Consider the following 285,683-nt stretch of genomic DNA (forward strand, 5'->3'; position numbering starts at 1 on the left):
TTCTCAATAAATTCAAAACATTCTTCTTCATGAACACTTATAAACAAATAGCAGAAATATAAAGAACCACGTCACTAATGTTAAACCTCAGGAATAACTGTTTTCAAAATTAAAGCAAGACTTATTTGTGCCACATTTACAAAAATTGTAGTCGCTTGAACTCAAAATCCCTAAATGCACACATGTTGAGTCAACATTTAAAAACATGTTAATAGAGACAATTCTAATGTGAGTCACAGCTTTATTAAATAACCAGAAACCATGGCTAGTGAGAACAACAATCTGGCAAAAGCCGGAGGGGAGTGAAATAAGGGTCCTAGTTGTATATAATTTTTATTGAAACAATATGGTCACCATTAGCCTTTAAATCAAGGTAAAAAGAAAAGCTTTTGTCTGATGAAATTGTTATGTATTCTGAAGAACATAAAAGCAGTGCAACGGAGATTCAGGAACTTGTGACTTTCAAGTGTTGTTTATGCGCATTTCCGCAACCTTTTTCTGAGTCAATGCTCCTCAGTCACATAAGAACACACATAGAAAAGCATGAGACAGTGGTATGCCTATACAAAGGTTGTAACTATAACACAAATGTATACTCTTCATTTAGAATAGAATGCACCAAGTGAGTCTTTCATCAGACTTTTGTCGTGACATTGTCCGGGAGTCCAGGAAAAATTTCCCCACAGGGACAATTAAAGTATATCTTATCTTATCTTACCTTGTCTATGGCCATGCTCAGAATCCCCAAGCGTCCAGCTCCAACGTCACTATTGATTTGGAGTGTCCAGTTCAGAGTGCAGAAATGGAGGATGATGAGCAGTGTGATTCTGCAAAACTAAAAAATCAGCTCAAACTTAATGCAGTGTCTCTATCTCTAAAGATGCAGACTGTCCTCATGTGTCAAACTCAGCTACACAAGAAATAGTTGATGACTTGAATCAGATTTTCTTTATCTCAGCCATTGATAAAGGATGCAAATAATGATGTATTGAACAGACATCTGCCATCAGGCTTTTCATGAGTTTCGCAGCCACTGTTGGCTCAACAACACTCTTGTTCAGGGAGGGGTGAGGCAAGGGGTAATCAGTTGGTTCACCTCACCACTAGATGCCACTAAATCCTGCACACTGGACCTTTACATACAGTAACTGAGAAAATGCACTTACTTTGCACCACTGCATATAGATAAAGTTAAATGCTGTTTCAGAGGTAGGGTTTTACTCTGGATTAAACATGTAATTCTCATGTGACACATATCCAATAATAAAACCTATCATTTGCAACTAATTAAGTAGAAACAATGATTTTTCAGTTCAGTATTATTCTATTCTGAGAGAGTTAAACTGAGGCTAATTCTTGCTTTGCTCTTTATACAGCTTCAGGAGCTCAACATTCATACTGTAACAACCCTTTTAAGAAATGCCCATGTCTTGTTTATTTAACCAGTTTTATTTTACATTAAATCAGGCTATAGAGTTAACTGCATCACACTCATCATTGAACAGATCATCAGTGTTGTCAGACATAATACTACTCGAGTCAAGTTAATCATAATGATAATAATCATCAGTGTATAAGTGCAACATACAGAGGAATAATCTACCAAAGGCTGACGGAGGAAGAAGCCATCAGCGAAGGTGAGCGCCCTTCATAGTTTCTTTAAAGACGCTTTAACATCAGAGTGCAAATTAAACAACTCCCGCTTCCTCTTAATATCACGCACCCACAAACACTTGAGAAAAAGAATTACCCGAGCACACTTACAGACACCAGAATTTTTTCAAGCAGTGAGACCGACATGCTTTGGTAATTCCCTATCACGATTTACTGTGTGCCATATGCAAAATGGCATCAGCCAGCACACTCAAAATCAGGAAGCTATGAAGCAAAATATATCCTTGGTGCGTGCTGGAGGAGCCGGGGGTTAATTTGGCGCTCTGGGGCCCTCTTCAGCTCCCATTCAAAACTCATGGAACACAGTCATCGGGCCCTTTTTCCAACATCAATACACATTCAGGCAAAGTAACAGATGACCTCTTTCAAAACCTCCACATTTAAGTCCTGACAAAAAATGTATGTGCCTGGTTATACAGCTCCTACTGTAGTTTGTTCGTACCCGTCTATTCTCTTACAGCTGAGACTGGTCATCTAGAGAGGTATTGAGTAACTATAAGCCTCTGAGGAAATACAGAAAAAACAAGCCCTTCAGTGCTTCCAAACATGCAGGAATGTTGTGACAGTTAACAGCTTCACTGTTACTTGATCAGAGACATCGGAAAATGGAAAGTTCATTCCATGCCAACCCAATTTAATAATATTAAGCTTAAAAATACTAGGCCTCTGGATAATTTACTGATTATGATTAGTAACAACATAAATAAGACATAAATATAGCTGGCTCCAGGCCAGATTCAGTAACTGGATTTACACAGATTGAACATCGACAACCTTCTGTTTGAAGGCCTCTTTTTGTTTTGTTTTTAGCCTCTGATCCCAATATTGATAATAGCTGATTTAAGTTCATAAAACTGTCCCTTAAATTTGAAGACTTTGGTGAAATTAACCACCAACATCTTTAAAAAGAATGTTTCAAAGTGCTCTGCACCGCTTCTCAACTGCATAGCGTACTGTACTGTACAGTTTCCAGCCACAGGGTCTGCTTTAGCAAAACTCAGATGCCCCTAGAAGTTAAAGAAACTAAGTCTAGAGTATTTACAAGGCATTTAACACCCACAGCTCCATCCAGTCTTACAACATATGTCTGAGAACTGTGGTCCATCCCTCTGTGGGGGGTCAGATGGGAGAGTTTTACCACAACTGTCACAGGAAGAGTACACAAAACTGACTGACTGCTTTGATTTTGCACGCCTCCGAACACTTGTGTTGTCGTACACACCAGGCACGACAAAAAACGTTCTATGCAGGTTAAGAGAAATGCTAGGAATAATTTGCAACTACTCTCCGACGCCCAACTGGTCTGGAGTGTCAGTAGTAAGCAGCTAACATCTCTACGACAGACACAATTGGAGGACCGCGTGCAGCAGTGTATGCTGGTGTGCCACATGGTGGAGGACCGCCCGCCGTCCACTCAGGGACAGATGAAAGATGAAGACTTCCCTACATGTGTGCGTGAACGTTGTGTGTCAGATCTACACACACCCGAACGGCAGGAAATATAGAATGGTAACTCAACCCAACCGCCTGCGTTTGGAATGACTGGAGGATGATATGTTAGGAAGCTTAGAGTGTTTGATCACCGTCACCTTTAAGTCTCTACCTTGCTCTGTCTTTCTCCTGCTCTGCATGGACATGGCAGATGTAAATGTTCTGGCTGCAAAGTGAATGATCTAAGCGCACTCCACTCTCCTCAGGAGTCTCTTAGGTCTCTGGGTTGGGTGTGGCCAGCAGTGGCACATTGTCCCTCCTCCTCCTGCCCAGCGGGGGGCGTCTGTACTGCTCCCCGTCGGCCAGCGTCTGGGGCAGCGGCTTCCTCTTGCTCTCGGGCAGCAGCAGGATGGACAGCACGGCCAGCAGGGCCAGAGAGGAGTAGACCACGTGGTGCAGGAAGTAACCGTAGTGGTTCCTCAGGTCCATGAGCGGGGAGCTGAGGCGGCCCACGCAGCCCAGGGCGAGCACTGCGCCCACACCGCTGCCCCTGTAGACACAACACGACTTCAGGTTTGACATTTACCACACATATGCTAGGATTTTCAGATTCAGTCCCCCCTCCCTCAAAGGCAAAACTCCAAACTTCTGATTACAAATGAAATAACATCTGTGCAGTTTCTTATTTTAATGGTTTAATAAGATTTTTATAAAATGTGCACACATTTTTGAGCTGCTATGTTTGCCTATATATGTATGTATTTCTTTAAAGGAGCAGATCAACATGCTGAGAACTGTGTTTATTTACTTTTTACTGTGAGTTAAATGAAAGAACTTTCATGTTGGTCTGTTAGATATGATGCCACGGCCAGGAGGCTGTTAGCTTAGCTTAGTACTTAGCTGAACACAGGAGGAAACAGCTAGCCTGGCTCTGTCCAAAGGTATCAAAATCTGCATAAGATCACTAATTAACATGTTATAGCTTGTTTGTTTCATCTGTACAAAACCAAAGTGTGAAAACAGCAGATTTTATTTTATCTTGTACCAGAGCCAGACTAGCTGTTTCCTGGCTTAATGCTAAGCTTAGATAATGCCTCCTTGCTGTAACTTCATACTTAGCACACAGATTGGTTGAGAATGATATTGATCTTCTCATCAAACTCTTGGCACATATTTCCAAAAATGTATTCAGTCTGAACAGGCATGAATTTGAGAAATAGCAGTTCATATGCAGCACTATAAACGGGGTGAAATTCCCTCATCTCAGGACATTTTGTTCCTTGATTTCCAGCTGTCATGTAATTTTAAGAGTGATCCCAGTTAATGTTTCTTCAGATGTCAGAAAACTTCTCTTCATTACTAAAAGATATCGACAGAAATTTCCCCTCTCCTCCCTCACGATTTGCTGCATTTTTCATGTCCTGACTCATTTACTGAGCAGGCTCTTTCTGACTGAAAAAAATATTAACACATTGTACGCTAGTACATTTTCACAAAGCTAAATGAGGGGGAGAGACTGCTTTAACTTTTGAGATCAGTTTTGCGACTGCAGAATGCTGCTGAGTTGGTGTTACCTGATGATGGTGGGCATGATCTCTGCAGTGAAGAGGATGCAGAGGGAGGCGGTGGCCTGGGAGGAGAAGAGACCCAGCACTGAGAAGACTGTGATGGCCGTCTCACTGAGGTCTAAAGGGCAGGAGGAGGGACAAACATCAGTATTAATGGATTACTTTGATGAAGTGCAGCTTTTCTGTTTCTCATTCTCTGCTGCTATATGATGAGGCCTTGTTGATTTGAACTGATTTCTGATGAAGAACACTGAATCAGTTTACCTTAAGTTTTCCCTAAAACTGCCAGACTTCTCTCACTGACAGTAGACACAGAGAGCAGTGGGGAGCCTCTCGGAGGAGGTCAGTGCTACTGCCCCCTCAGCTTTTGATGCCTGATTAAAGCACAGCACCTGACACAGCTTTGACTTTGCTGCCACTGCAGTGTCCTACTTAAACTGAGTGTCGTACTCATTTTGAGCCACAAGGGGGAGACTGAGACTGAGGCAACAGTGAGAGTGTTTCCACACCACGCTGTGGAGAGACAAAGACGCTGAGGACGTACTTTTCCATGCACAAAGCTGACCGGTTTGCTTTTCATAGTGCATGAACTCCACATGAAGTCGGTGGTGTACAGATGATCTAATGTGACCACAAATCTGAGCTTAACATCAAATAAAATAACTTTCACCTTCATTCCAGATTGGATTTGAGAAAGCAAGGCCTTTAATCCTAATACAAGCCGCACATGAGAGAAATGTTCACCAACAACAGGGGGTTGGCAAAGACTATTAATAGCTTTCTTTATCTGACTCGAGATTTATTTGAGAAAACAAATATCCTGCTGTCAACTAAAGCTTGCTTACACTCCATGAGTCCCAGGAGGATCAAAGAGGCCAGCCCCGTCATTGTCATGGAGAGGAGCAGGATGCCACGGCGGCCGCACCTGTCGACTGTCACCCAGAGCAACAGCCAGGCGCCACCCCCTGCACACACAGACAGCAGATACGTCCAATAGAAGCTGGGGGCCGTGCCTCTGACGTCACCTCGGAAAGAGCTGTAACAGTGACTAATGCCGTGAGAGATGAATCTGAGGGAGGAAGGACAGAAAAACAAAGAGTAAGCAGTCATGTGTTTCCAAACAGGATTTAAATAGAAAAGTGGTCCAGAGAGGAAGAACATTATATACCGCAGCGGCTACCAGCTCCGTAAATAAAGTGCTACGCAAACGGAAAGGAGCGTCTCCGAGCTGCAGCGTTGCTGAATTAATGGCAAGGGCGTGGGATGACTTACGAGGTGAAGCCGAGCACACACATGTTCTTCCAGATGTTCCTGCTGTGGAAGAGCTCAGGGAAGGACAGGTGGGGGCGTGAGGAGGGGGCCGGCTCTGAATCCAGCTCTGCAGCAAGCAAACAAAGGAAAAACAAAGGCGTTCTGTTTTTAAGTCACAGTTCAACAATGCACGACCTGACCTGGTTTCTCTTCTAATCAATAGCTAACTGTCTGTTTTTTTTTTTAATCTGGAGAGAGACGGAGGACACAAGCTCAATCAGCGTGTTACAATTCTTGCTGGACGAATAGAGGTTGTTTAATAACCACTTAGAATTTAGCTGAATCAGACTTAAATAATTTAGTAACATATAAAGAATAAATGATTTATAACACACTATAACACTATGACGTACAACCCTGTTTCCAAAAAAGTTAGGCTGCTGTGTAAAATGTAAATAGAAACAGAGTGTGATGATTCGTAACACTGAAACAAATCAACAACATGGGCAACAAAAGACTGGAGGATCATCTCACAATGAATCAGGTGAAGCGGCAACAGTTGAGTAACATGATCAGGTATAAAAAGAGCATCCAGAGAGGCAGGGCCTCTCTGAAGTACAAATGGGGTTCATCACTCTGTGACAGACTGTGCTGGCAAATAGTGCAACAATTTAAGAATCATGTTTCTCAACGTAAAATTGCAAACATTTCCTTGTCTACAGTACATAATGTGAATGAAAGATTCAGAGAATCTGAAGAAATCTCTGTACACGAGGGACAAGGCTGAAAACCAGTATTGAATGGTCGTGATCTTCAGGCCCTTCAGACAGGAATCTGTAGTCGACGTCACTGCATGGGCTCAGGATCACTTCCAAAAATTATCATCTGTGTTGGTTCATCGCTGCAGCCACAAATGGATGTTGAAACTCTACCATGCAAAGAGGAAACCATATATAAACCAGATGCAGAAACAGATCCGCCTCCTCTGGTCCCAAGTTCATTTAAGATGGACTGAGGCAAAGTGGAAAACTGTCCTGTGGTCTGACGAATCAAAACGTGAAATTCTTTTTGGAAATCATGGCACCGCATCCTTCTGGCTAAAGAGGGACCATCCAGCTTGTTATCAGTGCACAGTTCAAAAGCCAGCATCCACTATGGTATGGGGGTGCATTAGTGCACAAAGCACATCATTGACCTGCACATTTGTGAAGGCTCCATTAATGCTGAACCACATATATGCAGGTTCTGGAGCAACATATGCTGCCAAGTCGTTCTTGCTTATTCTAGCAAGACGATGTCAAACCACATTCTGCACGTATTCTAACAGCAAGGCTAAGTAGTAAAAGAGTCCGGCTGCTAAACTGACCTGCCTGCAGTCCAGACTTGTCACTCACTGAAAATGTTTGTTGCATTATGTAACGTAGAATACGACAAATGAGACCCCGAACTGTTGAGCAGCTGAAACCAAGAGAAAACGTTCCAGTTTCAAAATCTCTGCAACTGGTCTCCTCACTTCCCAAACGCTGTGTTGCTCAAAGAAAAGGCGATGCAGCAGAGCGGCAAACATGAGCCTATCCCAACTTTTTTTTTTCAAACGTGTTGCTGACATCAAATGCTAAATGAGGATATCATTTTCAAAAAAACTATGAAATTTCTCAGTTTCAACATTTACGTTCTCGCTTCAATACTTTTTTACATAATGGGTTTTGTCAGACAAAAGAAATGGTTGATTTTCCAATTATTATTTTTAGAAATGCAGCAGTGAGATCCATGGGGCCCAAAAAAGTGAGTAAAGCTGATGTTGATGCCACTAAACAAGAACAACATCCTACTTCCTGGGCAACATATTTACATATAAACTCTGCAGAGTCCAGCTAGCATCCAGCTCAGATTTAGGCACGTTTTGAAATGCACTGCAATAAAACACCCATTAATAAAACGGGTTCATTAAATGAATGTCCATTCAACCTGGCAGGGACGAAACCCTGCGTCTGCAGACACACCTGTGAAGCTCTCGTCGTCCCTCACGTCTCTGTTGGAGTTTCGTCTCTCGCTGAAGGAGTTCATGTCAGCACATCTCTCTGACAGAAGGAGCCAGCGAGGAGACTCTGGAAATACCCCAGGAATGCTGCAGGAGAGCAAAGAGAAATTATAAATCCATTCTTTGATCTTTGCTGACCTTTACCAAGCCCCCAAACACCTCAGATGCATTGACATTATGTTGCTATAATCCAGATTTGCTCCTTCAGCATGGAAAATAACCAATGTAGGTCACAGAGTAGCAGAATTCTTTATTTCTTAATCCAGCCTTTTCTCCATTCTTATTAAAAACCTGCAATTCATTGCCAGTAATCATCAGTTAATCTCTGTTAATTTGCTTTTGAAACTGCAATGAAGGCTTATCTTGTAACAGAGGTCTTACAGGGACCAGCGACCTTAAACAAAGTAGCCCTAATGCATTCTGACAGGAGCTAAAAGGCTCAGTGTGACAAGGGGATTGAGATCAATATGATTCAACAAAGCTTTCAGCAAGTCAGTTGGCATCAAGACACTTTATCAAAAGACATCAGATTCCTTCATTCTCTTGTAGTTTCTCAGAAAAATAAAACACGCGCAAACTGACACAGTCAAGAAATCTCATACATCTAATCTTCAGAATGAAAAGAAAACGCTGATGATCATGCCCTAAAAATGGGAATCAAAACACTAATACTGAAATAAAAAACAGACACAGCAGAATCAAATGATCACACACGCCGATAGCAAGCAAACACGCTCATACCCGTAACTGAGGAAGAGTGTTAGCGGGGCGGCGCCGGCTCCCAGCAGGCCCCTCCAGGACTGGCAGCCCAGGGCGACGGCCAGCAGCAGCAACTCTCCAGCTACAGTCATCAGCCCGGCCAGCATGGTCCCCAGCAGCCTCAGAGACGGCTCGCACAGCTCCAGACCTGGCAGACAAACACAACAGCAGCAGATCCATTGTAACCATCAGGGGTGATTGCACAAAGAAGCAAACCACAAACTACTACTACACAAACGACTTCATTTATTCTACAACTGCAGCTGCCTTAATTTTGTGTTCCTTTAAAGGGAAACGTGCATTGGCATAATATTTTGTAAAGACATTCATGGTCCCCAGAAGATGAAGCCTACTGACTTTGGTCATCGTCTGACTTTTCCTGTAGCGCCGCCAAAAGGTTCACATTTATAGTTGTCAAAAATTCTTTGGTGGATTGACATGAAGTTAAACACACACATTCATATTCCCCTGAGGATGAAAACAGACATTCTTATTAGCCTCAGCTCTGTTTAATGTTAATTAGCAAATGCTAACATGCTAAAACGCTAACGTAAGATGTTGGTAAACGTAAACCTTTTAATATGTCAGCATTTTAATTGTGGGCATTCTGAAATTAGCATTTAGCCCAAAGTGCTTCTGTACAGTCTCACAAAGCTGCAAGTCTGTAGACTCTTAGTCTTGTTTTTTCCTGTCTACTAAACAAGCTTCAAACATCAGTCCTTCAAATGCTGAAGTACTCACGAGTGATGTACAGAGTGAGGTAGACTCCCGCACTAGCTGCCGCCAAACAGAAACGCATGACGATGAAGATGGAGGGGTACGGAGAGACACACACCAGCACCCCAAACACCACCGACAGGGTCAGGGAGGTCAGCAGAGTCTTGGACCTGCCCAGCCTGCAGGGAACCGACAGACACATCAATACACCTGTATTATTATATATGATATAGTTGAGCTGCCATTCCCGCTACCATTAAAAAAGTCTCTTTAGCCAGAACACAGAAACATTACGCTGGAGGAATTTTTTATCATTAAAAAAATAATATGTAGAAATTTAAATCCAAGTCAAGATAAATGCATTAAAGCATCGACAGTTTCAACATTAGAAGATTAATTCTAAGAAACTGTAGACATCCTGTTCAAATATGGCATTTCCTAAAGGTATTGTCAAATCTTTCAAAAAGAAATGCAACCACAAAGTTCAAACTATAGTGTTTCTCCTTTCTAACTGGGACACAAAGTATATGTGTGGTACAGAAGTATTTGTGAAAGGAGAGAGGATTTGCTTTGTTTTTCACCTCAGCTACAGAGGCTTTGTACATTATATACAAAAGAGCAAATACAGTGCCTTTGGGTTATTGCACAGTAAAGTAAAAAAAAAAACACATATAGAGCACAGGAGAAGTTGCACCGATGTAATGGATATTAGCATATGATGACATAAATAATGGAGTAGTGCAGTGCAGTGAAAATGATTTGGTTATAGTTCTTGATAATAAAATAGATCTGGCAACAAGAGCTTGCTCTAAAATACAGAGGCTTTGGTCGTCGAGGCAGCTCAAGTGTGAAGCACTAACTGATCACTACATGTGATGATTAGCCAGTTTTCAGCTGCGTGCGTGTGCAGCAGTTTTGTTTCCGACTTGCAGATCAGCACCGTTCCCTTTTCTTCTCTGCACATTCCCAGGAGGCGGCATCGATTCACTGGTCTTAACAAACAGATGCTATGCTCAATTGGTCAACAAATGAATGAAGGCTGTTAGCTGATTAAATTTGAATCATCTCCCTCGCAATCCCCCCAAAACTACAGCTTCCCCTGTGTGATTTTCAACACAACAGACAGGCTGGATCCATTACGTCAATTATCTGCGGTGCTTGGGGTTCGCCTAATGCAGAGCGCTGAGCATGTGGTCCTCAGATCTGGCTAAATAAAGTTTGTAAATGTTAAACAGCTACAGTCTCTAACATTAACTTGTATACCATGCTGTGCTTATGTGTAGTACTTGCTTTGTGCTATATTCTTTTTATCTGTGGCAAAGTATTTCAGCAAGTCCAACTGGATTTCTTGCACGAACTCATGATAGAAAACACTGTGAAAAGGCATTTTAGCTGCTTGGTATTAACTCTCTCACTTTCGGCTGGAGGCCACTACTGTCTCAGAGAAGTAAATCGTGTTGTGTGTGTGTGTGTGCGTGAGCATTCATGTCTGCTTGTTGTATGAAGGGTTGTGCAGTAGTGAAACTGCAAAGTAAGGACTAAAGACTAAAAAATGAAGAACAACAGCACAGACGCCTGTGGACAGATGGACTGAGTTGTAGTGGAATGTGTGTGTGTGTGTGGTCATGTATTACTCATAAATCTGTTTACACGGTCATGTTTTGGGGACTCGCTTCCTATTGAGGACAAAAAAAACACAAGTCCCCATGGCAAAAATCATTATATTTAAGGGTGAAGGCTTGTGTTAGGGTCAGTGAATGTGTGTGTGTTTGTGTGTTTGGGTATGTATTACCTGTCAGCAGCATAGCCCAGGCCGAGACAGCCAGTCAGGACGCCCAGGATGAAACACACCTCCTCCACTGGGACCAGCCAGTACTGACCACACACCAGATCCCACTGGACACACACACACACACACACAGAGGGAGGGGGAGAGACTTGTCAGTTATTATCTGTTCAGGTCAGGGGAACAACACACATGTTAGCGAACAGGCAGCCGCAGGGTAGACATCAACACACATCAGGAGTTGTTTGTAATGTTTTATTAATGTTCTAACCAACCAAAACTTTAACGGTAACTTCTCCACCACACTGCATACCCCAAATATCTTTCTCAACAAACACCTGTTTTTAATGCCAATTATTCTGACCATTAGTTTTTAATTCATCGATGACAGAAATGCTAAAAGACTATCCATTCCAATGGGAAAAGCCGATATGTCGCCTTCTCCAAAACCACCAGACTCCTTTGACAGAAACAGTAATTTCACCTTACAGAACATGAGCATCACTGTTCTGCTGCTGCCTCAATCAGTTAGTTAGTTTGTGTTACTGTGTGACTTTTGTTTTGCTGCTTCCCTCGTCGACAGCAGTACATTGCTTTGCTGCCTACAGTGGCGCTCCTGCTGCTTTTCCAAACAGGGAGCGTGCTGACTGCCTACTGTGGGTAATACACTGACCACAGCCCCACTTAAAAAAAAAATCACAACTATCCCTTCAAAAAAAATTCAATTACAACAATAGAAAAAAGCTAATGAGTGTGTTTGGGAAAGTATTATCATCAATGATTCATTTCCTGTCAATCAGTCCTACCTATGTTTAATAATTAGCGATCACTACACTGCAATTCAAATTACAATTCAGAGAGCTTTGAAAATCACCTCAAAACCACCGATAACAAGTCACACATACTCTGATAAAGATGCTTTCATGTGATGTCTATACTCGTTTCAATGTATTGTTTGATGTGTGACTTGTTCTGTATGTAAGATTCATATTATTTAACCCTCAAATGATGAGTGAGTGGCAGACGATGGTAAACTGGTTAATTAACAGCAAACTCATTAAGGAAAGTGGCGTGCAGAGAGGACAGTGGAAAGATCACACCTAATTTACACCTGTCCGACCCGTGTAGTTCTGAAGACAACATAGTGTTTGCTAACAAAGAGAGTTTGAAGTGCGTTGCCTTCCTCCCTGCATGTTTTAAAGCCCTAAGCTTTAATGTATAACTCACTGAGCATTCACATTGATTGTTAGCTTGACTTACTCATGAAGAAATATGCTTTGGGAAAATGAAATTACTTTCTTAATTAAATGCTTACTTTGATTCAAAAGGCAGCCCAGCTTTATTTACAATGCACGATTAAAACAGACTGTGGATTTAAACTACAGACTGCGAATACAAAATAAAGTTTACACAAGAAGTACTGAAATTTTATCTATTTTATTCATAGTACACTCCTATATTTCTGAAGGATGATTACAAATATCAGTTTCTGGTCCTTCTTAGCTAAAATAACACTCATGCTTTGACTGTTTGGTGGCCTGTCAGAGTGGATGATTTCTGATCATTGATAAATAATGAGGTGTCCCTGGTGTAACCGGACCTGGATTACAACAGGAGATCACAGGCTGAGAGAATGAGACAGTATGAACCCTTCATGATCCATCAGAGTCATAACACAAACACCTGATAATATAATATTACATAGTGACTTCATAATATTAAAGTGTATGTGGTTGTGACATTCAGAAGACAGTGGGTGTATTAGTAGTAGTACTGGCAGCTATAGCAGTAACAGCAGGACTGCCTGGTCAAATGCATGCAGTCCAAAACAAATGGCATCCACATAGAATGTCAGCACATCTGTCAAGAAAAAAAAAAAACATGACAAAAATAACAAGAGATATCTGCTCTCAGGTCTGAGTTTTAATCACATTAAGCCGACCCACTGATTTGCATTAACAGCTGAGCTCTGCGAATGTCGCTGTCTGCTGTGCCGCTGAAAGCAAAATGATTTTAATGATCTACAGAGGGAGAGCGAGAGCAGAGGGCCGGCGATAAAAAGGCCTTGCATAATTGGAGCCCGTGCACGGAAACATAAAAGCCTGTCACATAATATCAGCTGTCCTGTTGCTGAGGCACGGGGCCGTGACGGCGCACACTAGTCGGGTAAAGGGCAGCGTAGCAACCCGTAGCGCTCATGCGGGTGGAATGCTTTGGACAACAGGAGGAGGGAAAATGAACACAAACCAGTTTGTAAACTCCTCAGACTGGTTTTTTAGAATGAGGCGCAGGCACCAGTCTGGCACAGTGTGTGACTCTGGGAAAAAATGAAACCTGCATCCATTTCCCCCTTTTACATTTCTGACTCCAGTTAATTTCATTATGGTATATAACTTTACAGAGCGATGTCAATATATGTAGTGATGAAGAAAATTTATTGAAAAAAGCATTTGAGAAACTTTATTGATAAACAACATATGGGAATGTTTATTTCTAATCTAGCACATTAATTATCTCACAAATCGATTTACTGTATTATATTGTTTTAAAAACCATGTAAAAGTAGAATACCTCCATAAAGCAGTCCTGCTTATTGATGTGCAATATTGCCCTCGAGGGCCTCATACGCCCAGATATATCTGGTCAAGCTACTCCTCTATAAAAGCTTAATACAACATTTTTGAGAGGTGATATGTTATTGTCGTATTAACCAACCCAAATGACATCAGGAAGAAACAAACCAGTCTGTGCACTTTCCCGCAGACCGCAGCAGAGATATGTTGAGAGGAGTTTGCCTCTAATGAAGTGACACAGTATTTATTGATCAGTGGCAGAGGAGAAGCTGATCAGAGGCCGTCCTGCTTCCTGCTCACCAGACTGCCAGCTCAGCAAAGCAAAGCGGCACTGGAGTGACATCATCATGACAGAGAAAAATACATTCTGAGCTACATCCGACTCGAGAGCCCACAAATGTCCGTCTCTTTGTCCGTCCGTGTCACTCTCAGTGCCTGAAATGAAGGACGGAGGACACTGAAGGCATATACAGCTACTTGCTGTGGAAGAATGCATTTGCAAGCATGTGCCTGCTAAATGCCTCCCTTGGCAGCGTTTATGTATCCTCAGCTCGCTGCAGTGGTGTGGGTGGATTACCGGGGAACTGCCCTAATACCACGGACCAGAGGGCTGGGAGTGGTTCCCACAGACACACAGACCATAGAGCCTGAGTGGAAAACTGAGCAGCTGGCTCGGCTCTGTTAAAGCCATTAACAAGAGCAATTCAGTGCTTTTACTATGAAATTCAGCTGTGAAAGGAAAGGTTTTTTCCTCCATGATCTTCAACACTGGTCATGCAAGTCAAAATACCAAGCAGTGTGCAAAGTGACACATTAATGCACCAACACAGCACTTATCACTCTAATATGTGTATGACAGAGCCACGAGCGGCCTTTCCCTTCTGCTAGAAACGTGACAATCAGACCTAAATCTGCAGCTTCACTGAGAACCACGAGCAACCGGATGAGCTTTCTCTCATCTGGAGTCATCCTCTAAGAACACTGATACTGCAGTTAAAAGAAACTTCTTCAAAATTGATGAAACAGAGTTATTTTCCAAACCTGACAATATTCCTTTTCACAAAATATTCCCTCTTCCACTCCAGCGAATCCTTCACCTGCCTGTCTGCCGATTGAACACAGACATCAAGGCAGGAAGTACATTATGGTTAAAAGGTTGGAGATGCTAAGCTGTGGCCAGGAGGAAAGCAGGAAATAGTTAATGAGGTTCCCATGACCACAGAATTCAAAGGGAAAGATATTTTGTACCTTGGTGTCCATTCATTTAAGTACAATATCTCCCTTTGTATGTCAATGGTAATCTGGTTGTGAGCAGGGATTGTTCTTCCTTGGTGACGTATTTAAGGAAAGTTTGACCTTTGAAACAAGTCTGAGATATCTCTGAAATCGCTCGCTCTCGTGGCCCTTTCAGTCTGACACGGTGACGCAGGTTAAACACACATTTCAGAATGAGTCACCGGGCGTTATCCGACCTGGCTTCACAACCCTCTTTTCATAGTTGAAAGGAGTTTGTATTTTTGAAAATATTAAAAGTGACACAGCAGACAGGGACATACCATGGTCTTCCTTGTCAAAACCCTGCATCTACATTACCCATAATGCAGCTTGACCGCCTGCTAGTAGCAGCTAGCGTAGCCTCCAGCCTCAAGCAGAGATGTGGAGCCGGCTACCGAGGTCCGACGAGCTTTTCTAAAAGCCAGATTTTTTTCATTTTTCACATGTTTAGTCTTCAGCCACAACCAGGCTTGAGGCAGTTCATCAGATTTCGTGCAGCTCCCTGTGGAGCCACAAAAGGCCTGTACAACTCTTTCACATATGCAGTAGTACTCCCTGAGACCTGTCAACAGGCTCTGATGTGTGAAAAAAACAGAATCGCAGTTCCATTTCTAAATGGGTGCATATGCATCACCCTACCTACATCACAACCCTCCTCCCTAACAATGCTCGAACATCTGAGGAAATGCCTTTCCACTTCTACAGAAATAAAGCTGATGTTCAAACTACAACCGGCTGGCTTACTAGTTAAAGAAACAGAGGGTGAGTGTGTGCAAGACACTGTTCCTAAACTTAACTTTTCTTACTAGTTCTGTGGTTTAGCAGTGGTGTGTATGGAACAACAGCATCAGACTGTGCTGGGATTTACCTCTCATATAAGTCTCATATGAATACCTCAGACATTTTTTTTGAAAACACCAACAAGGAAGAGTTTTCACGACAACAACCCCTGTCCCCACACAACCATAACTAAGCTTAACTTAAAAGCAAAGTTGATTAACTGCCCAGCAAGATCCAGGGCGCTACAAGCCACCAGGAGATGACTTCTTGCGTGCCTCATAATTACAAATATGTGCAGCTGAATTAAGGTTTAGCAGCACTGCAAAAACGAAGGCTGCATGCTCAGCAAGACCTTCCCATGGATGAGCACGGGATAAAAAAAGAAACAAACTTTTCAGCATTTTAAACCCTAAATCCATACATAAACAAAAAAAAAGGCTTCCCACAGAAAGCCAAGACAATGAACCAGGCCGGGACCATAATTAGAGAGCTGAGGAGGATCCCAGGCCGGAGCTTTACCTCTGTAACGATGTTGTTCCTCAGCCCTTCTGTCACGTTGTAGTCCCAGCCGGCCTCGCAGTCCACCGCTGCTGACTGGCTGCTGTTGACGTACTGCTTACACTGGGACAGTCCCCCGCCGTCCCCGGGCCTCTCCCCCTTCTCCCAGGGCAGGGAGGCGTTCAGCACCTCGGGCGACGGCAAGGGTCCCGGCAGGTGGCAGTGGTGGGGCGGGGAGAGGGTGATGAGCGGGTCGGAGGAGAGCAGGAAGGCCAGGAAGAGGTTGGGCAGGATGGAGAGAGCGATCAGCACCCTCTGCTTCTTCCTGCCCAGAGCCAGCACCATCACCTCCCCGGTGGGAGGCAGCGAGGGTGGGGCGGGGAGGGAGGAGGAGGAAGGGGCCGGGGACGAGGGCACAGGTGAGGAGGGGAGGGATGGAGGGGGAGCAGGGCACGGGGAGGGGGAGACCAGCGGGGGAGAGTCTGGGGATGTCATCATTTAAAGGGGTTAAAGGCGTAGGTGGAGGGAGGTTGTAGTGATGGTTGGTCCCCAGGCGGAGATGTGGGAGAGCTCTGTGGGAGAGGAGAATTACAGAGCATCATCTTATAGCTTAAACACCCCACACAGGCCTGACATAAACAGTGATCTTGACATGGTGTGAATGATAAAACAAATGATGGCTGAATTCCAATTAGTTTATTTGTCCAGCGGTGACATCTGAATGTAGCTTCTCGCTACATTAAGGTGGAGCTAGACGGCTCATGGGTGTTCACCACACACACCAATCATGTGGTTATTGCCTGCTGGACCACGTCACATGTCTTCTGCAGGATGGCACTGATGTGAAAGTTCCCACTAGCACAGTCAGTGGGTCACTTCACACTGAGACGGCACCATTTTAAACACAATCTGCTCAGGACTCAGGTTCCTGCAGGACTACAGCACACTGAACCGCGAACGATTACAGATTATTTACACAATCTAATACTGTCCGTCCACGCCAGACTGGAACAGAAGAGTTCTGTGGAAGCGCTGCAACTCTGAGAGTTAATTTAGTACAGGGGTTATAAGATCATGCCTACACTTCAGCATGGATGGAAAATGCATCACCCGCAACTATTTTGGATCATTTTTCAAGCAAAAATACCAAACATTCCCTGGATTCGGCCTCTCAGATGTGAGAATTTGCTGCCTTTCTTTGCCTTACATGAGCACGAGCTGAACATCTTTGAGCCTTGTGCTGTTGCTTGGATGACATCGCCTCAGGCTTTAGGAAACCCTGACTGGCCTTTTTACTATTTTCTGCCATTGATACAGACTACTGTTAGTTGTAGGCACATTTCTGGCCGTTTATGACATAACAGCTATTCGTTACAGGCCTAAAACAACACTTAACGGGCTTTTCGAAGCTACCACACAAGAGACTGTGAGGGTTTTTGTGCAGCCTTTTCAAGTACATGGGGAGGCAGAAAAAATATACAAATAACTGCAAAAGTTAAAAAAAAATCTTACTATGCATGCAGCCACTTTTAACCCACATAAGCCTATAACAGATTAGTCCATAAACCTGACATGACACAGTGAAGTGATGGGGGCCCTGCCTTCCCTCTCTCTGCAGGCTGGGGGCTGGAATGTGGACAGCCTGTGCTCTCCTCTGTCGGTGCACATGGTGCTCCTCTAGCAGCCAGTGCTGCTGTGTTTTCCTTCTGAAAGGGCCAGGAAGTCTCACAAAAAAACAAAAAAGGGTTACATAAGAGCTTGTACACGAGGAGGGGGGAAAGGACGTGGAGGGAATGTAACACACGGGGGCTGGCTGGCCACTGTGGAGGTGCTAACACTGACATAAAGAGAGCAGCAGGAAGGGAATAAAATGACCGTGTAGAGGATGGGGGGGTGCAGCTGCTGGGCCGGGCTGACAAGACTCACCTGCCCCGGCTGACTGGTCCAACACACAGCTGCTGCAACACCGCCAGCCCGGCTTCAAAACCACATGCACAAGCTGCTGTTACTCACCCCTTCAAAATGCTGCTAAATGTGCGCCAAATTCCTACTGTCCGTGGTCAAACATCCACAACATCGCGGGGTGAGAGGGGACCAGAGAGTAGTTTCACCGCATTCACCGTATCTCCTCCGCTCCTCGATGCCAGTTCGCTGTGTCCGTCGTGTGGAGAGACATGTCTGTCCCGGAGAAGTGCTGGAGCCCTGTGATAAACACCGGCGCTGCGCGTGACACGGGCAAGGACACCGGACCCGCGCTAGCCCCGAGCCCAGCTAACCCTCCGCCGCTTCCAGATGAGGTGATGCCCGCCGGGGATGCTGGACTCCCCTTCTACCGTCGCCGGCCTTTAACGTTATCGTTCGGTCCAAGTTTCTGCCTGCCGACAATACACAGAATGATAAAATAAGGCGTGTGCGTGTCCGACAGCATCTTAAAGGGAAACGCGTCGTCAGTCGGCCGGCCGAGGACAAAGAGCGCCTGGAAGGCTGCACTGAGAGGAGCCTGTTTATAAGGGCGAGCTGCTCCACCGGCGGCGGCACGCTTCGGGAAAAGTCGGCTAAGATCGTCAGAGCGACGTCCCCTCGTCTCACTGCTGTCGAAGATCGTGTATGATGAGTGGGTACGTCACTCAACAATAAACATGGTAACAGAAAATCATTTAAATTAATTTATTTGTTGAGCTTTTCCATTAGGCCTGCATTGATCAATTAAATTTATCTTACTGTTAGAAATGGTCGTTTATTTGAAGCAAGGCATTGGATAAAAACACTAAAAGCTAAAATGACCTTATAGTCAAGCCATGTCAAAGTTTATTGTAGTCCAACATCACAAAGCATGTCTCAGAGGGCTGTACACATGATTAAAAAGAGCAATGACTAATATCAGCAAAACATATAACAACTGGATTATTCCACACATACAAGGCAAAATATACAATACAACAGTATGATATTCAAATCAAACCTGGATGAGACAAATGCATAGACAAATGCAAGAATGGGATGAATCTTGGCGATGTTTCGTGAGTGGAAATTTGCAGTCTTTGTGCTACTGCTTATATGTTCTTCAAAGGAGATATAAGGACCAACTAGAATACTGAGATTTCTATCTCAAGGGCTTTGTGAAATTGTGGAACCATTGTGGAATTTATTTCTAAACTGCTTCAGACCAAGAATCAGTATTTCAGCTTTCTCTGTATTTAAAAAAAAAAAAAGAAGCTAGATGACATCACTGAATTGATTCCTGATATACATCCTGCCAGAGTCGCACATGATGACAGGCATCAGGATTAATTAAGATGTAAAACTGATACATAGGACTTCTTTTGTCAAAGCAGCTTCTGTGCTGGGACATTTTCTGAAGCTGTTGTCAGTGAAGTCAGTGTTTAGACAGCAGGGCTGATCCATGGTGGCTACAGCAGATAAGAATTGTAACATAGGCCCTGGTTGTTTGCATAAAAAGATAAAAACTTAAAGTGCATAAGAAGTACTTCAAAAGATTTAAAAACAGTGGTGTTGCTTGCAGTTAGCATTACTGGTCTGGAGTTGTATATGTGTATAACTCCACCTCTTCTTCTTGTTTACACTTGTAAACTAGTGTCATTTGTAAATGATGCCTATTTTAGACTTACAGTCATTTGGCTTTAGCCACATTTCACATAAACCCATTAAGCAAGATCATGGTCATTGATCATGCCATGAATGAGCAATGAGTTAGGAGAAACTCATCTATATGAATAACGCCAATATTTAATTTGGGTAATGTTATTATGGTTTCTAAGATTGTGTCTGTTATTATTATCATCCTGGCTTCACTAATTATGACAGCTGTAAAGTAAATGGTTATCCATACTGTGGGGATGTTCTGGGACTTGGCAGTTATCATCTGGGGTTTTATCATCTGAAGCAGACCATGAGTCAGCAGGACCCTCTCTGTCTCTCTGTGTACAGAGTCAAGGTGAGGTTGTTGGCGTCATACTGGGATGAGGGTCAGAGGGAGTTAGGAGCTATGAAGGTGATACGATTTGCCACCAGTTTCTTGGTCCCTTTCCAGTTTGGGCGTAATCCATCAGTTCTGTACAGGTCACACTCCGTCCAGACTGAGTAGATATGCAACCACTGTTAGAGCTGCATTAGCATTGCTGGAGGAGGTGGCTTCACAGTCAGACAGCAGTGTGGAAAACTAGACATATAAAGTGTTTTGAAAAGTGTCTCTCTCTTACTGTGGAGCAAAAGCCATTCTAATTATTTCATTGTCGTTTTGTTCAAAAGCATGGATGGCAAGGACGATCTTTAGAGAGAAGAATTTTTATTTGATATGGGAGTGTCTGGTCACTGTGGCTATTGTATTATATAGTTTTGGTTATTGTATTGTATATTATATGATGAAGATTAGATGTTTTTCTAACAATTTAAAGTTCTTGTTAAAGTTTGTTTTAGTTTAAAAGACAGTAAAGTAAAATGTTAGGAATTAGGAAGTATTTGCAGTGACAGTTTTGTTCGCATACATTTTCTACTGTTTAGCACTTACCCACAACTACACAGCAAACACAGTGATGGACTTGGACACAAGAAGAAGTACACATAATGAGTGGTGGAGTGAGACGTCCCTTCTTTGTCTACTGTCTTTACAGAAGGCCTACTTGTAGCTCTCTGCCGCATGGTGGAGCCATTAATCACAGGCCGCCACCACAGTCTGGTCTAACACTCTGTACCTCTACATTCCAGGCTGATGTGGGCTTGTTTTCTCTCACGAATATGTAATTTCTCATCTATGATAATAGCATGTGTGTTACATATTCTCTGCTTGGAAAACATCACTGTTCCCTCGTTTATCTCCAGTCAAATTTATTGCTCGCCTGCAGGCTGCAGCTAAATCGAGCAGTGTTGTAGATGTCCTGACATTGTCTGTTTCTACTAATCCGCTCGTCATGATCAACAGACTGACTGACACTCATACAGCTTGCCACGTCCAGCATTCTGCGCTATTTCCCTCCTTGTATTTAGGTGGAATATATTGAAAGATTTGACAGATCAAGGATGCAGAGTAAAAACATCCTAGATCAGGGCTGAAAACAGACCTGCAGGAGCTATATGCTCCATCTTTTTGTGTTTGAGTCATTAAATTACTGGTAACCTGGAGAGAAACCAGAGAAGAGAATTTACACACTGCTGTAAATGTTATTCCTACTTTATCTGTTGTCGAGTTCTAAATGCCCAATCGTGTCACGGACAAAGAAGATTGAGTTTCAGCTGAACATTTGGTAATGCATGCTAAGCTACACTTGAGGGCACTAACACAGTTTGTTCCACTGGTGCTGCAGCAGGCAGGAGTGGAGGAGTTTGTCTCTGCTGGACAACGAGGACATAAATTTGACTGCTGTTCTGTACATGTTCACCCAGGACGACTGTAGGATGACAGTCGTGACACTGGCATCCATTATAAAACATTTCACATTTTGCATATCATGTTATTGTCTTTTGTCATGAGTGTGTGTTTGTGTCACCCACGCAGTATGACCATGATGGCTGCCACTTCCCCTCTAAACACCAAGATATCATCTGTACATCTATACGTTACAGATCATGAACATCTGTGGTCAGAAAGTTGAATCCTTATTATTCCAACCTGCAAAAAAAAAAAAAAAAAAAAAAGTAAAAAGACCCTCTATCACTGCAGGACTCTTCCTTATTGATTATTTTGATACCATCAAAGTTTTTGGAAGGTGTGGTGGGAACCTGATGTGAAGAAAGCCAAGCGTTTCGCCACAGAGTTGAACTGCTAACTGCTGTAAATGGAGGAGGAGCTGAAATAGAGGTAAAAAGTTTATGTTTGGACAAAATCCTGTTCTGCTTGTGTGTTGAAATATTCAATCATTATGTTCTGGAGGCAAAAAACATCTAACTAGTTGCTCAATTACCGTCACAGGAGCTGTGAGATTGGAGCTGCCTCAGTGAAGTTGTGGTGGGGTTCATTTGGTCTGCTGCTGTTGAGTAACTTATAGGGATTAGGTGAAATACGCTCTTTCTTCACTCTGCAGAGATGTTGCAGTCCTGGGACCACAGATTGCCCCACACAACGCTGCGGGACATTTCAACAGACACAAGAAGTCATTATGTGCTGCTCAATACATGACAGGCTGCAAGTGGCCTTCTCACACTTTCACTCTGCTTTTATAAATGAGGAGTTTGTTGCCAAAATGACACAGAGCTTCTATAAATATGGAGGATAAGGTCAGCGCTTGTAGATTATATCTGATAATCATGAAAACAGGAACTTGTTCATATTCAGCCACCCCACCAGTCTTGAAATGATGGGCCCCCTTTCCAACGACTCACCATCATTTGTCTTCCCATTTTAAAACTGGTGTGAATCCAGTTTGGTGCAGCAAATCTGAGGCCGTCCACATGTGGAATTTAAATTCAACCTTTTAGCCTTTTTGTAGGGGCTGAGTGTCAAGTTTTCTATGTTTGTAGCTTGTGGTTTTACAGATACGGATCATTTCTCTGATAAAAAAACTCAGTGACTGGTTTAGTGTGTGTGCTTATTAAAGCAGGACTGTGATAATCATCAGTTCAGTTTAGTGATTTGTGAAATTGCATACTAGCATGATTTTACAACCCGGATCACCCTAAAATCATGATAATATTATTTTTGCTAGTATTTATGCTTTTATGTGTCTAATAAATCCAGCAAGTATTGAGTTTTGGTCAATAATGAAATGGCAATAATGATGGTAAGTGCTTTCACAGTGTAAAACAGTCTAACGTTTGTATAAAAGAGAACTGAAAATCTGCATCCATGTGGCCTTTTTATTCGCTTTTTAAATGTAATATCTTTAACAGCATAATAAACATAGAAACTAGACATGGAAAGGGAACTGACTGTGTGCTTTCTTTATTCTGAATGTCATACTGAGAGTGATAAGTCATATGATCCTTGATCTTGGGAACCAGATGCATTGAATCCCACACTGCTGCTGATCTAGTAGCGCTGAAAATATTTTACCATTGTTACCACAGTAATTAGCAAGTGTTGTAACGATTGCTTTGGGCTGAGATAAAAAAAAGTCTGGCTTCTAGCCCCCACCCCTCCTGTCTGTCTCCTATCTCTATGTCCCCTCACTACCATCACAGCCACAGGAAGGCCCTGGCAGCCCAAAACACTGATACTATCTCTGCGCTCCTCATCTCTGTCCTCCGTTGTGTCGAAATCTTGCCCACAACCGTCCATGGCATGACGTCCGTTTCTGTGGGTAGACAGCTTATGTTAAATAATGTGGCAGGTGCATGCCGCGATGAAGGATGCAAGAATGAATAAAAATGTGATGCTTAAATGCACACACTGGGGTTTTATCACACCACTTCCTGTGAGAAACGGGTTGTTTAGAGGTGCAGTGAACAGGAATCCGAGCTTGGTGTTTTGCATCTGTAAAGGCTATTTGAGGAAGCCGCTTTAGTTTAGATTTCTTTGGTAGACTTTTTTTTTTTTTTAATGTCAAATTAGAACCAGTTGTCTGAAATCTTATATTGGCAGATATAAAAGACGACTATTTCATCCAAGCACAAGCAATTATTTGTTTATTTAAGAAAATCTTTGACAAAATTTTGCTTTAACAATGTATTGCTACAAAATAATAAAACACATTCAACAACGTTAAAGACTAGATCTTATATCAGCATTATTTCAAGTAGTCCCACACTCATTTAGTGATAAAAGATAAAGTATTATACAGAGAGAGACATCTAGGTTTCCCCTACAATCCTCTACAAACCACAGGTCATGGTGTAACCTTGTTGAGCAACAACACTTACAATCATCTCTGACAATGACCAGAAGTGTCAGGTAGATGATTAGGCAACGTTAGTCAAATCAAATCATATAGCAAATCTGTCTAATGCAAAGAGGGGTCTTCTTTCTGGAGGGTCTGTGAGGATTGTGCATGTAAGTAAAGATGGTGTCATCATGGACTTTTAGGAAAGTTCATTTTGAATTTTTAAGTTTAAGTATATGCAGGTTTAGACCCTCTGTTTTTTTTTCTGAACCCATTTGTGCAGTATTTTGGATTTTTAGATCTACAGTACTGTACTTCAACCTTCCTCCATCTCATGCAGCTGTTTTACAAAATCTCAACATGCGCTTGAAGTTTCTGTGCACGCTCCAGTCTCTTCATGCAATGACTGAGGAGCATCTACATTCAAACCCAGCACACGTCCTCTGGCTTTGTATTGAGACTTCAAGGTCCCTTTTTCAAAATGCTCAGGTGTTTAATTCACCTATTCACAGCTCCAGTGTGCAGGAGCGCCGAGGTTGTCCCCCCTCCCCTAGAAAAATCCGACCAGATACTAAAAGTTAAGTCTCAGATTTACAATTATTTGGATTTTTTTAAAAACATTTTTTTATTCAGTTAATTGTAAATGTATGTTGTCTGTACGTTTTATTTCCCACCATGAAACGCCTCATCCACACTGCCAGGAATTTCACTGACCATTGCAATGACCATGCTAACCCCCCGCTGCAGACGGCTGTCCGACAGCTTTTGTTAACCCATTGTTTCAAAAAAACGACTGCACTTTTTGAGTGTTAAATCTGCCATTGTGAGCACAGAGAGCTAATCAGGCACCGACAGCTTACAGCGCTTCACCAACATCAATTGTAGAAAGAACTACTCCCTGGTTGCTAAAACCCCCAAAATGTCCAGAAAAAAGACGGGGGACATGAACTCAGTGTCCTCAATGGTAGCTACAGCCCTGCCACTGCGTTCTGCCTTCTCTCCTCACAATTTTACAAACTATAACTGAGCCCTTTTCACACCTTTACGTCCCAACAAAATGCTTAATTTTCAAATGTACTTCTTCTATATGTGACTTTTTCACAAATGGTCGCGTTTTGGTGAAACTTCAACAAGGAGGCATTTGAATTTGAGTGTTGGGGGCCTCCCTCAACACTAATAGGATCTGCAGTTAGACATTAATACCAGGAGCAAACGTTGGTCTAGATATTAGACTCTGATGCGCCTCCATCCTCGGCTCCGTGCAGGTGCCTCTGTGACAGGATGTGTTTGAGAGTGTCCAGCTCCTGTGTCAGCTGTCCTATCCTCATCTGCAGCTTCTGGTTTTCGTCCTGCAGCTGCTGGGCCCTCTGCTGGGTCAGCATGATCCTCCTGCGGGCCTTGTCCCGGCTCTTTCTCACGGCGATGTTGTTCCTCTCGCGTCGCAGGCGGTACTCTGCACTGTCCTTGCTGATGCTCCTCTTGTTTACCGGGGCCCGCAGAGTTGGCAGGAGGAAGGAAGAGAAGTCCTGGAGGTCACAAACACAAATTTGTCCAAGTTGTGGGGAAGCAGGACGAGAGCGGTGTTTGATGATTTTCACAAATGAAAATGAATAGGGGCTACTTTTTAAAATCTATTAAACAACAAAACAATCACAAACACACACCTGCTGAGTGTTGGCGTGGCTCTGGTGGTGGTTTGTGCTCCCTGCACTCGAGGCGCTGCTGAGACAGGAAGAGGTGTACGGCAGGTAAGACAGTCCCATCATCTGCTCAGCCACTCTGTCATCACTGCTCCCTCTCACCAGACCCTGAGGCTGGCTGTACGGTAGCATGTCCATCTGAGCCAGCTGATTGGTGCATCCAGCGTGGCTGGAAGTGGTAGGGTTCAGGGTCTGGGTGTGGGTGTGGGCCTGACTCTGGTATGCCCACTCCTGGATGACAGAGGACACCCTGGAATCAGACATCTGGAGGGGTTCAAAAGCAGAAAGAGATTAGATTTTTCTTTCTTTTTTTTTTTTTTTTACTACACAAAGGTGATAAAAGATGAAAGTATTTTTTTAATATAGTAGTTAATTCACACATTAAGATTTTGTATATAAAACATGAGCCATTGTACCAGATAGCAACATAAAATGTAGTTTAATTAGCTCCTATTCAACCAGCCACCACAGTGAAAGGCTGCTCATATGTTGCTGGCCTAGTAATAATAATAATAATAATCCTAATTCAACTTCCCAAAAGGCCTCATTCTGCTGTATGTTGTGTACTTTTACTTTTGGTACTTTAAGTACATCCCTGTATTTTTACTCAGGTAAGAATGCAGGACTTTCTCTCATAATGGAGTACTTTTACAGTGTCTTCTTTTACTTACGCAAAGGATCTTAATACTTCTTCCATCACTGCCTACAAATATGTGTATCTTATCTTTAAAGATGAGGCAGTTGAATCAGATGTCTGTGAGAGGATGGATGATTGGTTTACAATGAATATGATGTAGTTTAATTAATAAAAAGTAAATGAATACACAGTATGCATATGAGATGTTTTGGCTTTGCGACGGCAAATAATGTTAACTTCAAAATATTACTTTTTCTAAGTGGTAGATTTGTATTTTTTATATAATTAGAAATGCAAAATTGAATGATACAAATGACAGATGCAACAATGTGAAAATAAAGAAAGTACAGAAAGTAAAGAGTACAGTAACAACATGTAGCTGAAACAATTACTGAATGTTTTGCTTGACTGACAGAAAATTTATCAGCAACAATTCTGATAATTAAGAATTTAGATTCAAGATTCAAGATTTCTTTATTGTCATTGAGCATGACATGTCAATGAAATTTTCATTGCAACCCCCATGTTAGAAACAAGATAATATGAAAGATTAGAAAGAATAAGATTAAGATAACTACAAAATACTACTAAAATAATCCAACATGCAATAAAAATATTCGTAAATGCAATTAAAAATATACCAGAATGAAAATATACTAAGACAATAAAATATACTAAACAATAAACAATAAGATATGCCAGTCATTTTATTAGCAAATTCACTGGTTCCAGCTTCAAAAATGTGAGTCTTGCTGATGTTCTTAGTCATCTATGATTGTACACTTTGTGTCCTAAGGTTCTGAAGGTGGTCGGACAAAAGAATAAATTTTAAAAAAGAAACTTTGATCGTGATGAGCTTTTTTGTCTTTCTTTGCTGACATTTAGACCAAATGATTAACCAGTTGACTAAGAAAATAACCAAAAGATTCAGCGACTCTAAATTGATTGTTCGCTGTGGTCCAGCACTAACAAAAAACATATAAAGTACAGCAAACTAAAAACTAAACTGCAGACTATGAATGATTATTCCCACTTCATTCTTCACCTCTTCTTTTTAAATCTATCTGCACAGCTTTAACAACCTGGAGACTGGTTCCATTATAAAGATAAGAACAATTTAAGATAAGAAAAACCACCTGTGCTTTTAATTCCTCCCATCTTTTTCTTCTTCAAAGGTCAGTGGTAGAATTATATTTGTATAATGTCTTAATGAATTTCTCCCCAAAGTAATTAAGATATGATCTGACTTACCATCGCCACAGACTCTGAATATTCTTCAGGTTCCTTGGACAATTTGGCTGAAAATGGTCTGAGAGACAGGAGACAGACAGACAGACAGGTACCCCAGTCATTCTCACCATCACTTCCTCTCTCTCTCTCTCTCTCTCTCTCTCTCTCTCTCTCTCTCTCTTTCTCTCTCTCTCAATACTTTTTTGGGACAAAGAAATTAAGCAGGTTTTAGCAGCAGGTCACATTAAATAATCCACGATTTTATTATATAATACTTTATTTCATTATCTACATTTTATTAATAACTCTTCGTTATTATTCTCACTTTGTTGCCATTTACTTGTATGAACTCTAAATTTGAACACTGCAACACCGTAACCAGAAAACCGGCTGTGTATGTCTGATGTTCCTCTGCGGCCCCCGTAGATTACATTGAAATCAAAATGGCTGCCCTTATAGACAACGTGAGTAGAGCTTAGCTAGCTGGCAGTTAATAAAGCGTGTATTTTTTTTTTATTTGTACCATGTGTGTTAACATTATTTACCATTCTGACGATTCAGTATGTATTCTCAATATGGTTTTGATACGGGAGATTGATAAAAGCGAATGATAATAGTTTTGTTTTCAATGACTTCAGCTAGCCGCTAGCTAACTTTTTAGTAGCCGTTCCGCTACATAACACACATTTTACTGTAGCTAGCAGTGATGACAGTGTTTGCAGTGCATTTTATGACATGTAATTTTACTTTCTAACAGGATTTAATTGAAAGTGATTTGCCCAAAGCTGTACAGCTGCTAAATAGTCTCACAGAACAGGTAAGAAATTGGTGTTCATTAAATTGTAATGATAATGTTTATTAATATAATGGTGAGTCCTGTTGAAGTAACTGGAGCTATGCCAACACATTCATAAGCATACTTATGACACACCATCTCATGGTGAGGTATTACAGAAGAATATTCGTCTTATGATCTTACTGTATGGTGCACGTGTGTTGACTGATCACAAAGTGATGGTGTGTCCCTGTCACCATGGGTATTTTGAAACACTATGTTTGTCATTAGGTGGCCTCAGTTACGAGTCATGTCCGTGAGCTGCTAACACAAGCCAAAGCTGGAGCATTGAAGACATCAAAGGTGAGCAGGGACTTGATCAGGACTGTTATTTAAAAACCTGGACAGCGAGGCTGGATTAACAGCTGGGCCAAAAGGCCCTGGTTCGCTGTTTTTTGTTGTGAGATTAATTACAAATTTTACTACCACTATTATTATTACTATTATTATTACTACTTTTGACCACTTGACTAAGACTGTTTTGTGTCAATATTTCAAGTTAAGATGAATGTCCAAAGTGTTAACATCTAGTAAACTATACTTTGACACGCACTGTATAGATACAGTCCAATGTGTCTGCTTTGCTCTTGCCTTTATATAATGTAAGATGTGGCCATGCTGTCCATATTCCCAATTTCTAAATATTGTTCATGTTTTTTTGTGTAAGGTTACAGGAAGATGGGCTACTTGAAACAAAATTTTATAAAGGCATGCATATCTGACATGCATGTAAAAGAATAAATTAGTTTTCTAGTACTGTCTGACCCGGGGCTGGTCTAAAGAGACAGCCTTCCCTGACTCTGCCCGTCTTCTTTCATTGCAGGGTTTGTCTTTTCTGGACCTTCGGTATCATCTGCTGCTCTTCTACCTCCAAGACCTCACTCACCTGATCAGCATCAAGACCGAAGGAGGCAAAATAAAAGACAGCGAAGCCTTGAACAGAGTGGTCACAATCAGAACGGTGAGATGACTGTAGAAACAGACCACTAATAATAAAATAGTCTCGTCTATGCAGCTGACACAGCAGCTTATTGCTTTACCTCCTGGTTTTAAGGTTCTGGAGAAGATGCGACCACTAGACCACAAACTCAAGTACCAGATTGATAAACTGGTACGCACAGCCGTCACTGGTAGTTTAGGTAAGACTGATTTCGTGTTGGTTGCGATGAATCCATCCACCAACAAGCTGATTTTTAAGCTTGCTTTAGCATGAAAGATGTGATCTACAGGACAAATATCAGACTTGGGGAGCTGCAAGATTGCCCACCGTTCGGGCTCACAGGCTTCAGTATAACAGTGTCTCATGCTTTTGTTGATTTCAGCTGAAAATGACCCACTGCAGCTGCGTCCTAATCCAGAGAATCTCATCAGCAAAGTAAGGGCTGAATATCGTACTCACTTCTAATCCCTCTTTTTATTTAGGTGGTACAGTTTATTGTACATTAAATAATATTGATTGAATGTATGTACTGAAAACCAAATTATATTACTTCTCTCGTGTATATGATTGCCTGAAAGCATTTAACCAGTCAGTCCACGGTTTAAAAAAAAAAAACAAAACATGGTAAATATTGACTATACAGGACTGTAACTGTCTGACTGACCTTATTTGCTTCATCAACCAGTTGAGTGAATCTGAGGAGTCTGAAGATGAAGCTGAGCAGAAGACAGAGAAGAAAGCAGCCAACTCCAGTGGCAGGAAATATGTTCCGCCAAGGATTGCAGCAGTGCATTATGGTAAAATGATTTGTCTTTTTAAACAGGGTTTTATTTCTTTGTGTTTAATTGTTTAAGTGACAATTCTGCCTTTAGTCTTTTAATTAAAGAGGTTAGATGCTTCTTCTTTGGATGAGTATTTCTGTGGAAATTAATTACGACTGCTGTGTTTCCATCAACATATGCACATTTTGAAGTACTAGTATGTGCTTAATGGGGGAAGAAACAGCAGTTCTGACTTAGTTTGACATTTAACTCACATGACTAATCAGTCTGCTCGGAGAGGAAGGTGTTTCCGAAGATTGAAATGTCTCCTCACAGATCTGATGTCACCTTCCTCACATCAACATGTGAAACAAACAGAAATGTAATATTTCCATCGTGTTTTCTACGTTTTTGGTTGTTGTTGTTGTTGTTTTTTTTTCGCAGTTTGAGGTTTGACTGGCACTCTTAAGATTACGTCACTTTGTTGCACCCTCTTCTTCTGCAATGGTATAATGGTTTTCTGACTAGAGAATTGCCGCCACCTACTGAATTACGATGAACCGTCTCCTAGTAATCGCATAACGGCAGTGGATGGAAACCACCAAGTGTTCACTCACCTTTTCTTTGCTGATTTTCTTGAAACTCAATGAAACGTTGCGATACATTTGGATGGAGACCCATCGATTGTTTGGAATGAAGCAAACGGCCCAACACTTCTTCTGGTCATTTAAAAAGGACTTAGCCGTGATATTTCCCCTATTGTTATTATGCGTCAAAATAAAGACCCCAACAAATTCTAACCTCAGCCTGTTTCATCCAGATGGTGACATGACTGAAGCGGATAGGAAGCAGGCTCAGGCAGAACGCCAGCGGCGGGCTGCCCTCAGAAGCTCTGTGATCCAGGAGCTGAGACAGCAGTACAGCGACGCTCCAGAAGAGATCAGGGACAGGCGAGACTTTCAGAGCGAGCGGGAGAGCCACGAGGAGCTGCACAGGTGTTTACTTGTTTACTGTATTTGAGCAGGTATACATATGAAGGCTGATGGAAGTGTAATAAAGTGGTTAAGGATGCAGGTATTGGGTCTAGTGCAAGACATTGGGGTTATAGCCACGACTTGAAAATAACATAACACGCTATTTTAGGATGAGTTTCCTTCTACAAACACTTTTTTTTTCTTCATAGGAAAAATTATGAGGAGTCAATGATGGTGCGTCTCAACATGCCCAAACATCAGAAGGCCAGCAGAAAGAGAGGCATGATGTCCATGTCGGGCCAGCTGAGCGGTATCACACACTTCGGTGACATCACAGCACTGACAGGCGGCGAAGGCGGGCAGGTGAGCTTATAGTGACATCACCAACCTGTCAGTAAGGAGTCATATTTCAGTCACTGATCTAGGTTGAAACCAAGTTGGTGGAAATTTGATTTTTTGGTCCAGATGTATGAGAAAATGTGTGTGTGTGTGTGGAGGAACTTATTGGGAGTTTGGCTCAGGTAGGGCAGGAGCTAATCAAGCAGTAGACAGGCTGACCTGACCTGAGTCTGGACTGACTGGATAGGCCAGATTATTTATATTGGCTATTATGCAACTTGGGCTGCCACCAGCACATAATTAATGTTGGACAGAACACGTCTGTTGTGTGTTTTGAAGTCATATATTTGTGTATCTTGGTGACTCAGTTGTCTGGTGCTGTGCTGGCAGAACTGTTGGCAACATCTACACTTTGTGCCTACACAGGGTTGGCATGCAATCCTTCTCTGTACCGTTTTCTGTCTCAATTTACCGTCTGATGTCATAAAAAGTACTAATGAGCTACATTAATGACTGGCCAACCTCATACTGATTGTCTGTTCCACTGCCTGGAAAACTCATTCAGCTAAATGTATTCAAGAGGACTTGGAAAATCCATGTGCCATGTTTAGATTTTATGCCGAACATGAGAAGCCACAAAAGGATACTGTTAACAGGCTCATCTCTGACCAGTATGAATGGGAGCATTGTGGCCTGTTTTTGTTTAGATGCCATTCTTAATGCAGTTGCTGGTTCTAACACTGCGTTTATTGGTGCAGGACGGGGATAACCCTCGGCAAAAGAAAAAGAAGAAACCCATGAAGAAGAAAACCAAAAGAAAAGGTGAGGACATTAATAGGACAATACGGACGAATGTCCAAAGATTTACAACTATATTTTAATTTACACTTCACAACTATACAGTGTGAAGAATTGAAAATAAGCAATCAAGGGTTGGTGCTTTTTACTTTAAATCTTTTTAATCTCTTTTGTCTTTCTCTGCAGCTTTTAAGAAGCACAGATAGACCTGTGATAGGAAGACCAACATGAAGATTTCTTACCAGCAGCCATCATCGTTTTACTTTACTTTTACGCTAAACTTCAGAGTGTAAAAGATTTTATTACCAATAAGTTGGTTGTACTAAAGCTGTAAAATCCCCACCACCTCTGTATTGAGAATGACTTCTTCATTCAGTTTATGGAATAAATATTTACTGTTAACTGTGTTGTTTTATTTACCTCCATTAGAGGGCAGTCGCATTGCCTCCCCATCAGAGGTAACAAACAGACCATCAATTACAACAAAAAGAGTGGAACATTGAGTGAATTTCAAGATTGCTCTCCCTTTTTCTTTAACATTGGACATTTTAGGACATGTTCATCTGGCACTGACAAGTATTGGTGGACATCCGAAGAAACTCGTCCAGTTCAGTCTGATCTCCACTGTTGCTTGAGAGGCAGCCAGATGCTGATACAAAGCCTAATCACAACCTGGTGCAGCAGGCGCACCGGCCAACTGACCACAAGACAAACGTTTTAGTACACGTGTCACTGGGTTAGATAGTCAGATGCAAATACGTTAACCCTGCCTGCTTGTGTCATTTGTTCATGCACTCCTGTGACCTTGTTCCTAGAAGACAGTAGCAAAAACAGAAGTAAAATATGTGGCTGAATTTTATTTTGTGGTTTGGGTTTCAGGGTCCTGATATTGTGCATGGCTGTCATGTCTTACGGTGGCACTTTAATAAAACAGAGCCAGTAGTATCAGTAATGTTATTAGCTACACTCGTGCTTTTCCTATGATGAAGTCAAAATGTCTGCGGTGGAAAAAGCTTATTCGGGAGCTTAAAAGCACACCACCGCCCACAGAGTTAAATTCCCTTCATAAGAAAGCATCATCTCATATTTACGAAATAAACAGTAACCATGTGTGTGGTTTGGTCAGTTTGTAATTCATCATATGCCACCAAGTAGTGTCAAACCTTCAAAGTTTACTTCTCATTCTCAGGATATCTTCTAAATATTTAAGATTCAGCCTGCCTTCCAGATCAAACAATTTGCTTCACAACTGTAATTCTATTATGATAATATGCTTTTCAGTGACTTACAACTTTCCTGATACAGTCACTTAGTACATGAAATGACAAACCCCAACCACTTGATGTTACGTGTTAGAGGACCAATGAAACTGTATGCAGATACTCAATTCACCAGGGCAGAAACATTAGAACAAACTCACACAGACGCAGTCTCATTTTTACACAATGTCTTTATTTTTTTTTTTCCCTAATTACAGACTCATGGGTTAAAAATAAAAATAAAAAAAGCAAAAACATTTGTTCAAACCCACTCCCCCTTTTCAAAAAATGAAAAAGAAAAAAGAATAAGTCTCCACACAAACCCCACCCCTGACTTTCCCCCGCTCTAAAATAACAGCTCTGGCCCACTCCATTTATTAAATTAATAATCAATGCCGTTAGCTCGTCAGCCTTCCTCAGACAAGCCGTGACTGCACTGCACATAGTCAGAGAAAGGGGGCGCCTTAAGGTCCGCTCTGTACACCCCAAAAAACACCCTCGTCTCTGGTCCTGCCTTCCTCACTCTCACGCAAACTTGCCTGCCTGCCACTCAGCTATGTTGGCTTCCACTCTCTGTATATAAATCATGTGTTGGGTTGGCTGCCTGTTAAGTGCTGCCTGTACTGCAGTGTGCTGTGGTGTATGTTGAACAGGTGTGTGTGTGTGTGTGTGTGTGTGTGTGTGTGTGTGTGTGTGTGTGTGAAGTGTGAAAGGGACTAAAAGCATCATCAGCGTTTGCTGTTGTAGTAAATGCCCCCCGCAGCGGGCCTGTGGTCACCCTGCCCCCCTCCCCCGCCCCCCCACACGGACAGGATGGGGTGAGTGTGCATAGCGGGAGCAGAGAGAGAGAGAGACGCTGCGGAGACAGTGGGGGGGGCCGGCGCCACCTGGGGAGGGGTCGTCAGCCTCCACTGGTCCTGAAACCTGAAACGACAAGAAGTGGTCTAATATACAGAGAGAGGAGGGGGTAGGGGAGGGGGGGAGAGATGGGACAGGGAGCACAGAGGGGGAGAGGGGAAAAAGGGGTGGGGTGGGGGGGGTGCAGGGGTTGCACGAAATAAAAACACTGATGCCTGTTAAAAGAACAGAAGGAGCTTTGGCCATGCCTGAGTTGGAGCTGACAGGTATGGACGAGCGGTAGGGGGTTGGCAGCACGACGAGGAGCCCCGCCCACGAGGGGGAAAAAAAAAAAATCTAAGCATGTATAATCCCACTGAACACTGAAGGTCCGTAACTGCCCAGAGAGCAGTGGACAGAGAAAAACACAATGGTGTGATGAGCCACAGACGAGGAGGGGGAAAAATAAGCATGAGTTATAAAATGCAGGGAGGGTATGGGTGAGAGGGGCAGAGAACGGCAGACACAAAGAGGGTTGAGGAGGGGTGGGGAGGTAATGATATACTCCAAACCACAAACTTAAAACACAAATACTCTGGCTACATATGTACGGTACATTAAAAACAAAACAAAAAATGAATACAGTATCTTTTCTTGTTGCTGTTTCCCCCCACGTTTTTTTTTCTTTTCTTTTTTTCTTGTTTTGGTGGTGGTGGAGGGTGAGTGGGTGGCCTGTGTTGGTGATGGTGTGAAAGCAGGAGGGTCACAGCCAGACCAAAGGAGACACATCTGCAGCCTGAGATACCATCATCTTCTCTCTTCCCCCGCCCCGCCTTCCCGCCCCTCAAAAAGCAACAGAAATACAAAGAAAGAAATCTGCCACCGTATTCCTTCCCCAATGGCCAACTTATACCTTACCAGGGGTGACCGCATCAACCTCCGCACACGCACGCTCACACACAATCGCACACTGCGGCCAGTCAGTCTCTCTGTCCAGAAGAAGTGTTTTTTTTCCTTTTTTGTCTTTTTTTCTCTCTTCTGGGATTCTCTTCTTTTATTGTAGGGGAAGGGGAGGACTTTTTTCATTGTGTGTGGGTTTTTTTGTTGTTTTTTTTTTTTTTTTTAAATGGGAACAGAGAGGGGGGGAGGGTTGATAGTAAGGGAGTGTTGGGGAGGGAGGGGGTGTTTAGTAAGGGGAATACCACGATGTTGTTCGCCCTCGGCCCCTGGAAAAGAGAGAGAAAAAGAGGGTGAGTTTTTTTCTGGTTGGCTTAAGAAGACGGACACCAATTTCCTGGTGTGATATAATAGATATGTGTATGTGTGTGATTGCGGGCACAGAAAGGGTCTGCTGAAATTTCAGTCCAAGAAGTAAACTGAAGGGGAAAGAATATATTTATTGATATCAAAATGAATGACAGAATGTTTAGGACAGTGTTCACAAATCACTTAATAGACATACCATCTTAACGGTATTGTGCCTTTGATCTTAAGAGGTGTTTGTGTTACAACAAATCAATCTGGAAGAATAGACTACAGGTGCTGAAGAAGCTGAAAGCAGCTTTGTTAAGAGAGGAAAAGTGTGTAATTTCCAGATAGTAGAATAATGATTAGTGTGTGGGTGTGAGGGGACAGCAAAGGCACTCTCTCTCCCTCTTTCTCTCTCTCTGTGTCGCTCTCTGCGAGAGCCGCCTCTGGGGTCACTGTGGGGAAAGACCTGGAGGACAAACAGCACCACACATATACCCCCAGCAAGAGACAGTGCACATACATATATACACACACGCACACGCCCACACAAACTTGACAATTCAGGGACAGGACTCACAACTACATCGTTATTATACACTGAAAACACTGTCCGGCACGTACACAAAATCCAGGCAGCAGCAAACTTTCCACACATCCTCTCCTCCGTCTCTCTCACACTCACACACACTATTCAGTGGCAACAAAACACAAAAAGGTCACACTGGGACTGAGACCAGTGGTTGTTAGACTTGATGCTGAGGTCAGGCTGCAGTAATGAACCCTCGTTTCTGGGAGTGAACGCTGTCAAGGTGAATCTGAGTTGGAGTGTGTGTGGGGGGTTCCTGTACATGCAAGAACATACACTCTACATAAGTACAGACAACCAACGAGGTTCCTCCACATCAGGAGTACAGTATGTGTGTCTTCCTGCTCACATCAAAATCTTTGCTTTTCACCATGCAAACTTGGGAAGATGAGAACAATGTAGTAATGGATGAAATATCAGAAAATACTTGTCGCAACCAGAGGCCACTTTCTGAAATGGTTGTAAACATGAATGATTTCCTTTGTTCACTGGCTTTCAGTCAGGGTGCAAGCATTTGAGGTGTTAGACAAATGCCAATATTTGGCCGTGTTATCCTTTAATACCATTAAATTCTGGCAGATGAGGCTCTACTTTAGCCTGGACAGATGGCACTTGCTGTGGCCTTGTTACATTTTAACTTCTTATGAACAAAGCCAATCAACACTTGAGATACCTTTATGAAACGTAGCTCTGCGGCTGTGATTGCAGGACCATGGCCAGGCACTGTGAAATCTCCCCAAGCACACAATGGGTCAATGTAAAGATTTTGAACTCACCATGTGTTTTTCTCCACCATGGATGTGTTCCCACAACAAGACAAGGCACCAGTGAAAAAAAGTGTTATGTGGTTCAGAACTGAGCCTGAATCTGTTCAACTACAGCACAGAGGACTAGTGATGAATTCCTGATGTAGCAACCAAACAGCCCTTCTGCTCTCTCTGCAAGAAGTGATCAAGGCCAGTTCAAGTGGAACAACTCTGCTTCTCTGCATGCTATTCTCTGTGACTGACTATTACATATTAACCAATGCCGTTAGATAATGGGAAGATACACAATGCACATATCAGAAATAACCTTGAGGGTCTGTCAAATTTCTATTGGCAAAACCAAAAATCACTTCATGACCTTGGAACTGCCGAGTTCAATCTGACTGACTGGAAACAACATTCAAAACTTTAACTGTTTTAGTTTGTGGCACGTTTCAGGCCAGCCTTTGAGGCCAATACTTGACTTTCTGTCATTCTGCTTGGTGGGGTGTCAAATCTTACTTCTATTATCTTCACATAACTGTAAATCAGTCAGATAGAACTCGACGAAGTTCGCTGGCCACAATATGGCTTACATACACATACTAACCAACAAGTTAGCTTAAAGCCCTTTATATCAAATGCAATTGATGCTTAAAGTCCGGCTAATTAACTACCCAATAACAGCAATACTTTCAGCTTCTTGAGACTTTATATTAAAAACCCCCTTAGCTTCTCCCCAAGTCTGTGTGTGCCTTTTCCTGCAGCTCAGGCCAAATCCCAGTGAGTAAACTGGCAGGGTTAGGGGTTCTTGGTATGTGTGGGAGTGGCTAGGGTAAGTACACAGAGTGATTAGAGAGATTCTGACCTTGAGTTTCAGACACTTTCTCACACAAAGGAATGAATAGAGATGTAACCCTTTCTTGCGGTTATTTAAAGGCAGCCTCTTGAAATGGGAATTCACTGCATAAGTACGTGAATCAAGGGCAAATATGAAACAAGAAAAAATACCAGATAAAATGGACTAAACAGGGGCTTCTCTGGAGAACTTGGCAAACCATTAAATCACTGAAATAAAGGCCTTTTCCAAAATAACTGCTGCAGTATCTTTCTTCTGGAAAATGTTCTTTGTTGAACATTAAGTAATAAACAACAGCCAAGGCCTGAAGGCTCCAGATGCTTTTCAGGGATGATCAAATCAGAATCTCTCAGTCTCAGAGCTCAGTGCATGTGTGGGGAAGTTGGCATGCAGAGCAACGCGTTTGGCACCACACCTCCATTCTCAGTCTCAACAGAAAAAAAAAACAAGATGGCTCCACAGATAGAGCTCCATGGGGCTTATATAGTTTCCAGTGAGATTCTCTGTAGCCTTGAGTTCTCACTGCCTACAGGGGCTAGTTTACATAAAGAGGCAGTAGGTTGTGTTGTTCAGTTATGCTCAAAACAACCTCTCAGATTATTTAGCATCATCTCATTTATAGAAACTGCAGCTCAACTTAACTGCAGTGTTTTGATCACATGTTAGAAACACTTAAAGTTTGCAGTGACAAACCCCACGTAGCCGTGCATTAGAAACTAGACTACAAAGACTCACAGGACCCCACTGAACAGCTGATTTGAAGCCTACCCAAACACTGTCAGTAGAAAGCCACCAGAATCCCAGTGCACAACAGTCAGTTCAATGCCAGGCTTCTTCTGTTGTTCAATATAGACCACAGTAATGACCTTTTAATGGGTCTATAAAAAAACAAAGAAACACAGCACAAGCACCACGACTTCCAGCTGCGACAGGTTTTGAATACAATACTAAGGAGATGGAGCATCAAACACAGCTGCCACGAGTGAAGCAGTGCTACAGGTCACTCTACTGATAGTCACATAGCTTAACTGAGAGGTTTTGGCTAAGTGGTTTGCACTCTCCTGCCAAAAATAGCACAATTACCATTGACACCAATCTTTCCAACAGAATTTTAAAAACTAAGCGCACCAGTAACTTTCTGTTATCATTAGTTGCAGGAGATTGCACTGGCACTAACCCAAACATATTGTATGAACAGCCTGGGAAGAACAAACTGATGTGCACCAAGTCTGTTTGCAACAGTTGAAATGGTTAGATGTGATGTGGCATGCAATGAGCCTCTCGGTCTCACAACTGATGAGATGTGACTTCCAACCTGACTACACTGGAGGTTTGTGCTCCTGTGTTTCTATCACACTGTCTAATACGATGTGTTGTTCCATTAAGTCAATACCATGATTAAATTCTAACAAATCTTGAGACACATTTTGTTTGGCTGTAATATTTATGCACTACACACAAAATCAATAATGCTCAGATTGCCTCCCTAGTCCCGCTGTACTTACCTTGTCTATTCTACCCAATCGTGAAGGAGTTATGTTTTTCCATATCTCCATTGTAAACTTATTTTCTTAGTTCTTAGCTCAGTCTATCTAGCTCTTTACAATGTAATCACATAAAAAAAACTTTCTTAAACCATACTATTCACCCAATTATTTCTAGGGTTGAAAAGCAAAATCTGAACAACACTGTGCACCAACAAAAGTGACCAATATGGTCCACTGGACTCTTTCACACTTGTCCTCAGTCACTTCACTTTCCAAATATTCAAAAAGTGTCACACACAGGCTTGTCATTGCCAGCAGCATGTGGCACACATGCACATATTTCCTCCAAATTGGGGGGCCTACAGTTTTATGAAAGGGTATAATGTAACTATGCTAGTCCTAGAGATATATTTAAACACACCTGCCGCGTTACATAAATGAAGACTTGTCCAGTGAGACATCAGCTTCCTTGTGCTGTTCTTGTGCGAGGAGAGGACAGTGTTAACCCTGACTACAGTTGAGGGCCAAAACAATCAATATACAGTTTATTAACAGTCCAAATCCTTGTTTTCTCCTTTGCCAAATCCCTTTTCCATTCAACAAATACCAATGCAATTGATCATAATTGCAAGTCCATGGAAACCTTTAACACCAACTGCTACTTCTGGCTGGTCATGATGGTCTGTCTTGTTTGTCCTTTCCTTTCCTTTCAGTGTAAACAGTGAGTGAGGTGCAGTGTGTGCAGGTGCAGTGTTCTCCCACGGTGTGAGAAGTGAGGCATCACAGCGTCAGCTCACCTGAAGGCCCGTCCTCTGCCTCTGGGTGGTGTGTAGCCGCTGTAGTAGCGTGCGCGCGACGAGAAGCTTCCTCCCCGTGACCGGAACCGAGCACGTGGAAAGCCGCGGTCTGTGGTGCTGATGCCTGGTCTGTTTGTTCTCTTAGCGCCCACCTGAGGAGACAGAATTGAGCAAGGGATCATTAAACTAACTTCCAGCCTTGTGGCACTGGCCTTTGTGATTTCAGATAGAATCCTTTTTTCTTTTTTTTTTACTGAGATGAAATCTTCCGAAAATGATGAATGAATGATGAAATTTTCCTCTCAATTTGAAAATGTAAAATCTATGTAAGTTTATATGGATGATTCTATATCAGTGGTCCAGTAATCATGTGTCACAGTGACAAAAGCACACTAACACTTTTAATTCAAACCCAAGGAAAATGTTAGCCAGAGAACAAATAATCATTAAATTAGCTATCATAGAGCCTGGTTGGTTTGCAAACCTACTCTACTCTTAGTATAAAGCAACAAGGTCGAAGTAAGACCTTGTAGCCGTGTGTGTATAATAGAGCTATCAAAACCAGCCAAAAATTGTTTGAATATTCAATCTAAAAACACACACATAGGTTCGAACAATTCAGAGATCTTTTTTTGTGTATAGTGTCCATAAGAGGGAAACCAATAGGAGAAGCATACTACTTGTCTGTTATTTCAACATAAATCTAATCCCCAAAATACCTACAGATTACAAATAAACAAATAAAATAATGTCCCATACCGCGTTGCTGAATTATGCGCTTACTTTAGATTTTCAATGAATAAAACAGACATTGTATGTGCAGTTGCACAGGTCCACACCTCCTGGAAGACTTCCATTCCCCGTACAAACTGGAGGAATTTCTGTCATATATAATCTGATTATGGGCCCTATTTTCCATTGGGGGTTTTTTTGTGTCCAAGTGACTACTGGATGGAGGCATTTTCTGACAACAAAGTATAACCTTGTTTATACTTCTAAGAAAACCAAACACAGTCATGTCACCCTTTTCTTATTTCCTCTTAACTGTCACTTTCCTTGTCATTCTAACTAATGACTGCTAAAATCGCCTGTGAGAATCTCCCAGTGTGAAGATGGGAAAGCTAAAAATCTGAAATGTGAAAAGCCCATACCTTTATCTGCCTTCCTCTGAAAAGAGATTCATCCAAAGCCATGGCTGTCCGAACAGACTCTTTGTCTGCAAACTCAATATAGGCAAACCTGTAGAATGAGAAAAAAACAAGACATCACTCAGACATAGAAGTCCCCAAATGCAACATGACAGCACCTAAAAGGTTTAAAAGTGGTCTAGCTCTGGTCCCAAGTAACTTTTACGCTGTGGCTTTTTTTTTTTTTTAAAGCACAATTAACCATCCAGCTCCAGTCAAACTTCAGCATTTGTATTGACACTTCATAAAAACCCGTCCTCCCAGTGTGACTGTCTTATTTGTCTGCCAGCAGCGTGACTTTGGTATATCTGCCACACGCACAAGCAAGCAAGCAAGCACGCACGCACGCACGCACACACACACACACGCACACACGCACACACGCACACAGCAGTAACCACCCATGCGCTGATTCATCCACTGCATAGTGAAACAGTACAGTATAGTGATGGTGTATTACCCCTTGGGATGCCCTGTGTATTTGTCACATAGGATGGTGACTCTGTTTACTGAACCACAGCCATGAAAATGAGCCTCCAGCTCTTCTGCCGTGGCACCGTAGTCAACCTGAAGAAAGACAGCATAAAGGTTAGACATGAAAAGATTTTTCATTAGCTTCCGCTTCAACATTTTGATTTTGATGTATGTCTATGAGGCACATCCAACATCCTGGACCAAGAATCAAAGTCATTTGTTTATGCCAGTTATATTGTACTGAATTAGACAGGCTGAACTGAAAACAGGCAAATATCATCTAAAATTGAAATAAAGAGACTGAGGTATAACAACAGATAAACAAATAAGAAGACATGAGTAAATTATGGAGATAGACAATAGAAACATCTGTAGAGTATGATGACTTTTAAAACTATTTCCCCTTTGGAATATTTCTGAAAATGTAAGATTTGAAATAATAAAATGAATAACAATGAAAAAACATTTTTTTAAACCTAAATATTAAACACAACCATTGTTTTATAAGACTCAATCCCATTTATTATTACAGATGTGGGCAGTGTTTTTATGGGTCAGAGAGTAAATAGAGTGAGATCACCTTTGTGCACTGAATGTGGGAAAAGCAATTTGAGGTGTCTTATACCTGCATCTGTATAGTAAAACTACTGGTTAGTCAATTTTCTTTAAAAAAGGGCTGAATTCTGAAAACATGGACATTTAACAACAAGACTGGGTGCAAGGTTAATCCTAAAAAAATATGGGGAGTATACGGCACATCTTACTCTGTTTATAGCAGGCTGACCTAAAAAAAAATGAGGGCTGTTCTCCAGGTGCTTTAGAAGCTGTAGCTTCATTGCAGATCAACAATGGGAAAGTCATCATTTGTTTGAGGATACATGAGACTAAATGTTGAAGGCTTTTCAATGTTCTTATAAAATGAAACTTAAGCTTTGGTCATCGGATTAAACGTTATGTTTTACATAACCAAAATGTTGCACTTGGGACTCACTCTCCAGGAAGACGCATAGCCAAAGTGATTCAGAGGAAAACTTGGTATAATTAGGTTTTATTTTCCATTTTTCCTTTGATATTAAACACATAGAACATCAAACTCTGATTAAGTATCTGTAAACTGAACATTGGTTTGATGCTTGAGTATGTTTTCGCTAATCTTAATTTGCTCATGTTTCACATTCACTGTATAGGTAAATTGTTAGTTCATTTCCCAAATGTATTGTTGACACTTGGTGTCAAAAGGGGGAAAACACCTTTGAGACACTCTCAAATATACAACTATTTCAACATTTTGCAAAGAGGAAAATGGGGGGAAACTTTAGTGCCCACATGCACAAAGCTGAAAATACTAAATAATGGCAAAAATACTATAATGCTGCAACTGTTGAAACCAATAAAACCTTGCAATAGTCCAATGTTTTATAGGCACTTTTTCTTACGGGATTTCATTTTGACGCCATCTCAAAAGTTACAATAGGAAAACAGAAAATGTGGCCAGAAAAGCATCTTTGAATGAGACAATAAAGAGACAGGTACTCACATTTCCAACATAAATCGATCTGCCATCTGCTTCCATCTTTTCCTCGATGGACATGATGACAGGGCCGACTGCACAGGGAAGAGAAGACAAAGATTTCCACAAAATATTTCAATTAAAACCAAATACTCAAAACAGCTGTTTGTCAAACTACATGTGAAATTTAGTGTATCGTCAACTGGCGAATCCATTAAAGGATGTAGAAATGAAGAGTCCTTTATCAAGTGCAGGTCTAAAGGCAACATTGAAATTAGAATTGAGTAAGAGTCTGAGAAGTTTGCTGGCTTTTGTATTGATGAAACTGGTGCAACTGTAAAATATCCAATAACACATAACTGGATTTGCAGATTAAGCACTTAAAAACAGACCTTTTATTAATGCCTTAGTCTGAAACAATTCCAATCGCATACCGTGGTCTCTTGCAGGTATGCTATTACTCTACTGTCGTATTGTTAAATTAAGTGTGCAACAACGACACAAATTCATTATTAAACTAACTTATGCACCAACTATAGATTTCCATGACTTTTTCTAACTTCAGCTTTTAAAGTAACTCTCTATTCTTGGCACACCAGCAAATGGACATGTTGATGGTTTATGCTTATAACAAATTACTAACCTGAATTCATATTTTAATCTAGGTTTTTAAAGTTAAACTGTTAGTTCAGGATCACTAGTTGGCAATGCTTGATGGAATAAATTTGAGATGTGAAACTATTTTTTTGTCAGAATGAAAAGAGAGAGAGAGAGAGAGATAAATACGAGGTCTCTGCCTCGCAAAAAAACAAACACACCTGGTGGGGGGCTGAGATTCATCTGTTTCTCCACCTCGTTCTGTAACTCCTTCAGCTTCTCTGCCTCTTCCTCCATCTCTCTCACCCGTGCTTTGATTGCCTCCAGCTCCTGCAACAAAGAGACAAATTCCATTAGAGCCGTCAGTCCATCATAAGCACAATACAACTCACTGAAGGATTATTAACAGTGTGGATGACTGCTATGCACCGCCAACAAATGCTGACCAACTACCATATCTTGCAGTGAAAATGACATCATTAACAAATGTTGCCATGATACCCTTTTGACAGCCCCACTGACAACTGCACCCTAAGGCAAGATGGTACAGTAGCAAGGAGATGCTGAACCTGTGTAAGTGATGGTGCTGACAAAACAAGACCTCAGCTCATGAGGAAGCAAGTCTTTGTGTTGTTTCTACCAAAATCAAAAATACACACATTGAGACTACTTCCATCTAAAACGTACTGTCAGACTGGTCCTTCACCTTCACTAGTTTCACTGACTGTCACCCCCACATACAGCGTTTTACAGCCTACATTTGGCAGTAGCTGCCTTGTACAACTTGAAAGTTAACCTTAAAAGGTATTAAACAAAATGTTTCACTTTCACATTTCCTTTCACTTCCAAATGAGTATTAACCATGTTTTGACCCAGAATTTAAAATATACACAGAATCAAAATGCCGAGTAAATTCAGTACTATACATAAGTAATCATACAAATTTCAACCCAACATTTATTGTTCAACTTGTTTAGCATGTAAAAATACACACATCTATAGTGAGAATATGTTCTTATTTTTCTGTTTAAAAGAACTGAAATTCAATTAAGAGCCGCTTTAGAGACACAACTTGAAATGTATTTTGGGGCAGTGATAAAGATCAGGCCTGAGGTCGGAAGAAAAATGTGAATCCCACAAAATGAACACTGCCAAAAAGAATATAGATATAAAAATCAATAATCTTATGGTGAGCACAGAGATGGCTGTGTCCTCACGTGGGAGCGGACCCTCCTGTCTGACAATGGTGCACTGCAGCACAGTGGGAGTCATTCCAGCTCCATCCAAGGCTGCTGCCTGTGCTGACAAGATTTGTAATGTAAAGGCTCTTTGTACAACTGGGTGCACAGACTCAGACATATTAAATTCAGGTCTTCTCACCAGGGGAGAGTAAAACTGCACCGTGACACACCACACGCGACGCTAATGGCACCATCATTTCTCTCAGCCCCACTGTATCCATGCGTCTGATAATCTGACACATCAAAATGACAACAACCTTCAGCTGCATGCATCATAGCGCACGTCGATGTGTGAGAAAGTAATCCACATTCACGGCAAGACTGTTACAATAAGACATCCGACACTGACACGTTGTAGCGCCTATTTTTTTTGTCGCATATTCTGTGCAAGCTCTTTCACTCCCCTCCCTTCTCTCATTCTCCTTGCCCTGGCAAAACATTGAAGGATGCAAACCCAGCCCCTCAAATACCGCAACCCCCTGCTTCTGCGTTGCATGCTGCGCTCTCACTGCCCGACAGACAGTACTACAACCTCAAAAGCCACCTGGACATGCTGCATAGATGTTACCAGGGAAATGCACTTGTGTGTGCAGGAGTTGTTGGCAAATGAAATAAGGCCGACTGACGCGGATTGCACATCTTGACCCATAACACAGAGCGCGCGATTGCAAGCATCGTCCAAAATAAACGACAAAGATGAGCAGGTGCATGTCTGCTATCTCCACCCTAGCTTTGTTAAAATGAGCTAGCTTGTTAGCCAGCCAGAATCCTGTTCTCGCATTGTTGTAAATCTAGCTAGCGAGCTAGTAGTAGTTAGTCCTGGCAGCTTAAGATACAAAGTCCGCATTTCATCTCGTGACAAGCCATCACGGTTGACAGGTCCTATGGTCATCTTAGCTGCATCACTTAATGCTGGCGCTGGCGACAAGCTAACGTTAATGTTAGCCTGCTGACGCTCGGTCATTTGCATGTGCACACACCGGTGCAGCTGCAACCAGCATAGCGGTGAAGGTAAATGGAATTTAAAAAAAATTGTCATTACCGTAATCAGGTCGCCTTCTAAAGCGGGTAGACTCGCACAGCGGCGGCTAATGGCGGCGGCCTGTCCTACCCTCGCCCCTAACTGTCTCCTGCATCTCCGTCTCGCATTTTTTTGCGACGAGGATTCACCCCCAACGACTCGAGCTGCTCCCTGGCGCAGAGAAACTGGCGCCGCTGTTGCGCCAAGATGGCTGCCGACACCACGCATGTCACCACCCATTTCTACTGCACTGCGTGAACCACAATGGCGGTTAATATCGACCTGGCGATAGCAGTAACACACACGGCATGTGACCCAAGATTCGCGAAAAACAATCTCATTAAATTGGTTGCCTGCTTTCACTAACTACTCCCATTTGCCTATAGTGTGTCCTGGTATTCGTGTGGGCTCTCGCAGCTGAAACAATGCCCTTCACTTACCGGGTCTTCAATTGCGGCCTCTCCCTCTTCTAACCCCGGTTCTTCGTCACCGACACCCGGGTCTTCCAGCTCGGGATGTCCGGGGTCTGAATCTAGTAGAGATTCCTCCGCCAGTCCGTTACCGAACTCCGCCATCGCCTTGTTCCAACTGTTCCAACGCGCCTCGTGGCCAAACCAACGTTGCAGGCCCCTACTCACACACAAGGGGGTAGAGTGAGCGGGGCGGCGAAAAGAAAAAAACGGCGGAAAACGCCGCTTAGTAAAGTTAAAACGGGGAATAAAATGCTAGCTACAGTCCCAGTCACTACTCAAACAGCATACCACGATTAACAAGGACTGCTGTTTCACTCGCTGCCTTTACAAAATGGTGCTAATTTACGTCAGAGAATCTGGTTTATTTACTTAAATGTGTATATAAAAAGGCGAGGACTCTACGCGAGAGCGGCGGCGTCCCTTCAGTTCAGAAATGGAAGCCGGGGGCGGAGTCATGTATCACTGCAGGCGTAAAACTCTCCATCCTATTCGTCAACGGATGAGTCTACACAAACCTCTTTGGTGTCTGCGACGTTCCTATTGGATCAAGGTGCAGGGCTTTCCGGTTCCCAAATCGCATGCGTGCCTTTAATTGGATTACGTTTCTGTCGATCATATCTCTGTCGGTCGTAAGTAGTGGCAAAGCCAATTGTTCAGCAAATTAATTTCAGGCGCATTTGAATGTGCCTTATAAATTGTCTCCCCCAGTGTGACCTTTGTTTGCATATGCTACTCATAAAACCTCAGATTATAAAATGTTTATAATAATTATTTAAACCTGTGTCACACACAAGAAAGAGCAAAATTCCCCATATGCCACTACAATTGCACAGATATGCTTTGTTGTTCAACTGATTTTATTTCTTTTTTTTCTGTATATCAAAGAAAGCATAATGGAGACCAAACACAAAAAGGCAGGTACAAGTGAGGAGGAAAAAAATAAGCTTAATCAAAAATCTAACAATTCTTAACAACACTGCCACTATTATTGTTCAATATTCATAGGAATACCATACTGTTTTTGAGCAGAGAGGTGGCATTTAAAACCATTATGGATCAATAATAATCAAAAACAGTGATGAGTAGTAATGATAAATCGTATAAGTAGTAGTACAGTTATAACAATAGTGATAATCAAAGTGACAATGAAACAAAGGGGAATAAAAAGCAGATCTCCATAAAAACCTATCTAGTTTGGACAGTGCAACACCGTGTCTGTGTGTGTGCGTGTGTGTAATCCCAGTCTCGAAGTTAAAGCACTCAAGTCCTTGCTTTACACACAAGATACAGCTTCCAACAGGAGTACAAATTATTACTCATGAAAAGGACATTGTAACCCTCCTTGTTTCAAAAACCTCACCAAGTGACTCCTAATGTTGTGTTAATGGCTGTGTTCATTTGAAATGTCTGTAGCTTGTGCAAAAATTGTGGACTAGTGCAAGTGTCAAGCCATGGGATGTCCTTTACAGTTTGCATTTACGAACACCTCTCCTGCTCTCTGTCGACCTCAAGATTGCTTTTTGGTTTTTGAATGACAGAAAGCAAAGGGAGGATTACTTTGGAATATCAGTTATTTTTAATATATTTCTTTACAAAAGTTCACGTTTTAGTTTTGCATTTTGTTAAAACTATCAATAGTAACATTAATATACAACTTAAATTGAAGGAAAACATCTTTAGTATGTTATGTGTCCTTCAACACAGCACCATCTTACTAGCTCTCAGTCAACACATTTAATGTTTCCCAATTTGCTTCCTTGATTTGAGTATCCGTTAGTCCCTTAAGGATACTAGTAATACCCAACTTTCTCCCTTGTCATGGTTTCCAGATAATAGATCTCATTTCACAGCTCATACATTTTCAGAATTAGTAACTCTCTGTATCAAAACTGAATAAAACAAGGGGGGAAAAAAAGTCTGGGAAACAGCCCATTTCAAGCCCTGTTCTCTTAATATTTCTAGAGGTTTGGCTTTTGACCTAAATAAAAATCTGTTACACCAGTTTTTAATTGCTTCTATTGTCATTTGTATAAATACTGAAGTAAATAAAATGAGTACTTAACTTTCCTGTCTTATGCACAGTATTCATGGCAAAGAAAACCATAAATGTACAAAAACGGTCTGACCCTCTATGCCTGGTAAGGATGAAATAAATTCCGAAACATTACACGAGGATCACCTGGGCTTGAATTTATATACCTGGTGGTGCTTCTTCTTAAGGCTGTCATATTTTTTACACACCTACAGTCGGTGAAGACATTTATCCCACCCCTCCCCCAACAAGTTTGAAGAGCTGCATTTCAAAATGAGATACACACTGTTTGGAGGGAAGGTGAAATCCACAGGATCAAAGAAATGCGTTGTAAAAACAAGATAGTTGGTAATTACAGTCCTTGGCCAAGAGAATGCTGACAACATTACAGGCGGGATTTGCTATGTTCTAGATACAGAGTATGACATTCAGAGATTTCCCCCAAAGATGGATATAAAAGCATTTTGGAACATAGCTCTTCATTTATTTACCCAGGTCTGATCTTGCACAATATTATGCTCACACCTAAAGCATGTTCCATTAGACTAGCAAAAATCAATTTATTTCATGTGATTTATATTAAGGCATCCAACATGCATTAACGTATCTTTCTATAAAAAGACACTTGCATTAGAATGCTTAAAAACATTTCAAACAATGTAAAATGTGTCAAAGTGCGGTATGCCAAGATTCTACTTTCCCCAGCCTCACTTTTTGCCCTGTCTATTTGGATTGTCATGAAAACTATAAACATGTAAATGGGGACAATTCAACAGCCCTATTCTCTCTAAAGTACCTCTTTTTATATCCCAAATGAGTGGACACAACACTCTTCAGATCACACTCCTGTAGCAAATAAAAAGGTGACAGTCAATACCAGTTTATCCTCTCCCAATGATTCAGTCCAGTCATATCATATCCAAGCCATCTTCTCTCTAAAAGTGAAAGTAGGCATGAGAAAAACAATTCCACAGGAGCAAACTGGGAGTTACTTATGTGAATATTTCATGTTATAATCCCAAAAAGTGTTTCCAGGCCAACTGTCAAATAGCCACTTCCAAAGAGGGAACACTTTTGCATCAGTCTTTAGGGTAGGACAGTTCAAGCATGGCAAGTTGAGTGCCTTTACAAATTATAGGAAGGTCACTGCAGTAAGGTCATATATAACCACAGGCTTAGGACCAAAAGTGTTTGGATAAAGTGTGTGAGGATTGAGGGAAACTTGAGATGTGTTCATCACTTATCAAACAGCAACTGATTAAGTGTGAAGCAGCATGGAAATAGTCTGCTGTTGCATTGGAATCCAGGTGAGCTCCATAGATTAATGGATTTCGAGTCAGCAAAGGTTGAGCAAGGGATAGTGGGTGCAGGGGGAGCAAACTTCAAAAACTAAAGAATATTAGCTTTTGAGGATTAGTGCTCAAATTTGTTTATTAAAATCTGAGGAGCCCAAATGGGTCCAAGAATAGTCAGTGTGCAGACCAATCCTGATCTGAGTTTTTAACTGTTGCTGGTGGCCATCGGTGGTGGTGACTCAATGACCATTTCCCCTCCAGAACCAGCACCAGAAGTGGTTACTGGAGTGGAAGGAGGGACCTGTGAGCCCGGCACAACACTGCCAGGTCCGCCGTTACCGGTGCCATTCTTGTTGACAAGCGTCGTCGGCTGGCCAAAGTTAGTGGTTCTCAGGGTTGCCAAATGACGTGGGGAGAAGACGTGGGCCCTCGCTGCAGCCCGGGATTCAAAGGAAACGTTGCAGGCATCACAGCGGCCGGTCAGGGTCTCCTTTGGCATTGGCTGGCCAGCCATTGGGGGGGTTGGAGGTTCAGTAACTGTCAGTTGAACAGGTTTGGGCAGGATGGGACGATTGGCTTTGAGAGCGTTGTACTGCAGGTAGCTTCCTGAACTCATGTCCACCTTTCCACCTGACAGAGAAGACTGGGAATGGGAAGGTGGGGGGGAGACAGGAAAGAGGGAACTCGTTTAATGTCATTCACTCACATTCACACACTCGTTTCAATGTCATTTAAGGTCTAAATTTTACTACAGGTTTGAGTAAACCATCTGAATATTCAAGCTCTCTATATAATTGCTATAAAAACAATTTAGCAATTCTTCAATTTTGATGGCAATATTTTGTTTTGACGTACATATTTTTATAAATCGCAAAATGTGTTCTTGAGAGACAGCTAGAGTACCAAAAACAAAGTAATACTAGTACTCCAAATAATCAATATTTACTTATTGTTATAGTAAAACCACAAACTATAGTAAAATAGCAGAATGTGAACTGCAGTGTATTCCTGGGTCAGACACATTTAACTTTCAGAAGAAAAGAACAAGCTGAATACAGCAGCGCTGAGCACTAGAGTTCAAAGTAATTTCACAATATTAACAAGAATGTTTTGACAGATTTTTATCACAACAGGGTAAATGTATGTAAAATCCCATCTATAGATGAAATATGCACCACTGATGTGCATTACGTCATGAAAAAGTCATTTATTACAATTTGATTGAAGTCGATAATTTAATTTCATTACATTTTGTAAAATAAGTTGCAAAATGATTCCAGTGAAAGTCAGCATATAAGAACAAAATATTGCCCAGTCCTACAATAGAGGCACAAAGCAGGAATGTGATACCAACACAAAAAAAAAGAAATTTCCTCTTCTCTGTGACCTACCTTGCCATGAATGATAGAATTATACAATAGTGTGATTTTGTACCCAAGACTTACACTTGTCATATACTAATTGCCAGCTTACCATTTTCTCTTGCTGCAGTCTCCAGCGCTTCTCCTTGGCTCTGGTGTTTTGGAACCAGATCTGCACCACCTTGAGCGGCAGGTTGAGCTCGGTGCCGATTGCCTCACACTCCATGGCATTGGGGTGGGCACAGGTCTCATAACAGGACTGCAGAATGGACAGCTGTAAGCAGGACAAGTGTGTGCGTGGCCTACGGCTGGATGAGTGGGGCAGGAAGCTGCTTTCTGTTGGGCTAGATTTAGCTACGACCGGGGTGGAGGGGCTGGCCACTTTGGCAGAGCTGGGGGTATTTGGGCTGACTGGCGCAATGCTGGGGGTGGGAGGAGGGGGGATGGTGCGGGGAGGCGTGTGTGTGGGAAGAGACAGTTGTTCTCTTGATAGAGTGTTGATCTTAATGGGGACTTTGGGAGTCCAGTAGTTGAGCCCATTCTGTTTTTGTGGCACCACTGTTGCGGCAGGAGGCCTGTTGTTGATGGGAGTTGTGGGCACCTTGGGCACCATACGGTTAATGGACCCTGGTCCAGGACCCATCTCATTTTCATTGTCTTTCTCCTCATCAGTCTTTTCTTCCTCACTCTCCTCTTCTAGCTTTCGTTTCTGGGCTGGTCTTGGGGCAATGGGGACTGGATCCTTGGGTGGTGCTAAAAGAAGTGGGGTGTTGACTTTGGGTGCAACTTTGACCATAGTGACGTTGCTGGTGGTTTCGAGCTTGGTCTTTGGCACTGCAGAAGCACTGCTGCTCACAGAAGAGACTGTGGTAGAGGAAGCAATCTCCTTAGGCTTGATAGGAACTGGGGTTATTTTTTTCACCACTGCAGGTTTGCCTAGCTCCTTTACAGGCTCTCTCTCTGTCTTAATGAGGGTGCGCACAATTGGAGTAGTTGTGATGCACCCAGTATTATTTGGAGGGGGCTTGTTGGAGAATATAGGTTTGGAAAGAGGCCAGGTAAACTTGATGAGAGGTTTGCCCACCGCTGCCAGGGTCCCATCACTAATGAATCGGACCTCACCCTTCCGCTCCCTCGCCCTCATGTTCTGGAACCAAATCTGAACGACCTTCTTTGGAAGGTGGACCCACTCTGAAATCTGTTCAAACTCATGTTTCCCAGGATTTGGGTCTTTGAAATAGCAGCCATACAGAATATCAAGTTGTTCAGCTTGAATGATGGTCCTTGAGCGCCGCATATCCCGATACCTTTTTCCTTTGGACTTCCTCTGCTGCTGCTCCTGCTCCTTTTCCTTCTCTCTCTCCTTTTCTCGTTCCCTTTCCAATAGTGTGGCATTCATTTTCTCTGCTGCCCTCATGTAAATACTAGATTTTGTCATGTTATTGCAGTTGACCAGACTCATACTGCTGTTGGTAGAGGGCATCGCTGTGACAGATTCAGGCTTCACCTGGACCACTACCAGACCTTTGGATGTGGGCCTGAGACCAAGCCCATCCAGCAACTGTCCCTTCTGTGCAGCAATTTTATCAGCCAGAGATGACGAGGAAGAAGCAGATTTTGAGTTGTTTTTTCCCATGCTGAGATCTAGAGCAGCCTCACAGTCACCACCATTGGACAGGTAGTGAGAAGTTTGGTTGTGGGAGGAGAGAGACTGCGAAAGCAGTGAGTTGGAGAAGCGTGTGATCGTTGGTGGGTTAGGAAAGACTGGTAACTTGCTCCCATCTCCAACCACCGAAGGAGTAAGGGAGAGGACATATGGGCTGAGGAACTGAGTAGAAAAGGGAGCAAGGGACAGGGGAAGTGAGTGGAGGGCACCACTGGAAATCTCAGGGTGGTCCATAGCATGGGACAGTGAACTTGGAGGATCCCCTTGGGCCTCCAACTCTAGATCCACATCTGGGTCCTGTCTCTCCTTCTTCACCTCCACCTCATCGCGCTCAAACTCCCCCTTTTGTTTTTTCCTCTTGGTCCTCTGACCCCCTCCGCCCTCCTCATCTTCATACTCATCCTCTGCATCAGAGAGAAACACAGTGGTGGAGCGCAAGACCTTTCCTCCAACAGACCCCTTATCACCATGTCCCTCCCACTGTGCTTCATCTTTAGCAGGGCTCTCAGGACCCTCCCTCAAAGACCCATTCTGACTCTCCTCATCAGACACAATGACAGAGGTGTACACCTCATTTTCTGAGTCAGAAGTGAGACAGGAATCTCCTTGACCCTCCCTTCCAAAATCTCTCTGTCTGTTTTTCCCTCTTGTACTAGACAAATCTATTGCCTGACTACCTGACGCTTCAGCATCATCCTCACCTTCTGCTATGATCAGTGAGCTTTCCTCATCATCATAGTCATTGTCGGAACTTTGGGTATGCCGTGTAAATCCTACCAGGCCCTGCAGGTGTTCTAACCCTGTCGCCCTCTGCCTCTGTTTTGCATGTCGGGCTTGGCTCAACCACCTACGTACCTCCTCCTCAGAAAGCCCCACCTCTCTGCCCAGAGCCTCACAGTCCTCACGGGGAGGACTTGCAGCATCAGCCTCACTACGTGACTCAAAGAATGCCCAGAGAACCTCTGACTGGAACTCTGACAGCACTGGAAGGTCTGGGTAAACAGATCCCATTGCAGCACAATGGGGTCGAGTTTGGTTGTTATTTAAGGCATTTGTACTCGGGCTGGATTTTGGGGTACCAAGAGAGCCACATGGGCTCGTGCCCGATTGTGATTTTTGAGGAGTGGAATCAGGGCTAAGTGTAAGGTTTAAATTTACAGGACTGAGGCTGGAGTTGCTGGGAACAGATGCAGAAGGCGAGAGGTTCTTATTGCGGAGGCTCTTCTCTGTGCCCGCTGGGGAGAGATTGAGGCTAGCTGCTTTATCACCTTCCAGGTCCAACTGATTAGTCGAGCTGTCTCCATCTGTTGTGCTATCTCTAAGTGCCTTCCCATTGTCTTCATTATTCTCAACCTTCACTTTACTTTCTATATTAGGACTAAGTGCAAATTCTTTACTGTCCTCTTCCTTAAGCTTCTCTGTTTTAATGTTCTCTGTAGTCCAGTTATTCCTGTCCTTGATCTGATCTAAGACCTTCTCTTTAACTGTCTCTTCACCGTCCTGCCTTTCTTGTTCTCTCTCACACTCTATAGCCTGTTTTTGCTCCTCCGGGCAGGGCTGCACACTTGTTGGAACTCCTGCAGAGGGCCACTGGCTCTGTAAGCTGTTTAGTCTTTGGGTTAGGAGGGCTTGCTGGGCTGTGCTGAGACCTACGAATGGCACACACTGGGTAAGGAGCTGGCCTTGCTGGTTCTCTTGGTGCTGCTGAGTTTGGGCTTGAAGCCCATTCAAGATCAAGGGCATGACCATTTGAGGCTGAGGCACGAGCTGAGGCACGGCAGCACCAGGAGCAGCACCTGCCGCGAATAGGGAGGGGAGGAGGGAGTGTGAGAGGGTGCTGGGACTAGATGTGAGGAGGGTGAGAAAGGCTGAGACCGCCTGAGCTGAGGCCACAGGGGAGGTGAGGAGGGAGGGAGCCACTGGTGAAGCTTGAATCTGCTCTCCATCTTTTGTAGTAGTCACCATCAATGTCCCAGGAGCAGCACAGTTGGTGGTGGTAACTAACTGATTGGTCCCACTTCCAGATGTGGTCACTACAGTGTTTGGAGCAGTGGTGGTGCCACCTTCCAAAGTAGCAGTGGCCACTGCGCTGTTTGCAGCATTTCTGCTGCGGGACTGGTGCAAGACAGATTTCATATGGCTCTCAAGGGTAATGGCGTGATTGTAAGAGACTCGACATATAGCACACTGGTAGGGTTTGTTGGATATATATGGCCGAGACAGGACAGGAACTGAGGGAGTTTGGGGATCATTTTCCCCACCTTGTTTTCCAGAGCCTGTTGTCATCCTCTGAATGTGGGATGCAGAGTTGTAATGAACGCTCAAGGCAGTTCTGCTGGGAAAAGTTTCCAGGCAGGCATTGCATTTGAACGACCGGGTGTTATTTTCAGCTGGCACACCATTTCTACCAACTGACTTTTCACTGGTGTCTGGGATTTCTGTGTTTTCAGTTGCATTTTGCTGTTTGGCTCCTGTGAGTTGATTTCCCTCCTCTTCTGGCTCTGGCTCAGCTTCACCTCCCTCCTGTTCCATTATTCTCTCTTCCTCCATCTCTTTGTCTCCAAGCGTCTGGGTAGCGTCTGAACTCTCACTAGATTGGCAGGGGTCTGAACTGACGTCTTCAGCGTGCTTCAGTTGTGAAGATTCAGCATCTAAAAAAAATGAATACACATGTTAAAGTTTCATGTTCTGATAAATGGAGAGCTAACTGATAACAGAAGTACACATTTGCATACTGAATTTAACAGTGTAATTGACCCATATCAACCTTCTCATCCACCCAACCTAAATACGGGGCAGCTTTCCACCATAAATGCATGTCTTTCATTCCCTGTCAAAACCTAGCAAGTTTTTCCTTTATATAGATTTTTAAAATGCATGCAATAGTCTGTTTATGGAGTAAATCAGGATTGGCAGAGCTTAAAAAAAACAATTACAAGTAATTATATACCTAATCAGTGTTATCATAAGAAAAAAGGAGCATGTGTGTTATTAGAGTGTTTGATTTCCTGTTCATGATTTAGTTAATTAAAAAAATATATTTTTCATACTCACCTGCAGACTTTTGAGCACCTTTGTCCTCTTCTCCACCACTGGCAGCCTGTTTGAGAACAGCCTGGTAAAAGAAAATGAAAGATGAGAGTCAGCAGAATTCCCTTAGCAAACTTAACTCTGCAAAGGCTGGTTTCAGATGAGCTCAGTATTATGTCGCTTTTGAGCAGCACAACATTTGGGCGTGACACATGTGTGGTTATATTACACATAGCAACCCTGGCTAGCCTTTAATTTGCAAATTACCCTGAAGGCATAAATTAAGCTGTCTTTGATCAATTCATCCACCAATAAAATTCCCTCTTTTTAACACTTTACATACTAAATTGTCATGGACACATAACAAATAGTATGTTTAATGAGGTCCTCACTTTTCCTTTTTCAAACTTGAAGCCTATTAAGCAAATACTTTCAACTTTTTACATACTTGGTTAACTGGTTAATTCAAACAAAGAATTACAGAAACTCATCAAAATAATGAACCCTAACAGCATAGTGCTGACTGCCAAAAACGGATTTCCACAAACAAGTCATGAAAACAGAAAACTACACCCTTAACAGGGTACAAGTACTAATTATTAATGTATTTTTTTGTGAATAACAGCTGAATAAAACACTAAGATAAGAATTTTGATGGATCTTCTTATTACATAATAACATTATCGCCATGTGTTACTACCAATTCTTTACATATTGGAACAATAAAGGATTAACATTTTTCCAACTTCCAAATGCATATATGTAACATGTCTTAATAAAGTTAATTTCTCATATATTTATTTGGTAAAGAGTGGTCAAAGCAACAGAAACAAATCAGAATACATTGGCCCAGCAGTTAACACTGATTTGGTGAGGCACCTATATGTGTATAAGAGCTATTTTAAACAAACATGAAAGTCTACTTGTGACCATTGTTCCTCTTTGATAATGCACTTGTGAACTTGCCACATGGCATATTTGTGCTACCATGGTCCCAGAAGTTCAGGCATAAACTCTCAGACCTATTTTGCATTGACTGCCTAAAAAATAACTATCAAGTTGAACCAAAAAAAATGATGTTTGACCTTTAGTCCAACCTCTGTATATCAGCCAGCAACAAGTGGGCTCATTCAACATCATTCACAGTACTACCCAGAGCAGTCAAATTATAGCCTTTGGGGAATATAATATGTGTGAGGTAAAACCCATGTGAACTCAAACACAGATTTTGACACTGAAAATCTTATCATATACTTTGGCCATACTGAACAGCAATACTTACAATGTCCAGCAGTTTGTCGACACAAGATGGAAGTACGCTGTGCTGCTCAGTGAGATGTAGAGACAGGGAGGATCTGTCGGCCTGTCCTTTTTGGCACAGGGGGCACAGCCACTCTGCCACCCCATTGCTTTCACTGCTTACAGTCTCTCCTGACTCCTCCTAACAAAATAAATTGGATGTCAGAGAATCGTTCCCTTTCTGGAGATGAATGCATCACAAATGCTGTAGAAAGTATGTCATTGAGAAGAGAAAGAAAGGAAAATGTGACATAACGAAGTATGTTCATATGACCAGTTGCACCCACTTATATAAAAGCATACTATTACTGGCTGGTTACACACCTTGCCTAGGTGGCCAGCACTTATCGTGCATTGCTGTGTTTAACAATTTGAACCCAGTCATCATAGACCATGTCCCGTTTAACAGCAAAACTAGTCCCACATCAGTATCTCATTCTTGCGGGTCTTTAAGTATAATTTTGAAGTGTAGTAACTTCATTTCGACATAAACTAAAGTTTTGTCGGGTTGTTCCTGACATTTTGTCCTCAGTGGCCATATCAAATTACACAATAAAGCAGTTGTTTAAATGATACCTTGTAATGTAAAGGACTTTCTATCTTCTGCTTTCATTAGATTTTATATTGCACTCTCCAAGTGGGTTCTACATAAAAGATTCATTGTTTCATACCGTTTTGCATCTAATAACTTTCATCAAACTAATCTGTCATCACATGTGCACATGGAATGTATTTAAAGCAGAATATATACACCACAAATTATGACATGCACTACTTAACAGTTTACAGTGGGTATTTTGTCTCTTCAGCCACTAATTCCCCCATGTTGAGGCCATTAGAAGGAGCTTGTGGCCAACACATTCAATACGTTAGATCTTACGTTACTGCATTTGCCTGACACGCACGATCAAATAAATGTCACTCCCGTGTTTGTGGGAAGTCAAAACAGACCGCCAGCCCGGACTTTATTTACCCCGCAGCAGCAAGCATTCATAATCCAAGATGCAACCAAGACAGGAATTCATGCCTATGAGGAGAAATACCAAAACAGCTACAGTCCTCACTTCCTCGTCATGCCAATTAGCAAGCTAGCAGGGTTATGTCCAGATAAGATTTCGACAAGTCTGTATCTGCAGAGTATATCATGTTAAAAAGCCCATCACGAGTTTCATAATTAAAAGCCAAGATATAACTCGATTGACGTCTCTCTACTCATAGTTGGCTAATTAATGAGCAGTCTAATTAGCTATGCCGACCATAGATGAATCAATTAGCTAGCAAGCTAGGTTGAGAAGCCCCCCTGTAACGTCGCATTACAGTCGTGTTTCTGGAATTGCTGGTTAGCTGTTAGTTGAAAATAATCCCGCAGTGATAGCTACTCACTTCTCTCAAACTGCAAAAGACAGGGCAGGCGTCAGCATTATCTCGCTGCTGGCTCTCCGTTACGGCTGGACGGTCGTTAAATTAATAAACAAAAAGGGGCTGAGCTAATAACAGTCGTGTCACTTTGCTAGCTAGCCTGTTAGCAGGCAGAGATAATTAACCGCTCCTCAAACTGTCTCCAACTGGCTAGTCTCCACTCCCTGCAAACTCTGCCTGGTCCAGGTGGGGAGCGCAGCCTCAATACACCGACTGAGTTCACCCAGGATAGAAAACACACTCACTAGGCTTTCGATCAAAAACCTCGGCCTCGAGTTATTTCCTTACCCCTCTGATTGTGGGCTGCCAATCGGGCATCTAGTGTTGCACCGCCCGCCGCCTGCTGCTCAACAGCGCAAATTGAGGCCTAGCCGGACTAAAGCCATTTAATTAATGAACGTGGGCTCCGTTTACAGATGTGTTAGAAAACACTCGCACCCCCTCCTCCCTCGCCGCCCAGCAGAACCCCTTTTGACGCGTCCTAGCGCTCAAATCCATACCTAAATACTTACGGTGCAACACATGGCCATTTAAACTATCATTTTAACAGCTCCACGCCGTAATTGGCGAAAGAATTAAACGCTAAAAAAGCTACTTGAAGCGGAGTACGTGCGCCGCGGTCGCCTCGACGATGGGGGTGGTGTAGGGAGAGCAGGCGAGAGAGACGAGAGGCAGAAAAAAGTTTGGGATTTAATGTTGGATTTCTATAAGGGATCCGATTAGTATGTGGCACAATCCGTCGTTTGCTCGATCCTCTATCAGTCACAGGCCACTCTCGCCGCTCAAATCAGCGCAATTAACCGATCGCGAATAGCGTTTAATTAAGTTCAGAGCAATTAGCTAATGCGTTTTTACCTGCATGGTCGCCGCTCCAGCACGCACACACACACACGCTTCCTCCGTGGCTCCTCAGAAGTGAAAAGTTTTCTTGCCTGCCCTCCCTCCCTCTCTCTCTCTCTCCTCTCTCTCTCTCTGTCTCTCTCTCTCCCTTTCTCCCCCTCCCTTCATTCGCCCTATCCCTCTCTCCTTCCCCTCTTCCCTCTAGTAAACAGACCACAGCTCCCCCCAAGGCTGATTGCTGACATTCAGAAGGGACAGACACGGCTATCAAATCCCTTATGTAACCCCGCAGATATTAGAGATTATTAATGTATGTTGAAACACCGATTACTGATTGAGCAATAGAAATATGAGGAGGAAAAAATCTGCATGATAAATCACATTCTAAAAAAAAAAGTATGTCGATGCCTAGATTACACGGAATCCCCTTTAATATGTAACCCATCCTCGTTTTCACATTAAGAGGTGAATAAAAATGAGTCCCCATTCTGCCAACTTGGATTGTCACAAAGAGTGTGACGAGTTAATTAAGGTGAAATAAGAGAGAAATGACGGCGAAGGCTGCACTCAGCACCGTCCGCCCGAATTATGACATGTTTTCAATCAAATGATAGGTGTGGCGCATATCAACAGTCGTGTATGTGGAATAAATATTTATGAAGCAGAGAGGATTAAAACTGCACCATCTGCATGCCCCTGCGTTACTGGGACAGGAAGTGATGTTCCTGAATACACTCGTAGGTGTCTTTAAATGCGCCTGTGCAAAATAAAGTTGGCTGACGTATTGTGGCTGCTCGGATTTCATCTGTCGCTCAATTTATCATGCCGAATTATTTGGATTGAAGGACTTGACGTGTGAAGGTGTGTGAGAGTGCAGTTCGCCCCGTAAATGAGAATTTTTTAAACTCTGTGGTTCATTTTGGTGATTTTCACGCGTAGTTCGTGCATGACTCTGCAGCAGCAGCTTAGGCTGAATGAGTATAATAACGCAGGAACGGCCACAGGAGCTATGTTGTATTACTTTATAATATTATAGTACAACAATAAGTCCAGTTACTAATAATACCGAAGAGAATATGATTAAATTTGCCCTGAGAAATAAAGGTAATGAGAGGGCGGTGGTGGGAAAAGTAAACTGATCTCCTGCTTAGAGTAATACTACTCTGTGAAATTACAAGTTAACGTTATGCATTCAAAATGTCGCTTGAGTAAAAGTTCAGAAGGAGGTAATATTGCAACCCCGATTCCAAAGACGTTGGGATGCTGTGTGAGACATAAATAAAGCAGAATGTGATCATATGCTAATCCATTTTGACATATACTCAATTGAAAGACAATACATTTAATGTTTTACTTCATCAACCTCAGTAGATATCTGCTTGTTCTAAATTTGATGCAGCAACATGTTTCAAACAACAGAAGACTGGGAAAGTTGTGGAACGCTCCAAAAACACTTGTTTGGCTCATTCCACAGGTAAACAGGTTGATTGGTAACAGGTGATAGTATCATGATTGGGTATGAAAGGAGCATCCTGGAAAGGCTCAGTCGTTCACAAGCCCGGATGGAGCGAGGTTCACCACTTTGTGAACACATGATTGTATAAAGGTGATTACAACACGGGCTCAGGACTACTTTGTAAAACTATAGTCAGTAAACACAGTTTGTTTGCAAATGATTGCTTCTGTTTTTATTTTCGTTTACACAACGTCCCAACTTTTTGGCAATTAGGGTTGTATTATTGTAATATTAATAAATTGTTATGATGATGATTATTATTGGTGTATTATTAGATTATTACTAGTGTAAGACGCATTTTAATGCAGTAGGGTGAAGTGAGGGTAATTCTAAATAATTTATAAATCCTTGGTTGTTTTATCTATAGTAATGCATTAGAATTTAAATATTTTAACTTAGCGGGTTATGTAATATCTTTATCTGTATTTATCATTAAATGGTAACTAAAGCTGTTAAATAAATCAAGTGGCGCAAGTAGTATTGTATTTCCCCCTGAAATGCAATTGTTTAAAACTAAAAAACAACATTTTCTAAAATAGATATACTCAAGTAAATTAAAGGTACCTCAAAATTGTACTGCACAGTACTTGTGTAAATGACTTGATGTTGACATTTTGACTAGATGTTTGAATAAGTGACCCCTGTTCTTGATTACTGTTTGAAAAAAAGTGTCAAACAAAAAAGTAAACCAAATTTGTTTTCATGATATGACCGCTGCCTTTTGACCCAATGGGAAAAACATAACCTCATATGAAATTATGTTACATTCTATGAATATTAATATCAGGCTTAAAACAGGTTAAGGTGAGTTTAGCTGGAATTGTTGCCATGCAGTACTGTTGGTGTTGATCTCTGTATGTCATTTCAGATGAGTGTGGAAGTGGAAAGAAAGTTTTTATGCAGTGCCGACACTCTGAAAACACTGGAAGAGATCGGTGGTACGTGTTTAATCTGTCTACCACACATTCACACATTTATAATTTACATTTATAATTGAGATATTTAACTGATGCTGTGATCCAAAGCAACTTACAAATGGTCACTGGAGGACAACATTTAATGACATTAATTGCTGTGGTTAGCGCTGTAACTGTCATGACACTGACCATCTGTCTCTTGCTAATACTGAAGTTTAATTATCTGTATCAGCCTCGTTAGAATTTTTATATTTATTTGCCCATTTGTTAAATCATCTGTCTCTCTTCCTCCGCTTCCTTTACTCAGTGTGTGTTGGTCAGCGCCAGTTTCATGACCAGTACTTTGACACCCCCAAGTTTGACCTGACTTTGAGAGACGTGTGGCTGCGTAAACGTAAAGGATGCTGGGAGCTCAAGTGCCCAACAACAGTCGACGGGGCAGAAGAGACGAGCGGAGAACAACGTAAAGCGGCAGCACTGTGCACTCGCTACAAGGAGATAACCAGTCTGCCTGAAATTCAACTGAGAGTGAAAGAGGTCATAAAAGACGTTTGTGAGGACAGAGAGACGAGCCCCTCACAGGAGGATGAGGAGTCTTGGCTGAGTAAAATGAACCTGGTGTGCTTTGCAGAGTTTGCAACGGTGCGGCGGACATTCACTTTAGCGGAGGAGGGGGTGCAGATAGACCTCGACCAAGCTGACTTTGGCTACCATGTGGGAGAGATCGAGGTCCTCGTTCCACAGGGAGGAGATGTGCAGTCTGCCTTGGAGAAGATTGAAAGAACAGCTCGAAAGCTGGGTGAGCTCAAAGCTGTCAAGCTGCCCGTCTCGCTATGCAAATACAACACACTCACTATCATATTCTCCTCATTGCGTAGGATGTCAGTTTGTGACTTGTTTTCTTTGACAACCATAAGCATTCATTCTTCTCCTCCTTCACAGGACTGACTGGAGATCAGCGAGTTGAGGGAAAAATGAATATTTACCTTAAAAGGAATCACCCAGAGCACTATGCAAAGCTACTGAGTGAACATGTTATATAAAACATATTCATCATCTGTAACAGTTACAGCTTAATAGTTTAAGATGTACATTTTATATGTCTAAAGCCGAGTTATAATGAATTAGAAAATCAGTCTAAAAAATGAAACCGTATTCACTGGTTATAAAGACCTGAACCTCTCAAGACATTTCCTGAATTTGAAACTTTAGAAAACAGCAATAGGCCTTTGCACTTGCAGGGTGCTCAATGGCTGCTATCACCTCCACTTGACCTTTTTGTGTCGTATGCACCACATGCAACAGTTAGGTTTGTATCTGAGAGTGTGAGTGGAACTGTGAACACTGGAAATAAATGGGGTGCCATGCTGTCGATTCTTTATGAATGATAATGTTTTGTGGAGTGCTGTATTAAAAAGTCAGTTGATAAGATATATTAAAAAGACGCTTGCATATGAAGGGCTGGTGACCTTGTTTAACCCCCAAGCACAGTGTGAAGGTCTTACAGTTTTATCTGTATTCCTGTCAGAAACTACTGCTTCTTATACTATGTCAGCAGCTGGATTTTGATTTAGCTGTGTGAATATGTCTGTGCCACAGTCATCATCAAGCCCCCTGAGCTTCTTTGGAGCTCTAACTCAGTGCTAATTTCTATTTGTGCTATAAAATGGGTTTAGTTGGGCTACTTTATCAGCTTTATATTACACTGTTGAAAACATGGACTTCTCCATTGAATTATACAGTATTGTTAGGTTTGAAATCCAGTAAAGGTCAGCCGAGAGTTTAACGCACAAATATGTGAAGGATAAAACACCATGTTTTACACTGAATTAAAAAGTCTTTTGCGGCATAAAATAATTAATTAACTAGATACTGAAGATGTTGCATTAGTTTGTGACTTCCAGGTCCATTTAAAAGGTATGAACTTCAATATTCAAGTAAACTATTAAATCAATGCCTTCGCCATTTTTTGTTAATGCCTCAGGCCAAAAATGGGGGTTGTAAAGTAGGGTATATAGGTCAGAGTGAATACCTCATCCCTCCATCTGACTGAAGCAGAAGAAAACATGACAGAATGAGCTATCCCAACAAAATTAATACAACATCTTAGGTTACTAAAGTTAACCAAAGTGGCTCCATAGCAGTGGTCTCTCTCCTATGAAGCCACTAAGTTGACTCCAAAACAAATTTTTTTGTTTATAAAACGGGACGGACGTGTTGTCATGACAAAGCTTATTAAGAATGAGAAAATAATCTTGTTAAATTGACTAAACTGTGTATTGTCAAGATAATGAGGTGAGGCAAAAGCAGTGTTGCCAGAAATGGATGAGCAGAAGCACTAAATGAACTGATCAAGTCTTCTGTTTTGCGCTTGTTAGTCAAGATACATTAAATTGTAATTAGTATGCAGACACTTAGTCTACTCTGCAATTTACAGCACTAATTCTCTGGCCAATATTCCTGCAGTACTGTGGTGACAACAATACCTGGTTCCTCCATGAGAGAGACTTGTAACAAAAGATGAGTTACCACAGTCACGTATCGGTCATCATCTTCGATTTCAGGCTGTGACCAATCAGTCGGAGGTGATGGAGGAGGTTTCTGAGAGGATGAAATTAGCCCTTCTTTGAATTGTTCTACTTGTCTCGTCTCTGCTGTACCAACACCTGGTATGGGCAGCTTTGCCTGGACACCTGTGGTCCACACACACACACACACACATACAATAACAGGTTGTATACAACATAGAAGAATGTCACACATGGGTAGGCATTTTCAGACTGAAGCAATCATCAGTTATTTGAGAGACACACCCACGCTCCTCCTGTATATCAGTGTTCGTTGTGACAGCTGGGTCCCCACAGCCCTGGTCTTGATTGCAGGGAGACACCGGAGACCGACTTCATGAACGACCACTGAGGTACACTGACAAGCCGCATCTGCTCTTTTCAAACATAACGCAGCTGCCTCCTTAATAAAAGACAAAACAATATTATTTGGTTTGTTGAACTTTTAAAAAGACAGTAATTGCACATAACCAACAGAAAGCACGAATGAATACATATGTTACTAGAGCTGCAATAATTGGTTGATTAATCGTTAGTCAATTTAAAGAGAAATAAAGAGAGTTAGTTGATGATTGTTTAATCATTTCAGTCATTTTTCTAGCAAAAATGTCAAATATGGTGGTTGATTTGTTGTGTTTTTTTTGTCATTTATGATAGCAAACAAGGGGTATCTGGGTTTTGGACTGTTGGTTATACAATTTTTTTTTTGAAGACGTCACTTTGGGCTCTGGACAATATTGCTGAGCATTTTTCACCATTTCATGACATTTTATTGACTAAACAACATATCAATTAATAACTGATTAATTGGCAATGAAAATAATTGGTAGTTGTCGCACTTGATATTCAAAAACATATTTTAACAAATTGACCCTTTTAAAACCAGATCTATGTTTACCTATTTAATCTGCATTTAATTGAGCTTTGCTCATGGTATAACAGACACAGTATGTCTGATTTTAAGAGCAACAGGCTACAATGCAACCTTCATATAAAACTTTTACTAGATACACTGTTAACTAATTAAGGTAGAAGTTTCACAGCATTTAAAAAATGGAAATAGAGTTTATTCTAAATGTGTATTTAGTGTGTACACAGCCAGACCTTAAGGAATTATTAGCCTGATAAGAATTGATGAGAAGATTAAATGAGGGCAAAAAAGGAATATAGGAAAAGAGGTATAGAAAATAAAAAGTTATGGAATATTCAAAGAGGAAGATAGATACTCTCTAATATGTATTGCAGCAGGAGGCTCAGGCTCGAGTACACATGCTATAAGCGCTGGGACGCATGAACAGTGATGTATCCTGGCTGAGGTCATCGGGTGTTGCGGGTCTTTCTACATTGATAGACCCTCGCACAGCCGACACAGCCGAATCTTATGAATGCGTGTGACGTCGCAGCCAACGTGCTAGCGTCAGAGCACGTCGGACGCTCCTGCTGCATGGCTACGGTCCCGAGGCGTGTGTCCACAGTGTCGTAAGCACACAGCTCACTTCAAAACAATAACAAACGCAAATTGTTGCAACTAAAAAACTGTCATTTAAATCACCAGCGACAGACGTTGGGATGCTTTCTGTCTCTGAGCTGTTTGTGAGTGGTAAACACACAATGGAGGACTTCACCAGCCAGCTAGCTGCTGTTAGCTAACACTGAAAAGCGGTCTGCCTCCAGGCTGAGTTGCATGGAGAAAAGCGTTTCTTTAGAAACTTCGGCCAGTAAAATAAACACTTACGTGCTTTAGCCCTGTTGAGTTCCCAGGATAAATGCATGGCACCGCGTCAGGCTTAAGAATCAGCTTCGTGGCAAAACCCATGGATCTTTGAAAAAAATTCACGAAACAGTCGTTAGTAAAATGTGCACCGCATATACGGATTCCTACTGTATTTGAAGGTCTGCTCAAGCGATGTCTGTAAATGAAGTCTATCCATTTCTGCTTCAGCACTGGATCCCTGGGCAAATTGTGGATGGAAGCTCCAGGCACTGGTTTGCATCCCAAAACAGCACAGTCTGACATATTTACAGCATTCTCCAATGTGGGACCACTCCACCAAAGCTCCACTGGAGCTGCTTTAACCCTAAATACCTTTTCTGTGTGCTGAAAGTTTCAAATTTCCACATTGACACTTGTGTAATATGCACGTAGAGTGTTTGTATATTGAACCAGGATTGGCTTTACGTTTGTGATGTCACAAATATCTGCATGCAGACATCCCAACTTATTTCTATGCACAGAGAAACTCCTCCCCCATCAGTAATAGTGGACTAATAGTTTATTAATCATAATACATTCATGTTATCAGTCTGACATTTAATAGCTACACGAAGAAGAGGTCAGGATATAATCTGAGTGGAGAGTGTCTAAAAAGATGTGAGCAATGCTCGTTGTTTCATCAGCATTATTCAATAACCACAGCCAACTGATTTGCAGTATTTAGAGTGACCTGTACATGGTTGATTTTTATCAGACAGAAACGTTTCAGTGTACAAAGACGGGACTGCATCAGCTGTAAGGAAGAGAGGACAACAGGTCAAAGTTTTAAGGACATAGCATTTATGACAGATGAAGCCACTCTGGGGGTCTGGGGCTTTTGGGCACAGACCCCCTGTTCCTCCCATTCCTCCTCCTCCCTGTTTTCTGTACTGTATATCCATTGGGTTTTGGTTAGCTATAATATATTAATAGCATATAATTTTATATAATAGCATAAAACCTGATTTTGATTCATGGCCCCTCTGCAAGCCTATCATGATGGCAGAACGTGTCATGAAGCCCTCTACATTTCACTTATGCTGTGGGAGCATATTCCAAAATTTGGAGACATAAATTTACAGTTATTTAAATTACTGCAAACAAAATTACAACAACACAGTAAATCTGGGGCTCAGGTCCTGGAGGTAATCCAGCCTGGCATGTCAGAGGAACTGTGACTGTAGGAGCTAAATAATATGTATTGGTATGTGTCAGACATGTATGGATTATGAGATTATGGACTCCTGGGCACAGATGACTCAAACGCCCTCATCCTAACATGCACATCCCCATTCACACAATTCACGAAGGTATCCTGATTGTCTTGTGACATCTTCAGAGTAAATATGTTTTTCAGAAGGACTTTTGCCTGAAAATTTTGATTCTTAGTCTTATCTCACAGGGCCTATTGGGGAACTATGCTTGTGCCCTTGTTGTCAGCAGTACATGTCAAATGAACACCAGGAGCTCAATGATCTCTTAGCACTGTCAGGTAAAGCAATAAGCAGGGCAGATGTTGTTTGTTGAACAAAGATAATCATGAAAAAAAGACATCAAAATGCATTCATCTGTAGGACACTCAGTGACATTTTAATCGCTTAACCTGTAACCTGTAGACTGCATCCTAGATTTGTATAATAAGTTGTGTCTTTCACTCTGTCTGTGTGTTTCTATGGATTGTTTTGTGAAATGCACTTTCAAAATGGGTTTGAGTTTAGTTTTTGTCTGGCACCACGTACATGTTGATATGTAAATGTGTATAGTTGTTACTACATAGAGCTGCAGAAGAGACAGCGGTGCGGATCACGTGACGGCGAAAGGCCAGGGGCACGCGCAGGGTTTTTTCACACTTTTGTAAACAACATGGCGATTCACGGACTGGCCCTACTAGCCGACTGAACAAACACTGAGCTGTCAAACCTTCAGCTTTTTCGTGTTGCAAATGTTATACGGTGGATATTGCGGAAGTTAACGTTACACGTCGGGCACACCGATAAGTTCGCAGCGAAACGACAAAGAGCTGGACTGACGGGAGCTGTCAAGACGACCGTTTGACTGTCAAGCGGTAACGTTAACGTTGTGTAGTTAGCATTTTTAGCTAGTTAGCTCAACAAAATCACCCTCAGCATCTTATTTATGGTTAGCTAGCGTACAGTGCAAACATCGTGGTCGGCTTCTTTGAAGAACACGTAGTTTGTTAATTTGAAGAAGTGGAACTAGAATGGCTTGAGCAAATAACTTGATTTGATATCAGTTTAGCTACTGTTGTTCTGTGTTGTGCAGCCAATGTTGACTTACCTAACTTCTGATTTACCTTTTCCTCTCTGTTTATCAAGTAAGTGCATTTGTGTTCACCTGGTGAACCCCATGTAAATGTAAACCGTCATTTAATCTCAAGTGATTCTCCTTGCCAGGCCCTCTTCAGTCTATGGGCTCACAGTCCAGTTCTGGGATGTCTGGTGGAAGGGGCTCTTCCAGTGGCAACCCAGCTGAGCAGTCTGACACAGCAGAAGCAAACCAGAGCAGCAGCAGCAGCAGCAGCAGCCGAGGCCGCAGGACGGCTGACAGGCAGCAAGGAGAGAGACAGCCGGCATCAGAGGAGGACGTTGACTTAGCTGAAGTGCTGGCTTACCTACTGAGGAGGTGAATTGCGAGTTTAAAATACTGAAACTGATGTTATCGTAACAAAAACGTGTACTTTGTACTTCACCAGTTGGGTGTGTTGTTATTCTTCATGTGAAGAAGCGATGCAGTTGCAACATAGCTGTAACTGATAGCAGAAAAACATCGAACTGTCTCACTCATGAAAGATAAACACTCTTTGTTGTGTGTCAGTGCCAGTCCTTTTAGGGACAGCTGAGTTAATCACAAGTCATATTGGTAGAAATAGGTAATCACTAGCAGAAGTAGAAGTTCACAGAGAGATCAGAAAAATAGAAATACTTGTGTGATGCAGTGCAGTGCAAAACAATAACTGAGCAATATGCTGTGTATTGCCTTACACAAATGTGCTGGAAGCTCTCTTTCTTGTCATTTAGCTTATATGAGTAGTTTGAGAGTCAGTACACAAAACTTTTACTTAAAATCAGTTTATCACTTTAAATCTAATAAAATGTACAGATAATCATAAAGTAATTTATCTAACAGAGATGGTGGTAGATATTTCAAATCGGAGAAAGTCAGAAAGCAATCATTCTTGCCACATTTATAATTGCTGCTATGTGACAGTTTATTAGACACTCTTCAAATGGTAGAAAGTGGAGGGAAAGTGTACAGTCCTTGAAAATCTTTTTAGGAACACCCTTTGCTGTAGGTAATTATATCCATTTGGTTATGTGTCATTGTACCACTTGGTTTGATTGATTATTGAACTGATGTGGTGTTTGTGTGTACAGGGGCCAGGTCAGACTGGTCCATGGCAGTGGAGCTACAGGGCTGCAGCTGGTCCAGTCATACTCGGACTCCGATGAGGACAGTGATGGAGCCTGGGAGGGTCGGTTGGGTGACCGCTACAATCCACCAGGTAACCTCCTATTGACACTATCTGTGTCTGGCATGAAGGTAGAAAATTGCATACCTGCCTGTAATGCCCCTAATGACCAGTTTGGCATTCCCTGTCTTGAACTTGCAGTTGTACCCTTTAAAGAAAGTTGCGTATGGCCTCATCCAAAACTAAATGTGACACAGCAAATAAAGACATTTAGTAATATTTATTTTACAGTGATGCTGATAGGTATGTGTTGAAAGGTTGCAGTAAACTCACTATTGACGCATTTAGGGGATGCACCCTATTTTTCCCCTGATGATACATGGTGAATTAATAGTGTTATGAGTCAGTGTTTAATTTGGCGTGCATGTAATACACCAACTGGCCCGTATTTTAGTGAGAAATCTTTATTTGTGAAACAGTTCGCCTCTCATTCCAACAGTTGTCCCCTACTATGAAAGCACAGCTACCCAACAAAGGCTAGTAAGTAGATGAGGCAACAAAATCCCTTTGTCAAGGGAGTTTGATGTAATATTTTCCTTGGAGAGCACAGGGAGCTTCTGTTTCATCCAAATACTGTATGTATAGTTTTAATGTTTTGTCACCACAGAAACACAAGGTAACTGCTGTATGTGTGATAAGGTTGTTTGATATTCACTATTGGTTTGTTAACGATTTACAGTCTAATAATGTGTGTTTGTACTGATAACTGCGGGTGGCTGATCAGGCTAATTATCAGCTAATTGTACTGGCACTATGCAGTAAATGGTTGCCCTTTGTGTGTGTGTGTTTTTAAACTACTTTCCTAAACATGATGTGCTTGATGGTGTCAATAATGACTCCAGCTGAAACATGAAAGCTCTGCATTCTTATTTTTTTAACTTCCCTTTTATAAGTAATATTTACATTTATTCACCCAGAAACAGCTAATATGTCTCTGTATAATGTGACCTCCTCTGTCTGTCAGCTGCTCTGTGTCTGCAGTGTGTCTAGTGACAAGAGGAGACAAGAAGTTTCTTATCAGTGTGTTTAATGTTTAACATGTAAAAAAAAAAAAAAAAGGTTTTAAGTCATTTTTGTGACTGCTCTTATATCTCAGACTCAAATGCTCATCCTTGCATGGGTCTTGTAACTTGTTCAGATTAATCTTGGTCACCCTTAGCCCATTTATAGACTTTATTTCATCAGTAAAGTATAACAATGACCATTCATATAATAAGTTGTTCACTTTTTAAAATATCAGTCAGACAGCATTTTGTGGAAAAGACAAATACACACCACATTTTAATAACCTCAGAACTGTTTTCCAACACACTGACTCCTCATTGTTGATTGGATGCTGTTTTATCTTCATATTATGTAATCATTACTTAATGCTTTTGCATCATTGGTTTTGGCTGTGACACAGTGAGTCCTGTGTTTATCCTACTCAGGGGTAAAGAAAACATCAGAAAAAACATGTTACTTTAAAGTATGTGAAATGGTCACCGGAATATTACAGTGTGTCAGTTGTAGAAAAGTCCAGCAGTTTATTCTGATAAATATGCAGGACTGTTGAATCAGACTGTATTGTATGTAATAAGTTCTCAAGGTTTAATGTCAGATAGTAATTAATACCAGTGTTTTATTTTTCCAGTGGACACCCAACCCGACACACATGAGGTGGATCGGAGTGAGATCAGAACTCAGATCCTTCTGGCCACCGCCTCCTCTACCCTGAAAGGCCGACAAAGTTTCACCCACATGCTAACAGAGGTCAGACCCAAGAGATACAAACTAAAATCCATACAAGTGGTATCAAAGATCATGTAATTGGCAAATTTCCAAGATTATGATGATGATTATTTTTTATTTTTTTATTTTCATTCACAGTTTTACAAGAAATGTGTGGAATAATTAAGATTATTTTTAACCCAGATGATTTTAGCCAGTTGTTTGTGTCAGCCAGTTAAACCGTTGATGTTACAGTCAAATGTTACAGTTGCTGTTTTCTTTTCCGATGAACTCTTTGGTTTTTTTAGAGAGAACAAGGCAGATGTAGAGGCTCCAGTTTTTCCCATGGAGAGTGCAGTCGTATCCGCACGCAGTAAGTGTTGTTTAAGTTCTACACATTTCCAATATTTCTCAACAAATCACAAGAAGGTGACACAGAGAAAGAACAAGAATCAATTCTTTCAGAAATTTGCAATCTGCATCATGACATAATGTTTTCATGAGGACTTGCACTGTTGTCTGTCAAATGATGTTGACCTTTGTTCCTTTGCAGTTTTCTGCCAAACTATGTATCCCACAAGGATACATACCAGCAGAAAGCCTTCTGTGGAGTGTACAGCGAGGATGGCAACATGTTCCTCTCTGCCTGCCAAGGTAAATAATGGAAATCCAACATGAGAACATAGAGGAACTGAACCAGATCTGATAAACACTTGTAGCGCTTGTTTAAAACTGCTCAGACCACCAAGTCATCTGGGCCATTCATGTAGTATCATATACAGAATGTGGGCAGTCACAGACAAGTATTTTCAATTATCAAAGCAAGCACTTCTTAGAAAATAGATAATCTAGTAGCACATGTCATATTCATTAACTGTCATTACTCTTTTACTAATAAATTATGTTGCTCCTTTTTTAATTAAGTTTCTGTTTTCTAAGCAAACAAGACAGGTGAGGGACAAAAGGTCTCGCCCAGACACCACCACCTCCCCCATCCTTTGATCACAGCTACCCATGATTTTTTTTTCTGTTGCTCGCTGCAGATCAGAACATCCGCTTGTACGACACGACTAGGGGGCGCTTTCACCTACGGCGAACAGTGAAGGCTCGCGACGTGGGCTGGAGTGTGCTGGATGTCTGCTTCACTCCTGACGCACATCATGTGCTCTACTCCAGCTGGTCTGACTACAGTAAGGCTTGGAGACCTGTCATGTACAATACGCTGCAGTTGGTCAATGATGCTAATTAGTGAGGTATTATGTTTACAAGGCTCATGCTTGGACAGCCAGTGATCACCCAGGAACCAACTACGTTGCCTATATATGAATTTTACGATGTTGCAGTGCCAGAAATCTGACTCTTGTCTCTGTAACTTAACCATTGCATATTGCAGTTAGTTGATCTACAGTGCCAAGACAAAGAGAGGGAACCCTTCAGAATTAGTCTGAAATCACTCCCTGTTTACTATATAGTGCTTTTTATTTACTTTGCACTATTTTTTGTGTGTGTTAAAAGTCTGAGTGGTAAATGCGTGCGTATATGGTGTCCCGAAAAATTCCCACATTGGATCAATGAAAGTCATGTCTGTGGCTTGTACACTGCTTTCTGCAAACAATCCTGCAGTGAAATGTGTCACATTTTGTAGATGCAAAAAACAGTGTCGTGGGACCCTACACCGGTCAGCAATGACCCAAATGATGATGATTCATAAGTGTCTGAAATCTCAATTCACACCTCAGTATAGAGTTAACAGTTGGCTGTCTGTGATATAGGAAGTAGTGAATTAGTGAACAAGGAAGTGATTTCATACATAGTCTACTCTTTTTTTTTGGTAGGCATTATTGCAAAGGTAGCAATAGTTATGTTTCTCTTGTAACCTAGCAGAACAGCTTTTTGAACAAACTCTGGAGATCACATCTTTGCATGATGTTTTGCAGCATGGCTGTTTATAGATGCTTGTATTCTGCCACCAATTTAAAGACTAAGACTAATATTTATATGTTCTCTGTATGTGTCTTCCCCACAGTTCATTTGTGCAGTATAGATGGAGACAGTGAAAACCACACCGCCCTGGACCTCAAGTTAGTGTTTCCCTCATAGTAACTTATAACATTGCGGAGCAGGTAATCTATCATTCCCTACCAGCCAGCCCCCCCCCGCCCCCCCCGCCCCCCTTCATTACCACCTGGATGAATGATATGTCAGAACTCGTCACCTCAACATCCATCCTCTCGCTGTGTGTGTGTGTTCCTTTCTTAATTGGAGAGCTCATTATTTCAATAAAGCGCTGCCATTGAACTCACAGCACTCCTAACAGTAGCATTGTTTAGGAGGCGATGCGTGCTTTCATCAAGCTTTTTGGTGTGGAATGACATACAGTACACAGTGTAGTTGTGATTCAGTAATGATGCCAATGCTGTAGTGTCAACCTGCTTGTGTGTGTGTGCTGTTGTGCTTTGTAGTCCAGATGAGAGGAGGTTCTGTGTGTTCTCACTGGCTGCGTCCACAGATGGCAATGAGATCCTGGGAGGGTGAGTACAATTTGCTCTTATGTTTCAAGGCAGTGGCTGACAGAGTTGAAGCCAGGACTGACGTCTCTCTCAGAAATGTAGATTCAGGCATCTCTTCTTCTTCTGACATCTGTTTGTTCGAGGTTGAATAGATTTTGTTATTGAAGAAAATAAAAAAAAACCTTGAATGACAATGTGTTCATCCTCTCTCTGTCGTCTCTCCTTTCAGAGCAAACGATGGCTGCCTTTACGTTTTTGATCTTGAGCAGAATAAACGAACGTTGAAGGTTAGTGTGTGTGTGTGTGTGAGTGCCTTTGCTGATTGCCTTTTGCTTGTGGGCCTGCTTGTACCTGTTTCTGAGTTGTGTCCACCTCTTGAGTCTCATCCTGCGATCAAGGTGAGCCAGACATTAGCAGACCTGAAAGTGTGCCGGCTCACACAAGGTTTTACACCACCCTGTTGTCTGTAATGTAGCAGCAGAGAGTCCTGCTCCACCCTGCAGCGGGACAGGGGGGGTTAAACCCTCCTCCTTCCTCCTCCCACGACCCCCCTCTGTGTAGAAGTCAGTAGCTGGCCTCTACCATCTGCTTCATCACTGTCTTATGCTCTTTTTTCATTCTGTCCGTCCCATTACCCCTCTATCGGTGTCTGTGCTTTATCTCTAACCTTTATCTGTCTGTGCTTTATCTCTAACCTTGTTCCTTTTCCCCATTCCATACCAAGGAAAAGTCTGGTGGCAGTCTATATTTTCCTTCTAGTTAACAAACCGCACGAAAAGACCAAAACAACAGTAAACTGATACTACTAACATGTAATGCCTGTGGCCAGAGCCTCATATGTTGTATTTTTCTGCTCTGCTATTGTCCAAAAACTGCTAAAAACTCACCACTGAGCCTCTCTGGTAGACTGAACGGCATTTTTCTTTATTTCAGAGACATTGGAACTAATTTATTTTGAATTGATCCCGTATACACTGTTGTCCTAATGTAAATCCTCTCTAGAGCCCCAATTTGGTGGGTTAAAGAAGCCCCCAACAAATACTCTATTTACTTTTGTTTGAGCCTTTTTAAAAATTTAAAAGGTTATATTTATGTGCTTTATTTATGTTTTCAGTAGAGACAAATGGTTTTGGGGCTAAAAGCCATAGACTAGCTGAGGACGTCTCAGTATAGTAGAGTGTTGGATTTGGTGTTTTCATAGGATTTCTTGCCAATAACAGATCAAGACCAAGAGAGTCTACAGCCTTGCTAGCGGCTCTGTGTGGCTGTGCTGAGGCCCCAGCAGTGCTTTGAATTAAATGCTAATATTCATGCAAACATGCTCACAATGACAATGAAAACATTTGATTCGATTTCTAGCAAGTATAATCACTTCACTATATTCACCATCTTAGTTTTAACATTAGTGATAATGTGTCCAGCTGAGACTGGTTGACTCTCATTAGTTTTGCAGATCATAAATAGTAATAGTAATAAAAAGTGTTAGACAAAAGAAAAATTTGACCAATAGATAAAAAGTTAAGAGAACATTGTGATCACAATTCATCCTGAGGGGGCACCAGATATTTCATTCCTGACCGACCAACATTGCCTGGGACAATCCCTGGAGCCACACTGCTAGCATGGCTAATAAAAATAGAGTGCTGCCATCCTTACACTTTAAGAATATTAAATAGGTGACTACATTTCTGCAAACTACAGTTAAGTTACAATTATTGGATTAGTCGAACCTCCATGTGATGTTACACAGAATTTCCCTCCATTTTTCAGACTCTCTCAGTCTTTGTCTCCCTTTATGTCTTTGTATTCTTAGCTGTTGTTTTTATGGTTGTAATGGCAGAGTATGTGTCGTCATGTAGTTGGACTGACGTGTGTCACAAAAACTGTGACAGAGCTATACAGTAGCTCAGTTAAAACGTGTGTCCTATGTGAGCACATTCCAAAGCTAGTTTGTAGCACTGCCCTGCTCATCTTCATCATCAATCTTTAAATAAAGAAGGAAACATACTGGATCAGTTCCAGAAACGTTTGGTTAGCTTATTTATTGCTTTGTTTTTCTGTCACGACTTAAAGGTACACACGGACATGCACAAGCACACAGACAGACACTTTCACACGTGCACACGCTCACACAGAAACTCTGAGTCTCTTCCTTTTGCATCTCTGCTCGTCAGATTGATGCCCATGAAGACGACGTGAATGCGGTGGCGTTCGCCGACAGCTCGTCCCAGCTGCTCTTCTCTGGCAGCGATGACGCTCTGTGCAAGGTGTGGGACAGACGGACGCTGCGGGAAGACAGACCGCAGCCTGTCGGACAGCTGGCCGGCCATCGAGACGGCATCACCTTCATCCACAGCAAGGTGGGGGGGAGAAGAGGGGAACGCTGCTGGTATTTTGTCATATCTGTCAATGAAAAGTTTGCCAAATCCTTGCGGGTAGTTGGATTTGACTGATGATTGGTTGGAAGTTGATTAATTAACTGCCATTATGAGCCCAGTATACTGTATCTTTGGTGCAGTATTATGATCTAGCCCTGAGGTTTGTTTTGTCATCCTTTCAAAATCTGGTCACCTGTGCCGTGGCGGTGCCAGGGTGATGCACGCTATCTGATCAGCAACTCTAAGGACCAGTCCATCAAGCTCTGGGACGTCAGGAAGTTCTCTCCCAAAGAGGGGTTGGCAGCTTCCCGACTGGCTGTCACCCAACAAAACTGGGATTACCGCTGGCAGCAGGTTCCCCAGAGAGGTGAGGTGGAGGGGGAGGAAACTGGGTGGAGAGAGGGACCTACTGGTAGTGAATGAGTCAGAAGGGAGGAGAGGAGTTAGAGGACAAGAGGAGGAGAGGTCACGTGGTGGAAGAAAAGAGGAGGGGATGAAGATGGAATGATGTTATAAAAAGAGAGAGAGCCAATGACAGAAAGGTGAAACGTGGGTGTGTATGTGTGGGGAGGGGTGAGGGGATACGGCCGTATTAAAACCATGCATAAAGAAATGAGTGATTACCATTGCAAGTCAAAAAGAAGGGAAGGAGTAAAGGAGAGGTGAAGGATAGGAGCATGTATAATGAGATGGAGCAGGGAGTGAGGGGGAGGGGAAAACCTAAAAATAGAAAATCAAAAAATCTTGTCCACCAATTTTTTAAACAGATTATAGATATTTAGGATGTAAATCAATTCTCTTTGTTTTAATATACTGCTGTCAGGTAAAATAAGATGTTTTTAAAGGTCTCAATTTCTAAAAAATATTGTGTGTATTTACCCCCCCCCCCGGCCTTGTTGTGCCTTTCAGCGCTGAAGAGGCACAAGCTGACGGGCGACACCTCTGTGATGACCTATCGTGGTCACGGTGTTCTGCACACACTCATCCGCTGCCGCTTCTCTCCAGAGTTCAGCACTGGACAGAGGTTCATCTACTCTGGCTGTTCCACTGGCAAAATCATCAGTGAGTGTCACCGTGTGCCCGCGGGTGTCACGTTATTAACTCTCTGTGTCGTCATGACGTGATGTGCTTGGAGCTAAAGATGTTGAATTCTCTGTGTGTCCGTCCAGTTTATGACGTGCTGACGGGCGCCGTAGTCTCCAGACTGTCGGGCCACGACGCGTGTGTGAGGGATGTCAGTTGGCACCCGTATGAGGACAACATCGTCAGCAGCTCTGTGAGTGCTGTTAATGCAAACTGTTCAACTGGTCATAAATATTGCATTAAATTGAAAGAAAGCACTTTTCCAAAAATTGTAAAAGGTCTTGTGCTGAGAAGTAAACCGGACAGTGTTTCCTCCAGTAATGGAATGACGTGGAATTAAGAGAAGTCAGAGATTTTGATGCCAATAACAGAGAGCCAGCAGCTGGACATTTTAGCTCCGATCCCTCTCCTCATCCTCCTTTGTGTGTCCACAGTGGGACGGAGCGGTGCGGATGTGGGAGCACAGACAGACCCATCCTCTAGAGGAGGAGAGAGAGCGGGAGAGAGACTGACAGCAGGTGAAAGACTTTGAGACCGCGAGAGAAGAAGAGAGACAAAGAAAAAAGATGTCAGCGGAAGAGACATCACCACAGAAGGGGCCAGGCTGGCCCTAACAGAGAAGACGATAAGCTCAGAAGGACCGGAGGGACTTAGATACCTTTTAAATTCAATGCTGGATAATAATAATTACAGCTACAGCATGGTTGTGATGTGTTCATTTGGAAGGCATTATAGCCTTATGTTGTTAAGTGCAGATTAGGACACAGTGGGACGGCCTGCTTCTGTTTTTCTTTTGTTTTTGCCTCACTCTTTTGCGCAAAGTCAACAGGCCAAACCCTTTGAATTTGCCCCGAAGCACTTCAACTCACTTAATCGGCTATTGGTATTTAATGTGAAGTTAGTTACATAAAAATCAATGTTTGATATTGCAGGGAAAAACTGAGGATGATAGTTCTGTATAAATGTATAGTATTTTAATGGTATGTGTGTGATCAGGGAGTGTATTTGGATAGCTGTCAGTTCGACTTGGACTCAGTTTTGACGTTGCTGTCATGAATAACAGCTGTGTCCTGTTTAAAGGTTCTGTTATGTTCAGAGTCCACGTTTAAACACCCAAAATATTATAAAAATCCAGTACATGAATTGCCAGTTTCCCAGAGTCGCAACTCCTAAACCTGGCTGTCACATGACTTTTCCTGAGCTTACCATTGGTCCACCACTTGGTCAGCTGGTCAGGGGCAACTTCCTGGTGGTCACCTTCCTATGTGGGAAATTTCCAGCATACCAAGTTGACCCAGACACTCAAGCGCACTGTCAGTTTAACTGCCGAACTCAAAATCATTTTATGCTAACTCCTTTTTAGACCGCCTCAAGTCTAAAGCCAACCCTTGTATTTAGACACAGTGATAGTCTGAGGACTTGTTATTGATCCTGGATCAGCACTCAACTATGTAAACACAAGTCCTGAATCGATAAAAAAAAAAAAGAATGAAAAAAAAGAAGAGTAATTTTGTTGGCCAATGTAATCCTGTGATCTGTTTAAAAGAGTTGAATGTGAGTGATAATACGTTGAGGTCACAGCTTGGTGAAAGGACCGGCGATGTGTGCGTGGCACAAAACTTACACACTGATCTGTATATGCAATTTTCAGGTGTTTATATCAAAGCCCATATTTCACTTTCAGACTGTTGTTTTACAGGAACAATAAAACCTCTCTTTAAATGTATTGCCATGAGCTGAAGCTTTTTATTGAGTATTTGCTGCTGTTGATGTCAAGTCCTGTTGTTGAGAGGGAATAATTTGTTAGTGGATTTTAAATTTAATCAGGCTTTAAACATGTGGAAATGGCCAAACACAACATGTGCATTTATCAGCAGCACATGACTGACAATTAGCTGCTACATCAACCATAGCAAAGCAGCTTGAAGGTCATTGTAATGACAGCAATGCAGGAAGCAGTCTAAAATTAGGCATAGATTCTTTGGCATGGCTGGTTTCATTTATACTTAGTGTTTCCTACTTAATACAAATTAGATTCTTTACAAAAAGCCTCTAACACAGTGGTGGTAGTAATTTATCATCACAGTTCTGGCAAACTTACCTGGATCCAGAAAGTAAAGTCATGAAAAATGCTTGTCCTGCTGCTGTGTCCAGTAGTTTTTAAGTAAAAAGATTTTGCATTTGAATAAGAAGGCAAATGGTAGACAGCAGATATTGTTAAAGCGTCTCTCCTTACATGTTACTATGTAACAACTGTGTCACTTAAACACAGAAATATACCAACCTTTCACATATGGACCCCAGCAGTATGTCTGTCAGCGTGGATTTGGAGTCTATATTAGTAGCGGGACTGGATGTCCTCGCTTGTGAAAACACTTTTAGTGTGTTTTATTGAGCATAAATCCCATGGAAAGACTAAATTTACTCAATTTGGCTCTGGGAGTTGAAGAGGTTTAAGAGGCTCTGGCCTGAGGAATGGGCCTGGAAATAAAAAAGACTGAAAGTGCTGTGAGAAACGCAGCTGTTCAGGGCGCCAAATGCAGGCTGGCAACAGTTTATAACTTAAATTAGTTTTGGCTCCAACAGCTGATTCTAAGAATGGAGAGACTAAAGGAGAACCAAAGGAGGAGCCAAGTGATGTATTTTATGTTAGATTGATTCATTTTGCAGGAATAGACATATTTGGTGGTAGTAGCAAATGTAATTGAACATCACACCAATAAGTCTGATTGCAAAACCATGTTTTAAGCCATCGTGCACAATTTAAGGTTTATTTTCAAGTTTTATCACAAGCTGCCATCTAATGGGATCAAATTCACAATGTGCTGGATCATTGTGTGGAGTGTAATGGGGTCAGTTACAGCAGCAGCCATGTCCACACTCTGAGTCTGTGTTGTGGAGGGGGAGGGCTTTTGAGGGGAAAGGGGACAGAGGGGTTGTATTTTTATAAACCATGTGCTCTCCTTCACGGCTGACAGTGATAAAGTAGAAAGGCTCTCAGAGCAGAACTGGTGTGCCTCTCAAAGACAAAAGAAAGTGAGGCGGACTCCGCCACAGCTAGAGAACAGAAGAGGAAAACTTTAAATCTAAAACTACAAAAGGTATCGTCAAGGAGCTAAACGGAGAAGATGAACATGGATCTGAAGACTGAAAACTCCTCAAATGGCTTCACAGCAGAGATCAGCTTGGAGAAGTTACACAAGATGGCTGCAGAGCTGATACTGCCGGGAAAATTCATCCTCAGGCTCCTGAATGCTGCTCTGGTGTTGGTGACCAACTTACTGGCCAGAGTTTTAGGAAGCAGCCTGGTCAGAGGACACTTCCACCTGATGCTGTCTGGCTTGGTTCTGTTTGGTCCTGTGCTGACTCTCTGGGTGTCGAAGTACAGCATCTTCGCCAACAGCAACCACTACCTGTACAGGTGAGAGCTCCGGAAAAAAGTTCATCATCTGATCTTATGTTTATAACTGCTGTTCTTGCTGGAGAGTGAAGTGGCTGCATGATTTTTTTAAGGCCTGTCCTGGCTGTCATTATGAGCCCAAAGGTCATTAAACTCACATTAAAGACCAGTTACATTTAAAAGTAGGTATAATTAATAATTAATTCATGCTTTATACTGTAAGATGAGATGGAAGTGAAGGCTCATAACATGCACTCTCCCTAAAGTCAGTGCACTCAGGGGGGTTTTTGCAGCCGCAGCCTTATTTGGTCAGATGTGACCAGTAGCTCATGATGGCTTGTGCTAGCTAATGTTGACTGAGTCCTCACTGCTTGTGCCACTCACACACCATGATCTGATCCACTGCAACATTATACATGAACCCCCCCACCCCCCAAAAAGCTTTTTAATTTATGCATCATAGCACCTAATTACTTTTCTGGAACGCATATATGCTTTCCTGACTGTCATAAATCCATCTAAAGTTATATATTAATATTGTATGTATATTGGTACCTATCCAGCTACACATTTTAAAGAAGTTATTCCAGGTTTATGTATGAATTGAATACCCATGAGGCTTTGCTCAGTGCACACATTTTTTGTGGTTATTTAATTGGATGTTAAATAAATCATAATGTGAAGCCATTAGCTGGGCAATCATTCATTCTTTTGTGATGCAATAAATTTGAGTGGATTCACACAACTCAGCAGACTGAACTCAGAAGTTCAGCCTCATACGTGTACAGGTAGGGTTAGTCGTATGGCCACAGTCACACTCATGGTTCCAGTCGATTTGACTAATTTCTACTTCAACACTCTCTCACAGGAAATTCCTTAAGTCCACTTGGGGTTGGACCTGCACCTTCACAGGTTCCTTCATCCTCCTTCTCTCCATCTCAGCCCGTCACTCCCCCTCCCTCTCCCTCCGCCACCTCTCTCGGATAGGGGTCGTGGGGTTGCTGTGGTGGGGCTGCCAGCGTCTCCTGACCCTTTTGGAGGACGCAGCAGGAACCTGTTATGAACCTATGACCCCTGCCCAGGATATCCAAGGGGCTGCCTCCTCGGCGCAGCCCCTGCTGCTCCTGCATGAAGACCAGACCAAAGCCTCCTGCCTCAGAGCCAACATGCTGTGGAGAGGTTATGAAGCGTCCCAGGACGTCCTCATCCTCTGCTTGTGTTGTCTGCTGCTGGTCGAGGAATTGTCTGTCTTTGGCCCTTACCTGGCTCAAACAAAGCCTCAGCAGAGGTCGCCTGGTGGCCCTTTAAGGTTCCTCTTCCTCCTGTGTGTACTCCTACTCGCTGTTTGGATGTTCCTGCTGCTGTGTTTGCTCGCACACTTCCCTAAATTCCCCTCCCAGCAACTGGGGGGAGCTCTGGGCTACCTGGGATGGAGAGGACTATATCAGGGATGGTACAGACTCAAACCGAGCTGGAGCTGTCCCTGTCTGCCAGGAGAGGGACTTTTTACCACCACAGACATCGACAAACAGACTCAGTAGTATGAAACCCTCGGCGGATCATGTTTTGGGGATGTGATTGTAACCTTAAATCACAGTTTTTCATTAGGATTAAGTAAAGCACACACCTGTGACAACACTACATAACTCGTTAATCTACGACCTCATTTTAATTTTCCCTTTGAACAAAAGAAGCACAGACAGAATCATGTTGCTTTATTTTGTAATCTGAACGAAAATGAATGCACAGTAAGAAAAAGGAGGCATTTCTGTCAGGGCAGGTGTATTGTTACTTGATAAGAGTGTCACACTACACTGGTTGTATCTTGTTGGAAAGCCTGCGAGTGTGCTGGAGTGAGTCTCAGTAGATGAGAGCTTTGCCGTCTCCTCTGGGTTTCTTAATCTTGTCATAGTTCTTGTTAATGATGTCAAACAGCACCGCCTGAAGAGAGAAATCCAGACAGAGACATCAGTGGAAATGTAGTGCGAGAAAGACAGGAGAAAGACAGACAGCATGTGAAAGAGACAGAAAGGTGCTAATAAAAGAGAGAGACGCCCTAATCCAGAGTTGTATTTGTGTCAAACAGCTCCTTTCATCATCACCTGTACCGCCTTGTTCATTAACAGCATCAAACACAGGAGGACAATAGCCAGAGGAAGGAGACAAACAGTCATTAATGGATGAGAGATGGAGCGCCAATCAATTTAACACAAGCACAGCAATTAGTTTAATTACCCTCCTATTAAGAAGGAATGGATTCCATTTAGCCACCGTCCCCGCTGCCAGGACACAGCTTGAATATTTTATAGATGTGTGGGCAATTTTATTCAAAATACAATGCATGATTACAACATGGTACATGAATATGATAATGCAATATTCATATGACATGTATGCAGTCTTTAATGCAGTCAAATGGTCATTATCAGTTATGTGTACAATTTGATTTTGAGCTATGGTCAGATTTTTCTATACAAATAAATTTGTGAAATACAACTCAACAATAAACAACAGGGTGTAGGTGTCTTACGTATGTGTTGCGGATGTCCAGAACCACAAGGCGGAGCTCGCAGTACTGATACTGGTCCAGCTCATGTACCAGCTGTCTGTAGTCTCCCTGCAGCGGAAAGCACACATCAGAGTTCATATGCAAAAACATGCAGGAGATGGTACATGCAGCACGTGCCTGATTTATGCAGAGCAGAACTTTGTCATAATAGCTTTGATTTTACACACAAATAGAACATACAGTCAGCTGGTGGCACACAGTGAACATCCATAGCTTTCATTAAACCACAACGAACCCCGCTGACCAACATACACAACATGAGATACTGACCACATGGGATTGTTTGGAGGCTTTGGCCACAGCATCACCTCTCTCGCTGTAATATCTAACAAACCAAAGAAGGAGAAATTAAGTGTCAACATGAGATATTACTAGTTGAACATCTTAAACTAAGACTAACTTAGACTGAGGTGTAAATATTGATCAAAACTTAAAACTGGTAAGTCTGAAAGGCCACGTCCATAATAAAGGTGTATTCAGTTATGATGGATACTTCTGCCTGATGACTGAAAACTAGCCAAACTAACCAACGACACCCGTGTGGTTGTACGAGGTGGGACACGAACAGCTACAGCAGCTTTGATGAAAGAGATGATGCCTCTTGTTAGTGTGACTGCGAAAGGTACCACAAACTACCTGCAGTGGTGTGGGCTCTTACTTTGAAATCTGGGTTTGAAATCCCTCGATCTTGGTGCGGGTGTTGGTCAGCAGCTCGAACACTTTCTCCTGTTGCACAAGAACAGAGATTTTAAACTTTCACACGAGACATTAACGCTACATGAGGCAGGTGTCCAAACACTTTCACTCTCACACTGAACGAGACAATCGTTGTACTGCCTCACCAAATTATCAGCAGTTACCAACCTGTACAGCCACTCCAAAGTTGTTGCCATCTTCAATTTTAGGGATTTGGAGTTGCACCCACATTGACACCTGCCAGGAAAATTTTAATTTTTATTCATCTCTCATGTAATATACAAGTTTGTCACAGTTATTGCTGTTATTAAAGTACGAACAGAGCCCCATTTAAAACAAGCCTGAACACACTCAAAAAGGAGGATATCATTTGTCAGAGCTATTTATGTAACCACTGTTGAAACATGGCAAGTGAGCTCCTGTCTTTGTTCCTTAAAAGCAGACAAAGACATATTCCTTACTTCTGTTGTGCCCTAGATAAGAAAAGTTAAAAATTAGGGGTGGGCGATATACCAGTTTTATCACCTTCACCGGTGTCACTTTCTGCCACAACATGGATTTTACAATATCATCAGCATGATTGAAGTTTTATCTTATTAAAAGCAACCTGCTTTACTGTGGCTGGAATAACACACAGGTAGAAGCTATGCATGTACTCATAGAACTGGAGTTGCACTCACTACTATTTTCCTCACTATAAAGTGGACTGGTAACACGAAGATGTGAGGGTGACATTACGAGTAAAGCACAGCAGTTTTTCTGTTGGTGGCGGCAAGAACCAACCCAAAAGCTTTCATCTACTCTCACCATCTGAGGAAGGGTAAACACAGTGGATTGACTTGATGGAAATGTCCCCACAACAACTGTGAAAGTCAATTATAATGTCATGTGTGCACTAATCATTTTACTCTGGACTGCTTTTGAAGGCCGATACAAAGCAGACACTGTACTTACATAATACACTTTGTGTTGTTGCCAAATAAATGCTGTTGCGCGGCCTAATCCTACCCCTCATCTAACTCTGAGAATGAATCACATTATATTTACTAATGAACCCTCATTATGGGGCAGGTTACTCCTTCCAAAACACATGCTGGTATAGGCCTATTGGCAGTCACAGTTCGAGTATGCCTTCTATTTTTGTAAAACCATAATGTAATACTGGAAAACAAATGCTGCGATATAGATTTAAGATCATGTCGCCCACCCCTCATAACCACATAGACTTAATTTCTTGCTAGAAAATGAAGCTAAGACTAATTAAAAGAGTGAGTGACTGACCGTGTTGAGCTTCTCCTTCAGTGTCTGGATCTGAGGCTTGACCTCCTGCAGGAGGCTCTCCACTCGCTCGTTGCTGCAGATCGGACCACAGGGAGGCCCTGGTGGACAAAACATATCCAAACATTGCTTCACTGAAGTCACGTTATCAGAACATTCTGGTTCAGTTGGGCTTCAACAGGGCTGCTTTCCATGAGGATTTCCTTTTTAATTTACAAGATGCACACTGAAATGCCTTTGCTTTCTCAATAGTTTTAGTTGGACTAATTTTAACATCACTGGTGAGGGAATAGGTGGAAAAGCAATGCCTGGCAGGGATTGGTTTGTCCTTGAAATGGTTTTAATAAATATTCCATGTTTTTAGAATAACTACAGCTGCCAAATTTTGAAGTGCACTGTAATCATAATTCACCAATTCTAAGTGGGTTTGAGAAAATAATCTTCATCCTGCCATATGAACATTTTTTAGACACCAGTCTCCATTCAAATTTTCTTTCAAACAAAATGTCTCCAGAAAAACAGGGATGTCTGTGTTTAATAAAGGGGCTGCGCTGTACAGTATGTGACAGCCACAGCATGGGATCATCATATTTCTTCCACATTCAGTCACCGTGTTGCTTTATCACTTGTCAACATCAGCTCTGTCTCCTGCTTTACCTGAATCTTCCTCCTCTTTATCGCTGTCCTTGTCTTTCTTCCCCTCCTTCGCCTCCTTCTGCAACACGAGAACAGAAGGCAGCAGGTCAACGAGTTTTCACTGCCTATTAATCTCTTAGACAGCACACCCACGTGATTCTTTTTTTTTTTAACCAATGGATGGCTAAATGAAGACGTCAAATGTTGTTTTTTTTTTTGCTTTGTAGAAGAAATGTAACCTACTTCCAGCTGTCCCTGCTCCTTGCACACAGCTTCTGAATGCACTCCAACAGCCTCAAGATTGTTCCCAAGAGTTGCTGTATGAGTCCAAATATTCTCGCAACCCATTTTTCCTCACATAAAACTAGTGACACTGGCAGTGCTGCACTCTTTCCTCATCTAAATAAATGTGAGCAATATGGCAGCAACTGCTGAAATAGAGGGGACATCTGTATAAATAAGAGGTGGAATAAAGGGTGAAAAAAGAATATTTTCCTTGAGTGACTTTTTGGCTTTCATTTTAAAGTCAGTGATGAATTTGTGATGCATAAAACCTGCAGGATAGTTCCATCCCTTAACGTTCCTCGGAAAATTACGTAATTAGAAAGAAATTCATGCCTTAAAACTGCTCACCTCCTACTCTGCATGTTTTCTGTTTTGCTTGCTACTGTACGCTACACAATGGCACATGGTAATATAGGAGTAATTCATCCATACATGTTTGAACCAGAAACCGATTCTGAAGAAGAGAGAACTGTACAGGGCTGCTTACAAGTCAGTGTGTCAGAATGGTAATGTACTTAATGTATTGCTCTCTGCAACATTAGAAGCGTAACTGTAATACATAACACAGGCCTTTGGCTTTATAACGTTATCATGATGTAGTAAACCCCACCCGACAAATTTCCGTTTTTTAAAGGATCACCCAAAATAAAAGGCCCACTCACTGGCAATTTGTGAAACAGTCCTTGGAAATTACGCAGCCTCTCTTCTTCACTTCTGACTGGCTGGTGGGGAGGCCCAGGTACTAAACCTCTGTGGGGCTGTTCAAGGTCATTGATGCCACTTTGGTTGTTAGTCCTTCTGGCTGTGTAACAGTAGTCGTTAGAGTCACTTGAGGCCAAGTGTGTATGGCTTTTAAATCTCCTGGGAAGGCATGAAAGCACAGCATTGTAGGTGGGGGATAAGTTGTGTCGTAGACCTCCTCCTCTGTTGAGGGATGGCTTCTTTATTTTTACGTAAATTGCCTCTTTCACTCCTCTTTTAAACCATCTGTCCTCCCTACCCAAACTACGCAGTCCTTTCCTCCCTTCCCAGGAGATTTAACAACTATTCAGGCCTCATGTGACAACTTCAAGGACTGCTGTTTATACCTGGCCCCAGGTGACTCTAACGACTGCTATTACACAGCCAGGAGTACTAACGACCCAGGAGGTATCAATGACTGTGACAACGACCACACAAAGGTTAAATACCTGGGTCAGTTAGAACTGAAGAAGGATGGGAGGTGAAACAGTTTCAAGAGTCTATAACCAAGTCTAGTTGCCCTTGATTCAACCCTCCTTGGATAACCACGACCTGAATCACTGAGAACCATCAAACACACAGCGTTTGGTAGCCATGGTAACAAGGATTCTTGAGTATTTGCTCTCTTCATGAGAGCTGATTCAAATTTTCAGACAATATGACCTCAAACCTCCTGAGTGTGAGACATACCTCCTCTTTCCTCTTGCGTTTGGCCTCCTCTTTAGCCGGGTCTGGTATCGGGATGTCCAGAGGAGCCTTCAAGGATGCCAGGTCATCGCAGCTGAAAGACGTCTGACAGAAAATACAAGTTAGTCCTGTCAATGTCCCAGACAAATGGTAGAAATTCTGGTTAATTATTACCTGTATTCTGTATTTATGGACCCTATTTCCACATGTGTTTGTGTCTAAGTGACTACTGGGGACATTATTTTTGAAATAGGTCCAGCACTGAACGAGGCCGCTGCAGCTGGCAATGTAATCTCTCTGGCTGTTTGTTCAATGTCAATTTATGTTAACTAAAAGTGTTTGTTTTTGCTGCTGACAGACTCAGATTGTTATTCTAAGTGTCAAGCAACATTATGGAAATGATCCCTTTTGTTAAATAGTAAGATTATTTATATTTAACCAGAAACAGCCGTTACATTACACTACTTTGCCAAATCCACAGGACTCCATTCACAAAAACAGTAATTTTATCACTGCAAAACCCACTTCATTAAAACTCAATGAAACAAAATAAAACTCACTTAAACTTTCTCAGGATTTGATTTCACTGGACAATATGGCCGGAGAGATGTCAAAATATTGGAGAGATTTTCCCAGTTCCCTAAATGAGCAAATAAGGGAAAGCCGGTGGTGCATTGTGAACACATTATCCTGTAATTAAAATGTGACAAGCTACACTGACACTTATTTTTGGTGCCAACTAGTGAGGCCACCAATGATTGATCATCTAGTTGACTACCGTGTTCATCCTTAGTTTTGAGAGTGTGTGAGCGAGTGTGTATCTGTCCGCAGCTGTTTTCGGATACTACTGGACCCATCAGTCAAGTATTTTTTGTGCACATTTCTGGCTGCAGGCTCAAGAACCACTTGTGGTTGAGGTGATTTAGTTTCTAAACAACTTCCTGACTCTTCTGAACCGGATGGTAGGAGCAGCAAGTGATCAGCAACTGCTTCACCCACATGCACCCCAGCATTTCCAATACCTTCAACAGCATCTGCAGCTCTTCAATCTTCTGAGGGAAGAATTTTGTGACCAGTTCTTCTGCCTGAGATTAAGACAAATGATAACAATCATGTCACACTGTTCAAGTTAATGTGACAAACTTTAATCCATGCGACAGGTGGAAAAGATTTGAAACCGTTTCATAAATTACCTCCTTGGTGAGCTTTTGGCAGAAGTCATCCACCTGCAAAGAAGAGATAATGATTTTATTTAATATTATATTACATGGTATTATCTGCAGTGACGTTTTGTCTGTAGCTGCATGGAGCACACCGAGTTACAACAGGTCCTATTCACGCTACTTTTGAAGCTAGCTGCCTGATAGCTACCTGCTCACCTCGAATGACCCCTGCTGTCCGTCTACTTGTCAAAGCAAACATTTCCTGAACACCTGCTGCTCACCTGGAAGCGTCACCGACACGCCAGCCAAGCGTTTGGAAAGCGGGTTTAAAATGTTGGTACGTATCGTTAGCACGTCTAAATCATGCTAGCACACGCTCGCGCTCACCTGTTTCTTCGACTCGACGCGAATATCCAGAGAAGCCATGTCGTCCCTGCGGATGAAAAGTGACTTGATGGAGTTTATAGAAGCGTAAAAACTTAAGCAAAGCGGTCAGAAAGAATAATTAGCTCGTAAACTGTGTAATTCAATACCGCGACTCAACGCAGAGATACAGTTACTCAGCACAAAAAGTGAAAACGAAAGTAAATCTTATGTTCAGACGGTTCCGTACTTTCCCAGTTTAATAGCGACTAATGCTGTTGCATTCTGGGAGTTGTGGTTTTTAGGGAAGCCTTTGGCGTTTCATTTCCCATAACAAACGGCAGAATATCACATAGCTGGGTCTATCTAGCTAACCTGAAAGCACAAAAAAATCACAAAGAAATGGATCCTTGTATGAAATGACATGTTATTTATGTTGTTATCTATTTCATGTAGAGAACTTGTGTTATTCCTCAGGTTACAGTGATAAATCAGTTCTCTCTTTTTTAAAAATGATGAATTCTACATGATAATTATATATCTATAGTAATTAATATACAGTATATTATTTAGTATTAATACTATTAGTTATTTTTACTCAATTAACTATGCTGAGAAATTCTTAGGTCTCAAAACTCCATAAATAAATAAATAAGCTGTCCCTTAGGTACAGTCTTACATAAATTAAGTTATTCATGTATGGAACACAGCTGGGGGCACTGTGTAATGAACATGTTAGTATTAAGAATCAAATTTATTCTTAGTACTCAGATTAATCTTAAAACGATTCTCTGGATTTAATTAAGAATTACAATTTTAAAGTACTATTCTGTTCTTTAATCATATTGATGTAAGAATGCAACTAATGGCTTTTCCAGTGTAGGGTTGCTTTACAAAATAAAAAACTTTTAAATCTGTGACATGAGTAAATAATGTCCAAAGACAGGAAAAAAATCACATCAACTGCAATAAAATATGTTACAAACGACTTATCATGTGAAGCTAGTCACTTTCCACACATAATCACATATACTGAAACATTCAATTAACATTTTGTAAATGAAAAGTCATGTTAGACATCTTCACATCTATTCCAACTGTCAAACCTCTCTTGTAAGTTCTGACTGTGTCCACTAGATGGTGCTATTGTTGCGGAGTGGGTAAAGTCTGTGACAAACTATATAAAATAGATAAACAGCACCAGAGTAAACCTGCGAAGGGTTTTAGCCTCAACGAGACAAAGATTCTTCTATAAAATATCATTGAAACTATTATCCAACTGTAAAAATGGAATGTAGCTTTTCTCTGTTTATATATTTAAAGTACAATCTGGATATAATAGACACATGGCATACAGAACAGGCTACAGAAAGTCAAAATAAGACAAATCTCCACTTGTCTTTTCAATCAATCCATCCCAGCAGCAGGAGAGCACCACTTTTGCTTAGTATTGATCACTTATATACCTGAGGCCAAAGTGTGTCTGCTAATGAGAGCAGCATTACAGGGATCTGCTGTCGTGCATCTGCTGTCACATGGGCTCTTTCACCAGGAGCTGTGTGGACAAAGCTGGGGTCGTCCCAGTCAGGTTAAAGCCTAAAACAAATACAGGATCCTGAGTGGACAGAAAGGACGTCAGAACCTCCCATTGTAAACACAGTCCTGGTCATCTGCACTGTTACGTGCTATCATTATGCCAACATGCTCTGTGTTACAACAGATGAGACCAGGAAAATCCATCAAGTCTAATCACATCAGGAGACGAATGGACCCCACGCAGATTTAATCACAGTAACTTGCTGTTGAAGCCTAAATCAGAAAACACTTAGCTCTGATATAATAATACTATAATTAGAGTTGTTTCTTTTTAAAGTCTGCTGCATATATCTGTTCAATATCTTGCTGAACATTTATAATGTAGAGAAAAACACTATAATACATCACTCCTCAGGCATGAGGTATTACTCAAAGTTTGATTCAAAGGGCAAAGGGTGCACTTGTTTGTAGTGCGAGCACCAGTAGTTATTGATTCTTTGATTTGATTCAGTCAGTCATTAAAAGTCAGTGTGTTGTTTACGTGAAGGTGGATGTTGAGAAATCCTGTGGACAAAGGTCATGAGTCCCTACAGGAAGAGAAGGGAACTTTAGGATTTGTGGCCATGTCAGTAAAACATCTCTTTACAGTGCAACATACAGGATTTCATCATCTGCCTCCTCATTTAGACACTGACCACATTAACTCAATACACCGTGACAGAACTGACAGAATTAAAAGTCAATTAAAATGAATAATAGGAAGAGCAGCAAATCTGTTTGTGAAGCTGGAACCATCACATGTATTTGCATGAAAAATGAGCAATGATCACCAAAAAAGTCAGTCATTTAACTAAGTGATGAACATATTATTTGAGGTTAGTTTAATTTACAACTGTTGATCATGTTTTATAAGCTCTTCATAAGTTTGTGTGCAAAAATCTCATTTTGCAATGTTTTAAGTAAAGCTGTCAGATAATTGTAGTGAAGTAGTGTAGTTTTTCTTCTCTGACATATAAAAGACCAGATTTGAACTTTGAGATAATTGATGGAGGGAACCTAAAGTTGATGAACATGTTTTAAAAATACAACAATTTATTTTTAATTTATAATTTTGACCCATTGTAAAATGTTTTTTTGTTTGTTTCTGTGTGACTTAGATTGTTTTAGACTGTTTAACTGTGGCTGTGTAGAAAACCAGAATGAAACATCTAAATAGGCTACAACTTAACTTCCAAGAGTGACAGATGAGTGATCGGCAGATCAAAGGGCTCATTAAGACACAGTCGAATGATGAAAGATGTCACAGCTTTTAATGGATTCATTTGTATTTCTGAACGTTTTCTTTTATTACCGCGGGCTGCAGTTGCGGGGGTATAGCATGTATGCATCTGTTCATCGTGAGTGTGTGTGTGCTGTACATGTACACTCTTTGGTCAGCTGCTGACTCTGCAGGCCCTATCAGCGAACACGAGGCAGGCGGGCTGAAGTTTAACCAGGCATGTTGGACTGTCGTGTCTCTCTTTATCTACTGTACGCAGTATATTCCGCAGTCCAAGACCCCTCCCCTTTACTTGCCCTCTCTCTCACAGCTTGTGTGTGTGTGTGAAGGAGAGAGAGAGACCCCTCCCCCGGTTCCCAGAGAGAGAAACGTTAACAGGAAGCTGACTATTTAAAAGCAGATGCAGACACGCTTGATTGCCCTGCACTGCACTGTTAGTATAAAGTGGAAGTCTCCTGCTGAATCATGTCTGAGAGTAAGACTAATTCACTCATAAAACAGGCTTATCAATGCCATACAAGTGATAAGTGTGATAATATTGTCCTAGATGATTTACTACAAACCCTCAGTGGGCAGCTCCACAGCCTCTGACAGCAGCAACAGAGAACAATTTGACAACTGAGCCTCAGCATTCAAAAGTTGTTGTTTTTAAGAGTTTTGGGTCACTTTTTGCATTTATTGGATAGTGAAAGACGAAGAGGCAGACAGGAAGCAGGGAGAGATGACATAAAGCAAAGATCTGAATTGAACCGGCCAGGCCTGGCTCTAGACTACAGGGGGCCCTCCTTACTGCCCCTGAAGACTGAAATTAAACTATAAACTATGAATAAATCAGAGGTCTTAGCAACATCAAGACAGAGAGCCTCTCTGAACTATCAATGAAAAATGTGGGTGAAACACTCTGGGGGCAGAAAAACAATACAACCCATGACAGAATACTGTAAGTATCCAAATGGGAAACAGGTGGCCAAATGTGACTATATATTTCAGTGTTATGAAAATGACCCAGTCCTGACTTTGTTTTCTTCATTTTGCTTTTGGCAGTGCCTCATGTCATCATCATGGCGTGCTTTAGCAGCACAACCATAGACAGCCCTAAATGCAGTTAAATAGGAAATTTTAAGTTAACTTCCTCTGCTTTCAATCGATCTCATGGATTATATTTAAGGCATGAGGTCAACTGATAAAACCAGCTACAGTACAGCCTTAGGGGAACATTCGCGTGTGAACGAAGAAATTTGCAAGCAATATGAAAAAAAGACCTTCCTGAAACAAAAAACACTTACAGCTCACCTGGATGTGAATATTTGCACATACCATCCTCTTCGTCCCAAACGCTGTACAGCTCTTTACAAACACATCATACATCTTTTTTTATATAGATTTTTCAGACTTTTTATTAGCTTTTTTCTGTTTTATACTCATGATTCCTCACGTTTCTGTCACTTTTTTTTTCTCTTAGTAATTTTGTTGATACTCACTTGTTGCATAATGTAGCTGAAAGAAAAATCATGAATCTGGAAACTTTTGCAACTAATTGTAGACATTACCGTTGTTGCGTAAGCTGCACCCCCCTCCCCGCCTCATTGAGCAGAGGGAGGGAGTTTGATGTGAACAGCCATCTCCGGCCCCGGTGGAGATCTGTTTCCGTGGCTCTTATTTCCGGGTTGTGGCTCCGCGCTGATTCGCGGAGTTTGAGCTCGTGCGCTCGGCGGAGCAGCAACTGTTGAGGCTTGCATCAGCCGGGAGCAACAACCAGCCGGTCGGTGTGTGGAGGAGAGGCCACAACAGTATGGACACAATCTGCAACCTGCTCTTTACACTTTGAAGCACCTCCTCCTCAATGCCAAGCCGGCCGCCGGTGTTGAAACGTCACTTTTGCAAGCAGTGAACGGCGCGAGGAGCGTGTCGACCGAAGTTATCTGAGGCTGTGGTCGACATCCAGTTTGCCGGTGACATCAGGGTGTATGTGCGTAAATGTACACGTTGAGCAAAGGGCAAGGTCCCCTCACAGCGCAGATATGAGCTGCGAGCAGCTCTAGCCGCGCGCTCCTCACTTCATCTCCTCAGCTAACTTCAATGTGCCTTTTTACACTTTCATCAATTTTAAGATAGCTTTATTTTTCACACCTGAAGATGTCGTGCCTGCTGCGGGGAGTCGTCCGGAGGTGAGTAATCGTGACCTTTCGTCTTTTATCAGCGGTTTAAATCGCGTTTTCGCGTCGTGAACGATGCGTTTCGTTGTATTTAAGCTAATTTAACATGAACCTCTTTGGGATAATGTTCACCACTTTCTGTCACTCACAATGGCCTCACACCACAACATTGACACTCAGACAGTTATATGTTTGCCTTTCTTAAGTTTTTTTTTTTAACGAACAGCTGATATTTTAGCCTGTTTTTGCTTCAGACACACAGAACATGTATGGTGGACAGCTTCGTGTCCTCATGCTCGCCACTGTTTCAGGCACAGTGGCCTTATGTTGGATAAGTTGTATGCCTGCTGGACTAAATGGCAATTAATTTATCCTGTTTTTATTTCACACATACAGAAATATATTGTCCTGTCCTGCCTATTTAATATAATAAACCTCTTTGGGTTTAAGTTCACTACTTTTTCTGAACACAAAATTGCGGCCTTTTTGACCATGTGCTAACACAGAAGTAAATACTTACTTTATGGATAATTTTCAAATGATAATTAGTGTAGCACTACTACAGCATCCATCAATGAATTTAAAAGTCTAATCCTGTGACTAAGGCTCCATTGTGTCCCAACTGCTGTGTACCCTGCTGCCACAAACTTGTCTGAGATGATATCAGAGATAGGCCTCAGGTTAGATGACATTTTTCAGTACGTGTTTGTGTCTTTATACATGAAACAACACCTCACTGCCATCTGTGATTTTTACTTTATTTTTAAGCATCCTCTTCCTGCATTCCCTCTCTCTGCCGCTTTTTCCTTGCAGGCTTTGTGATGGCACCACATCACACAGGGACTCTGGAGTCAGTGTGAGCCCTCCATGCACTGTGTGTTTGCTTGTATTTTGTTATTAGGGATGCATGTGAGTGACACCATGTGAGTTAGAGACAGGATGGCCCGTGCTCCTGTGCATTTTTGTTTGCATTTCTGCTTGAGAGATTGTTAATGGCTGGCGTCATCACTCCTCTATTTGCCTTAAAGTCCTGGAGCATGGTCCATGTGTTTCCTCCTGTGTGCTTGCTGTACCAAGTGTGAGGATTATGTATGCAGCACGTGTGCATGCTTTTAGTGATACTTTGGCTTGTCTCTGCTTCATGTGTAGACTCTGCCCTAGAGAGGCAACCAGAATCCATGTGAAGAGGGAGTGTAGGCGTGTCTGGCTGTGGTGTGAGAGGATTGGCTTGCTGATTTGGAGGTGTGTTTGGAGGAGATATTGCTCAGATGGAGGCAAGAGACAGCCAGGGGAGGGGATACCTTATCAGGATTATCTGTTCCTTGACATTCCCTTAAAAATGGGAATGGCGTTTCCTGTTTCAATTCTGCATAATAGTCTCTTTTAAATGGTTTTCCTGAAAGCTGATGTCAGGATAAGTCTGTGCTAAATTTGTCAAAAGGAAACATGCTGCTCCTTCTCCTCAGGCATGGGGGATGGGGCGGGACGAGGAATGAGGAGGCAGAGACAAAGGCACGAGAGGGTGAATGACTGCAGGGGAAACTAGGAGCAAAGGTCATCCGAGTCTCTTTAGGATTTCTAATATTGCAGCTTTTTTGATGCAAAGGAGGAGGAACAAAGAAGCTAATCCAGTCCTGCTGCTTTTATCTTCTGTATCAGGTCAGCCAGCACCTGTGCTCCAGCAAGCAACTGGATAATCAACAAGTGCTTTGTTTCTGTCCACTAATTTCAAAGTCAGTCATCTCCTTTCCTAATCCTAATCACACTGGGGATAATATTCAGCACCGTCCCAATGGTTACAGTAATTAGTTGCATGACTGGGTGGATGATTGGAAGCATAGGTAATTGATTTACCTATGGTAGCCTCAAGGTTGTGGTGGGGGAAAGACTGTAGAGCTGATTTAATGAGGCCAGTTAGTCTAATATCATAGATAAGTGGCTTTATTTTTTAATCCTCTGTGACTAAAGGTCAATCGAGAGTTGTGATACAGTGAAACTGTTGTTCTTTTGGTTCCCCTTCCTCTTATCATTCTTATCATTTATCTGTCAAGAGTTTAGGCAAAACCTCTAAAGATCCACTGAACACTGACAGTGTTTGTTCTACAAAAAAGAGAAATTAGCCAGTGAAGTGTGTTTGGTGGATGCAGGTCATGCAAAGCGATGATAATCCCCTGACTACCACCACCATGAGGTATACATTTATGGTTTTGAGTGAAAGGTCTTGGCAGCTATTGAGTGGTTTGAAATTTACGACAAATTTGCCCCTAAGGATGAGTTGTTGTAACTTTGATGAGTTTTCCTATACTGCCATCATCAGGTCAACATTTCAATTTGTCCAATACTATTACTACTACTACTACAATATTTAGCTCAAAACACTGTACTTATTACAGCTACTGACAGGAAATTAGTCATGTCTTGACTGTAATTCTGCTTTTGTGTTTTCGGTTACAAATATCTCATTAATGGAAGCAGTAGTAGTAGTACACACACACACACACACGCGCACACACACACACACACAAGCACACAAAATGCAGTGCAGTGTGGGTACTTCTTGTCAGGCCTGAGCAGTATCTGCAGGAACTCCTTTCAGGCTGCATGTACCTCAACAACCCCCATAACAAGGTTGAGGAGCCTGAGAGGTGAAACCCAGGGCAAAAAAGTCACAACTGTGGCTCCAGTCATTCCTGCTTATTCAGCTCATTTCTTTAAGTGCATGTTGAGATAAGATATACTTTTATTTTATAATAACTAAACTGAGGGAGACTCAGATAAGCCTATCAACATGTTTATCCATTCAAAACATCTGTAATCTGGACTAAGGTGGCTAAACAGTAAGATGCAAAAACTGGAGTCTGTTCATGTTTAATTGCTCCCACATCAATGGTTAAACAACTCGCAGGTACAGGTCATCTGTTCAGAGGGAGTTTGGACCCTGAGCCTGACATTTGATGTTCTCAGCTCTTTGTCCCCTCACTGTCAAGTTAATGTTATCTTCTCTCTCACTGTGAGCCTCCAGGCATGGCTGCCGCTGTGCCCTTTGTATGCTCCGACCAGATTTACGCTTGTCTGCACACACAGAAGTGTGTGTGCCTGTGAAGCATGTATGATGACACACTCAGTGCAGTAAATTGGGAGCCACGTGCCTTCACTTAACGGGACAACTGTGTCGCTGTCTTTGAAACAGCAAAGTAGGGGAGTGGGATTTGTATTCCCAGTCAAATTAGCCACTGATTTTTGACTGGAGGGAGAATGTGGGTCAATTTATGGTGAATGAAATGAAACTAGCTTTTGTTTTTTAAGATTTCTTAAAAAAAAATTCTGGGCTTCTCGTTTGAGGATACAAGATTATGAATTTCACATTTTCTAAAGAGGTCAGCTGGGGTCATCCACACGTAGAGACAGGCAGAAAGCAAAGCACTAACACACATTGTCTATGCAATTGTCGGATAGCTGCTGGGAACAGACAGGAGACGCATACACACACAGCCTTGTGTTTTAACAGCTTGCATAGCAGCAGCACTCTCAGTGGCTTGTGTTTGTGAATATCATGCTGTTAACAAACAATAGGCCGCCCCCCCCCGCACGCCTCCCTTTATGTGGAGGAGTTTGTTTGAGGCTCTCAGGTTGCACTAATTACTGCCTCATGGCAACAAATGCATTACCACTGTCACATGAAAAGCATACAACTCCAATTTGGTGCCTTATTTAAACTTGTCTGTGCTCCCTTGTGCTCTTCCATGAGTTTTGTAACTCCCATCTGGAATCTGGCAATCTGTAGCTTTTTGCTAATTTTCTCACATATTTGTAGCACTGTGACGTTTTAGTCTTAACTTACTAAACTGACTGCCTCTACTTAAGCCAACGGGGGCACTCTTTGTTTGGTCATCCAGCTCATCTGCACTCATGTAACTCCTGACTAACACCAGCATACCGTACATCACTGAATATGATCTGATAAGTTAATACAGAGGCCTATGCATTCTCCAGTTTGGATGTTTCTGTTTCGTTGACTCATGATAGATTGTTTAAGTCTGTCTGTAAATTCAACAATGTGTGGTTGAGATGTGAATTGCCGTGTCTGCTGGTGTAAAATAAAAAATGTTGTACAAGGCATTGTATAGATTATAGGTCACATGTCACATGACTGTCTTGACAGTTTTTATGGATCTGTATTTGTGAGAAACCTTGGCTGTCAGGTCTCGTAGGAATATACATTTGTACAGGAATGCACAGGATGGAGAGAAGACTTCATTAGTTAAGGGTTGTCTGCATTATAGATGTCAGTCTGTTCTATTTGTGTAGAGTTACACCCAACTTAGCTGCAGGGCATCGTAAAGGTAGTGAAATGATTAATGCTCACAAGCAAAGGGTTTAAAAAGCAAATAATCACATGACTGCCTGTTCTCTTTCAGACATGGTTGTGTTGGGGCGAGTGTCGGGGTTCGGTCCCTGGCCTCCATCCCCTCGTTACCCCCAGCGGTGGCTGATTTTGTGAAGGGAGCGGTGGATGAGTGCAAGCCCACCAATGTGCACGTGGTGACGGGGATGCCGGAGGAAACAGGTAACATCCTGGCAGGTCTGGAGAAGGAAGGGATGGTCAAGAGGCTTCCCAAATATGAGAACTGGTAAAGGCTTCAAATGTTTTGCAGAAATACATATATTTGATGGTGTATTGCCTTTAGGCCCCTGAGTGCTAATCAGTTCATGCCCTGATTCCTGCTCTGTTTCTCAGCTGGCTGGCCCGAACAGACCCAAAAGACGTGGCCCGGGTGGAAAGCAAGACTGTGATTGTGACCAAGAACCAGAGGGACACCATCCCCATCCCTGCTGGAGGGGTGAAGAGCCAGCTGGGCAGCTGGATGAGCGAGTCCGACTGGCAGAGAGCCAGAGAGGAGCGTTTCCCCGGCTGCATGGCAGGTATATAGTTGGAGGGAAAGTAAATGTTTGTCCCTAGTTGACAGGCGATGTGTGTTTTCAACTTCCCTTTGAAACATTTGATGTTGACTTTTGAATATGATCGTTAACTCACTATTTGAAAATTAAACAAGACTGAAATAACATGCTCTGTCTTTAAATAGTAGCTTAACTTCAGACTGAAACGCAGCGTTCACTGCCATCTCCGGTTGAAAGTTTCAAGCATGTTTGTATAGTCAGAAGTGTGCTTTGTTGCACGTGTAACCAAAACTGGTTACAGGTTCCACTGGAGGTCAGCAAAGACAACATTTTCAGGTCTTAAGTTACCCTTTAACATATGAATAAACATAAGCATGGATGTTTTGCATGTCAGAAGTGCCAACTGTACAATGAGTTAATGGGGAAAATTAATAGATTTGCATCAAAAACATGGACAGCGTGATTAACTGCAAATATCACAAAACTATATAAAAGGTGCCCCTGTGGAGGTTCCTCTAAACAAATGTTTACATTCAGTGTGTCCCACAAAATGCCATTGTGTGAATCCTTTAAGTCTAATAAATTCTGCATTGTTGACATGTATGTTGTCTTGCTCCCAGTGTTCTTCTTCACAAGAACATATGTCGTGTCGCCCATGTCTTCATGCATGTTACAAACAAAACAGGGATCTGCTTGTAAAAACGTTACTCTATAGCACTACTGGTGGTCAGACACTTTCTTAAAGGAAACCTTTAAGAAAAGGCCATGATATCTTCAGCCTAATATAACCCAATTCCAACATTTGTAGTGACTAGAAAAATAAATAGCATTAATGTATAATAGTATGTTGTTTGTTTCTGTGTCCTCCTCTGTAGGTCGGACCATGTATGTGATTCCCTTCAGTATGGGCCCTGTGGGCTCGACTCTGTCTAAATATGGTGTCCAGGTACTTGGCTGTGCTCCTCAACACTGGATACATGCAATAAAGCAATGAACCTGCAGAGCTGAACTATCCTTTGTTGCTGTAAATTCCTGTGGTGAATTATAAATATAAATATTTTGCTCTCCTTCAAGGTGACAGACTCGCCATATGTTGTAGCCAGTATGGGGATCATGACCCGCATGGGCACTCCTGTCCTGAAGAAACTGGCTGAAGGAGTGGACTTTGTCCGCTGTCAGCACTCTGTGGGACGTCCTTTACCACTCACAGGTACAAACTCCAAAAGCCTGAATCAAGTTGTCTTAACGCTTTCTTACCTGAAACTGAAAATCTCCTCACGTGTCTGCTCTCCAGCCCCTCTGGTCAACTCGTGGCCCTGTAACCCAGACAAGGTGCTGATATCTCACCTGCCAGACAACAGGCAGATCATGTCCTTCGGCAGCGGCTATGGAGGAAACTCCCTGTTGGGGAAGAAGTGCTTCGCCCTGCGCATCGCCTCCCGTATCGCCAAAGATGAAGGCTGGCTGGCCGAACACATGCTGGTGAGTGAACTCCACAGAAGAGAGCTTAGGAAGATGCTCGTTTGTTGCTCTCAAAACTTGAGGTGAATGTTTTATAAACTAATGATAAATAAAATCATATAGCAGGGATTTCCTGTTTAGACAACATTGGTTGTTCTTTCCAAAGTGCTTCACCATGACTAGTGCTTTTGAGTGATGATGACGATTATAGAATGATTTGTTCTTTTAGCATTTTTAATTACCACCCTCTCTTCTCCTCAGATCCTTGGCATCACCAACCCTCAGGGAGTAAAACGTTACGTAGCCGCGGCCTTTCCCAGTGCCTGTGGTAAAACCAACCTGGCCATGATGAAACCAGCTCTGCCTGGCTGGAAGGTTGAGTGTGTGGGCGACGACATTGCATGGATGAAGTTCGACAGCCAAGGTGAGAGGGAGGGAAATGGCTCACGCGCACCCATGGGATTGCTTTGCTACTCCATCGGTAGTGGAGTAAATCCTCATGTAATTCCTTATCCCGCCCGTCGCTGCAGGTAAACTCAGAGCCATCAACCCAGAGAACGGTTTCTTCGGTGTGGCTCCTGGCACTTCAGACAAGACCAATCCCTACGCCATGGCCACTATTGCCAAAAACACTGTGTTCACCAACGTTGCCGAGACCAGCGATGGAGGAGTGTGGTGGGAGGGCCTTGACCCCCCTGCAGCCGGGGTCACACTCACAGACTGGCACGGCAAAGCCTGGAAGCAAGGTAACATCCGCCCGGACTCCCAGGATTTATAAAGAGTGTTTTCACCAAAAAAGTGCAGAATAACACAGGGCATATGTTTATATAAAACTTGATAATATGTCAATGTGTCAATGAGGCGTAAACTGAACAGCCACAGTGTATACAGTGCCATCTAGTGGTATACCAAAGCAAGTGCAATTTTGAGAAGTGGAGTAACTGCAGACACAGTGATATTCAATTGTTTCTAAAGCAGTGAAGGTTGAATAAACTGTTGTTCCCTCTGTGTGAAAAGGAAGCTCGACTCCGTGTGCCCACCCCAATTCCCGCTTCTGTGCCCCGGCGGCTCAGTGTCCCATCATTGACCCCCAGTGGGAGAGTGAGGAAGGCGTTCCCATCGACGCCATTATCTTTGGTGGAAGGAGGCCGGAAGGTTGGCACTGCTTTCATTTAATACACATCATGAGTTTTTCTCTAGATAGTCAAATATTATTTAATGACCATAGCATTTTTCATAAATGTGCTAATTTTTGAAGCATTTAATTGTTAGTCCTCTAATGTTAATGACACAGTAAGTCATTGGAAACGGTGTGCACAAAACAGATCAAGTCACTGTAATAAAATAATACAGCAGAGGGTTTAACACATGAGGTATACTTTGCATGGCTTGCCTCACACAACTCAGCTTTGTGTTGTCTTTTTCTTTAACATCCTGCATGTGTTTGGGTCATTACAGCTACAATGTGTAGTATGTTTGTTCTGTATCAACATGCAAAACTGAGAAACATTTACAACACAGTAGTTGCTGAGCGTTAAACATGATAACGTGTTGTTGTCAGGAGTCCCCCTGGTCTACGAGTCTTTCAGCTGGCAACATGGAGTCTTTGTTGGAGCCGCCATGAGGTCTGAAGCCACGGCAGCTGCTGAGCATAAAGGTAAAGTCAAACACCGGATTTTCCTCTGGTCGACGTGTTTCTAAATACATTCATGCTAATCTGCATATGTGATTGTTTAAGGACTGATTGACTTGTTTTTAGATGCTGTGTCATCACTTGTAATACAGAGTTGTCCTATTGATGAGGTGTTTTAGGATAATGGGATGATGAGGAGTTTACTGTTAACACTAAAGCGTTTAATGTTTTCCTTCAGGCAAGGTGATTATGCACGACCCCTTTGCCATGCGGCCCTTCTTCGGTTACAACTTTGGTGACTACCTCGCTCACTGGCTGAGCATGGAGAGCCGAAAGGCCCCCACTCATCTGCCCAAGATCTTCCACGTCAACTGGTTCAGAAAGGACCCCTCGAGCGGTGCCTTCCTGTGGCCCGGCTTTGGTGAAAACGCTCGCGTCCTGGAGTGGATCTTCAAGCGCTGCAGCAGGGAGAGGGAGGATGAGGCGGCCAAGAAGAGCATTATCGGCTGGCTGCCAGAAGATGGCGCCATCGACACTAAAGGTCTGAGCAGCAAGGTGGATATGGGTGCCCTGTTCGACGTACCCACGCCTTTCTGGCAGAGGGAGACAAAGGAGCTGAGAGCCTACTTCACTCAGCAAGTTGGGGCTGATCTGCCGGCTCAGGTGGAGGCTGAGCTGAAGGCACTGGAGGACAGAGTGCACAACTAAAGCCCTACTGACAGGAAGTTCCTTCAGAAACAGGGAGGTTGTCACTGATGACACAGGATTCACATCATCAGGGTGCAATCAGACTCACTGGCTGGGTTAACATACACAGAGATTTTAGTTCTGAACCAGGTTATCTAAAAAACACAGTTTTGTTTTTTTAATATGAACAAAAGAAAACTGAGGTTGGATAACCGGGTTGAGATGTGTTGGTTTCACACCATATGACATGTGCCGAAATGCCAAAAAACGTGGCAGTAGCTGGTACGAGAGATTACTACTACTTTCTGCTCAGTATAGCAGCCACATTTTGTTGATAGACCATGTTACATGTTGAGAATTCAGGAAAGGTAGACATGTGTTAATTGGCCAGGCCAGTAGCTGACATTCTCTGTCTATGAAAACACAGTCAGTGACTCGCGTCTTTCTCTTTTATGAAGAGAAGTCTGTTAGGAATGAAATGTTAGATACGGAATCAGAGGAGAAGCTAATAATCTGCAATGCAATACCTACTTTTCGGACACTACTTCACACTCATTCTGCAACACTGAGGGGCTGGTGCTGCGTTAGGAGGGAGGTTTGACTCAGCATGAAGGTTAGATTTCTGTGAAGCTGTCAAACTTGCCATTGGCATGGTAAAAAAAAGCACAAATAAAAATGGCCCGGTCGTGCCTGTGAGACATTTAGAAGAACAGTGTCTAGGCTGCTCATGTTTACACGCTAAAGCCCAAAGAGTTCATAAGTTTTTAACTTTTTTATTCATGAAAAGGTTTGAAGAGAATTTTAGCATCGGCTCTTTTAATACACTAGTGACTTATGATAAAGCCCTTTTATTTTAAATTGACCTTATATTGGACAAAATGATTATCAGCAGTCCCTTCACGACTTAAAACGTAGCAAATGTCCAGTGGGCTGGAGGATTACTATGCATAATTCATCTTGCCACTTTGTAATGTTTGTGATTAAACTGTATGATTTCAGGGGATGTTTACACACAATTTTTGAAATGTTGGACCAATGAATGCGACTGAGATTATTAGGTATTTTTAGAAGTTGTATGCAAAGGTTTTTATTACAGTGCAATGAATAAATACCTTCAAATACAGGAACTATGTCTCATGTTCATTTTTAAAGAAATTCAAATACAGATGTGGGATACAAAATATGTATGAAAATCATATGTACAACCTAGTAAAAGAGATTAAAAATGCCTTGTAATGATTGGTAAAATCATAAATTACACAAAGCTCAAAATGAGATGTAATCTTGCTCTACACTGATAATGTGCGTCTGTTTAGAGCTTTGGGGCTTTTACTTCTAATCACACAGTAACAGCCTTATGAGGTCAGTACACAAATATAAACTATGATAGTGTGCAAACCGACAAAACTATGAAAGCTGCAGGGTGTGGTGCTTTTTAGTTTCCCCTTTTTTTTTTAATTAAACTGCACAGTGACAATGACATTTTTCTGTTGGCTTCGGTGCCTTTTTCTAGATTAGCTGACATTAAACATCTTGCATAAGTAACAAAAAAAAAAAAAAAGGTATAATATGAGTCCATCTCAAATGTGATCGCAAAACAGTGCTCATTTCTTGACTTGAGCATAGATTTCCTCTGGGCCATCGGCAGTCTGTGGTGAGCTGGATGCTGGCTTGGCCACTTTGACTTGTGCATACAGCATATCCTGCTGCTGTCCACTGTCTTGCACTAAGGAAGAGGACAGTTCAGGTCTCTGCTTGGAGAAATCAATCTCTCCATAATGGATGTCTTCTTCTGTTTTGCTGGATGGCAGTTGAAGAGCCAGCTCATCACCTCTTTGACTCTGGAGAATTAATCAAACAGGAAATATGAGCTGGATCCTTCCACGATAGATAATTAAAGATGCGTCTAAAGTTCATTATTTGGCCTTTCGAACAAATTGAAATCTGTTTTCTGACCACATCACAGCAGTGGTTAAGGTGATAAATTGCATTAATGAATACTGAATACTGATTCAGGTTTTGATGCTACTTCTTAACAGTGCAACGTTTAACATTGTTGAATGTAAAGTGGGTTGGGTTCTGTGGAGCAATCCTCACTAGGTTTATGTATATCATGTTATTTCCTTGGGGATCGTTAATCTGGGTGGAGGAGTCCACCAGGGTTAGATTCCTGTGCCTCTATTATTCAACTGCAGCACATGACACCCACACTCAAATAACTGTGGTCCCATAGACTCACTGTGTTAGTGTGTAGAGCAAGTGAATATATTGATGCAACTTATTTCCTTCAGGTAAATCAAAACCACACAGAAGAAGCTGAATTTCACAACAAGGATGAAAGACTCATTCAGTCATTGCTGAGACTGATTCAAGAACTACAGTACAAAGACTAAAGGCAAGAGCAAAGACTGGGTTGCATCAGCTGTTTGTAGATCTGCACTTTACGTTTGTGTAAGTCATTTTAAGTGGTGCTGACCGTTTTAATGGAGTGATGCTGAAATCTGCACTTAATAAACACTTTTCTGTGGTAGAACAAAATATGTCTTTGATATACATGAAGAATACTCAGGTCCCTTTGACTTTTAGAAAACAACGAGGGCCTCCAGTCAGAACCAAATTTGGTGAAGCTGCTTTAAACTACTGTGCTGTGACCAGATTGATAATATCACATGTTTCAACCTTAGCCACTGTCAGATCTAAGCTGAATGAGTTAAAAAAAAAATTGTCTACTCTGTGGGTTGTACAGTTGAGTTCCCACCTGAGTCTGTTGGGGAGTTTGATGTTTCAGCTTGAACTGCCTGGAAGACATTAGAAAGAGAATAAGGTTGAAGGAGTGAGGACTGATGGGAAGCAGACATTATTGGATGTGCATCAGTCAGAGTGAAGTCACAGACCAGGTGATCTGAACAACAGCTTGAGTTTTAGAGTCAGCCACTTTAATCGTGAGAGAAGTGAACTAAACAGGCAGCTCACATCCTCATCCGTGCCCTCACCATGAACATAGGTTTGTGATACTCACCAAATGCAGAGTGCAAGGCAGATGGGCAGGATGACAACGGTCCCTCCAAGAGCTATAGGCCATTGCAAAAATATATCAAGCTTCCCTGTTTGTTGAAAAACAAAACCCAGTTTATCAATGAGGATTGAATATGGACATGTAACTACAGTGATGGAGCCTTTTCTTCGTATGGAATCATTACAAATGTAGTAAAAAAAAAAATCTCTGATGACAAACAAAAGAAAAACAAAGATATGATTTACATTGGCACTGACCAGTCAGGTGAGTCTCTGGTGATTTTTGTTGACCAACATCATTTGTGGCCTCGCAGTAATAAACTCCTCCATGTGTCACGTTCAAGCTGTAAAACTGTCCTTGAGATACATTCACGGCTCCGTCTTTGCTGATCTTGAACCAGGTGAAGCTGCTGACTGGAGGCTTGGCTCTGCTGGAGCAGGTCAGGTTCACCCAGCTGCCTGACGCACTGACGGTCACTGAGGTGTTTTTAGGAGCATCTGAGGAAAACGTGACAGATGTGAGATATGAGAGTAACACCAGAGCCTGAATAATAGCCTTTATTTCTCTCCTTTGCCGACAGGATCCAGGAACAAACTGTGGTTGTCTTACATGAAACACTGAGAGTCTTTCTCTCCTCAGCTGTCTTGACGTCTTTGCCTTCATTCACAGGATACGCAGCAGAACAGGTGATGTTGAATCCATCATGTTGGTCTAACAGAGTGATGCTCTCCTGGATTTTAGTTGTAAAGGTTCCGTCCTTGTTCTCCTCTATTTTGCTGAGAGCGTGTTGTTGGAGAGTCCAGGTGAGTTTAGGAGGGTAGTGAGGACAGGGAGTGAAAGCCGAGCAGGTTATAGTGACCGACTGCTTCTCCTTCAGATCACCTGAGATCTCAATTCTGGGGCTCGCAGGAAAATCTGTGGTTTCAGATCAAACGCACTGTTTACAATTAAATATAAATGAGAAATGACTAAACCCTTAAGCTTTTTCAAAGCCAAAGCTGACACAGAAGCCGACACTTCTGTACTGAAACTGCATGAAGTATAAATAACTGTTTGTCCTGCTTTTCGGTGTTCTAAAATTTGACAGTGTTCTAAAATTTGACCTTTTTAATGTCAAACTGCAACAACAGACTGAGATCAGTCGAAATTTAAATTCATGGAAAAGTGAAGCAATAAAAAAGTGTGCTGTTTAGGCCAAAACTGCAGCTGACTTCACTTTTCATTCTGGGCAACAACATTATAAACTGACTGAAAGTAAGAAAACTCTCTTACCTTGAACTGTTATTTGAAGAGGATTACAAACAGCTGTTGCCCGGTGTCCGCTCTCAACCCTGAAGAAGTATCTGTCTGTGTAACTTGTCTTTAAGCTGGAAAACAGAGTGGTGCAGTTTTTCTCACTCAGGTTTCCAGTAATCTTCATTGGATACCTTTTAACTGTCCCGCTACTGTTGTAAATCACATTGTTTGGATATGGGTGAAATCTGGAGTCATTTTTAATCCAAACTCCAAAGGTGTCTCTTGTCCTGTTAAACTCTCGTCCTGGTCTTATAGTACAGGGGATGTGCAAACAGGATCCACTTAGTGCTTCCATCTTCTGTGGTGCAGTGATGAAGAGGTTTGAATCACCAGGACAAGGAGCCAAAACACCTGTAAAATCAATCTATTGATTAACAAAATGAGGGGAAAGTCTCTGATACACAAACAACATTTCAGCAGCAACACGTTGGGTCATTTCTCCTTTGAACAATCTCTAAATAAAACATTTTAGTCTGCAGTGAGGACATGAACAGCTGGAGAGAGTGACTCTATCTGCACTGCTCTCTCTGCTTTGTTTCTAAATGAGGCCCAAACTGTTGATGATTGATGTCTCCAGATAGACGTGAGTGAAGAAACAGCTCACCCGAAACGAAGAAGACACTCAGTAACATGTTGGCTGTCATCATATTCACAGCCTGGACTGCAGCGAGGCGCATCACCTGGATTTGAATCATGAAAACATCTTTAAAAGAAATCCTCTTAAAGTTCTCTTAAAGCAACCTCAGACTCACACAGTCAGACCAGGAGCTCGTCGTGCACAACCAGATGTTGCTGTGTGATAAGTAGTGATGAGTAGCATCGGCACAGCTGCACTGAAACCAGTTTGAATGTAAAAATGCTCCAACGTGAATTTCTATCATAGCTCAAATATAATGCTGCAGAAGCAGCCTCTCTTTTCTTTCAGGCTCATTTCAACTAAACCAAAACCCTCTGGGTTAAAAAGTTAAAAAGCAGCGACATCTGACCTCACCAAACGAGCCTTTTAGTCTTAATTAGTTTTAAAATCCGTCAGTTTGTGGACTTCAGCAGAACTGCAACAGATCCAGTAATCGACTGAGCTGCTTTGATATAAAAGCAAACAGGCTTGTTGGTTCAACCTACATAAATACTGCAGAGGTTGTCTTTGTCCTTCCTCCTCACACCCTGTGAGCGAGGAAGTCAGCTTGTGTTGCATCTTAAGCTCATCAGGGTGCAAATGACTTGTTTATTCTCAAAAACCATTTCATCACAGGCCTCACTGCAAGCCCGTATCTCTTATCTTCATTCATAGTACAGATTACATTAATGACAATAGTATTTACATACATACATATTAACTTCATGTATGAACAGCAGGTATACAGTGAGGGCATGTGAAATATAGTCAGTGTTTTATAAAAACAAATATACAAGAAACTTCCCCCCAGTAAGACCATATAACCAATGACTTATTTATCATTCAACAAACAGCTGTTTTCTTCTGCAGGAGATCCGTCACAATACAAGTTAATACAACTGTTGCTATCCTGTGTTGTGGTCGTAAGCCCGGCTGCTGTGACTGAAACATATTTATGATGTAGATCACCGTGATCTGTCCATCATCACAAGGGATGAGAGGTTTTAAATCGACTGACATTTCAGACAGTCATATTTGAAAAAAAACATGAGTTATGTGGTGGGATTACTTTTCACTGCTCATGCACGTTAGCAAAGAAACAGTCATTACATGGACAATAAACACAATTCTGGACCATTTGCAGCAGAGAGCTGTGTGGCTTCAGTCCCTGGTGATCCTGCAGAAAGGTCGTGTTGACAGAACCGGCAAATGACTTTCTCTGTTTACCCATAGTTCTCAGCTTCTTCTTTCTTCACATAGCATTTAACATCCCAGCACTTCTCTTCGACACTGTCACTTTGGTTATCAGCCACATGCAGATACAGTCATCACATTAATAGCATTCAAACAACGTCACACACTGTCACAAAAAGCACTCTTCAAACCATAGAAGGATAAGTTTCACTGTTTCAGTGGTAATTAAAGACTGAACTGTGAGCTTGTAGAACTGAAGATGGCATCTAATAATAACTAATGCCTCAGCCTATTCTTAACTGTTAACAATTAAAGAGCAGACTAAGACTATTTCAAACATGTTGGTACCACAGAGTCTTTATCACCATGCTGCAGACGCATGTACACATAACCAATACAAGAAGTCTTCATCCTTCCTGCTCACACCCTGCGCGTGAGGAAGTCTGGGGTTCTGTTGCAACTTCAGCCCAACAGTGTGCAAGTGACTTATTCATTATTTTAAAGTCAGATATAAGATTTGAAAAAAGGGGCAACTTTTGCAGCATACGGCTGTAAAAAGTGTGTGTCAAGTCGCAATAGTGAGCACAAACATCATATGTCTCAGTATGAAATTTGATATTTTAGGATACAAAGAAGTGATGCTTTAATTCATGCCCTTATAGATATTAAAATGACCACCTTCCTCTGTATACTTATTCTCAGCATTTTCTCTGCGCTTTGTACACAACAGCATCAGTTTACCCTCCACCACTTCTCTCTGACCCACTCTAATTCATGAACCACACTCTGATAATAAGATTCAAGATTCAAGATTCTTTATTGTCAATGAAATTTGCATTGCAATAAAATAATAAATAATAAAATGCTCTGAATGCTTTTAATTCAGCAGTCATCCACACGTATACAAACAGAAATACTTCATCTGAGACATCTAGCTTTAACTCTTTTGCCACCTTTACAAATATATTTTTGCAAACATAGAAACAGTGCAACAGGGATTAACACAGATTACTCAAGATGTATTTGTTTTTGCATTATTCTGCATAAAAAGAATCTACGGCTCTCTGTTGTGTTCAGTCTTTACAGTGTTTTATTAAAGGCGCTGCATGTAGAAACATGCGGTAGAGGATGGTTGGATCGACAGTACTCAGGGTAAAGGATGAGTCACACTGACTTCGATCCCTTGACTTTTCATCTAGCACCACCATGAGGTTAGCATGTAGTGTTCACAGTGAAATATCTCACTGCTGCAGATATACAATTGTAATTGTAATTGTAATTGTAGCTAAAGGGTCAGCTATTGTCCTGGAGTGTGAATACTTGAGTTGATGAAGAAAAGGTCCAAACAGCGTGAATGTTTGTACTTTGTTGTTTGTAATTTTAAATCCAAACTCCAAAGGTTTCTCTTCGGCTGTTAAACTCTTGTTCTGGTTCAGGTCTAAAGGTACATGGGATTTGCAAACAGGATCCACTCAGTGCTTCCATCACCTGTGGTGCGGTAATGAGGTCTGGATCATGTGGAGAAGCAGCCAAAACACCTGATTAACATAATATGGAGTAAATCTCTAGTAATAGAAAGAGAAAAATGTACTTCAGCAGGAAGATGCACGCCAGTGTGTCTTTATTCCTGTGCTGCTAACAATCGTATCAATCATCAGGATGTAAGCAGTTGTAAAAGTAACTCAGCACTGCTCTTTCTGCTTGCACTGAACAAACAGCTCACCTGAAATGACGAGGACACCTAATAAAATTGGTGACTGGCTGTTCAGCTCCCTTTTGAATACGGCAGTGGGAATAGAACAGTGACTGTACATGTACTCATAGAACTGGAGTCACATCCAGTAACTACTATTTCTATTTCATACATGCTACACTCTCCAGTGGGCTTTGCTGTTTCTAACCACTGGAGGTTTTGGCTGTTTAGGGTGTGGCCAGAATCTAAAGCAACCGAACTCAACCCAAATGCTGACTGGGTGAAAAGAAGTGGCCAGGCCACTACCTAACTACATGCCATCCAGCTTGAAGCCAAAAGTAAATAAGTAAGTGTGTAAGACAGGAGAACCAAACCATTGCCTCATCGCCGATGTAAATTGCAGCACACAACCAATAATTAGCCAGTGAGCCCTTAGAGGGGCACCCTCAGCCTACAGTCCAAGGCAGACAAAGAATTTACCAAAAAATCCTGCCTGGACCTTCTCTAATAGCAAAGAAGTAGGAAGAAGTTGAAGCTGCCATCTGCTATCCAGCTGCTATCACTGCCGCCCCCTAGGCCACACCCCTTAGGCAGGACTCTTACTGAGCAGAGATGCAACACATTGTGCAGGACACAGGTGGATAACACTGTCTAATCGCTGACCCATGAGCACACACCCAAAGTGTCCCATACACCGTGGTGGAGGTGCATGCCCTTCCATGGAATCATAACAGCTGTGAGACCGACATTACCCAGCTTCTTCATCTCAGCCATCAAAATATAAGGATTCTAAACAGAGAGGAAGATTTATTCTTCCCACTACCCATCTTGCATTTCCCGATTCCATATATCTCAGTGCGGTGACAGTCTGACATAAGTTATTTTTCGTTTCAGCACGCCCAGTCTGTCTTCGTCTGTAGAACACAGCAGGAGAGATGGCGTGACAAGTGTAAGACAGCTGAGAATGACAAACTCAACACAGATTGGTATGTTCCACCCTGGTAGCAAAACAATGCCCTCAAGGTTAGAGCGGCACTCTAAACATGAGGTGTGGTGCTGTGAAACTGACTAATGGAGAGTACTGGGCAAGATGGCGTATAGGTCATCATACTTTCTCCAGTCATATACAACCACATTATCACCTTGTAAAGAGACTGCACACTTTCCCTGAAGCACATTATAGATGACAGCTCTCTTGACCTTTACTTGTTTAAGTAATAAATTCAGGATCTGCAGGCTTGTTATTTACATCAGGGCTGGTTGTCATAGTTCAGAAGCCAGCTAAAATTTACTGTCTGATTTGACTGTACACACACCTTCTACAGTACATGAGCAAGTAGAATAAAAAATGTATATATTTTTTGCTGTTCTAATGTGGCTAGCGTCAGTCTGTTCACCACTTTGATCCAGACTGAAATATCTCTTGGATGGATTGACGTGAAATTTGCAGACAAAGAGTTTCACTGACTTTTCTGATCCTTTGGCTTTTAACATTTATTGATTGACATGTGGCCCAGACTCATTCAAAGGTTTCAGGATCTCCACTGACCCTAGTCAGTTTTCTGACCCAAAGTAACAGGTCTGACATCTAAATCTCACCAGCGCACAGGCACAAGGTTCTGGACTCAAATGCACGACTCTTTACACCAAGGTAGGGAAAAAGGCTCAAGGCCTGATTTAATAACAAAAAATACAATGATGAACAAAAGGCACCCTGTTAATCAAAAGTACTAAGAAAAGACGCTAAGGATAAATTCTTGCTTCTCTAAAAACTCAAAAACAAAAGGCTGTCTAGGATAATTAAGGTATTCAAAGTTTAAAGGCTGGACTGACGAGCATCACAGAATTCACAAGACAATCTGGCACAGGACAAAGGGAGACGCGGACTATATATACATGAGGTAACAAGGAACAGGTGGAAACAATCAGGGTGGGGCAGACAATCAGACAGGCGGGAAAAACACCAGGAAGTCAAGGGTCTGAAACGAGAGGAGAGTTAGGTTTCACAATAAAAAACGAAGTGCAGAACAAGACATGACGGCAGTGAACAAAACACATTAACAGACACAACGAGACACTTAACAGCCATTCAAACGAGAGCTTTTATCCTGCAGGATCCACCGTCTTTGACCTGCCTTTTTCTATTTCATTATCATCATATTTCTCACACAATGTTACTGTTTGTAAATTGAGCTACTTGCCAACCCTCTCCATAATTTACTACCATGCAGGACAACAGTGTCTGAAATCAACTATTTTCTTGGGAAAGTCCTCAGATACCCTGGTTAGGTTCGGTCTCCTGATTTAGGCTATGATGTTCTGATGTTGGCAAGTATGCTGACCAACCATACTTATTCAACATGTACCAAGATTATTGATTTGATTCTTCATCTGTAAATGCTTTAAAGTTTTGAATTTGGCTGCTGAACTTTTAAGGAGTGATGACCCTGACACCTGCGGTAGGTAATTTTTACATAATAATGACCAGCAATTGAGCAATGGGGCTGGGAGGTGAACCCTGAAGTGCTTTAAAGGTGATCATTTAAATCTTAAAATCAGTTCTAAGACTGATTGTTTTATTCAATGAAAAGAGGATGAAACAGGGATGATGTGAGCTTGTCTTCTAGGGTTTAATCAAAGCCAAGCAGCAATGTTTTGTATCAGCTGAAGGTATTAGTTCTTTGGCTCAATCCTTAACGCAATGAATTACAATAATCTATAAAAAAATTTCATAAGTATGTTTCCATTAGTGCATAGTCACCTGAAAATAAGAATTGCTGTGTTTTCATTACCATAGGATGAGCTCTCTATATCTACAGAGGGAGCAGGTCCTCTTCCATGGAGTCAACCATGTTGAACTGCCATATTTCTACAGTAGCCCAGAGTGGACAAACCACTGGCTCTTGAGAGGGCCTTTGGTGTTTTTCATGAGTTTTGCAGCCACCATTGGCTCTGTTACATGCTTAGAAGGGGAGGGAGAGGCAAGAGGTATTCAGTTGGTTGCAATCTGCAAAATCCTGTGGTATTTTTTGTATTTCACATTATTTGGCAAGTATGTAGGGTCAGAGGTTAAGTCAACACCAGGAAACTCCTCTTCAGAACGATATATATTATTAATAACCCCTTTAGCTTATTAGCATTTTGTATTTGCTATTTAATACTTTTACTACTCACTGCCCACAATGCACCTCTTTTTTAGTCCATCTTTTTTTGGGGGACAGAGAGGAGCAACAAAGGCCTTCTCCAGAGACAACCCCTGCAGACTCCAGCCTGAAGCTCCCAGCTATGCAACATCACCCATCTCTCCTCTCCTAATTCCTATTTCAGCCAATCAACATGTACAGCATGCTTCTCAGGTAGTCTAACAAAACATTTAATCAATCGGACAAGGTTTGGTCCTTTTTTTTTTTGCTGATGAGGATGTCTGAAAACAGGTTGTTCACGGGTGGTTGACAGACATATCAAGATTCAATTCAAGATTCAAGATTCTTTATTGTCACTGAGCATGACATGTCAATGAAAATTGCATTGCAACCCCCATGTTAGTAACAAGATAATATGAAAGATAAGAAAGATTAGAAAGAATAAAATTAAGATAACTAGAATAAAATAAACCAACATGCAATAAAAATATTCGTAAATGCAATTAAAAATATACCAGAATGAAAATATACTAAGGCAATAAAAATATACTAAACAATGAACAATAAAATATACCAGTGAAATGTGCCAACAGAATAAGATATTAGGTGGCTGACATAAAGGATGACAGGAGAACAAGACGAAGTCAGAGGCCAGCTCTTCACAGAACAGCTGAGAATGAGACAGCAGACAGAGAAAGCCATGTGAAGGCTAATCAGACTATTCACTGTTAGGAGCATCAAGTGCTGAAAGGGTCTTGTTATGCAATGCAGAGGTCTTGGAGGAGGAGATGTCATCTCCAACTATGTCTGCAACAAATTATCACCTTGTATATAGCTTTACACTTTGCATGGTGCAGAAGTAGCGGTTTTGACCCCGGTGTTGACGGTAGCCACTTGTGAATTCAAAGAATTTCTTTACTTTTCAAAAGAGTCCAAATATTTCAAGAAACTGAGCATGCAGTAAAAGTCACCTCTCTGCTCCATAATTGCTGCACATTAGGTTAACTTCAAAGAGCCCAGGTGTCACATGATGTGATCTTACATTGTTAAAAGAGGGAAAGAGGTTAAGATTAGATGAGTACCTCAGTTATAGAACAAAACCAAATTTAGCAGCAATAACTCAAGACAGCTGATTGTGTTGATCAGTCTGGGGACCAGCTTGTTAATCTTGACCTTATTCACACAATGGTAAAGTCACTGCTGACAGGAACACACGGCTGAGCTTTCACTTAAGCTCAGTAGAAGGAATCCCAAAACAATTTCACAGGGTTATCTTTGTCCTCAAGGGTAAATGGAAGGAAACAATGCCAGGCCAACAAGAAGGAGTGTGGAGTTACAGTATGAAGTAGCAGTTAGTGCCAATATAGAAGGTGGTGACCTGGCCTTTCTGTGCAACAGCTGCAGCTGTGATGATGTTCACACTCAACTTTCGTTGTCATGTCTTGTCAGTGCGACAGGCAGGAATAAGAATAAGAAAAACAAGAAAATCAGATTTTTCCAAATGCCATTTGATTGATTTAGAGGCTCCGTATTCTTCTTCTTATTACTATCATGACAAAAAATTGGTTAATGGTGCAGAATGCAATCAGTGGTCATGTTGCATGCACAAAAAAAAAAAGGGGGGGGGGGGGGGGGGGGGACTGTTCATTTTTGTGGCAGGGCTGTCAAGTTGCAGGACGAAACAGGGTAGCAACAGATGGAAGCCATTTTCAGATCAGATCAGAAACACCTCTTCTCTTTCAGTCAAACAGTTCTATAATGGACGGGACTGCACACCAGCAAAGCTTCTCCCAACAGGAAACAGACGTCCCCATGTAGGCTGTAGCTGTTGAAGATGCAGTGTTGCTTTATAATAGGAGCTTCATATTTGGTATGGTCGAAGGGTGTGAGTGTGTGCAGAGTCAGTAAGTGTGAGTGTATGAGTCTAAGTTGGATATAGTGTGTCACTGTGCCTTTGTAATGTGCCTAAGTGTGCCAAAGGCATTTGCAGTGGCTCTTTGAATGTCATGTGGTTATCTCTGAGCTCAAGGACAAAAGGAAGCACACAATGTGCCATTAACACCTCTCAGTCCACTGTGCTCTGTTTTCAAGACACCGAGTTGGAAACCTTTTGTCTCGCTTTTAATGAGACTCAGGGGTCTGTAAATAGAAGAAAAATAAATGTAGAACAGTGACTACATATAAGATATTATAGTGATGTTATACTAGTTAGTGGTCTAAATCATTAAAATATGACATGTCCTTAAGACAGTATTTGTGTGACTAAATTCCTATGAAATTAATGTCTCGGTGCTTGTCCTCTTAGACCTACATGCAGCATTTGATATGATTGACCATGATACCTTAATCACTTGTCTTAAACAGTTGTCTGGTCTTTTCTGACTGTGTGGTAAACTGGGTAAAAACACACATCAAAGGGAGAAAGTTTTATGTCAGTCTTGGAGATCATGTGTCTGAGAAACTTGATATCTGTTTTGGGATTGCACAAGGCAGCTGCCTTGGCCCATTGTTGTTCTCACTATACATGCTGCCACTTGGTGACATCATTCGAGAGCACGATGTATGTTTCCATAGTTATGCAGATGACACACAACTGTACATCTCTGCAGAACCAAATGCTGCAGCTAGAGACTCCAAATAATAAAATAAATAAATGAATGAGCAATCATTTCTTGAACTTAAATGAGGACAAAACTGAAATCCTACTTAGTTGGCCTTAAAACAAAAAGAGATATGCTGTTTAATAACACGGGGAAATTAATTCCCTGGATTAAATCTGAGTCTTGGTGTTATCCTACATTGCTAAATCCCTTGTTCACGATTTGCCTTCAAGAACATCAAGAAAAAAATTGCCAATAATACCCCAATGCTCTGGTACACACTACCTATAGATATCAGGGAAGCCAGCTGGCTAAATATTTTGAAAAGACAGCTGAAAGAAAACTGAACTCTTCACTTGAACCTTTAATTAGCTATGACTTTACTGATACAGTCCTGAAACTCTTCGTTGAGCTCTGCTTCACACTTATGCACAGCTGCACTTATAAAAAATGTATGCATTCTATGTACTACTACTATTATTATTCAGTGGGATTTTACTTTCCATCTTATGCTATGTATTCTCTTTATTATATTTTGAAACATGTGCTATCTTAGTTTTACAATTTTTGTAAGAATTTTCTATCCCTGTTTTTATGTTCAAGTCTTTGTTATGTGAAGCACTCGGTGCATATTATTTATTAAAACTGAAGCTGATATTCATGTATTGAATTGATGGAGTGGCCCTCTAACCAAGTTATTAATACATTATAAAAGAATGACCTCTATTCTACTATAGCCTTTAAAACTCTACAAAGATGATTAACCTGCAAAAGAACACAAAACTGAAACAATAAAAAACTGTTCACCATCTGTCATATCTGTCCAAGAACTTGAACAACAGACCAGGGTCCCTGCTACATATAGGAAGACTCATGACGCACTTTCATAAGTGTTGACTGCAGAAGGACACAAGACAGCTGGGAATGACAGCCTCAGTGTTGCCCTTGATGTGCTAAGGAATGGTATGCTGGGTGCAGACAACCAACTGTCAAGACCAAAGAGGTCATTGTGAATCCCGAAGTGTGAACTTGTTAAAGTCAGAATGGCTTGTGTGCTTCTTGAGGAGGTCTTCAGGTGGTCCACTCAATCAACACATCATTTAAGGGTCTCCTCTGTTAATGCGACAGTTATTGGAAGTATTGACCTGTTGTCATTAATAATGTGGAGATGGGGAAGGTGATAAGTGTTCTGTGGGACTCAAATGTATTTATTTACAGTATGGGTGCTGAAACTTGGAGAGCAGGCAGCTGTCATACCCAATCTTTCATTATAGATGGAGGAGAGTCAGCTGAGGTCCTGTGGGAGGCAGACAAGGACAGAGAGAAGGAATCCAACTCAAAAATTCACAAGTTTATCTTTATCCTCAAGGATAATAGAAGACAGACAATACTACAGTCTGTAGACACCCAGGCAGTGCTTATTGTAGTGACAGACCAACAGTTGCCATGCTCTTTAGTAAAAAATCGAAAAGAAAATGTTTCATGAAGTTTACACTTTATATGTAATTAATGTTACCACAAGAACATATTTTTCCCTCGAGGAACAGACTACAACAGATCTGGCTTGTTAATATAATGTTTAGTGTTTAATATAATGAAAATATCATCAGACATGTTCATATATCAGCTAAAATATTTTCATAGTTTATATGATTGACTGGCTTTCGCTTGAAGGACAAAACAAAAGCAGATGCTGATCCAAGACCAGCTCATAAGTTTCAATTCACTGGCCAATGGTTACATGAGAGTTATTGTTGTCCACTCCTTTATTTCCAAATACAGATCTTCCTTTTTTGATTAGTGTCCTTTGTTTTCTTGCTGTTCCCTTATTGGGTGGCTGGGTGTCAAATCTCTGCCTCCTGGATGTATATAAACGAGTTCAGAAGGAGGAGGAAAGACAGGAACACAGTACCTGCAAGTAAGTATACATACATTTTACACATGACTTAGTTATCACATCACATACTGAAAATACAGTGTTAATTTCTTTCTTTCTAGAGCCCCACCTTACCAAATCTATCAAGAGGGAGAGGAAACAGGTAAGTAGTTCCAAGTTCAGAATTTTTTACTACATCCTTAAATTTCTTAAGTATGATAATTCCTGTAACGCTTGTCACACTTTTCTATGTCTACAAATGTGTTAAATAATAAAAATACAACAAATTATCCTATTTAAGTGCTAATCCAGGTACCATGCATCAGAATGCTTTCAAACCATGTTCTTCATTCACAGCTTTCAAGATGTCAGGTGACGCCATCATGGCGGAGTTTGGGCCTGCCGCCACCTTCCTGAGAAAGACAGATAAGGAGCGTCTGGAGGCCCAGACTCGTCCCTTTGACATAAAGAGGCAGTGTTTTGTGCCCGACCCTGAGGTGGAGTATGTTAAAGCCACAATCACCAGCAGAGATGGCGACAAAGTCACCGCTGAAACTGAGTTTGGAAAAGTAAGTATGTGAGATACCTACACTGACTAACAGAAGTGGAAAAGTGGTCAAACTTATACCTTTGCTGACTTTTACAACAAGTTCAACTGAGATATTCTGTGTGGTAAATCATTTCAGACTGTTACCCATAAGGAGGCTGATATACACCCTCAGAACCCGCCAAAGTTTGATAAAATTGAGGACATGGCGATGTTCACCTTCCTCCATGAACCTGCTGTGCTGTTTAACCTCAAAGAGCGTTATGCAGCATGGATGATCTACGTGAGTGAAGACCACAAATCTACTGATCTTTCCACTGCGTGAAATCTTCATTCATGTTTCTTTCTGTTTCGTGCATCTTTGTCAACAGACCTACTCAGGGCTGTTCTGTGTGACTGTCAACCCCTACAAGTGGCTGCCAGTGTACGATCAGTCGGTGGTCAACGCCTACAGAGGAAAGAAGAGGAGTGAAGCTCCTCCTCACATCTACTCCATTTCTGACAATGCCTACCAGTACATGCTGTCAGGTATGTTCAGTTCTTTGTAAACCTTGACACCATCCAAACATTTAAAGAAAAATGATCTGACACTGAACGCCGTCTTAAATCTTACAGACAGAGAAAACCAGTCTATTCTTATCACGTAAGTAATTCACAATAGTTTGATCTGAATCCAGTTTGAAGAGCAAAGTTAATCATTTTTCTTCAGAACGTGTTCAGATCACATGTTTGTTTTTGTTCGCAGTGGAGAATCTGGTGCAGGAAAGACTGTGAACACCAAGAGAGTCATCCAGTACTTTGCCAGCATCGCAGCTGTTTCTGGTAAGAAGGATGCTGCTCAGGAGAAAAAGGTTGGTTTTAAACAGTTTTTGAGTGAGTAAATGAGTGTATTATGGGAAACATTACAGGTTTTTGACCTTTGTGGCCTAAATGTTGCCATGCATTAAACCCACAGGGCACCCTGGAGGATCAAATCATCCAGGCCAATCCTGCCCTGGAGGCCTTTGGAAACGCCAAGACCATCAGAAATGACAACTCGTCCAGATTTGTAAGTTTGGTCATTTCAAAGAAAACACATGCACATATGACTGTGTCACACTGATGTCTAAACAACCTTTTCTCATGACAGGGTAAATTTATTCGAATCCATTTTGGAGTCAGTGGGAAGCTATCTTCAGCTGATATTGAAACTTGTAAGTATTCAGTGCATAAATCATTTTAAGATAGGAAAATTGTAGGAAAATAGTTCTCAGGTCAGCAATAAAGCTTAATACCAATCTGTTATATGTTGTCAGATCTGCTGGAGAAATCCCGCGTCACCTATCAGCTCAAGGCTGAGAGAGACTACCACATCTTCTATCAGATTCTGTCCCAAAGGAAACCAGAACTGTTGGGTGAGTGCTTGATGAAACATAACATATATATGGCCCTCAAGAAATACCACATACATACACACTGAAACTTTTCTTTCTTTGACAGAAATGCTGCTAATCACCAATAACCCCTATGACTACGCCTTCATCTCCCAAGGAGAGACAACGGTAGCTTCCATCAATGATGCTGAAGAGCTGATGGCTACTGATGTAAGTGATACAGACTGCCCTTTAAAAATTCCACAGATACTTTGTAACTAACTTGAATTTAATTTGATGTTCAAGGAAGCTTTTGATGTCCTGGGCTTCACCCAAGAGGAGAAGAACGGCATTTACAAGCTGACTGGTGCCATTATGCATTATGGAAACATGAAGTTTAAACAGAAGCAGCGGGAAGAGCAAGCAGAGCCTGATGGCACAGAGGGTAAAGGATTATCAGAACAATGAAGAGTTTCCTTCTGTTCTCTTAAAACAAGTGTGTAGCTACCACCAATTTGTGCCTTTTTACACAAAATATCATAATAAATGCTTCTACTGCACAATATCCATTTACAGATACGGACAAGGTTGCATATCTGATGGGCTTAAACTCTGCTGACCTCATCAAGGGCCTGTGTCACCCAAGAGTGAAAGTAGGCAATGAGTGGGTCACCAAAGGTCAAAATGTGCAGCAAGTAAGTTGAAAAAGGAAGTACTGCACTGAAATCCACTTGGGGTTTGAAGAATAAAGTGGGTTTCAATTTTAATGTCATAACTTTTATGCAATTATCTAGGTGTATTACTCTATTGGTGCACTGTCCAAGTCAGTGTACGAGAAAATGTTCTTGTGGATGGTAATCAGAATCAACCAATCCCTGGATACCAAACAACCTCGCCAGTACTTCATCGGTGTGCTGGACATTGCTGGATTTGAGATCTTTGATGTGAGTGTCAGAGATTAAATGATGATGCCACATGAAATCAACTGTATCTTTGAAAGAAAGAACAATGAAACAAGAAAAGCATTTTTTCTTCTTTCAAATGTTTTGTCAAATGTACAGTTCAACACCTTTGAGCAACTGTGCATCAACTATACTAATGAGAAGCTGCAGCAGTTCTTCAACCACCACATGTTTGTGCTGGAACAAGAGGAGTACAAGAAAGAGGGCATCGTGTGGGAGTTCATTGACTTTGGCATGGACTTGGCAGCCTGCATTGAACTTATTGAGAAGGTTAGTGCTGAGTTAAATTTGACTTCAGATTTCATTTAACAAACGAAACAGCTATTCTTTGCAACAGGTCTACATTCAATTAATCCTACTGAATTCCTCCAGCCCATGGGCATCATGTCCATCCTTGAAGAGGAGTGCATGTTCCCCAAAGCCAGCGACGCAACATTTAAAGCGAAACTGTACGACAACCATCTGGGTAAAAGTCCCAACTTCCAGAAGCCCAGGGTTGTTAAGGGGAAACCAGAGGCTCATTTCTCCCTGGTTCACTATGCTGGTATTGTTGATTACAACATCAGCAACTGGCTTGTGAAGAACAAGGACCCGCTGAATGAGACTGTGGTGGGACTCTACCAGAAGTCCAACCTAAAGCTACTGTCTAACCTGTTTATTGGGTATGCTGGTGCAGATTCAGGTAAGGGATCTTTGACTATACTTATTACTCATCTGTAAATTGTCCAGGATATCAACAAGGAAGAAAATAACAATTAAACTCATATATCTACAACTTGTGCACAGCTCAGGATGCAGGAGGCAAGGGAGGAAAGGGAGGAAAGAAGAAAGGTTCTTCGTTCCAGACTGTGTCTGCGCTGCACAGGGTAAAACATGTTTAAAGTTTGGTATATGCCCCAAGTTTTGTATGTGGAAACTGTACATATTTGTTGCCTTTATTTACAGGAGAACTTGAACAAACTGATGACCAACCTGAGGTCAACTCATCCCCACTTTGTACGCTGCATTATCCCCAATGAGACCAAGACTCCTGGGGCAATGGAGAATCCTCTAGTCATGCACCAGCTCCGCTGTAACGGTGTGCTGGAGGGCATCAGGATCTGCAGGAAAGGATTCCCCAACAGGATCCAGTATGGAGACTTCAAACAAAGGCAAGAGAGGCAAAATAATAGTTTTTTATAGCTCCTTTTTTTGGTGGTGATTATCCCTGTGAAAGTGGCATTTGTTATTGGCCACACCACGGTCAGCACCTCTCACCCAGGGCATTTTGTAAACAACTCAGGATATCCTTCCAGGATCCCCTTCCTTTTTGATTGCCAATGTGTCTGCAAGACCCCAACAGAAAAGGATGGATGGACTGAGGAGGATGGTTTAAACCAACTAGTTCAGGAACTTGATCCAAAATGGCTGGCCCATGATACATTTTCAGAATTTATTTGCAAATTCATTCAACACATGTAATGATGATATGGTTGTATCATTTCAGATATCGCATCCTGAATCCAAATGCTATCCCTGAGGGACAGTTCATAGACAACAAGAAAGCAGCAGAAAAACTGTTGGGCTCTTTGGATATTGACCATGAGCAGTATAAACTGGGACACACAAAGGTTGGTCTGGCTCTACCATAATTACAAAGAGAAGAATTAAATTTTAGAACAAATGATTGTGTTGGGGAGAGGTTATGAAAAACTTGTGATACGATGTCAATTTCAGGTGTTTTTCAAAGCTGGCCTGCTCGGTGTTCTTGAAGAGATGCGAGACGATCGTCTCGCTCTCATCATCACTGGAATTCAAGCGAGATCCAGAGGACTACTCGCCAGGATTGAGTTCCAGAAAATTGTTGAACGCAGGTTAGAGCATTTCTTCCAACATTTAGTGTCAAAAAAGACAAGGTACAGAAAAAAGAATTCAGGATAACTTTTGTTTTCTCCAGGGATGCCTTACTGGTGATCCAGTGGAACATCCGTGCCTTCATGGGTGTCAAGAATTGGCCCTGGATGAAGATGTACTTCAAGATCAAACCTCTTCTGAAATCAGCTGAGACTGAGAAGGAGATGGCAAACATGAAGGAGGAGTTCACAAAGCTGAAAGAGGCTTATGCTAAATCTGAGGCACGCAGGAAAGAATTGGAAGAAAAAATGGTCACTCTGCTCCAAGAGAAGAATGACCTACAGCTCCAAGTGCAATCTGTAAGATCCGTGATTCAGTTTACCTAAAACTTACAGCAATATACTGAAAATGTGGCGAATAAAACAATTTGTTAACTCTATGGTCTGCAGGAACAAGACAATCTTGTAGATGCTGAGGAGCGTTGTGAGGGTCTGATCAAGAGTAAGATCCAGCTTGAGGCCAAAGCCAAAGAGTTGACAGAGAGGCTGGAAGATGAAGAGGAGATGAATGCAGAGCTGACTGCCAAGAAGAGGAAGCTGGAGGACGAGTGCTCAGAACTGAAGAAGGACATCGATGATCTCGAGTTGACTCTGGCTAAAGTGGAAAAGGAAAAGCATGCCACAGAGAACAAGGTATCAAACATTTTGACTAGTGCTGATTGACCATATTGTCAACCAGAAGAGGTGTTCTAACTGGACAATAATTTAGGTTAAAAACATGACTGAAGAGATGGCAGCTTTGGATGAAATCATTGCTAAGCTGACCAAAGAGAAGAAAGCTCTTCAGGAGGCTCATCAGCAAACGCTGGACGACCTGCAGAGTGAAGAAGACAAAGTCAACACTCTGACCAAGGCCAAAGTCAAGCTAGAGCAGCAAGTCGATGACGTGAGTACAATGGCATTTGTGAGTAAATCTCATGTTTTAGAGAAACAACTTTTAGTGCAAAATGTTTGTAATGTTTTATCTGTTAGCTTGAAGGATCGTTGGAGCAAGAGAAGAAAGTGAGAATGGATCTCGAAAGGGCCAAGAGGAAATTGGAGGGGGACTTAAAGTTAACCCAAGAGAACGTGATGGATCTGGAGAATGACAAGCAGCAGCTGGAGGAAAAACTCAAAAAGTAAAACCAGTCTTCTCCAATCACCAGCACGATGCCCATTATGCCACAACAGCTGATTACTAACGTGAACCATTTCATCATTAAATGTAGGAAAGACTTTGAAATGAGCCAGCAGCTGAGCAAGATTGAGGATGAACAGGCCATGAGCGCTCAACTCCAGAAGAAACTGAAGGAGTTACAGGTAATTGCACAAGCAGGTTTTCATTTGTGTCGTAATTAGCTTTTTATTGTGGGAATTCCTACTCAAAATGCATAATCATCTGATCTCATCAAGGCTCGTATTGAAGAGCTGGAGGAAGAACTGGAAGCAGAGCGAGCTGCCCGAGCCAAGGTGGAGAAGCAGAGGGCCGACTTGGCCAGAGAGCTGGAGGAGATCAGTGAGAGGCTGGAGGAGGCGGGAGGAGCCACTGCCGCTCAGATCGAGATGAACAAGAAGAGGGAGGCTGAGTTTCAGAAGATGCGCAGAGACCTTGAAGAGGCCACTCTGCAGCATGAAGCCACCGCTGCTACACTGAGAAAGAAGAACGCAGATAGCGTGGCTGACCTCGGAGAGCAGATTGACAACCTGCAACGAGTCAAACAGAAGCTGGAGAAAGAGAAGAGCGAGCTCAGACTGGAGCTGGATGATGTGGTCTCCAACATGGAGCAGATCGTCAAATCCAAAGTAAGAAAAACAAAACATGTCATCATTGAGCACATGTTAAAGGAATAGTTTTGAGAAATACATTGTGTTCACTTTCTTGCCAAGAGTTAGATGAGAAGATTACTACCACTCTGATGCCTGTATAATAAATATGAAGCTACTGCCAGCAGCTGGCTAGCTTAGCACAAATACTGGTGCAAGTGTTTTCCTGTTTCCAGTATTTGTGCTAAGCCAAGCTAGCTGGTTGCTGGCATTAGCTTCATATTTACCACAGAGACACGAGGGAAAGAACAGTTTGACATTTTGGGAAATACGTTTACTCACGTTCTTGCAGAGTGTTAATGAGATGATCGATACCATGCTCACATTGGTGTGGTAAGTAGGGATAGATTTGGCGCCCCTCGCAGAGAAGAAAACAGGAAGTGACAGCCCTGCTGCGTTTAGCGCAGAAATACTTACAGCACCTAACTCTCTGTAAAACCATAAACTGTTATTCTTACATATCTGTTTCATTATACATTTAACAAACAAGATAAATTGTGCAATTAGTGTGCTTTGGAGGTGCTGGTAGATGGATTTTAACTTTGAACAGAGCCATGTCCTGAAATGTCATACAATGTCTTTCAAAGACAATAATGTACAGAAAAAAATAATGATGGTTGTTTACATTCTATGACTTACATAATAATATGAAAATAATTTAACTAAGGTCAACCTGGAGAAAATGTGCCGCACACTGGAGGATCAAATGAATGAATACAAGACGAAAGCAGAGGAAGGCCAGCGTTCCATCAATGACTTCACAATGCAAAAAGCAAAGCTTCAAACAGAAAATGGTAATCAGTTTAACACAAACTGACACTGCATGCACGTCTTTTAGCAACACACTATAGAAAATTGTGGTGTTACAGTAACAGAAAATAAAGGCATATGCAGTTTACATTTCTAATATTACAGGCTGCAAACTGATATGTCACTAAAAACCAGTTGCAGCTTGATATAGGAGCAAACAACACTTTATTTTACAGGTGAGCTTGGCAGACAGCTGGAGGAGAAGGACTCCTTGGTGTCTCAGCTGACTCGAGGGAAGCAGTCCAACACTCAGCACATTGAAGACCTGAAGAGACAACTTGAAGAGGAGATCAAGGTAAAGCAGAGAATGCAGCTTCCAGATAGACATTACATTAATTTGACAGTATGTCTATCACAGCTTATACATCTATCACCTTACAGGCCAAGAATGCACTTGCCCATGCAGTGCAGTCTGCGCGCCATGACTGTGATTTGTTGAGGGAGCAGTTTGAGGAGGAGCAGGAGGCCAAAGCTGAGCTCCAACGCAGCATGTCCAAGGCCAACTCTGAGGTGGCTCAGTGGAGAACCAAGTATGAAACTGATGCCATTCAAAGGACAGAGGAGCTGGAAGAAGCAAAGTAAGAACAGTTACCCCTCTTCAACAGCATGTTCTTGACAAAGGACTGATAATTACTGTAATATGTTCTTGTCAAATAGGAAGAAACTGGCCCAGCGTCTGCAGGATGCAGAAGAATCTGTTGAAGCTGCTAATGCTAAATGTTCCTCCCTGGAGAAAACCAAACACAGGCTTCAGGGTGAGATTGAAGATCTCATGGTGGATGTGGAGAGATCGAATGCTGCTGCTGCAGCTCTGGACAAGAAACAAAGAAACTTTGACAAGGTGATGGGAGAACGAAAAAAAGCATGTGAGGGAAAATGTGAATGGATGAATTATTAATTAGATGAAGTAATCTAATTTTGAATATTATAAATCCAGGTCCTTGCTGAGTGGAAGCAGAAGTATGAGGAGTCCCAGAGTGAGCTGGAAAGTTCCCAGAAGGAGGCTCGTTCTCTCAGCACTGAGCTCTTCAAGCTGAAGAATTCTTATGAAGAGTCTCTGGATCATCTGGAGACCATGAAACGAGAAAACAAGAATCTCCAGGGTAGGAAGATGCATTTAAACATAATTGATCTTTTCATATATAGTTGTGAGGTAGGCAAAAGTGTAAGTGAAATAAATCTGCACAAAACAGAGGAAATTTCTGACCTGACTGAGCAACTTGGTGAGGGAGGAAAGAGCATCCACGAGCTGGAGAAGATCCGTAAGCAGCTGGAGCAGGAAAAGGCTGAGATCCAATCTGCTCTGGAGGAAGCTGAGGTGAGAGTTCAGAGGTATATGTTGTTATAGCTTTCTTCTTATTCTTAAAGAATATCCCAGTTAATGGAGGAGATTTTTCTTACAGGGCTCTCTGGAGCATGAGGAGGGGAAGATCCTCCGAGCTCAGCTTGAGTTCAACCAGGTGAAGGCTGACATTGAGCGGAAGCTGGCTGAGAAGGACGAGGAGATGGAGCAGGCCAAGCGTAACCATCAGAGAGTGGCGGATACTCTGCAGAGCTCCCTGGAGGCTGAGACTCGCAGCAGAAACGAGGCTCTCAGGGTGAAGAAGAAGATGGAGGGAGATCTCAATGAGATGGAGATCCAGCTGAGCCAGGCCAACCGGCAGGCAGCAGAGGCTCAGAAGCAGCTCAAGGGAGTCCACGCTCACCTGAAGGTACCATAGAGACTCATCATCTATGAAAGAGTGTTTGTGCATTGTTTTCTTTCTTTTGATTATAGAAATAAAAGATTTAAAGATGTCCCCCCAAAAAATCCCTCTGAACAGGACTCACAGCTGCAGCTGGATGATACTCTGCGTGCCAATGATGATCTGAAGGAGAACATTGCCATGGTGGACAGACGTAACAACCTGCTGCAGGCTGAACTCGATGAGCTGAGGTCAGTGGTGGAGCAGACTGAGAGAGGTCGTAAACTGGCAGAGCAGGAACTGCTGGATGTCAGTGAGCGAGTTCAGCTGCTGCACTCTCAGGTATGCCCAAATCATTACATCGTGGTATTTCAGTACATCCGAGTTCCACACTAATTTTACTAATGGTGTTGACGGTAAAACAATTCTGTGCAGAACACCAGCCTGCTGAACCAGAAGAAGAAGCTTGAAAGCGACACAGCTCAGCTTCAGAATGAGGTGGAGGAGGCGGTGCAGGAGTGCAGAAATGCTGAGGAGAAGGCAAAGAAGGCTATTTCTGACGCTGCCATGATGGCAGAGGAGCTGAAGAAGGAGCAGGACACCAGCGCTCACCTGGAGCGTATGAAGAAAAACATGGAACAAACCATCAAAGACCTGCAGCACCGTCTGGATGAAGCTGAGCAAATAGCCATGAAAGGTGGCAAGAAGCAGGTCCAGAAGCTGGAGGCCAGGGTGTGTATTTCTAACTTCTACTGTGTTGCCTTACAGCAGTAGTGCACAATACAGTATTAACTTATAAAAGCTGCATCCACAACTGTTGTTTTCAAGGTGAAAGAGTTGGAAAATGAGGTGGATCTTGAGCAGAAGAGAAGCAGTGACTCAGTGAAAGGTATACGCAAGTATGAGAGGCGCATTAAAGAGCTCACCTACCAGGTATATACTACAGACACAGTGACTGTAATGAACATTCACCAAAAGATAAAAAAAATCTGTTTTAACAAGCAATATGTATTAATTTAACAGACGGAGGAGGATAAAAAGAATCTGAGCCGTCTGCAGGACCTGGTGGATAAACTGCAACTGAAAGTTAAATCCTACAAGCGAGCTGCAGAGGAGGCTGTAAGGGAAAATGCTACAGATTCATTTTGTAAAATATAGTTCATTTGCCTTGTATGAAAGGCAAGCTCTGTGTTGCAGACATACTTTACCAATTTTCCATACTTTTCCGCATTCTTATGTGGATTTTTTAGGAGGAACAGTCCAATTCAAATCTGGGCAAGTTGCGCAAGTTGCAGCATGAGCTTGAGGAAGCAGAGGAGAGGGCCGACATCGCAGAGTCTCAGGTCAACAAGCTGAGGGCAAAGAGCCGCGACTCTGGTTCTAAGGTCAGAAATCACTCAGAATAATGCAGTTTTTGCAATCTTGGATTCTGCAATACACAGTGAGTAACTTTCACTTTTTCCTTGTACAGAAAGCACATGAAGAAGAGTGAAGCCCTGAACAGGATCTTCAAGGATGAAGTTAAATTGTAGTACTTTAGTTTCTTTATTCTTCATGCAACATGAGTGGAATAAAGAATAAATGCCTTCTGAATGCACCACTTTGTTCGTGCTTCCTGTATTTGAAAAAGATTCAAAGAAATGAGTAAGAAATGAATCACCACACTACAAAGAAAAAGATGGAAAGCAGAGGCCTGCACCATGGGGTAGTAATAAAGAGTCATGCAGCACCTCCTGACAGCAGTGTTCAAATCACAAAGTGAAAACTGAGTTGCTTTTCGTGTTTAGGCATGAGGAGAGCGGAAGAGTTCAAACCTTTGCTCCCTGCTCTTGTTCAATACCCTTTGCTGCTGGGCTGGTGGCTTGAGCAGCTGACTGCACAGCTGAGAATTAGCATGAACAAATCAAGATTAAGCTCATAATAGCTGCAAGTGGTTGAGACCACTGATGAGACTTATTGAGCAACATGTTGGCAAAGAATAGTAGATCATATGACGCTGTCTTGTGGAATTGGCCTTGAATTGCTTCCAGGTGGTGATTCTTCAGTTAAAAGAGTTTCTCATACTACAAAGCCTGTATTAAATGAGATATACTCCTATACTGTACATGCATGTTCTACTGGAACAAAAATATCGTGAATAGTCAATGTGTAAACAAGTTGACTGACAGGTGACTGAAAGGGCAGTGTAGTCAATCCTCACAAAGCAATTGAGATGAACTACGCTCAGCCACCACTAGATGGTCAAAGAGCTCCACTCAAAAGTATTATACTTAGTGTATCTCAGTTTGGTCTTTATTTTGCTGTGGGAATAGCAAACCTGTCCAGTACAGTGGTTATATGCACCAACAAAAAACATAATTCAGAGGAAAAAAAATACTTTTGTTCATCTGGATGATGTTATACAGTGAAATTATTACATCTAAAAGTGCAACAAACTCAATATTTGAAGGGATGTTACCAAATACTGGAGTGTAATTACATAGTCATACAGTGGGATGTGTGTAAGATATGTTAGAATTATATTACTGCTCTGTGCTTGACATGGAATTGTCAAAAATACACAAAAAATTATATTTTAAAAACCTTGCTACAGCATTTAATTAGAGTATCTATGATAACATTATTATACTTGTGCTTTAAATCATGTTCAAAGCAGCTCTTGCTTGGTAACCTTTTTTTTGTAATAACTGCAGGGCTGTATGCTCTGCACAGCCTGAGTATGCGTGTTCGATCGTTCACACACACACACACACACACAAATCACCTACCCTGGCTGTCAAGTACTGCAACTCCTCATGAGAAAAAAGGCCATTTATCGGTGAAAGCTGAGACTGCTGTCATGTGCACTTCATACCTTTCATACTGTTGAGCCTGCAGCGTAACAGCTTTTTATAATGAGATGCACAGAGTGAATGACCCTCAAATCTTACTTTTTCTCATAAAAAACAGCCTATTTTAAAGCATTTGAAAATGGTTTCTATATTATTTGATAAAACACTAATTACTGTAAGTAAGTCTGCATCATTTACTTTATTTACATGAACTTGGGCTGTGCATTTGTGACACCTTAAATGAAGAAGTTGAGTAGATTTTTCATAAGACAAACACATACATTTATGTGGACTTTACACACATTCAGTATACATGCCAAGTACACTTCTAATGACCCAACAAATAGCCTATGGTAGCCCTTAAATATTGTTACTTGTGGTCCTATCACTGCACAAAATACAAGATTGGCTCTCTTTTGGTCTATCTTAGCAGTCACCCACAGACTCAGCTTCTTGCCAAGTCTTTACTCAGAAACTAGGCTCTGGATGAGGCTCCTGGTTGGAGGAAGTGCATCCACTGCAGGGTAACCTGTGGTGCTTTTTTGTTATGATGACATAAGACGGAAAAACAGACTCAAAATAATTGCACTGTGACACATGATGTGAAACAGCCGTGCCTTTCCCAGCTGATGTCATGGATAACAATACAAACCAGATTGTATAGTCTCAGTGTGAGCGTCTTTCTGGAAAAATCTTATAGAAGAGAAAGTACTGGACACAGAGTACACTGCTGGCAAACACATATTAAGTAATGATTTTACAATTCAATTCACCCAGTCTAATAGACATTTTATCTAATCATCACCATAACAGTTCATGTGTTGCCACAGCTAAGAACAAAAGGGAACACCCATGTGAATAATGTGGAACTGCACAGCCCCACCTATAGCAGACACTTTTTAAGATAGCATCCAGCAAAGTATTGTGATTAGCGTGGTCATTGAAAAGCTCGCTGCAGACTGGAATGTGGCCTTGGTCACTGAATCTTCTGTTTATATACTCAGCATACCTTTTCACTTATTATGGCATGTAAATGCTGTAACTGGAAGCATAGCAACACAAAGGCACGATCAGATATTATGCTGGTTAAGGCTGTTTAATTTGACATCAAGCAGCAGCAACAGTGTACCCAACTTGTAAAGCAGAAACACTAATTTAACACAAACATAAATTCCAAAAAAGGTATTTTTTAGAAATATTACATTTATTTAGAAAACAGATATATTAAGACTTTAGATTGTCATAGTGCAAATAAGAGCAAGCACTGTATACAGCACTTTATGTTTGTTAACACATGTTAATTCTGGTAAATAGTATGGTAATATTTCATCCCAGAATTCAAAAAACACATTTTCAAAGCAACACTCTGCCTCTTTAAAAAATGTGACAAAGAAAATAAATTCTATCTGATATATGCTTACACTTACCACAATTCATTTCAATCTTCAAACACAGAAGAAAAACAGATGAAATATCATTTCAATCCACATTATCCACACTACCTTTAAGTAGCAGGATGAAACACAAAACTAAAGATAAGCCTTATGTGAGAATCCTAACCTTACACTGTAGTCTGATTGTTAAAACAACTAAACAGATGTACATTTCCTGACTCATGCCATGCAACTGTCCTAACTATAGATGTTAAACATTTGATATCCCAGTCATATATAGTGCACTGTACATATACACATCTAACTTTTGCTGATAATATCCTGCTTGCTCATTTAATGTCTTGACATGTCAACAACCACCACTTTTAAAAGCAAATCATACAGCTGACCAACTGTCCCCTTTGACCTCATGTCTCCTTTGTGACAATGAGAAAGTAAACAAAAAGTGGATATAGGCAAAGGTCACTTTACATGATAGATTTTAGCCCATCTTTCTTTTCATGGATGTTTCTTTCTCATGTCCCTCTCTTTTTTTCTAGATAATGAAGTCCAGGATCACAGAAACTTGACAGCAGGGAGGATTTAAAGCAGTTATTCTGCTTTCACAATTCTGTCTCTTTTTCTTCGTCTTCACCTGTTTCTAAGTAATATTCATCATCTGTTGTGGTGTCTGAGCTGCTGTCTGTAGACTCCTCAAAGGTACTAAGGCTGGACACATAACCTCTGGATGGCAAATGCCCTCTGGAGGACTGGCTGTCCGCCTGGTGTGGTGCTCTTGGTGAGCTGGGACAGGTAGAGGAGGATAGACTGGGAGGTTTGGATATGCGTCTGGACACTGGTGACAGCGGTGGTGTTGGAGGAGGGGTCGGCGGACCCTCTGTATCCCATGCAAAGTGACAAGTGTTCATGTTTGGGTTCCAATGGTGGGCTGCCTTTGAGGTTGTGGTATTTACAGCTGGAGAAGCAGAGACTCCAGAGCTCCAATTTGCCAAGGACCTGGTCAGTGATCGAGGAAGTGATCTTGATTTCAATTTACCAGGGTCACTAGGGAAATATGACTTCTGAAAGTCTTTACTGGGCTGGCAATCATATTCTGCGGTCCAGTCAGGAGTAACTGACCAGTGATCCAAGTCCTTGCCAGTGCTGCCAGAAGTCAAAGCAGATGAGGAAAGGTCACCCACACTCATGAACCTGGATCCAGTGGAGATGCGACCAGGCCCTGAGGGTCGACTGGATAGTACTGAACACACAGAAAATGACCTCCCAGGCTCAATGCCGTACTTTAAGTCTGCATAGGAGGATGCCAAGCATTCCTTGTCCTGTCCTGGACTTGCACTTGGAGGACCAGTGGATGCCCGGCTTCTTCTTGAACCCCCCAAGCAATTTCCCTCTCCTTGCTCACATGGTGAGGAAGATTCCCTGCGACGCTGTAGCTTTGGGCTGTAGAAGACACTGTCATCTGTAGCATCAGGTGAGGGAAATGAGGAGAGAGGGGAAAGAGAGGAGAATGGGGAGAAGGGGCTCCTGGGGCTAGGAGTGGACCTCCCAAACTGAGTAGGATAAGATGTAGAAGGGTTAGGGCTCCTAGCAGGACTGAGATCTCTACAAGAGTGGAACTGGTTTGTTGGTTTATAATTTGCCCTGTTGTCTTTGTAAAAGTCAAACTGGTGTATTGTTGGGCTGTGGATGTTCAAATGAGATTGGTTTGTACTTTCAGACATGTGTTCTGCACCAGCATACTGCTCATCTTGGTCAGTTTCTGGAAATGATTGGTCTGACCAAATGTAAAACTGATCTTCTGCCACTGCACTCCCAGAAGCAGAGGGTGGTGTGAGGGTGTATCTGTTTTGTGTCCATCTATTCGTAAGCTCTGTTCCCTTTTCATTGTCCTTCAGCACCCCACCTTTCTCCTGCTCTTGCTTCTCTACAGTTTTGGTACTCTCAACAGCGATATCACTGACATTGCTGATGTCACTTGATCCACTAACAGAGGGTGTTTGGGAGGCTCGCTTCCACTTCCATGGAAACAACATATCATCATCAGACCGCCTAGTGCTGAATGTTTGTCTCAGTTTGTTAAGGACCTGGTCCATTTTGTTATTACTCTTGTTGGCCCTGTCTGACTCTGACCTTGATAAACTGGAGTTTGGTGTGCTGACACTTTTCTTAAGTGCAAACCGGCTTCTCTTTGGGCTTTGTTCATTATTGCTCTCCACTGAAAAAAATTTGCTTTTACCCAGTACACCCATTCTTCTGTTAGCGCTTTCATCGTCAGGGGGCTGACTCTCTGTTGAGCTGCTACCACTGGAGCTCTGATCTGAATGACTATGTGGTTCACCTGCAGCTTCCTTCCTCTGCATTGTGTGTGACTGCTGACTTAACTTGGTATTCACAGAAACCGGTGTGTTTGTGGTATGTTGCAGAGGTTTAGGTGTGGTGTTCTTTGAGGCAGCTGGAGCTGTATCTACCTTAGATTTAATGCTGTAAACCAATGTCTCAGTTACAAATGTTGAGGAGGAGCTGTGTGTCTCATCACACTGCAAAGACTGTGAGTTGATTTGAACTCTGTTATTGACGAATAATACCTGGCCTTTATGGTAATCTTGGCTGTTGTTCTTTCCATGGTTATTGTTGAGTTTATCAGTTTCTGAAACCCCACGCTTTGAACTTTCTCGGATGGCAGTTTTGTTTTGGAAAGGCAAAGATGGGGGCTTTGGCATTCTGATAGGTGACAGAGGGGGTTTGGATATTGGTAAGGTCGTGACTGCTACTGGGCCAGTATGTGCGGAAGGATGTGGGGTAAAGTTTGACTGTGAGGGTTGCTGGAAGAGAGGTGATCTGGGTTTTATGGTCTTAGTTTCTCCCTGTGTTGACCTGGTAGACATGAGAGTGGAGTAAGGTGTGGAGCTATATCGAAGCTTATAAGCACTTGACAATTCAGGTAGGGAGGGAGGAGCAGAAGAATGGCACTTAACTGTGCCAGACTCCACTGACAGTGTCCTCTCCTGTCTGGGTGGGGTTAAGGCCTGTCTTCCTTGGTCAGAGATCACAGTGTCACTAGGTCTTTGCTGAGATCTCTCTCGCTCCCTGGATGCTAAATCAGCAGAGTCAGATGATAAGGATCGATACTTTCCTCCTTTCACCACCTGTATGCTGGAGGTCTTTGTGGTGGGGGAGGAAAGAGATGTGTTTGTGGTTGGACTGCTTGATCTTAGAAAGGAAAAGATGGATGGAGCTTTAATGCTTTGTGGGGACCTGGAGGGAGATGCAGACCTCGTTGGGACTTGAGATGGCTCTGGCATCTCAACTGTGATGGGCTCAGAACGCTGCAGATCCACTGAGTCCTCCCATGTTACTCGTCTCACTCTCTTTCCCTCTACATGGGGGTGCAGTTTCTTTGTGTCTCTTTCTTGGCTGCTTGATAATGTTTTCCCTTCTTTAGGGTTGGAACTGTCTGAGCAGTTAGGGCTGGCAATAATAGGTGTGGCAGGGGGAGTTAAGAGAGAAGAAACAGTAATAATGGTGGGAGAAGACACAAGGACAGGAGTGACAGGAGGAGTAAGGAGGGATGGGCTGGGGGCAGTTGTGACTGCAGGGTGGCTGCCAGTGGTAGATAAAGAGATGGTGGGAGCAGTGGATACAGAACTATAGCTTGTTTTAGAGAAAGTATTGACTGTGGGGATCAGGCTGGACACAGTTTTAGGGTGAAAAGGCTTGGGAATGGAAGCGTAGCTTCTTTCAAAGCCAAGAGGTGTAGTGTTGGCTGTGTTGGTGAATTTGGGTATTTTCAAAGAAGAGCCTGTGTGTGATGAAGCATCACTGTTGGTCTGTGAAACAACTGGATGGGAGTGAAAGGAGGAACTAGTTTTAGTGTTTGGGGTTAAGGGGAGACCAGAGGCAGCTTTAGAGGCCTGACTATTGAGTGTGTTGGTGGTAGCACGAGATAGAGATGGTTTGGTAAACCTTTGAGAGTCCTTGTTGTGAGGAGATTCGGGGGTGCTGTTGGTTTTCGATGTACAATGATTGCTATTGTATTTGCTGCTGCTCTCAGTGGGTGTATTTGAGCTCTTGGGATTTAGCAAAGTAGGTGGTAATTCAGTTACATTTGCTGCAAACAAACTATTACTTACATCATGCTTGGTGAGATCGTTAGGGTGACTCAGTGTTGTTTGCATTGAAGCTCTGCTAATTTTAGAACTAGGGAAAGCATCAGGCAAATTATGAGGCTTTTGTGGTTCTGTGATTTTTAAATTGGAGCCATATTGCTGGTTGACAAACCTGTGTGATTCATGGTCAGATGAATCCTCAGCATTTCTTTGTTGCAGGTTTTGAGTTACTCCCTGTGTCTTCATAACATGGTTCATGTTACCTTTGTGAACCAACTCTGTTGGATTATTGTTTTCTCTGTTATTGAGGATTTGAGGACTAAATCTTTTGCTGTCAGTCAGACTTGGAGAGGCCAAGTTACTTTTATCATTACATTGTGGAACTATGGGTATGTTTGGCTTGTCTTTGATGTCTGTTGTACCATTGCACATTAGAGGGGAACCACCTTCCTGTGTAACTTGTTTCCACCAGGAAGTGGATGTCAGGGTGGTCCTTCTAGGGATGGAATGGGTTTTTAGGAGGGGAGAGTGGTCATATGGTGAATGTCTGGGTGAAGAGACGGAGCTATTTGAGAATAAGTTTGTACTTTTGTCTGAACCCCTGCAGTTCAGTTGCCTCTCTGATTGTCCTCTACTTAGAAATGCCTGTTTGGAACATGAAAGACTGGACTGGGACCTATTTGTTGTTTGAGGTTGTCCGGTAAAGGGTGTGTCTTCTGCTTCTCTGTTTGTGGGTGAAGCTGAAAAGAACCGTGTTTCAAACATGGTCCTTTCTTTGTGACTGGAGGATGACGGGGAAAGGATAGGCCCTGTTTCAGTTGTCCTATAAGAAATGGACAATGGAGAGACAAGGGGGTTTGACCTCTCTTGTACATTATTATTGTGAAAGGTTTGAGAGAGGTGTGTTGGGAATAACTTCCCATCTTGGTCACTTGGTGAACTGCTCAAAGGCGAAGGGTTGATCTCAGAGAGGGTGGAGGCTGCATTAGAGTTCCTGCCATTGGAGTTGAATCTTCTTAAAGACAGAAGTAGACTGCTTGTTGTTGGTTTTGAGCTTAAAGATGACAGTCCCCCTTGATGACCAGTTTGTGGATTTCTCCTTTGTTCATTTGGGTCAAGGGAGAGAGGTGACATGGGAGATAGAGTTGCAGCTACAGGTCTTAAAGCACCAGCATCTGTTTTGTCCATCCTTCCAGAGTTTATGTCCAAGGAGAGGGTCTGAATCATTTTTCTTTCAGATTCATAGTCCAATCCCGCATGACCACTTTTAGTTGAAGAGTCCACTGTATTCCTCCTGGTACCATGAAATGGCACCCTCAATTGGGCTGGTGATCCCTCAGTCAAAGACCTGTCCACAGTCTCCTGAGAGTGTTCACGTGTATGGTTTGCTGCAGTGTTTGTCACATCCTGTAAATTTCCCTGGGCTTCGAAATTGCCAGTTCCCTCAAATCTTTTGGTCCGTCTCAGCCGGCCACTCCAGTGTGGGGCAAGAACTGTTACCACACTGGAGGACAGCATGGTTCTAGTAGGATTGGGTAGCTCCACAAGATCAGTTTGTCTCTTGAGCTTTGTATGATCTTTTATATGTTCTTCTCTATTGCCAGTCCTGGGTTGTGACCCACATGGAATGCACAAGCCATTATGCTCATGTGGTCCAAACTCCCCATTTGAGAAACGATGAGTTGCACTCAAGTCTCTGGTAATCTCCAGTTCATTGCAAACAGCTGTGACAAGCTCTTCTTTCTTCCTGGCTGGTATCCTTTCAGATAAGGGACACTCACTGGCTACGTTTATAAAGGTGTCTGATAGTGACGTTTGTCCATAAACCTGTTAAGAGAAGAGAAATTACTAGAAGTGAATCTGGATTACAAATAAGTACTTTAAAATAATTATTTGCTATTTCTAAATTAATTTTACTATCCAACAATTTATATGACCACACAATATCCCACACTGTATTCTCTGTATTGTAACTACAGATCAAATATGAACTCTTTTCATATGTCAACTTCCGTTTATTGTATCATACTAATGCAAATTACTTGCACACTAAAGTAAATGGTTTCTGACATTTACAGTAAGTATGTAGCCGTGGCCTGCTATCTGAATTGCAAATTGAGAGTTCGCAGAAGCCACCACTTTGCTGCAGCTTCTGTTCCCATGGTGTAGCTATTTAAGAGACTCAGGCCTTGACAAACAGGTTGTTTGAGACACAAGAGATTTCACACACACAACACACACACACCCTGTTCCTTCAATCTCTAATAAATCAATCTCATATGTTTTCAAGAGTATACAATGTAAGTTATTAGGTTGTGTTTTCACAGATAACCGTTTCGTGTGGTTTTTCAGTGGCTTTTAACTTGTTACCTTCAATTAAGTACTGTAAGTATTGACTGGTTGGGAATATTTTGAATTAACTGGGAATTATATTAATTAAATGTATTCTACATTTCAATGATTCCAGCACAAGCCCTAAAACATTATGATATTAATGATTAAGACTGTGGCTAATTCTTACCTGACATCTGCTGTTCTTGGTCTCAGCCCTCTGTGTTTCAGTTAAACTGGTAGAACAGGAGAGAGAGAGAGAGAGAAGACGTACAGCAATTAGGAATACTAGTTAGGATTTCACTTAACAGTGGCTTGGACATAATGTGCAGTATGCAGAAAATGTTTACCCTACATGAACTATGAGAATGATAGTGACTAAAATTAGACCAATATATCAGTTTTCTGAGCTACTGGGCAGCTACTGGATTTCCTTAAAAAAATAAAAACATAACAAAACAAAAAGACAGAGACAGTCTCTGACTTTGATGGATGCTGTATGGTCACTGTGGAGCTTTTATGATTCCATACTTGTTTCACAATTAAGGGTTTCAGTTACAAGTTGTTGTTGTAAGTGTTATGCACATCAAGGCAGTAGGAATATGGCAAAGGAGGTGATAATCTAGATGATGTGAGTTTTGTAATGTATCATAATATGTTATACTGTTTACAGTGAATTTACTTGCAGTGGTATGTAATGGAAATTACAAAATAATGAATTGCCCAATGATTGCTATTGAGATAAGGGACTGACAAGACTTCATGAGCATTCGAACCAACCAGGATAGTAAGCTTTGAGCATGATATTCAGGGTGTGATAATAAACTGTTTCATAACTGTATTCTGAGATAATAAATTGCAAAAGATAATAAAGCATCTCAGCAATAAACTTAAACAAATGCAAAGTGTAATTTCCGCTTTCCAAAAAAAATCCCATTAAATGGACACTCCCAGTCCTCCTGTGCTCTGTGATGTTCTTGTGCAGTGTGAACTATTTGAAGGATCAGATGTCTAACATTTGCCACAGCAATGCTGATCAACAGGTTGGTCAGCATTCCTCTCCTCTGTCCCTCTCTCTTTACCAAACAGTTTTCCCACTGTCAAAGGTGCACTAAAGTCACACCTCATGAGAAATTATGACAGCACTTGGAAGGTATTGTTAAGCTGCGTGTGCAGCGTGCACACAAGATCACACGCTCAGTACAAAATGCCTATATAGGGTCATGTTGGATGGTATGAAAAGACTGCAGGTGGCTAGCAGACAGTTAAGGGGTGTGTTCTCTCTTGAAGCGATATAGCTAGTTCAATCAATGAGGTTGTTCCAGGCTGTCTGTATCTCTGGCACACATGGCATCACACAGGTATGCAAATATGCTTAAGGAAAACGTGCTGCACATACTCACGCAAACAATCACCACCATACGAACTATCAAAAGCAATTATGTTCCCAGAAAACCCAAGCAACAAGTCTAAGCTAAACCTAAACAACCTAAAATAATTAATCTGCCTGTACTGCTGACTTGAGGAAGTACTGTTATGCAAAAAATCAGCCCAAAGGTAGATGATTTGTGATAAGGTAGGGTAAGGACAGCAAAGCTGGACTTCCTGAAAGGGTGATAAGAGTTTCTTAAATTCCTATATTGGATATCAGGGCATGTAGTGTGAAGTTTAAGTGTAAACACATTCATACATACTGTTAATTCAAGGCCAGGCTAACACAAACATTATCTGCACTCTTCTGGACAGTATGCCACAGGCTAAAGTATGCAGACAGGGTTCAGTGGTTCAGTTACTGTTTGACTAAATGTTAGACAGGACAAATCTGAGAATGATGCAACCAACCGTGTCAAATGTACCTATTCCAGACCTCAGACCTTACCAACCAAGATGACAACACCACATTGTTGGGAGGGTGGGAAACCTAAGTACGCATTTCAACATGATACTGACATAAAACATTGCCATGTACCCGGCGACTGCCTCTCTGGCCTGAAATATCTACGCAGAGGGAAAAAAAAGCTTAATTTTAAGATGGTTACAAGAATAGTGACAGTGAATGTGCATCCAAATCAACAGGAGCTGCTTAATGCTATTGACCCTGTATGGCCAAAGATCCCTGATGAATGTACTTGTCTAACCCCATGTCTCAAGAGTAGAGTGAATCAATGGTCTTCTTTGAACTGTGGCTCAGGAAACAAAATACTGGATTCTATTAACACTTGTTGCAGGGTAAATTGATTCCTTTCCTTGTTTACCTTTGTAGACAGGGGTCAAAATTCTTCTTGAGTCTGAAGATAAGGCAGGAGGTGAATCTGGGTTCAATGCGCGTCTGGGTCAGGACCTTCGAACCACCACGACGAGCAGCCTCCTCCTGTCTGAGTCTATCCGCTCTTAATATTAGTGCTGTAATAGATTCAGAATAGGGGATTATGTTCTGATCACTCCAGTGGATTCAAATAATTGAGGCTTAATATATGATTGACGTGTACAGACTTAATGTGTGCAACATGTGTCTGATGAGTGTGTGCATGTCACCTTTGCGTGTTTCTTCCCGTCTGATGGCTGATGGGTGGCACTGCTGTCCAGTTGGGGTTTCATCACGCTGATTCTCTCGCTTGAACCTTTCAGCAGATGTTTCATCCCGCTGTTCTCTAAAAAACACCAATAAAGTAAAAAACCATTAAGACTTCTACTTTGAAAGATTTTCAGGATCCAGTTCTTGTACTGCTGGCCACTGTACAGCCCCGCAATGAAGCAGCTGGGCAGTAAGTGCCTTGCTGAGGGGCATATTTTCACTTGCTACGTGCATCTTCCAGTCCAAAATAGGGCTGCAAGTATCATTTCTACTTTTGATTGATGCTGCATAGTTTATCGACTGACCATTTTGTCCATAAAAAGGTCAGAAAATAGTGAAAATGCAACGTTCTACATTGCCGGAGCTCAAGGTAACACCTTTTGTTGTCCAAGCAACAACCCAAAGACATTCAGTTTACGAGTATGAAAAAGAAAAGCATCAATGCCTGACATTTGAAAAGCTGGGACCAGTGAAAGTTTGGCAGTTTTGCTTAAAAAAATTGGTATTTGAATGAATAGTTGCAGATTCATTTTTTTGTCTCTCCACTAATTGATTTATCTGTCAGTCATTTTAGTTCCAAGAATTTATTAACCTATTTTGCTGAATTACATACACCACTCTCTTCTCTTGTAGTCTAATTTGTTAAATTAGCTACAGGTTCATCGAACTAAACTCAAACAGTCTTGCCTCCCTCATCTTATCAGTTCCACAGTGCTGGACTGATAAGCGGTGGTTATATAACAATTCGATTCTGCTCACACCACACTTTCTTTTACAACTAGAGCACAGAGCTAACACACCCACTCACACAGTCACGAAAGCATGCATATGCACATTTACTGCTGCAAACCAACACTGAACGCACACTGGTGCCAACTGCTGAGCACGACGATGACACCGCAACACGGATGAGGCGGTCACCTGAATGTACGTGTTGCTGCGACCTTTGTTCGTTACACATGACAAATTAAATGAAAGAAATTACCGGTCACAGGACATTCAAGTATTCTCTTCTCTCTTTTCAATCCAATTCAGCAGTTTCTAAGTGGATACTTAAGATCCAGAGTTTTATGTAAGATTTGTGTGATCATATAGTGAAGTGTTTTGATTTCTCTTTCTTGACCTTTCTTCGTAACATGGATCATCTCCGCCTCACCCTATCCACCTTGCCCTCAGGGGCGACTCAATGGCCTCATTAGAGCTTAATCTCTGTTCGACTATTATAAAGGCCTGACATGACATGACACGAGGGAGAAGCAGAGAGAGGCATTAGGAGGGAGGGAGCGAGAGAGGGAGGGAGATCTTCATGCTCTTCAACAGCTACTTCATTGCCAAAGCCTTCCATGTGGAGGTACTGAGTGTTTTTAATCCTTCCTCTCCCGGAGGCAACAGAAGAAATCAAAACACATTGCAGCAATATTAATGCTCATAAAGCTGTAGGTAACCATGTTTGGATGGTTTAAGCAGCAAGTGATGTCTGTGATAGTAGAGCATGAGGGGCTGTCGTCTAAACAGCACCACCACTAACATAAACCATACAGTTTATGTTACGGTTTACGTCATTTGAAGAAACTGACAGTGGTGCTGAAACATTCATGCAAGCAGTCCCATGGTTCAGAAACTAGATGGGAGGGCATTCAAGGGACTGTTTTCATATTCAGTTGCTGGTGTTGTCCTACCAACAGTCTTAAACTATCCACTATTACTATTAAAAATGCAATAAAACTGAGAAAAGCAGCACATATTCAGAGAAACAGGAAACAGTTTGTCCCCCTTTTCTTGAAATTATTAGTTTATAAAATGTCAGAAAATAGTGAAACGCCTGACATTTGAAAAGCTGGAATCAGTGAACGTTTGGTATTTAAGAGTCATTTATGTTAATTCTTCTGTTGACTGACCAATAAATTCAGCGTGTACTTGTGTCAGCCATAACAGCATTTTTTGTGGCTGCAGCTGTGAATGCTTACATACAACAGACACTGATCCTGTGCAGACTTCCTCTGTTTTTTGTGTTTGTACCAATAGGTCTGGTCAAGTTTGCATTTGTACTACCTCCTCTTGGACTGACATGAGCTGCATATTACAACTATCTATCCATTTCTTGTAGCTAGTGCTGAAACAATTACTTGGTTAACGGATTGGTCAACCCACAGGAACTATTTTGATAACTGATTAACTGTTTTTGGGTTTCAGACTGTTGGACGAAACAAGTAATCTAAATGTCAACCTGGGTTCTGGGACATCGCAATGTGTATTTTACATGATTCTTTTGATTGATGGTGAAAATAATCACCAGACTAATTGATATTAAAAATATTTATTAGCTGCAGCCATACTTTCAGCTAGCCTTTCAGTTTTTTCTGCTGGTTTTCATTCCAAAAAAGTTGTGCTGTGTGTAAAAAAAAAATGTCATTTGGAAATGAACTATGTTTACAGACAACAGTTTTACAAGTGTTCCTGAACCCATGTACTATATCTATCACCTGTTAGCAATCAACCTGTTTACCTGTGGAATGTTCCAAACAGGTGTTTTTGGAGCAATTTGAGAATAAGGAGATATTTACAAAAATCAACGAAGTTGAACAGGTTAAACAGTAAATGTATTGTCTCTGTACTGTTTTCAATTGAGAATATGTCAAAACAGATTATCAAATGATCACATTCTGTTTAATTTATGTTTTACACAGGGTACCAACTTTTTTGGAGTTGTACTGAAGCTCTGCACCACACCAGCTTGTAATTCCTTTTGAGTGCGAATTTTCCTCCTAAAACATAGATATGTGGAACATTTTTACATATTTTTAGGGCAACTCCAATTATTACTAAACCATCAATTAGTTAGTTAATTTCCTGCCAATCAATTAACTAATTATTTCAGCTTTTTAAAATTTTCTCAATCAAATCATGATTTATAGATTTTTTTCAACTGAGCCCGACAGCACACTTTCCAGGTACCTGCGGAAGAAGCTCCAGCACCCCCAGCAGGAAATCACTGAATCAGTCTATTGGCATAAAAGTGATCAACAATTTTGATAATCGATTAATGGATTCATTCAAGCAATAGGTATGCTCAAGCATGCTCTAGTTCCAGCTCCTCAAATGTGAGGGTTTTCTGTTTTTCTCTGTTTTGTATCTTTGTGAAATGTCAGACAGTGAGTCAGTCAAGCAAAGAATTTAAAAACGGAATTTTGGGCTCTGGGCCATTTTTCTTGATTTTCTAGTATTTAATAGACAGAACAACTAATTGATATAAATAAGTGGCAGATTAATTGACAAAGAAAATAATTGTTGGGTGCAGTCCTACTTTTTCCAATGTATTAGAGTGAAAGGACATCTTTGTTTAATATGGATTTAGTTGTGTTTTAAGGTTAAAGTTATTATTCCTCCTTGAGAGTGAAATCCCGGACATTAAGCTTGGCATTAGTGACCTCTAATTCTGTGCTGACAAAACATGAGCAGCCTGCAACCTCCAGTCATCAATACAGACGTGTAACATGCATGTTCTCTGGCCTGTGTGAACAGTATCTCAGTTTGTTTTGCTACTGTGCAAGTTCATGACTAATTGTTATCTTTGACAGCTTCTCTGGGCTGCTCCATTGTGCGCAGTGTGTCTCATACAAGTATGTTGGTGTAAGCTTCACTTGAGGTCAGCCTCGCTGTGGGTGTGTGCCCGCTATATCTGCCAGCTAACACTTACATAACCACACGGATCCAGCCTGAACCAAAGTGTGGGTGTGTGCTCAGCACTGACAAACGCATGCAATGTTCCAACTACAGCAAATGATTTACACCCTAAACTTCGTTTTAAGACTCCTCCAAAGAGATCTTAATGGCTTTGTAGTGACTTCATGAGTGGTAACAAAAGGTTGCCAGGACAAAGTGAGACTTGTTCTGTTTGCTGCCACACCTTCAGTGGCTGTCAGACCTCCAGGAGAGCGCCCGCCTATGGATGCGTATACAGTCGATAGGTTTAGAGGGTATTACCAGGACGATGTGCAGATTATTAACAAAGGCAGAGCTCCGGACATGCACAGACAGCAGCATTGTGCACATGTGGCATTAACTTTGATAAGCTGCAGGCCTGTGTGTTCATGTATGAGCTTGCCTGCTAAGCCAACGAAGCTGAACTGTTAAAAAAAAAACAGCAAAAAAACAAAAAACAAAAAAAAAAACTGATACCATCAACCTGATGATGCTGGCTTACAGTATGTGGTTTACAGAGTTAGTTATGCAACAAATGCATACACACATACCAAGGTATGCTCAGGTGTGCATGTAATGTACAATAATGGTTGTAATAATACGTTATGCTACAGCTTTCAGTCCAAAAAGCTACGTTGAGACTCTTGGATGTTTCCAACATTCAACAAGTGGACGCTAGCTCGAGCCCACCTACGTCACGTTTTATGAGTAAGAAGAAGAGCATGCCACACCAAACCTTAGTCGAAAATCTGGCAAGTTACGTAAACCACGACCAAGGACAACACAAGCTACATACAAATCGTTAGCAGCTACTTTTGATCAATAGGACCGGTATATTAATCCAAAACAGCATATAAAACACACTTAAATAAAAATGCGACTGTCTTCACCAGGTACTCCTGCCTCCTTCTGCTGTCAAACACAGCATGGTGGGCAGTGTCGAGCAGGGAACCGAGTGTAAAGTGCTGTATTACTGAATAAAATTAGAGCCGAATTTATTAAAATCAGGTCATGAATCGCGAACGTTTTCGTTTTGGCTGTGGGGGACGTAAATGTTTCCAGACACGCGGCGCAACATTAAACACACAGATTTATACACGCAGTTCGGCGAGTTTCTCTCCCTTCCAGAAAACAAGTAGCACCGCCGCTAGAAAGTCTCCAAACGGAGACACGGAAAGTGCGTAGCAACATTAAACAAGAGGTGAACGACAGCAAGCGAGAAACTGGCTGTTAAAATACACATTTAAAGACATTTAAACGTACCTAGCAGTCGTAGTCCGCGTTGCTCCCGCTGTCCACAACAGAGGCGTAGCTGTCTCTCCTCCTACAACTCTGAGCTCCAACTGTTCTGCGTCACTTGTTGACATCCTATTTTAACCGGTTCCGTAAGCTTTCACTATCCAGACGGACGACTCAACGCATCTTAAAAATGTAGTGCGGAATTCACGGTCAGCCGACCTGTGAACAGGCCGAGCGCCCGCTCATGATGCCAAGATCACCGTGGAGGTCAAAGTTCAACACCTGCTTTCAGACAGGTGAGCACAGGTGCGACCATGCAATTACTGCAGGCTGCGTCCCTTTCCAGGAAAATTCCCCCCTAGGTCATTTCCTTCTCAGGACACTTCAGCTGCTTGATGCTGTGAGGACACAATCCAGCTGGGGGCTTATTCTATCATGTATAAGGAAATACTTATGTTGGATCATAATCTGTTTTAATCAGATACCAAGAGGCTAATTTCTCAAAATTACCATCAGAAATGTGCCAGTTTTTGCAGATTTGGTTCATGCACACGCTTAAATACAAACTCCCTCATTATCATAAACCCTAAGATGCTCATATGCTAATTCATAATGACACAAACTCACTAATACTCAGCTCTCAGCAACACCAGGTATCAACATTTATCTCAAACCAATCACAATCTCAAAACATCTAAAATAAAATATAGGTGCTTTCAGATTATTTGAAAGTACTGGTTCCAATAATTCCTCGTCCCTCAACCCCATGATCAGTAGTGCATAGACGCTATTTGATGGCTTTGTTCTGTGTGCCGTTTAAAAGCAACGTGGGAATACATGAAGGTGTTTTGGAGTTTACTTGTGTGGAGATGCTTGCACGTGTTTGCCAGTGATTATATTTTCGATGTGTTGCGCCATTATTTCAAAGAACTCTGCTGGGGTTTGTGTTCCTCAAAATTGACACCACGTGACAATCGTTCCCGCTTTTAATTGACAGAACAGGACAAACGTGTTGGAGTAAGTTTGTCCATCAGACTTCCACACCCTCCACCACCTGCCAGAAACTCACAGCTCAGTGTCTGCAGGAGGAACAGCGCCCTCTTCCTGCTCTGACTGTTACTTTTATTTCTGCTGGCTCCAAGAAGGAATTTTCTATGTGCATACACTGCATAACCATATAGCTTTCAAGCCCTTCAAAGAGATTAAGGCTTCAAAATGCATGCATGTTTATAAGTATTTTATACCTAATAAAATAACAAATGGTTTCATAATCTAAATAATCCGAACTGACCTAATCAGTTGCCATACAGTACTCACATGTACATACTGCATATTGAAATGATCCTCCTGCTCATATGAGCCCCATATTAGCTTCAGATAATTTATTTTTGCACATAACAACATCACTTTCATTGAAAACATGTTAGGAGGTGAACTCTTCAAGGCCAGTATGAACAGGAGGGATGATTACAGTCACCAAAAGCTCTTTCAGTGTATGCACGGGTGCCGGACTATTGTTTTGGACAGACTTGAAAAATGGTGAATGCAATGATTCACATGGAGTTTGAATGATCAAACTATTAGGATATTCCTCAGATCCCTTATAAATACTGATAGTGACATGCAGCCACTAATTAGGGGCTAGTTGTCACATGCCTGAAAGGTATCATATCGTTCGATAAAAGGAGGCCTACAGAGTCAGACTGAACCCGGATGTCTTGTTCAGCCGGGGCTGAAATGATCCCAGCTGTTTTAATAAACTTACTCTGTGCCTTCCCACCTTCACTTACAGATGGAACTTATAAGATCTGGAAAAGCAAAGGCATCGTCGTTTAGCAGATCTTTACATCAACAATACTTTTGCGACCTTCACACAGCTAAAGGAAAAGTACACACTCCCATCTTCACATTTTTTCCGTTACCTCCAGATAAGAGCTTATACCCGCACTAATATATCAAATTTTGAATCATGCCCAGCCCCCAATGAACTGCATAAACTTATGAATCAGGCCCCTGGCTCAAAGAGACTTGTCTCCCGATTTGTGAACTTTTTCGTAGCATATAATCCGGTCTCCACACATTATTTAAAGGAAGCCTGGGAAAGTGAACTTGGCATTTTAATCAGTAACGACAGTTGGGAATCTAGTCTCAAAACTACTCACACTTGTTCTGTAAACTCTAGACACCAACTTATTCAGTTTAAAGTACTCCACAGGCTACATTATTCCTGCACCAAACTACACTGATTTTACCCTTCTGTCTCACCAACTTACCCGAAATGTAAATCTGCAGAGGGCACCTTAGGCCACCTCTTTTGGTTTTGCCCAAAGCTAAACAAATTCTGGTCAGACACTTTTAAATGCTTTTCTAATGTATACAACTGCGATATCCCACCAGACCCATACACTGCTAATTTGTGCGTAACCAGCATCTAGTTTCTCTACCCCTCTTACGACGAAAGACAATACAATATGGCATGGTTGTTGCAAAAAGGAACATATTATCCCTTTGGAAAAATGAAGATGTCCCTTCTTTCAAAACATGGCTAGCTGAACTTACAGCTTTGCTGCACATGGAGAGAATCCGGCATAATATTTCCTACAACTCTGCAGAATTTGACAAAATGTGGCAACCTTTTCTATTTTATTTATCCAGAACTAACTAAAGCACCTGTTTTGTGGATACGAAACTGACTGTTTTTATGACCAGTGTATATGTACTGTATTTATGTATAAAAATGTCTTAGATATTTAGCTCAGCCAATTTGGTGCTAATTGTTTTGCTAACTGTTATGTTTTTAGGGCAGAAAGGTTCCCTTGTTGTTGTGTTGCGTTCTTGTGTGTTTATGAAACTGAAAACGTACAAATAAAATATATACATAAATATAAAAAACTTTTCTTTTTTCATAGTTTTCTGTGCTGAATCCAGTCCGAGCTTCACTTGTCTGATGGAGGTGCAATTTCCGAGGAATCCAGAGGAGGTCAGTGTTGCTTTACAGAAAACAAACGTGTGTGTGTGTGTGTGACTGGCAGCTGTTCAGTGATGCAGTCTGACAGATTAATTGTATCCAGATGATCATAATTACATATTAATTATATCGTGATTATGATTTTTTCTACTACAGTATAATTTACAGTGAACTTGGTCTGATATGAGGACTTCATTAATTTTAGTTGTGAATGAAAGCTGCATGTGTTCACTTGTCTGTTCTAATAAAAAACAAAGTGGACATTTTTTGTTTGTGTGTGTATGTGTGACCCTTTTCATTTGCGCTGTTGCTGGCACCTGGTAGGCTCTTGTGATCAATCTACAGCTTCTTATCTCACATGTAAATCTGTCCAGTTCGTGCAGAGGACGAGAGGGATTCAGTGGGCGCAGTTATTCAGTAAATATAATGCAGTCTCAGCGCTTTGGAGGAACCTCATCACCACCCTCCTCCCCCCTCTCCTCCTCCCACAGAGGATGCAGGACGGAGCGGCTGGTCCTGGTCCTGAGCTCTGACTCCTGACGGCACAGAGAGGTGGTCGCGATCATCACCGCCACGGGCACAAATCACGCTCTGGGATCTGATTTGTTTTGCTTTCTCTGGTCCCCCCACAGCTCATAAATCCTTTCTGTTGACTCCGGACAAACATGACGGAACCCGCACTCGCACATTTGGGATAATCTTTAATAATGGTTCGCTTCAAATGTACATTTCCACGGAGCTGCAGCTGAGGTTTCATTCAAAGTCCGGCTGGATTCTCGCAGCGTGATGGATACAAATGTGTTCGCACTAGTGAAACTTTTTGTTGTTGGGGTATTGGGTGAGTATGGATGATTTTTCTTGAATTTTTCATTTGCACAACACATGTTAATGACTGAAACCTCAACACCAAACTCACCCAAGTAGTGAGCACATGTAGAAAGCAGCAGAAGCACACAACAACCCTGCTGTTTTAGCCGATTACTCACTTTTCCACTATAGTCACATAAGTAGTATAACAGTATATATATCATACTATTCTGTAAGTGCTCCAGTGTGTTATTGTGCATTTATAGCTAAACACTGTGCTTGCATCTATCACATTATGAGTCCCTCAGTGCCGCCCAAGTGTGTTTGGTTTCAAAGTGCACATAATAATGGCCTTATCTAGATTTCTAAGAAGTATGAGCATCAATCACATCTCATAGCGCATGCATTGAATGGGGGATATACAGTGCTGTGCCATGGCATCACGCCCCAGTGCACAGACCTGACCTATATCGTGGCCAATGGGAATTTCTGGATCTGGCTCATTAACCTGGTGGTACAGGGGTGAAATCATGTATGAATTAATGTTTCATGTGGTGCGAGGGTTTGACTGGTGAATGTGAAACACGCACACGAGTTTCACTGCTGTCATGTTTGCATCAGTGCCGGAGTGACGCCGAGCACTGACTGAGCCAAAGCACGAATTTAGATAATCTGCTGTGGTCAGAGTAGTCGCAGCAGCAGCGGAGTCGAAGCAGTGCTGTGACTTAGTGATGAAGAGGAGTTCAGATGTAGAGCTGGTTTGCAGCACTCTTTGAGCTGCTGAAGCTGGGTGAGCGCTCTTAGAGAGCAGTGGCTGAGCTGATATTTGGTCTGACACTGACTGAAATGACCTGGCTTTCCTCCATGTGGACACCAGGTGATACTGGATTTCAATTTCAAGCTCTGTCGTTCAGAGAGACGCCTAACTAAGGCTCTTATCAACAGAGGACTGCTGCTGTTTACCCTCTGGAGAGGTAAGCCTGAAGGTGGATAAACAACATAAGCATGGACCCAACACACTTTAGGAAGAATTTTTTGCCTTTGCCAAGCGTGCACAGTAGACAGGAGGATGTCGTCCATGTCCGGCCAAGACCTTCAGCCTGGACTCCACTGGATCTCTGCCATGTAACAGCTGTGGCCCTACAGCACTGTAAGGCCAAGCAGAAAACTACCTCAGCTGGTCCTCCTTTGAATTGAAGCATGTTTTATACTCAGCCCAATGCGGATTCTAGTAGGATGGAAAGCAGACGAGGAAATGATTTATGTGTGATCAAACTGCCTCTCATCTGTGTTTCAAGTGTCCAGAAATGACAAATGGTGTATCAAAGCAATGGAGGTTACTGTATATTCCCATGCTGTCGAGAGAAGCAGCGGTTTCCTGTGATGGCTCTCGTCTAGACGAAAAGAGTTTCCCGGCAAGACCCCCCATTGGGAAGAAGAGAGTTGGAGGCCAGATGGATGCAGCAGAAACTGGAGTACAAGGCCCCCATCTGCATCGAGTGATTCCCACTGACTGTGAAGCATCTGCTTACCCCAATAAACAGCTATTCATGCACTCTCACAGCGAGGGAAAGTGCCTTGGGGTTCTTCTGTTCCGCTGCCATCTGAAAAAAAAAAAAAAAACATTGTTGTGAAGAAATTGTTTTTGTAGGATGCTATTCATAGACCTATGGTGAGATTTCAGTGCGCTGAGCTCATTTCAATGCATGTGGCTGACGTCCATATGCTGTTTCTTTTACACGTGGATGTTGTTTTGCACGGTGGTGTTTATCACCTGCGCGTTCCAGGAATGAAATGCTTTCAAGTTTAGAAATCAAGGCAAATCATCTGTTAAGTGAAAAAATGTGAGATGATACTTTCAGTCAGACAGTCAGGGAGAGGGCTGGTGCATCTTCACACAAATTCTGCTTTTTTAACAGTGTGATCGGCAGAAAAGTTTAACAATTGTATTTTCAAATCCAACAATGAATGTATCGTGGGACCAAGCATAGAGTGCGTATCCAAAACCTGATATATCTTATTCCTCTGTGTCATACAGCTCCATTGTTGTCCAAAAACTATTAAAAACACATGAGTCAACCACACCATTACGCTGTTACATCGGCACTCACACTCACCCACAGACACACACACACACACACACACACACACACACAGGTCACCGTCGTAAATGATAGTAGTAATAATAGTGCCCACCAAATGCACTATTTCCTTCTATTTGAGTTGCTTTATATGCATGACATTCTTCATATATGTTCACAGTTCATCTATTATTCTGTCATCCTCATTGTCCCTCATTGATTTTACTGTGTCGGTCTATTCACGTGACATCTGTTGCATGGTTGTCCATTCTGGGAGAAGGATCCCTCCTCCGCTTCTCTACTTTGAGGGGTTTTCCCTTGATTAAGTTGATTTAACATTTAATCACTGTCCAGTTAAAACCATATACATCTGGAAAATTCGATTTTTTTCCTTTGTGGGTTGAGACAGGTCTATTTCTTCAGATGAATAAACTTGAGAAAAACTGAGAAAACATGTATTCATGAGATTTTCAGATGAATGGGCTTGAGGCTGAGCGCAGCAGAGGGAAAGTATTGCGACACATTGTTAGTTTTGTTCTTTTTATACGATTTGTGGACTGTAACAAAAACACAAACTATGGCAAGCCTTATTCTCTGAAAAGACACAGTAAGAACAACACCCAGACGTGTGATCAGAAGTTAGATGGACTCAGAGGAGGGAGGTTCAGTCAGAGTTTAGAAAACCTGCCATCCCACAAGGTTAGAGAGTTTGAGTAAAAGCACCATGCCAGGTCTCAGGTGGCATCTTAAGAATATCTGTGATTTATAGACCAGGTTTAGAATGTACCTGTCTTATTCTGCCATGTTACCTGTAGACCTGTCATTGAAAGTCAACATTTGGAGTTAAAACCAGTGCAAACGTGCTTGGTGTGTGACAAAGCTTGTAGTTATACAGGTAAAATGTGTTGCTGATTCACGGACACTGTTACGTTACTCTGTAGCTCAACTGCAGTGCGAGCATGTTAAGAGCATTATTAATCTTTCAGTTGCTTGTTAAAGATTCATGCACCAGGAGGGGCTTGAACTTTGTCTCTTCGCTCATCCTGCTGGTATCACACGCTAATGCTGAGGTCTTGCTCACTGCAAGTGTGTTTCTAAGTAAGCACCATATGGTCAGCAGATTGCAGAGGCATTTTACACTTTACAGATGCACCTATTAAGTAATTTCCTATCTGTTATGACTAGTATTCAAACTGACCTCTCCTTATTTATAAGTTTCAGGAACAAAGGTATCAGAAGCTGCAGTGTTTTTCCATCAGTTTAGATAAAATTTCATCTCATCTACATTGTGGAAACACACTGTAAATAATGTTGTTATTATACTTTGTATAAAGTGCAGAATAATGAACTAAAAATAAGGCACGAGGAACACACACACAAAAAATCTGAATTCTCATATAATTTGTCTGAATCGAACAGACCAGAGATGAAACGATTAGTCAATGAATCGTTTAGCTGGTCATCATAAAATCAGTTGGTAATTGTTTTAATGATTTAGTAATCCTTTAAGTCTTTTTAGAGCAAAATGGAAAACGTTCATTGGTGTCAGCTTCTTAGATATAGATATTGACAGTTTTTAGTGTTCTATAAGAGTAAACTGAATATCTTTGGTTTGTACACACAAAAACAGACTATTTAAAGATTTCAGCTTGGGCTTTGAGAAATCATGACTTTTTTTTACTGTTTTTGTGACCATGCCATTAACTGATTACTCAAGGAAAAGATCAGCAAATGAATCAATAATGAAAAGAATTGTTATTTTAAGCCTTATGGCAAGCTCTTATGATGCTATTCAGGCTTAAGAATTGCTGCAAATAAAACAGATTAGTTGTTAGTTGGGGAAGCAGCAAGAGGAGGAGCCAGGCACTCATTATCTGGTCTTATTTTGAGGAGACTTCATATTCGGGTACAGACCCTCAAAGGAGAAGGAAGAGGCGGAACTGGAGCTAAATGGTAGTTAGCTGTCTCTGACAGAGACGTGGTTTTCTGTCAAAGGCCTGTCACATTTTAAATCCAAGAATAGAATAGGTGGAAATGAGCACCATTAAACTCAGTATTCAGTTGAATGCGTAACCTAAAATGGAGTCTGGATACTGAAATTAATGATAGATGAAATTGATCAACAATGACGGGAGAGGGCCACGCGTGGTCAGAAGTCATTTTATTTCGAGAAAACAAAACATCAGTTCAGTTGTGCGGTCAAAAAGCAATTTTCCACAGCAATGACAAAAAAAAAACCAACAACAAAAAAACGAGACATCAGACACAATGCAACGAATTAAAGCCGTCAGACGAATTGAATGAGGAGAATACTCGACACCTCCGTATCAGTCTCAGCTTACCAGCCTCTTAGGCAGTAATCCACCGCTCCCTGTGTGAATCAATTGTTGGTCGATACTTTAAAGCATGCTGAGATTTACATTTAATTAACACTCAAGCAGCCTTTTACATTGAGAAACAGATCCTGACTCATGTCGAGGTGTTAAGAGTGCTTTGGGAACTGAGGAGAGCCCTTTGTTAACATTTCCTCACCAAAGAAATAGTCTGAACGTTTATTATTTTTTTGAATGAGAACAACCGTCAGTTTTGAGTTTGGGCAGTAATGCAGTATTTAGGGACTGTGGGAAAATTATTTGGGTAGAGGGGTTAGGTGTTTTTCTTTTTGCTGACAGGAGGGTCGTCAAAATGTTTGGGCAGAGTTAATTTTACCTCCCCAGAGCACTGGAATACTCTGTAAACTGGATGCATAATTTTGCTGTTTGGTTATTTCAGCCATAGTTTGAGCGTTTGCTAATTCCACTTGTGTTGTGCAATTTGGTGGCTGTATGAAAAGTCCAGTAATGACTCCAGTAAAAGGAAACTCAACCGATTTATTATGTTTACAGGTCTTGGGTAGTACATCTCCATGTGTGATGAAAGTTGAATAAAGCCTTTTGTGGCTCCAGAGGGAGCGACGCGAAGTCGGATGAACCGCCTCAGGTGATGTCACTTGAGTCAGCATCAGCTGGGGGCTAACGACAACAAGTTTGAAAACAAACAAAAAAAAAAGAAATCCGGAGGTGTGTAGTTAGAAAGAAGTGAACCCAGATCTCTTAGCTGCTCCTCATCCCTGCATGAGGCTGCATTAGCCGCTACTGTAATAACACGCGTGAATCTCAGACCAGTCCAGTTGCATTTTGGGTAATAGGTGCCAGATTTTGACAAGGAAGAAGAATGTATGGAATGAGAAAGAAGAATAGGCCACTGAGTTTGACCTCTCTGCTGTGTTCAGTCTGACTGGTCTGGTACATGCAGATTGACGCTGACGTTATCTGCCCGCTGATGACCCTTCATTCAGGAATGAGCGGGTTGTTTTCAGACACGGAGGGCTTGTAAGCTTCACTGTGGTGACGGCACATCTGGAGCACTAACACCGGGGCTAATGTTAAGCTGGCTGTTGATGGTTGGTCAATACCTCTTAACTGCAGGCAGGCTGCTTGTTAAAAAGGTCATGTTTTCTATTTCTACCCGTGTTAAATGCACAAGATGTGATGTGCAGGTGCGGAGGCTTTTGACTTGTTTAAAGGCAGCTTTGACCACTGGGCTGAGTAATGAAAGTAATGATTTGTGTATCTTATTACTCTTGCTGTTGAACAAAATGTAAAATAATTTTCAATGAATTAATAATATGAGTAATTGTCAGTTTTATGGTTCATGTATTTTAGCAACAGTTTGCTCTACAAGAAATACACCTGCAGGAGGCAGACAGCATTTATTCATGCATAGACATTACTTGGTTATTACAAGGTGAGGACAATCCAAATTAGTGTGAGATTGTTGTTACTTTGAAATGAACACTGTACAGGGCAGCAAAGAGAGACACTTCCACCAAAGGGCTCCAGCAGTGTTGTTGCAGTTCTCCCTGGTGTTGGACCCTGACAAAGAAGTCAGTGAAGGTCTCAGATTCATTAAAGCCCTTATAACACCGCTGTCTGTCCTCACCGCCTCTGACACAGTGTTGCAATTTGAATTTATCTCCGCCTGTCTCCCCCTTTGCTTCCTCGGCTGTCTTTTCTCTTTCACCCTTTTGTCTCTCAGACAGGCTGATGAGCAGCTTGTTGGCACTGTCCTGACTGCCTCCGAGGCAGAGGTCTCTGGCATGCCTGGTCAGACGGCTGACAGAAATAAAGCCCTTTTGCTCAGTTCCTTTACATGCAATCTGTTTAGGGAAAGGGTTATATTTCATTTGTTCCTTTAGTTGCTTGTAATTCATGTGCGATTAGACGCTGAATGGATTTTGACAGAAACTGGGAGGGTGACGTATCTCGCCACTGAGTCACTGCATTTTCTAAATTACTCTGATTGTTGGAGGTAATTCGAGCTGAAAGATTTGACCATCCCTTTATACATGTATGTGTTATATCAGACTTCAGTGGTCTCACCCTCCATGTGTCTGTCTGTCTATCTGTCCATATGTATATCCATCACATCCCTGATGAGATTGTGGCCGGAGTTGGAGTGATAATGCATTCCTCTGCTGTGCTCTGGCTTTTATCACACAGATTGTGCCAAGGAGCAGTAATTAATGGCCAGAACAAGTTGACATATTTATTACCAATTGTCGGTGTGGGGGACTGCATTACTCACAGGGATAAAGTGTTTACTGCTGCTGTGTTTCAACAAGTTTGGACATTTAAGGAAAAGTGCATCAATTTTAGCTGTCATTTTGACTAAAGGAGGCAGAAAATTGAGGCACGATGATGACGCAGGAAGGACATCCACAGCAGAGTGAACGCTTGTTGAGAACTTATATCATGGTGCCGAGCCTGAATTTAAACAGCTTATTTATCTGAGGAGAAAAAGGAGCCCATTTCAGTCGAACCTGTCTTGTTCTGTGTAGCCATGCGACTGGTATTCCTGTCCGAAGCACTTGTTTGTTTGATTTTTTTTAATAAAAGCTTGCATAAAGGGGATAATTAATACCTGCCATTATGTTCTTCCAAACAACAAATGTTTGCTGTTTGTTGGATGCAAGCGTTCCAGCGGAGCTCGTTTTGTGGTTTGTTGAAGAGGGGGCGATTGCAGAGTGGCTTTAGGCCGTTTCTGGCTTTCATCTATTAGAATTAAACACTCGTCTAGAGTTGAAGAGTGCACGGGGGAATACTGATGAAAGCCTGAGTTGCGTGGCCTCTCGAATGCTGTTTTTCTGGTTAATTATCTTTGTTAACAAGGAACGATCGGGAATTCAGAAAGTGTGCTGATTCTGCCAATTCACTGTGTTATAATCGCGTCCATGGTCCTTATCTATCAGCAACAGCCTGTGCCGTGCGTCTGTGTGAGCATGCAACAACTTATGCTAATATGAAAACACTTTTTTTGGAAAGCAAATGGTAAAAAAACATTTTTGACACGATTTAATTTCTGTGCTCCACCACTGACAAAATGTTCATGAGATGCTCAGTGTAGCAGAAACTCCCACAAACAAGCCATGATAGCTCGTAGACAGATGGATTTGCTCCACTGGGGCCTATTCCGCTAAAGCTTGGCTGTAATTTTCCTCTCCACATGGCAAATGGACTGCATTTATATAGAGCCGTTATCCCAAAAGCCCTTCATGGAGCCTCACATTCACCCACGATATGCTGTTGAACACCAACTCTGCAATCATAACCCCCCCCCACTCCACCACCTGCTGCTGTCACCTCACATACATACAAACAGCGTAATGGGTTAAAAAAAAAAGAGCGATTCTCTCCGGAAAGTCCCCCATCATGGATTCCCTCTTCTCCGCCACTGGCATTTTATTTCTGTCTGTCTCCGTCATGGTCATCCAGCGCCCCACCTCTTCTCCTCCCCCTCTTCCTGCTTTTGTTTGCCAAGTACCCAGAGTTCCCCTCTGTCTTGCACATCTGTGTCATTCTCCAGTCTTCTCTTCCTCTCCCTCCTCCTTGACCCCTATAGATCTCCACACATGGAAGACTCCACTCAGACAGAAACAGCCCAGAGAAGGCGAAGTGTGGATTAATTTGATCCGTCAGAGGCCAGTTTAAAAAGAGAATCTGTGGCAACATGTATTAAGATATAAGAATGAAATATTTTGCCTTTAGTGTAATATTTGCCCCCCAGACTAACCTCCTTTGTACAACTTCTGATTGACTTTTTCTCCCAACGTCTCTCTTGTTCCCCTCGCCTTCACAGAGTTTCTGAATTGATTCTTGTTCGCCTCACCTGGCACATCAGGAGGTGAATAATAATCACCCAGCAGTCAATCACTGCCACCTTTCCTCACTGTGAATCCCAACAGGCTTGTTTTTATAAGGAAGCCATTGCTTTTGTCCGTGAGCAAAATAACTTGAAACCCAAGCTGAGGACATTTTAAAAAGTCACATCGTGTGTCTGGCAGTGCTGCCTCTCCTCTGGCTGTGGGCTTTTTCAGAAATGTGATAAACATCTGAAGCTTTTCATCAAGGCTGAGGCTTCAGAGCAGCAGCAGCAGCAGCAGCAAACAGCTGGTAGGTGAGGTTTAAACGTCTTTCAGTCACTGACAGATTACAGTGATGATCCTAATCTGTGAATTTGTAATATTTGCTGACATCAGCTGGCAGACATGTTTAAAATTGTGTCAGACCAGACAGGCTGCTTTCACAGACTGTAATGCTGTAAAACATATTAGTGCTCCCCTTCACACCACCCTCTGCAACGTTTATTAATTAGTGACTGAAGATTTGAATCCTGACTGCTGCAAAGTTAACTCTGCTGGGATACTGAGAGGGATGAAGACAAACAGGAGGAAACAGCAACAGTGTAAACCTGTGTGCTGAAAATAAAAGTACATGGACTCCAGTCCAAAGTAGGAGATAACAGAGAAAATCCAGAGAAACATAGAGCCACTATTTAGCTGTTTTTGCAGATAGTCTGATATATAGCTTACAAGCTATCTGTACGGCTCATCATGACACTTAAAGCTGCAGTAATCATCTCATATTATATTAACAATGGATTAAATGAGATACATAATGTGATAGAGTTGCTATAGTGACATAGCCATAGAGGATTATCTCCAGACTTTGGGGTTGCCCTCAGCTCAGAGCTTTTTAGCATCATTTAGCTGATTGTCCAGCATTAGTTTTAGCATTATCAGCAAAAAAAAATCTTAAATAAACCCACTGTACACTACCTGCCCATCACCAGACAGCAGACAGCAGGTAGCGCCCAGCAGTGGACATAGTGGAGCATTTAGCTGCTAAAATATTGGACTTAATTACACCAGGTGGACGGGAACATGACCCCAAATGAATGCAAATGTTATTAGCCATATCAGCTCGATAAGGTCATAACACATGTAAGTCAATGTTGTGTTTAAAGCTTGTAGCGCTGCCACCAACTGCCAAAAGACAGAAAGAAAAAGAAAAGAAAGTCTTTCTTGGGGATATTCATATCTATTTCCAAAAACAATGTCTTAGTAGCTCAGGATACTCCACAATCCTCACTGTCAACTGTATTTCTACTGCATGGAAAAAATGGTAAAAACGTTTTTTTTAATACCTGATATCAGGCGGCGAGAAGTGACCTTCAGTTTGAAGGAAGGTCCTTCATGACCACAGCTACAGAAAAACAGTTTTAAAAAGAATTTCACTCGGCTAAGTTATCAGTCTGTGCCCGTGAAGAGTTTTGTTACCCGTGATAAAGCCTAAATGCTGCCTTAAAAACTTTTCAATCCTGAGAAGAAAATGTATTTTCAGGGGTGGAACATTGCAGTTTTTGGACAATAGTAGAAAAAATATAAGCCACAGTACAGAAGAGTGAATGTCCTCTGCAGTTGCAGTACAAAGATATTGCTACTTCAAATACTTTCATTAGTCGAACCCTAATAAGTATAAATGAGTTGGTGCAGGGGCCATAAATACAATATGTCTACTCTAATAGTTTATTATTAGCTGAAACACTGACCAGTTTCCCAGACTGAGCGAAACTTTGTCCTCGATTTAGTTTTATTTGCTGTCTTACAGACAGCTACACTTTATCACAGCCCCAAGAAGAATCTGCTCAATATTGTTACCCAACAGTTTGCTTTCCGCTCTCTTTTTTAAACCAGCAGAGATCCAGCCTCATGAACAAACAATCCGCAGTGATTCTCGGGCGACCGAGGCAGGTCAGTGTTGCTATCACAACAACATCCTCTCCTTGCTGTTTTGTCAGATGGGGACGCCAGGGAGTCCTCTTATGGAAGACCTCTGCCACAAGGTTGTTCATCTTCCTGTCAGAGAGCTTCTGCTGATAACAGGGATGACTGACAGTCTATCACTGTCTGTCACAGGGTTATTAATGCTCTAAGGTCAAACGGCTGAGAGGCCTGTGAAATCAGTGCTGCAGCTACTGCCTTCAGTTTCTTTCATCTCTGTCCAGCTTTCATTTTAAAGCTACTGCAACATTAATTGAAGGTTAACATATTGATTTTGACATGTCAGTATCTGTATCATAAATTAATAAGATGAGAGTAGGAATGACCAGCAGTCTTTGGGGTAATATATTGCTATAGAGCACAAACTGATGAAAAATTCCATTCATGCTGGCATCCTTTCCCAGCAGGAGGAGCGGAGATAAGTGGCGACATCCTCTCTGTGGCAGGAAGAATCTGGGAAACACTTGTGCTAACGTGTGTGTGAGGTTACCAAGCATCTGCTTTTATGTCTTCATCATGCTTAATTTGATTGAAGTGAAGGTCAGATGAAGGGCTCACAACTCATTAAACAATGGTAATGATGGATCCGCGAGTTATTTGAAGCATTATTCAGATGTGAAATTGCATTATAGCTGCTTGTGCGCCCACATCCTCATCGCTCTCCAGCACATGGCGTTCACTTTAACTTGACTTCTGCTTGCTCTGGTTAAAAGGACTTCTATTCAGTTGCAGGGGAGTGAAAATATTCCTCCCAAGCAAGCTCCCATTTATCTATCAGCCTCAGTGACCTCAGCTGGATGACCTCAGTCATTGTTTGGGGAGCTGTGAATTCCCTTAGATCTGACTGGAGAAAGAATAACACAGGAGAAAGGAGTAGATTGTACAGCAGGTTTTAGTTAAATCATCTTCCTAAAAGTATTTAGGTGATGTTTTTTGTGACGTAAAAGCCATTATCTCAAGTTCCACACCCTTAGTAAGTTGTTTTATTGTTGTTAAAAATTTTGTCAGTTTTCATTCAACAAATCTGCTGGTCATTGCCTCGAACATCTCTTTTGACCTTTACTCTGTAATAAGGTATCCATTCTATTCCTTGCTTCCATCTGGCCTGATAAGATGTCATCTGCATTGCAAAGAGAACAAACATTTCCTTCAGAGGGCTGTCTTCTCATTGATCTCGCTCACTTGCTTTTGCTGCAGATGGTGAACGCGGGTGGCGGCCGGTTTGAAAGCCAAGGGCTCATCTTCAAAGTATCTCCAAAGAGCAGAGCGGGAGGTCAGGGTTTTATTCATGAGTGCTGTGCTGTTTGCAGATGAAAATGCGTTTCAGATTTAGGCGGACGTGTCGGTTTTTTGCTCGACTCACCACACATGTCCTCAGTTTGTCGAGAGACACCAAGGTGGTCCACACTGCTGAGACGCTGTGACTTAAGACACAGTTTATTATGTCACCTTTGACATCAGACTCTGCAGTGAGCATGTGAATATAAACTGACCAGTGTGCCCCAGGGTTCTGCACTAGGACCCTTACAGTTTTGCATATTAGTAGATAATCTTTGCAAATGCAAAGCAGCATTATTTTATGGTGACAAAATGTTATCTATGTTAAGAATGTACAGCTGGACTTGAAAGTCAGAGCTGAATTTACATTAGTTTTAAAGGACCTGGATTGTTCAGTGCTTTTTCTTCTAAGCTGATTGTTTTTCCTTCATTTTACAGAGATGGAAAGTCATACTTTCTTATGCATCTTAACTGGATCGTCTTAGCCTGACCAAATAAAGGGAAGAGTGGGAAGAATACATGAAACCAGTGCCCAGAAACCCCAGCTGATTTTTGCTTTGACCTTGGTCTGTCTATCTGTGTAGACACAGCAGAGGACAGATGGTGCGGCAGGAAGAGAAAGAGACAAAAGGACACATAAATTATTTCCCTTTTTAATTTCTCAGATTAGATTTTAAGCAGAGGACAGTGTATTGCTGTAGGCATAGATACAGAGTCAGACAAGACCTCCTTCATATCCTGCTTGGGATGCATTATCGCGTCTTTCCATGTGTTTAAACTAACAAACGATTTTTTTTAGCATCATAAAATCAAAAGTTGAGAAAAAAGTGCAGCCAAGTGCAAAAAACTTTTCCTCTCAAATGAAATCCGACCGTCATTATGAGCCCTCCTCTGGCCCGTCACCGTAACTCATTACCTTCCTGTCCTGACGACGAAGATGACGAGGCAGACCTGATATCAGGCAGAGATTGTTTAACAAGCCCTGCCACTTGTGCCTGTGAATTGAAACTGTTTGGACAGTGCTGCTGGCAATTCATCTACTTTCTTTCATCTTCCATTTTCCTCTCATCTATATTTATCTTGCCAACCAAACAGGCAGTGGATGACAGCCTGACAGCGTGCCAGCCGAGCAGACATTCGACTGGCACGCTGTCAGCCAGTGCGTAACACTGACATACACCTTGGTTTAATTCCCTCCTACTTTAAAGGACCTGCATAATTCACAAGTTTGCTGCTGTTTTAAAGCAGCTCCGAGGTTACATCTCAGTTGACTGGACAGTTCTAGTTGTATGCAAAAGATTGTTTAATGATTATTGCTTGTATGTACAAGCATCCAGCTCAAAGTGGAAGTTGTTTTTAGTGGATTTCATACAGAGGCTTGAAGAAAGCTAATAGTTGCAGCCTTTTGGCGTCTTTCTAATTTTAAACCCCCACACGCAGAGAATCTAATGAGTATCCTGCAGTATGGGTAATTCCTTCCTTTATATAATACATCAAGGAACAAAAAAACAAAACAAAAAAAACAAAACAAAACAACTTAATTAGGCCAGTTTTATTACATCTGTGGTTTCTGCTGGTCTTTTCAAGAGTCAGTTATTGCTCTATGAAAAGCAGTATTCACTGTATTTTCGAATTGAAAGCATGACAAGAATAGAGCCATGTACAATTTTACTCAAATCCAGAGAGGAGCTTGTTGAATAAGCTATTAAAATGTTAATCTGCCAGCACTGCCTCCACCACTGCACTGCCTCCACCGTGTTGTTTAAGAAAACGCCCTTGTTCATAATCATGATTGATCCAATGATATCATGAAGAGCTGGGCTTGATCCACGCCACGGCCAGCGCTGCCCACGGTGGCTGGCGAAGGCTTCGTCAGCAGCGCTGTGTGTGTGACTTGTCCCTGCTCTGCCGCTTGTTTCTCAGCAGCAGCAGCAGTCACGGCTCTGTGAACCTCAGCGAAGAGGAATCTGATAAATGGTATGAAAATACATGAGTAGCTGGATGAATGAACACATCCAGTATGAAAACCTTCTGTCCATGTGTGACCGACGGGAGATTTAAGGATTCAGTCGTCTATAGAACCCAAAGATGAAAGTGCTGTTGAAAGGAATGACCTAACATCAAATTGATTACTTTTTAAATGCTCAACTGACATTTTCTTAGACGTGAAAACACCTTATGAGGCACGCATGTCGGCCATCCGTCTTTCACGGTTCAGCTCATGTGATTTAAAAAACAGCTTTCACACAGAGTTGCTGCAAATGGACACTGAAGATTGCTGTAAATTGAAAAGACACCGCACAATCTACAATTCACAGCCATCAGTCAGCTGCAGACAAATTGTATTGCTGCCATCCATCCTCTCTGCAGAGGCATGAGGGGAGAAGGCTCTTACTGGAAATTTATAGGATATAGTTACAGTTAGGCTGAAGAGCTCTGTGCAGATATACAGTACATTGTGTATGCAAACTTTAAAGCTGAACCCACAGAGAATTATCACCTGGCTACCTGACTATTAGCTAACTAGCAGTTTTTTCACATGAAGTGAAGCAATGGTTATTTATTTGTCACAAATGACTCGGCCATTAGAATATATGCAGTGGAGCGCCTTGCATGCAGTATTATTTAATCATGTAAGAAAGCGTGGGTGTGCCTCCTCCCACGCGCACATGCACGCTGTCTGCGTTCCCATAAAGCCGCTGGAGTAGAGTTAGTTTCAAACGTCCCCCTGCTGTCGCGCAGAGCTCATGCTGAAGGGAATCCTGCTGCTAGATTGTTGTTACAGGTTTTTTTCATCAGCTCCCCCGTTCTGCTTGTGTTTATTAATAACTTAGAGCACAAACAGTTGGCACCAAGGATCTTTGGAGGGTTATTTTGTCAGCAGCGTGTGAGAATCATATTCTAGCGAGAATAAAAACAGTATGAAAAGAGTTAACAAGCTTGTTGTAGCGGTGTCAAAAAACACGCAACCTCAGTTGATTTGGAGCTAGAAATGTACTCATCAAATCAGCAGCACTGCAAAACAAAGGCAACTCTCATTCATTTGTTCTGTGCTGGCATCGTATCACATAATTATTTGGATAAGATTGCGAGGAATACTGAGAACAGGCAAACACAGACACCCAAACCGCGGCAACAAGCCATGTAGTGGCACTGTGGGAGCAGATTTACAGCATTTTGGTTTGTTCATCCAGCAAATGTTTGCTAATCTGGTCATGCACTTTATAGTCCAAGAATAAATGTTACACCAAAACGTACTAATGACTTTTATCCATTTCCATTCTTAACCTGCAACTTCGCTGGTTATCTATGTGTGAGATCTTAATCTGTGCTGCCATAAAAATGAGATTTTGATCATTCTTTATCTTCTCTGTGGTTATTATTATTAATGGTTTCAATAGTGATGCTAATTCAAAAGCTTTTAGAATAGAAATCTTGGTGAAATGTGGAAAACTGAATGACCTTTTGAACATCTCTGATGTGCAAATGTTGAAATTTGAATTTTAAGCATCATAAGATCGCCAACTTCTTTCTTTGTATTGCTCAGTTCTAAAATAAATAATAACATATGAGCATTTGTTGCACCCACATGTAACAGTGACCTGTGAAAGCAGGATCCCGCAGAGCTCGTGCGAACTTAAGCGGTTTGTTATCAAAGGACGCAGGTGAGATATTTGGTTTAGCTGATTCCTGCCACACAGAAGCTTATGTATTTGATAAGACGTATTTATGTTGGATGTTATACACGAGATGTTATTTTTGGACTCGCCTGCGTGGAGCTTATTGTCGGGAGAAATGAAATGCCCGTGGGAACCAGAGGGGCTGAACGCCAAGTTTTGAAGTCAGAGATAAGAACGTTCAAAGAGTGCAATTTTTAGAGTGCACTGTAATTGTCAATTTGATTTGATGTATTGATTAGTAGACTTGAAGGCAGAAGACATCTTTGTGCTCCGACTGCTCGGAGCATCTAAGAAATCTTGAGAAACGATTTTCTGTCTGTGTGCGTCTTTAAAACTCTCTTATTCCCTTTTGAAGAGATGGCAGGAAGTGGATTTAATGTCTTGAGAGAACAATACAGAAAAAGATGAGCATATGGATTTGACCTTGTGACTTCTCACTGTAGCTTGGGGATTCGTTGACGGCGCCCTCAGCTGTCTGTTGATCTTGTCCAATAAGGCTGAAGGTGACTCGGCTGTCACCATCAGAGCGCCTTTTGTTCTGAAGTCCCTGTTATTGCTTAAAGTTGGTAATAGAAAAGCTTTTACTAGCTTATGAAACACTGACAGGAATTCTGTCCGTTCTTGTTCTTATTATGCTTTTGCTGAATTTTTGACTGCAGTAGTTCAGCTCAACACATTCTTGCCCAGCTCCTGACATACGGATGCTTGGTCAGGACCCCTGACCTGGATAAAACACTTGTTACCCCTTAATTGTCATTTTTTCAACGTCTGTTTAGCAAAGTCTGGGTACACTTTCAAAATAAAGCTTACAGAGAACAATGATAAACACTTTACACACCAACAACTGCTTGGTTAAGTTTAGGAAAAGATCTATGACTTGGCTGAAAGTATGTTCCTTATGTAGATTAAGTTAGCTTACATTGCTTCACATTCAAAAGAAGGCAATGGTTTTGCAGGGGAGGTGAAGCCTGGTCTCCTGGATGAAAGTCTGTTTGTCCCATCCAACCACCCTCTTGTTCGACATCATTTGACATGTTGGGAGTCCTTCACATTGAAAAATGAGGTGAACAGGATACACTGTGCCTTAAAAAGTGACGCCAAGGGGTCCTAAGCGCCCAGATGTGATGAGCTGGTAGTGAAAAATGGTTGTTCAGTTCAGTTCTCTGATGGTTTTTCAGGGCTTTGGGTATACAAATCAATAACTGGAGGAGAGGTAGATGAGAACGGTTAAGGCAAAGATGGAGGAAGAGGGACAGTTTTCCACTGAAGTAATTTAACCCAAACATATTTCTAATTTGAGTTTTTTTTTTTGCTGACTCTTGTTTTTTAAAGAGTCTTTGTAATCAGGAGGATTTTTCTTTCCCCTTCAAAACTAGTTTGACCTGAACCTTAAATTACAGGGTGTATCATGACTCCCAAACTGAAGAATCATCTTTGACCTTTCTGAAAGGTCAGGCTTCATTTGTTGACACAGTTATAAGATCCAGATCACAGAAATATGTAACTAGCGATTACAACAATTTTTAACCCTTTACATTTGACACCAAAACGACAGCTTTGTATAAAGTCTGGTTCATGGGGTTTTCAATGCTCACAGTGGTACTTTTGAATTGGAGAAAACACCAGCCAGCTAGCTTGGCCCCCTGACAAGTTTACACTAACTAAACTTACAGATGTAAAGTGATAATAACTGCTTCACGTCTTTGGACATAGCAAGGTTAGCTGTGTTCCCCTGTTTTCCAGCCTTTATGCTAAGCTAGCTGTGACTTCATATTTAGCACACAGTACCAAGAGTGGTGTCCAGCTTCTCATCAACTCTTGACAATAAAGCTCATTTCACAAAATGTCTGGAAATCTAACTTTGTTCCTTCGATTTATTTTTCGGTCTTGTCATAGTGAAATAACGTCAAACCCAAATCATAGCCCACCTAAAACAAAACCAGGCCAGAATCAACTCAGATACTTTTTTGTTCTATGATACTTAAGTCAAACACACGAGGTGAAACAATCTCATCCCATCACAAACACTCCACCTCAAAACATCCTTGCATGCTCAAACAGGGAAGTCTCTATATTTAGCACGCTAACTTGGTAACAGTCTTTGTCCTGCAGGGCGTCTTCAAACTGATTCTCTGCTTTGTGAGCGTGCCACTTCAAAGGGAGACCCACCTTCCTGTGCAGCAGCACGTTTAGCTTTGGTCATTTGTAACACTGTGCTGCAGTAACAATGAGCTGCCGTGGGCAAGAGTTTGGATTAGATGACGTTCTGGCTGCCTCTCTGTCCCTGTTTTTCTCTTTCCTACCTTCTTCACCTCTGCTGGAGGTTCATGGAAAGTCTGAAAACAAGAAAGAATATCAACACAGTCGCAAATAATGGATTTGCTCAGTCACGACAGCGTTCACACAAAGAGAGTATCCACATGTGTCTGAACATGCTCTGCTTGGCTTTTGCATTCCTAACACACAACAGGATTACTGCAGGACCCAGCGAATGATGGGCTGTCAATACTCACCTGATAATAAAGTAGGGCAGTGGTCAGCAGCCTTTTCCAAACAATCACTTTTCATATGCAAGTATAAGCTCTACCTCAAAGATCTACTGTTCAGAAATATTAAGCCTCAGGAGCATTGCTGTTTCTTTGCACTGTATATATTTGACTGTGAACAACATGACATGACTATTTTGACACGTTTTGCTAAGGGGAAACTGAGGCACACTTAAGGCACAGCAAGGCCCCTCATCTGCTCCCAGAACCAGCCTAAAGGACGCACCTCCAAATGTGAGAGATGGAACAAGATGAAGAGTCTGCAGCCACGTTAGCAGGCTGCAGACTGTACTTAGCTATACAGCAGTGCTTTGAGCTAAATGCTAATGTCAGCATGCTAACATGTTCACAATGATGGTGCTAGCATTTACCATGTTCACCATCTTAGTTTTAGCATGCTTACATTTTCTAATTAGAAATAAACACAAAGCACAACTGAAACCGAGGGGAATGCTAGTTCTGCAGGTATTTGGTCATAAACTAACTGGACCTGAATTCAACTTGAAGATGGCGTTGATGAAAAGTCAGTGTATTACCAAAGTGATTGACCCTGAAGGGAACATGCAGTACGTGTTTGTGCCAAACTTCATGGCAATCCACCCAACAGCTGTTGAGACATTTAGTTAAAAACTAAAACTGTCAACCTCATGTAGACACTAGAATGAACGTCAAGGGATCACCAAAGTCATTGCAATACATCATTGGGACCATGCACATCTGTGCAAAATTTTGTGCCAATTCCGGCAGATGTTGTAATATTTCACTGGACAAGTTAAAACATTGACTACTAAGGGGACCACCAAAGCAAGAATCATCCTCTTGGGGAATTTCATAATGCATTCAGAGGTTGTTGAGATATTTCAGTCTGGACCAAAGCGGTGGACCAACTGACTGGCGGACGGACTAACATCACCATCCCTAGAGTGAAGCGCTAGCATGGCTGAGAATACTGTAGAGCTCAGGCAACAGGTCAATAATAGGCTTGGGATACTTACACCCTGCCAACTCATGTGCATGTAGTTTCCAGGATAGCATGGCTGAAAGTGAGCAGTGACATGAGACATGAGAGTTTATTCTTAATATTCAGCTGAAATCAGGATCTTTCCATAGCCTTGAAGTGTTTTTGTTGCTTAAACCTGATAACCGTTGGACACAAACGGTGGATTCAGGTGTCACAGTCCTGCACTTTGTAGACCCGCCATACACCATTCAGTTGTATATGATGGTAATTTTTAGGAGACAGGGCTGAATGAGGCTCTATGGATGTATTCTGATTCGTGATGTTTTACTGAACAACTTTGTGACCTCTACAAAGGCCGGCAAGTTCATCAGCCGCTCTGTTTCCTCTGCAAATTTAGATATGAGAGTTTTAGCGTTCAGTGAGGACATGGGCCACAGGTCCGTCATAAACAAACATGACATCTGAGATCACAACAACCATGGGACAGAAGATGGAGCAGTAAACTGAGAGGGCCGAAGGTCACAGAGAGAAGCAGAGATGTTTGTTTGTCTTGCAGAAAATGTAAAGTTAGACATAACTCTTTCTTACTGAATATATTTAACTTGTGGGAACTTAGTGGTTTAGCTGTCAGTTCCCTCTAAATGACCTCTTGTTTTGTTTCTTTACAGTCAATGCCTGGATGATGAGAGGGTTGTCAGGTAAGCATATCCATCCATCCATCCGTAACATTTAATAAGATAAACTGTATCAGTCTCTGGGGGAAACTCAGTCATTGTGGCAGAAAGATAGCAACAACAGCAAAGACTGTGGTAGTGACACATATTGAAACTGACATTTCCACAGCTCCAAGAACAGAGTGGGTGAACATAAAACTCATGATGGACTGTTTGAAAAATCTAAGTTACGGCTTTCTGACAGACCATAATGAGAAGAAGAAAAATGTCACAAAAATACGTGCAGCACACAGCTCACGATTAATACAAGAACACAAGTCAAACGACCAGAGACATCCATCTTTGTCATGTTTCATTTCAGTTATTCTATGAGAAGAAACGCACGCAAAGCAGGGTGCATGACCTTTAAGCGCACCGCTCTCTTCTTCTTTGTGTCCTCTCAGCCACTGACAGTTTCAACATAGAACCCACTCCCCCCCGGCCGAGGAGTCCCTGCAATGAATCCCGTCTACAGTGGGAGGTGGAGGTCTGCGGAGAGGAATTCAAACGGGACATGGGTCACATAGATCCACAGTACTGGTGTAACCTCACACACTTCATCAGGTATGACCATGTGTGGTGGTTCATTATCACGTAGAGAAACTGAGTCTAAATAACAGCTGTGTAAATGTTAGTGATGCGGGGTTTGGCCGAGTGGAAACAGATCAGGAGGTTTTAACAGTGGGGAAGTCCGAGCTGCCTTGGGCCATATTGCTTGACCTTCTTTGAAAACTGGAGGTTGTGTCTATAATGGGAGGAGAATATAAAGTTGGTCTGAGTGATGATAATTTAGGTAATGGGCCAGGAGAGCTCATTGGCTAAAGCTGCATACTGATGGATAAAAAGAAGTAAGGTTTTAAGCAAAAATCTGAATCTCTGTGGCATTTCGCATACCCTTTTGAGACGGTCCCTAACTTCAGCACGTCCTTTGTCAAGCTGCACAAGGTGCAAGCTTGGCTTTCGGATCATGAGGTAAAAATAAAACCTGTTCTGCAAGCTTATTGCCTATTCGTTCACATTTTGGAAATTTGACATCTCTGTTAGCAGCTCCTCTTTGAACAGCGACCAACTGCTTTACTGCTGACACTAAAGAAGAAGTCTGAATCTGAACCAAGCTCTGAAGTTCTGAGTGGATGACAAACCAGTGGGTTGATGATGGTGGTGGGCATCTGTTCAGAGTTAATTATTCTGTTTCAAGTAATGTCTTCATTTACGTCCCCTCTGCACCCTGCATAGGTATGCATTTGTCTTCATCACATGTAGCAGAGACATTCATTTAGACACACACCCACACACACAAGCAGTTCAGTCATAACTGCATTTTGTGGAATTTATCAATGCCTAACCTGATTTTGTTTATTCCCAAAATGGATTATCAGCAGCAGCACACGCTCCTACTCCTTCTTTATGTTCTTAAGGAGATTTCGACACAAAAGCGTGGAAACAACTGTACCCGCTTGTTTCTCGAAATAAGTTCTGCTGTTCCATGAAATGGTTTCCGTATTATTCAGACTCTAAAACTGGCCTGCAGCGGAGAAAAGCATCCCTTCTCCTTAACGGGGAGCTCATAAATTCTGCCTGCTGGCCCAAAATGAAGTGTTGATATTGAGCATAGTAGAGAATCTCCTCCACACACATGATGCGACAGATTTTAAGAGCAAAATCTTCTCTTTACATTCGTCACCTAGAGCAGCGTTAATTTGACAATGACTGAACAGCAAACGTGCTTTCAGGAAACCACACTGATAGCAGCTTTTATGAGTTGCTCCTTGTCGTTTTGTACAACCAGAGGAAAGCAGTGAAAGAGAGAAGACATCTGGACACTGGAAAGTCTCCGCATTTTTAAATTCTTTATCTTTATCTGTTAGTTAGTTGTCCTGTCCGAATGCTTGAAATTTGTAGTTTTTTTCTGTTGTCAAACCTACTTAAAAAAACATACTTCGACTGATAGAAAGACGGTAAACCATCTCAGCCCCCTGCAGCTGGTTGGATGTCTGTGGCTCGGAGGACAGCTGGAGGTTTGCTTCTCAAAACCAGAGCTGTTTTCAAGAAGCATCTGAGCCCCGACCACCCATCTGTATCTATCTTTATCCAGATTTTCACCTCATTCCTTCCTCTCACCTTTGGCCCCTCACGTTTTTTCCTTCGGCTGCAGAGCCAGAAGGGGAGGGAGGGAGCCATGAGTCTGGCCTCTTGCACAATAACATACACATGGGAGATCCAAATCGACGTCAAAATAGTCATCTGAGTCACAGATTTATGGGAAAAAAAATCAAAGATTCTGAAAACCACTAGCATCATCCATCCCTTCTCTTTTTTTCTCTTTCGCCATCATTTCTTTCCAGGAAAATCTGACAGAGCTTCATGCTGTTTTCCAGTGATGCAGCATTTTAAGCGTCAAACATTCACACATTGATTTATTTCAGTGATTATCGATTAAAGGGAAAGGAGAAATGTGAGATAAAGTTAAGCTTTGAGATAGAGTTAACCATATCAGGAGTAACCATGTCAACAACAACCAAACAAGAAGCCCTCAAAGCCAGATGGACTTTAGGCGCTCTGGTCAGGGTGAACATCTGGGAGGCCAGTTACCAGTGACTACCACCTAATGGTCTGGCTGTCAGCTGTGGGACCAGGTCTTTGTTTTGCAAGCCACAATAAAGGCTAGAATCTAGAATAATTTCATTTCAAAATGTAAACAGCAGCAGCATAATAGTGTTAGTAAATCAATGAATATCATGAATACTTTATAAATTGTGTTCATTTCTTTTGCACCTTTATGTTCGCAGACTGACGGAAATGAAGAATAAATAAGAAAACATGGTGCAGTTGTATGTGAAATTAGGTGAAGGCCCTTGTCGAAGCGACCAAAGTTAAAGCTGCTGCATCCGATATTCTTGGACCAGTGGATCACAGGACTGCTTGTACGTGGAGGGTGTTGCTCATAGTGGCGATCCCACAGACAGTTATTTCTGCAGTTTCCCTTTAGTATCTCTCAGCTCATTGTTTTTGTTGTCTTAAAGCATCCTTCCCAGATGTAGCAGGCAGCTGCTTTTTCAGTGAAAAGGCTTGCAAGTCAGGTTCACCACCTGTCCAGCTCCAAATGACAGACGGACAACACAGACAGAACAGAGTGGAACATTTAGCAGCAACAGAAACAACAATTCTGGACTTACAATCATGCGACGGACACAAACACGAATCCAAATGAATACTAATATTTCACCTTGCTGGATGTGTGAATAGGCAAGGATTTGCTAAGAAGTTTGCTACAGCAACTTCAGAGGTAATAATTGTCAGTGGTTTGTTCAAAGTTTGTTTCCACTGGCCCCAAGTGGTCCAAAAAACAATAAAAAATGTAATAAGAGTGGGAATTACATTGAAAGTGAAGTAATCGTACATCAAAGAAGTGCTGCTGATGTTCAAGCAGGCCTCCACTAAACTAAACACTGGCCTGAGTTTCTGCTCTGTCTCTGGTACTATAGAAGAGCTTCAAGTTGTAGATGATAGAGTTAAAGTTCAATCACAATGCAAACCGTTGCTGTTAAAATTAAAGTCCAGTGGTCTTTAATTTGTCATGTCGAGTCAGAAGTAATTGAATTCATGGCAGGATCCCTCTAACTGAGCCGTCTGCCTGAAGACAGCAGTTCTGCTGGCTGCACGACGTGCCAGCCTGTGGTGGATTTCACAGTGAAGATTCATGAAGAAAGATTCATTCAGACCTGCCAAGATGAGGTCAAGCTGAAAATGCTCGTTTACAGAGAGATAAATTGAAGATGAGTGAACCTGCTTCAGATGGTTGAAGGCACTTTGATTGTGTGTTTCTGAACAGAGGTGCTATTGTTCAGCATTATCTTTCACTGAGTCTTCTTTCTTTCTTCACTGCTGGTTTCAAAAGAAACAACATAACCCAAGACTGTCCATCATGCCTATAAATAGTTAAGGCTTTTTAGATCTTTTCACATGCTGTTTGGGTCTACCTGGAGTCCAGGATGGGTAATGGTGTAATGTCTGGGCTCTGTTTTTCACATTTTGCTCATACTCTGCTGTAGTAGTAATGCTTACTCATCCAAAACGGAAGGATGCAAAGAGTCAGAACCGCCTTTAATCAAAATCTGATCTGTCAGCGATGTCTGAAATATCAGATGGGATTGACAGATGAAAGAACATACACACAAAGACCGTTTCATAGCTTAGATCTAGTCAGAAGCACGCCATGACTCGCCTTTCCAGGAACTCTGCCTGCATGAGGCCCTATTTTCATGAGAGAAGCGATTCCTTTGGATGTTTCGTGTACGATGCATAATTCACATGACTGTGGTGGATACGCTGACTTTCTCAGCAGCAGTTTACCTTGGAGCCTGGAAGAAGGTGATAAGACGGCCAGAGGGAGGGGAAGGGAAAGAGCTAAGGCACGAGGGGAACCAGAGAGTGGTGAGAACGATCTGGCTTGGAGAGCGAGGGGCCTCATGTTTAAACAAGCAGTGACCCCTGCGAAGCTTCCTCCGTTTGACAAATGAGCCGTGCCTCTCTGCAGTGATAGCTGCTGGCCAAACACTCAGCCAGCACGACTGTTATTGTTTGAAATGAGTCGGTACGAGCTTGTTGGGACACACAATGCGGGGTATAGAGACCACAGAGAGACTGTGTGTGTGTGTGTGTTCGTGCATTTACGCACTTCAATCATTTACTTTTAATAGCATATTGATTTTCTGGCCTGAGCAGTTTGCAGCTCCAGGAGCAGCCACTGTTGTTGTTTGGAGCAGTAGAACAGGGGAACTGTGGCGGTTGGTATTGTCTGTGCTGTTATTTTGAAGGTCCATTTCCTGTGTTCTGTTTTGTGGGCTGTTACTTTACGTTTTGTTTTCCTGAGGCTCCCCTCCCCCCCGATGCGTCGAGGAGTGTTTGGGCACACCTGAGTTCACTTCAGGAGATTAGGACGCCTATTTAACCTCTGCGGAGTGACTCCTCGACGCCAGAGTATACTTCCACGTACCGTGGTATCAGTTGGTCTCAGTCTCCTGTGGTATAGTACGTTTTGATAGCTTGCTGAACTTTTTTGATTAATTGTTTGTCTCTTCTCTTTTTGTTCCAGTGCCTCCCTTGCCCACACAGCCCAGCACTCTCTGGACCTCTCTGAGTTCGTGTTTTGTTTGGACCTCACGCTGCCAGCGATTGTTTCAGTTATTGCCTGTTGTTGCAAAATAAACTTTTGTTAACCTTCTCCGTTTCCGCTCCTGGGTCTCTCTCTGCACCCGCCGTCACAGAATACTCTGGCCCAAACATGGACCCAGCGGATTCGGACCCCTTTCGAGCGGCGCTCGCCCATCAAGGACTACGTCTCGGCCAGCACGAGGACATGCTGCGGGGAGTAATGGAGGCAGTACAAGGTCTCAGCGTCCAAGTCCGTGACCTCACCGCTTACCTCAGCCGCACGGACACCCGTGGCTCTCCTTCCTCCCCAAGTCCCACACCAGCGCCACCCCCACCGGCAACCGCTGCAGCCCAATCTACCTCTCTGTCTGTCTCTCAGCGTGAGCCGTATGTGCCGGCCCCCGAACCCTTTTCAGGTGAAGTTGGTAATGCTGGGGGGTTTATCTTGCGCTGTTCACTAGTATTTGATCAACAACCCCTTAGTTATCCTTCTGATAGAGCTAAGATAGCTTATACAGTTAATTTGTTACGGGGCAGGGCAGCGCAGTGGGCTACAGCGTTATGGGAACAGCACTCCCCCATTCTCTCGTCTTTCGACAGTTTCTCGAGGGAACTTAGTCGTATTTTTGATCATTCACGACAGGGGCAGGAAACTGCTAAACGCCTATTCTCCTTGGCGCAGGGAGCGAGATCAGTGGCAGATTACTCTATTGACTTCCGTATCGCAGCTTCAGAGAGCGGGTGGGGGGAGTTAGAGCTACGAGGTGTTTTCTTACGGAGTCTTTCTAGTGAGTTAAAGGACGAATTAGCTTCCAGAGATGAACCCGATTCCTTAGAGTCATTAATCTCCCTCGCCATACGCATAGATAACCGCTTGAGAGAAAGACAGAGAGAGAAAGCCCAGACTCGCCTCTCTCATGTTCACGAGCCAGCTTCCCTCGCTCCCCCTTCAGCCAGTGGCGGATCCTCCGGCCACTCCGCTGCTCCCTCCACTTCCTCCTCTCACCCTTCGGAGCCCATGCAGTTGGGTCGGGCCCGTCTCCACCCCAGCGAGCGGCAGCGACGTTTCAGCCAGCGGCTCTGTATCTACTGTGGCCAGGGAGGTCATTTTCTCGCTAACTGCCCTCAGACGCCAAAAGGGCAGGCTCACCCGTGACGGAGAGCGCACTGGTGAGTCAGACATCCCCTAATCCCAGCTCTCCCTCCCGTATTACCGTGCCCTCCTGTCTGCTTTGGGGTCGTGAGTCGCTTCCCATGAGGGTTCTGATTGACTCAGGGGCAGACGAGAGCTTCATCCACACCGAACTAGCCACCCAGCTTAAGCTCCCCCTTGAATCCCTCCCGGTGCCCAGAAATGTAACCGCCTTAGACGGCCGACGTATAGCTCAGGTCACTCAACGTACGGTCCCGGTCACGCTCATAATCTCTGGGAATCATAGAGAAGACATCCAATTCTTCGTCATTCCTTCCCCTCAGATTCCCCTGGTGTTGGGCCTCCCCTGGTTGCTTAAACATAACCCCCAGATAGACTGGACTACAGCTAGTATCTCCACCTGGAGCCCATTCTGTCATGCCCACTGTCTTCGTTCGGCCAACCCCTTTTCTTCCCGTGTTTCTCCACCACCTCCCACGCCCCCTGTCCTTACCTCCGTGCCTCCCGAGTACCATGACCTAGCCCCTGTGTTCAGTAAAGAGTTAGCCCTGTCCCTGCCTCCTCATCGCCCCTACGATTGCTCCATAGACCTCCTCCCTGGTGCTCCTCTCCCTTCTAGTCGGCTGTATAACCTGTCACGCCCCGAGAGGGAAGCCATGGAGACATACATCCAGGATTCTCTAGCCTCTGGACTCATCCGCCCCTCATCCTCTCCGTTAGGGGCTGGCTTCTTTTTTGTTAAGAAGAAGGACGCCTCCCTTCGCCCCTGCATCGACTTCCGTGGACTTAACGACATCACCGTTAAGAACAGGTACGCTCTCCCTCTCATCGACCCCTCCTTCGAACCACTCTGCTCCGCCACCATCTTCTCCAAGCTTGATCTGCGTAACGCTTATCACCTCGTCCGGATAAAGGAGGGTGATGAGTGGAAGACAGCTTTCAACACACCGTTAGGTCATTTCGAATATTTAGTCATGCCTTTTGGTCTCACCAACGCCCCCGCTGTCTTCCAGGCTCTCATTAACGATGTCCTCAGAGACATGTTAAACCGGTTTGTTTTCGTTTATTTAGATGACATATTGATTTTCTCTCGAGATCTAGAGGAACATAGACAGCATGTAAGACTAGTGCTTCAGAGACTTCTTGAGAATAAATTGTTTGTTAAAGCGGAGAAGTGCGAGTTTCACTCTGACTCAGTGGGTTTCCTCGGCTATATCATCGCCAAGGGTCAGCTAAGACCCGATCCTGCCAAGATCCAAGCTGTCACGGATTGGCCCGTTCCCACCACCCGGAAGGAGTTGCAGAGGTTTCTCGGCTTCGCTAACTTCTACCGCAGATTTATCCGTGACTACAGTAAGGTAGCTCTTCCCCTCACTAGACTTACTTCTGTGAAAATCCCCTTCCAGTGGTCTCCCGATTCCCAACAGGCTTTCGCCCAGCTTAAAGCACTGTTTACCTCTGCCCCGGTGCTCAAACACCCCGATCCCACTCGTCAGTTCGTGGTCGAGGTGGACGCTTCCGACTCCGGTGCTGGTGCCATCCTCTCCCAGAGAGACCCTCAGACTCACAAACTGCATCCCTGTGCTTTCTTTTCCCGCCGCTTATCCCAGGCCGAGCGGAATTACGACGTCGGGAATAGAGAGTTGCTGGCTGTGGTTTGGGCGCTTCAAGAATGGAGGCACTGGCTGGAGGGCGCTACGGTTCCCTTTTTGATCTGGACTGATCATAAAAACCTCGCCTACTTACGCACCGCGAAGAGGCTTAATCCCCGCCAAGCCAGATGGGCTCTGTTTTTGAGCCGGTTCAATTTCACCCTCTCCTATCGCCCCGGCTCCCGTAACACTAAGCCCGACGCCCTGTCCCGTCTCTATGCCCCTCCCCTGGACTCGGAACATCAGGATGTCATCCTCCCGCCGGCTTGCATCGTGGGTATGGCTACATGGGAGATCGAATCCCTCGTGCTCCAGGCGCAGAAGCAACAACCGGACCCTGGTTCCGGTCCCCCCGATCGCAAGTTTGTCCCGGATTCGGTCCGGTCGCAAGTTCTCCAGTGGGCTCACTCCTCTAGACTTACCTGTCACCCTGGTTTCCACCGCACCCTCCAGTTCCTCCGTCAGAGCTTCTGGTGGCCGAGGATGTACCGCGACACCCGTGCATTTATTGCCGCTTGCTCTGTCTGTGCCAGGGGAAAAGCTTCTCATCATCCCCCTGCGGGGTTACTGCACCCCTTGCCCGTCCCAAGCCGCCCATGGTCTCACATCGCCGTGGACTTTGTTACTGGTCTTCCTCCATCTGAAGGTAACACTGTCATCTTAACTATTATTGATCGCTTTTCCAAGTCTGTGCATTATGTTCCTCTGCCTAAACTGCCTTCTGCCCTCGAGACTGCTAGTCTACTCGTGACTCATGTGTTCAAGCTTCACGGAATTCCCCTCGACGTGGTCTCGGACCGGGGTCCACAGTTCGCTTCCCAGGTGTGGCAGGAGTTCTGTAAGGCGGTGGGGGCCACGGCTAGTCTGTCCTCTGGTTACCATCCCCAGAGTAACGGCCAGACAGAGCGAGCTAACCAACATCTGGAGTCCGCTCTTCGCTGCGTGGCTGCTCATCATCCCGTCTCTTGGAGTACACACCTGCCTTGGATAGAATATGCCCACAACTCCCTCTCCTGTTCGGCCACAGGTATGTCACCGTTTCAGTGCTGTTTGGGTTATCAACCTCCCTTGTTTCCCGAGCAGGAGACTGCGGTATCCGTCCCTTCTGTGAAGGAGCACCTCCGGAGGATTAAGGAGGTATGGCAGTCTGCCAGAGCTGCTCTCACCCGCTCCACGGAGAGGAACCGACGGCTGGCCGACGCTCGCCGCGTCTCCGCCCCCGAGTACCGACCGGGTCAGCAGGTGTGGTTGTCGTCACGGGATCTTCCGTTGGATGTCGAGTCACGTAAGCTCTCTCCCCGTTTTGTCGGTCCTTTCGAGGTGTTGAAGATCATTAATCCGTCTGCCGTCAGGCTCAAGCTACCTGACTCTATGAAGGTCCACCCCACCTTCCATGTTTCCCTGTTGAAGCCGGTGCATTCCAGCGAGCTCAGCCCGCCGGCCGCCGCCCCACCTCCCCCCCGCCTCATTGATGGTCATCCCGCCTACACGGTGTCACGGATCTTGGATGTCCGTCCACGCGGCCGTGGTTTCCAGTTCTTGGTGGATTGGGAGGGTTACGGTCCAGAGGAGCGTTCCTGGGTCTCCAGGGGACTCATTCTGGATGACTCTCTCCTTCGGGACTTTTATGCCGCTCACCCGGACAAGCCGGGTAGAACGCCTGGAGGCGTTCGTTGAGGGGGGGGTACTGTGGCGGTTGGTATTGTCTGTGCTGTTATTTTGAAGGTCCATTTCCTGTGTTCTGTTTTGTGGGCTGTTACTTTACGTTTTGTTTTCCTGAGGCTCCCCTCCCCCCCGATGCGTCGAGGAGTGTTTGGGCACACCTGAGTTCACTTCAGGAGATTAGGACGCCTATTTAACCTCTGCGGAGTGACTCCTCGACGCCAGAGTATACTTCCACGTACCGTGGTATCAGTTGGTCTCAGTCTCCTGTGGTATAGTACGTTTTGATAGCTTGCTGAACTTTTTTGATTAATTGTTTGTCTCTTCTCTTTTTGTTCCAGTGCCTCCCTTGCCCACACAGCCCAGCACTCTCTGGACCTCTCTGAGTTCGTGTTTTGTTTGGACCTCACGCTGCCAGCGATTGTTTCAGTTATTGCCTGTTGTTGCAAAATAAACTTTTGTTAACCTTCTCCGTTTCCGCTCCTGGGTCTCTCTCTGCACCCGCCGTCACAGGAACAGTGGTGCTGGTCTGTCTGCACCTTTCAGTATTCACTGTTACGAATTATAGTCAGTCCTCGTATGGACCAGGTGCTGCTCTAAAGTCATCAGAGCTTTTCCTCGTGCCAGCAATCACAACTAATTGACCATTTAGATGAGCAAGGGCCATTTTAAGTAGATTATGTGTCCCACATGACTGGCAAGAGACTGTTCCAGCCAGCCAGCCATGGAGGGAGAGGACAGTTAATGGTTAAAATCACCTGAGGACTATGAAGAGCTGAAACTGGTTATTATATAATAGAGTTATGTGCTGTTTTGTAAGTAACATTAGCAGCAAAATGCAAGTCCAAGTCAAGTGTTTCAAGGTGTGTTCAGGTTGAAAACAGAGCCTTGCCACAAATTTGACTCACTGCATAGTTTGTTTTTAATAACAGGCAGTGTACCAGCTGTACATTAGCTGTGTGTGTGTGTGTGTGCTCAGTTCAGCCTCAGATGGATCTCACAGCTCTCCAGGAACTCTTTCTGCTGTTTCACTCCAGTCTTCTCTCTGTTTGCCCTCGTCTATATAGGTTTACGAAGCAGATTTGTAAAGCTTGACAAATCTTTTGTTCCAGCTGGAACATGAAAAGCTTTTGCCTCCACCTGTGTGTATGTGTATTTTGAATTTGTGTGCAAAAAACTGAGTGGAAAAGCCAGAAATTAAAACAGAAGTGGAAATATCACAAAATCAGGTCGTACTGTGTGTAGGAACAACGTTGTTATTGTATGTTAAAGAACAACACTTTTAAAATGAGGTGAAATGTCTGCACGCCAAACATAAAGGTACAGACAGCGGCTGATAAGCTTAGCTTAGCATAAAGAGGGCAAAGCAGCTAACGTGACGTGACGAAATGTGCCTACCAGCACCTTTTTAGCTCACTAAGTGTTGTTAAATGCTGTTTGTTTAATCTGCACAAAAACTGGCTTGCTCAACATTCATAATTAATCTCGCTCAAATAAAATGTAATAAAAAGAACCAGCTGAACCAGTTAGCACAGTCATCAGTCCCAGAAGGTAAACAAACACCTCACATATACAGAGACACTGTGCAGCATTGGAAATACTAGTGTGTGTTAATTTGTGTGTCAGTTGTGTGATTCCTATATAGAGTAAATGTCAGCAGTGTTCAAATATCTATGGGCAAACAGTCACAACCCCCTTAAGAAATATGTATGTGCAGACTTTTTCAGCCTCTAAACAGTTGTAGTGGGTGATCTTGTCTTTCAGAGCTACAAACCCCCAAACAGTTTTATCAGTGTGGGTTTCACAGCGAGCTTTAATGTCTCAGGGGGAGTTATGGAATTACGTTCTGTGGAAAACATTATTTTGGGCATTAAAATGTTCAAATGAGATACTCGGCACAAAAAATAAGCAGCTTTAGTGCAAAACTGTCAGTATCTGTATGTACCCCGAAACCTTTATGTGTGTGTGTGCCTAAATATATTGAATCTTTGCCAAAATGTTGCATGCATGTATGTATCTGTGTTGGTGAGTGTGGTTATGTTCACAGTTATTTAATATATTCAGTACCAAGTTCTCCCTTCAGGCGGTAAATCAACTGTGAACCTGGTCAGGCTTTTCTCCCTCTCATTATTGTGTGTGGACGACAGCTTGAAACCTTTTGGCTGCAGTGTGTTCCATCTGCAAAATAGCTTCAAAAGTGCGTTACTCTCTACAGTCTGCATGCTGCATTTTGACCGCTTGTGCCTGAAAGCTCTAATACATACGTTTTTTATGTCTCTTTCTGTCCTTGTATTTTTCTCAACCACCAAATATTCCCTCTTCTGCCAGTTATTCCTCTTGTTTGGTAGAAGATACCATTATCTTAGATCCATGATAATCTGTCATTGATGGATAGTTTTGTCCTTTTCCTTGCATATTGCAACATTAATCTAAAGAGTTTTTCATGTTCCACATGAACAGATGAGCTTCCGCTGGCTCAATAATATACTGTTGCTGAGTTCAGATATGACAGGAGGCTTTTCTCAGCAAAACGCTTCTCTTATCACTGGCATGTGGTGCCTTTTTGCCCTCTATGCACTATACCATATCTCTATGTACAGAATCCACACAATATCTATGTCCCCTAGAGACAGCAGGGTTTATATGATTTGCAGCACTTAAGCAAAGGTCTTTCAAAGCAGTTGCCACAGATTGACGTCAGAGCTTAACCTGTATGTGCTGTGCAGAGGGGGTCGGTTTGAAACAGTCTAATATATTATATGTCATAATGGCCTCTTGTTCCTGGTCATGGTTGCTGTTCTAGATGTTATCTTGTAAGTCAGACACTGACTATCAACGCTAATGCTAATGTGTGTATTTTTTCAGTTATAAACCCAAGCAGTAATTTGTGTGCTCACTTGCCCTCTCAGGCTACCCAGAGGCTTCCCTCACCATCTGATCGTTGGAGCTCATATTGGCTGTGCAAAGCACTCAGAAGATGCTAATAAAACCTTATCTGCTTGTTTTCTGGTAAAAAAAATAGACCAGGCTACATTTTGGTTGTGTGAAACTATAAAAACATTAAGAATTACAAATTCAAAGATAAGTCAGTAAAAGAGAGAGCACTTTTTAAAATTTTACCTGCTCAGCCAGTGTCGGCGTGCATGGAGACAATATAACTGTTGCTCAATTCACTGTTCTGCTGGTGAGAATACTGACAGCTCCTGGGTGTCATGAGAAAGAAAACTGGACCTGGATGATTGAGAATTCAGGATGGAGAAGGAGGGATTAGGGCGGGCTGAATGGATTCATCAAGGCAGAGCTCTAAGCCTGGAAAGCTCCATGAAGACTCTGAACAGCCCTGAATGCCTGTTGAAATAGAGGAGAGTGGTGGGTGAAAAAAGGCAGTAAAAAGCGGTATATCCCCAGTCACAATGATGGATTACTTTCTGAACCTCCAGTGCTTTGATTAATACTCCAACTGCTAAACCATGGTAGGGCATTAAACGGTTGTGTGCCCTTCAGAGAACCTGGAGTGTTATAAATAAGGTCTTTTTGAGTCTTAACTGTCCACCACCAAAATGATATGCATTTCAGTAGATTCATACCTTGACTTGTGTCTAAGGCTAAATCCGATGTCTTTGTAGAAAGCACATAAGACAAAAAGTCAGTGATCTATACATTTGACCCTTGAATTCCTCTGCTGAAACAGAAGTGATTTTCCTCTAATCTTTCCCTTCTCTTGCTTCCATTTGTCTCCCCAGTGAGTATCACCTCTTCACACTCTGCACAGAGGCAAAGTCCCACATCGTCCACTGCTACTGGCCCAATCCGCTGGTGGAGAGCTACATCATCCGCATACATAAGCACTTTTTCTCCAACTGTACCACTGAGCAGGTGGTATGGGTGGACCCTCCGGATGACACGCTAACCATCCTTATCCTCATCCCGGTTTTCCTCACATTGGCCATGATCGCCCTGGTGGTCTGGTGCAGCAAGAGGAGTGATATCCTGGCTTAGGAGGAGAGAAAGATGGAAGAGGATGAAGGACAGAGTTCAAGGTCCCAAACTCCACTAAAACAATACTGTACAAAGGGGTTTTGGGAGATTGCTTCATTTGGTCAAATTACCACAAATGTGGTGCTGCAAACAACCTAAACCTAACATGGAAATGAGGGAATTAGTGTATTTTCTTTAGTATTTTAATATATTATGTGCAATGTTTCACATTTCTGACATTGCCGTACAATCACTAACGTTCAGCTGTTAATCAGGCTGTTTTAGCACAGAATTTGACTGTGTATTACAGTGGTATTTAGGGGGATGTACTTATTTGCTTTCTTGCACAGCAAATATGTAGCTGGAGCCAGCAGCCAGTTAGCTTAGCTTAGCATAGTGACTGGAAACAGAGGGAAACAGCTAGCCTGGCCCTCGCCAAAATTTAAAAGTCCACCTACCAGCACCTCACACGTAATATCACATTTATTTAATGTGTATAAAAACCAAAGTGTGAAAACATGTTCTGGATCAGTAGTCTTGTGAAGTACTTCCTGGAGTCACTGTGAGATTACCTTGAAACTTGAAGAGACTCTAGGAAGTAGCACCTGACCAAGGTGTCGCTTTTACACTTTGCTTTTTGTGTGGATTAAACATGCAAGATAAAATAAGTTAAAAGTTGCTATTAGTATTAGTTGCTGGTATGCTTGTTTCCAATGTTGAAGTTGAGCTAAGCTTCTCCTTTAACTTTCAACAAGAAAGCAAATAAGTGTGTTACCCTAATTGTTGACTATTCCTTCAAGACACAGAAGATCTTGGTCGTTTGATACGTCAATACTTATGGGGTAATTTGACCAGAGGGGCAATCAAGCAAATCTTGGCGCATACTTTAAAGCTCATGGATCTGGACCATTGACCTCGGACATTCTTGTCAGAGCACTGTATCGTTACTGAAGGCCAAAGCATCCACCAAGCATCAGAGGCAGTGACTGAATCCCGAGCTGCTGGGACTGAGACTCCCAGAGGACTCCATATGTTAAATATTTTAACATGATACTGTGTGATGGCGTGGATACAAAGAGATGCCAAATGTGGACTTATTATTGATTCTGCGAGTTTTATCTTACTGTTGAGTTACTCAGTGAACTGTCACCACTGGAAAGGAAACACTGGTGTGCAACCCAAAGACAAGGCAACACTATGAGTCATATATTTTGGGACTTGAATTTCTTGTGTGACAACCTGAGCCTCAAGGGACTGTTGTGTAACAGCGTAACTTATCAGATACTGTTGAATAAAATACTGTTTATGCTCACAAAGAGGGGTTCTCAATGGAAACAAAACACTCTGAGGAGACACTGAGAACTCTTCTTGTACAGTTATGCTCTCTGTCTGTGCTGTCTACTGTATCTGCATTGCCTTTCCAGTGCTACAAAACACACTGATGCTTTGAAATTGATTCCTTTGGGGAAAAGTTTGATTTGTTCATCGGTTCATTGAACCACAGTCATGACCAACCACGAGGCAAACTAAACCAAGCACTGCTTTTTTATTTTCGTCCAAAGCATATGGCATAAATCCGCATTTGTCTGCTCTCACCTGCACTCTTTTGTCTATGGAAACTGAAGCTCCTCAGCAAAAGTACCTGATTAAATCTCTCTTAAAGTAACCGGTTGCTCTCCTTCACTATGTGAACAAAGCGAACACGCAGAAAACAAACACATTCTAACTCAATTTATTTATCTTATCTTATCTTAGCTCATGCACTGTGTATCTGTGAATTGGTGTTTATGAATGATAAAGTGTTTCGTGACTTGATAAAAAGACAGCCACTTATAAACCACTCTGATAGCAGTCAGTCTGATTGCTAGAAGCCTCAGCCTCTTTATACTTCTTTCTTGGAGTGCTTTCTGCATCATTTTAAAACCATTGTGACATTAGCTTTGAGATGCTTCTGTAATCTGTTTAAACAAACAGTGCCGCGTGGCTCTTCTGGCGTCCGTACCTTTCACCGGGCTTTGTCAATGTCAAAAGGGAATGCAGTCATTACCGGCTTGCATCATCAGATCCTGAAGGGGCATGCTAATTTTATCATTGAAGATCTGCTCGCTGAATTATTTATTGTAGATTCTTTTTCAGGTCACAATTATACTTAAATAACAAGCAAGAACTGTGCTTGCTGTCCCCGTTTGCGATTTCTCAGTGTGGTTGAATTGATTTCTGCAGTGATGTGGAGAAAAGACTATATGACAATAAACTGACACAAATACCCAAAGCTGCTGACATATCCAATCTCTGATCTATCCAACCTGCGTTGAGCCATAGCAGCGTGAAATTAATCTTCTCTCAGCTCTATTAAGCCATATATATTTACTTTCATGTTCAGCAACATGACAGTAAGAAAAGTTTGAAGCCTCACAATTTCTGCGACAAATGCACATTTGACATAGAGGGGTGTTACAAATATTTACACATTTTAAAGGCCCAGGTGGTGATTTCAATTATACTGTCCCATTTGAATTAGGTGAAGTCTCCAAACTACCTGAACTCATAAGAATTATTATTGGTATTCGTTCCATTTGGTGTAAAGTTATTTCATTTTAGTGAAATTGTCATTATTGGTGGATAAGCTTGTGATATGAAGTAAATCCATTAAATTAGCTTTTGTAAAGAACTTAACTTTGACATGCAAATTCATGCTGTTGGCTATTGTAGCTTATTAACCGTGTTGCCGCTACTTTGATGTACTTTTTTTGTAACTTACTTTCTTACCAATGGTATAAAGTGCTCCAAAAAAGAGGTAACGACACAGGAGCTGATGGCCTGGACTGAACTAACTCTCCTCTAGCGACTGAGCTAACAGGTTTGCTGTCTAACAGTTAGCAAAATGCCAGGGTGGATACAAAGGAGCATGGAGAGTCAGTGTGCTAGCAGTTAGCACATCCCCTACAGAACTAGCCTTGCAAGGAGGCCTCACTTAACACCGTATATGCACCAAAGAAGAAATCGACAAACTAATAAATTTCAAGTATGATGCTAGCTGCATTCATGTCAATTTGGAGTTATTTTCCAGCTCGTGAAAAAGCTAACGTCATAGGCTAGGAGTGGGAAAGTCAGTTTTCGCTTTTTTTTCTGAAAGCTCTAATTAAAACGCTGTTCAGTATCTATAATCTTAGTAGAAATCAACACTCTAAACTCCTCAATTCAAAACTCTCGTTGACTCTGTTTCTGTTTATTTCTTTCTAAACGTCTCTTGCTTTTCTGTTCTTAGACGAGGTAGAAAACAGCGTGCAGCATCTTTTGCACGACAGGGAAAATGTCCTTTTGGGAAATGCATCAGATGAGGCCCTGGGAGAGTTTGCTCGGGCAGGCATGTGTACGTGCATTTAGACTGAGACATTATTCTTTTATTAAGAAAACAACATTATCTTGAGCTACACAAACAGGCAGTTTTGCTATGTGTCTGTGTAAACCTTTGAAACAATACGAACACAGCCCAGCCGTGCAGTTTCAAAGCTTATCATTGCATCATGTAAATACACTCAGAGTCAAACAATGCAGTCATCACTGTCAGTGGGTCATAGTCAATGATGTTGACAGTGCTGTCGACACTCAGTCTAATCTTTCTTGTGAGGCACAAAGCTGGAAACGACAAACCCCAAGACCACAAAACAATCACAGTATCATTACGGACTCAACTTAAACAAACAAATGGCAAGCTATAAGGCAATATTTATTAGATCTGAAACTACCCGGGAAATGACACAAGAGATTTTTGTTTAGGGTTTAGAGACACAAACAGAGGAGACAATAGTTCACTCTGCCATGAGGGGACACATCGCAGTGCAGTTGCCCTCACAGATTGCTTCGCCTCCACAGCCAGTGTCTTGGAGGCAGGAGGAAGGATATTAAAGCTTTTTCCCAGAGTTGACAGAAGAATACAGGGAAGTGGGTTGACCCAGCGGTTTTGACCAAAAGCAGCGCAGGAAGTGCGAGAGTGCCATGCTTCCATGAAAAGCTGCACTGTTGTGACGGGTGAGCTGCTGGCAAGGCACAAAGCCCCGTGGCTCAACTGTGGCTTCTCAAGGTTGATGTCAATTTCTGCCATTGTGTTATAGTTATTTTTGCTAGCATTGTAGTATCGAAGCTATTGAATTAATGCTTAAACAGCATGAATGTTGAACCATGTGCCATGTAAGGCCAAACAGGCTGCAGGTTTTCATTCTACCAATGACCTCAGCAGGGGATTTCACAGATGAGTCCCTCCGCTCTACCTGAAAGGGCGCTAATTAGTGAAATAAGCTGGGGGAATAAAAAAAACCTTTTTTGTGAAATATCATTGAAATGCTGCATAAGAATGAGGGGAACTGGCTGTAGTCCTCATATATTGAAATAGATATATCATTTTATATATAAAGATCTGCTCAATGTATCTGCACATTATTATGTCTGACCACAGCCTGCACAACGACCCACACATGCAGGTGGATATGTACACAACACACCACATGTAGATAAGCACAGTTTCAGATATGCGCTTTTTAGTCCATGCATGACTCATTTTAAACACGTCTGTGTATCTGTTTGACATAACTATATGCAGCAACTGCTTCTCAAAACGCTTTACAACATAAGCCTGCATCCACCCATCCACACATGGTAGCTGGGCCATCTGCTCATTACGAGCATTAACCTCCGTATTTTGCCCAAGGATACTTCCACATAGGAAAATGTAAACAACCGAGGCCAGGGATCAAACCACCAACCTTCGATAAGTGGACTCCTGTGAGGATGCAGAGCCACAGTAATTTCACAGGTCTCAGTAACATGGGCCCTGATGAAAGCATAAAGTTTCCCTTTACGAGTTTGCATCAAAACGTTTAGGATTTTACCAATTTTCTGTTGATGACAATATATATGTATAATATATATATATTTATATGAGATCATGTTAACCAAAATAAATATGGCATAAATAAAGCAACTGTTTATTGTGAGTGGATACTGAATAACCTATAACCTAATCGATTACACCTCCAGCCTCACAGTGTAACACAGACGTGCATTCATGTAAATAGTTCATTTTGTGCTTCAGCCCAAACTTCGAGGAAAAAGGACATCTGCCGTCAGATATAGTCATAAAACAAACAGTTTTGTTCTCAAATGAGCTGAAAGAAATAAATGAAAAGACACTTTTGGCTGTTTCCACTGCGCTTGCCCCCAATGAACAACATAGAGGATTATGATTAACTACGACGTGCAAAATTGTGAGGCTTTGTGCAGTGAGTACAGTGACAGCGACAGAGGTTAATGACAATAAAGTGTTTGATAAAAAGCTACAACTTTGAATTGTGGACTGCTGTTGTTAGCCCAGCAGCCATGCCAGCTGCTACAGTGTGTGTTTACAGTCTTGCCATGCTATTTCCTGTCCCGCTGCCTTTTTCAAACACCACACATGTACATTTTGCCTTTGGGAGACTTAAAAAATGGAACCATCATGAATGTAATTAGCAACACCGGTGCTTTTCAACTGATTATGACAAAGGCTGACAGGAAATTTATAACATAAACCATTCCTCCTCCACAAAAAGAAAATGACTCATTTTTTATTCATATACTGTACTTAAAAAATACTTCATGCAAATACGTCAAATAAGTATTTATTTATTGCATGATGAATGCTAATTATAGCTCATACCTGAGCCCTGTCACTTATGATTTATCATTAATATATTATGATAAAACATTAAGCACAATGTCCTGTCTCAGTCAGACACAATGCCAAGAGGAAGCATGTGTTCTCACATATGTTTTAAAGGCTGCTACTGTTTTCTTTGCGTCCTCCATGAATTTCCTCCTCTGCTCCCTTCGCTTGATCCCAGCATGTACACACATGCCCATGTTTTCAAATGGTTCTATTTTTGACATAATGTACACACAGTGACTGATCACTGCAGGGGTCAAGTGGTGTGTTTGGGTTTTATAATTAATGGTAAAATTCTTGTGCAAGTCTGTTTGTGTGCGCAGAGACCCATGAGTGGGAAGAAAAACTCTCACACACACATAAAACACACATACGTACTGTACATACACACACAAATGGTGGTCTTCTACGTATGTGAGGACTTTGTATTGACTTACATTAATTTGATGGGGCTGAAATGCTGCATGCCCAACCCCAACCACAACCTCAAACAGTGACTAAACGATGACCTTAAAAAACCTTACAAGAACCGCGGGCCCTTAAGAGTCGGTTCTCAGAAGTAACTAAACCAGACCCCACACATACACACACACAGACACACACACACACTTTCCCACAGTATAATGCTCTGAAGCACATGACCCAAACAGGACATCCTCACCCTCTTAAGTTCCCACTCTCCCCCTCCACCCCCATAAACCACTCTTTCCCAGTTTTTTTTTTTTTACTTTTTTTTTTCAATTACATTGAATGTGGAGTGAGCCCACTTCTCAGATCTTCACAGATTAGCAAATACAGAAATTTCCCCCTCCTACTGATGTCCTTTTCCTTGCCCTTTCTGTCCTTATGATCTACGGTGGCCTGCGAAGGGTGGACAAAAAGCCACATTTGACAACAGAGATGTAGAAGTAACTGACTGATGTAATAAACCACCATGGAAAAAACATAATCCTGTTTTTTTGAGACGTCTTGAATTTCCTTCGGAAGGCAACAGAGCTTATTTATCATTGCTGCATGAATGCTAATTAATTTTTTCAAAATTTTGGTATTTTCAAATCATGTTTCACCGTACAGAGGGCAGACATCAGGAAGTGGCTAGGTTGAGTTTTACAAAGCAGTAAAACTACTAAGAATATCTACTAAAACACCCATTTACTGATGTCTGGCCACTAGGGCGCCGTGGAAAAAAAAAGCTAAAAATAGTCTTATCACCTTGCCAGGAACAGATTTTGTGGTTAAAGAAATTAAAGATTTTGACAGCGAACTTTCAGCAGATATTTTTTTTAATTTCTTTTTTTATGTTAAAACCGGATCCAGGTAGGATTTTAGGAAACAGGGTTGCCAAAACACAAACCTCTGCTCCAGCCTTACAGGCCACTAAAGCCTTTATTTCACTGTCCCCGTGTGTGTTCCTCATCACTGTGTGTTGACATTTTTTCTATCACTCTCTAATCCTCTTCCCTGCTTTCACCTCTCTCATATTTTTCTTCTCCCCCCTCCCTTTTCCCCCAGCGATCCCTTTGCCCTCCTCTGTCCGACTCCCCCGTTGCCGGCCAGATCACCACACAGCTGGACTCTGTCACACACTCACACACATTCTTGGCTGGAACTGACTGCTCAGTACAATTACTAAATGAATTTGTGTCATGTGATAAGCACAGGCATTTTTTGCACTAGTGTGTTTGAGTGTGTGCAAATCCACAGGCTGCGGGTCACTTTATTCCAGCTTTTGCAACATCTTGCATCATTATTTCCAATAATAACATGAGCATGGTCTGGGGACTCTCGGCTCTGTCAGATTTTGTGTTTGTTTTGCAACATCTCTTCTTTAAGTATGCTGCTTGACCATTTTCTATTGTGCTATAAATGTATGTGTGACGGGATTAGCATCAAATTTTCTGATGTCCAGTGGTAATGTTTGAATTATTCTCACTGATAATGACGATGGAGATCATCTCTGCTCTGCAATAAGCACAGACTGCATAAAAGACGTGGATGTGGCACCCAGGTCTGAAAAATTAAAACCTTAAAACCTGCATTCTTTTTAATGCCCAGCAGGGGGTCAGTCCACAGGTTGCTAAAATCAGCCGGATTGTATTGAAGTCTATGAGAAAATGACCCTACTTCTCACTTCTATTACCTCAGTAAACAGTTTCTTAATGCATTGATGGTCTCAATCAGTTGTTTCAAGTCTTTTTAAACAAAGCATGATGTTTATTTCCTAAATTATGCTCCCATTTAAAGTGAAATAGACAGTATAGCATGGTATGCTTTAGGACGTGTCTAACTTGTGACTGACAAGTCGTTACCATGCCTCTATCCTGTCAATCAGAATAGAGGCGTAGAGGCTGTGAACATTTAAATTGGAGTGATCTCATTTTTGGGTGTTGCCCATGTTTTCATCTTAGAACTTTGACCGTTTCACAGCATGTTTTCAGTTCATAAAAGTGGATTGTTAAATTTTCACCTAAAACTGTGTTGTTAAGTGTTTGGCTGTACTAAAAGACCCTCTAAGTTCATTTTAGCTCCAAGCTCGAGGTGTCAGAATGGTAGGCCACAAACCAATGAGTGATGTCACAATGGCTGCGTCTACTTATACAGTTTATAACAATAACAATTAAAATGGTTTATGCATGATTTGACGAGATGACAAAAGTTAACATCTTCTTAGAGCTGGAGGATAAATCTGCATGCATGTGGGTACAGAAGCTAAATTCCGAACTCAAAATCTGCAAAACTCCACAAGATGAGACGAGTAGAAAGATGAGATGAAATTTTAATGATTACCATTTTAAAACTGGGTCACGCTGCAGTGAGGATCGGATGTGTAGACTGTAGGAGAACATCTGAGAGAACACACTGGAGATAAAGATACAGGATTATGCTGACTTCCTGTCAATTCGAGAGAAATCTTACTAAGATCTTTTCTGACAGATTTACAGGTGCCAGATGTTTTTAAGTTTCCACGAGCACACATATGTATCCATCTTGTCTTTGCCATGTAGATGTGACACTGTAATCACTCATCTGACAATAAATCACATTAGTGGAAGCTTTTGTAGATCCTGTCGGAATGTCATTAGTAGGAAAGATCCTGTGGTGCATGGGAATGATATGAAACTAGTGCAAATATGCATCAGTGGGCTTGTCTCATGACTCAGTGGATGTACATAGCAGGAGCACGACGATGCATCGTTACCATTCCCATAAAATATACCGGCAGACTGTCAAATCAAAATCTCAAACCAAATCCTCACGGAAAGAGGCAAGCTTACTGAAATGCAAGATAAGGGTTTTTCACACAATCACTTGACAGTGAGCCCATTACCTTTTCAGTATTATATTTGTTTTTAGAGATTTGGGGAAATACACTCATGTGCTTTCTGCTGAGAGGTAGATAAGAACATTGATAAAAAGGGTCGACTGATTATCTGACCGGCTGGTTTATATATATATATATATATATATATATATATATATATATATATATATATCCAATTGACAATAAAATAAATACATTTAAAATGTTCTATTTTAGCTCTGATGCAGCTGCCTCTCTTTGTAGTCACCCATCACATTTAATAGCCTGCACACAACACTATCTGATTGGTTAGAGGTCACAAGTAATAGCCTCTGAACACTGAAGGCTACTGTGCCACAGACAGGCACGGAGGAGTGCACTGGCAGAGTGTTAGATGTTGTTGTTAGACTTTAATGGAACTGCATCTGAGGACCATAAAACCACAACGTGGCATTTTTTGCATGCAGGATATAGAATATTAATTAGTGAGGGGATGCTTTGGCAGGTGGATTTTTTCACCTTTGCTCACTGGTTCCCCCTGTTTACAGTCTGCTCAGCCAGGTGAGAGTGCCATCAATCTTCTCCTCCAACTATCGGCTTGAAAGAGAATAAATGTATTTCCCATAATGTTGAGCTATTGCCTTTTTTTAAATACCAAATTTCCAAAATTCATGCTGTGTATTCTCAGTTCAAAGCCTAAAACAAGATCCCTTCAAGAAATATGTAAACAAGTTCATGAATGACCTAAAATTTGTCAGTAGGAAGTGTTTCATGTTTTTATGGAGAGGCATAAGTGCATCTCTGAGGTATTTGTAACCTCAGAAGTCAGTTTCACTTTTCCGGTGACGTGTTCGTGCCTTGTTGGATTCTGGGTGTTGCATCCTGCTGCAGCGAGTACAAAAGTGGATTCAAAAGAGCCTTTTTCTAAAAGCAGAGTTCCCTCCAGCTCCGTCTTCCTGTTTACACCCATTCTCACACTTGTACACGCACTCACACACACACCTACACAAATACACACATGCATTAATCATTGGCCTGAAACCTGTGCTTGCCAACATGTATTCATATAATATGCACATCCCTGACATGCGTACGCTCGCAGTCACATGACAACACTCACAACTGGGCAGGCTTATTATTCTTTATTCATGTAAATATTTCATCCTGCATATTAGTATTATGGTTTCCCTCATGTTTTTGCCTACTGTATGACCTCCCACAATGCACTAGTAAACCAACTGAACTGTCTCCAAACAGGATTTCCTGTGACATCATCAACCTCTGCATCTCCTCTTGAAGCTGTTGTCGTACATCCAGGCAAAGAATGAAAACAAACTTGCTGTGGCATGCAGGAGTAGTCTGATTTATGAGTGTGATTTATTGATTTATTTATTAGTGTGACGTTAAATGAGTAAGTCATTTATATCAGACCCTTAACTTCCTGTAGACGTGGAGACTCAAGAGGACCAGGCTGGATCAGAGGGAGGAGACAGAAATAGTGTCTGAGGGAGCAAAAGGACTCAGATGAGTCATGCTGAACCCCACAAAATAATCCCATTACACCACATGAGGATGTTGCCTGAAGCTGTAAGGCAGTTTTCTTTTTTTTTTTTTTTTGAGGAAAAAGCTCGACTTTAAGAAGATTGCTTCACTCTTTCTTATGTAACGTCACGGTGATGGATAGGGTAAGACAGGTAAAAGCAGATTGAGGCTGAGAATAAAAGCCTCGGAGAATCCTTTTTTTTTCCTTCTTGGTCGATGTTCTCATTCTTTTTTACAACACTAAGGTGTGTTTCTGCAGATTTCTTCAGATCTCTGTCTTTCCTCCCCTGGAAAGAGAAAAGAAGGTCAGAGCAAGATTGAAGAAAAATTTCTTTCAGAAGGAATTTTTTTGGAAACATTATGTGCAGTGCAATTCTTACCACCTGCTTGTACCTGCTCTTCATGTCTGTCATGTAATAAAAAAGGTTAGCATATCAGCTATTAGAGTTTTGAATGATAAAAAGAGCAAAATGCTAATATGCTCACAATGACAATGGTAATATGATGATGTTTAGATGTAATCTTCACCGTATTCACCCTCTAACTTTAGTGTGTTAGCATACTAACATTTGCTAATTGACAGGAAAAAAAGTGCAACCTAGGCTGATGGGAAAGTAATTACTTTTGGATATTTTTAATGTTAGAAAAAAAAATCATGCAGACCCGATGACACCAGAGTCTGTCGTCTTTATCCTCTATGTACCATGAAGGTCAAACACGCCAACATTCATCCAATGCTGAGGTGTTTCAGTTTGTACCAAACTGGGAAACTGATCATTTGAATGTCTTTGTTCACATTATTATTTGTTAATTTCTCAAAAAAAAAAAAAAAAAAAAATAGCTGTTTCTTTGTCATTTTCCTTTGAGGACGTTTGCTGTATTATCATACTTGTTATATGTGTTTGTCTGCTCACTCATGGCTACACCGTCAGTGCTCCTTCAATCATCTGAGTCTTGTTTTCATTCCCACAAAACGCTTCTGCTGCTCGAGGTGGAAAATCCGTCCATGCAAAGACTCAAGCCCACCTGGTGCCCTTTAAAACATCAAATGTGAAAGCTTTTATGAAGTGGCCTCAAATTGATTCCTTCTTTTATGAATTCATTGATATACAAAAGCAAAAGTCTTTTATTACTTTACTTTGGAAAAACAATTAAATGTCCAGAGTTGTATAAGTGAACGCTTCTGCACTACATTTAAAAACTTGACGAAAGCGAATCCTCCTGATTCACACGAGCCATAAATCGGCCAGTAAATGAAGTCTAGCAGAGACGGTAAACATCATTATTGTATCTGAGTGGAGCTGAGGTGAGGATTCAAAGAAACTACACATCCAACTGTCTTTTCAGGTGCTGCCTGTCTTATTACCCTCCAATAAAAGCCTCATTAAACGCCTGTTACCAAGCAACCAGAGCTCTTATGAAGTGAAATGGTCACTATATGACACCACTTAGTGTGTGTGTGTGTGTGTATGTGTGAATGTGCACTTAAAGTTCTTGAAATTAGCCAGGTACGCACACACACACGGACACACACACACGGACACACACACACACACACACACACACACACACAGCAAAACTACTGCAGCTTCAGTATTCATAGTCTAGTAAGGACTCATCATTTTAGATCTATTGGAAATAAACTGCCTCATGGTTGGCTTGACAGTGTTTAGATAAAAAGAAACCAGACAAAATAAATACAAGTTGACGAGGGATTTTACTGCTTTTGATGCTAAAACGATACACTTCACTGTTTGATGGTATGCACAGGTCTTAAATGCCTCTCGGCAACACATTTAAAAGGCGTGATGCGGGTGTGTGTGCGCGTGTGTTTCATGTATTAATGTCATCACGAGTAATAATCAACATGTCAGCAGCAGCCTGTGGGTTTTTCATCTAATATCCTTATAAAGGCTGGCGGGCTGCTCTGACAGTCAGTCTGCTATGCATGCAATGTGTTACATACACAGAATAGGTTGTGCTGACCTGCTGCAGCTCACACTAGTACACACACACAAACACAAAAAGTGTGTATGATGACAACAATGTGGTGTTAATAGGCAATCAGCTGGAGGCGTGGGCTTTCGTTTTGTTCGCGGCAAAACACACGCCTTAGCTTGGTGAGAACGAGCTCCCCGCCCTCCAGGAGTGTCACAGAAGGTGAAGAGGTGGACGGTGAATCTGTCCCTCGAGGACGTCTCAAATGCCAGCACAAACAATGAAACTCAAAGCCTTCCTGCAATATTTGTTTGCATGTCGCAGCATAAACAACCAGCGTGTTTTTGCAAGGAAAAGCACAGATGTTTTGTTTCTGTGTACATGAAACTATTGCTTATGTGACCTTTATGTGAGCTTTTCCTATAATAGGGGCATATTGAGCCCTCTCTCCCAGAAATTACATTTATATACAACTAATCAACAGCAGCAAATACGTTTTGAAGGAAACACAAGGCAACTGAATGACGTATACTATTAACATAATGAGGAAACGTTGTTAATTAACGTACCTGGCAAGTCACAAAAATATTGACACTGAAAGTATGTTTTGCCGCCTGCGACTCCAGCACGTTACATAAAACGTAGTGTTTCATTCACTCAAATGTTGACTGTGAACATAATCCAAGCAGCAATTACGTTTTTCAGCACAATGTAAATACAATTGCAAATAAGATGCATATAAATGTAATTATACGTAATAAATGTAATAACTTGTTTTTGTGATGGTGTTATCAGGATTACTTGTAATTTTTAAAGATCAGTCTGTATTTATATTTTCATTAAACTGTTGTATGGACATGTGTTCAATACAACAACAACTCTTATCTTTGCAGTCTTGACTCACCTTAATTTCACTTTTTTTTCCACTCATGTAAAAAATCCATCAGTGTGTAAAACACACACACACACATCAGTACAGCAGCTGTAAAACTACATTGTTTCATGCACCTGTAACTGAACAGAAGTCTCCAGTTCTAAGAGTGAGACAAGTGGCTGAAGCCCACTCACCCAAAAGAGACTGCAACCACCGTGTGCTGTAAATTGCCATGGCGACCCCCTGCATCCCACTGGAAGTTGGTTTGAGTGACATACAGGACATGTGGTCAAGGACTATGTGGTTTTGCATATGAAGACACAGCAGAGAGAAGATTTTGATGAGATACTGAGAGAACCTGTAATGAGGAGCTGCCTCGGTCACATTTGTATGCAGGTTCACGTGTGTCGTGTCGCCGATATTACACATGGCAGCACGTGCTCAAAAAATACAGGCAAAGTAATTCATCACACCTCTGGGGTTGTTTCCTGTAAAGGAATCAAAGTCATCCATGCATCTCTGGTAGGTCATTGCAACCGCTGCTTTCAACTCAGTCATAGTAATACTCAATAAAGCAAATGCCAAAGTGGCAGCAAGGAGCCAACAGACAACCGGAAGATTTAATTTCACTCATTCACATGGATGGTTGTTGCTCGAGCAGTAAACAATGCCCTCTTTTCTTTTTCAATCCACAGCAGAGAGTCTTTCTCTCGTCTTCACCGTCTGAATGCCTCAGAGAAACTCATCATGTCCCTGCGTCTGTGTGAGACAAAGACATAATCCTGAACACACAAACGGTTCTTTATCTCTTCAGGAGGTGGATAAAGACTTGAGTTATGTATTTTGCCACTGAACAAGACCTGAAAGCTAAATGCCTTGAAAGTGTTCACAGCAAATAAATACGTATTTTCCCTCTAACCCAATGTGAAGGCAGGCCAGCAGTTTGAATTATTGAGCAAACACAGTTTGGGAGAGTGTAACGAGACTTCAGATCGAGTCTCTAAACACGCCACCTGTAACGTTTAGATCATCAGCCCATCTCCAGCATTTGTTCTTCTTGGGAACAAGATGAAATCTTCACTGCACCCGACCTTTCCGTGGCTCCAGTTTCTGAGAAAGAACGCCACACTGCCATCCATAAACAAAAGCCACAGGTAGGTCTACAATATGAGAGAGATGAGGAGATAAGATTCTGAAAATGACAGTATTTTTTATCACATTCAGATAAACACTTGGAAGAAAAAAGCCTACTCATGTAAATGGCCTTGCTGTATCTCAGGGCTTCTTAAAACGTGATACCATGACAGCTGCTGCATTGACTCAGTCTCATCTTTAATGTGCCTTTTTGTGGCTCTGATGGTGCGATTCCCTTTCAGAATATGAATACATCAGTGTCCTAATTTAGCACACAGGGTCATGTTTTAGCTGCGGTATCTAAGAGATGGATGTGATTTCGAGAACACAATATTCACAGTGTCCTTCCAGTGTTTCTACAGTCTCAGCTGTGATTTATTCAGCCCTGAGCTTCAGGAGGTGTCATGGAAGCACTGTGTGCTTCCAAGAATCCGCTTTCTGCTGCCAGCAGAACGATTTATCAAGCCTTCAGAAGCTTAATCTCGTTTAGTTTCCTGCTGTGCTGCAGTTTTTAGCCTCTTTTAAAATTGAAATTTGAAGATGTGAATAAACAATTAGCTATGACATGCAGACTTATTTGATGCCGCAAAGCCGGCAATATATTTATATATTTAAGCTGAAATATTTATTTCTGAGAAACCTATCAAGCGTCTGTGCCATAATTTGCGGTCACAGCACTGGGTTAACACGATGACAGCAGCCTTGAACTGTTTTCAACAATGACACAAGATGGAAAGATTTTTCTTGCCCTCGCTTCGCCTTTCACATCATAAAAGACCTCAGTCACTGCAGACTGTTTTTATGGACACGGTTCAGCATAAAATCCTCTTTATCTTGTTGTTGGGAACAGGAAATAAGAGTGGAAAAATACAGCTGAGAGCCAACAACATACTGCAGTAGAATAAACAAAGCTCCAGTTTGCCAGCATGTTGATTGGCTTCCTCCGTCCGAGTGCGTAAGGGTGTCTATGAGGCAGATTCTCCGGCCTGGCGGTCAAAATTGTTTTGTCCTTTAATGTTAATTTATCATTTTGAAACTCAACAAGCTCTTAGTGGATGGTTAACACTGTGGGTTCACGCTGCCGGAGTCGTCTTCAAATAAATTAAACAACTTTTTACAGCGGTCCTGAAAATATCGTCAGTTATCTCAAAATTAATATTCCTCACAAAACTGACGACTGCACCTGCGATGGAGTTTCTAATTTACAGGATACTGCCCCAATTAAAAACAGACTGTAAAAGAAGGCCAGTTGGCTTAATTTGTCCAAAGAGCTTCCAGTTTAGTCGATTCAGGCTGCTCAGTGGAGGTCTATGGAAGGATGTGGTTCGAGGATTTGTTCATTCTCGTGCCCATTCAACTGGGAGAAAAAGTTTCATCTCAATAATGAATAAAATTTACATCTTTCTAATCAAATCTATAATAACACACTTTAAATTAAGATTGAATTTCAAATATTTCTGTGGCCCCTGTGGGCTGACACGGCAATGACTTTATTCAGATGCTGTCATTTTATCATGAGTTTGAAATGAAAACGGCTCAGCTTTAGAAGCCAATGATCGTTTTTGGGAAACGGGAAGTTAAAAGGTTAAATGAGGGAGGCCAAATCTTCTTTTCCCTCATTTAGGCTCCTGTGGCTCTTGTCCTTTCATGTATTTTCCTGCTTCCCTCCTTTTGAAATCCAAAAGGCAACTTCCGTTTTGTTCCTGTCCAACCAGTAAGCTTATTCCACCCCCCCCCGTCTTATATTCCTTTTCAGTCAATTATCTGCACTTTTTCTCTACTTAGATGATGTAGTATTAGTATTTTAGTGTGCATTGTATGCTCTGCTTTGTCACATACAGATTTTTCTCGTTCACAGTTCGATGTGGTTTTCACCTGTTGGAGGGCCATCGCAATGGACAGGCTCTGCTGTGTCGTGCCACGTCTGTATCTCAGGCACTTTGGCCGTGAGGCCAGGCCACACCAGAAAGTGTCCAGTGGAATTAATCCTCGTGTCATGAAATAGCTGTCGTGCTAACCGCTGTCACGCATTGGCACTGGCACTTGTCAGTCACAACAGCTCCCAGGACTTGTTGCTGTTCTGTTTACTCTCCTCGGCATGATGTTTACCTTTTATACAATTTTGTTTAATAAAAAGAGAAAGAAAAAAATAGACTGAAAGAGAAATGAAGCAAGATTGCAAATGAACATTAAGCTTGGTATCTTAGCTTGGACACTAACAGTCCACTCCAAAGGAGGAGCAAAGAAGGCTGAGCGGGTGGGATAATTTCCTCCATTTAGGACTCTCTGGCTCTCTGTTACCTCAAAGGTCAGCTCTGTCAAGAAGACGTGCTGAAAGGCGTTTCTCAGGCTAACCAATGTCTATCAGTGTCAAGCCTTGCATGCTCTTAAATTGAACAGAGAGATTAAGCTCTCTTTTAGCCATTTGTGCTAAGACATAGGACAAATGCCACACTGCCTGCAGTAACAAGAAACATCCCTCCTATTATGTTGCTTGTCACTGGCTTTCTGAACCGGAGGATAACCTCACTTTCTCTAAGCTCTGCAGTCTCACTGACCTGAGGCAAATAAAGTGAAAGGTGCTGCACAGGAAGCCGGCACATCGCGGCCTCGTCTTCATTTTAATGAGTGAGGTCTGAATTCTCATGTGACCTCACGCTAATGGCAGCATACTCGTGCCAACATTTATATACAGCCTCGCTGAAAGAACGGACGAGCATCGTTAGTGTCTGCATCCCAGTAATCTACAGCGATGCACCAATAGTGTTCATGAATGTTAGTTTTATATTAACATCTCCAAGGATTTGCAGGATTTACACTGTCCCAAACTGGATCCTAGAATAGATTATTATTTAAGTGCACACATCTGCGCCCCCTCTCTCTCTTCAATGCAGTGCAGTTCTTGAGAAGGATGTTTGTCTTTATCTTTTGTTTGGACTAAAGGTCCTGTGGAGATTTGTTGTGTATACACACAGATAATGCAGTTTGGTTTGACCACTGGCCTGCATCCTGCCTGCGGCTGAATAAGCCAGAGGAAGACAATGGACCCCCATGGGTCGTCCTTGGCGGTCCCAAGCCGTCTGTCTAGTCCTTCCATAACGTCGATTTCTCATGCAGCTGAAATTAGTTTACGCACGCTCATTTCATGTGGTCACAATGTAATGATGTGTTTTTAGAAAAATAATCTGTAAATTAACATAACTTCAAGTTAGTATTCATTACAAATCCAACAACTATTCATCGTGGAAAGAGTTTTTAACCTCACATTATGTCTCTATGTCAGTGCTTTGTATGTTTCTTAGGTTGACTTAAGACTGTGTACCCCCCCCCCACCCCCACGCTACACACACATAGAACATAAAGCATTGATGCCTATTTCAATTAGAATAGAGTGAAGCAGTTACTTATGTACATAGACTTATATACACAAATGGTTATACACCCACAAATTATGTGAAGGATGTGCAATGTCAGTGTAAAGTTCCATGTCATTTAGCTGGTGTAACGCAGAGGATTTGATAGTGATTTATGACATACTGACTTTATTGAAGCTTTGCCACCATCGAGTCAACATTTAATGTGTCCATGACTTTGATTTATTACCAGAAACCTGCTACCGACTAACTACTGACATTCCCATCAGCCTCAGCTGTACTCTGTGTTTATTATTTAGGGCATGCAAAGTAAACAAAGGGAAATGAGGATATTTGCTGATGTGCCTGACAACCTACAACATGCATTCAACAAGCTCAAAGCTACTGCAGGTACAACAACCTCTCTCTGTGCTAAAGTTTGCATCTCTGTTCGGAGAGCAGCTCTCAAAGACTCGGTTCAGCTCAAGTCTGGCTGACCCAAACCTGGAAAACCACCACCGTCTAACATCAGACGCCTGGCCTAAGAGAAGCAGTTCCATCACTAGAGGTTAGAGTGATATACAATGTCTTTAATAATTTAGTATGGCCCTTGAAGGATGTTCTAAAAACTGAAACAACCCTTGATGGAAAAAAAGGTTCTCCTACACTGGTGTAAAGCGTTGAATCCTTATGGTGGGGAGACCTGAACTGGTTTTAGAGATGGCTACTAAACCACAACATGGTACTCAGCCTGACCGGTTCCATGTTTCTGTGTCCTGAGCATTTACCACGACACACTGAACTCTGCTCAATTAACAAACTGCTCAGTTGTAGCGTCAGCAGCTTGTCGCATTCTAAACCAAATTACCATTTTTCACACTTACTGTTTTCTTCTTCTTCCTTCCTCTCCACTGTTTTCATCCTTTCCCTCAAGTATTTGGATTCTGTTTTCCTGGTGCTGCCACATGCTCTCTGTGCTCCCCATTATCTAAGACACAATGATCTATGAGACCTTTAACTCTGTTGGAATAAGGTTTGAATGAGACCTCAGTGGTGTGTGTGAGTGTGATTAATGGCACCTGTGTGTGCGATGAGGTTCCACACATATATAACTCTCAGAGGTGATTGCAAGGTGGAGATTGGTTTTGTGCCCAGTCACTAATGGGAACTTTACAAAGCCACAAGCCATAATTAAAGTTACTCTAATGTGGGAGACAATGCTAAAAACTACATCTATTTGGAAATGAGTGGTTTGATAGGCTCCCTGCAGCTAACGGTATAGCCTCCAGAATAGAAAGTAAAGGTCTGTTGTTGCTCTTTGTGTTCTTTGAAAAGACAGTTTTTGATCAGTATCCTCAGTCACTGGGAGTCAGAGTCTATCACTGTGATCTTGGTAGCAGGTGGGCTTTTTCTAAGGAAGTAGAGGCACCTTTAAATTTGAAGCTCTGACAGAGCATGAAAGGTTTTCAGACTCCGAGAGACGTGGAACTTGGAGCTGCTTCCTCTTTATTTCCATTGATGTAGATTGAAATGTGTTTAAAATAAGCTCCTTGATCTTTTTCACAAGGCCCAAAAATTAAAGGACAAAAGAAGTTATTGGTCTCCAGAACTGTGTGTTCTCGGCTAAAACCGCTTTATTAAATTTAGGGGACCTTCGTCGCCATGGTTACAATAACAGCCATGTGGTTAGTGAATGATAGTGGTTAAAAGAGATCAATGTCATCTGAAATGGGCTTCAGCTGTCTTTTCTCAAAGATTAATTTTCTTACTCTTACTCTTACTCTGCAACCTTGTGGCATTTGTATAAGGTGACACATGGAACTGTGCCACCCTATACTGTGGAACTTGGACAAAAGTGTCAGCCAAATGAGCAAATGCTAATGTAGACAGGAGAAAGAAAATAACTGCTGAGACTGTCATTTTTTCAGACTGTGAAGCTGCATCTCATATTTCACCTTCTATGCCCACAGTGGACGTTGGTTTCCTGTAACCTGATGATGATCTTGCCTTGAAACTTAGCAAAACTGTTGCAGTTTCCTCAACTAACCAAATCTTAACCAGAGGGAAGGGAGATCATAAAACACCCATAATAACTAACAAATAATGTGTTTTTATTTTAAATTGAGGGACTTGTTGTCCTCTCTTACATTCAGTGGGCTGCTGGCTTTAATTCACCATTCAGCCTCTGTTTCATGTCATTACCGTCTCACGCACACACACACACGCACACATGCGCGCACACACACACACACACACACACACACACACACACACACACACACACACACCCCTCCCCCTGCCTCTCGTCATACATGTGATCACGTGTGCCAAAACTAATATTCTTTAATGGACACGCAAAATCTGTGTTGCACGACCACAGTGCTCTCACGCTGCTGCAAATATCCACATTTCAATGATATTATACTGCACAAGGCCACACATGCCATGACCTGAATGAAAAATAGAGGGTGACACATCCGGGATGAGCAACAGATTCAACTTTTAATAATCCACAGAGAAAAAAAGAGGGAAAATATCAAAGGGCTGTCTTTTCTATTGAGTGCGAGAGATGTTTCTGACTTACTTGGATTTCCATGGCTTCTCGTTGTATTTGGATATATAACAAGCCGGGCAGCATGTCACAAAACAAGAGAAGCTGCGTTCTTCTGTCCTGTGTGTGTTTTTAAGATCATGCACTGTATCAACCATTACACCATTTTGGTGCGCCTTCGTGATTCCCAAAGCTTTCAAAGCAGCTTTCTTGGAAATGTTGCCATGGATGAAGCACTTATGTGGGGGAGTGTGGAGGATTGAAGACACCCGTGAGATTTGGCAACAAACACGAGGCTGATGAAATGCATAGAGAGGGGATCACATGTATGCAGTAAGATTTCCATTTCAGCAGTTGGAGGAAATAAACAAATTTGTGTCTGTGTGCGGGATTGGAGTGGAAGATGTAGTTCGCCACAGTTTGCTACACAGTCAAATGCTGGATAGTCTCAGTTTTATGGAAGGCCAAGCACCACTTAACCTGATTCCATTTTCAGTCCAGATATGCTCCAAGCCTGCTTTACTTTATGAGCACTGTGCATGTGTGTGAGAGCTCTATCTAACAACAAGTGCTGTGTTTATGTTCTCTTTAGCTAACCATCCATTTTCTATATCGGCTTATCCTGCTCAGGGTCAAGTCAATCCCAGCATGCAATGGGAGAGAGGGATTTAGAGCCTGGACGGGTCACCAGTCTATCACGGGGGTCTCTTAGTGTGTGTGTGTGTAGCCATGTGTTACTCATATTGTGAGGACATAAATTTTCAATGGGTACTCGCCTCACTTAAGGGGACAAAACACAAGTCCTCATAATGTAAATGACTCAATGTTAGGGTGAAGACTTGGGTTAAGGTTAGGTTAGGTTTAGGTTAAGGCTGTGTTGTAGAGTGATAAATAAATCAATAATAAATAAACCATCAAGACAATGAAACGTATTTAAGAAGTTCACTTCAGTTGTTTCTGGCTGGGAGTGAAGGGACGCGTCCACAACTGCATGAAGTGACCTTTTCTGCTGGGTGGGTTGTGCCATCTCTTCCACACAGACATCCATTCCTCCTCTTCACTGGGGAGGTTTTTTCCTTGTTCGGAGCCCGCGCAGCATGTGAGCACACCAGCAATTCTGGTTTAGTGTGAGTCTGTCAGCAGCATCCACCTTCAGCATCTTTGAGAGCAAATCGACAAAGCTCGCCCGGTCACATGCCTCAGCTCTGGCTTCTTCTGCAGACGCCTAGTGCAGGATCAGAATACAAGAAAATCTGAAGGTTTCTTTCTTTTCAAAGTTTTAAAAAAAAGCAAAAAGAGATATCTTATTATCTTCAGCTCACTCAAGCTGGTAACCATGGAAATTTCCCACTTCTAATATTGACGTAAGGAAGACAAAGTTCAAGTTAGCTAATATGTTCCAAATGGAGTGACGGACTAAAGCAGAAGAAATAAATTAAAACAAACACAGCTAGATGATGACCAAGCAGCGTTACCATAAATCTCCACCGGGGCATCTTCAATCCTTTCGTGCACAGAAGAACTGTGTTGTATGCAGTCCAGCAGGTCTGGAGGTGGTCTAATCGTGTGAAAGATATACGTCATCTGCGGAGACAACACAAAGCTGTGTTATACTTCAATTTTTTCACTTCACAAAAGTTAGATCTTGCGTCATTCTTACTTTATGGATAAAGTGTCTCTAGCTTGAAGTGAGAGTCGTGGTCTGTCTCATTGAGAGATACTGTCCTATTCCACAAGCAAATGCTAAAAAATAATTGTCAATACAGTGGAAGGTTGCTTATCTCTCACTGCTGTTACCCTAAAAAGTGCTAATTTAAATACATTATGGCTGGAACTGACATCTACGTTGCATTTTAAGTGTGATGCTGTTAAAGTGTAATTCTGACCATATCATATTCATCATTGACAGGAAGCAGTGGAGCGCCTGTCAACATTTCAGCGGCGAAGCAGCCCAGAGACCACATGTTGATGGCCTCGCTGAAGAAAGACCCAGCAGGACCTCTGGAAAGCTACGACGAGCGAGAGGAAAACAAAGTCATTACTGTGGTTATGAGGATTTGACTACACTGTCTACACTCAGCTGTCAGTTTCTTTAACATACAATGCTCAGACATGAGCATGACTAAAAACCTGAGATGTCAGCACGTAGGATTTCTTTCATTTGATATCCTTTCTGACACAGCTGGCCCAGATATCCAGATGTGCTGCCAGGTAACGGCTCTACCATATCAACTTCCCTGTACCTCGGGGTCTGGAGAGACTCCCATCCACGACTCGGGATCGCTTCAGGCTACGCCAGAGTTGATGACTGTCAGCGGCAGTGGCTGGTACACATGGTCCACCATCATGATGTTGTCAGGCTTTAGAGCTGCGTGAGTGATCCCTGCACTCTTCAGAAACTCCAGAGCTGTGGCCAGCTGAAACCATGAATGACAGTAAAAATCAGCTGTAATGCAGCGTTCATTTCATCAACAAAGCATGTTTATTGATGGACGTTTTTCAAAAACAAATATGTTCTTATGTAAACAAAAACTTGACAAAATGTATTACAGTTTTTGACAGCAATTACAACCATCCAGTCAATTATATGAAGACACAAACAGCTGTTTCCCTTGAATAGTTTTGGGATGGACCAACATTTGTAGCCACAGTGATAATACATACTGAGGATGATGACTGCAGAGACTTTGTCTTTTACATTAATTTGAAAGAACTGATCTGATGAAGTTTTTTCTTACAGTTATATATCCTGATCAGCACTTGCAGTTTAAGGGAAAAGATGTATTTTAATGGAAGGTTTGACAAAGCCTTCACACTCAAATGCAATTTGTGTTACAGCGTTGCATTGCAGAAACAAACGTGCTTCACAGTGGGACAGATCTCTGCCAGAAAATGACTGAAAATGGCTCCTCTGCTGGAATTCATGGAGACTTGTGTCGAGCTTCTCAAGGTCAGGACAAAAAACGACCCTTGGAGGTGAAGGAGTCGTTCCATGTGACGATGATGAACTCTTCAGATGTATATTTGAACACACTGATGCTCTAAAGAAATCCCACAGTGAAAATAAAGCTGTTGTTTCTATATGTGCCCAAACACTTCACATCACCATGCTCACTGATTAATCTGTCATCCGTCAGTATCATGGGAGACTGCAGCCACTGACAGCTTGAAAAGACTGTCAGCGGCTGCAGTCTCCCATGTTGACATTGTTCACAGTGTCGGGTAGTGATTCGTGGTGGTTCATAGTGTTTGGACAGTAGTTTCATGCACTGAGACACTGTCAATAATAGATTGGGGGGGGGGGGGCTTGGCAGCTTGGCAGTCAGGGAGGGTCATTAAGGTAATGTGGTGGCACCTGTGCAGGCCTCGTCCAAAGCCATACTAGCCACCCTGCCCTCATTGGGAAGATCTCTTAAATTGAATCCATATTTCCCTCACATGCATCTTTTGCTTGCGTCTTTGTCCCTCCCAACAAGGATGCATGGAGAGACACAGGTTAGCTGATAGCTAATAGCTGATACCCAAAAAGGGTGTATTTCTGTCTCAAATAAAAGACCCATTGATTCAACCAATCAGTTTGAATTCTGAACAGCTGTGTACTAAAGTTGTCTGTTCAGCCTTTATCTGAGAATGTGACTAACTAGGGGAAAGGTCCAGGTTCAGCGTAGTGGAAGCAACTCCAGCTATATTTGGAGAAGAGAGCGGCAGTTATTTTGTTCGACAAGATATCGCTCTCAAGTGTTTTTGACGTGTCAAGTGAACACTAGTGACGGGAGGAGACCACTTGATAACCCCAAAAACACACTGATGCTGTCAGCTGTGTCAGTGCTGAGATTAGATGGCTGGAGAGCAGCGCTCTCTGTCTAACGCTGCTGTAGATCTAAGACGGCAGACGTCCTCTACTGCTGCCTGAGCGTCGTTTATCATTTCATTGACAGCGCTGGGAATCTGTGAGGTTGCTCATCCTGGATTACAACAACTGGACACAATACACTGTCATTTTTTTAATGATTATTAAGAAATGCAAAAATCCAGTTTAAAAAATGAAGATAAAAGAAATTGAGTCAGCAGCCTGCTGTGGCTGTATGTTCCTCATACACATTTAATACTTTGCCTAACTTGGGGTTCAGGCGAGTATTCTTGTTGACTGACGGCAAGAATTTTTTCATGAGCTGGATGTTTGACTGACACGTCAAAGACTTCTTCACAGGGACACAATGTTTGTTTGTGTGTGAGTCTGAATGGAAAACCCTAGCACACACTATGTCACAAGGTGACATACAACTGGCATCGCTGGGTTGTAGTTGTTTAGTGTGTGTGTGTTTGTGTGTGTGTGTGTGCACGTGTTAGTGTGTGCATGTCTGTCCAGATCTATGGGCCACACACACACACACACACACACACACCCAGACAAACTGAGAAAGCTTATAAGAAGCTTTCTCGGTTTGCTTTATTGCACTTGGTCATGGGATACATTAGAATCTGTCCCCTGGGCAAGGTATTAATGACTTGTTTCTGATTGCTTTTATCAGTAGAACAGCACATTGTGCTTTGGTCTGGCCTGCAGACCTCTGATGTTGGACGACAAAAGAATTTTTCTCACATTTCTCAGGATGTCGTTGTTGCGTTTTGGTTGATTTCCACCATATGATATCAATAATGCCCTGACTTTTCTTTGTGCGGTATACAAACTGTGGTTCCTAATGTTGGGATGTGAGCCAGATGTATTGTTGAAAGGACCTGGTGTCCCATTGGGTTTGATTCTTTGTTAGGATTTTACTCACATTCTGAGGAAAATAACCGGGAGGTACTGAAAGCTGCTGAAAGGAGATGATAAGGCATTTCATTCGCCGTGTTGAATTAAGGAGAACAAAAGCAAATTTTATCTTTTAACCCAAAAGCAAAACAGGGCACAAATAGTTTCCTTTCACTCCAGCTGCATCTGAGAAATGGGACAGCATACATGCTTTGCTTGAAAAGTTCACATTATGGACTGATTATACTGTATACAACACAAGCAGTGAAAAAGACAAATGTTTTACTTTCCTTGTCCTTAAAGGCTAAAAGGAGGATCTGACCTTTAAAGGGCTCAGTAGCTGCATGAATGTAGGCGAAAGACTCTCTCTGCTTCTCTTGATTAAATTGTTTTCTATAGATAGATGGATAGATGCTGAGGATAAGGGAGTAAAGGCCCTCTCACAGACTCCGCCTGTGGTGCAGAGAGCCTTTGTACTGTTTGTTCAGCTTGTTGTGGCTGGAGATTGTTTCAGCACCAGACCAGCAGATGTGTTCCTGCTGCAAACAACACAGCGGGGTCTCCAGCCCACATGGAAAGACACAAAACAAAACACATTTCACTGTGTGTTTGCATGCATGAACTTGTGAATGTGAGCGTGGTTCCGCTCTGACCCACAGAATACCTCTTTCCGTCATTTCCAGAGCTGCTTATTGATCCAGACATCAGAGAGTGATGTCTGTCAGAAGCCGGCTAATGAACATAAACTGGATTCACAAGAAGTATTTGTTTGCAGATTGCGGATGCATAAGACCCACATGCAGCACTCTGTGTAAAGTGGACGTCCATTCAGCTTTGGATAGTTTCATTTTTGACTATTTTTTAATATATTTTTGACTTTGATTGTGCCGCAATATGAAATATAGGCCTAGACACCAGGATAAAATGATAATAAAACATATTAGATATGTGAGTTGGTTCTGAAGCTTAATTTAGTCACTGCTTGCAGGTAAACTACTAGCATGTGAGCTAACCCACTAGCCAGCCATGAACATGCCAGCATTAATCACTCACAGAAGCTCTCCAAGGTTCTTTTTTCATTTTTCATTCAATGGAGAGTAATCAAGGGGGCCTTAGCCTTAGCTTGGCCTCTAATGGGACAATACTGTATGTTCATACAGTTTTAATAAAGAGACGTTTTGTACCATGGCCTCCCGTCTGCAAACCATTCCTGTTTAGTGGAGCAGTTTAAGGTGTAGTATTCTTTAAAAGGAGTGTATGTTGGATGGTCGAACAGTTTAGGAGTCTGTCTCTAAAATACAGGGGAGTGATGGTCCCAGTTTCTGAAATGTTTACATGCAAAAACCTGATTCTAAGCAGGTAACCAGTGTGTCTGTAAGCATATTACTTTTTCTACTATACAAAAATGCATCAAACGAAATCATGTCCATCCAAAGTGGACAACTGCCTGGTTGATTCTGTATCCAACCTTAAATTCAGGTTACTGGTTTAATACTGGTCTGTTCTGCTCAGTTCTGTTGTGCAAAGTAAACTGTGTTAGGAAGCATGCTGAACAGTGCTCGGGGAGCTCTGCACTGTAGCAACTTGGTGCTTGAAGAGTGCTACTGCGTTAAAGCTGCAAAGCTATTAACTGCACTGACCGCGATTCAACCCCGAGGACACAAAGGAGGCCTGGATCGGCACTCACGACCCTCAGATTAACATGCTTAATTATAGCGTCCCATACAAAAAACGCCTTCGTTCCAGCATGTGGGAGTCTACGTCAAGCCCCTGTGAGATGTTAATGGCACAGACAGGCGGTTTCGTCAGGCTGATTTGTTGTTGTGTACTTCATGTCATGCTGTAAACAAAACCTGTTGATATACAGTCGTGTGTCCATCAAGGGGGTGAATGTCTCGAAAAAATGCGTAAGTAATTAACCAAGGGTTCAAATACAGGCCATGCGGATGGATCCTATATATTCACGAGTTGTTTGTCATCACTAATATGCGTCAATGATGCTAAGATATATGGTGGGAGTGGCTTAGCTAGTCATTCAGGTGAGGTGACTTAGAAATTGCTGATAAGTATGAATGTCGGTGTTGTTATCTATATACGACTAATAGGAAAGTTGTCTTAAATCATAATTTCACTGAACATCAAATTGATTTGACAGTGGAAGATATGGGGTATTGCATTAACTCATTAGTCCATCAGTCAGTTTTCTTTATATTCTGTTCAGGGACATAGGGAGCAGGAGGTTATATTAACTCAGAAGCATCCCATCATAATGATCTCACTATGATTAAATGTCATATAACTAGAGGAGCAGGGAGGAGATAGCAGCTGCCACGTCTAACACATTTATCATTTGAAGCTCGTCTGAAATGTTGCCCTTCTCATTTAGTCTCTCTGTGAAGTTTGTCTTCCTGATATGCAAATGTTTGTCCACTTTATCTCAAATGCATTTATGGAAGGAAGTTCAATAATAAGCAACCCTGACAGTGAAGCTGATTTGCGAGCAGCACCAGAAGGACGGATGGATGCTGTATTTATCATTCTTCACTATTAGCATGTGACATTTACTGTCCTGTTGATTTATGGCCTGTTAGGGACGTGAAAATGCACTGAAAGGTCAACAAATTGTTGACTTCTAATCCATGAAAGATTACTGAACATCGTCACTATTAAGATGGAAGACTAAAACTAGATCGAAGCATAACTGTTCTGGTGGTTTATCTGGCACTGATACAAAATTAATTGGCTGTTTTCTCATTATGAAATGGAGCACCAACATAGTCCTCTGTCTTTAGCTACGCCCATCTGTCTCAGCAATGAGGATGATGGATGAAATGCTTCCAGAATAAATATGAATGATGACCAAAAAGACTGTGGAAAAATCATTTCAAATTTGCCTAATATATATCTATAAATATAGATCAATTCAAACTTTTATCAGAACTTGGTCTTTTAAAGGAAAAAAAAGTAGTATTACCTGATATTCTGTTTCGTTATTGCTTGTGTTTCAAAACCTGCACAAATGCACATGTGGTTAACCAACACTGGAACGCTGAAACAAATGGTACAAATTGCTCAGTTATGTGTAGGTGATTTCATGTCAGTATGTGACCCGACCAGCACATCCTCACACCTAAACGACTGATCAGGTCGATTGCCAGTGACTCCCAAAATGACAAATATCATGAAGACAATGACATGTACCGTCCACAGGCCACACTGGACCATCGTCCTTGTTAACGCTGTAGAAAGGCTGCAGTATGTTTAGGTACCAAAACTACTTGCTTAGGTTCAGGAAAAGATCATGGGTTAAAATAAATGTATTGCTTTTATGCACGTGACATAAATTTAGTAGGTTATGCAACTTCGGTCCGTGTTGACTTTTGGTTTCACACGACCCAGTCATCTGACTTGGTCTGACCTCCTTTGCATGATAATTATTACACCCTCTAAAGGTCAGCACCTAACAATAAACATAAAAATAGATCCTAATTACTTGCTTGCACAGTAAACTAATCTGCTGTTCTTGTGGTAAAGACGGGCTCGACCCAGCTGCCACCAACTGCTTGTTCTTGTTATTCCTGTCAAGTTTTCTGTTCTCGCACAGCATGTAATGCTGTTCACAGTAACAGTGGTGCAGATTTACCACTCAGAACTCTTGAAACGTGGGTCTTGACATGGACATCTTTCACAAAAGACTTTATCAGGGATAGCTAACATCGCTAACGCTAGCATCAGAGTTAGATGATGCTGACACACTATACAAGCTTCTCTTGCATTGGCCCACTACAACTTAGTGAAGGTCATTTTTATTTTATCCACTGTTATTCTGTTCATGTTCATTCACTTATTAATTCATGTGAGTTATACTGTAGGGCAGCATTACAGCATATTGCATTTAGAAACTTATACTTATCTGGTCTCATAAGCTCAGTCAGCTAGGTTCCAGTCTTGTATTTACACATTTTTGATTGTTTATGTTTATTATATTTGGGTTATATACTGTACCTTTATTACATTGGATGGCTAAATCAGGATTAGAAAAACTCAAGACATGGCAAAAGTTAACAATTGATAAATAAGTACAATGCTACGGTACCCAATAGACATCGGTACACGCACAGATTTGAATCTCACTGACCATTTATTAAACCTTCTTCCAGTGAGTCATGTTTATGAAAAAAAAAAACCCAGTGAACTTACAGAAATGATAGATCTTATGACTAACGAGTTCTGAGAAATACTTCTCCTGCAGTAAAACAAACTAAGATCTGTTGTTAATGTTTAGGCTTCATGACACTAATGAAGTAACTTGCCCGCAATTAGCTTGTGACAGACGACACAGACGCACACACATACAGAAGCTGCACTGTATTGCATGTCACTACACAGAAGGAAAACGTCAAAGGTCTTACACACACACACACACGCACACACCCACACACTGCTCCACACACTCTATCACTGAATTCCTCCAGATCATTGAACTCTATCAGACCTAATGTTCTATGTGTTGCCACTCTAGATTAAGTGAGTCCTGGTCGGGGGACTCCAGTGCTATGATTAGGATGAGTGTCAAAAGTGTTTTATATTAAACAAACCGTCTCTTCAGATTATTCAAGGCGTTCTTGTTTAATGAGACACTAAACTATGGAGAAAGTTTGGAGAGAGTAGTAAAAGGAGGATTTGAAGTCAGGTGCGCCATCCCCTGTAGAGCCGCTGAGAACACCCTGCAGAAGAGAAATCCTGACAGTTGGTGTTAACATTTGGACTGAACAGAGTTTTAAAAGACTTCCTGTACAATTATATGATATCCACATTGCTGGTGATAGACAGTCACTCTTCTATTTTCACTTTTGAAATGAATATGAAGTTATTGGAGGATGTCCAAAAGACAATCAACCAATTTATGGTACCACTTTCCAGATTTTTCAACAAAATATAATAAGTTTGCTTTATATTTGTACTCCACTACATTTTAGAGGGAAATCATTTTACTATATTTATTTATCAGCTATACTATACAGTTAGTTTTGTTGCTAATGCCTCTGTATTTTAACACAGACCTTGCTGATGAATTTAAGTTCAATATTCTCTTTTCTTCCAGCTCTGTTTTGGTCTCCACCAGTTATTTACAGTCTCTGCTGCAACCCCACTTCTTGATTTAAGACGATAGCATGGGTGGAGCTTGGTGGAGCTTTAAATCACCGTCAGTTTATGTAGATGCACCAAGAGCTGGTTCTCCTGTTTACATTAAGTCGTTCTGCAGAGAGCTTCATGGAGAGCAAGAAGAGTAAAGGAAGCTATTTCTCTTCATTGTCTGGGACAAATAACAATTACGCAGACTCACTATAGGCTTATTAGCAAAACATCCTAATTAGCTCTCCTTTTATTTTCTATGTCTCCCTTCACTAACTCCCTCCTTCCTCTAACCCTCCTCTTATTCACTCGCATCGCAATCATCCTCTCTGTTTTCCTCCTTGTGGGGATAAAATGTTTCTTGCGTAATGTTTTCTGTGGGTGAACACTGGCCTTCATAATGACAACACATATACAAACACAGACCCAGACACAGAAACACGACTAAACATACTCATTTGAACAGCATATTGGCACTTTCGTTAGCCTGTTCCATCTCCGAGGAAACAAGAAGTTGACTGGAGGACATGGAGGATTATAGTGTGTATGTGGGTGCGTGGGTATCTGTATGATGTATAGGTCTGTGTCTAGCATTGGGTAGCATTCACATTTGAACCAATACCTGAAAATCTTTATCCAAAAGGACCTTTTTCAGTACTTTACTCTCTTTAATAACAAAAATGTAATTTCAGTTGTAGAAAAATAATCCAAACTTCTTCTTCTCCACGCACCCAAGAGGCACAACATGCTGCAGCAGTGACTGCATACTGTCTTTTCATAATCACCCTCCTCTACTGACTGTCTGTCTTGCTAGAAGCCTCTGCAGTCACAAGTGAAGCATAATGTGTAAGTGATGTGTTCTTATCCTTCAAGTAATACATATATAAGCTAAGAGCTGAATGTATTTGTCCGTTTATGTTTTCATCTAACCAATGCAGGCTATGATATGTGGCGTTGCCTGTAATGATCTATCGCCACAATAATAAATAAAAGAAAATGTCCATCTCAGTGTTAAAACAAGGAGTATGTTGGATTTGCAGCAGTTGTGGATTTTGAAGATCTGTGGCTCTGACCTGAAGCTGGACAAAGCTGACTGGCTAACACGTTATCTAGTGGTTAACATTTGTCTGCTAATGCAGTCATTTTTCTTTTCTTTTTTTTCAGCATCAAAAACTACACAAACAAAGTGACACTGTTGAAATTTGGGTACGCCATGGGCAGAAACTTGCTAGCTCAGGCTAACTATCATGTTCCTCAGTAGCAAACAACAACATCCTCATACCCAGAATGCAACACTCACAGCAACGGCACATGTAGATACAATAATAAATCAATGTTGGGTGGTATCAGTATTAGCTGTAGCTGTTGTAGTTTTCCTCCTTTTGGTTGTGTGCATAATGAAAGCCAAAATGTCATATGGCATAATATTTTATTTAATAATATGTGCCTGCTGGTCCCCACTTTGCCCGGTAATTATCTAGTATGTACCAGGAAGTAAAGAAAGTACTTACAGAGTGATTTATTTCTGGGTCCTGTCACGTTTCGGTGTTCAGAGGCTCAGGTGCAGACACAGACACGGCAGACGCAGGTTTGGCAAATAATGAGTTTTATTTATAACAGAAAACGCTATGCCGACAGGGCATAGGAAAACTAAATAGACACAAACTACTAGCGCCCTCTAACGGGAAAAGACAATACTAAACCGAAAATTACAACAACTGAAAACCAACACAGACCTCTAACGGTCTAGTGGGGAAAACAATATGGAGGGATAACTAATGAGAACTACTTTGTACAACAATAACCAAAACACTATAAACACTAACAGAAAATACCTAACCTAGGTTTATTGGCTGGACGAGCCAAGAACTGAACACAATACCAAGGGGTAATAGGTGGGGGCCGAAGAGTACAGGCTGGACGCAGGGCTTGAGGGTTCCTGGATGGCAGAGGGTGGAGGTGGATGATGTGGAAATGGAGCCAGGAAATGCAGCGGAACAGGTTGTAGTATGGCAGATGAGACCAGGCAGCAAGGAGGGAATCTAGAGCACAAAAACCAGAGTTAGAGCGTATTCCTTTCCAGCAAGAGAATCAATGATTACTACCAACAGACAGACTAACTGATGAGCTTTTACGATCCGGCGTCGAGTCGTGGTCAGCAGGCTTCTTAAATAGAGGGGAGGATGATGAACAGGCCACTCCTCGCCGCAGCTGCAATCAGTTACTCCAGAATCAGAACCAGGTGTGTCTCCAGCCCATCAGAGTAGGCTGGAATAGAGTGATGAATGCTCCACTAGGCGGAGCCCGAGGTGGAGGGCATGACAGGTCCATCCTATACATGCACATTTGCTATCCCTTTATTCCCCTTACTTCATGATTTCTACCCATCAATAGCAACCCAGTATGTATTTTATGGTGCCTTGTTCACACTGCTATCTTGCAGGCTGTAATCTAAATTATTACCAGAAAATGCTACATTTTCTATGCGTATAAGAAACGTTCAATGTTAAGTCATCACAGAAGAATGACATGTTGAGAAACACATTTAGATCAAAACAGCGTAACATAAAAATAGAGAGTCTAAACGGCTGCATATTTCTTGCATAAACCTTTTTGCTAATTTAATTTTCTCCCTCTGGACAACCTCGCAGCGCTCGACGCTCTACGGCGAAAAACAAAATAAATGACAGCAATTTACTGCTCGCTGCTTCTCGCTGAGGGAACAGACGTCGAGTTGTTTGTGCTTAAAAAAAAGTATTTTTTTGTGTGTGTGTGACAAGTGATGTGTTGCTACACTGCTCCCTGACAGTCTGAAATGTCCCCTGATTACAACACGCTGTAGCTTGATTGGAGACGATTACAGACGCTGCGTAATGGATGTCTATGCAGACGTACAGATTGTTGTGTAATATTCGTCATCATTGTATCTGCTCTGTATCTTATGGAAGGCATCAATCTCAACAGTATGAGTGTGTGGTTTGTTTATTTCGAGACTCAGAGAAGACTGATGGAGGCCTTGAGGATACAGAGGAGCCTTTGATTTAGAAATGCAAATTCTCACATTTACGCGGCGACTCATATTGCTGTATTCCATCACTACACAGTCAATCTGACAGGCTGTTTGTTGATTGTGTACATCTTGCTTTCCTGGTTGGATATGGCTGACATACACACACACACACATACACACAGAAATATGAAGAGTGACGAGTCAGGTGTGCTGATAAAAGACTCAAACCTCCTGTGAGTACGACCCTTATCTCCCCGACTGCTCTGTCTGCAGCTACATCTGTGTGGGCCTCCATTTTTCATCATGCAACGACACATCCACCAGCAATGACATTACACAGGCTGTGCTCCAAGTTTTTATGAGTGGCTTAGCAGCTGCAGCACACAAATACAGTGTTTGTGTGTGTGTGTGTGTGTGTGTGTGTGTTTGGGGGAGGACCAAATACCATCAGAGTCCAGTGAGCCCATGGAACATGTCAGTGACAGTCTGTCAAATGGCCTTTTCTTGTCCTTATGGTAGCAAAAGAACGCCATGTAATCTAGGTTTTCAGCACTTCATGCGGAAATCCATGCAGCCGGACACATTTCTCCCAGAAACCACTGTTTTTTGAATTCATGTATTCTTGATGAAGTCACTTATTGGTGAAACAATGCATTTTTCCTGCCGCTGCCTGGTGTAGCACAGCAAACTGACAAGAGAGCCAAAGCCTTGACGTAACCTCTGTTCCACATGCTTCAGTAACTCAGTGTAATCTCTCATTCAGTATTTCTTTCGTTGGCCCTTCTGAAAAAAAGAATCCTGTTCCCAGAGTTTACTTTCCAAGACAAATCTCCATCCACACAGCAGCTGAGACTAAAACCTTCATAGTTTGAGCAAAGTGTTGTGAGCAAAGAAAAGACTACACACACCAACCCTCTCTTGTAAAAGTGTTTTTTCCAACATGATCTCTGCTGTCTGACCACATCCACAGCGTTCAGTCCTCTCTGCCCTGCTGTTATTACAGACATGTCTCACTCAGAGGCTGCTAAAAAACTGAAATATTATAAAACATTTGAACATTTTTCAAAAAATAAAAAAAAGACTGTCCTTATCTGAACATATAAATTCACACGACATGTGGAGAAAGGGTTTATCTTTAGTTATTAATTACAAATGACACTGGGATTTTGGGAGAGGTTCTCATTGCTATGGCAACCTATTAGCCCAGATCAACTTGAGACTGGGAGGACCAGCAGCCGAATAAAGGGGAATCAGGCTGGATTTTGTATGTTATCGCCCCATCCATTACTCCGTTGCTGATAGATTGCTCCTCTTGCTTTGTTGCATTGTTCTGTTCTGCTAAGGTCTATTTTGCAGCTGCGTGACAGAAACTCAAACGCAGAATTGTTTTAAAAGCCAAAGTCCTGACCTGCTTTTATAGCTCCTGTAGCACAGTGTCTTTTCCTGTCACAGTTCCCATGTGCTGGTGCAGATGGACGAGGTCACACTCTGCTGACCTGTGTATAACTGTAAATGGTTTCCTCGCCGTGGCTTGCCCTTTCTTATTCATCTCCGGTCAGGTGTGTGCTGATGGGAAGGTACAGTAATGAGTCTTAGTTTATACTGGCAGTGACGGCTACCCCCGCCTCCTGCTGTTAAGGCATTGTGTGTATGTGTGGAAGGAGGTAAAATAATGAGTCAAAGTTTGCCTCTGCTTATGCACCTGCTGGGTTCGGATGACCCTGCGATGTACATGAACACACACTTCATGGAAGCGATTCGCATGGCTGGGTGTGTTGGTGAACGTGAACACAATTCACGTATTAATCCATTCCTCACGCTCATGTATTTAAACATTTCTCCCTCATTACTCTGCAGCTGATTTGACTTCATGTTTTCTATTTTTCAATTGAAGCAGAAATGTATTTTGACTTGTCTTCATGGAGCGTTACATGTATTGTTAGCATCTTGAAATACTCCGTTTCACATTCATCTCAGTATTCCAAGAAAATTGGCCAAGTGCAGGTTCTGTTAAATGTCATTCAGTGCCAGAGTTTGCCCTTTATGTGGCACAGACAGACAAAAAATAGAGGTGGAGGTTGATGAATGCACAACTGAGACAGTAGAGTATTAACCAAGACCAGATCTAAGATTTTAAGAATGAAGTCTCTATGTTACGAGAGCGCCGTCATGCTTAAGAAAAAGGTTTAATATCACAAGACACAATTCTGCATTTTGAGTAAATATTTTGAGAATAAAATCAATTTCATTTTTTTATTTTTTTATTTCAATTATATATTTTTTTGGAGTAACAAGTCTTAGCAGTCATGTCAAAATGATAGATGTGGATGGTCTGAAGTTAGAGGTTTAACCAAACGCACCTCATTATTTTTCGGGCACTGAAACAATTTGTCACAGCTGGTGTGAGCGGGGTATCGGGCACAGATGCAGACAAACCAGGCGGACTGCAGTTCAGGGATTACTGATCAAAATAGTCAAGGCTCAAGACTTGCAGGGTGACAAGTATCAGAAATCAGGATGTAGGGTTTAGGGTTTCAGATAGCAAACACAGAGATTAGAAAACAAACAACACAAGACAACTTTAACAATCTGGCAGAGCAACAATGGATCAGTGCCAGTGCTGATTGGCTAATGAGGGAACGAGGTGCAGGTGGGGGTGATGAGCGGGGGAGCTCAAGTGAGACAGGATCTGGACTTAAAGGAGAAAAGTCTGAGAGCATCCGGCAGATATGAAGAGAATGCAGATGAATGCCTTTGAGGGCATGCACAGAAACCCCTTCATTGCTGACTCATTGCAAGCTGCTCTTTGTTTAACACAGAAAATGACCAAGCAAGAGAAAAGATGGAAACAAGAGTAGGGTGTAGGTTGACAGTGGGGGAGAAAAGAGAATCACTGAAGGCAGACAAGCAATCCGAAACAAAGAGGAATTGATGACAGTTCTGAGTGAATATGCTGCAAGGATAAAGTGTGGGAGAGAAAATTAAAGCTAAAAAAAGAAGAGAAAGCATGAGCTGCAGGAGAAGCAGTGGTGTGATTATAGAAATCACACCACTGCTAGCCTTTCTTCCTCATCTTCTCCAAAAAACATTCATCCTCCTGGAAACCTCCTAACATTTTTCTCAACACAGCATGTATTATTCAGCCATTATCCCCCAGCAGAGTAGGACTTATGAATACTGTTGTGACAAATGATCCCCGGTGTTCAGCCAGGGTGACATTAATTACATTAATTCACCCAATTTCAGATTAAAAGAAGTACGTTTTGAGACGATAAGCTGCTGGTGAGACATTCTGCTGAACAAAACTACCTGTAAATAAGCCTGTTAAATTGATTGAACGTGAGTTGAAATAGCATATAAGTGCCAAACATTTTCAGTATTTGATCAATATTACTTTCAACCTATTATTATCCTGGTATACGTTTGTTCTCTTCAACTGGATTTTAAGTGTCTTCAGCTTTTATCCTTTTGTTTGAGAAGGTGTAAAAAGCTATTACAAATCTCTTCATTCACCCACTCTTAGTGAAGATGAATGTGATCTCTTAATGGGGTAAGTGCAGTAGATTTTCTCTCTTACGCAGGAAATAATGTGATGTGTGGAGTTATGACAAGCCAACAATGCTGCGAGCTGTGCAGGGCCCCTCTGTCATCCCTGAATCCTCTCCTCTGACTCTTTGTCCTTTTCTTAGCATCGATAAATCCTCTGAACCCTCTGAACCCTCTCCCCGTCTGAAGTCGGGTTCCCATCCATCTTGCAAATTATTATGAATGGACTGAAACTGCGAGGAAATACTGCAAGTTTTCATATCTTCTCCTCAAAATCTCAAAAAAGGTGTTATTCTCTTCCATTCTTTAGCCGAATCGACCGTTCGCTGAGGCCTTACCCATTTCACTGTTGAGCTTTGTGTGCATTCAAATTTACGACTTTAAATCCTTTTTAATTTTTGAAACACTGGGTCCTTGACTTTACAGACTGCCAGACTTAAGCAGGCTTTTCATTTCTAGCGAGCAACCATCACTTTTGTTGTCTAAATATTAAATGTCTCTGGCGGATTTCATCAGCTATCTCACTTATTAAGCTACATTAGCTCGATGAGTTGGATGAACATGCTGTCTGCAACTGACTTTTTAATGTTTCCAGCAACCCTGAAGCTGTGATGATTGCCTTGGATCAGAATATGCAAATCTTGCTCAAAGTTATCTCCTACAACAGCATGGAGATTACAGGTTCATTTACTCATCTCCACTTCTGTTTTAGTCCCATTATTTAAATGCTGAGGAAATGATGGAGCTGCTTGTTCATAGTGTCTTAATGATATGTCATCGTTATTAGGAAGACCTTTAAGATGCTGTTGGGGGCATTAAATGTTTGGGTAAATATAATCACTGGAATGTCATTTCTTTTCACAGCCGGAAGGGTCGGAATGGTTAAATAATACTTCCAGTTTTGGTGCTGTTATCTGTGTTTCATTTGTACTATTTGCTCTGGCTGATTTAGTATGAGAGAGCACTCGATAATTGCTCTTTCAGTTTGAATGAAATCACTGTCCAGCCCTACTATGTAACAGTGGAGCTGCTCATGGAATAAACAGAGTAATTTCATCTTTCACTCAGTATTTGTTCAAGATGAACAGATCCGCTGTATTACTGGTCTCCATTAATGTTGACCAATAATGCAGTGTCGGGTAATAGTACAGTCTTAGGTGTTATAACAGGCTGGTAGCCTCAATAGTGTCGTAACCTGTGTGTTTCACAAGCTTAGTAGACTCAGAATAGTTGTAACTTGTTCCTGTTCCTTTGTGTAATTGATCACCATGAAATTGTTCCCCACTTGAGGAAGCCCACTGACTTTGTCGGCCCCATCTTTTCATCTAGCGGCATAATCAGGTCAAGATTTTAATTTGTCCAATAAAAGTCTCCAATGACTCCTGTCAGCTGTACCTTGTCTTTAGCACCAATTACCAAATGTTAGCATGCTAACATGCTTAACTAAGATGGTGAACATGGTAAACATCAAACCTGCTGAACATTAGGCTACTCAGTTAGCATTGTGGTTGTAAGCACTTCAGCATTAAGCTCTCTGAGCTGTGAGCGTGGCTGTAGATCCTTGGCTGAGTGAGCACTCCTTATAACTGAGTACCATTTCATTGCATTTGTAGCTTCCACACCAAAAATGTATTTCATTGATGCTGAATAAAACCTTTTCTTTACCTCTTATCTGTTCTGAGATCTGTGTCAATATGCGGCAGCCAGAGTGATACATGAGGGTGTTTTTCACCACTTAGCACATGCGTCCATTGCTGCTTTGCCACAGCTGTGTTGGCAAGCTACGCTGCCATTTGAGGGTGCCCATCCTGCTGTGGATAAAACTGAGCATTTGGCATTGCAGCTAACTAGGTTGTGCCAAATGCTGTTAATATGGCTTGAGCAGACAGGTGAGTTCAATTGATGCGATGCAATGCACGCTCTGGTTTTTTTCACACCTGACCAACACCTGTTGGTCAGATGACACAAGCTTCACTGTCAAACGGCAGTTGAAAATCATGACAAACAGCAAACACAGAGGTGTTCGTGTGCTTGAATCACTGCTGTGCTTTGGCAATCAGTGATATTCACAAAGGGAACATGTCTTTCCATGACAGTATCACAGGAGAGAGATGTGTGAAGCAGACTCACCACAGGTACTAGCCTTGGCTTTGCCTGAGGGAGTGTTGGGAGTGAAGGCCAGTTATTACAGCCTCAATACAGTTAAATCAGTGAACTAGAACAAAACAAATATATTGCTGTGTCTCGACTCACTGCTTTGGGAGCTTTTCACAGCATCTTTCATTAAAGGCTTTGCCGGGATAATACATTTACAACAAAAAAGCAACTTGGGCCTCATGGAAACTGCCTGAAGGAGCCTATTGCAAAGCCCTGACTGAATAAAGAAACACCTGGGACTATGCAACAGTTTTCATATCATAGGTCTCATTGATCACATGTGTGTGATTGTTGAGAAGGCAGTGCCACACTTGCTTGACTCAATATCAACAGCTTTTTGCCAAATAAAGTGCGTGTTGAAAGAAGAAAATGTGCACATCGTGCTGGTGCTGTGAAGTAAAAACACTTGAAAGCTAAACCAATGCGTTTATATATAGTTATGATGCAAGGTGTCATCTCTTGTCCCACTCATATACTGTACGTAAATGGGGGTGGACAAAAACTGACATGTGCCTGATATAATGCGTTCAAATTTTGCAGTTCTGATATACTGTACAATGCATATATGTTACATAATATGCATGGATTGCATAAGGTTGCTGAGGTGTATCTAACTGCCTGGTAATCCAGTGTAAATTAGAATAGGCAGAGGAAGTCCATGCAGTGTGGTGTGGGAGGATTTTAATCAACAATCTGTAAAATCTGCGATGCCCCAACCTGCCATAGGGAGCTGCTCACCCATTTTAATTCAGGTCATTCGTCTGACTATGAAATGAGATATTAAACCTCCCATGGGGACCTGTTTCTGCTGTTTCAGGGGTTTTTCCACTTCACAACAATAACACTCTGGCAGAAAAAAAAAGAAAGAAAAGAAAAAGGCTATTTGCAGTTTTCCTCCAAAAGCCTTAGAAGCCTATTTCTGCAAATTAAAATGCAGTCCAATAAGTCCATAAGTCCAATTTTTTGACATACGAAATAAAGAAATGCGAGATAGAAAGTCAATATTATAAGATAAAAATCAACATTTTGACACAGTATGTCACATTTCTGAGATGAAAATGATTTTTTTCACCGTCAGAGGGTCAAATATCTGATTTTTATTTTTTCTGTGTTTTTCAACAGACTTTTCATCTGTTTCAGTTATTTTACTGGCAAAAACAGGCTTCCGTACCAATCGCAGACCCAGTCTTCAAAGAGTCCCTCTTTCTTCAATGTTATTTTCATCGGCTTCCAGGTGTGCCTTTAACATGCATGCGCACTTCAGAATCAGCTGCATCAATCAGGGTGGGGTGAAGCTTTAAATCCATTATCTTCACACTGCTCAGGTGGACAACAAGATGGCCACAGGTGCCGGTGGGATCAGCATGTGCAGCAGATGAAGCTGCATGCCTCACATCACCCTGTTTGCTGCTGTGAAAACATCCATGTCATCATCTTTAAGTGGACATGGTACCAGCAGAGACATGCGGAGCAGCGGCAAAGCACGAAAAGGACACGGAAGGTCACACATGTTTATGGGCAGCACCTGTTCCACACCATGTCTCACTGTCAGGGTGCCGCCCCCACGCAACCTCATAACACATGTTAACTATGCTCTTGTATGGACGGATGGAAAAAACAATTTAAAAATGAGTTGAATGTATTGAATACTTGAAAACATGATGTTGCATGTATTATTCAAAAAGAAAGGTGGGTTAAAAGCTACATTTGTTGTACTAATTTGTGCATCTTTATCTATTTCCCACCGTGTCTGTCAGAGTAACTTAGAGGTACATGCTAACTGCTACTTTTACTTGCTCTCTGTCACAAACCCTTTGCAGTGAGTCAGTTTGGTGTGACTGCTTTATACACCACTTTTGAAGGGAAATTTCCCCATGTTTTATGTGGATGTCCAATTAGTGTTGATGGTTAATGTAGTTAATTGAAGCAATACATTTCTCACTCTAGTCAATAGCTACTTTCTTGGCCAGAGCATAGCGTTAAGTGGCAAAAATGAAAGAACAAGAAATTTTGCAGCAGAAGAACAATATATCAATTTATTGCCTCAATTGACTACATTTACCATCAACACTGACTGGACATCCAAATAAAATCTAGCACAATTTATATTTAAGATAACCACTTCTTTCATCTTGTATTTGCACAAGCTTCAGCAGAAATACAGGCTTGAGAAGATACCCCAGCAATTTGGCAGGGATTCTTCCTGCTTGTATTTGAGCAGAAACAAAAATAAATGAGCAGGACGAAAATGTTGAAAGTGGCTGATGGAATGAGCTTCAAATCTTACAGTAAAACAGTCTACAGCCGGGCTAGCATACAGTGAGGCACAGCAGTGCTGTGTGCTAGATGCTAACACCAACATGCTAACATGTTTTGTTTTTTGCAATGTTTTGTTTACCATCTTAGTTCAGCATGTTAGCTGGCAAAGTTTTACAAATATAAAACCTTCATGGTTTAAAATTCATAATACAATGAATAATTACTGACCTTGTTTGCAATTTGCTGTGTTAATAGTTGGGGAAAAAAGGTGGAAAAAAATTTTTTTTGGGCTGCAGATGATTTTTGTTGTTGTTGTTGCAGTACCACGAGTGGCCACTGGGACAAATTAGTAGCAAAGTTGTGTGGCGTATCCAGCACCATTAATATATCCATGGTTTTGCCACCGGTAAAGTTGATTACAGCTGAAGGGCATTATGAATGTCTGTACCAAATTTCATAACAGTCCACCCGCTGGATCTGGACCAAAGTGGGGGGCCGCATGCCCAGAGCTACGAGACTAGCATGGCTAAAAATGTCATTACTGAGAGTGCTCATTATTTGCAGCATTAACAGAAAATCAGCTAATCAAAGATCCAAATAAAATAAATAAATTCTACCACTCTATAGTAATACTGGAGAATGATATTGCTTTGACAGCTTTTGAGCTTTTGAACCACTAAAACATTTACAGCTTACAGTTTTATAGTACAGAAACTTGGCTTTGTGTTCACAAAACATTTTGATCATAACTTTCTAACAAATATGAAGAGCATATAACTTACGTATTTATTTCACCTCCATCAGTGCCTCATAGCTCATAAGTCATGGTTTATAATATTCACTTTCTTTGTGTGACTGAAACACATCCACACACATTTCAGCCTCTTGAGAACGATCACCTGTGGGAGTGTGACATCCACTGAGGCTCGATGTAATTACGACAGATGCCCGGCAATCTAAAGCGTCGTGCAGCAGCCAGTCCCACACTGCCTCCACTCAGAAACACAATGCAAATGTCTGGTGATTAATGCACGCCGGCTGCTCAGAGGCATCAACACTCATGCACACCGTGATGAGAGCCACGTTTGATTTTGGCCCCCACTCTTTGTGTGACTACAGCACCATTTTTTTGCAAGGAAACTACTCAATACAAACTATTGTCTCTCCCACACACAAGCCACCAATGTAATGGTTCATTTTAGGTTACCTCAAATAGCCTTCACTGCCGCCCAGCTTCATTTAGGTTATTTCCCACTGATAGATCTTGGTGCTGGCCTCAGAGGACATTATGAAGAGAAGCAATTGGATTAAAGGAATTCTTGCTGGATCCATTGAGACTGCTGCTGTGCATTAATCAGTCAAAAACAAGAAGCATCAGAGGAGAGGATTGGAGAAACGGGGAACAGAGAAAACACATGGAAGGACAGGAGCAAATGAGATTTAAGGTGGAAGAAGCTGCAGAGGAGATCAGAGGACTGATGCGCCACAAAGCCATGAAAGACAGAAAGAAAAGGGAAGGACTGAGAGAGTACATGAAGAGTGGGTGGAAAGGTAATTATAGGAATGAAGGGGGGACCATGGGGGGAGGGATAGAAATGAGAAAGAGGGTACTGACAGTTGATGAGAGGAGGTGGGGGAGGAGGATACACTCCACATGACTGCTGTTCATCACTCAAACTGAAGAAAATTGAGATGCAAAAGAAGCAGAAGTAGAAAGACATGTCGTTTAGTGTAGCATGTTTGTCATGCACTTGTGAAAACATGATTTTGTGCAGATTTTTTATCATGTATTTTTTTGCTTTAATACAAATTGGTTCTAAGCCATGGTCATCACAGAAAACCTTTTTTTTTCCCTTAGCTCGCTCAAACATGAATGTGATAAACGTTGCTGACGTACAGGAAGGAGAAAATACTTTGCTCTTTGTTTTGCATCACCAGGAAGAAACAGGAAGCCAGCACGCTCTTTCCAGTGGATGGCTTCATGGCATTTACTTGGAGGGTCTCCAGTGTGAAAATATCATCCACAGATTTGAGAGCTTCATCTGGAAAGTGAGTCCCGGTAGAGCTGAATTTCCCAGCACTGACCTGATTGACCTCTTAAATGATGAGAAAGAAAGTCCAGACAGCGCTGACCTTGGTTGAACTATGTGTGTTAGTGCAAATACACAATATCCTAGCAGAAAGATGAGAAATTGCTTATTGCACTTTCTATAATAACGGCAGTATAACAAAAAACAGAAATGCAATGTGACCCTCTGAACCTTCACCAGCTAGTAAGGGCAGCCTGTATGTCGCCTGACAGGAGAAACCCAGGGCAAACTCTCTTCAAAGCTCTTGCTGGGAAATTACGCCCTTCAGCAGGTACACATAAAACAACATGCTCAGGCTCATGACTAGTTAACTCATTATGATATGTACTGTAAAATCAGCTCAAAACTGCTGCAGACAAAGGCATTATCATCATTTTCAGAATATAACACCTGATTATAAATGTTATACTCTAGTCCTCAGATTCACCTGAGGGATTTAAAGTTGACTAAACAAGATATTTTAAGATATTGTCATTTTCATTTATTGCTGCTCATTTATTGCTATTGTTACGGCCACCTGGTCAGCCCAGGCAGACGACAACACGACAATCAAGAAATGAACAAGTCACAGTGGAAGTGAAAAAAAAGTGTGGTTTATTGTAACAAAAAAAAACACTCAGGTGGGGGAGGATGGGACAAAGTGATTGTGCCGAAACAAATGAAATAAATATAACAAAAGTAGGCCTGACTGAACTGTCTAACGAAAATAAGACACAAACAAAATGCCTACCTGACTTGTCTAACAAAGGAACATCTCAAAAATAATACAGGGGTGGCACAACCAATATACCTAGTGAGTTTAGACAGTGGAATCACCTGTGTGTGTGTAAAAATGTATCGGGCACCCACTTACCTAGTCCCAAATAGAAAAGTAACCTCCCACCACAGCCAAAAACCACCACGCAACTAAACAAATGCAACATCAGCACAAGAATGGCGAGAGAGCCAGAAGGGCCAGCAACGTCCTCCATTTTAAAAGGTCTTCCCCTCTGTGATAGGCCAGCAGGAACCAATCGCAAGCAGGGCCAGCCCACGCAGGTGTGTGTATTAGTACTGTAATCACCTGGAAAGAACACAGGGAAGGGGGAGAAGAGACACAAAAAACACAGTGCTGCTGTTGCACGTAACACCCCCACCCATATAAGTCCAAACATTAATGTTTGGAACCAAGCTTACAGCACCTAAGCCTATTCCCAGGCAGTCCCCCATCCTACTACTACCCAGTCCTACCCTTGCTTAGCTTCCAAGAGCAGACAAGATCAAGGGTGCATTCAACACCACTTACATACACAACTACAATGCACGTGACAAGGCATCAGCCAGGACATTCTCAGATCCCTTTTTATGACGGATTGTGAGGTTGAAATTCTGAACAATTAGGGACCAACGCATCAGACGTTGGTTGTGATTTTGCATCCTGGAGAGAAACACGAGAGGATTATGATCTGTGAAAACCTGGATAGGCTTCACACTGGACCCGAGATACACCTCAAAATGCTGCAGTGCAAACAGTAGGGCAAGAGCTTCTTTTTCGATGGTAGAATACTTGAGTTGATGTTTGTTGAACTTTCGTGAAAAGTAACTCACAGGATGAGCGATGCCCTGGTGGTCTTCTTGCAGAAGGACAGCCCCAGCTCCGACTGCACTGGCATCAACCTCCAGCTTGAAGGGCAAAGAGAAGTCGGGTGCGGACAAAACAGGAGTGCAACACAGAAGACTTTTCAGACTTTCAAAAGATTGCTGACACTCACTGGACCAACTGAATGGTTTTGAAGGACTGGTTAAGGCGGTCAGTGGAGCGGCCACAGAGGAGAAGTTCCTGCAGAACCGGCGATAGTAGCCAGCCATCCCCAGGAAACGACGCAACTCTCTTCTGGTGGTAGGAGTGGGGAACGTTGTGATGGCAGAGATCTTCGCATCCACAGGACGCACCTGTCCTCGTCCAACCTGTTGGCCAAGATAAAGCACAGTGCCTTTTCCAAATTCACATTTGGCAAGGTTCAGAGTAAGAGAAGCACTGGAGAGACGGGTGAAGACTTCCCTCAGTGTAGTCATGTGACTAAGCCAGTCATCTGAATACACCACAACGTCATCCAGATATGCTCTGCAGTTCGAAACACCTCCCAGTACTTTACTCACTAGCCTCTGAAAAGTAGCAGGTGCATTGCACAGACCAAAGGGCATTACAGTGTACTGGAGGAAACTGTCAGGAGTCACAAAAGCCGAAATCTCAGAGGCACACGGAGTTAAAGGAACCTGCCAGTATCCCTTTAACATGTCAAGTTTACTGACAAAGTGTGCCGGACCGATTTCATCAATGCAGTCATCAATAAGTGGTAGCGGATGTGCATCAGGAACAGTGACAGCATTTACCTTGCGGAAGTCAGTACAAAATCTTGGACTTCCATCAGACTTCGTATCAAGAAGGCAAGGAGAACTCCATGGACTGGAACTTTGGACTGCAAAGCCATTCTGTAGGAGATAGTCAACCTCTTTTCTCATGATTTCTCTCTTAGTGGGATTGACCCGGTATGCATGCTGTTTTATCGGTGCTGGGTTTGTCAGAACAATGTCATGAGCAATAACAGACGTTTGTGAGGGAATGTCATTGAACAAATCAGGGAAATCACCGATGAGCTTCTGAACATCACAACGCTGGTCATCAGAGAGATGAGACAAATAGTGGGACAAATCGGACAATACTTCAGTATTACTGAGTCTTGCCCCCTGTGGTGTAGCACTGTGCATCACCAACTCATCATCACCATCTTCATCAAGAGAGCTCACCTTTGAGATGGAAGCCACAGGTGAGACAGCAGTCTGTACATTGTGATCTGTAGATGACTCATTCCGGGTTTCTCTGGAGCAGTATTGTTTCATCATGTTGACATGACACACTCTGGTCCGCCGCCTGCGATCAGGGGTTTTGATGATATAGTTTGTGTCACTGAGTTTTTTCTCTATAACATAAGGACCAGAAAATTTTGTTGAGAGGGCAGTACCAGAAACAGGCAAGAGAATCAGGACTTTGTCACCTGGCCGAAATGAGTGGGCTGTCGCTCTCTGATCGTAGTGTTTTTTCATCTTCACCTGGGAAGAAGTCAGGGCCTCTCTAGCCAAAGAACAGGCTAGCTGGAGGCGATCCTTGAGCTTAGCAACATATTCTGGAATATGTGTGACCCCTTTTTCTGGTGTGATCAACTGCTCTTTAAGGACCTTCAAAGGACCCCGGACCTCATGTCCAAACACTAGCTCAGCGGGACTGAAACCTAGTGATTCTTGTACAGCCTCTCGAGCGGCAAACAAAATGAATGGGACACCTTCATCCCAGTCCTTCTGAGACTCAAGGCAGTGCTTGCGCAACATGGATTTCATGGTCTGGTGAAACCTCTCAAGTGCTCCTTGGCTTTCGGGATGGTAAGGACTGGATGTCTTATGTTCAATGCCTAAAGTTTTAAGCACCTGGGCAAACACCTTAGACTTGAAATTGGTCCCTTGGTCTGATCGAACCACTCTCGGCAGACCAAACACTGTGAAAAACTTTACCAAAGCCTTGGTGACAACTGGAGCTGTTATTTTCCGGAGTGGTATGGCCTCTGGAAACCTGGTGGAAGCACACATCACTGTTAGTAGAAATTGATTTCCAGCCTTAGTCTTGGGCAATGGTCCCACACAATCAACAATAACTTTTTCAAATGGCTCTCCCGTTACTGGAATGGGGCAAAGACGTGCAGGGGGGATAACCTGGTTGGGCTTCCCTGTAACTTGACATATATGACAAGTACGACAATGATGGACAACATCAGATTTGAGTCCTGGCCAAAAGAAATGTTTAAGGACTCTGTTGTAGGTTTTCGTCACCCCCATGTGTCCTGACCATGGATGGTCATGAGCTAAGGACAGCACCTGCGAACGATAAGCCTTAGGCACAACAACCTGGTAAGGTGCACTCCAATTTGCATCTTCCTCCGAAGCAGTGTTAACCCAGCGACGCATCAACAGGCCATCATCATAAATGTAGGCAACTTTCTTCATCTTGGTCTCCACAGGGCTGAGAACAGAAGAATGACATTTTGAAAGTGTGGTATCACCTTGTTGTGCTGCAATGAATTCATCTCGGGTAGCTGGTAGTTTCATAACCTCCGGACTGGAAGAGGAGGATGCAGCATCTGCAGGTTTGATAGCGTTTGGTAGCTTTACCCAACTTTCAGACTCTTCCATCACAGCATCAGGATCCTGCTCAACAACCAGGAAAGAATCAGACAAGTCAACACCATATTTCTTGGACTGGGCTCTGGTTACCACACATGCAGGAAAGATTTCACATTTCTGGGTTGTGTTGTCGGACTCGAGGTTTAGATCGGGACTGTCTACTACCTCGGGGACTGGCACAACCTTGTCTCCAGCTATGTCATTGCCAAGAATGAAATCAACACCTTTAATGGGCAAAGCAGGAAGGACAGCCACTTTGAACAACCCACTGACCAGGGAAGACTGAAGATGAATTTTGTGTAGAGGAGCAAGTACAAAACCCATTTCAACACCACGAACTACTGTACTTGAGTGACATGATGATTCAGATGATAAAGGCAAGATGCCCTCTAGAATAAGGGATTGGGCACTCCCTGAATCCCTAAGGACAGTTACAGACTGTTGATCTTTTGGATCTCCAGTAAGTGAAACAAAGCCCTCTGAGATGAAGGGTTTGAAACAGGGATCAGGTTCATCATCCTCCACGTCATCTTGTGACATTTCGGTGTCTGGAAGTGAAACAGTCTTAATCAGACCCATGGCTTTTGGTGGTGAGGAGCTAGAGGGAAACTGTTGCTTACGCTTTAAAGAAGGACAATCAGCGATGACATGACCCTTCTTGTGACAATAGAAACACTCACGAGTGTCTCGAGGGGTTGATTGTGGTACCTTAGACTTTTCAAAAGGAGGGTGGCCAGATTCGGGTCTCATGGGGCGAGACATTGTGACTCTGTCAGGACGGGAAGAAGACATGAACACATTTTTATGTGTTAAAACAAACTCATCAGCCAAGACAGCTGCTCTAGACAGTGTAGTCACTTTTTGTTCGTTTAAGAAAACCACCATCCTCTCAGGCAAAGCATTCTTAAAGTCTTCTAATAACATCAGCTCACGAAGAGATTCAAAACTGTTCTTGACATCATTAGCACTGCACCACTTGTCAAAAAGAACCCCCTTTTCTCGTGCAAATTCAACAAAGGTTTGACCACATGACTTTTTGTGATTTCTGAATTTCTGCCTGTAAGCCTCTGGCACAAGCTCATAGGCACGCAAAATTGACTCCTTCAGCACATCATATTTTAAACTATTCTCCAAGGAAAGAGACGCCACAACCTCTTGTGCTTTACCGACCAGCTTGCATTGAAGAAGGACAGGCCACATGTCCTTTGGCCACTCTAGTGCAGTTGCAATTCTTTCAAATGCACTGAAATAAGAGTCAACCTCTGCTTCTCGAAATGTTGGGACCAGAGCAATATTCTTACTAACATCGAAACTTTGTTTGTGGAAAACTGTTTGTGAAGGTGCCAAATTCTCAGATGTGTGTGCCATCACCTGCAACGAGGAAATTCTCATGGCCTCTACCTCAAGCTGCCGCAACTTGACTTCCTTATCAGCCTCTATTTCTAACCTGCGAACCTGCAGTTGGAGGTCATAATCTGCTTTCCGCCTGCTCTCCTTTTCCTGTGCCTCTAGTTGAAGGCGAGCTAAACGAACCTTTAACTTGGCATCGCCACTAAACCCATGACTTTCTGGGGAGAAAGGCTCAAAACGAGGCAAGGTTGCAGGAGGACCCTCATGGACAGTCTTATCCACATGAGGTGTGGTCTGTGCAACCTGCTGTCCCCCGTCATCATCTGGCACAGAGGAAGCACTTGGTCTGGCCACAGAAACTTCCTCTGGAGGAGCCTCAGCCTCTGCCTGAACAGAAGCAAGAGGGTCTGTAAGGACCTGTAACTCCACTAGCTTCTCTAAAACTTTATTTTTGATCTCCTTTTTAACACTATACTTCTGTACAGGAATATTAAAGTGTGCTGCAATACATAACAAATCATCCTTGCGGCATGAATCAAGTTTTTCAAAACTAGGATCATCAATAAAGTCCTGCAAACTAAAGCTCATGCTTGCTCTCAATCACACAACCACTTTGACTGAACAATTCTGATTGTCATAGCTCAGGAAAAAAGTATCCCGGACGAGCCCCCAATTGTGTTACGGCCACCTGGTCAGCCCAGGCAGACGACAACACGACAATCAAGAAATGAACAAGTCACAGTGGAAGTGAAAAAAAAGTGTGGTTTATTGTAACAAAAAAAAACACTCAGGTGGGGGAGGATGGGACAAAGTGATTGTGCCGAAACAAATGAAATAAATATAACAAAAGTAGGCCTGACTGAACTGTCTAACGAAAATAAGACACAAACAAAATGCCTACCTGACTTGTCTAACAAAGGAACATCTCAAAAATAATACAGGGGTGGCACAACCAATATACCTAGTGAGTTTAGACAGTGGAATCACCTGTGTGTGTGTAAAAATGTATCGGGCACCCACTTACCTAGTCCCAAATAGAAAAGTAACCTCCCACCACAGCCAAAAACCACCACGCAACTAAACAAATGCAACATCAGCACAAGAATGGCGAGAGAGCCAGAAGGGCCAGCAACGTCCTCCATTTTAAAAGGTCTTCCCCTCTGTGATAGGCCAGCAGGAACCAATCGCAAGCAGGGCCAGCCCACGCAGGTGTGTGTATTAGTACTGTAATCACCTGGAAAGAACACAGGGAAGGGGGAGAAGAGACACAAAAAACACAGTGCTGCTGTTGCACGTAACACTATGATCAGTTATTACTGCATTCAAATGAAATTGCAATGGACAGCACATAACTGAGGCTGTTCATGTTAACACAGCAGCTCTCAGTATGCGCAACATAGCCCGGTTTGCTTCTTATCAAAAAGCTGCATCAACAGTTTTGTGGAAAAATGTAAATTTGGATGGTCAGCTGCCTGTTTTGTTCCCGTTAAAAAAATTCCAAATGCATGAATGTTAAAGATGCTATGCATATATATTATGAACCTTAATTAGAATAAGAATACATGAAATCATATTATACTGGCCAGAAGCAGCCAAACATCATTAATAAAACTTCCCCACCATGAAATAATCCTGCATCTATCCTCCCCCTATAGTGACCACTGTCGTGTAAATTCTTTTGAAATGGTGAATTGGATGCCGAAATGTAATCCCATTTCTTTACAACACAGCAACTGTGCATTGACTACATCTGCAATTTGTATACAATCCCATGTTGTATGGCACAGAGCGCATGCATGAGTGTCAACATGTAAAAAGCCATCTGCACATACTGTAACATAATAATTTCAAACCCCAAACAGCGACTGCCAGACTCTCTTGAGTATATTGCTTTGACAGAAAATGAAGATGGGGTAGATTATTCCGTATTCGCCTGTGCTTGTGATTTTTTCATACTACATACACGAACTGGGTGTAATATTAACTGTTTGTATGTGCAGAGGATGAAAAACAAGTACTGACAGGGAAGTTATGTCAGTACTTGTTTTTCATCCCATCTTTCCAGCTGCAATTATTCTCTATTGACTCAGTGCGTCAATGGCTTCCTCTGCCACTGGTTATGAGTGATGACAGCCATTTCCCTGCCGTCTGACCACAGTCATACAAGAGTGCTCGCTTGTCATTTACAATTTTCAAAGATGGAGATTTTAGAAAAACAAAACAAAGCTTGTTGGATCCAAATCGGGTGTGTTCACTCGGACCAAGACATGACAAAGAAGCATGTTATCCACCAATACACCCCTGCTTATTACGGGGCCTTTACAACTCCAGAGGTATTTTTATGTAAACTCACTGCCAAGGCTGAATTAATGACTCTTAAGCCTCCAACAAACTTGAAAATGCTTTGTATAACAAGCTCCTTGTGCTCAACAGGTTTAGTGTTGCTCCTCTAGGAAGGTGTCCACTAAAATAGCTTTTGGATTTAATTGCAGCAGTCACTGTCGATCAGCTCTCGAGAGAAGTCGATTTCTTCTTCATTCTCTGTGACGAATAATCAGTTGTTTAAGTGCTTACTGAGCTGACACGATGCAGGGTTGTCTCCTTCCCTTGTCAGAGGGGAGACAGGTATTGACAGGAGAGTAGCCTCATGTCCCCTGAAACAATGATTTGATTTTCATGTCATTCTGATGGCATGCGTTTGGTTTGCAGAAACATCTGACAGACCTGATGGAAAATGGTGCAGTCTATGTGTTTTCAGTGCTGTACTTTGGAGACAGGGATGAGGGAGCTGCTTAGCTTTAAGTTCATTTGTTGGTTATATAAGCAAATTAGTGTAGACTCAGGACACACAGGATTAAAAGTAGGTTTGCTTGGTTGACAGCCAAAACAGGGTTCAACAGCTGTTTGCAGGCCAGCGGACCTGAAGGGAATGGCAGGGTCTGAAATGAAAGGAGAGCTATTGACTGGCAGGCAGGAGAGAGAAGCTCTGACGCAGCAGAAAGTGTGCATGCCTGCTGGGAGTAGGCACAGCGCAGGGCTACCTGAGTTAGTTCTTAAAGGTTAGACACGCTGGCAAGATAGGAACATGCTAACGCTAGTCAGTCACAGCAGCTCTGGAAGCTTCTTCCTGTTTTCTCTGTACTGTGCTGTGTACTCCCTCCTGGCATTCACAAGACTACACATCAGTTTATTCAATTAAAAGTCACTGACAAGGGGAAAAAACAGTTAACAGGCTAGTGCTACATGATACTGTGTGGAAAGGCTACCTTGCTGTGGCGAGGGAAGCCATTGCTTGATGCAGTTCCATTGAACTGACCCTGCTGGTGTGACTGAGCTGATGCGCAGAAGATGCAGGAGGATAGTGAGGGTGTTATGTCATCGTGACAAAGTAATTTGTTTTTGTGTATCGGTGGCCCACGTCCTGCCCTCCAGCTGTCGATGTGGTATCTCTTGGTCGGTGATGTCCACTTTTGCGGACAGGTTTTAAAAAAGTCAATTCGAGATTCTTTTGGGGCAAAGATAGGGCACAGAAAAGCCATCAGTGAGGAGAGAGCTCTCAGGAGAGCGATCTGAACCAGAGAGTGATATCTGTCCTCACAATCCTGCTCTGGTCGTGTGCAACAGGACCCGGGCTGTCCTGCCTCCTGCGCTGTTTGACGCACGCCTGCTGATGTGGAGTTGCTTAGACATGTATTGTGCTTCTTCTGCGCCCCACTGAAGGATCTCATAAAGGATTCAGAGCGCAGCTGGTGAATAAACCGGAGAGTGCACCTGAGCAGCCGCATTCAACCCTGTACATCAGTGAACATGCAGCAGACAATGCAGCTTTGAAGTCAACACGAGGGGGAAGACAGGCGAGCTGTGTTCCCTTTCAAAGAAGAATGTGAAATCAAGCAAGTGCATTTCCCCAAATGTTGAGAACTACAGTGACGTGAGCACAGCAATAGATTGGAGAGACTTGGTAAGACGCTCTCACGGTCTCCTCCTGTGCCGCTAATTTGATACAACATCCTGTAAGACCCACAATCACCTTAATTGATCGAACAGCCCTGCAGCTAGATTTTGATGGTAACTTAAGCAACTGCAAATTAATACTACCTCATACACATTATGTTACATGATACTACAGGTAGTTGCATGAATAAGTAGCAAATATACATCTGTCACTGATTGTCCTAAGGAGTAGCTGTAAGTTTTGTAATGTTTTTTTGTGATATTGTGAATTTAGAGGAGAATATCAGTTACATAAAAAAGTTGTATTATTAAGTTGTGGATTGGATAATTCTGTCTACTGTCATTAAATATCTGTCCCCAGTCAAAGTAATCAGCTCTGTATAATAAAAGCGGCACGGCTCTGGCACCTTATTCTGATTCGCTCTCATTTTCAAACTGAGGTCTGCAGGAGCCACTTCAGCAAGGCAGACAATAATCTCACTGTTCTCTCCTGCGATACTTTATCTCTAAAACCAATTCTCAAGGTGAGCAGAAAAGATGGAGTTATCACAGTCCAAAGTCCAAGGCATGCCGTGTATCTTGTATTATTTCCAGGGATGTAGTGAGACTTTTGTGCGGACCAGGCCACAGACTGGCCCACGATCACTGATTTTTTTCTGCAAAACAACTGGGTAACGCATGCTGCTAATAAACTAATACACAATAAAGCCCCTCCCTCACAATTCCAAGCCACACTAAAGCTCAACTTTCACAGCGCGCATACCAGCCAATGCAAAGTAACGAGCACTAGCCAAGGAGGCCGGGACTTGGCAGACAACAGCTCGGGAAAAAAATAACGGTGGTAACCACCGTCTGATCCTATTTCTTATCAACTTATACAACTGTCTGTAATTATCATTATAAATATTCCGGGTGCTTTAAGAAAAGAGAACATGTCTTGCTTAGAAGCCAAAAAGTTATTCATTCAGTTTAGTTCAGTTCAGTTCAAGCTCTACTGAGTTTTTAACATCTTAGCAGACATGCACTGAATTATGTCAGACAAGAGGTAAAATGTGTCCCCCAGAGGAACATGAAACAAGCACAACATACCATGACCATCTGAAGTTGTGCGCTAATTGGTTTGTAAGATCAGAGGGTCATATCCAACATGAGAATTTGAGGGAAAGAGAGGAGTAATTATTCTAACAAGATGATTGTCTCCTACATCTACAGTGTTTCCATCTCTGCAGCACGTCTGCCTCCACACTCTAATCAGTGTGTTAAAGTACAGCCTAACAGAGCTGTAGATAGCTGTAACATGCACCAAGACTGTAGACTCTTTGTCTTGTTCAACATTATATACCATTTAAGTAAATAGCAAACAAATAAAGAACGAAAAGAATAAAGAAAAGTTAGAATCCATGCATGAATGGGCAGAAAAAAGTGCAACACTCCTACAGAATAAAGATGCAGAGGAGGAAAGCATGGCTAATGGATTGTCTCTGTACTAACAAATTCACTTTGTGAGAACGCTATCAATGCATTAAGCACCATCCCGGTCTGATTGCACTTCAACTTCAAGCTTCACTCTTAAGTGAAATCAACAGTTCAAGCACTAAAAATTTACCTTGGAGGATGCATTAGAAAGAATCTTTCGACTCACTGCCGCTAAAAGGCCTAAATAAACTTTATTTGTGTATTCTGAGAATCTGGGAGTGTTCTTGCGGGATGAAAAAGGCGTCTTCACTTTCAGGTGGCTTAATGAAGACTTTATCTGAGCCTTTGGGCTCTTTGAAGTTCAGAGAGAAATCATTTCATTTAGTCAGTGCTGTGAGTTTCTTCGTAGTCTGACTCCTGCCTCAATTTAATGAGGCGACGCAGTCATTAGGAGTGGATTGAATAGCAGTAATAAGAGCATCATCTTAAGTATCAACATGAGAAAGGAATTAGTTATTTAACCCTTTCTTGCTAAGCTGTTTATACTTTGAATCCTTATTAAAGGTTGCTCTAAAAAATGCATTTCTATATTAACAGTGGATCAAATGACTCTGTGAAAGGTATTGGTCAAAGTGACAAAACCACAGAGAATTATGACTCAACTCTGGAGCTCTCCTCAGCTCTATGCTTTAGCCTCTTTCAGCTAATTCTAGTAATTTTCCGGCCCATAGCTTTAGTGTTTGGATTCTGTCTCCCTGCTCTCATCAGCGTCATTTCCAGTTGAACACAGTGGAGCATTTAGCCGCTAAGGAGACAGATTTTGCCTGTAGGATCCACAGGCAAAACTGTTCTAACTACAACTTATAGTAAGAAGCTGCTTAAAAAAATCATTTATCAGGGGCATTAAGATCGTAATGTTCTTATGTGGTCAAATGTGTTTCAGATTTGACAGATCAAAAGTGGTCAGAACAAAGAATGTAATAATGAACAGCAACTGTTGAGGATTACTCATCTCTTCAAGACATCCAGCCATTTTTATACGCATTTTCGATTTGTGGATTAAAAGTGGAGTGGAAAAGCCAAAAATTCCAAAAAAATATGAAAATATCACAAAATAACGATACAGAGTTGTTTTGCGTAGCTGAGGTGGAAAAGTTGGCGTATCAATAAAAGCAAAATGTGCTGATGTGCAATGGAAACAGAATAAATAATGATGAAGTGTGTGACTTTAACAGCCACCGAAGCCTCTGCTCCATGGAGGAGATGACAAATAGTGACAGAAACATCAGATCTGTGTGGAGTGTCGAGGAGACTGTCACAGACCTCAAATAAAAAACTTGAAACAAACATAAATTTCCATTGTTTTCTACATTGTTTTTCACTGTTCCAGGTGCTAATAACACCAGTGGATGGAGTTAAGCAGTGATTTGCATTTTCTTTTTCTTTTTGTTTTGATTACCTCAAAATTCTGTTAAAATTTGCAGTTGATCTGGATGGAAACGTAGCTTTAGCTACCTACAGCTACAAAGGACGGATGTAGAGAAATCAGCTGATTAAGTTGGTGAGCCTCTAAAGTGAGAGCAAGGTAAACATCTCATATCCATGTTCCTGCACTGCTCATTTGCTTGATGAACCTGCAAGCATGACATGATGCAGAGTATTTACCTCAACATCTATGATCCCCTTGTGTAGTACAGAATTGCATAAGCCTCTGACATAAGGTAACAACACAGAGAAAGCATTTGTCATTTTCATTTATTTGCATTAATTATGAAGCTATTGAAGTTGTTTGTAATTCCTTCTGGTCATATAGTGGCCATAAATTATTTACTACCACTTAAAATGTTTCCTCTTCCCTCATATAGAGGATATGGCTCAGTCTGTGAACTTTGTTAATAGTAAAGTTAGTCAGACTACAGACTGTATAACCATTATCATGCCAGCAGCAGCTGTGGGCTTTACACAGATGTGTTCCTGTTTCCTTTAATATTAGGCTTCTGCAGCTCAGACTTGTCTTCCTGCCTTCATCTGCATGGAGCAAACCTCCATGCTGGCTGGAGGAGCTCTCTGGGAAGTTCTGGACAGACTGAAAAGCCATTAACAGGCTTTCCAAATAGTGCTGTCGTGCACGTGCCTGCACTGAGTCACCCGTCCTGTGGAAACGCCTACGGTATCTGTGTCAAGAGTGATGGCTGACAGAGAAGAGCTGAATACTGATACTGACTGTTGTTGCACGCTACAGTCCTGCTGCAGATTCTTCACATGGTAAAGCAGGAATTTGCACCCTTCTAACTGTCTAACTCCATTCTTTACAACAGTAGAACTATTTTCATGGGATTGATTAATCCAAAACTAATACAGAAGATGTTACAGAGGTGTGATACTTCTTCATGCGTCTTTCTGCAAGCACTGATTTACACAAAGAAGCACAAATTCCTGTTTACACTCATGCTGTCAGACTGGAATGAGAGGTTACAGGTGTCCTTGGCTTGGCTGATTGCATTTGATGAAAAATCATTTCTGTTTGTCCTGAACACCCCGAGACGCCTGCTCATGTAGGCCGAGCTATTTGCACTGATTCAACAATTAGCGCAGCGGGAAAATGGGATGCAATCAGTGTCTCTATTCAGATCTTTACAATGGTCACAGAGGGAAAGCAAACATTGTTTATTGTCCCAGTTAAGGCCACGTTAAAATAGCACAAAATATGCGAACCAGGAATAACAACCACTGAGCTACTTCTGCTTTTTCAGGCTTTATCAAACCGCTCATGAACGACAACGAACAAGTGTGCTAATCTAGAACAATGGGGCCATGACTCAAGCTGCTAAAAATAATAAGAAAAAAAATATCTGGACACAGTCTGGATGTGTGTGTGCATGTGTGTGTGTGTTTTCTGTGTGTGTGTGCGCTATTGATATCACGTACATGTAAAGTCATTTTCTTAAGGGGAAAAGGTCAGTGGAGAAAATCTGCAAAAGGAGGAAGCACCTGTTTTCTCTCTCATACACACATACACACCCACACACACATACACACACACACACCATGTCACTTGGTTTTAAAGAAAAGTTCTTTCAGCTGTATATTGACATAGCTGGGCCTGAGCTTAATGCTAATGTCAAGCTAACATGCTAACATGGTCACAATGAGTGCTCAGACGCTAATGTTTACCATATTCACCATGTTAGCTTAATGATTTAGCATGCTAACTTTTTTTGTGATTAGCACAAATCACAAAGTGCAGCTGAGGCTGATGTGAATGTCATTCGTTTCGCAGGTATTTGGTCATAAATAAATTGACCAATTGGACAAATTAGAATTTTGACCTGATGGTAGTGCTAAATATAAGTTATGGGCTCTCCGCAGCCCATAACTTATTCAGCCTCAGGGGAACACGAGTGTCTGAACCAAATTTAAAGGCAATCCATTCAATAATTGTATTTCACAACAGACATTTCACTCACAACCTCATGGTGGCGCTACAGAATAAATCAGGGGGTCCCCAAAGTCTGCATTCATCCTCTGGAGACTGTGAATATTTACACAAACTTTTATGTCAATCGATCCAGTAGTTGTTGAGATATTTAAGTTTGGTTTATCCATCCTCATGCAGCTAGCATGGCTAACTTGCTAAATATGATTCAGAGAGATGGTGAAGAGCCAATGTTCCAGCTAATGTCCTATAACACCCTATTAGAACGTTAGTAGGAACATTCTGCAGGCTGAGAGAATGCAACAAAACTCTGACAACATCAAGGTGGCTTATAAATGTTAGAAAAATGCTTTAGGTTTCTGCTTAGACGTTATTAACTGGTTACTTTTTGGACTGTAGGGTTGTTTTCTGACTTTCTACTCCTTCGTGCCACAGAGCATCTTTTGTTTTCCAGAGATTTTACTGTGTAATTAATTGCCAATAAATTTGAACACATTTTTTAAACATATCCACTGCAGCATGGTGTCGGGGAAGAAAAGCAGACACACAGAGGGTGCATTCAGCTGTTTGGCTATGGATGGACTTCACTCTGTTCTGTCAGCTTTCAGCACTTGGATATGGATAAAAAAAAGTGAATTTCTAAGCATCAAATTGCTCTATAACACAAAATGCTGCTTCTGATTAATTTGCAAACATGTGAGATGAGCTCTTTTTTTCCTTGTTGCTGCTACGAGCACAGTTCTGTATAGGAGGCTTTCACTTGGACATTTTGGGAAAAGTGTGTGAATTCAAGGTGGGCTACGCTCCTGCTGTTTTACATCGAGGAAGCTGGGAAGCAAAAGTTTTTCACTGGCATTTGGGTGACCCAGGGCGAGCGAGGCACTGTCCGGGTCGAGGTGAAATATTTGTAAAACTTGCGCACTCTAAACCAAATCAAGTAAATCCCTTCCAGCGTGAGCAGTGTTGCTCTACAGCTCATGATGTTGTGATCGCTCTCTTTCCTTTCAGGGCGCAATAAAGCAGCACACTTATCATTCATCCTCAAGCTTGGGATTGGCTTCCTTTGTGTGCTGGCCCTGAAGGAAGCAATTTCCACCCATCTTCAAGAATCGCCATTTCCTCGGCGTTTCCTCACAGTAAATGAGATGCCCAAGCACTCAGCCTCAGCAGCAGCCTTTCCACTGAAAGTGCCTGCAACCTGCTATTCTGTGCCAATTTAAGTTTTGTTTATTGCTTATTTTCTACATGACAGTGTGGCAGGAGGGATGGAGGCTGCCTGGATTGATGTAAACCACACTGAAGACTGTACACACCAAACACACCAAGTTAATCCTGCACATAAAGCTACAGTCATTCAACAGACTGAATAAATGAATATTCAGCATGTCAGATCAAGCTAAATAACTTTGTTTCCCTCAACGTATAGCTGCTATTTTTACTTTGACATGTATTTAACAACCAAAACAAAAGCCCACACCATCCGTGAGTCACTCTAAAAACATAATGAATTGTCAGTAACTATTAACGGAAGCGATAACGTAGACCCTCTGCGACTACTTTGTTTACTGCTGGATATTTGTTTACATTCAATTACATTCTGATGGAAAACAGGAAGGCTTTGCCTAATGAAGCCTTGAATCCTGTTGGGCTCCTGCTTAAATGGATTATAATAACAAGACAAGAAGGCAGCAGTCTCAGACAGGATTCTCGTGGTTCGGGATGACGTTTGTGTGTATGTGTGAGTGTGAGGGTTTGACTGTGTGGCGGCGCAATCACCGCCTCGATCGGTATTCATGTGCGCAATTTAAAACCAACTCGTGTCCTGATTGCACACACAACACACACGCACACACACACACACACACACACACACACACACCGATGTGAGAAGAGGTATATATCTGTGTATGTATAGCATCAAGATGAAGTACAAGTGGGTGTGTGATTCCTGTAAATCAGAGAGTTGTAGTTACTGTAATCCATGCACACAGTAATCCAGAGAGAACGAGGGGGATTTAAATGAACAGAGCAGAGCAGAGCTGCACCCCACGTCTCTGCTGTCCGTCTCTCTACAGGAGGCGGATGACTTGTAAACTTTGATTACCAAAGGAAGAAAGGGTTTCCTGTGGTGCATCGTGGTGATAACAGCCTGCCGCTGAAGGTGCTCCTGTGTGTGTGACCAGCACATTGTGGAAGAGGGTAAGAGTTATATTCTCTGCATGATTTTAGCTACTTAACATTGTAACCAAGCTAAAACATTTTTTTGCATTCAACTGCTGCAGCTTACATTAATAATGAAGAATGGGTCTTTTAGGTTTGGCCATTTTCTTTTCTATTATGGGAGACCTAGGGCAATTGCAACATCTTAGATCAGACCAATCAGAAACCAGCTAGAACCATGAAACTCACTCTGCACATGGTCTGCGATGATCCCGCTCTGCCTGCAAGAGGACAAACTGATGCTTCATACTCATTTTTGATGTATAAAAGTAATTGTGATGACCAAACTGTTGTTTAACATTTGATGTCTTTGCCACATGTTAGCGTCGTTGTCTCTAGCCAGCAGGGTAGCTTGTGCCGTGGGTGGTGCGGTTGGCGGCAGTTGTAAAAGTGGTACAATCGACCTCGATACCATCAAAGTGATGTCCAGCATCAGCAACATTTTTTACTAATAATTTAAGGAAAGTGTTTGTTTTCACATGTTGACAATGCAATAATATTTTTTTTTGTTTATATTCATTATGTGTGTCAGACCTCATGGATGCACACTACGTGTTTTGGTGAGTAGAACCTTTGTTTACAAGAAAACTCCACAGGGCATCTTTAAAGTGTGTGCAGACTGAAGAGAAGCAAATTATAGAAGCAGTGTGACTGCCCATGAATTCATCGTGGAGACATGAGTTGATGTCAGCAGATTTGTTTCACGGAGAAGCCAGAAATTAAGATGAAAATGTTTCAACCTGAGTGAAAAATTGTTGCTTATTCTGAGGCTTCATGACTGCTGCTTAGAGCAGTAAGAAGAAAGGAGAGTGGTAAGACAGACAGCTGCACTACCTGCTAAGTTTAGACATTAGCTTTGAGTCTCAGCCGTCACATGAACTCACAGCCAAATGTGCTAGCTCAAAGTATAGCACCTGCTTAACATGTGGAGGAATTCCTGCATGTTTCAGTAAGTTTGTTGGAAATGCAGTGGCCTTCATCAGGTTGGAATTAAACGTTTCCTTAAGATAGCTAGAAAACATTTAGGTGTTTAGGGTCAATATGGACAGACTGCAAAAACAGCCCAGAGGCCACATTCATGTAAATACCCCGAGGTAAAGATTTACTTTGGATTCAATCTGAGCACCTTCAGCTATAGTAATCAAACATATCAAAAGCTAGTCGGAGCGTGTGGTAATAAGTATCAGCGGTAAATTCCTCTGCTGTTCGTAGCCAAACTTGTAATTGAAAAACAATCTGGTGCTATGTTAGAATGAATTAATGAGTCGAAGCCAAGAAAGAAAAAAACACTTGAGACAAATAGACCATTAAAGGCTGATATAGCTATAATTAATGCCAAGTCCAGTATTTACAGAAGCACATTGCATTCACAAGAGAAAAAAAAAAAAACAGACACTTTATCTCGTTATTATGAGAAAAGATCTCGTTAGTATGGAATCGAAATCCCATAATTAACCTCCATAGCTAGCCTGCTAGCCACATTTAATCTGCTTTTATTTCCTTTTCGGTATGAGACACTGGGAAATATAAATGTTACTGAATGTGAATGGCATTAACATTAGCATGTCATCATTGCGCAGGCATCTCAAGTCTTTGGGACTGTTCAGGCGGAAAGCCCAGTCTGACCTACTGGAAGTCGCCCTCTTCCTGCAGGAGCGGGTGAACCAATACAGGCTGGTTCGTGGATATAGATGCATGCATTTGTACCCGCTGAAAATCTTACATCCTCAAGGAGTACAACTGAGGTTTTACACGATGAACTAAAACCATATCGAATATGTATTTATGGTGCTGTTGACGCGTTTTCTGGTCTAATGTCATGCTTCCTCCACAAATAGCAGTCCCAGGGTTACTACTGGTTACTTCACTGATGAAGTGGAAAACAGGAGCAGCACTCCCACGTGAACCACGTCAGACCTGGATACACAAAACTGCTTAATGGAGCAGATGCAGATATTTCTAAGGTAACCATGACAATGTGTTTTCTGATAGATGCTACATTACTGGCTCAAGTAATCAACCAAATAACTGAACTATGGTGGGGATTGTTAAGACAACACCATGCACAGTACTGGATCAGTGTCTTTCAGGATCTAAAGGACCTGGACACTTTCTCAGGGGACAAAGATCTAATACAGTTCACATGTCTAGAAATAACTGAGCTAAGTCTTTCTACCTTTTGGTTCAATTAAGATCAAATCTTGAGTTACTTAAGTAATTAATTAATTGTTAACTATATACCATTCATATGCCCAGTTGTACACTGCAGTAGTTACTGGATGCTGTAATGATTTATCTTATCATTACTGTCGTTTCACTGACCCAATTCCAATCCAAGTAATAAGAACACTATCCACTCTCCTTATTTGCTAAAATGCATTTCAAAATTCATCTTAAGCTGAAATGAGGATATAGCAGTCAGAGGTACACAGATTCAGGAGTAGCTGTTCTAATTTCACTCCTCTTTGTTCACATTTCCCTCGATTTTCACCGACAGCATTTTGTTGCAAAGCTGCTCAGGATAGTAAGAGGAGAGGAAGCGTTGGTGCAAGAAGGCACCAGCTTAATATTTCTCTGTTCAGACCTCATATTAACTTCAGCTGAGCTTTAGAATGCAGCCACTGTGGAGAGAGAGGATGACAGCTGTATCCACTAACTCCTTAAAGGTACGTATGGGCATGAAATATTTGAAAAAGTTCAGGAGGAATAAATGTTAATATTGAATCATTTTTTGTTTCTGTTTTTTCAGAGGGAGCTGCAGGAAGTCGCTCGTCTGTGAAACTGCCACAGAATTCGCTGTTTCTCCAAGTGGTCGAGCACTAATGATGTGCAGCCTCCCCCACCTGTTTGGCACTACAGACTACCTCGAAACAGTATTCCATCAACAAGTACAAGAATACCTGCCAAGATGAGAGTGTTTTTGACATTTGTTGCCTAGCAGTGTCAGAAAACAATGTACACCCACCTACTACTCCGCAGGGCCTGCATTCACACTCAGCTTTAGTAGTAACTGTACTGTCAGAAGAATATCATGGTGAAAAGAAATCTTTAATAATTTAATTAGAATTTAATTTAATCAATAAAACCAACTGCCACGGCATTGCTAATTTTTAATATCTGTCTTAAATATGCCTAAATTATTCCTACACTTACTAATGGTCATGAGGCAAAGCTATGATTATTTAAGTAATGTGTTAGGTATGTACACTGTGGACTTCGTCAAAAGAAAAGAAAAGAATCAGTACTTAAAGGCCCGGCCATTATGTACCAACATGTAGCAACAGTGCCCGGAGCATTTTCATATAACACTGAAGTTCAAATACTCTAAATGTGGAGTTCATCTTGAAGATTATGTGTCACATGACAAATGTTTAGCAATTACATTAAACTACAAATGATGAATGACGACTACAATAAGTCATCTGACATTTTGTTGAATGCAGTTAAATTCAGACTTGACAAAATAACAATTAGGGTATAGTTACAATTTCATACAATATGCTGTTCATCTGCTAACAAATAAAAGCTGTTTTGAATTCACACAACCATTTCTTCAATGGTTCTTCACAAAGTGAACAGCCACTCACAGGGTTTGCCTTTACTATAATTTGAAATGGAAAACATCTAATCTGTGCCATATTTGCACAGCCAAAATGCATAACACTGAACATTAATACATCTGAAGGGCTGTGGCACTAATGACATACTGATAAGGGCACAAGTGATGAACTGACATGACAGACAGTACAGATATTACACTTTTCTGATGGAAAGGCTACACACAGGAAAATCAATCACTGTTTCCAGCATGGTGTTTCTGTGTCAGGCAAATTACTTACTGCAATAGTTTCACATACAAAAATGTGTTTACAACTTGAGCAAATGCATGGCAGACTGCAAACATAAGAACATCTCTGGAGCTGGCTGCATATGTTGTTATACTTAGCTAAATGGTCATGAGCTCTACGACTTACGACGTCCTGTATTGGTTTTTCATTGCTGAAACAGAAAATTTCCTCAAGTCGACTTCTGCCTGGTGTGTAGGTTTGTGTATTCTCTCACTACACATCATCCATAGAAGTTACTGGTCAATCCATTCTCCAGCTCCACATCTCATGATGGAACCAGTTTCACCCCCAGTCGGTCCAGCAGGTCTAAAAACTCATCCTGGCCATCACTGTCATTATATTCCTGTAAAACACCGGCTACTTGATCTCTCACTGGCTCGGATACAGCAAATAAATCAGTAGACACAGCATGTTCTCCAGATATCATGTGGTAAATGCTGGGGCAAGGCGCAGTGGAATGGTCCAGAAATGTCTTGGACAATATACTTCCCACATCCTTCTATTGTTCCACCTGCCATTTTGGTGACAGGGATGTCTCTTTCATTTCTGCCCCCTCTGAAGCACAATCCAAACATTCTGTCCAAAAAGCAGCATATACATCTCTTGGCCACACAACCTGCATCTGCACCACAGCGTTTCTCATTCTCATGGATCCACCCCGGCTCACTTTGTTCCTGAAGTCTTCACAGGGTTTTCTTACAGACCAAGGCTCCTGTTCAGATTTCTCAACACAGCTTGCTGTTGCTGTGCTCATTTTCTTTCACAGGTTTTCAAGGATGGACATCCTTGAGTTGTCTGTCCCCGTGCACTGGTATATAGTGTGCACGGTAGGCGGCCTGTATTTCTGTCATATATATGTCAATCTGTGAAGAAACTTTAAAAATAAGCAGATCTAGCTTTAAATATAATGCCAGTTTGTGTGTACCAGAATGTAGAAATATTTAGCCAAGGTAATATACAGTGATGACTCACACTGCAAATACATTTGATAATTTCTTACCAAATTATCATTACATTCTCTGATGTTAAAAAAGAAAAGAAATAAAAGGCAAATAGGTTGCAGAAACTGAGCAATCAGGGCAGTTGCCTCTCCATTTTTTCCATCTTTTCAGGTAATTAGGAATTCTTTCCCTGCAATTACGAGACAATAAATCACAATTACGAAATAAGGTGTCTAATTTTTTCTTCTTTTGTGAATGCAAGCACTTCTGCATATATTTGATCTTTTATGAAGAGTTTTTTTGGTGGTTTTAACCACCTTCCAGCATCTTGACTTGCAGATATCAGAAGACAATTGGCACGTTTTCCTTTTCGGTAAATGGAAACAAAGCTGCTATGAAAACCCCAATGACAGGGTAACCAGGCGAGTCAGAGAGAGACCGAGAGAAGAGAAACAGGCAGACAGTGAGCTGGATAACAGGCAAAGAAGACAGATAACAGAGAGCAAACAGACAGATGGAGGAAGTGTACATACAGTAGGTAAAGACTGACAGGCTGTGAGAGGGGCTGCTGGTTGCATATTACTTGAAAGTGAAGAAGGGAAAAGAAAAGGTAAATTAGTCCATTCAACCCAAGATGTGTCATTAAAGGAAAACAGCGTCATTAATGGAAGCTCTCCATCAGGATGAAAGAGAGCTGCATGTTGCCTCCAACCACAGGGCTGTTACGTTCAGATGATGAGGAAGTCGGGACAGTAAAGACACAGATGGAAAACGAGAATATGAGCAAACTGAGGCAGCATGAAAGATAAAGATGAAGAGAACTCACAAGATAGAATGAGCAAACAATAGAGTCTGTGAGGAAGAGAGGAAGAAAGTATGAGCTCGCCTATTCTACTGTATGTCCTCCACCTCCGCCCCTCCTGAGTCTATTATTCGTTTTATTGGAAGGAGCTTTGTCTATTGTCCCGCGTATTGATTTAAGTGTGTATGTGTTGGAGTGCTCTGACAAAGTACATGGCTTTATTCTCTGTGAGTCTGATGCACCTGAACCGTCAGTACAGTTTGATGTACAGTCTGCCACTGGAGCAGCTCCCAGCAAACACAGACCTTGTGTCTTTTGGGTTCACTGAATGATGATGTCAAATGGAAACATTTTTTAAGTAAAACAAAAATTTGAATATGATCTTAGCCTACTGATAAGTACAAGATCGGGACTAACCAAGTCTGACATGAGCTGATTCATCGCTGGGTGGAAATGATGAAGTGTGTTCAACACGCAGCAGAGACGCAATTTTTCTACGGGTCATAACATTTGTTGCAGCCAAGTTTCAAGGTCAAGAACAAATAAAAATCAATCAGATCTCCACAATGACTTATTAGAGTGTGAGTGTGTGTGTGTGTGTGTGTGTGTGTGTGTGTGTGTGTGTGTGTATGTGTGCATGAGAGAGAGAGGTCCAGTCTATCAGCCTTTGTGAGCACCTGCATGTTTCTTAATAGGTGTGTAGGTTGATGTACAGCGTTCAAGCTCAGACATAATTAATAAATGTTTGAAAATCATCGCATTACATGTGAACGTTTGAAATTACATGTGTGCCTTGGCCTCTGCACTGTTCAGAGCGAAACATCCCACCAAATAAGATGATTTGTATGTCTGGAATCATTCTGGACACTGTTTTTATTGTCTTGTCTAAAACTGTAATTTTCTTTTCTGTAAAAATCTAAAGCAGCAAGCAAAACTAGTTTTGATTTTAGAAATAGCATGTCACATTATAAACCTTTCCTCCTAAAGAAAATAACTACATACTGTTTTGCTGAAAATGTTTCGCAGTCATTATTTGATGCTTTTCTCAAAAGTAAAAGACAAAAAATAGGGAAGTAGACAAATATGGAAATGATTTAGTGGGACTGGGATGTAAGGCATTCTTTAAAGCTGCTATAATCAATATTTTTATATTAACAGTGGATTACATCACTACTTGTATGTGAAAAATGCTGCTCACATTGACAAACCCACAGAGAATTATCTCCTGAGTCTGCAGCTCTGTAGAGCTTTATGGCATCTTTCAGCTTATTGTTTCGGTTCTCTCATCAGCGTTATTTTCAGCTGCAGCAGCAGCTGCTTTGAGTGAAAATCTGCCCAGCAACAAATGGCTGACAGACAAGGTTAGCAACAATCTGGTGATCATAGCACAGCGTGTAGCAGCGAACAGTCAGATTTTTCCTCCGGAGGTAAAAGAGAGTGAACAGTGGACTTCAGGTGGACACAATGTCTACATCGCTCTGTATCATCTCGATGCGTAAAAGGGCAACTGCATGGTAATAAGTTGTGCATATAAACTGAAAAGGTGTGTTCACAGCTTGTTTCTGCTGCTTCAAAGTGGTAAAAAAAAACTAAACAGTGAAACTGAAAAGTTTTTGCAGGTTTAAAGTATGAAGATATCTTAATTCCATACATACTTTTGTCTTCTTAGTACAGTTAATAAGAGCAAAACGTAATTTCTATTGAGTGAAATGATGGATGTTGTCATGGTGACACTGGCTGACATCCAGAGTTTTTACAAACAGTGCAAGAAAAATCATCATTGTGCATACATAAATGTGGCAGATCAGAAAAAAGTCCCTAAAAAACAGCTGCTAAAACTTTAGTCTTGACTGCATATAAAACTAAACTTCACTGCAGAACGGACAGACCATATTGTCAGCATCTTCCAGCCAACTGCAGCTGCAGGTTATTATTTTCTTCTTCTAACTTCCTGCTCCTAATACAATTGCACAAACTAGCACTGACTTTCTCTCCTTTAGTCAACATTCAGCGTTTAGCAGTCACGTTGTTGGCGATCAATTCTTCTGTGTGGTGTGATCAGAAGTCGCAGGTTCTGGCCATGCAGAAAGGCAGAATAAAATGTGAGGTGAGTGCACACAACATGCAAGAGCAATAAATTGCTTGTTTCTGCCTGAACCTATTCATGGGGAGGTGTGCACTCGTGATATTTCGTCATTAGCCTAATCAAACCCTTAAAATCGCCAGTCCTTCAACAACAAGGGGACAAAAACTAGATCTTTCCACCTTAGAAACAGCTAAAAATGCTGAAAAACAGATACATGCCTTTATTTCAAGATGTCTCGATTACTGTAACACAGTTTACTGGCCTGAAAAAAAAAACAATGAGGGACTTCAGCTCATTCAAAACTCTGCGGCTCAGAACCAGGAGGAGACAGCAGATTAGTCCAGTTTTAGTGGCTCTGCACTGACTTTCTTCAAAACTGATTTCAAAGTCCTTCTTCTTGCATACAAAGCCCTTGTCATTAAGGGCTTTGCATTATTATTATTATTATTATTATTATTATTATTATTCCTTTTTCATTTTGAAGTAGGTCTGGTCAAGCTTGCATTCATACTGTAGTGACGATTTTCAAGGAAGATAAAATTAAGAGTTGCCACTTGGGTGATAGGAGCAGTCTATTGGTTTTGACGCGTATCCACAGTCCAAAATATAAAACGATTGAAAGTACTCACAGATCTGATGTTAGTGTCCTTTTATTGTTCCACAATGTCCATAATTTAAGCAAATCCAAGATAACAAAACTCAAAGGGCATGATTCAAAATCCGAGATCATACGGTCAAAAAACATCTGCCGTGACGCTCCTGCTCACCCTCTCAAAACAAAGGGCTCAAACCCACACACCTGTGCATCAGGCCAGATACAGGTACTCCACCCATATCCAAACGTCACTAAGATAAATTAATGGTTTTCTTTTCTTAATATTTATAACATAATGTATTCATAATTTACTGTTTGCTTAAATTTAGTGTAACTAAAATTCACTGTAAAAACTGAACTTAATAAAGGCCACTATAGACTGGCTTCTACACATACTATCATCTCAAGTATCTATGATCTATAATCTATAATTTGTACATCATACGCCACCCTCTATCCCTAGACCATGGTTATTTTCATGATTATTATGTTAAATATTACCCTCACACAAACACAGTTTTCTCCTTAATACAAGCGTGGATATGATTTTTAGCACAGCTTAATTGATACAGTTTCAGATAAGCAGAATGTCTGCACTATCTCTCCACATACCCCCTGAACCTGCGTAAGTAAGTCCTAGGACAGACTACACGTACCCCAGATTGTTAATCACGGGTCCCGTCTTTGTAATACGATTTGTTTTATAAGCTCTCCTTGCACTGGCGTCCTCATTCATTAACACTACCATGTTCACTCCAGCCAGATCAAAGCAATGCTACTGTACTCATCATGTGTGAATAGAAGGTCTGATTTAAAAGCATTAATGTGGTCCCCTAGTACAGCGCCGCTGTGGTTCTTACTTTTTGGGTTTATCATTGACGTAGATAATCAGCGGTGTAAAAATACAACATACCAACCTATAGAAACCAACTACAGAAAATAAATTGACTCATAAAGATTTCGGAAAAATCTGTTAATTTTACACCTGCTATGGTGAGTTAAAATGCACGCTCATATCCACAAACAATCAGGATTATGGCACATGTTCATGCCATGACCTGGGGAAAAATTAGGTAAATTGCTGAAAATAGATAGAGATAGAAAATATGAATTGTACGATAGCTGAATGGATGGATACTGCCACATTGAATGGGTGTGTCATGGATTGTATTATCCAATCACATTTTACCAGTACGAAGCATTGTGTTGTAATCTATATGATCTAAATTAGTTTTTGCAACATGTGCATTAGTCTTATACTGTCCCCTACTGTTTAAAGTATGAACTACCCCCCCCTCCTCTTCATGAGAGGAACAAGTTGCCCTGTGGAAAGAGCAAACTGCCCAGAGGACTGCTCTGGCCACTAGACTGTTGAAGCTAATGTCATGATGCAAATACTGTAATATCTGTGACAGGCTTCAGTTCTGTGTGAACACCGGAAAGAGACTGATGGTCTATTTGTGTTGCTCCCATATCCATGAGGGTCTGGAAAGAAAGCCTTTTCATTTAAGAGACACCATCAGCATGGCTGCCATCTCCTCTGGGTGCTGCGGTAAAAGCAATTTACACCAGTACAGATATACCCATAGCTAGACACGAAACGAGGAAATAACGCAGCTACAGTAAGTGGCTGATGAGAAGGAGAGAAATCATGCAGTGACACACAGGCTGTCTAAATTTGGCACACCTAGTTAACATGCAGGGCTGACATGAAAATGGGAACATCCATTTGGTGTGAATATATAGTGTGTCCTTGTGTGTTATTGTGCAAGGATGCATCACATTTTCCTCTCTTCTGTTTAGCGGGTGTGACAGTGACAGGATGGAGTGTAGTTCTTTTCATCAAACCCTTTGCACACTTTCAGTGCTAGAAGTTTGTCATCTGGCTTGCGGTTGCTCTTGGCAGCCAAAGTACAAATTAATTAAAAGACTAAGCTATTAACAAATTAGGACGGTTGTGTTTTGTCATAATCACGCAGGCCATAAATGTTGCCTGTATTAAGAGGAGACCAATCTAATTTCACACACTCTTCTGTAAATTTGAGTTGTATCACAAACACTCTGTATTGCACTTTATTGTGGGTAACTGGGTCTGATCAAAGCTCTTTTCTCCGACAGCACACCCACTGGAGAAAATAAACAGACTGAAATGCTTTGAATGAACAGGACTTGAGTTCTGTTACATGCCCACAGGCTTTGGTGAGGAAATGCATTCTGTGTATAATATATTTAATTATATATTTTAATATATATGTATATATTTGCATAATGGACGTCTGGCTAGTTAGAAAGTCATATTAGCAACTGCTTTGGTTATGAACACCATATGGAGGGCAAACAGGTCTATCACTTGGGTTACTTGCCAGGCACAGAAATGTACAGTTGAATACTTTGTAGCTAAATATAATATTGACTTTATATTGCCTATAACTACAAATCTGGAGTGGTTTGTCCTTAAGAGGGACTGGTGCTATGAGAAATGATCTTGTGTGTAAATAATTGTAAATTAAGTTTCACTGCCATTAAAACTTATTGTAATTGCTTAAGTTAAAAATACAGAACACAAAACCACATTACAGTATATGTGTACAGGCTTTAGGCTACAGTATACGTGTGTGCATGTGTGTTCACATGTGCTTTTTTGGTTTCTTTCTGAGACTCTCAGGTTTCCAGGAAGCGTTTTGCTACAGTCAGGCACATAAAATCACTTAAACCGCATCAACAGGTTTGCAGCAGTTGCTTATACCCAGAGAGAGATCGGTCACATCCTGGTGATGACACTGAATAAGGCTGTCTGAAAGGCTAATTGAGAAAGTGGATTGGGGCACGGAGGGCTCTGCTGTTCAAGTCAGGAGGTTTGGAGGAAAGATCATTAGTCATTACAGGCTTGAAACAATCCTTAGTAATTTGAGGTGTGTGGTGCATGGATGAGCAAGCCTAACAGTGATGTGCAATGTGTGAGGGCTGGGAAGCCAAAGAAAAGCTTCTTGTTAAAGAGCTCCATCTAGTGACCAACAGGTAAAAATGTCTTTTCATTCACCTTGACGTGTATTGAATATGAATCAGGTCTGTGCTCATCTCACGCTGATAGATCAATTGTTTTTAACTAAACAATCCCAATATAATTAACTTGCTGTTTGGCAGTGGTTTGTACCAACATGGGTAAGTGTCTGAATCTACTACCTGATAACTTTTATTTCAAAATAAAAGCATACACTTTTAGTATGTTGCTCAGACAGTGAGATTATAGAAAGGAGCTTTTACATAAAAATCACAAATTGTGTTTCTTTTTGTAGTCGGTAATGTAGACGTATTTAATGTGACTGTCAACAATCGCCTTTGTTTTGAAAAACAAAATGTCGTTGTAGCTACACTGGAACGCAAGACATCGCCAGGTACACTAATGAAATAGTTTACGAGCTAGCGTTAGCTGGCAGCTTTCTGAGATTAGACTTTATTACAGAGAAAGTCATGAGATAATGTATTGTATTCTTTTCCCTTTGAGTGTGTATGCATCATAACGACATGTTTTGGTCATGGTAAGCTGCTAAATGTGGCTGTATTAAAGCATGTGAAATTAGTTTATTAAGATAAAGTAGTGTAATGCAACGTGAGGTTTGAAAAATAAATTAAATGAAACCATCATAATGAAAAGAAACGTTGGGCTATTTCACAATAAATCAAGTGGAGCTGTACCCTCTGCCTCTTCCCCCCACTGTGTCCCAGCGCTGACCGTCAGACCCTTCCCCCAAAGTGTAGTTGAAGCTACCGCAGTGTGCTCTCTTTGCCCTCGACTGTGTAGCTAGCAAACCAGCTAACGTTGCTAATGTCAGCTGAAGATAGCAAACTTCATGTCGAAGTTCCATGAAGAACTTAAGTAGCTCATTAATTAAAGACAAATATTGCACCACATTCAAATGAACCCACCCTCTTATACATATATTTTCTATCAAAACGTTTCTAGCTTTCTATCAAAACTCATTAGTAAGCACGATGTACAAAGTTAACTCTATAATATTTATGGTATGTATTACTCCGCCAACTGGATGGCCTTTGCAGGTGCATAGAATCCCTCCGCCGGCAGCTGTAGTTCTCTCATTGAGAGCAAAATGTGTCTATGCTAGAGTCCAAACTATTCCATGAAGTCATGTCCAAACTGATACCACGAAGGACCGAGTGACTGCAGGTTTTTATTCCAACCACAGCACACCAGGCTGGACTCATTTAATCAGCTGATCTCTGTCTTCAGCTGATAGTTAGGTGACCTCTTGACTGGTTGAGAAAATAACCTGCAGCCACACTGCCCTTTATGGAATAGTCTGGACATGCCTCCTTTAGTCCGACTTAAAGCATGGCATATGTCCAGGATATAACAAGTTGTTTATATCTATGCTTCAACCTTGCCATTAGTTTAAAGAGTCAAATGCAGAAGCAAGTATTTTTTATCTGTAGCTCACAGAGCTTCACTCCCACCATTTTTCTTTTCTTTCTTTTTTCAACTGATAACTTGATAAAGCAAGTTCAGTCAATTTGACACATTTTTCAAGAAAGTGACCTCGGCTACCCACTTTACTCGGGGATCAGCCAGGGCTCCCTCCACCATCTGCAGGCTCCACAAAGCACCGCTGCTCAATTCTTTACAGCAACAAAGAGGCATGATCACATGACCTCTCTGCTTATCTCTACTCCCCGATAGACTTCGAAATGGTTTAAAAAATGTATTGCTTACATTTAAGGTCTAAAACGGTCCAGTCCCAAAGCCCATTTCTGATCTGCTGAGGGTGATGGGCTGTTGCTATCAGACCCTCACATGATGAAACTCTCTGCCTCCTGAACTCTCTGGATTTTTTTAAATCTCATCTTCAAACTTTTCTTTTTGTGGAAGCTTTCTGAAATGTTTGATACATTTCTGCCTCATCTGGTTTTATTTTGAGTTTGATTTTGTAAAACACTTTGTAACATTGCTATGAATGGTGCTATATAAATAAAGTTTATTGTTATTATTATTATACATGTATTGTTTCTGTAGTGTGGAAGTTGGTGTCATATGCCAACACCTCTGGCATCTTAAATCTCCTGGACTTCTGGCTGAAAAGCAACTCTTTGCTGACATCTTCATCTTCTCAGCTTGCTCAGCTTGTTGATGTGATGATATACAGCCTACCTTGGGACGACACACCTGTTGCAACCACTGAGCTGAAGTATGAAGACTCTGTTTCCACCATTTGCTTTTTTGCACCTTCCATTCTTTTTGAATTCCTTAACCTACGCAGTGTGCATGTGTTTCAGTTTAAAGGCTGTGACCTCTCCTCTAATATGTCCATACAGCCAATCACACAGATGCTGTCATTAACCTGCACTTTGGTTTTTCTGCTACAAGTCCAATAACTTTATTTCAGGCTGTTAACAATGCTATCCACACAAACAGGACACTTTAGCCACCACCTAATTCCATAAAGTCAAATACAGTTGTTGGGTTTAATTTAATTTTGTTTATTTGTCAGAATTATTTGTTCTTTGACTCCTCACGTTGTGTGACCAAGTCTTGGAGTTACATTTCATTTTGATTTCAGTGTTTTTCTTACTCCATTTTTCTATAAATGTTCCTGATTAGCCTAATTTTTCCAAAAAGTCTTTCAAATTTATTTATGTTTGCACTAGTCTTGTAGTTCTGCTGCAGTGACACAAAATTTAATCTAACTTTATATTGTGTCTGCAGGTAGATGTATCAGTGTTTTTGGAAATCATATTGAACTACATTGTAAGAAAAAATTCTGTAAATAACGGATAATGTCCTGGCAGAAAATTACCAGTACATTTTCCGTTAAATTTACGGACACTTCCTTTTACCTTCTAATGGAAAATTCCGTTGATTTGCAGTATGTTCTCTGGGACGTTCACGGACACTTCTGTTAATAATAAAACAGAAAATTCTGTCAGATTAAAGCATTTGTTGAGCATTTCTTCACCACTGAAAATTTTAAAAATCAAATCTGTAACATGGGCGATTTCTTCAAAGCTGGAATGTAAAATTCTGTATAGCCACTTAGTGAACTACGTTTTCTTCCACTTGAAAACAATGCTGAAATTCAGTAATGACTGGTGTCCATCACCAGACCAGTGCAGTGTTCTAAAGTGATGAATAAAATGTTATGCAGCTAATACAACGACATGGACAAACAAATCCACCACAATACAAGCAAACCGAGCGTGTTTATTTTTTCCTTAAAGAACTTTTTTCCTTTTGGAAACATTGTTGCATAAAAGTGCATTAATTGAGTTTTTCCATATGTAAACATTTCCTTAAAAGTCAAGTACATTCAATCGCATTGTGTGCTTTTAACAATTAAAAACACTGGCTAAAACGCTGACATGACAACAATTCATTAAACAATGTTCATATCAGGGATACATTATAATACATCATCTGTATTAGCCGGTAAAGGCTTTAAAATGAAATTCTGCTGATATGGCAGGTCGAGATGACGTGAATGTGTGCATTTCAAATAGCACTGTATTTTATGTTTGCATCTACCAGTGGACCATCACAATAAGAAAAGGCATCTTGATGCTGTCACTTCACTGCACATCGGCCAAAATCACAATCACAATACATTTTTAAATAAAGCTGCAACAAATAATCTATTAGTTGTCAACAATGAAATTAACTGCCAACCTTTTCGATGATCTAATAATTGCTTTAAGTAATTTTTTAAGAAAGAAAAAAGTCAAAGTCTCAGTTTCTAAAATGTAGTTTCTAGTTTCTTTACTCTATGACAGTCCACTGAATATCTTTGGGTTGTCATAGAAACACTACATTTAAATTTTCACAATTTTCAGACATTTCATAGACCAAACAACTAATTGATCATTTTAGAAAATAAACAACATTATCAACAATGAAAATAACCATTAGTTGCAGCCCTAATTTAAATCTTTGAAACAAGTGAAACTTTCAACATTTGAAACCATTTTCAAATACATGGGAAAAAAAAAAAAAAAAAAAAACAATACATGGGAAAAAAAGATGATTGCCTCCATCAATACCAAACGATTATTGCCATTTCCTTTAACAGAACATTTAATGTTATTAAGTTGGGTTGTTCAGAGGCAGGGCTCTCTCTCTCTCTCTCTCTCTCTCTCTGTGTGTGTGTGTGTGTGTGTGTGTGTGTGTGTGCTCCTGGTACCTCTCTCCATACATCTGTGTGAGAAGGCTACCGAGTACAGCCTTAGACAAACCAGAACTGTCCTAACACCTTCTATGCTGAGCTGGCTCACCATATTCCTTGTTTGATGGCCGTATTTAGACAGAAAGCTTCCAAAACTGGAAAGACTGCAGATGCTTTGGCTGACATTTTTAAAGCCTATGATGCACAGGTGAATATGCAGTTCACAGGTGAAGTCTTTGTGTAATGTTGAGAGTTTAATGCTTCAAATTAGCTTTTGAATTCAGCAGGTTATCATTGGATTTATATTCAGATATCACTGTCGAGGCAAATGGGTCGGGGCTGTTTGGCATTGAGTTTGATTAGTGAACTGGTCACATTATTTACACTCTGTTAATCTTCTTAGGAATTACATGATGTACACACATGTCCTATTGGTTGGTTGCACAGCGTCAAAAAGGTGGGTCCTAACATGAACTTGGTGGAGGGCAGAAGGGTCAAGGGAGAGAGAAACATGAGCGCATAAATGTCGGCATGCTGTATATTAGCAAGGAATTCTTTTTCGGGGGGGGTTTAACTGGAGGCTCACACTGCGCCCCTCACGCTCCATCGAGACTTTGTGGATGATGTCAAAGGTATTGGCCAAGTCTTTTGGGCAAAACTTCACTCTTAAGATACTTTGTGAAGTATTATGAACAGCTGAGCTGAGAATTTTGCAGAACATGTTCTTATTTTTCTCAAATATTATTTGCATGACTTCAGTATTTTTATTTGTAACCTACTTGATTTTTTTAAAAAATAAAAAGAAATAAATTTGTTTAGTTTTTAATTTCAAATTAAATGCTCTCGAATGGTGTTTTCAAACCAAGACATTGTTTTTTGGAAAAAAAAAGTTTTTGCTGTTGTCTACTTCTGTGTGAAATTGACAAAACATTGTTTGAATAAAAACTAAGAATCATGATTGAAAAATCCACCATTCTTGTTCTACTGCACATGCTCTGTGCTGACATGTCACTTTGTTGTCATGGCAACAGTAACCAAGGGTGACAGGTAAATATTGCTTTGATGTCTGTGATCTTGCCTTGATGATGTCACACATCAAAGCAAGCATAATGTCATTCTGTGTGTGCTGTCATGAGCAAGTGTATGTATACAAGAGGTGTTTAGACAAAGTCATTTTATTTGAAGACTATCAACAAGTTATAATTTGGTGTGAGAAAGACAGACAAATGGCTTTTAGACAGACTTGGATGGATGCAGCCCTGGCCTCCTACCACTGGGCCAGGGGCCTGATTTACTACCTTGTGGGCAAGACAAAAATGGATGCTCTTGTCAAGCAGGTCGAGGAGCTGAAAACTGAGCTCCAAGTAGCAAAGGAACACAATTCCTCCCAGAAGCAGAAGATGACTGGGTTGACCAACAACTTGGAATCAGAGGCCAATGAAAACGAGATTCTCTGGGTCCAGGTTCAGGGTTTGACCAATCAGCTCCACAGAGAGAGGGGTCGCGTAAATCGATTGCAAGAACACGCAAAAGCCAGGGATCGTGATGCGTACTTGATGAGCCTCAAGATGAACCAACAAGAAGAGAAAATACAAAGAATGTGGGCTGCAATGAAGCTCCAGGAAGGACTGCAGGCGTCTAAGGAGAGAGCACAACGGCTCAAGTTCCAAGTGCTCGCTATCTCGTACAATAAGCTCCTCTCTGAATACAATGATATGGAGGAGGCGTACAAAGAGAGCCAGTCCAAGTTTTCCAGTGACTTGAGGGCCGAAAAACAGATGAATACCAACCTTGAACAGGAACTTGATACACAGGTATGGCTTCATATTGACAAGATGGCGGAGCACAAGGTGCTTGTTGACAATATGATGAGTGAGCAGGAAGCCCTCCGTCAGAAAATGGAGGAGGAGACCAAACTCGTGTCACAAGAGGCCTCTGAGAGGGAGAAATCTCTCCTCAGCGAGTTGGAAGACCTGAAAGCCCAACTCCACGAACACACCTCCAAAAACATTGAGCTTGCCGCTAAGCTCAAGGCTGAGGAAGAGGCCCGCCAGGTCCTCAACAAAGAAAGTGTGCAAGAGACAGAAGAGCTCAAGGAGCAGGTGTGCCAGCAAGAGGACAAGTCCCCTGATGTGTTTCAGGACCCGGAAGTCGTGGAAGAGGCTGAAGTCAGTAAGGAGATGGATGTCGAAGCAGAGGAGGAGCCTTCTTTCTGGGACATAGTTGCCAATTTCCTTGGTTGGAAATAGGAAAAGGAGGAGACGCAACAGCTGTTCAAATCGAATTCTAGGACAAGGACAGACAATTGATTCCAAACTGGGAAATTACTTCTCTGCATTTCACCCATCACTGTTTGAAACAAACACGTAACATGCAGTGAAACACACAGCAGTGGGCTGCCGCATCAGGCGCCCGGGGGGGGTATAAGGGGCTTTAGTGCCTTGCTCAAGAGCACATCAGCCGGCTAATGGAGGGGGAGGGGATACTCCACCACACCCAAATTTTTCTGCCAGTCCGGTGGGGGATTCAAACCCTCCGATCACAAGCCGCTTCTCCAACCTCTAGGCCACGGCTGCCCCCAAACTGCATGACAGAATTTCCCACAAATCTGGATTAAGTCTGCTTTGAAGAAGAATCTGATGTGAAGAGTACAAATGAAAAGAATTCATCAATTCTAAAAAAAAAAAACTCAGTTCGGCATAAAAGAAAATAATGAACGTAAATCCAAAATAAAAATGAAATCAAAATAAAAAACAAAAAACTGTTTTAAATTCTTTCTTTTGAGATTGGAAAAGAAGGAGACGCAACAGCAGTTCACATCCAATATGGCACCTAAGTGGACTACTTCATTCGGACATTTCATTACCATTCAAATAAATCGAAAAGAAATCTTAATTTTATGGTTTTGTAACTTTTTTAAGCTCCGTGAATACAATACATACAAACTCCAAAATCAATAAAACATGAATATCAAGGTAATTAAATTATTTTTTGAAAGTGTTTCCAAAAAAGGTAGTCGCTTGAACTCATGTTCTAATGTGAGTCACAGCTTAATTAAATAACCAGAAACCATGGCTAGTGAGAGCAACAATCTGGCAAAAGCCGGAGGGGAGTGAAATAAGGGTCCTAGTTGTATATAATTTTTACTGAAACAATATGGTCACCATTGCTGAATAGTCATTCCCAATAAAACTAATAGTCTTCATTTTATTGCTTAAATCATTACATACAAAATGTTTGAACTAGTTATCAACTTCTGTCAAGCAAATTATACCTTTATCATTTTTTCCTGGAAATATCTACTAAATTAACAATTATTTGGCCAGACAGACAGGAACGTCTGGATGTGCCAGAATGATGCTATGTTCAGTTACAATATGTACTGTTATATTGCTCACATTTGTGCACAGCTCTACGCAAAGGGTGTTTCTTATGTTTGTTCAAAAGAAGTGACTGCAGTGTATTTTTATTTTGCACAATGCTGTAGAATTACAAAGCACATATACAGTAAATGTGAAAACGTACTCCCCTAACTACAGCAATGTGTAACTTTACTGTTTTCAATGGTTGTACAAGTAGTGTGTAGCGCTGTCTTGAGCGTTTTCAGGTACTGTCACTGAGTTCTGACCTTTTATGGCATTGGAAAAAACACTGACAGAATAAACTGTCAAAATAAAAATATGACAAAGCCATTTGACTATCTTGTTCATACACAATGGTGTCAAGACTTCTCATTTTGATGACACTGGCAGTTTCATTGACATAAATACTTGTTTTTGAGGGATGGACTATCCATTTTTAGCAAGTGATGTGCTTTTGCAGGTTATCCACAAGGTTTTGCAGTTTGCACTAATTGTTTTGAGAAATGCACGAACTGCTGTGCAAATTTTAACAGTGGTGTGAGAAAAGCACCAAAGCTATTGAGAAAAACTGTAAATGCTCTCAGTGGAGATATCCTTTCACAGTTGTGTAGCTGAGCTTGTCTAGAGTCTGGTAGCATCCGAACCATGATGGTGGGACACTCTGTGACTTAGTCATATGAAAAAATACAATGCAATATACAATGGCTATGTCAACCCTTAATTGGAGACAATGCAGAAATTTGCTCTTTCTTCAAACCACTTTGACCCACTGACAAACAGCTAACGTAATGTGACAGAGTAAGTTCTCCTGGCATTTGCATCATTTAGAAGCAGGAGAGCTACATTTAAAGAAAAACTTGTATATGCACAGGACTCATATGACTTCATTGCTGTACCTAACCGATATGTGTTGCTTGTTCCAAGGAAATTCCCTGCATATTAGTCTCCTGATGAAGAATTCCTGGAGACGATACATGTAGCACTGAAATGATAGCACGTGTTCCTGAAAGTGGTTTTCTGTTCATCCGCTTGATGTTTGGTGGCCACTGTCTGTTGGAAGGAAGCCCAGATGCTGAATAAGACATCACCTTGGACAGGGAGGAAGCTGATACTCAGACAAGAGTTGTAAGTGTGGCCCTCGACCTTGTGTCCAATGTGACAGGTGGCTCCAGCAATGATGAGTGGGTCGAAGCTTCTGACCCAACACTTGGCGCTGGCAGCTTGGAAGCTTCACATGAAGAAGCAGACACAAGAATTGTTCTTCACTGCATGAGAAGCAGACCAGCGAGCATTGGTGCTTCTGCAAGAGACACCGACGTGTTGCTACAGCTGATTGCGTACTTCCACATGATGCTGTGCCAACAAATCTGGATGAAGGCGGGGACAGCAAAGGGAAGGAAGTACATCCCAGAAGCAGAAGTCCTGAAGCTGCTTCCAGGTTTTCATGCTCTAACAGGGAGCAACTCAACCTGGTACACTGCTGGGCATATGAAGAAAAATGTGTTGTGAATGTATTTGTAGAGCATAACCATCTGCTTAAGGGGCTTGGCGAATGTCCTGAACTCAGTGACCACACCATTCAGGATGCACAAGTGTTTTTCTGCAAATTGTACAGTGTGATGAGTACAGAGAACATCAGTGAAGCTCGGTCAGGCATCTTGGTTAAGGGCATCCATCAATACCAAACGATTATTGCCATTTTCTGTGTGCTACCGAGTACAGCCTCCAGTTTTATTTTTCGTCTCCATGTTCAGTGCGACAACTTCCATTTTGAGCTTTGAAAAGAAGCTCAAATTCCCCACGGATTTTCAAAGTTGTTCAGTTCATACAGGAACTTCAGCAGACTTGGAGGAATGTGTTGCTGTTTCGTTCCCTTTTTCTCAGCTTTGGATCCTCGTTCAGGATTTATTCCCAGGAGAACTCTTAAGAAAATGTAAAAGTGTATTTTAGCTACATCAGTAATGAAATAAATTAAACTGAATCACAAAGTAACATACAGACCATGTTCAGATGGAAAAATACTCATATACTCCAACACTTTTAGAGTATATTTTTGTATTTTTCCATTACAGTATTGAATTTACTCAAGATTTGAACGGTCTTTCCACCAACTTGACAACCAGCAAGGAATTTTAATTGAGTGTGTTGCAAAATAGGCAGGTACTTAAGTTTTTCAAATTCACAATTATGTAAATAATTGGATTCACAGTTATGTAAATAGTCTTGGATTGCCTATTCATATCAATGTGTAATACATGAACAACTCTAGCCTGAGACTGCTACAAAAAGAGCGTGTATCATTATTCAACAAAATGGTAGAGGTAAAATGGTGAAAATATTCTAAATATAGTATACTGTCCACTCATTTGGTCAGTCACGTGATTTTGGCCAAAATTCAATTGGATGTACTACATGATTGAAGCTATTCACAGCATGAAGCCAAATCATTTTGTGCCTTCAATTATTGAAATGAATGAGGTGAGAGTTTTTTTTCTCATTGTTGTGATTGCAGCTTTACTCTGGTAAGTGTTCCAGACATGAGGTAGGAAGCGTGAAACACAAGCACCCCCAAATCAAAAACATAACAAATATTTTTTCCTCTCGCTGTATTGTAATTTCTTTAGTGCGAGAGACGTCTGCCTTCTCCCCAATATTATAAAATTAAATGGTAATCAGCTTGTGGTGCTCAGAGGACCAAACAAGTACATTTGAGAATATCAAAAGTCTCTTTACAGAAATCATGACAATATCATTCAAGTTATTACACAGACCTTGTTGTGCGTGACATGTAGAAACTACATTCTTACTTACAACTTTCTTTCTGGTAGATTCTATCATAAAGAGAAAATAGATCCTACATGAAACTGCTCAGCTTTGTGAGCACCACAAACAGAGTGCCATTTAGCCCCATTATATTTAAGAAAAGGCAGACATGTCTATGACCAATATCTGCAAAACTCGGCAACTTACACTAAAACTATCCAGATGGATAAATAGCATAACAGGTAAATAGAAAAATGTGTATTTTTGATTTTGGGGTTTACTGTCCCTTAAACATTTGATTCATTGGCTAGTGATGGACAAAATACTAGGTTTTGGTGGTATATATTTATTACAGTATACCCAGGGTAAGAAATCCTGACAGCATGAATACTTAATCAATACAGACTAAGGGTGCAACTGAAAATCAAATGAAACTTAAATGACTTAATTTAAAAAATAAAAATAATTGACAATTTATTTAATAACTGTTTAATCATTGCAGCTCAATACAGGCACTCCTCTTTCTATTTCACTGATAAGAGATGCTGTGACTTACAATATATTTCATCCTGAGGAAAGCAAGATTCAGCAGTGTCCAATTCAATAAACAGCAACACAACAACATTTCAAACATTATGTGCTGCTTACCTTTGTATGAATTCCAGGGTAAGTGGCATCTCCTTTGGGTATTTTATGTTTAAGACATAAAACAAGGAGAAAGTGTAGCTCAGGGCCACAACAGGAGAGTTGATGTGGTCATTAACAACTTCCTGATCGACAGCAATCTTGAATGGCCTATCACCGTAAACATATAAGATATTACAAAAAGAAAAATATTGCATGTCAACTTCAGAAGACCACTCCAAATATAATTGTTCTTTCATACGCAGCTCAAACAATTTGGTTCCCCACTGGTCATACACAGTTTTTGGTAATAAAACCTGTACTTGGTCAGTAGAGTGTAAACAGGTATTCTGCAAAAACAGTTTTTTCCCTTGATATTTTGTTTTCTCTGGCTCAAAAATTGACCTATATTTGAATATTTTGTCTTCACCAAACGACACAGTGTATCATTTCAAATCAAACTAGACATTTTCAGCAATGCACTAGAGAGGTAACAGAAACCATACTTTGTATAAAACAGAAACAACAACAACAAAAAAAAAAATAACAGGTAACATATGATTTTCCTGTGGCAGGCAGAGTTGCTGGATGCTGCTGCAGGAGTGTTCATCAGATATCGACTTGGAGGGGTGAGCACAATAGTAGTAAATCACTCAACAACTGTGTGAGTATGTTAATGCAGACTTACTGGCTAACATCTTACTTACACCTTTGTCTTCAGATCACTTTTCCACCCAACATTTATTACAAGATCTTCACTCATCGACCCATCGCGGATGTGTGTGCCAACAGTCCAAAAGACTACACCCAGCCAGGCCTTAAGAGCCCTGTGGCCCGGCAGACCAACAATGGCTGGCCTCTTATTCAAGAGGACCGATCAAGATGATACCAGCGTATGGAGAATAACAACTAGAGGCTCTACTGTTGTGAGGTGAAGAATGTGTCAGAGATCATTTACTGTTCTGCCTGGTATTTGTTTAAATACTCATGCAAATATGCACCACCAATACAAGGTGTACTTTTTACGCTGTGTGAGAGAGATAACAGCTACAACAGACATAAACGCTCTTTTATGGCAGCTGTTTTCCTTGATCACGCCAAATAGTTTGGTGAACGGTTAGGACATTGTGTAAGCTCAAACATCTCAGACACCATTTATTTAATGTAAAACAAAGTCAGATGTAAATTCCACTGTTAGCCAGGAACAGCACATGTTACAAAGTCTGTGTTTATGTGCTACCTCTCTACAACAGGTGGTTGCCATGGGTGGGCCCATAGAAATAGGTAAAAATGGACTTTCATCATTCCACGTTGCACCAGCAACAGGATGTAGAGACGTGGAGGAAAAAGGGGAAAACTGAATGGCAGAAGCAGATGTAAGTTTTAGAGTTTTAGGCTTGACATAACAGTCACCATCCCATCACATACAAATGTGTCTGTCCCTTAAAACTAGCCTTGTGTTGTATAGCAGCCACTCTGGCCTACCTCAAGTGATGATTACAGGATAACAGTGAATGCCAGCCTTAGTTTGTGTCCAGTGTGTATTATTGTGAAATTCCAGTCACAAAGCTATGCATGAGTTTTTCTACAAGATGAATTTCTGTTGTCATGTTATTTCATGCACTGAACTGAATATTTTTCTACATTTTTAAACAGTACAGATTGTGTAGTGTTGGACAGTCTGTAATATCTCAATATCTAAATCAACAATTGCATGGATTACAATGAGGATGATTGCTAGTGACTTTGATCCCCAGACTTTTCCTCTGGTGCCACCATGAAGTGAAAATGGTAGTTTTTAGTGAAATATCTCACCAACTATTATATGGATTGTTTCGGTACTGGATTAATTGTGATGACTTTCACAGTCTCCTTAACTTTCAGGCTAACATGCCTGTAGACTCTTTGAGAAAAACAAATGCTTAGTTTTGTGCCTAAATGTAATGATGATGCATGGTAGACATGAAGCTAGTTGATGCTCAAACACAGTGGAGTAGTCGTTGTGAAGAATCATTGAACTGGCTCAATAATATTATCAAAACCCTTGAGTGTATTTGTATTGTATTTGAATGTGTTTTTGAATTCAGCTGTTCAGATTGGATGTGATATTTCATCGTAGTCTCTCTTTAATTGACTTTAGACTGTCATAGCATTTATTAAAACAATAAGCATGTCCAGAAACGTGAATTCCAGGATTCGTATTCTTTTTGCATTTTTTTTTTTGTTAATACACTGCAAATATTAAAAAACAATAACAATTTTCCTATATTTATACATGCACTTCTGTGGCAGGGTTGTGTGCAGTCCTGTGTATGCCCTCTCTCTCCCTTACATGCAGGTATAACCAGGGTCGTCTACAGAGTCAGCCAGCGAATCGACACGTGGCGGCACTGGGGGGGAATTCAGTCCAGGAAGTGATGGAGGCTACTGAAGAGAAGGGAGACAATGAGATACTGGAATGGGAGCTGGATGAACTCCTGGCCTGGACCAACACTCTCAGCTTTGAGGAGTAAGATCCTTGAATTCTGTGATATTCTAATGCTTGCCTTTCAATAGAATTGTAATTTGATAATAATAATTGAATCTGTGTCTCTTTTTGTGTAGTTACATGGAGGAGTGCACACATTTGGCCTGCAGCCATTCCTCTGAGACAAGAAAAGGTTAAAATATTCCTCATTGTTACTTCTTTATGCCTCTATAGTACAGTATATGCTCTACTGCCATCTGCTGTTTAAATTTAGAACTAACAAGGCTGAATTTCCATCAGCATATATCTCATCTACTGTAGTATAAAACCAATTAATGACCATGTCTTTGTTTACATACAGTTTGCCATTGACCTGTCCTCATTTGTTCTGTTTTTCTCCCTCCTCCCTCTATGACTTTGTCCTTTTTTCTCCTTTCTTTTATCTTGTCCTCATTTTCCTCTGACAGATGTTCATTCACATCCACCCATGTTTGATCCGCATTAGTTTGCTTGCATGGCTGACGAAGAGAGTCAGGTAAAACAATCGCCAAATATATAGATTCAAGTGAAGGCGTCAGCATGTATTCTTGGCTTATACAATCATGTATATAGAAGTAGTTTTCAAAAAGGTTTTTGTCATGAAATGTTGTAAGTATCTTAGATGTGATCTTGTCTGTTGTGGTTGAGCCACTCAGCTTCCTGTCAGGACCAAAAGGTCACTGGATAACCACAATATTTCAGACATCTAAAACAACATGAACTGTATGTTTGCAGTATGGAAATTACTCCTAATAACTGTCTCAATACCTTAATATTGCACCTTTGTTTCTGTTTGTTTTATTTGTAATCAGTGGACGATGCTTCATTTTGAAGTAGAATTTTGAAGTAACATTATGTATTAGTGAGTTAGTCCCGGTTTTAGTGGTCATCTGACACTGAAATGTAAAAACAAAGCAATTGGCTACAGGTGAAATGTGAATCTTTTGCATGGCTGTAACCCAAATAAGTACTGCAAATGTATGGTAATTTTGACCTTAACCTTCCATGAGTGTGACTGGTATTGAATGCCTGCTGTCAAATATGTAAGGAAATCATTGAGTTGCTTGCTCTGAGTAAAACGATAGTGAACTGTCCATGCTAAAATAGGAAAATCATTTAAACCCGAAATCAGCATTACATTTTTTAATCAATAGTTTTTTTTAACAGTTTAGTTATTTACAGCATTATTAACTACAATTCTCACAATGTAACTGTCAAAAATAGTTCCACAATATGAGACCACATACAGAAATTGTGCTGACTTGCATGCTTCTGTTTTTATGGCTTTGTAAGTATAGGAATACAGTATAATTAACTAGCTTTGTGACAAAATTAGTACATGATATGCTTGAAAAGAGGGGGCACCCGGATTTGAACCGGGGACCTCTTGATCTGCAGTCAAATGCTCTACCACTGAGCTATACCCCCACATACAGCTGTAGAAGTGTACTTATGATATAACAGTAACCATAGTCCGTATTTATCTTGTGATTGTGATTGGGCATGGTGGACGGTGCGATGTTCATTATAAAGTGATTGTAAACAAACCAACTACACATATAGTGTACGAATATATGTTACAATGTCCTTTTCATTGTAAAGCCGATACACCGCTGGCATATACCGGACGTGTCGTCATGAAAACGCGACTCAACCGGATATTAAAGAGTATCGAAAGGAAAGTGGAAGAAACGGAATCACAATGGTACGGTTGTAGTCTTTTCTCACATTTTTTTTATTATAATCAATCCTATCGTGCCCATACTGTTTACCATGTCATTGTCGCTGTAGTTAACCGCATATTTATTTCGCCGCCTTGTGCCTTTCTCTTTTGTTTATCCTCTGAAATCCAGTAGTCGTGAATTTGATTAGTCACTCGAGCTAATGCGAGTTAGCGCTAAGCCAGAGGGTTCCTTAACATACTTGTTAGAGTGTTGGCGAAGCGATTTTAGCTTTTAGTGCTTGCAAACTGAGATGTGCTAACTAAATATCAGCAATTGTGAATGTTGATAAGTGTTCGTTTTTGTGTTTTACAGAACACTCGAGGACTCCGCTCTCAACTCAGAGACAGCGTACCTGTGGCCGGCTTATGTCCCCAGGGAGCTTATGGAGTGCAGGACTCTCTTCGTAGCGGGTGAGATACTGCCAAAATACAGTGAATGTCGTGTAACTTAATGCTATGTGTACAATTACCCACCCACAGTTACACACAAACAGTTACGGCTCGTATTAAAAACACACTTTTAGGTTCGATGTATATTTGGTGCTAATTTCACACGGACACTTGTCAAAACATGAGGAGCTGCTGTCACCGTTGGTGTTTCTGATGATAGCTTTAATAGTCCCACCACTTGAAAGCAAAATGCATGCAGGGCAGGAATTATACCACAGCCAAACAGCCAATGTGGTGGACGGCCGTCCTGCTCATAATAGAATAATATAATGTCAAAACTACATTTGATGTAGCAAATAAACAAACTCATGTTTCCCAGTGTCTCAGTCATCAGGTGGGCATCGTCAGTCGCACCATATTACTCCCACTCTGAAAACGTTAGTCGCTAACCTATTAGCTAACAATTAAAGTTGTGTGAGGAGCATTAACAGCAAAACACTGTATGGTGTAAGTATTAATACCTTCATGTTTTAAAGCTTACAAGCATATTGCTGCATAGTGTTAGCTAACTATGAATGTACATAGAGTCACCCTATTTTTTCCCTGATGCGACACAGGGAATTGTCACATCAGGGATGTTATGATTGCTGTTTAATTCTGCGTGTATTGTGTCTAGTGACAAGAAGAGACTAGTAGCCTTGCCTTGAGAAGTTTCTTATCAGTGTGTTTAATGTTTAACATTTAAAAAAGTGTTTTAAGTAATTTTGTGACTGCATTCTGTGGAAAAGGCAAACATTCAGGTTACAGTTTTAGCTGTTTTTCAATACACTGACTCCTGATTGTTGACCAGATACAGTTTTCTCTTCATAATATTGGTTTTGGCCATGATGCCCCAAAAAATCTGTATTTATCAAAGGCCAAAGTGGCCATGGCTTAAGAATGACTTAATTCCAGGCCTGTGCATGTACATGATGCTGATTTTCACCTTCTTTTTTTCCCTCTTTTGCCACACAGCTTTTCCAGTGTAAAGAATGAGCTCCTTCCAAGCCACCCATTGGAGCTGTCTGAAAAAAATGTGAGTAATCTTAATTGCAAGAGAAAAATAAATGGCCCAAATGTTAGAGCTCCTACACAGTTCACCAAGATTCGACCTTTTCTTTGGACTGTGTGGTTGTGCAGGGATTGTGCTTGATGGCACGTCCCCTGACCCATTATAGAGATTTGCCCATTTTCAACCTGTGCAGAGGATTAATAACTAATGTTTGCCATACATCTGTGAGTGAATATGAGCCATTTGGAAAAAAAAACACAAACTGTGGATCTTTTTAAAAGCTGATGTTTTGACATGTCAGTGTAGGAAAAGCACACGTGGAGCTCACAACACTAACAATGGTTCTGTTCCATTTTGGTGTCATAGGAAGCCACACAAGTTAGCCCAGTGAACTTAACGTAATTATGCAGCCATAAGTAATGACCCCTGTGTCTTTCCTACTGTGATATGTCAAAATTTACATTTTTACAATAAAAGAAAAATACCTTTGCTTTCATGTTGACTTACAGTCTTTACTGCTAACTCCACAACAGATAGACCTGTTTTATTTGTCTGGAGTGGACAACAAAATATCAAGTGAAAGTGTGATTACAGAAATAATAGTTTTTGTCCCTGTGGTACTGAACAGTTTTGTATGTTTGTGTGGTGTGCAGTTCCAGCTGAACAAGGACAAGATCAATTTCTCTACACTCAGGAACATCCAGGGTCTTCATGCTCCACTCAAATTGCAGATGGAGTACAGGGCAGCTAGACAGGTAACTGCATTTCTTTCTAATCCAAATGCTGAGCCCTAATCACCATCTTCCTTTCACTTCTCTCCTTTTTTACTCGGTTTAAAGTTTATTATTCATTTTTAAGTCATTTTCACCTCATTGTTAAACATCCTGCTATCACATACATGCAATGTCTTGTACAATATTCCGTTCTTTTATTTTCTTTAAGTATGACACCTGTGCATATATATTTTTATTCTGCTGCGACACATGTATATTTATCTAATGTGCAATAGAGCAAACACTTTATGTGTTCCTCCTCCTTCCAGATCCAGCGTCTGCCGTTCTTACAGAGTTCAAACCTGGCTCTGGATACGCTGCAAGGCAGCGACGAGGCCATCGGCTTTGAGGACATCCTGAACGGTGAGAACCGCATCCCCTCGCTTTTACAGAGTCGTTCACACAACTGCCTGAATGTGATATCTAACCACCACTCTGCGTCTGTGTCCTGTTACCATGCAGATCCAGCTCAGAGCGAAATGATGGGCGAGCCACACATGATGGTGGAATACAAACTGGGCCTGTTGTGAAAGAAGATGCGCACACGCACACACACAATACACACAAAACACAAGTACACACAAAGATTCATTCAGCATTCAGTACTGATTTTGTTTGAATTTCTAATAAACTTCATAACCTTCCTCATGATGTGGGCTCATTTGGCAAATTATTTAATTGTTGTACTTAAACTTGTGCTCATATCGTCATGTTGTGGCATCAAAGGCATCAAGAATAGCTGCCAGATTGGTGATAAATGTGTTCAAAACTTTTTTGGTCACAGCTATCAAAATAATATCACTATGTGGCATTATGGCACAAATGATTGATCAGGTGTTTAATGTCTTTGTACAACTACTCTTCATCACAGTTTGGGGTTAATTAATAGCTTTTCTTTCTGCTGTTTGATGCCACTTATGCTGCCTTATAACACTGCAGCACTGTAGCAAACGTGTTATCCTTTACCAAGTTTATAGTAATTGGCTGTTAATAGGTTACATGGATGATACCTATGGAGTGAATGCAGTGATCCACTGTTGTGTTTGCACTATTGATTGATATGATTTTTCACCAACTAATAGTTCATGTTCAACTTATGAGTCCATTACTGTGTTTAATCTGTGGCAAAACCCCCACGCCATATGTTGTTAAATGACTTAATAACCAGTGATTGATCATTTTGAAATAACGAGGCAGTTGGTTGAGTGTCCAGCTGAGATGTATCAGCGCATGCGCGGAGACGTACCCGGAGCGTTGCTATGGCATGGTTGCTAGGTTTTGTATACACGCGCGTCTTTTAAAACAATTCTATATTGAAGGTAAACAAAACTTCCAACGGTCAGAGAAAACTTCATCCAGCGACTTCATCGAGAAGACGACTCCAAACTAATATATTCATCAACACCTTCATTGCAGATAACGCACTTTCTTCATTAAAGATGTAAGATTTCTACACGTTTTAAACTACGTTTTTTCCAATATTAAATATTGCTATTGCTAATATTAGCAGTTTCAGTCGGCTATATATGAGTCCATTTTCACGGACATTTGACAGTTTTGAGCAAGTCTGAGTTACAGCTGCTTCCGTGAGTTGTTTTATATCACCCTCCTCTATTCATATAAAACAATATTGCATTTATTACTCTTTAAACTGTCAGACGAGCGTCGGTGAATCTGCTAATAAAACATTGCTAACATATTGTTCAATGTCATGATGATAAACTGTTGGAAATAGATGCAGGGTCACTTTTAAAGGCTTAACATGCTCACGACAAAAAAAAATATCACGCCTCAAATCATCTATTATTATGTAAGTGTGTGTGAATGATATGCTAATCTTGCATATTAAACTGTTAAAACATCCCGTTTTATGTTGCCCTGTCTCCAACACGATGAGCAACACTGTGAACCAATTTCTTTCTTTCTTTATTTTATTTGACTTTCTTCAGAAAAAGGGATGGCTTTAAGTTAATGCCTTGCCTTGAGAAACAGTTTCTATTCATTGGTTTATGATCAGAAATGATGTTTTAGGAGATGCGAACTACCCACTCTGTATGGGAACGTTATATTGACAATTTGTTGAAAGATGTCAGGTGAAAGTTTCGTGGCTAGAGTGAGATTAAGAAATTATAGTTTAAGTTTATGAATTCATCGTTTAGTTAAAACAAAAATTCATGCATTCATGCATTTTTGGGCCAAATACATATCAGATGCAACAGTTCATCTGGCCCATATGATGTGTATAACCTGACCCTCTTTTAATTTCATGATAAAAATGCTGATTTTGTGGATTGCAGAAGTCAACTGTCGGTCTGCTTTGAATCAGTTTTCACATATAGATCCTCACTAAATTTTCTGACACACAGCACAATCAGATATGCAGTCCTAAATATGATGATGTATTCTGTATATTCACACTTTATTTGCACTGGCCGTGTGCAGTAATAACACTGTGATACACTGGACCATTATTCTACTTTAGTACTTTTAATTCAACACTGCGATTCTTTGTCCCAGAAAGTCATTGTATAGTCATTGTAAAGTCATGGTTAAGTATAGTTCATGTGCAATAACTTGAATGATGTATTTCTCTGCCTTTAGATGGACCAGCGCTGCACGTGGTCACTGGCTGTCAGTGCCAACCCTGACCAGCCCATTGTGTCTCCAGCTACCTCCACCTCTAACACTGACAGTGAGTAAAACAAAACTGTTCTTCATTCAGTCCTTTTTTTCTCACTCCAGTAGCTGAAAATTATGAGGTTGTTGATGTAAACTAAACTTTCTATTTAATATTTGTGGTTGAAGCTGATGTGATTGTGACTCATTCTCAGTTAGACAAGGGCTAGGATCAGGCATCTGAACAGCATCCATTTAGCAGAAGACCCAAAGTATATTATATTAGTACAGTAGTCAGTGTACCACAGGGCATGACAACAACAACAAAAAAAGACTTTGCTCCAACCTTCAGAAGTGGTTTGCATGGAGCTAAAACATTTAAACAGGTTGAACTGAATAGATTGTTTACATTGAGTCAATAAACACAAATCTTTTTTTCGGTTGAGGCAATGAGAAATAATTGGTTTGCTCCATCTTCAGAAGATAGCTTGAGTGGAGATGCTTCAGTTTTTTTGAAGTTGAACCAATGTTTTATTTTTCTTCAGCGTACTCCACTACCTCCACGTCAGGCTCACAGAGGGAACAGTGGATCCTGGTGCCAACGGGTCATCCAACAAAGCTCCTCCTGAGAAAGCTGCCGCCCCGGAGCGAGAGCCCCTCAAAAAACCCTCAGGTACGTATACTCTTAAAAGAATACGCTCACTCAGCTTAAGAACACTGAGGTAGCAATTTGCATGGATCTTTTGTAACTCTAACTCAGCCATTATTGAGCAAACGCAAGACTTTTACTGTTACACTAACTCAGTTAGTTTATGACATCCAACATGATTTGTTTTGTCCTCTGCAAGCTTTATTAAGGTGAACCAACTTCATTTGATCAAATTTGACAATTTGTTGAATGAAGTCAGGCGAATATTCTGTGGCTTTTAATTTAACACTGTCATGATTTTCCCCCCACAAAGTCATTGTAAAGTCTTTGTAAAGCCATTGTAAAGTCATGGTAAAGTCATGGTTTAGTATAGTTCATGTGCAATAGCTTTAAAGGTGTATTTCTCTGCCTTTAGATGGACCAGCGCTGCACGTGGTCACTGGCTGTTAGTGCCAACCCTGACCAGCAAGGTGTGTCTCCAGCTACCTCCACCTCTGACAGTGAGTAAAACAAAACTGTTCTTCATTCAGTCCTTTTTTCTCACTCCAGTATCTTATATTAGTACAGTAGTCAGTGTACCACAGGGCATGACAAAAACATCAAAAAAAGACTTTGCTCCAACCTTCAGAAGTGGTTTGCATGGAGCTAAAACATTTAAACAGGTTGAACTGAATAGATTGTTTACATTGAGTCAATGAAGATATATTTTTTTTAATTTGAGGCAAAAAGAAATAATTGGTTTGCCCCATCTTCAGAAGGTAGCTTGCATGGAGATGAAAAATACAGTTTAAACTGAATGAATTGTTTACATCTTGTCAACGTCAAATATCTCATGTGATTGATTGCTTCAGTTTTTTGAAGTTTAACCAATGTTTTATTTTTCTTCAGCGTACTCCACTACCTCCACGTCAGGCTCACAGAGGGAACAGTGGATCCTGGTGCCAACGGGTCATCCAACAAAGCTCCTCCTGAGAAAGCTGCCGCCCCGGAGCCAGAGCCCCCCAAAAAACCCTCAGGTACGTATACTCTTAAAAGAATACGCTCACTCAGCTTAAAAACACTGAGGTAGCAATTTGCATGGATCTTTTGAAGTAACTCTAACTCAGCCATTATTGAGCAAACGCAAGACTTTTACTGTTACACTAACTCAGTTAGTTTATGACATCCAACATGATTTGTTTTGTCCTCTGCAAGCTTTATTAAGGTGAACCAACTTCATTTGATCAAATTTGACAATTTGTTGAATGAAGTCAGGCGAATATTCTGTGGCTTTTAATTTAACACTGTGATGATTTTCCCCCCACAAAGTCATTGTAAAGTCTTTGTAAAGCCATTGTAAAGTCATGGTAAAGTCATGGTTTAGTATAGTTCATGTGCAATAGCTTTAAAGGTGTATTTCTCTGCCTTTAGATGGACCAGCGCTGCACGTGGTCACTGGCTGTTAGTGCCAACCCTGACCAGCAAGGTGTGTCTCCAGCTACCTCCACCTCTGACAGTGAGTAAAACAAAACTGTTCTTCATTCAGTCCTTTTTTCTCACTCCAGTATCTTATATTAGTACAGTAGTCAGTGTACCACAGGGCATGACAAAAACAACAAAAAAAGACTTTGCTCCAACCTTCAGAAGTGGTTTGCATGGAGCTAAAACATTTAAACAGGTTGAACTGAATAGATTGTTTACATTGAGTCAATAAAGATATATTTTTTTTAAATTTGAGGCAAAAAGAAATAATTGGTTTGCCCCATCTTCAGAAGGTAGCTTGCATGGAGATGAAAAATACAGTTTAAACTGAATGAATTGTTTACATCTTGTCAACGTCAAATATCTCATGTGATTGATTGCTTCAGTTTTTTGAAGTTTAACCAATGTTTTATTTTTCTTCAGGCTCAGAGAAGGAACAGTGGATCCTGGTGCCAGGCGATCATCCAACAAAGCTCCGCCTGAGAAAGCGGCCGCATCGGAGCGAGAGCCCCCCAAAAACCCCTCAGGTACGTATACGATACACATATCAGATGGAACATTTCATCTGGCTGTTGTCTCCATATCTGTGCCCGTATGATGTGTACGACCTGACCCTATTTTCATTTGATAAGAAATAGTGTTCTGTATCTCAGTTAAGGTTTAGGAATTCATCAAATGAAAACATACTTTTTTGAAACCTCCCTCAGGTTTGTAAAAAACCTCGGTTGTGCCCCACCGTCCCTCAGCCAAGGTGGGTGACAAACTTGGCGAGGCTAATGAACGAGAGGAAAAAGCAGCAAGGCAATGGGGGTCTCAAGAGAGCTGCTGCACCTGAAGGTAAGTCTTCAGGTGAGTCACAAGTGAAGAGGTCTCGTTGAACAACTTGATTCTGTTTTTCTTTTATATAACACTGAAGTGTATTTCTTTTAATTGTATAAATTTCTCTGAATTGTATATATTTGAGTTTTTTGACGTGTGTGAATGTACTTAAATTGGATTTATTTGCACTGTTTAAACTGAATTCACTTGAATTGTTTGAACAACAAATTTGGAAGTGTGTGAATGTGCTTGAATTGGATTTATTTGCACTGTTTAAACTGAATTCACTTAAAATGTTTAAACAACAAATTTGGAAGTGTGTGAATGTACTTGAATTGGATTTATTTGCACTGTTTAAACTGAATTCACTTAAAATGTTTAAACAACAAATTTGGAAGTGTGTGAATGCACTTGAATTGGATTTATTTGCACTGTTTGAACTGAATTCACTTGAAATGTTTAAACAACAAATTTTGAAGTATGTGAATGTACTTGAATTGGATTTATTTGCACTGTTTAAACTGAATTCACTTGAAATGTTTAAACAACAAATTTTGAAGTATGTGAATGTACTTGAATTGGATTTATTTGCACTGTTTAAACTGAATTCACTTGAATTGTTTAAGCAACAAATTTTGAAGTGTGTGAATTTATGAGAATTATTTGTTGGCTGCTCCTCTTCTCTCATCTCCTCTTCTCTCTTTTCCTCTCCTCTGCTCCCCACTTTTCTCTTCTCCACTCCTCTCTAAAAAGTTATTTTCCGCTCTTCATCACTCCTCTCCTCTCTTCTTCTCTCCACTTCACTTCACTTCTCTCCTCTCCACTCCCCTGCTCTGGAGTGGAGAGGAGAAGAGTGGAGTCATTTAGGCAGTGATCAGCAAGTCATCTGTCTAACTTATGTGAAGTTTTTTACATTTCATTTCTTGCCATTCCTTGGCCTCTCCTCTCCTCTCCTTCACCTTTCCTTTCCTCCCCTCCCCTCTCCTCTCCTCTCCTCTCCTCTTTTTCCTCTCTTCTGCTCTCCTCTCTTCTCAGCTCTGACTGCTTTCCTCTCTTCATCACTCTTCTTCACTCCGTCTGTCTCCTCTCTTCTCCTCACATCTCGTCTCCTCTCCACGTCTCTCCTCTCCACTCCTTTCTACTTTAGCCGTCTCTTCTCCTCTCCTCTTGTCTTCTCTCGTCTGCTCCCCTCTCCTCTTTTTCCCGCTCCTCCCCTCCCCTCCCCTCTCCTCTCTTCTCCTCACTTCTTGTCTCCTCTCCACTTCACTTCACTTCTCTCCTCTCTTCTCAGCTCTGATATACTCCTTTCTTCTCTTCGTCACTTCTCTCCTCTCCTCTCCTATCGTCTCCTCCCCTCTTCTCTCCTCTCTACTCCTCTCCTCTCCTCTCTTCTCCTCACCTCTTGTCTCCTCTCCACTTCACTTCACTTCTCTACTCTCCAATCCCCTGCTCTGGAGTGGAGAGGAGAAGAGTGGAGTCATTTAGGCAGTGATCAGCAAGTCATCTGTCTAAATTGTACAAAGTTTTTCACATTTCCTTTCTTGCCATTCCTTGGCTCCTCTCCTCTCCTCCCCTCTCCTCTCCTCTCTTCTCAGCTCTGATATACTCCTTTCTTCTCTTCATCACTCCTCTCTTCTCGTCTCCTTGTATCTCCTCTCGTCTCCTGCCCTCCCCTCCCCTCTCCTCTCCTCTCCTCTCCTCTCCTATCCTCTCCTCTCCTCTCCTTTCTTGTCAGCTCTGATATACTCCTTTCTTCTCTTCATCACTCCTCTCTTCTCGTCTCCTTGTATCTCCTCTCGTCTCCTGCCCTCTCCTCTCCTCTCCTCTCCTCTCCTCTCCTCTCCTCTGTTCTCCTCTCCTCTCCTCTCCTATCCTCTCCTCTCCACTTCACTTCACTTCTCTCCTGTGCACTCCCCTGCTCTGGAGTGGAGAGGAGAAGAGTGGAGTCATTTAGGCAGTGATCAGCAAGTCATCTGTCTAAATTGTTCGAAGTTTTTCACATTTCCTTTCTTGCCATTCCTTGGCCTCTCCTCTCCTCTCCTCATCTCTCCTCTTCTCTCCTATCGTCTCCTCTCCTCTCCTCTCCTCTCCTCACCTCCACTCTCCTCTCCCCCCTCTCCTCTCCTCTCTTTTAGGATCTGATATACTCCTTTCTTCTTTTCATCACTCTTCTCCTCTCGACTCCTTGTATCTCCTCTCGTCTCCTTCCCTCCCCTCCCCTCTCCACGCCTCTCCTCTCCTCTGTTCTGCTCTCCTCCGCTCCCCTCCCCTCTCCTCTGTTCTCCTCTCATCTCCTCTCCTCCCCTCCTCTTTTCTCCTCTCCTCTGTCCCCCCCCCCCCGACCTCCCCTCCCCTCTCCTGTGTTCTTATCTTCTCTCGTCTCGTTTCGTCTCCTTGTATCTCCTATCATCTCGTCTCGTCTTGTCTCGTCTCGTCTCGTCTCCTCTCTTCTCAGCTCTCATATACTCCTTTCTTCTCTTCATCACTCCTCTCCTCTCGTCTCCTCCCCTCCCCTCCCCTCTCCTTCCCTCCCCTCTCCTCTCCTCTCCGATCGTGTCTTCCCCTCTCCTCTCCTCCCTTCCCCTGCCCTCTCCTGTGTTCTTATCTCCTCTCCTCTCCTCTCGTCTCCTGTGTTCTTATCTCCTCTCCTCTCCTCTCGTCTCCTTGTATCTCCTATAGTCTCGTCTCCTCTCCTCTCCTCTCCACTTCACTTCACTTCTCTCCTCTCCACTCCCCTGCTCTGGAGTGTAGAGGAGAAGAGTGGAGTCATTTAGGCAGTGATCAGCAAGTCATCTGTCTAAATTGTACGAAGTTTTTCACATTTCCTTTCTTGCCATTCCTTGGCCTCTCCTCTCCTCATCTCTCCTCTTCTCTCCTATCGTCTCCTCCCCTCTCCACTCCTCTCCTCTCCTCCCCTCACCTCTACTCTCCTCTACCCCTTTCCTCTCTTCTCAGATCTGATATACTCCTTTCTTCTCCTCATCACTCTTCTCCTCTCGTCTCCTCGCATCTCCTCTCCTCTCCTCCCCTCCCCTCCCCTCTCCACTCCTCTCCACTCCTCTCCTCTCCTCTCCTCTCCTCTGTTCGCCTCTCCTTCGCTCCCCTCCCCTCTCCTCTGTTCTCATCGCGTCTCCTTTCCTCCCCTCTTCTTTTCTCCTCTCCTCTGTTCTCCTCTCCTCCCCTCCCCTCCCCTCTCGTGTGTTCTTATCTCCTCTCCTCTCCTCGTGTCTCCTTGTATCTACTATCATCTCGTCTCCTCTCCTCTCCACTTCACTTCACTTCTCTCCTCTCCACTCCCCTGCTCTGGAGTGTAGAGGAGAAGAGTGGAGTCATTTAGGCAGTGATCAGCAAGTCATCTGTCTAAACTGTACGAAGTTTTTCACATTTCCTTTCTTGCCATTCCTTGGCCTCTCCTCTCCTCTCCTCTCCTCATCTCTCCTCTTCTCTCCTATCGTCTCCTCCCCTCTCCACTCCTCTCCTCCCCTCACCTCTACTCTCCTCTACCCCTTTCCTCTCTTCTCAGATCTGATATACTCCTTTCTTCTCCTCATCACTCTTCTCCTCTCGTCTCCTCGCATCTCCTCTCCTCTCCTCCCCTCCCCTCCCCTCTCCACTCCTCTCCTCTCCTCTCCTCTGTTCGCCTCTCCTTCGCTCCCCTCCCCTCTCCTCTGTTCTCATCGCGTCTCCTTTCCTCCCCTCTTCTTTTCTCCTCTCCTCTGTTCTCCTCTCCTCCCCTCCCCTCCCCTCTCGTGTGTTCTTATCTCCTTTCCTCTCCTCTTGTCTCCTTGTATCTCCTATCATCTCGTCTCCTCTCCTCTCCACTTCACTTCACTTCTCTCCTCTCCACTCCCCTGCTCTGGAGTGGAGAGGAGAAGAGTGGAGTCATTTAGGCAGTGATCAGCAAGTCATCTGTCTAAACTGTATGAAGTTTTTCACATTTCCTTTCTTGCCATTCCTTGGCCTCTCCTCTCCTCTCCTCTCTTCTCCTCCCCTCTTCTCACCTCTTGTCTCCTCACCTCTCGTCTCCGCTCCACTTCACTTCTCTCCTCTCCGATCGTCTCCTCCCCTCTCCTCTCCCCCCCTTCCCTGCCCTCTCTACTCCTCTCTTCTCCCCTCCTCTCCTTCCCTCCCCTCTCCTCTCCTCTCCGATCGTGTCTTCCCCTCTCCTCTCCTCCCCTCCCCTGCCCTCTCCTGTGTTCTTATCTCCTCTCCTCTCCTCTCGTCTCCTGTGTTCTTATCTCCTCTCCTCTCCTCTCGTCTCCTTGTATCTCCTATAGTCTCGTCTCCTCTCCTCTCCTCTCCACTTCACTTCACTTCTCTCCTCTCCACTCCCCTGCTCTGGAGTGTAGAGGAGAAGAGTGGAGTCATTTAGGCAGTGATCAGCAAGTCATCTGTCTAAACTGTATGAAGTTTTTCACATTTCCTTTCTTGCCATTCCTTGGCCTCTCCTCTCCTCTCTCTTCTCCTCCCCTCTTCTCACCTCTCGTCTCCTCACCTCTCGTCTCCACTTCACTTCTCTCCTCTCCTCTCCTCTCCTCTCCTCTCCTCTCCTCTCCTCTCCTCTCCGATCGTCTCCTCCCCTCTCCTCTCCTCCCCTCCCCTGCCCTCTCTACTCCTCTCCTCTCCTCTCCTCTCCTCACTTCTTGTCTCCTCTCCACTTCACTTCACTACTCTCCTCTCCACTCCCCTGCTTTGGAGTGGAGAGGAGAAGAGTGGAGTCATTTAGGCAGTGATCAGCAAGTCATCTGTCTAAACTGTATGAAGTTTTTCACATTTCCTTTCTTGCCATTCCTTGGCCTCTCCTCTCCTCTCCTCTCCTCTCTTCTCACCTCTCGTCTCCGCTCCACTTCACTTCTCTCCTCTCCTCTCCGATCATCTCCTCCCCTCTCCTCCCCTCCCCTGCCCTCTCTACTCCTCTCTTCTCCCCTCCTCTCCTCCCCTCCCCTCTCCTCTCCTCCACTCCCGTCCCCTCTCCTCCCCTCCCCTCCCCTCTCCTCTCCTCTCCTCTCCTCTCCTCTCCTCTCCTCTCCACTCCACTTCACTTCACTTCTCTCCTCTCCACTCCCCTGCTCTGGAGTGGAGAGGAGAAGAGTGGAGTCATTTAGGCAGTGATCAGCAAGTCATCTGTCTAAATTGTACGAAGTTTTTCACATTTCCTTTCTTGCCATTCCTTGGCCTCTCCTCTCCTCTCCTCTCCTCATCTCTCCTCTTCTCTCCTATCGTCTCCTCCCCTCTCCACTCCTCTCCTCTCCTCCCCTCACCTCTACTCTCCTCTCCCCCTCTCCTCTCTTCTCTGATCTGATATACTCCTTTCTTCTCTTCATCACTCTTCTCCTCTCGTCTCCTCGTATCTCCTCTCGTCTCCTCCCCTCCCCTCCCCTCCCCTCTCCACTCCTCTCCTCTCCTCTCCTCTCCTCTGTTCGCCTCTCCTTCGCTCCCCTCCCCTCTCCTCTGTTCTCCTCTCGTCTCCTTTCCTCCCCTCCTCTTTTCTCCTCTCCTCTGTTCTCCTCTCCTCCCCTCCCCTCCCCTCTCCTGTGTTCTTATCTCCTCTCCTCTCCTCTCGTCTCCTTGTATCTCCTATAGTCTTGTCTCCTCTCCTCTCCTCTCCACTTCACTTCACTTCTCTCCTCTCCACTCCCCTGCTCTGGAGTGTAGAGGAGAAGAGTGGAGTCATTTAGACAGATATCAGCAAGTCATCTGTCTAAACTGTATGAAGTTTTTCACATTTCCTTTCTTGCCATTCCTTGGCCTCTCCTCTCCTCTCTCTTCTCCTCCCCTCTTCTCACCTCTCGTCTCCTCACCTCTCGTCTCCACTTCACTTCTCTCCTCTCCTCTCCGATCGTCTCCTCCCCTCTCCTCTCCTCCCCTCCCCTGCCCTCTCTACTCCTCTCTTCTCCCCTCCTCTCCTCCCCTCCCCTGCCCTCTCTACTCCTCTCCTCTCCTCTCCTCACTTCTTGTCTCCTCTCCACTTCACTTCACTACTCTCCTCTCCACTCCCCTGCTTTGGAGTGGAGAGGAGAAGAGTGGAGTCATTTAGGCAGTGATCAGCAAGTCATCTGTCTAAATTGTACGAAGTTTTTCACATTTCCTTTCTTGCCATTCCTTGGCCTCTCCTCTCCTCTCCTCTCCTCATCTCTCCTCTTCTCTCCTATCGTCTCCTCCCCTCTCCACTCCTCTCCTCCCCTCACCTCTACTCTCCTCTACCCCTTTCCTCTCTTCTCAGATCTGATATACTCCTTTCTTCTCCTCATCACTCTTCTCCTCTCGTCTCCTCGCATCTCCTCTCCTCTCCTCCCCTCCCCTCCCCTCTCCACTCCTCTCGTCTCCTCTCCTCTGTTCGCCTCTCCTTCGCTCCCCTCCCCTCTCCTCTGTTCTCATCGCGTCTCCTTTCCTCCCCTCTTCTTTTCTCCTCTCCTCTGTTCTCCTCTCCTCCCCTCCCCTCCCCTCTCGTGTGTTCTTATCTCCTTTCCTCTCCTCTTGTCTCCTTGTATCTCCTATCATCTCGTCTCCTCTCCTCTCCACTTCACTTCACTTCTCTCCTCTCCACTCCCCTGCTCTGGAGTGGAGAGGAGAAGAGTGGAGTCATTTAGGCAGTGATCAGCAAGTCATCTGTCTAAACTGTATGAAGTTTTTCACATTTCCTTTCTTGCCATTCCTTGGCCTCTCCTCTCCTCTCCTCTCTTCTCCTCCCCTCTTCTCACCTCTTGTCTCCTCACCTCTCGTCTCCGCTCCACTTCACTTCTCTCCTCTCCGATCGTCTCCTCCCCTCTCCTCTCCCCCCCTTCCCTGCCCTCTCTACTCCTCTCTTCTCCCCTCCTCTCCTTCCCTCCCCTCTCCTCTCCTCTCCGATCGTGTCTTCCCCTCTCCTCTCCTCCCCTCCCCTGCCCTCTCCTGTGTTCTTATCTCCTCTCCTCTCCTCTCGTCTCCTGTGTTCTTATCTCCTCTCCTCTCCTCTCGTCTCCTTGTATCTCCTATAGTCTCGTCTCCTCTCCTCTCCTCTCCACTTAACTTCACTTCTCTCCTCTCCACTCCCCTGCTCTGGAGTGTAGAGGAGAAGAGTGGAGTCATTTAGGCAGTGATCAGCAAGTCATCTGTCTAAACTGTATGAAGTTTTTCACATTTCCTTTCTTGCCATTCCTTGGCCTCTCCTCTCCTCTCTCTTCTCCTCCCCTCTTCTCACCTCTCGTCTCCTCACCTCTCGTCTCCACTTCACTTCTCTCCTCTCCTCTCCTCTCCTCTCCTCTCCTCTCCTCTCCGATCGTCTCCTCCCCTCTCCTCTCCTCCCCTCCCCTGCCCTCTCTTCTCCTCTCTTCTCCCCTCCTCTCCTCTCCTACCCTGCCCTCTCTACTCCTCTCCTCTCCTCTCCTCTCCTCTCCTCACTTCTTGTCTCCTCTCCACTTCACTTCACTACTCTCCTCTCCACTCCCCTGCTTTGGAGTGGAGAGAAGAGTGGAGTCATTTAGGCAGTGATCAGCAAGTCATCTGTCTAAATTGTACGAAGTTTTTCACATTTCCTTTCTTGCCATTCCTTGGCCTCTCCTCTCCTCTCCTCTCCTCTCCTCTCCTCTCCTCATCTCTCCTCTTCTCTCCTATCGTCTCCTCCCCTCTCCACTCCTCTCCTCTCCTCCCCTCACCTCTACTCTCCTCTCCCCCTTTCCTCTCTTCTCAGATCTGATATACTCCTTTCTTCTCCTCATCACTCTTCTCCTCTCGTCTCCTCGCATCTCCTCTCCTCTCCTCCCCTCCCTTCCCCTCTCCACTCCTCTCCACTCCTCTCCACTCCTCTCCTCTGTTCGCCTCTCCTTCGCTCCCCTCCCCTCCTCACTTCTTGTCTCCTCTCCACTTCACTTCACTACTCTCCTCTCCACTCCCCTGCTCTGGAGTGGAAAGGAGAAGAGTGGAATCATTTAGGCAGTGATCAGCAAGTCATCTGTCTAAATTGTACGAAGTTTTTCATATTTCCTTTCTTGCCATTCCTTGGCCTCTCCTCTCCTCTCCTCATCTCCCCTCCCCTCTCGTGTGTTCTTATCTCCTCTCCTCTCCTCTTGTCTCCTTGTATCTCCTATAGTCTCGTCTCCTCTCCTCTCCTCTCCACTTCACTTCACTTCTCTCCTCTCCACTCCCCTGCTCTGGAGTGTAGAGGAGAAGAGTGGAATCATTTAGGCAGTGATCTCCTCATCTCCCCTCTCCTCTCCTATTGTCTCCTCCCCTCTCCACTCCTCTCCTCTCCTCCCCTCACCTCTACTCTCCTCTCCCCCTCTCCTCTCTTCTCAGATCTGATATACTCCTTTCTTCTCTTCATCACTCTTCTCCTCTCGTCTCCTCGTATCTCCTCTCGTCTCCTCCCCTCCCCTCCCCTCTCCACTCCTCTCTACTCCTCTCCTCTCCTCTCCTCTGTTCGCCTCTCCTTCGCTCCCCTCCCCTCTCCTCTGTTCTCCTCGCGTCTCCTTTCCTCCCCTCCTCTTTTCTCCTCTCCTCCCCTCCCCTCCCCTCTCCTGTGTTCTTATCTCCTCTCCTCTCCTCTCCTCTCGTCTCCTTGTATCTCCTATCGTCTCCTCTCCTCTCCTCTCCACTTCACTTCTCTTCCCCCCCTCTAAACTAAATTGTACGAAGTTTTTCACATTTCCTTTCTTGCCATTCCTTGGCCTCTCCTCTCCGATCGTCTCCTCCCCTCTCCTCTCCTCCCCTCCCCTGCCCTCTCTACTCCTCTCCTCTCCTCCACTCCCCTCCCCTCTCCTCTCTTCCCCTCTCCCCTCCTCTCCTCTCCTCTCAGCTCTGATATACTCCTTTCCTCTCTTCATCACTCCTCTCCTTGTATCTCCTCTTCTCTGCTCTCCTCCCCTCCCCTCTCCTCTCCTCTCCGATCCTGTCTTCCCCTCTCCTCTCCTCCCCTCCCCTGCCCTCTCTACTCCTCTCCTCTCCTCTCCTCACTTCTTGTCTCCTCTCCACTTCACTTCACTTCTACGAAGTTTTTCACATTTCCTTACTTGCCATTCCTTGGCCTCTCCTCTCCTCTGCTCTCCTCTCCTCTCTTCTTCTGTCTTTGCCCCTCCTTTCCTTGAACATTCTCAAGTCTGCACTCAACACCTCTCTTTGATTTTTCTTTTGACTCT

At 42.0% G+C, this 285,683-nt stretch overlaps 15 protein-coding genes and 1 non-coding gene across 22 annotated transcripts; 8 read left to right on the forward strand and 8 right to left on the reverse strand.

The window, feature by feature from the left end:
- Positions 1 to 1,430: 1,430 nt before the first annotated feature.
- On the reverse strand, positions 1,431 to 18,857 carry slc22a17 (solute carrier family 22 member 17). The gene is made up of 10 exons (XM_041961866.1): positions 18,367 to 18,857; positions 16,375 to 16,925; positions 11,234 to 11,337; positions 9,466 to 9,620; positions 8,707 to 8,872; positions 7,928 to 8,052; positions 5,946 to 6,051; positions 5,519 to 5,742; positions 4,680 to 4,791; positions 1,431 to 3,655 (listed from the first exon to the last, which is right to left on the reverse strand). The coding sequence occupies exons 2-10, from the start codon at positions 16,849 to 16,851 to the stop codon at positions 3,379 to 3,381; spliced, it is 1,746 nt and encodes a 581-aa protein (XP_041817800.1). The 5' UTR covers positions 16,852 to 16,925; positions 18,367 to 18,857; the 3' UTR covers positions 1,431 to 3,378.
- A 5,057-nt stretch (positions 18,858 to 23,914) lies between these two features.
- cebp1 (CCAAT/enhancer binding protein (C/EBP) 1) lies at positions 23,915 to 27,755 on the reverse strand. The gene is made up of 3 exons (XM_041961767.1): positions 27,714 to 27,755; positions 25,790 to 26,089; positions 23,915 to 25,651 (listed from the first exon to the last, which is right to left on the reverse strand). The coding sequence occupies exons 1-3, from the start codon at positions 27,714 to 27,716 to the stop codon at positions 25,346 to 25,348; spliced, it is 609 nt and encodes a 202-aa protein (XP_041817701.1). The 5' UTR covers positions 27,717 to 27,755; the 3' UTR covers positions 23,915 to 25,345.
- Positions 27,756 to 28,132: 377 nt separating this feature from the next.
- Positions 28,133 to 32,741, forward strand: ngdn (neuroguidin, EIF4E binding protein). The gene is made up of 11 exons (XM_041961685.1): positions 28,133 to 28,156; positions 28,450 to 28,509; positions 28,759 to 28,830; positions 29,351 to 29,488; positions 29,582 to 29,666; positions 29,850 to 29,902; positions 30,153 to 30,264; positions 31,049 to 31,223; positions 31,412 to 31,565; positions 32,300 to 32,363; positions 32,526 to 32,741. The coding sequence occupies exons 1-11, from the start codon at positions 28,136 to 28,138 to the stop codon at positions 32,543 to 32,545; spliced, it is 954 nt and encodes a 317-aa protein (XP_041817619.1). The 5' UTR covers positions 28,133 to 28,135; the 3' UTR covers positions 32,546 to 32,741.
- A 1,052-nt stretch (positions 32,742 to 33,793) lies between these two features.
- Positions 33,794 to 47,090, reverse strand: pabpn1 (poly(A) binding protein, nuclear 1). Of its 2 annotated transcripts, none has more exons than XM_041961542.1 (7): positions 46,632 to 47,090; positions 44,151 to 44,259; positions 43,360 to 43,427; positions 41,809 to 41,915; positions 41,313 to 41,400; positions 40,162 to 40,313; positions 33,794 to 34,522 (listed from the first exon to the last, which is right to left on the reverse strand). In XM_041961542.1, the coding sequence occupies exons 1-7, from the start codon at positions 46,764 to 46,766 to the stop codon at positions 34,327 to 34,329; spliced, it is 855 nt and encodes a 284-aa protein (XP_041817476.1). In that variant the 5' UTR covers positions 46,767 to 47,090; the 3' UTR covers positions 33,794 to 34,326. The 2 variants fall into 2 exon arrangements, with proteins under 2 accessions (XP_041817476.1, XP_041817477.1); XM_041961543.1 differs by lacking the exon at positions 33,794 to 34,522 and adding an exon at positions 35,488 to 35,661.
- Positions 47,091 to 47,510: 420 nt separating this feature from the next.
- On the reverse strand, positions 47,511 to 59,705 carry zfhx2 (zinc finger homeobox 2). The gene is made up of 5 exons (XM_041961639.1): positions 59,622 to 59,705; positions 57,331 to 57,489; positions 56,073 to 56,133; positions 51,465 to 55,669; positions 47,511 to 50,634 (listed from the first exon to the last, which is right to left on the reverse strand). The coding sequence occupies exons 1-5, from the start codon at positions 59,625 to 59,627 to the stop codon at positions 50,197 to 50,199; spliced, it is 4,869 nt and encodes a 1,622-aa protein (XP_041817573.1). The 5' UTR covers positions 59,628 to 59,705; the 3' UTR covers positions 47,511 to 50,196.
- Positions 59,706 to 60,372: 667 nt separating this feature from the next.
- thtpa (thiamine triphosphatase) lies at positions 60,373 to 63,403 on the forward strand. 2 transcript variants are annotated; one of them, XM_041961641.1, is made up of 4 exons: positions 60,373 to 60,467; positions 61,991 to 62,060; positions 62,347 to 62,838; positions 62,982 to 63,403. In XM_041961641.1, the coding sequence occupies exons 2-4, from the start codon at positions 61,991 to 61,993 to the stop codon at positions 63,080 to 63,082; spliced, it is 663 nt and encodes a 220-aa protein (XP_041817575.1). In that variant the 5' UTR covers positions 60,373 to 60,467; the 3' UTR covers positions 63,083 to 63,403. The 2 variants fall into 2 exon arrangements, with proteins under 2 accessions (XP_041817575.1, XP_041817574.1); XM_041961640.1 differs by lacking the exon at positions 60,373 to 60,467 and having other exon boundaries at positions 61,979 to 62,060.
- Positions 63,404 to 68,200: 4,797 nt separating this feature from the next.
- On the forward strand, positions 68,201 to 79,256 carry dcaf11 (ddb1 and cul4 associated factor 11). 2 transcript variants are annotated; one of them, XM_041961417.1, is made up of 15 exons: positions 68,201 to 68,424; positions 68,774 to 69,002; positions 69,755 to 69,882; positions 71,483 to 71,601; positions 71,868 to 71,932; positions 72,113 to 72,213; positions 72,603 to 72,749; positions 73,586 to 73,640; positions 74,022 to 74,090; positions 74,299 to 74,356; positions 76,244 to 76,429; positions 76,661 to 76,814; positions 77,357 to 77,509; positions 77,617 to 77,723; positions 77,965 to 79,256. In XM_041961417.1, the coding sequence occupies exons 2-15, from the start codon at positions 68,788 to 68,790 to the stop codon at positions 78,040 to 78,042; spliced, it is 1,635 nt and encodes a 544-aa protein (XP_041817351.1). In that variant the 5' UTR covers positions 68,201 to 68,424; positions 68,774 to 68,787; the 3' UTR covers positions 78,043 to 79,256. The 2 variants fall into 2 exon arrangements, with proteins under 2 accessions (XP_041817351.1, XP_041817352.1); XM_041961418.1 differs by lacking the exon at positions 68,201 to 68,424 and having other exon boundaries at positions 68,865 to 69,002; positions 71,467 to 71,601.
- Positions 79,257 to 80,664: 1,408 nt separating this feature from the next.
- Positions 80,665 to 83,345, forward strand: LOC121623737 (fat storage-inducing transmembrane protein 1). Its single transcript, XM_041961160.1, has 2 exons — positions 80,665 to 80,951; positions 81,799 to 83,345. Exons 1-2 carry the CDS (start codon positions 80,665 to 80,667, stop codon positions 82,469 to 82,471), a joined length of 960 nt encoding a protein of 319 aa, XP_041817094.1. The 3' UTR covers positions 82,472 to 83,345.
- On the reverse strand, positions 82,631 to 89,579 carry psme1 (proteasome activator subunit 1). Its single transcript, XM_041961161.1, has 11 exons — positions 89,373 to 89,579; positions 89,016 to 89,048; positions 88,845 to 88,907; positions 87,826 to 87,927; positions 86,131 to 86,188; positions 85,477 to 85,574; positions 84,364 to 84,432; positions 84,158 to 84,225; positions 83,770 to 83,824; positions 83,461 to 83,547; positions 82,631 to 82,871 (listed from the first exon to the last, which is right to left on the reverse strand). The coding sequence occupies exons 1-11, from the start codon at positions 89,409 to 89,411 to the stop codon at positions 82,791 to 82,793; spliced, it is 753 nt and encodes a 250-aa protein (XP_041817095.1). The 5' UTR covers positions 89,412 to 89,579; the 3' UTR covers positions 82,631 to 82,790.
- Positions 89,580 to 93,862: 4,283 nt separating this feature from the next.
- On the forward strand, positions 93,863 to 104,120 carry pck2 (phosphoenolpyruvate carboxykinase 2 (mitochondrial)). The gene is made up of 11 exons (XM_041961371.1): positions 93,863 to 94,331; positions 98,738 to 98,950; positions 99,058 to 99,242; positions 100,094 to 100,164; positions 100,293 to 100,428; positions 100,513 to 100,700; positions 100,941 to 101,103; positions 101,210 to 101,425; positions 101,697 to 101,834; positions 102,241 to 102,336; positions 102,551 to 104,120. The coding sequence occupies exons 1-11, from the start codon at positions 94,300 to 94,302 to the stop codon at positions 103,018 to 103,020; spliced, it is 1,908 nt and encodes a 635-aa protein (XP_041817305.1). The 5' UTR covers positions 93,863 to 94,299; the 3' UTR covers positions 103,021 to 104,120.
- On the reverse strand, positions 103,799 to 108,467 carry LOC121623875 (B-cell receptor CD22-like). Of its 4 annotated transcripts, none has more exons than XM_041961375.1 (8): positions 108,434 to 108,467; positions 107,916 to 107,991; positions 107,288 to 107,662; positions 106,625 to 106,930; positions 106,273 to 106,512; positions 106,019 to 106,103; positions 105,758 to 105,797; positions 103,799 to 104,840 (listed from the first exon to the last, which is right to left on the reverse strand). In XM_041961375.1, exons 2-8 carry the CDS (start codon positions 107,986 to 107,988, stop codon positions 104,604 to 104,606), a joined length of 1,356 nt encoding a protein of 451 aa, XP_041817309.1. In that variant the 5' UTR covers positions 107,989 to 107,991; positions 108,434 to 108,467; the 3' UTR covers positions 103,799 to 104,603. The 4 variants fall into 4 exon arrangements, with proteins under 4 accessions (XP_041817309.1, XP_041817307.1, XP_041817310.1 ...); XM_041961373.1 differs by lacking the exon at positions 108,434 to 108,467 and adding an exon at positions 108,303 to 108,398; XM_041961376.1 differs by lacking the exon at positions 108,434 to 108,467 and adding an exon at positions 108,298 to 108,394.
- Positions 108,468 to 118,459: 9,992 nt separating this feature from the next.
- On the forward strand, positions 118,460 to 129,081 carry LOC121624033 (myosin-6-like). The gene is made up of 39 exons (XM_041961626.1): positions 118,460 to 118,475; positions 118,556 to 118,596; positions 118,791 to 119,002; positions 119,120 to 119,263; positions 119,352 to 119,508; positions 119,596 to 119,623; positions 119,726 to 119,831; positions 119,936 to 120,028; positions 120,110 to 120,173; positions 120,276 to 120,374; positions 120,460 to 120,563; positions 120,639 to 120,777; positions 120,909 to 121,027; positions 121,127 to 121,276; positions 121,394 to 121,564; positions 121,667 to 121,976; positions 122,081 to 122,160; positions 122,240 to 122,445; positions 122,781 to 122,904; positions 123,011 to 123,147; positions 123,231 to 123,486; positions 123,577 to 123,819; positions 123,896 to 124,072; positions 124,159 to 124,304; positions 124,395 to 124,485; positions 124,579 to 124,968; positions 125,657 to 125,783; positions 125,976 to 126,094; positions 126,181 to 126,377; positions 126,457 to 126,640; positions 126,737 to 126,902; positions 126,993 to 127,117; positions 127,203 to 127,511; positions 127,623 to 127,826; positions 127,920 to 128,216; positions 128,313 to 128,417; positions 128,508 to 128,603; positions 128,735 to 128,869; positions 128,956 to 129,081. The coding sequence occupies exons 3-39, from the start codon at positions 118,799 to 118,801 to the stop codon at positions 128,974 to 128,976; spliced, it is 5,823 nt and encodes a 1,940-aa protein (XP_041817560.1). The 5' UTR covers positions 118,460 to 118,475; positions 118,556 to 118,596; positions 118,791 to 118,798; the 3' UTR covers positions 128,977 to 129,081.
- Positions 129,082 to 131,392: 2,311 nt separating this feature from the next.
- LOC121624154 (mucin-5AC-like) lies at positions 131,393 to 145,755 on the reverse strand. Its single transcript, XM_041961782.1, has 5 exons — positions 145,687 to 145,755; positions 140,682 to 140,797; positions 140,402 to 140,549; positions 138,337 to 138,382; positions 131,393 to 137,642 (listed from the first exon to the last, which is right to left on the reverse strand). The coding sequence occupies exon 5, from the start codon at positions 137,331 to 137,333 to the stop codon at positions 132,312 to 132,314; it is 5,022 nt and encodes a 1,673-aa protein (XP_041817716.1). The 5' UTR covers positions 137,334 to 137,642; positions 138,337 to 138,382; positions 140,402 to 140,549; positions 140,682 to 140,797; positions 145,687 to 145,755; the 3' UTR covers positions 131,393 to 132,311.
- A 3,436-nt stretch (positions 145,756 to 149,191) lies between these two features.
- On the forward strand, positions 149,192 to 184,233 carry LOC121624112 (receptor activity-modifying protein 3-like). The gene is made up of 4 exons (XM_041961726.1): positions 149,192 to 149,468; positions 168,813 to 168,842; positions 169,262 to 169,421; positions 182,222 to 184,233. The coding sequence occupies exons 1-4, from the start codon at positions 149,417 to 149,419 to the stop codon at positions 182,475 to 182,477; spliced, it is 498 nt and encodes a 165-aa protein (XP_041817660.1). The 5' UTR covers positions 149,192 to 149,416; the 3' UTR covers positions 182,478 to 184,233.
- An 84,211-nt stretch (positions 184,234 to 268,444) lies between these two features.
- Positions 268,445 to 268,516, reverse strand: trnac-gca. Its single transcript has one exon. It is a non-coding gene; the product is annotated as a tRNA-Cys (tRNA).
- A 75-nt stretch (positions 268,517 to 268,591) lies between these two features.
- On the forward strand, positions 268,592 to 271,669 carry LOC121624291 (proteasome maturation protein). The gene is made up of 7 exons (XM_041961945.1): positions 268,592 to 268,608; positions 268,691 to 268,793; positions 269,125 to 269,222; positions 270,216 to 270,276; positions 270,906 to 271,007; positions 271,295 to 271,388; positions 271,488 to 271,669. Exons 1-7 carry the CDS (start codon positions 268,592 to 268,594, stop codon positions 271,553 to 271,555), a joined length of 543 nt encoding a protein of 180 aa, XP_041817879.1. The 3' UTR covers positions 271,556 to 271,669.
- Positions 271,670 to 285,683: the final 14,014 nt, after the last annotated feature.

Source organism: Chelmon rostratus, chromosome 20 (genome assembly GCF_017976325.1).
Source record: "Chelmon rostratus isolate fCheRos1 chromosome 20, fCheRos1.pri, whole genome shotgun sequence".
NCBI classification, from domain to species: domain Eukaryota; kingdom Metazoa; phylum Chordata; class Actinopteri; order Chaetodontiformes; family Chaetodontidae; genus Chelmon; species Chelmon rostratus.

What these genes read in the sequence shown, in the direction of transcription:
- pabpn1 (XM_041961542.1), bottom strand. Translation starts at nt 46,766, where the DNA reads ATGGCGGAGTTCGGTAACGGACTGGCGGAGGAATCTCTACTAGATTCA. An exon ending in TCAGAGGAAGGCAGATAAAG is followed by an intron (nt 40,314 to 41,312) that starts GTATGGGCTTTT and finishes CTGTCTCCTCAG; the next exon opens with GTGGGCGCTAAGAGAACAAA. An exon ending in GGCAGAGGACGGGCCTTCAG is followed by an intron (nt 34,523 to 40,161) that starts GTGAGCTGACGC and finishes TTGTCGTTTCAG; the next exon opens with GTTTCAGGACCAGTGGAGGC.
- LOC121623737 (XM_041961160.1), top strand. Translation starts at nt 80,665, where the DNA reads ATGGATCTGAAGACTGAAAACTCCTCAAATGGCTTCACAGCAGAGATC. An exon ending in AGCAACCACTACCTGTACAG is followed by an intron (nt 80,952 to 81,798) that starts GTGAGAGCTCCG and finishes ACTCTCTCACAG; the next exon opens with GAAATTCCTTAAGTCCACTT.
- LOC121624154 (XM_041961782.1), bottom strand. Translation starts at nt 137,333, where the DNA reads ATGCTGTCCTCCAGTGTGGTAACAGTTCTTGCCCCACACTGGAGTGGC.
- ngdn (XM_041961685.1), top strand. Translation starts at nt 28,136, where the DNA reads ATGGCTGCCCTTATAGACAAC. An exon ending in CAGAGAATCTCATCAGCAAA is followed by an intron (nt 29,903 to 30,152) that starts GTAAGGGCTGAA and finishes TTCATCAACCAG; the next exon opens with TTGAGTGAATCTGAGGAGTC. An exon ending in GAAGAAAACCAAAAGAAAAG is followed by an intron (nt 32,364 to 32,525) that starts GTGAGGACATTA and finishes CTTTCTCTGCAG; the next exon opens with CTTTTAAGAAGCACAGATAG.
- psme1 (XM_041961161.1), bottom strand. Translation starts at nt 89,411, where the DNA reads ATGGCTTCTCTGGATATTCGCGTCGAGTCGAAGAAACAG. An exon ending in TAAAGAGGAGGAAGATTCAG is followed by an intron (nt 85,575 to 86,130) that starts GTAAAGCAGGAG and finishes TTTGTCCACCAG; the next exon opens with GGCCTCCCTGTGGTCCGATC. An exon ending in TTTCAAACCCAGATTTCAAA is followed by an intron (nt 83,825 to 84,157) that starts GTAAGAGCCCAC and finishes TTGGTTTGTTAG; the next exon opens with ATATTACAGCGAGAGAGGTG.
- thtpa (XM_041961640.1), top strand. Translation starts at nt 61,979, where the DNA reads ATGTCATTTCAGATGAGTGTGGAAGTGGAAAGAAAGTTTTTATGCAGT. An exon ending in AACACTGGAAGAGATCGGTG is followed by an intron (nt 62,061 to 62,346) that starts GTACGTGTTTAA and finishes TCCTTTACTCAG; the next exon opens with TGTGTGTTGGTCAGCGCCAG. An exon ending in AAGAACAGCTCGAAAGCTGG is followed by an intron (nt 62,839 to 62,981) that starts GTGAGCTCAAAG and finishes CCTCCTTCACAG; the next exon opens with GACTGACTGGAGATCAGCGA.
- zfhx2 (XM_041961639.1), bottom strand. An exon ending in TCGACAAACTGCTGGACATT is followed by an intron (nt 56,134 to 57,330) that starts GTAAGTATTGCT and finishes TTCTTTTACCAG; the next exon opens with GCTGTTCTCAAACAGGCTGC. An exon ending in GACTGCAGCAAGAGAAAATG is followed by an intron (nt 50,635 to 51,464) that starts GTAAGCTGGCAA and finishes TCCCATTCCCAG; the next exon opens with TCTTCTCTGTCAGGTGGAAA.
- slc22a17 (XM_041961866.1), bottom strand. Translation starts at nt 16,851, where the DNA reads ATGATGACATCCCCAGACTCTCCCCCGCTGGTCTCCCCCTCCCCGTGC. An exon ending in GGAACAACATCGTTACAGAG is followed by an intron (nt 11,338 to 16,374) that starts GTAAAGCTCCGG and finishes GTGTGTGTCCAG; the next exon opens with TGGGATCTGGTGTGTGGTCA. An exon ending in GGACGACGAGAGCTTCACAG is followed by an intron (nt 6,052 to 7,927) that starts GTGTGTCTGCAG and finishes TGCTTGCTGCAG; the next exon opens with AGCTGGATTCAGAGCCGGCC.
- pck2 (XM_041961371.1), top strand. Translation starts at nt 94,300, where the DNA reads ATGTCGTGCCTGCTGCGGGGAGTCGTCCGGAG. An exon ending in TTTCCCCGGCTGCATGGCAG is followed by an intron (nt 99,243 to 100,093) that starts GTATATAGTTGG and finishes CCTCCTCTGTAG; the next exon opens with GTCGGACCATGTATGTGATT. An exon ending in TGTCTAAATATGGTGTCCAG is followed by an intron (nt 100,165 to 100,292) that starts GTACTTGGCTGT and finishes CTCTCCTTCAAG; the next exon opens with GTGACAGACTCGCCATATGT.
- dcaf11 (XM_041961417.1), top strand. Translation starts at nt 68,788, where the DNA reads ATGGGCTCACAGTCCAGTTCTGGGATGTCTGGTGGAAGGGGCTCTTCC. An exon ending in TCACCCACATGCTAACAGAG is followed by an intron (nt 71,602 to 71,867) that starts GTCAGACCCAAG and finishes TGGTTTTTTTAG; the next exon opens with AGAGAACAAGGCAGATGTAG. An exon ending in GCAGCAGGTTCCCCAGAGAG is followed by an intron (nt 76,815 to 77,356) that starts GTGAGGTGGAGG and finishes TGTGCCTTTCAG; the next exon opens with CGCTGAAGAGGCACAAGCTG.
- LOC121624112 (XM_041961726.1), top strand. Translation starts at nt 149,417, where the DNA reads ATGGATACAAATGTGTTCGCACTAGTGAAACTTTTTGTTGTTGGGGTA. An exon ending in GATGATGAGAGGGTTGTCAG is followed by an intron (nt 168,843 to 169,261) that starts GTAAGCATATCC and finishes GTGTCCTCTCAG; the next exon opens with CCACTGACAGTTTCAACATA. An exon ending in AACCTCACACACTTCATCAG is followed by an intron (nt 169,422 to 182,221) that starts GTATGACCATGT and finishes TTGTCTCCCCAG; the next exon opens with TGAGTATCACCTCTTCACAC.
- LOC121624033 (XM_041961626.1), top strand. Translation starts at nt 118,799, where the DNA reads ATGTCAGGTGACGCCATCATGGCGGAGTTTGGGCCTGCCGCCACCTTC. An exon ending in CTGGATTTGAGATCTTTGAT is followed by an intron (nt 121,277 to 121,393) that starts GTGAGTGTCAGA and finishes TCAAATGTACAG; the next exon opens with TTCAACACCTTTGAGCAACT. An exon ending in TAGAGCAGCAAGTCGATGAC is followed by an intron (nt 124,073 to 124,158) that starts GTGAGTACAATG and finishes TTTATCTGTTAG; the next exon opens with CTTGAAGGATCGTTGGAGCA.
- cebp1 (XM_041961767.1), bottom strand. An exon ending in GCCACGCCAACACTCAGCAG is followed by an intron (nt 25,652 to 25,789) that starts GTGTGTGTTTGT and finishes TGTGACCTCCAG; the next exon opens with GACTTCTCTTCCTTCCTCCT.
- LOC121623875 (XM_041961372.1), bottom strand. Translation starts at nt 108,006, where the DNA reads ATGATTCAAATCCAGGTGATGCGCCTCGCTGCAGTCCAGGCTGTGAAT. An exon ending in AAAGACTCTCAGTGTTTCAT is followed by an intron (nt 106,513 to 106,624) that starts GTAAGACAACCA and finishes CGTTTTCCTCAG; the next exon opens with ATGCTCCTAAAAACACCTCA. An exon ending in AAACTCCCCAACAGACTCAG is followed by an intron (nt 104,841 to 105,757) that starts GTGGGAACTCAA and finishes TTAATTCTCCAG; the next exon opens with AGTCAAAGAGGTGATGAGCT.
- LOC121624291 (XM_041961945.1), top strand. An exon ending in GAAGAAACGGAATCACAATG is followed by an intron (nt 268,794 to 269,124) that starts GTACGGTTGTAG and finishes TGTGTTTTACAG; the next exon opens with AACACTCGAGGACTCCGCTC. An exon ending in CAGGACTCTCTTCGTAGCGG is followed by an intron (nt 269,223 to 270,215) that starts GTGAGATACTGC and finishes TTTGCCACACAG; the next exon opens with CTTTTCCAGTGTAAAGAATG.